Source organism: Pavona decussata, unplaced genomic scaffold, assembly GCF_977016875.1.
Source record: "Pavona decussata unplaced genomic scaffold, jaPavDecu1.1 SCAFFOLD_11, whole genome shotgun sequence".
Classification (NCBI taxonomy): domain Eukaryota; kingdom Metazoa; phylum Cnidaria; class Anthozoa; order Scleractinia; family Agariciidae; genus Pavona; species Pavona decussata.
This window is the reverse complement of record NW_028145434.1, coordinates 935,001-1,205,000: the sequence shown is the minus strand read 5'-3', so window position 1 is coordinate 1,205,000 and position 270,000 is coordinate 935,001. Positions and strand designations below refer to the sequence as shown.

The 270,000-nt window shown below is 38.8% G+C and overlaps 14 protein-coding genes and 1 long non-coding RNA gene across 23 annotated transcripts in view; 7 read left to right on the top strand and 8 right to left on the bottom strand.

Moving 5' to 3' along the window:
• Positions 1-2,104: 2,104 nt before the first annotated feature.
• Positions 2,105-14,635, top strand: LOC146488105 (uncharacterized). The gene is made up of 3 exons (XM_085121334.1): positions 2,105-2,160; positions 7,328-8,366; positions 9,148-14,635. The coding sequence occupies exons 2-3, from the start codon at positions 7,337-7,339 to the stop codon at positions 14,211-14,213; spliced, it is 6,096 nt and encodes a 2,031-aa protein (XP_084977460.1). The 5' UTR covers positions 2,105-2,160; positions 7,328-7,336; the 3' UTR covers positions 14,214-14,635.
• A 3,597-nt stretch (positions 14,636-18,232) lies between these two features.
• LOC146488099 (DNA repair protein RAD50-like) lies at positions 18,233-83,201 on the bottom strand. 4 transcript variants are annotated; one of them, XM_085121360.1, is made up of 43 exons: positions 83,075-83,188; positions 80,997-81,158; positions 80,506-80,589; positions 78,944-79,045; positions 78,229-78,288; positions 78,013-78,054; positions 77,715-77,788; positions 77,302-77,361; positions 77,025-77,070; positions 76,210-76,278; positions 75,708-75,797; positions 75,306-75,366; positions 74,870-74,947; positions 74,320-74,396; positions 73,615-73,716; positions 73,142-73,211; positions 72,470-72,570; positions 71,811-71,915; positions 70,818-70,919; positions 69,952-70,163; positions 69,251-69,433; positions 68,219-68,344; positions 67,635-67,779; positions 66,485-66,598; positions 65,700-65,795; positions 64,618-64,765; positions 61,637-61,694; positions 60,288-60,393; positions 47,607-47,702; positions 46,394-46,423; positions 43,001-43,081; positions 42,802-42,860; positions 27,119-27,266; positions 26,138-26,268; positions 25,365-25,410; positions 25,137-25,262; positions 24,505-24,557; positions 23,682-23,767; positions 22,717-22,796; positions 22,344-22,406; positions 21,072-21,205; positions 20,737-20,865; positions 18,233-18,613 (listed from the first exon to the last, which is right to left on the bottom strand). In XM_085121360.1, exons 2-43 carry the CDS (start codon positions 81,117-81,119, stop codon positions 18,547-18,549), a joined length of 3,963 nt encoding a protein of 1,320 aa, XP_084977486.1. In that variant the 5' UTR covers positions 81,120-81,158; positions 83,075-83,188; the 3' UTR covers positions 18,233-18,546. The 4 variants fall into 4 exon arrangements, with proteins under 4 accessions (XP_084977486.1, XP_084977494.1, XP_084977480.1 ...); XM_085121368.1 differs by having other exon boundaries at positions 80,997-81,154; positions 83,075-83,175; XM_085121354.1 differs by having other exon boundaries at positions 18,234-18,613; positions 80,997-81,154; positions 83,090-83,201.
• LOC146488104 (uncharacterized) lies at positions 20,278-22,188 on the top strand. The gene is made up of 2 exons (XR_014866943.1): positions 20,278-20,392; positions 21,565-22,188. It is a non-coding gene; the product is annotated as an uncharacterized LOC146488104 (long non-coding RNA).
• Positions 28,808-34,364, top strand: LOC146488103 (uncharacterized). The gene has a single exon (XM_085121434.1). The coding sequence runs from the start codon at positions 31,305-31,307 to the stop codon at positions 32,259-32,261; it is 957 nt and encodes a 318-aa protein (XP_084977560.1). The 5' UTR covers positions 28,808-31,304; the 3' UTR covers positions 32,262-34,364.
• On the top strand, positions 37,300-40,181 carry LOC146488102 (uncharacterized). Its single transcript, XM_085121464.1, has one exon. It carries the CDS (start codon positions 38,508-38,510, stop codon positions 39,441-39,443), a length of 936 nt encoding a protein of 311 aa, XP_084977590.1. The 5' UTR covers positions 37,300-38,507; the 3' UTR covers positions 39,444-40,181.
• On the bottom strand, positions 49,918-52,776 carry LOC146488101 (melanocyte-stimulating hormone receptor-like). The gene has a single exon (XM_085121457.1). The coding sequence runs from the start codon at positions 51,768-51,770 to the stop codon at positions 50,835-50,837; it is 936 nt and encodes a 311-aa protein (XP_084977583.1). The 5' UTR covers positions 51,771-52,776; the 3' UTR covers positions 49,918-50,834.
• Positions 54,537-56,707, bottom strand: LOC146488100 (adenosine receptor A3-like). The gene has a single exon (XM_085121445.1). It carries the CDS (start codon positions 56,481-56,483, stop codon positions 55,542-55,544), a length of 942 nt encoding a protein of 313 aa, XP_084977571.1. The 5' UTR covers positions 56,484-56,707; the 3' UTR covers positions 54,537-55,541.
• Positions 83,202-83,248: 47 nt separating the features above from the next.
• Positions 83,249-85,877, top strand: LOC146488098 (uncharacterized). Its single transcript, XM_085121490.1, has 3 exons — positions 83,249-83,437; positions 84,423-84,513; positions 85,010-85,877. Exons 1-3 carry the CDS (start codon positions 83,354-83,356, stop codon positions 85,234-85,236), a joined length of 402 nt encoding a protein of 133 aa, XP_084977616.1. The 5' UTR covers positions 83,249-83,353; the 3' UTR covers positions 85,237-85,877.
• Positions 85,878-85,884: 7 nt separating this feature from the next.
• On the bottom strand, positions 85,885-90,316 carry LOC146488097 (inosine triphosphate pyrophosphatase-like). The gene is made up of 8 exons (XM_085121479.1): positions 90,171-90,316; positions 89,775-89,832; positions 89,583-89,647; positions 89,259-89,332; positions 88,646-88,677; positions 87,669-87,784; positions 86,759-86,835; positions 85,885-86,152 (listed from the first exon to the last, which is right to left on the bottom strand). The coding sequence occupies exons 1-8, from the start codon at positions 90,222-90,224 to the stop codon at positions 85,990-85,992; spliced, it is 639 nt and encodes a 212-aa protein (XP_084977605.1). The 5' UTR covers positions 90,225-90,316; the 3' UTR covers positions 85,885-85,989.
• Positions 90,317-97,582: 7,266 nt separating this feature from the next.
• On the bottom strand, positions 97,583-101,273 carry LOC146488096 (uncharacterized). 2 transcript variants are annotated; one of them, XM_085121243.1, is made up of 3 exons: positions 101,134-101,273; positions 99,501-99,611; positions 97,583-99,024 (listed from the first exon to the last, which is right to left on the bottom strand). In XM_085121243.1, the coding sequence occupies exons 2-3, from the start codon at positions 99,577-99,579 to the stop codon at positions 98,672-98,674; spliced, it is 432 nt and encodes a 143-aa protein (XP_084977369.1). In that variant the 5' UTR covers positions 99,580-99,611; positions 101,134-101,273; the 3' UTR covers positions 97,583-98,671. The 2 variants fall into 2 exon arrangements, with proteins under 2 accessions (XP_084977369.1, XP_084977363.1); XM_085121237.1 differs by having other exon boundaries at positions 101,117-101,270.
• Positions 101,274-102,960: 1,687 nt separating this feature from the next.
• On the top strand, positions 102,961-126,314 carry LOC146488095 (uncharacterized). 3 transcript variants are annotated; one of them, XM_085121169.1, is made up of 17 exons: positions 102,961-102,981; positions 104,568-104,686; positions 106,880-107,297; positions 108,211-108,635; positions 110,175-110,309; positions 111,709-111,744; positions 112,207-112,548; positions 112,730-112,759; positions 113,186-113,527; positions 115,075-115,404; positions 116,432-116,816; positions 117,839-118,260; positions 119,161-119,751; positions 121,139-121,182; positions 121,592-121,683; positions 122,264-122,782; positions 124,949-126,314. In XM_085121169.1, exons 2-17 carry the CDS (start codon positions 104,608-104,610, stop codon positions 125,484-125,486), a joined length of 4,728 nt encoding a protein of 1,575 aa, XP_084977295.1. In that variant the 5' UTR covers positions 102,961-102,981; positions 104,568-104,607; the 3' UTR covers positions 125,487-126,314. The 3 variants fall into 3 exon arrangements, with proteins under 3 accessions (XP_084977295.1, XP_084977285.1, XP_084977275.1); XM_085121159.1 differs by having other exon boundaries at positions 102,962-102,981; positions 104,565-104,686; XM_085121149.1 differs by lacking the exon at positions 102,961-102,981 and adding an exon at positions 104,040-104,277 and having other exon boundaries at positions 104,565-104,686.
• Positions 126,315-126,321: 7 nt separating this feature from the next.
• LOC146488094 (alpha-1A adrenergic receptor-like) lies at positions 126,322-131,077 on the bottom strand. Its single transcript, XM_085121206.1, has 2 exons — positions 130,888-131,077; positions 126,322-127,936 (listed from the first exon to the last, which is right to left on the bottom strand). The coding sequence occupies exon 2, from the start codon at positions 127,847-127,849 to the stop codon at positions 126,716-126,718; it is 1,134 nt and encodes a 377-aa protein (XP_084977332.1). The 5' UTR covers positions 127,850-127,936; positions 130,888-131,077; the 3' UTR covers positions 126,322-126,715.
• Positions 131,078-144,608: 13,531 nt separating this feature from the next.
• Positions 144,609-182,738, bottom strand: LOC146488093 (uncharacterized). The gene is made up of 21 exons (XM_085121126.1): positions 182,588-182,738; positions 182,386-182,485; positions 177,401-177,630; positions 175,931-176,118; positions 172,933-173,336; positions 172,098-172,238; positions 168,421-168,456; positions 167,157-167,507; positions 165,095-165,124; positions 164,657-164,995; positions 158,197-158,538; positions 157,374-157,785; positions 156,531-156,946; positions 155,457-155,570; positions 154,662-155,067; positions 151,529-151,932; positions 149,747-150,415; positions 149,052-149,098; positions 148,407-148,498; positions 147,405-147,770; positions 144,609-145,574 (listed from the first exon to the last, which is right to left on the bottom strand). The coding sequence occupies exons 2-21, from the start codon at positions 182,462-182,464 to the stop codon at positions 145,292-145,294; spliced, it is 5,349 nt and encodes a 1,782-aa protein (XP_084977252.1). The 5' UTR covers positions 182,465-182,485; positions 182,588-182,738; the 3' UTR covers positions 144,609-145,291.
• Positions 182,739-186,178: 3,440 nt separating this feature from the next.
• LOC146488092 (uncharacterized) lies at positions 186,179-216,645 on the bottom strand. 2 transcript variants are annotated; one of them, XR_014866859.1, is made up of 22 exons: positions 216,501-216,645; positions 216,303-216,402; positions 211,164-211,393; positions 210,036-210,223; positions 208,496-208,896; positions 207,684-207,824; positions 206,330-206,365; positions 205,070-205,417; positions 203,817-203,846; positions 203,378-203,716; positions 201,247-201,582; positions 200,400-200,811; positions 199,394-199,809; positions 197,540-197,653; positions 196,429-196,828; positions 194,968-195,389; positions 193,637-193,888; positions 192,454-192,500; positions 191,521-191,612; positions 190,550-190,915; positions 186,599-188,072; positions 186,179-186,536 (listed from the first exon to the last, which is right to left on the bottom strand). XR_014866859.1 is itself a non-coding variant. In XM_085121136.1 (21 exons), exons 2-21 carry the CDS (start codon positions 216,379-216,381, stop codon positions 187,790-187,792), a joined length of 4,932 nt encoding a protein of 1,643 aa, XP_084977262.1. In that variant the 5' UTR covers positions 216,382-216,402; positions 216,501-216,645; the 3' UTR covers positions 186,179-187,789. The 2 variants fall into 2 exon arrangements, 1 of the variants encoding a protein (XP_084977262.1); XM_085121136.1 differs by having other exon boundaries at positions 186,179-188,072.
• Positions 216,646-233,107: 16,462 nt separating this feature from the next.
• LOC146488091 (uncharacterized) overlaps positions 233,108-270,000 on the top strand; it is a 70,181-nt gene continuing 33,288 nt past the window's right edge. Inside the window, exons 1-25 of one of the 2 annotated variants that reach the window (XM_085121114.1) lie at positions 233,108-233,231; positions 242,743-242,838; positions 244,818-245,217; positions 245,787-246,208; positions 246,485-246,604; positions 247,700-247,732; positions 247,895-248,257; positions 248,730-248,759; positions 249,074-249,415; positions 250,361-250,723; positions 251,821-252,214; positions 254,159-254,583; positions 255,203-255,307; positions 255,946-256,354; positions 257,792-258,207; positions 258,677-258,793; positions 258,974-259,203; positions 261,174-261,361; positions 262,356-262,774; positions 263,747-263,887; positions 264,678-264,713; positions 266,540-266,881; positions 267,670-267,699; positions 268,243-268,584; positions 269,643-269,975. In XM_085121114.1, coding sequence (XP_084977240.1) covers positions 242,754-242,838; positions 244,818-245,217; positions 245,787-246,208; positions 246,485-246,604; positions 247,700-247,732; positions 247,895-248,257; positions 248,730-248,759; positions 249,074-249,415; positions 250,361-250,723; positions 251,821-252,214; positions 254,159-254,583; positions 255,203-255,307; positions 255,946-256,354; positions 257,792-258,207; positions 258,677-258,793; positions 258,974-259,203; positions 261,174-261,361; positions 262,356-262,774; positions 263,747-263,887; positions 264,678-264,713; positions 266,540-266,881; positions 267,670-267,699; positions 268,243-268,584; positions 269,643-269,975 — 6,085 coding nt within the window. In that variant the 5' untranslated portion in view covers positions 233,108-233,231; positions 242,743-242,753. Of the gene's footprint in view, positions 233,232-242,356; positions 242,497-242,742; positions 242,839-244,817; positions 245,218-245,786; positions 246,209-246,484; positions 246,605-247,699; positions 247,733-247,894; positions 248,258-248,729; positions 248,760-249,073; positions 249,416-250,360; positions 250,724-251,820; positions 252,215-254,158; positions 254,584-255,202; positions 255,308-255,945; positions 256,355-257,791; positions 258,208-258,676; positions 258,794-258,973; positions 259,204-261,173; positions 261,362-262,355; positions 262,775-263,746; positions 263,888-264,677; positions 264,714-266,539; positions 266,882-267,669; positions 267,700-268,242; positions 268,585-269,642; positions 269,976-270,000 lie in introns of those variants that run through there. The other variant, XM_085121110.1, reaches the window with a different exon arrangement.

Genomic DNA, 270,000 nt, shown 5'->3' with positions numbered 1-270,000 from the left:
AAAAAAGTGGTTATTTGTGCATGTAAATATTCTGAAGTCTGACTTGTAAGCTAGAAACTGTAAACAAAATATTAATTAACAGCGACTAAACACAGAATTATCAATCATAATTGTGTCTTAAATTTTTGAGATTGAATCAAAAGTAAATGAAAATTAGAGAGGTAAGACAAGCAAATACGATGATGTAATGTTTTGCACGCTAAGGTTGATGGTAAAGGGATTTTTCCCTTATAACGCGTAGAACCTCTAATTTGAATTTCTTTGTTTTGCCGAAAGTTGAACTGAAGAGTGAGGTAAAAATCTTTCAGGTAGGTGGAACTAACCTTGATTATTAAGACGAATCAAAGCTTAGGCCAGTGCCGGATTACCTGTGATTAATTTGGCATACGCAACTACTTAACGATTGTTTCAATGATTTCGATTTATATAAATTAAATTCCCAAACATGACTACATTGTACCGCGGCTCAATTATGAAATTATGCTGTGTTGTTGGAAGGTGTCTGGAAAACCCGAGCAATCGAATAATCACGAACAGTTGCGAGTACTGCCAATTTTGACGAGTAATATTCGCAAACAGTGCCAGTTCGAAAGTTCTCGGAGTACACTGGTTTCGCTTCATTGGAGGGATTCGATCGCGCACTAAAAGAATGTTTGATCAGTCTGATCAGTAGTCGGTTATACGAGACGTCGAATGAGCCCCCGAAAGTGATATAATTGGATTATAACGTTACGAAACAGGCATAGGAGTATGGACATGTGAAAGAAGCCCGTCAAATTGCTAGTTCGGTGGGAAAAATAGAAAGGATTGCTTTATGCCTACTATTAATATATTCAGATATATCATGCGTGGGACGCGCTACAAATGGAAGCGCGCGTAGCCAGGGCAATGTTTGCGTCATTCCGGGCTGAATAAAGTTACAACAATAAAATTTATTCAACCCTTATCCTTAAATTTAAAGTTCAGTGGAAGAAGCCATGGAAATTAGCAGCACGCATGCATTGTTCATTTATAAAAAGACATGTTGTTTTCTTTTTTTGGTGTTTTTTTCCCGCATGGGTGACCTGTGCAAAAAAGGTTCAAAATTCCCGTTTGTAAAATGGGTTCCTTCTTGAATTCGTGAATGCGTGCATGCGCGATGAATGAGTTACCGTAATGTGTAACGTAACGTGGGGGAAATGTCACGCGGTCGATGGGTCGTAAACATTCTCACATGCTTATAACAATAGGATAGGATAACTTTATAACAATTATTCCACCAGCGTGCGTCGGATATGAGATAATAGCCAACGAGGCGCTACGCGCCGAGTTGGCTATCATCATCTCATATCCAACAAGCGCGACTCGAATAATTGTTTCATTAAAAACAATCAAGTAATATTGGTAGCCCTTGCTGATTTCCTTTTCAAGAGCAACCAGAAAACAATTTATGGTCGCTACTTCTCGGGCATGGTATAATGGCTCATATACCATGGCCGCTAAGCCAATCAAAACCCTGGAATTGCATTTTACAATGATCCAGTTTTTAATAATTATACACGGTATTTCCATCAGCTACATAATTATCATTATCAACTAACTATCTGTCTACATAAATAGTATTATAAAAGTTAAAACATAATAAAACAACAAGTGCTGCTTTTCTTGGAGGCCGTGTTTTAAATCTTACTTATGACTGTGGCGTCTCGAATTTTCAATCGTTTCGTAAATGACAAACAACTCATTGCTTCGTTCTACAAGATTGTTTGATAAGGAATATTAGTATCAGTTTTGAAAATGTAGTCAACTTGTTGTTTTACCATCTTTAATAGAAGCAGTTTCACGCTAGTGAGACATTAGCGTTTATAAATAGAAACAAAAAAGTGGTTATTTGTGCAGGTAAATATTCTGAAGTTTGACTTGTAAGCTAGAAAATGTAAACAAAATATTAATTAACAGCGACTAAACACAGAATTATCAATCATAATTTTGTCATTGTTGAGATTGAATCAAAAGTAAATGAAAAGTAGAGAGGTAAGACAAGCAAATACGATGATGTAATGTTTTGCACGCTAAGGTTGATGGTAAAGGGATTTTTCCCTTATAACGCGCAGAACCTCTAATTTGAATTTCTTTGTTTTGCCGAAAGTTGAACTGAAGAGTGAGGTAAAAATCTTTCAGGTTAGTGGAACCAACCTTGATTATTTAGACGAATCAAAGCTTAGGCTAGTGCCGGATTACCTGTGATTAATTTGGCAAACGCAACTACTTAACGATTGTTTCAATGATTTCGATTTATATAAATTAAATTCACAAACATGACTACCACAGCGCTCTCCGCCGCGATTCAAATACCAACGACGCTTCCAGTGCTAGCGCACCTTCAACGTCAACATTTGTTGTTCTTCTGTATGTTAGAGGCGTCTCTGAGAGAATTTCGCAAGTACTACGCAACAATGGTGTTAAAGTGGGTTACAAACTTTGCAATGTTTTGCGCACGCGTTTTCCGAGACCAAAGGACAAACCTTCTGCTTTGCAGTGCCAAGGTGTTGTTTACAAGGTCGGCTGCGTTGATTGCAACTTCGTGTATTATGGACACACTGACCGAACCTTGGAAACAAGGTTAAAAGAACATAAACGGGCAGTTCGGGTTGGAGATAATAACTCCAAAATTGCGCAACACCCGAACCAGTTTGTCCATAATATAGACTTCGACCATGCGACAATTGTAGACAAGGCTCGTAATTTTCACGAACGACTTTTTCTCGGGGCTTGGTATTCTCAAAGTGACAACCACGCAGGAAACGAACATATTGCAATCCCGGATGTCTACAAAACCCTCATGTAAGCACGTGCGGCTGCCGTTCATTGCGTTTTGCTGGCGTAGCACGCAGGGCCCACAGTTTTAGCTAAAACTGTGGGCCCCAAAATTATGTCAAGCACAAAATATGTAACGACTTGTACACCTTTTCGCCTGTTTCCTACATGTAAATCCGCTAGCGTAGGTGCGGTTTTACGTAATGTAAAATTTATTTTAGTCTTTTATGTAGGTATATATACAGGTCACTTATGTTGTATTGTAAAACTCCCTGACGAAGTGTGCGTTAGTCACACGAAACGCGTAGGGGAAAATAAGTCGTTTTACAACTGTAAGAGTTCGCAGACGTGCTGCTCACTAGTTTTATCTAAAAAAATTTCGCCATAAGGCGACTTGCAAGCGATTTGAAGTCAATTTTGAAGCGGACTTACCCAAGCACGTTTTTCAAATACTTTGCAAAAACTGTTCGGAATACGAAAATCCGGTCTATTAAAAATTGACAATCAAACCTGTTATTATTTGTGTGTTGTATTCCTAGAAGCACTGGAACATTACCAAGGAACTCAGCGGATTAAACCGCCCGCTCATCGGGCTATTAAATACTCGAACAAAAATTTCTTCGCCTTTAATACTTGATTTCCGCTGTTGAAACTATCGAGCATCCCTTAGAAGTTCCTCTTTCGATTCACCGTTTTCAAGAGGTGTGTTTCCATTCCAAAAACGCAAAATTGGCTAATTTCGACCCGCGCCAGAGTGAAATTCCGCTACATTACGGTCACTCCTTCACTGCGCATGCCTGAAAGTTAACAACCCACCGACCAAGTGAAATCCCCTCATCGCAAATTGAAGGACGTTTCAAGGAGCTCAATCTTGCTGAGGGTAACGGCTAAAAATCTAGGATGCGGAATAAATTAAAATGCCATTGACTATATTTCAAGTCCTGGGGAAACCAAGCAATGTTTTATACCTGGCTACTATTTACTTCTGCATTCACGAGTTGGCTTACAGAAGCCTTTGATTTTTTTTTTTTTTTTTTTTTTTTTTTTTGCGTGAGTGCTTTTTATTTTACTTCATATATTTCTTTTATTTAGTTTTATTTTTTTTCAAGAGAAACACTCAATAGCCTTTTTTTTTTGTTTTTGTCTTGGAGTTGCAATTTTACCTGACTTGAGTTGTGTGACTTCATGTTCACAGTGTCCGAAGGAATTCCTGTTCGATCGTATAAGACAATCCCACCTTGTTAATTCAATAACATCCTTATTTTGTACAATAAAGGTTGCCTGGCAATGGAAGAAGAATTTTACATTGCCAGGCAACAGGTAAAGATGTTTGAAATTAACAAGGTGAGTGTCTTGGTTCCTGGTGGTGAAAGTTAATTTTTCTTTAAGTTGGATTTTTACTTAACGGATTTTGGTGGATATTTTATGCGAAATTGAGTAGACTTCTTGTGACATGGGCCCTCGTATACATGTTTATTTGGTTGTGCTTATCCCACATTTGTTAATCAGAGAGTAAGAAAATAAATCTCTTTATGCTTGCTAAGACAGAGATAATGGTCTACTTAAAGTATCGTCGTCGGTGAAACAAAGAACTTGGAACACTCTGGAACATGAAATAATGAATGAAGAAAGAAAGAAATTAGTGGGAAAATAAATGGGTACCACTATTTCACAGTTACAATATATGTTATTTACACCCTCTGACTCAACGATATCTCTCGACATGAAAGGTTACGTTTCAAAAATCAATTTTGATCAGTGTACATCCAGCCGAAGCGAATGGGATGGGGGTTTCTTAGAGGTCTTAAAGCTTTCATCTGGTTAAGAGAATAACCAATGAATATGAGCCTCGGGGCATGTTGACGGTTCGTTGTACTCAAGTAGCTGCATATAATTAAATTCTGAATGAAATTTAGCTTTGTGTTGCACTTCTCCCCAACGGAATGGGAGCTTTTGTACGCGCAAAGGGTGCGAAGAAGGAAGAGTGATTCATGACACGATTTTTAAAGGGTGAGTTAATCGCAGAAATACCATAGGCCCCATTTGCACTGTGCAGTTTTCTGTTTAGTTTTCGAATTGTGTGAACGAAAATCATGGGTTACAAACCGCTAATTATTTGATAAACGAAATCAAGTCGAACTGTAGGATGGAGCTCACGTACCCTCTTGCCTTAGCGTCGCCATCCTCTGCAAGGCTCTTTAATGCCTGTACCACCACTGGAAACGCTGTACGGAAGGTATACAACGAGTCAGCCCTACTTGCCCATCGTATCTCACACAGGGTTCGCAACTTGGCGCGCCGTACCATCTCAACCCTTACGGTCGCATCTTGAGACAAACACTCCTGAAACGCCAACAGGCTTTGCAGAGTAATGAAACTCAAAAGCCAACTGCTGTAGGGTTCCGAGCATGTTCCTCACTAAGTTCCAGGAGTGAGCCTTACAATGGACATAAACTGCGTCTGGTACGCGATACCTAATAATTGCTTGGACACCTCTGTGAATCCCTGCCATGTTCGCCACCCCATCATAGCCCTGTGCATGCGCGCATGCGGTCAATATACAGGCCATAGCCCTGCTGGATCTCTAGAAACCTTTTCGCTAGCGCCTGTCCTGTGGTACTCTCAGCTTTTACAAACCCAAGGAACTCCTCCCGTACCTGCACCTTCTTGTTGTCCTCAATGTGTGCATAAAACAAACGCATATAGAGATTTCCTCCAGGTATATGCGAAATTAACACCCTTTATTTAGTTCACTTGCTGACTGATCAATTGAAGTCATTGACGTAATATATCAAACACGAGAAAGCGTGTTTCATCAGATATCCAAACACTGAGAAGTAGGTTGAAAAAACGAGGCGCAGCCGAGTTTTTTTGAACGACTTCGAGGTGTTTGGATATCTGATGAAACACACTTTCGAGTGTTTGATATGGCTTCTCAAATGAGCAATAATTCTTGGAGAAATTCAAGGCTAAAGTTAGCAAAATTTTATGGTAATTGGGATCACTTATCCAAACCTCGGTCACGGTAGTGATTTTCTTTGTTTTCTCTGGATGAATTATTAATGAGTTTGAGAAAAGCATTTCGAATGATCAGCTTATGTCCGTTCTACTTTCTTTTTAACAATTACAGGCGCACAGCTTTCAAAGCCGTTGTACGGCGCAAATCATCAGTTAACTTAATTGTCGTGCGCAAACTATTTTAAAGTTCTATAGTAACATTTCTTTCCTTTGTTAACCTTTTAGCATTTTTAATATATAATGTTAAACGCCATTATTTTATTTTTCAAAATAAAACGTTGATATAGGGGGTATTCGCTATTAAATAGCAAGCAAAAGAAAACACTGCATTTCGCCTGTTAAAAAAACTAATTACGAAAATTCTTATGAAGCCCGTGCTTAATGGCTTAAAGGCTAGCTACGCCCCTGGATAACAACTAGAAAAAAATTGGTTCTTCCTGTGTAATTTTGAAGAAATCTTAGTTTGATACTCTTTGAAGAAGTTGCTTAATATTTTCCTGCTGGTACTCAGAGAACACTTTGTTTTGGAGAAAAAGGCATTTGTCGAATAACTGACTGTTTTTGAACAAAATACAGTAAAATCCCCGTTACAGTTGCTATGGCAACCCTTAAGTGAAAATGACGTCAATGAAGTCGATATAGAGATTTAGCTTCGCGTTTACAGCTAACGCCAAACGGGAAACGTCAAGCCGCTGTTTGTTCTAGAATGCATAAACTTGTGTTTCTCGAACTCACTTCTCTCTTTTTCGTGTTTGCTCGATAGCTGTCGCCGACTGGGTGGAGATAAGCTTAAACCAAAAAAGCTTCATTGTTTTTCATCAAAGAGAAAATTTCAGCCTGGCGTTTGCCGTTTGCCGTAAACGCGATGCTAAATATCTCTTTTTGGGAACAGACGCCACCACAGATTTCCTCTAAACCCCGTCATAATTGCACACAAATTAACGAAAACTAATAAAGACACGCTTAAAGGATTCTCAAGTGTAACCCATATTTAGAATTGCATTGAAGAACTTATTTTTCATTGAAATACAATAAAAAAGAGTCAAAATTTTGAAAGTTGTGCAAGAATCTAACCACATTGGATATGACACGTCATCAAATTGTTACTACATAAATGTTCGGAAAAGTCGCTAATTAAGTTTGTTGTGAATGTTCAATGTCAGGAAAGACACTTCTTTAAGCCAAAATAATGGAGGGGGTAGGACACTTTAGTAGCTGCGCTTGTCAACCGACAGTTCAGCTTTTTGTCAGCTCACAGTTTTATCTTTCAACCTCATGTTCGCTGCATTATTCTCCCATTTACCATCCGCCTAGACTAGATATGTGAATATGTGGCGGGCAAGTGAATTTCAAAGTGTCTTCACATGTTATTTTGCATAGCGGGTATGTCTGGTACCCTAAGCAGCTGGGATTGGCCACTAGCAGGAACGCTATGAACACTAGGACGATGTAAGGCTAGTTTAATGATGTTATGTTGTTGATTTTCATGTTGTTTCATTTCGTTTTATGACAGGAATTTCATATGGGTTCGCACTCAGTTTCAGCAGACTGGCAGTCTAAAATACTCAAGAAAGAGTACCAAAACTGGCTTGCAGTTGGTCACGCTTTATCATTGATGCTGGATGGTCTACGACCTTACATAGAGAGAGAAATGAAAGTATATCATCAGGCTTTACTGGCAAACTTCGCCACCCTGCCTCCTTGCACTTGTCCTGGATCAAAGAAACATACCTGTGCATGGTCTGCTCAATTGGCGAGATGCCACAGAGGAGGAAAACCAAACTCTCCCAAATGGCATCAAAGTGACCCAAAGGCATGGACAGATCCTCATCGTGGTTACTGGGAGGTGGCCAAACTTTTCATGGCCGATTTAAGGGCCAGTAAGGCCACTGTGGTAGACGCAAGCACTACAGACTGCACAGGGTTAACCAATCTCATGTTTTGGTGCGTTCATTTTCGTGTACAACTTCATCTTATTGAGGCCGTGAGGGATACACGCAACATAAAATGGGGGCACGCTCCAAGACAAGAGCTAACGGATGGAGAAAAAGCGGCTGCTTTAATCGCAATCCGCAACCTTCTTAACGATCCAGAGTTAGTTGCTGACAGTGATGCCAAAACAGCCCTTGTAGAAATCTCTCAAATGGAGAAGGTCTTTGATGCAAAAAGCGTAGAGAGAAAGGTGCTTGCAGATTTTCAACTGGCCGTTCATGACCAGCTTGATGACATTAAACTTGAAATGAGAACCTTCAAAGGTAGCTTTAAAAGCGCTAGCAACAAGATACAAAAGAAGCTGTCTAGCTTACAAAAACGACAGACTAAGTTGGGTAAGGTTCAGCAAAACATCAATGACAGAATGGAGGAGATGGAGAGAAGGAACGTACCATACACAACCAGAGCGTGGAACCACGGAGTATGGTTACTCACGAATTCCAAACGAGTTATTGTTGGAAACCTTCGTAGCTTGACCATCAGGTCAATCTCAATTTGGATATTTCTTGGAGCTCTACTGTCATGTGTTAGATTCTTGAATCAGAATTCCTACAAAGATGGTAAGTTTATTGCTAACCGCGTCTTTATTCCATCATGAAACCTTTGGTTTTGCTCTTGGTAGTCACTAAGACAAGTCAGAGAGAGGATTGAGGGAAGTTGCAACCCCTTATTTTAGCCGTTCGAACCCCAGAAAATACCTTATTGCAGAAGGCACGTGCTCAATTGTTTAGGATAGCACTTCCGCTGGCCCCCCGATACAAACTTACGTCCACTAACAAGCGCCACCTTGCCCTTCAAAGGATCGTGAAGATGACTTTGTAGGGAGCTTAAGCAACGACGACGGCGACGGCAACGAAAACGTCACCTGAAAATATATCTTTATTTCATTTGTGCTACTTCGCGATTATTTCAACTCGCTCAACTTTTATAAAAATGGCGAACTATCCAGGAACTAAATTGGTAAGAGTGGCGCACAATTTAAGAAAGAAAATGAAAAATTCACCGCCATGCGTTCACGTTCTCCACAAAACCTTAAATCTGATCATTTCACGTTGTTGTTTTGCAGAGGACGGCAAAGAAATGTACCAAATGTAAAACGCACGTGTAGAGCGATTGTTGTTGCTCATTAAACCTATTGTTTTGCGGCGTTGTCGTTGCCGTCACCGTCGTCGTTGCTTAAGCTCCCTACAATGTTTCAATTGTGACCAACGACTTGTAATGCTAACTTTTATTAATAGTACACGATCACGTTTCAGCGGTCACTCGATGTTGAATTTATATACAAAGTTTAGCAAGGCAAAGGTTGAATATAATATCTCCATCGATGTATCTTCTTTTTAGGTTGTCCATTAGAAGATGGAGATGTCCCTTTTGACACTAAGGAATTCAACTTTACTAGCCACCTGAACAGCGCTCGAGAAAGCTTCACAGGACGTCTTTGGCTCTATCATGATATGGAATCACTTTTGATTAATTCACAAGGCACCAGTGCCAGCGGGGTTGTGGTGGTCGGTGATCCAGGGGCTGGAAAATCTGCTTTGAGTGCACAACTGATCTGTTCCCGCTCATCCAACCCTTTTATTCACGAGAGAATAATTGGATATCACTTATGTAAGTATTCAGACAAGGCGACTCAAGATCCTGGTCGATTTGTTCGAAATTTAGCAGATTTGATTGCAAGAAGGATTCCAGAATATGGCATGCTGATTTATAAAAGTTCGTTTATTCCTGGAATTCTACAGAGAAGTTGTTTGCGCGATCCCTATGACTGCTTTGAACAAGCTGTTGCAATGCCCTTGCGGCAATTACAAAACGAGTTCCAGTATTATTTCATTGTTATAGATGCCTTAGATGAATGTTCTTCTGACGATGGTGGTACATCAATAGTTCAGTTCATAAAAGATACCTACAGCATGCTCCCGATATGGCTGCGTTTTGTACTGACATCACGTAATGATTCTACCGTATTAAAATATTTCAGTAGTTTTCCAAAGTTGCATTTATCCCCTACAGATAAAAGAAACTTGCAAGATATCGAGGTCTTTATAGACACCAAGCTATTTGCAGATGCACCCTTACTTGATAAGCTGAAGATTAAATTGGGCCTCAGCAAAATTGATGAAGTTTCCTATCTAACAAGCAAGTTACTGAGTCAAAGTCAAGGAAATTTTCATTTTGCAAAAGAAATGCTCCATTTTTGGAAAAGCGACCCGCGGAGTGTCGACTTGGACAAACTCCCGAGCACAATCGGTGAACAATACGAGAGCTACTTGAGACGGGCTTACGGATCAAGACAAAATTTTCAACCTGCACTCGCAATATTAGAGATCTTGGTCGCTTCGTTTGAACCTATGAAGATTATGCGCCTGTTTGACGTTTTAAAAATTCGAGAAATGATTGACTATGAGTATGACTTTATCTATACCTTAAAGGGACTGTCCCATTTTATTAGATATGGAGTAGATAACACCATAACTCTTTATCACCAGTCATTTAAAGAGTGGCTTACTAGTAACGAAAACCTCGGAAACCCATACTATGTAAGCCGGAGTCGTGGTCACAGACGCCTGGCAGAATATCATTTGAGTGTCGTGAAAAAGAATCAAAGTTCTTCGATGGACATTTACCACTTAGTGCAGCACGTTAGTTGTGATGAAGGTGAAAATCGTCACCTAAATGATTTTAGAAGCATCGAAGCGTCGTATATCAATGCCACCATTGACAATGACAACAGGACTCTTCTTCATCTCGCTGCCTCTAAAAGTGACGAAAAGGTTCTTCAGCTTCTAAGACCAGCCTTTGAAGACATTGACTGCAAAGATAGCTATGGGTTTACCCCAGCATTCGTTGCTGCGATGAATGGTCTTGCAAAAAACGTTAACTTTCTCATAAGTGAAGGAGCCAACATTGAACATCGAACAAAACCACCGCCAACTCCGAGCTCGGTATGGGGTGATTTGATTGAACGATCCAAAACAGCATTTTGGAACTCTTCAATGATACACGCGGCTGCTTCAGGTGGCCACAGTGATGTTGTCCAACTACTACTGAAAAGAAATGCTTCGTTTGTTGACGTGAATGGTATTAACTTGACGGCAATCCAGCTGGCAGCAGAGAAGGGTCATTTAAAAGTTGTCCAGCTTCTGTTCGAGCAAGGAGCATGGCTAGATCACTTATCACTTCAACATGCCGCGTATGGAGGCCATGCAGATGTTGTAGCTTTCTTATTAAACATTGGTGTAGATGATAAATGCATGCGATGCGATGGATCCTTTTATTGGCTTAAAAATCAAACCCGATATCAAGTAAGGCCTTTTCATGCCGAGGGCTACATTTTGTCAGACGACCGGTTTAAAATTCTTTGTCAGAGTGCCCTTCACTTGGCAGTAGCTAAAAATCGTACAAAAGTAGCTAAAGTGCTTCTATCACGAGAAGACAATGCAATCCACTGCACAGATTTTACTGGTCGAACTCCACTCCATGAAGCCGTAAGACAAAACCACGTTGAGATAACAGAGTTGCTGTTAAAACATGGAGCAAAACATTCTCGTAGGTGCAGACACTTTCAGAATTTATCATCCTCTGATATCGTTTTAAAGGAAAAACCTGCATCACGAAATTATAGTCATAATCTAAGCGCAGAGGAAGAAAGGAACTACAACAAAGATCTTTGCCATTGCGGTTCGACTCCATTCCTACTTGCGGCAAGGTATGGTCATAGCGAAGTAGCATCCCTGCTTTTACGTTATGGTGCCAAGCCTCTGGCCATGGATTGCCAAGGTGCCACGCCTCTCCACGTGGCTGCGTGTCATGGGCACTACGATTTTATTAAATGGCTCATTTTACAAAGGCCATATCTTCAAGTAAACCTCAGAAGTGAAAACCAGTCCACATTACTGCACAGTGCTGTTGTTTGTCAGAATAACAAGGACATTAGTCCCTTGCTAGACATGGGTGTTAGTATTTACGACGCTGACAAGTACGGTATGACTCCTTTGCACTACTCTGTTCTCAACTCTATCAAAATTAGTGGTGCTATGATATTCTCAATGTCTACAATGTTCGATACGTCACCTAGTACTAATATATTTATTTGGACAGCACAGGGGGATTTTACTGCAGCATATGATACTCGTTTCATTAGAAGGAAGGTGGCTTTAAACTTTCAATGCCTAAAGGTGTTAGCAATTGCGAAATTAGCAGATGACATCTACATAGACAAGGTTGATAAAGAGGGTAGAACAGCCTTACATCTCGCAGCGCAAACCGGGGACGAGTGCTCTGTCATACAACTTCTTGGAAAAGGAGCCCGCACCGACTTAACTGACAATAAGGGAAGGACCCCACTTGATGTTGCCATTGAATTCGCCCCTGAAGTGCTCGATATTTACTTTCATAAAAAGGTCGTAGCTGAAATAGAAACCCACTACGAAAATATTGAAGAAAATTTTGACTTGGTCCGGGCCTTTAATCTTAGAAATCAAAATTCAGTGGTTGATATTCTGTTGTCAAGAGAGGCTTTCCTAACACAAACGTGTGACGAGCGGCAGACTTCTTTACTACACAGAGCTTTTGAGAAAGAAAAACCATTCATTGCTGATCTCATCCTCTCCAAAGGTGGTCGTTTTACCTGCAAAGACAAAGAAGGACGAACACCTCTTTTGATATACTTACAAAATGGTGGTAAGTGGCTTGATGTTGTCTTAACACGGTTTAACGTGGAAATTGATATTGAATGTGGCAAGCCATTTAACGTTTCCGAATTTCACCTGGTAGCATTTAGAAAACCAACAATTCAGTCGGATAACCTTCTGGAATGGCATTCATGTGATGCATCCCAATGTTTCTCTGAAGATGGCCCCCTCGCCGAAGCTATAAAGGCCCACCCTCAAGGTTTCCGGGTGATCGATGAATGCCGTGACGCAGAAGGATACACGGCGTTACATAGAGCTGCCCAAGGAGGGAATCTGCTTGTGCTGGAAAAGTTTATTTCCTGGGGTGCTGATCCAACAATCTTAACTCCTCAGGGCCACACTGCTTTAAATCTCGCCATTATGTCCGACTTAAGCCTGGTGTCATTCAAACGAACAAGATATATCGCAGAAAAAGCAGCAGATCTCTTGCTTCGAGCAACCAGACAAAAGTCACACTTTGATGTTGGCTGCAACAGTAGTGAGGCGAAGCTCACGATATATCACTTATCGGCTTACGCAGGACTGGCTGGTTTTGTCAGAACTCTTTTAAATGAGAAACGTCTTCATGGTTTTGATGTGAATTGCTCAAATGTACATGGAATTACGCCTTTATACCTTGCCAAACTGTATGTTGGAACAGAGAGTATCTCCGAAAGTGAAAAGGACCCATGGCAGGAAATAGTCAGGTTGATTGAAATGCATGGGGGTGTCCTTAGTTATCCTGATCGTGAGGTAGAACTTCACGTGCTCTACAAACATCTCTTCGGTAGTCACCCCGATCCTTTTACCCTGGATCCGCTTGAAGCTAACAGTGAACAACTGTATAACAGCGGTGTTAGCCAATGCAGGGAACGTGACCTGTATCATTATAATACCGGTACTATGATTAACCCTCACTCGGAAGCAGTCCATACCGAACTATTGCGGATAATCCAGCTAGAAAGTTCCGGAATTAAGAATTTCCAATTGATTCCTAGACAATTCTCTCAATTGGAAAATCACTGGAACACTCTTCTTGCTGTACAGGAAGCCAGTTTGGACATGAACCGACTGACAGAAGACGTTTTAAAAGGGTTTAAAAAAACCGACTTGGAGATCGCACGAAGACAAAGTGAGGCTAACACTCATACTACCACCGATATCAAAGTCCCAAAATCTGTTATTATGCTTCAACCCACCATAATGGAGAGTTTTCTGACCCTCATGAAAGACATAAAGGAGATTGAAGAAGGACATCGTGAGATTCGCTTCAAGTACGAGTCCTTAGCAGCGATAATTTCCCACTGGAACAAATACATTAAAGCCATCTTACACAAACATAGCGAGGTTTATGGAGACACACGAAATATGGTGAAACTTATAGAAAAATACGAAGAAAGCGAATTATGCTTTGAGGAGATTTTTCAGGCCGTGATGTTAAGGATGAAGTTTACAAATTATGTTTCAAGATCCCAAGTAAGTGACCATTTGAGTTTTTGGAAAACCAGCCTGGTCGAAACTGAATTCACATCTAAACGCATTCCGTTCGAGTGGATGCCAGGCAATGCTGAGTTCAATGGGACTTCACACTGGAATCAAGCTACAAGATTTCTTTATCAACAGGCCACTCAAAGAGATATCACATTATATAACTACCTTCAAGTTCTCAGTTTGGGTCAAGATAAAGAGACTCGCATTCCGCTTAGCGTTGACACATTATTTCGCCTTAGTTGACAGCTAAAATTAGACTCGAGGCCGCGGCTGCTAGTTTCGCATGAACCTTTATTCCCAACTGGCTTCGCTGGCCTACTATACTTTTATGAAAAAAATTTCCCGCCAAATTAAACTCCACTTGTTAATTCAAAAATTTTCTCAAACAGACGCTGAGAAATCCTAAAATCCGCGCTAGTTATCACCTCTGCTAAAACAGCTCGCATGTATTTTTTTCCTGTTGAACACCCCGAAAGGTTTGCAATAATCTCAAGCCAAATTATTAAAAAAAAAAAAAAAAAATGAACGATCTTATTTTAACTTAACTAGTGAATGACGGAAATACAAAACTTTCACATCAATTTTGACGCTTGATTTTGAGGCGTATTTGCGCCATTAGGGCATCATGATAACTGTATGCGAATACTAGATTATGATGGACGCGACAGTTTTTTCGTCGTGCTATCTTTTTCTTTTTGTACCACACTTTTCAGAAACTTGTGTCAATTCAGTTTTAGTTAAACGTGAAGGATACGATGAAATCTTACGTTTTGAATTTGTTCAGTATTTCGAATTCAAGAACAATGACCTTTTTCCCTCAGGAATGTAGCAGCTCCTTTAGACGTAACTTTCTACATCCGAACATATGTAGCTCGTGTATTTTTATTCGAGGGGTCATCACGTCAGATTGTTTGCAATGACGTCATAATTTAAGCCTGGATTCCAGAAAAAAAAATATTGATTCCCATTTCACCCTAAGGCTAGTTCCAGCATAGCTATGTTTTGGTAAATTCAATATATTAGTTAAAAAACATCCTCGCCCTCCTCGCATCCGTATTACAATATCTTTAGCTTTTATCTTGTGTGTTCCAATTAGTAGCTTAAACCTCAGCTAAAGTTTTTTACTTCGACACAAGAGTTAAAGTTATTACTTTAATTTACTTGCTGGCTTGCACTTACTTCGAAGCCAAAACTTCCTACCATCGGTCGGACTAAGATGAGTAAGATACAAGCCCACGCACAGCAAGCTAGCTACAAGCAGTTGCGAAAAGGCTGAGATACCTTCAGCATTTTTCCTATTTTCTGCAAATAAGCTTGATGAAATTAAGTGCATCGTAGACTCTAGTGATATTGACGTTATCTGCATAAAAGAAACTCACGCTTTAACAAAATGTTTTGACGCTGAGCTTAAAAATAACCTAATTACAGAATCTTTAGGAAATACAGGGACGCAAACGGTGGTGGTTCATGTATTTGCGTACATACGAGAGTTAATGCACAAACATTAGAAAAATTCTCCCGCGTGATTCGCTGGGTGTTAAAGTTAAAGTATTAAAATAAATAACACACTCTAAAGGGTCAATGAACAATGTAATACCCTTGAAGCCCCCCGCTCCCCCTTTCAACTAGGGAACAGTTTGGGGGGGGGGGGGGGGGGAAGGGACAAGTAATACAATGGTGAGCGTCTAAAAAGCACCCAATAACAGTGTCACAACTCTTTTTGCAATTGCTTGTAGACCTATTTACTGTAATAACTTCATTTTAAATGTTAATTAGTGAAGGTGAAGTTTTGTAAAAATAAATAAATAAATAAATAAATAAAAATAAATAAAATACAATAAACCGGTCGAGTTTACTTTCGATATCAGCGTGCTCAACAAGATTAGGGAACTTAAGCAAAGGCAACAGCAACGAGGACGCCACAAACAGTAGGTTAAGGTGGCCGAACGCAGTTTGCGCGCGCTTTACACATTCTGCTAGGTGATGCTATTAAGCGCGCGCTACGGTTGTGGTAAGCAAATTACTATCGATCCCTCGATAACTTAGTTTCTCGTTTGTGAATCCTCTTCATTTATCGCCGAACAAAGAAAGTGAGTTCACGATGAGCTAAGCCTTTTTGTACGCTTTTCATCTTTGCTGAGAAAACCTAATTAAAAGCCACGCATGCGCATTTGAGCAAAAAATTGACTGGTTGTTTTAATGGAAATGAACTGTTTTCTAAGGAACCGCTCGTTAGAATTTCGTGAAATTTGACAAAACAGTAGTTTTCTAAAAGCGTAACTTGCTTACAAACCAAAAACAAAATCTAACAGAGGGTATCTTCAAAAAACATTAAAGTGCAAAACCAACATTTACAGGAGATCTGCCAGTTAAATTACATGGAAGCAGCGCCACTATGTCAGTATTTTGTGAGTTTTTCTGGATACAAAAAAAGGAAAAAATCTAACGAGTGCATTTTCTAAAAATTAAGAAAAACCATTATTTGTGGACAGTTAAAAGCTTGCTGTGTTGCCATGGCAACGGCACCTTGCTCAACAAGAAGTATCAAAATTTATTCCTTCTTAATTAATCTTGCACCATACTAATTTCGGGTACTCAGAAGTACGTAGTTTTCAAATAACGTTTACTAACACCTGTGTACTGGATAACTGTGTTCGGCCACCTTAAACGAGCAAAACCAATCACTTTGCGCGTGCGTTATTTAACAAATAGATTCCATTTTGCCGTGCGTCTGTACTCTGATAACGCACAGATGACGTCAAAACGTGGTGAGAACAAAGAAGTACGCTACGAGCCGCAGGCGAGTAGCGTGACTGATATTCTCACCACGTTTTGACGTCCTCTGTGCGTTATCAGAGTACAGACCCACGGCAAAATGGAATCTATTTGTTTTATACAATAACCAAGACATTTCAACACATTTCGTGAGCGAGCATCGCGTTGCCTGAGCTGAGTCAAAAACTTTCCAGCAAACTCAGTTTTGGACTACTACACACATGCAATTGTGATCTTCTAAATTAGAGTATAATCCGAAAGAATTTCACTAACAATATTTTCGAAACTAACCTTTATTCCAGAAGAAAATCCTGACCTCAAAATATTACAGCATGTAAGTCGCTTCACTGCGATTTGTAATCGATTACTCGCCATTACCGGATTTCTATCGGCGACATATTTCGACAAATATTTGCTTCCTTTTCACGTCACAACAAAGTTCTAGCTTTCCTATCCTGGTTGAGGTCACTCTCAACGGTCTTTGTCCAACTTTTTATTGAACAGTTTTCCTTTCCTAAGAAAATTTGCCTATGTTTGTCCGCTACTCGCAAAAACAGTTTGCAAAACTTTGTTGACCAGTCGCTCTGGCTGGACTCTAGACTCTGATCACGTGCGCCGGTCACACCACTCGATGACGTCAATCGTGCACTCCTCTAGACCAATCAAAACGCGAGCTTTACACAGTTCATTGTATAAATGTTTTTGTACATTTTTTTGCCGTCATCAGCAAAAGAACGTGAAATCACCAAATTCAAGGTTTTGTGGAGAACGTGAGCACAGGACGGTGAATTTTTCATTCTCCTTCCTTACTTGGAACGCCGTTCCAATCAATTTAGTTCCCGGAAACGTCGGCCACATTGTACAAGTTGAACGAATTGGAATAATCGCAAAGTAGTAGAAGTAACTTGAAGTTATATTTTCAGGTGACCTTTTCGTCGATGTACACTTAGTTGTACTAAATTTGGTTGCGTGGATTCGCTAGTAATATACATTATGTTATAATGCATTATCAAGAATCTACTATCTGCTGGAACTCTGTTGAAGTATGCAGGGGGTATGTTGCATCAAAGTTGACCTGCCTCGCCTCGAATTTCACTGGAGTATCCGAAAGGTGTACTCGCGTCGGGGATTCTAGATGTCATTTACTTGCTGATGCTTGATACTCACTTTATTCAAGGGTCAATTGGAACACTTTCAAAATCGAATTGGTATTTAGAAATGTTGTTTTTTTTTTGGAGGGGGGGGGGGGGGGTGGGGTGGTGGGGAAAAAAATTGGAGCGCCCAGAGAAAAATGTCTCGGAGAAAGGACCAGACTCAACCCACTGGTGGGAGGCGAGTGGTCTCACAAATGCGCCATCCCTGCCAAATGCAGTTTACTTCTTAACTTCTTAATACACGGCGGACGTTTACACCCTTCCCTATTCTCTTTGTTGTGTTTTTTTTTTCTGTTGTTTGCTTCTTCGTACTTTCGCTCGGGTTAGGCTCGTCTTCTGTTGACCTTTTAGAATCAGTAACAATGCGTCAAACAGAGAAATCAGCATTTGGCTTGAAATTTCTCGCATTTAAAAATAAGCAGTGTCATGGGCAGGATTGTCATGCATTTACCCAGACCGTATGGAATTGTCCCCTGGACTGATGGAGGATGACATGCACTATTATATTTGTAATGTCACTACTTTATTTTCTGTTCCAACACAAGTGAAAATAAAACGCAGCGAACATTTTTCCTTCGATTTTTGAAACAGCTTTGATCTTCAGTTTGAAAGGTTGCATCATAAGAAGCTGCAGAATGAAATGGTCGTCATTCTAAAAGGGACTCTTCTCGGTGCAGTGAAGCCACACTCTGCTTCACAATCTTTGAAAAACCACTGGAAATAAAAAGGGAAAAATTATATAATCGCAATTTTCCAAAGAGAAAGGATTCACTTACAAACTAATCCTGGGGGCTCCGATTGTTTCACTGAGGCCAACCCACGTCAGAATCTAAATAGTCTAGTTATCACGTTTCCGATCTTGCCAAGTCGCTCTATTAAGGTAAAAATATGTAGCATCTAGTCGTTTTAGTCGTTTTACGATTAGCGTCAGTAACACTCAAATTTGCTTACTGTGGTATAAACCTGATTAAAGGCCGAGTTTCACGGTTAAGCGCATGCGCGAGCTGACCGGCTCAAGAATAAGTTGTACGGGTCGACACTAAATTCGATGCGAGCTTGTGGTTGAACAATCTGTTGAAATCGCGCCCGAATTTGGATCATCCGCCCTTCATTCTTCACTTTATATAATCTTTGTTGCCTGTTGTAAATATAAGTTCAATTTTTGTAAGGTTAAAAGTGTTTTAGCATCCAAAAACGACATTTTGTCGATAGATCGTCAAAGGAGACGTCGCGGCCAACCGGCGACGGGACTGTCTCTGGACTCTCTTGAAGCACAGATCAAGCGGACAGAGTGGAGTGCCCTCAGTGGATGTAGAAATCCTGTGTGGTTAACAAGATACGTCCACCATACGTGGAAAATTGGTAAAGGGATAAGTCTGTTTAAAGTAAACAACGATTTTGCGGCACATCTGCTTTCGCTCGAAACTGATGGCAAAGGTCACCAACTGGCTTTGGATGAACTCGCGAGGATTTTCTAGCTTTCAATCGTACTGTTTGTTCATTTGGAAGTCAACTGTCAAAAACGATGAATTCGACGGACAAACAGCATCAAACATCACTGTTTTGCCTTGGATGGAAAAAAATTTACAATTTACCGAGACGCGAAGCGAATAAATACCTGATCAAATGTGCGAGTTAGTTGTAGTCGTCTATTACTGCTATTAGCGGGCTCGAATAGCGGACAGTAGAAAAAAAAAAAAAAAAAAAAAAACAAGACTTGCGGCAAACTACACAATATACTGTAAGGTATTCATTTATCTATGAAATTATGGTCATTGCGAATGGCAAACGCAGGTTTGATTTGCCACCATGGCAGAGTTTTCTCAAATGCATTTCAGCACCTCGGAAGGACGCTCCGAGTGTTGTTGTTACTAAACGGTCGCATCGCTTCTTGAAGCTTGCAGTTTTCTCGTTCTTCGCCTTCTGGCTGGTCTAATAAAATGAGGCTATCGAACGAACACACTATAGTAAGTTAATCACTGAATGCTGATGAAATACTGGTTTGATTGAGCTTCTCGGCTTTTCGAACCGCGTGTAATTAAAAAAAGGTCGATGCCGCGAGATATCGACATTGTACTAAAATAAAACCGTATACGTTCGCATAAGTTCATAAGTTCTGGCATTTCTTGAATGTCATGGGACATGCACGAAGCGGCGCTGCAAAAATCCTGATGTATTTTACATGGAGAGCTTTTTTGTTTCTTTCTGAAGCGTTACCGAAACACTGGCCGGTCAGTTTTATTTTTATGCCAGCAAGTTATAAGACATGCCCGCCGTATCCCGCCGGTGTTTACTCGCTTCTAATTGGTCCAAAAACAATTGGCTTGACAGCGCTTACGCTATCGCTCGCACATGCGCCGAACCGTGAAACTCTCCCTTTAAAGATCCGGCCGTGTAGGCCGCCTGTGTTCGGGCTACAGCTTTACTTCACCATTTGGATTTACTTCTACGTCTTTACGGGGAACTCAGCGACTCAAAGCATGACACTCAAAGGTAAAAGGACGAGCGTGATACTGAGTTACAGGGGAAACGTCACCTGTTTTATTGTATCGATGGTAAAATAATGGTTCAGTTTTGTCAACAGTTTCATCACTAGCTACAGAAATTAGTACGAATTATCTTTTGCTGCCGATGGCTAGGATGGAAATGGATTGCAACTTAGAAAAAAAAATTGGCAAATTTAGAAACTCGCTACAAAATAGTTATCGTTTGCTCTTCCTTGGAGATTTCATTTCGGTGTTTTAAGAGCAAAATTCATGTTAGAAAAAAAATGTACTTTGTCAAATATTTCAATAGGTTTGGCAAAAAATACAGCAAATTATCACTGATTCGGTTACCTCTCATCCTTATAAATCCTGAAGTAGTAGTCTACAAAGTCAGCTCTGCCCAGGTTTTCCACAAACTCCTCGTCATGTGTTATGATTACAAGTTGAAAGTTCCTCTGTTGCTGCCGGGTTCTAATGACTCTGTGGAACAAAACGTTAACTGCTTAAATGTCAGTGTAACTGGCATTGCTGGGCAAAATGACATCGCAGCATATACGATAGGGAAGTTAGGTAAACAGTTTGATAATAGCCATGGAAAGAAACAAATGAGCAGCATTGTAAGGGTGAAACTGCTTTTCAAGGGATTAAAAAATCAGACGATGTAAAACAAACACAACCAAACTTACGAGGCCAGTTGGTTTGCCAGACTTTCGATGTTATCTTCGTCCAAATTAGTAGTCGGTTCGTCAAGCGTTAAAATCCCACAGTTCAGACAGAATGTTTCTGCCAGGGCTAACCTGATGATAAGTGACGCTAGAACCTGGATTTCAAAACACAGATTAATAGCAAGACTTTTTTTTTTTTTGCTCAAATTATTCTCTCTCAAATTAGTGCCATGCATTTGCTCTGTGACAACATTCCTGGAAAAAATAAAAGGCCTCTTTCGTTTCACCTCTCGACAACTTCTCTTCGCAATTCACTTTTGAAGATAAAATTGCTTAGCTCCAAGATGCAGCCTTAGATTACCTAACGTGCCAACCTACGGAGTAAAAGGGCTGCTTTTTTGATAGAATACAGCGCTCCAGATAACTTTCAAATAAGGAGTCAATGATGAATTTTGAGAGGTCAACTGATCTGGTACTTTCCAAATCTTCTTAAGTTTACCATTCATTTTCTCAGGTCAGGAAGACATCTTTCTTGGGTTTTTGATCTGATACCTCTCTTTTATCTGGAACACTGAAAAGAAATGGAATTGCGGAACAACAATGCCTCTTATGAGGATGCTGAAAACGGCACTTGCTCTGTTAGGATACAAGCTAAAGGTTCCAGGCTGGCTCAAAACATTTTTGTCGTCCCAATACATTACCTACTATTTCACAAGACCTTTTATCTGTACAAATTTCCAAGAACTCTTAAACGTTCTGCTATTAATATAACAGCGGGTCTAATTAAAACTGAACATCCTTAGTAACACAAAACCGTACACCTCTATCAAAGATAGGCTACTATGGGATAAGATAACTGCTGATAATATTCATCCCCTTCATGAACTGCTTCCAGCCCAGAGATCAAGAAGCCTTAGGAAAAGGGGACACCCTTACATCCTGCCACGTGTCAGAACTAAACGTCATAAAAGCTGTTTTGTGAATAGATGCCTTTTCAATTTTTTTGCACATTTGTCAATAGTTTGTGATTAGTTCTTTTTTATAGTAGTTAGTTATATGAAATTGTAAGTCCAGACGTATGACTCTGGGCATGTTTTTTTTTGGCATTTGTCAATAAAGAATTGATTTAAAAACAAAATGAGCCTCCTAATGCAGGAGTATGACTTGGGTGGGAAGACGGGGGGGGGGGGGGGGATATAAGGTGGAACACAGGGCGGGGATTTGGGTTTTCCCCCTTGTAATGAAGAGTTTGACAGTAGTTGATGCCTTCACAATAACACCGATTCTACAAACCTTTTGACCGGCACTACAGCGTCCCCTCATGTCCAATGCAGTGTCACCTTTAATCATTACCACCTGGAAAGATTAGAATATGTATATTATAATGAGTCAGAAAATGAGTTATTGCCAAAAAGGAAACTGAGAGCTATCTAATAATTTGATTCTTCTTCCCAGTCGCCTGCTAAATAAGGTACTTCAGCGTATAAACTAATATTCAATACCCCACAAAGCCCTCCCCCCTCCCCCCCCCTAAAAAAAAAGGCATTTTCGTTGAGGTACTCGAACCTTACACTGGCAAAATTTCTCTCCATTCGCAAAAATTGAGAGGGGTGATAATTTAATAAAGGTAAAATTTACGACACGTCAGTAACCAAAGTTCACGTACCCTGTAGTTGTACGTTCTCCGTACTTTGCTCGCGCCGCTTCCTTCCTCCTCGTCTGAGCGAATCTCAATAGTGTCGATATCTACAGAACAAAATCAATTGACAAAATAAATTGGCCAACGTAAAAAGATGCAAAAGCTGACGTTTTGAGCGCTAACCCCTCGTAAGTGCGTATCCATTTCATTCAAAGCTACTTCCCTTTATCCCTTCGTTGTTTATTGCGTTTCACTTGGTGGCTCTTTTGTTAGAGTCTGTGATAAGTCAATACTTTCTTATAATACCGAAAGATAAAAATCATTTGGCAAAATGGAGTCACACATGAGCTAACAGCCAAGGTCGCGCACGTCGCCTGAGTTGGCTACGGACTTAACAGCGACTCCACTGAGGGCATTAACTTTGCTGCTGTATAGTCAAATCCCGTATTGTGAGCAATGTGATAGACTTGCCACAGAAACTTATGTCATGCGAAGCATTTTATTAAAGTCGTGCCATTTCTCAGTCTACTCACGTGATATGAGCTGAAAGCAAACTGTAAGAAGCCAATCAGAGCGCACGCTCGTTCATATCTTGCGCATATATGGTTAACAATTATTCCACGAGCGCACGTTGGATATGAGATGATACATCATATCCAACAAGCGTTAGTGGAACAATTGTTTCATTAAAAACAATCAAGAAATGTTGCTAGATCTTGCTGATTTCGCTTGGCTAGAACAACCAAAAGACAATTTAATGATCGTTATTTTTCGGGCATGGTATAATCGCTCATATACCATGGCCAGTAAGCCAATGAAATCCCTGGAATCGCATTATACAATGATCTAGTTTTTAATAATGATTTATGCTCTACAAAGAGGTGGATCAGTGCAATCCTACAAAGACCTATTGAGCAGTTCAAATACTGGAATTCCTTAACGTACATTGTAAACAAAAATCCATCTTTCAGACTGAGGAAGATCGATCTTACCATTTCCTTTGTAAGTATTGATCCAGTACTCTTTTATGATTTTATTTATCTCAGCCATCTTCAGGCCGTGATATCGCATAATGGCCCTGCAATTAACCAGAGTTATTTAAGAAAACTAGAATCGGTGGTAAAGAACAACCACTTAACTAGAGGTAGAAGATGAATACATCAGGTAAGCGACCTAGCTCGGCACGAGTCTTACTGTAGCATAATGAAAAAAAGATGTACGGAAGCTGTACGGAAGCCATGAGTTTGACTATCCCTCGAACTTTTTTTTTGTTGTTGTTGTTGCATGCTCACAGTGGACAGTTAGTTAATAACGAAAAAGCACGATCAAATTTTGTTGAGCCACATGAAAGATGCAAGTAATTCGTCGTTAGTGAAAACGGAGAACCTCCAAGACACATTGGAAGAGTGCAACTGAAACACTGTTAGTAGTAGTAGCATTTATTTATACACGATAGAAATTACAGCAAAGCTAATGTGGTCGTGTTTTTATGTTCTGTTCTTTAGTGTGGACGGATGCAAACGAAGGGTTTTGAAACAATGCACCAGTTATGTATCAAAAAACATCTTAGTCTAGACAATTAAAAGAGAACTCCGTCGTTTGAGCATATTGACACCAGTAGGCAAACAAAATATAGAATAAATAACTAAATAAATAAGTTAATAAAATGGCATGACATAGCTGCTCAGTCTGATAACCCAAGAGAAGAATGACAAGATTGTTTCTTTTGTAGCCGCCTAAAGTAACAATTCTCTTCTTTGAGGTTCCACTCGATATATTTTTCTCGTCAAGGCTTTTACAAAATAAGTATAATACCTGTCCAGTGCCTTGTAATATTTATCGAGATCTGCATTTGCCATTTCAGTTGTCTGAAATAGTATTAAATAAAACATTTATTTAGTCATTTATCAACTGGAAACAGAAACGTTCCTATTACATAAACGCCAAGTAATTGCGTTCGACGTAGAAAGAACGATTTCCTAATACAGATTTGAGTCGACATTGTATGGTACAACGTTGATAGAATGAATTGGTAGGCATATCTGGCACCCCCCGCAGATTTTGCAGGGGCGGATGACATCATCACCAACTTGGCAAAGGAGAGAGAGCTTGGAATCAACATCAACGAACGCATTCCCTAATCTTTGATTATTACTAGTATTTCAAGTGCAACAATCAAACGATAAATGCTTCATAATACAACGAATCCTGCAACGTTGATACCTTTCCCGCACTTGCCACTGTGGTCATTGTTCTATTTGCGGCACCTATGCACCATGCTGCGACACCTTCTTAGCTGCAACTTAATGCCTATGTGTTTCATCGCCATTTCTGTAAAGGTCACTTCGCAGCTCTCTATAGACTCAATTCACGTCATGTTCGTAACTTTTCAGTGGCTTCTCGTTACGGCTTCTAAACGCAACACAGGAGAATTCTCTATGACATACCTTAATGGCGATGACTTGCTGTCTGTGTTTCTCGTCAGCATTTCTGTACAAGTCGCTTCGCAGTTCTCTCTGGAATCGTCTCATCTCATCCTCGTAGCCTTTCAGTCTCCCTTCGTAATTGGCCTTCTACAAACAACACCAAAAAAGAAAAGAGAAATTCAGAAGATCTTGGGCTGCAAGTGCCGTAACATGATCACAACAAGTGGAACGGTGTTCAGTGTATCTTACTTCTTTTCTTAATTCATCAGATTGTTGTTGCAGTTCCTGCCTTTCACTGAAACAAGAATGATCATACTTTAAGTGTAGCTAAGACCAATGCAGGTTATTAATTTCATTTACTGGTTAAGGCGATATTCTGATTGCGAATTACATGTCTAATTTAATTAGCAATGAATAGGAACAAGCCATACACTCCACAGCAAATGCCTCCAGACTGTAGACATTTTGAACATCAGATACGACTTATCGATCAAGGTCAAGCACCATAAATCTAAAGTCATGGTGTAATGAACTTCTTGTCTAGCTTTGGTATGTGAGAGACTGAATTTCTGAAGGGGGACGTTTCAGTACTTTCAATGTCGGCAATGCACGTTTTCGAAATCTTATAAAATGGTATTTATAAGCTTCCCTTCCTTGATCGAGAGCACGCTTGGGAGTTAAGTCGTTCTAGAGATAAACAAAACTGGTTCCAGAAAAGAAGCTACTCACGGTTGCCGTCGCAATTAGTCAAAAGACCAACGAATCTACATCCAGACTTTTTTTTAAACTTAAGAATAGACGTACACGCATAAAAGGTATAGGCTATAGAGCATACAGAGTATATTTCCTCCAGCAGCTCGCACACCCCACTGACTTCAGGTTGTTGCACAGAGTTGTGCTCGCATTCACTAAGAAGCCTTTCGAGAATTGACGCCAAGCTGACCATATGCTAGCATTGAGGATGACCAGTGCTTGTATTTTCCGGTAATAATGCACATGAACACAGACCCATTCTCTCTCACCTGACGAGGTCTTGATGCTCTCCAAACTTCCTTAATTCCTCTTTCACACCTGCTATTTTCTTGTCGATGTTTTCAATTTCTTCTTGGGTGCTCTTTAGCTGAATATTGTCTTCTAGTTCGCGCGCCCGAATCTAGAAAAATCAAAATTCTCCTGACCATTTATCAACAGTTGTAAACAATTTTACCTGGTAGAATCCAACGGACGTTGTTTTCGAGTCTACACTGCAATCACTGGGGATGAAATCCTAAAGTGTCACCCAGTTTAAATGAAAGCTGCTGAAAAATTAAGCGTGAACTACACCTGGCAAGTCAATTATCAAATGCACCATGGGGACGGGAGACTTGTCTTAAGACGAAAGGAAGCTAAAGGAAGCAAAAAGTTCTTCGCACACAATCCGGCGAGGAAGAAAATTCCCGAGGCAAATTCATCAGTTCAGTCCGGGTGGTGAGTCATACACTAAGGACTAATTTTTCATCTGACAAACACCACAACAAAATAGTAGATCTAGAATGACAGCAAGGGAGGTTTGACACAGAACAACGCAAGACGTTTGGTACGTGTATATGAGAGATCAGTCGAACATTCGTAGTGTTCACAATAGACAAGTGAATCAGGACGAGCTTAGATTTTAAGATGGTTTACCTTCTTTAAATTGATATAGTCCACACAGCCAGCGGGATTGTTGACGCGCTGGCAAAGTTTTGGGTCGAAAAATACCTCTAAGTACGCAGCCTATATATATTAGACAGTAACCATTTAAGCCCCGATTTCAGCATACATCTTCTCCACACTGTGCTCTCATATTTTCCAAGGCACTGTCTGAATCTGCTTGAACCTGAAAACCCTCTGTGATCACTCCCTTATTCTCATGACCCGTATATTTGTTGAGGTCAGGAGAAATTAGATAATGGCCACTCTTGAAGCCACTCTACACTAGTTTGTCTCATTCAAATATGAACTCCGGTTGCACACAGTCTGACCTGCTGTTTAGCGATGTCTTCCTTCAGTTTATCAATCTCATTTGAAACAGCTTCTTTCTCCCTCTTCAGTTTCTCTGCTCGTCCTGATAGCTCCTTTAAACGGGCTTGGTTCTCTTGTAAAGCCGTGTCACCTCCTTGACTCACGTACCTATAGAAATGAAACAGCCAAGTCCGTTCAGTACTTTGCTACTCTTCGTTAGACACGAAACTTTTTTCTCTTTTTGGCACATGTATAAAACGGCAGGTCATGGCCACCTTACCAAAAATGTGGAGGACAACCCTACGATGGATTAGCATTCCATCCACACCAGGTGTTTTATTTTTATTTATTTATTTATTTATTTATTTATTTGTTGTTGTTGTTTTTTATTCAATATTTATCCAGGGGCATCCAATTTAGCAGAGCTAGTTTAAATGGAGCCCTGACACAGCACAAGACAAAACATTGAAACATAAAAAAAAACTAGACAAATAATTAGATTATAAATGCAGCATGTACCGTAGGCGTTACTGCTTAAGATGGCACTTAAGTTTGGTTTTAAATTCACTGAACGCCTCTACCTGTCTAATGGTTCTCGGGATGGCGTTGTAAGTTCGAGCGCCGTTTATTCTGAATCTCCCCTGATACTTAGCAGTTTTTGCGAAGGGAAGGCGCAGCAAATCACGGCTTCTGGTGTTCTAGCCATGGTAAAGGTGCGCGTGCCTAAACTCTTAAAGTAAGTACGAAGGCGCTGTTCCGTTGTTGTTGTTGTTGTTGTTTTCTTGCCGGGACCGAATCATACACTCGGGGCCAGATTCACGAGGCCCTCCTTGTTTGTTTCATGACAAAAGTCTATTCTTGGCATGACAACAACCTTAGAAACCAACACGGTAATGCAGAAACCAACCTAACCACATACCCTCCGATCACCCAATAGTTCGTCCGGTGTAGACTGCATGCAAAACAGTGGGAATCTTTCCCTGGAAATTTGTGGCGGGAGAAGTGAATCATAGAAAGTGCGAACTGACCAGACGCGAAGCGCCGTAAGTGTGCATGCGTGCGTGCGTGGCGTCTCCTCCCAGTATAATTTTCCATTCCTCGCGCGTTGGTACGAATTACAACGCCAAAAAGACTAGCCTCCCACGCAGTCATGTTTAGGGGACTCGTAAACGACTGCGTGGGAGGCTACAAAAAGGCGGGCCGTGTTGCACCGACTTAACTACCACTATAGTACCACAGTTCAACAAAGCAGGCCAGGGGCCCGTTTCCCGAAAGTCCCGATAACTTACCGGGCCCGAAAAGTGATTTTGGTAATAAATGTTTCTTGGCAGAAGTCAATTTTTGTTAGCTTTTCAAATTCTAAATTTTAAAATGTTATAATTGTATGAAAACATTGGCCAAGTACCATGTCTGTAATCACTGTGTAATCGGCGAAAAAACATTTTAAAATATACTTATCGGGCCCGGTGAGTTACCGGGACTTTCGAGAAACGGGCCCCTGGCCATAAACGTACATAGAGCTCTTGCAAACATCGTCGCACGAATCGATATGCTGTGTTTTGCCATGCATATTGATCGCATCGACTACGTTGAAATATAGTCTCAAAATTCCACTAAAGAGTGAAGGAAGCCGAATCTACAAAGACTAGTACCACCTTGAGTACACTTAACTCGAAAAAACAATGGATGGCCTTGACATAATTTGATTGTAATCTTTGACATGTTCTGTTCAATTGTAAGGGCCAAAATGTTGGATGACTGTTAATCCCAACAGGCTTTAATTGGTTTTCAATTTAAAAAAACGAGTCTTTTGAAGTGCAAATTCAGAACATTAGATTTCACTAACAAACATGTTAATAAAGGGTCCTTTAAACAATGGGGCTACTTCATCTGCATGCAAGAAGGCTTTTTAAAATACACAAAAAGAAACCAAGTTATCATTGCAAACTATGAAGCAAAATAACAACTCCACGGTTGTTTTGCCCACAAAGTACTCATCGATTACGTATTCTCGAACTGGTAATGTTAGCATGTTATTGAATCACTGGGCTTTTGATTTCTATGTTTACATATTCGCGATTTTGTTCGGCATTTTCGCACTGGCCTGCTTTGCTGCCTTTGTTCGACAACAGGCACAGCGATCTCGGAGCCGAAATATTTACGGACGTTTCACAACAGTTCAGCTGTTTATTGTAGCAGCACTAACAGTAGTCGACCTGTTTTGGAACCCGATAGTGTTACGAGATGTATCAACGGAAATATTCATAGTTTCGTTAATCATAGGGACTTTACACATGGCCTTAAGTCTGTCTGCGTTAAGTATTTTGCTTCTCATACTGCTTGAAACAACGAAGACTACATTGGCCGTTCCACGGCTACAGAACATCTGGGTGCTGTGCGCCATTACGGCTGTTTTCACAGCAATCCTGCTGACAATCAACTTACTAGTTCTTCATGGTAACCGGGAATTGTGGTTCTTCGTATCATACGCTGTTCTCTTCGTCTGGTCAATAACAGTTTGTGTTGGGTACACAGTAGCAGGGTATAAAATGTGGCGCAACTCAAAATCGTCGCGACAACTGGGAGACTCAATGGGGAAGGGACGTTTGACGACTATCATCACTAAAGTATTTGTATTAACTTTTACCACTACGGTAGTGTCACTACTGAAGCTCTCCTTGGCTGCCAGAGACTACAACAAGGTTACTGACAACATAACCGAAATAACAAAGGGATACATATGGTCGCGATACATAATCACGTTTCTAAACAGAAGCTGTGAGTTGGTGCTCATGATTTTGATTTTTGAAATTGTCATACGAACGAAGACCCGAAGGAATTCCGTAAACGAAGCGCAGGCGGTGCAACTTGGAACATTTAGCGAAGATACGAAGAGCAACTATCAGATAGGGTCGACAGAGTGACGAAGAAGAGTGCTTTGTATACGCACAAGGTCTCAGGGTTTTCCGTTCGGTACACGACGGGCAAATAGTACAGCGACGAACATTCACCGAAGATGCAAACGGCTAGGGCCGACAGGGTGACGAAGACGCTCATGAACTTCGTCACAAAGGTTCGGTACACGACGAACTAATGGTGTAGCGACGAACGTTCACCGAAGGGCGACGAGGAAGAATGTGTTGCATACGAACTACGTCTCAAGGGGTTCGGTACACGACGAACAAATAATGTAGTGACGAATATTCACCGAAGATACAAACGAAATGAACATTACGTAGTCTTGACAAGGTAACAAAGTGTAATCTGCGTAATTTTGAAAAGCAGCAAAAAAATTTGTATTTCCTTTCCTCGTCATACAAGTAACGGAGGATCAAAAAGGTGTCTATTTTTATTTTGAAGGGTTAGCGTACTATACAATTAAGAATTTGAAAATAATTGAAAATTACGATTAAGAAAGAACCGTTTTATTCAATAACAATAACGATGATGATGATGATGATGACGACAATAATAATAATAATAATAATAATAATAATAATAATAATAATAATAATAACAATAATATGCATTCCTACGTCGTACACTGTGTATAATAATAGTAAAGTTTATAGCAATAAAAACCGGTTGCGCCATCTGGGTAAATAATGAGAGTTATCATTACGGGAAAGGACATTACGTTTGGAAGGCGTTCTTGTGTTTCTTGCTCAGGCACATGAAACTTAAAGCTTCAGTTTAATCCAGCCTGCTCTCCAAGCACCCTGGAGTTATGATTTGGGTGCTTGCCTCTCTCAGGGTTGTCATGGTTACCTTCGTTCTTGTTAGACAAGCACATTACCAGAATTACACTGCTGCCATTTTGGCGTTTGAAACAATGTAAAAATATAAACGTTTTCGATGTAAAGATATCGATATAACAGGCACCAGTAACCAGCGATTTTTCCTTTTTTCTTTCAACAAATATTAAAGCGGCTTCAGGGCACAATTTTTTTCATTCATTTGCTGAGAAGGTCAAACTAACGCCCGCTTATCAAGAAAATATTGATGTCACAAGAATAAAATAAAATATTGCGATTAAGACACGTAGCCGAAATGATTAATATGCTCTTTGCGTTTGGCTACTCAATTGACAATTGGTTGGATACATTTGCATACACAATGGGAAAACAGCCAAAAATCATGAAATTCTGTCATGATTGCAAACAGCAGTGGTTCAACACCGTAACCAACAATTGCAAACGCTGAAACATGCAGAAGGACTTCAACTCAACAATTTCTTCGACTTCAAAGTCCCTAACGACTATGTCAACTCGACCTGCAAATTTACAATTCCTCGATCACTGGGCTTGGAAATTCTACGCTTACCTATTCGCCAGTTTGTTTGGTATTTTCGCGCTGAGCTGCTTATTTGCGTTTGTTCAGCAATGCAAGCAATCTGCCCGCAGTCGCAATATCCACGGTCGTTTCACCACAGTCCAGCTATTTGCTGCAGCAACGCTGAAAGTCGTCCGGCTGCTCTTGCGACCAGTGGAGTTACACGACAAGTCAGAAGAAGTATTCACAACAACCCTCCTCATGGAGTGTATCTCTGTGGCGTTGAATCTGTCTGCGTTCAGCATTTTACTTCTCATACTGCTGGAATCGACGAAAACGTCACTGGTTAATGCACGGCTGCAAAACATTTGGGTCCTACTTGGTATCACGGGTGTTCTGATGGCGGTGATGCTCACATTGAATTTTTTAGCGTTTTACGGAACTCGGCTTTTATGGTATTTCGTTTCATACATTTTCGTCTTCATTTGGGGAATACTAATTTGTGTTGGTTATGCTGTAGCAGGGTATAGAATGTGGCAGAACTTAAAATCCTCTAGAGAACAAGGAAGAAAGTCAGGAGATGGGAGACTAAAAAGGATCATCATATTAGTATTTCTATCGCCTTTCATTACTGCCGCGGCATTAATACTGAGCCTCTGTTTGGCTGCAAGCGGCTATGGTATCTTTGTAGAGCTTGAAATAACTGAGCACACAAAGTGGTCGAGATACGCCATTCTGTGCTTGCTTCAAAGCTGTGACCTCGCAATTATGGTTGTGATTTTTGGAATTGTAATACGATCGAAGTTTCGGAGAAGTACGATAGATGATGCACCCACACTACATCTGGGTACATTTGATAAAACGAGTAACGAAGAAGAGCTGACAGTGTGAAGGATAACGCGACAAGAATTGCTTCATTTCATCTAAAATACCACGATCTTTTAGGACTACAAATTCCTGCAGTTGTGAGGTTCCTGCAGTTGAAGCTGTTTGAACACTCCGTTTAACATTTGCCTAACATCTGTCGCACGGATGTTGGGCAAATGTTGAAACCGTTTGAATGGGCCTAAACTTATTCAAAACACAGTACACGTGTTCCTATTTTTGAGAGGTTGCCATTAATGACAAATGCATTTTTTACTTTTACTTTGTACTACCATTTTCAGTTAAAGTTAGGGGTTTACCATTTGAAGCATAAATAGCTTGAATGTTCAGAAAAGCAATTAAATATTCTATAACAATTCCGCCCAAGTTTTCTGTCACACGAACAATACATAAAAACAGGACTTTTCCATCCGGACAAACATTTGTTTAGCACTCTTTCAAGAAAAAGAAAATTATTTCCGTAAAACCAGCAGGCAAGAAATAATTTTCAAGAAGATCTTCATTTTTTTTAAATGCATGCATGTTTTGGATGAAACGTAATCCATCGTCAGTAACAAGTAACCTGCTAGTGGGTGTGATATAAATGCAAGAAGGATACAGTAGTTTTAAGAATTAAATGGAAGAGAGACCCTCGCAGTCATTTACGCAACCGTTAAACAGTTGATAAAAGAAAGCTTGAAAAAAAAATTCTGGCTTTAACGTTCAAGCCTGAATATTTTTTTCAGGATTTCTTTTCACAACTACTTAACTTACGTAAATAACTGCGAGGGTCTGTCTGCTATTTAATCTTCCACCTGCAGTTCTAATATATGTTTCATATATTCATATTCAGTGTTAACAATATAACTAATTAAAACGCGACAATTAAAGCACAGCTATAACTTATTAAAACGTGACAAGAAAAGTGAAAAATATAGCTAATTACGGCGTGACGATAATAACAATAACCAAATAGAAAAACGGAATAAAAACATACGTACTGGGTAGACGAACAAAACTAAATATCCATTAAAATATTGACACGAAAAATTTGCCTATTGAGTGAGGGTTTTTCCCAATGAATACGCAGCGAATACCTGATTTTGAGCTGGAATGGTGAAGAGACGGTGTCGAAGACGATAAAAAAATCTTCACAACATAAAGCTCGGCAGTTTTCCAAGCTTTTAAGTTGATGTAAAATGTGGGAATTCTTGTCAGTGAAAAGGTAGTCTCGCCGACAAAACAGGCACCACAGCCTTCGCAGGAAAACGTATAAACTACACGCGTTCGCAATGACTTGGGTGTACTATCTTTCATAATGAATAACTTTGTTAATTTATAGGGGGAAAACTCAAATTAATGTCAAAATTTTTGCAAAACCGCTTGATACGTTCAACCGTGTTGGAAAAGGGCCAACAAACGGTAATTTATGATAGTGGGTCGATGTTTAGCTGCGGCTGATTGTGTTGGATGCGTCGATAGGGGCAAGGGACTTATTTTAGATAATGTTTGACGACACTGTCTACAATGTGTGCTGGAAACGTATTTTTGCTTAAAATATTGGTGAGCTCCTTGATGTTGTTACGGAAAGCGAAAAACTATTGAGACAAGAAATGAAGGGTTACTCTCGATAAGCACATCTAAGAACGGCACTTCTTGATCGACCTCCCTCTCCATCGTAAACTTGATGTTGGAGTGTTGACTGTGATGTATTGAAAAACATGCCACAGACTCCTGTTCATTGTTGACACTGCCGTTATGTTTATACACGGCAGACGGCATGTCATTCACTGAACGTTCAAGTACAGCATTTCAGCGTAATGACACTCGTTTTCAAATAAATAAAATAAGCCCTTCCAAATAACACCTTGAAATCCTAGCAGTATGCAGGATGTTTGTCCCATAACATAGTTTAATGGCCACGAGTCTCGTGTGGCTCAGTGGTAGAGCATCCGAACTAGTAATCGGAAGGTCTAAGGTTCGACTCCTGATAGGAGCACTCGGATTTCCCTTTTTCCGAGTTTACCTGTGTCACTCACTGAAAAATACACCATTCTCATTCACTCACCAGGTTTAAAATATACCATCACATTTATTTCATTGCGCATATGCCACACATTGACATTCCAATCCTAGCAGTATGCAGGATGTTTGTCCCATGAACCTAGTTTTTAAAATGGCTCTAGCCCCACGAGTCTCCTGGGACGAGTTGCATAAAACTTAATAACGACGGGCGTAAATGCTACCGTCAGACGTTAAAATACTGAATGTGACTGGGTTGAAGGTCTGGCGTTAGCAGTTTCGCCCGACGTTAAATTTTATGCAACTCACCCCTGTAGCTCAGTGGCAGAGCATTCGAACTAGTAATCGGAAGGTCTTATGTTCGACTCCTGATAGGAGCACTCGGATTTCCTTTTTCCGAGTTTGACTGTGTCACTGACTGATCTAACCATACGACATAACATTTAATCTTGGAAGTCATGTTTCGGATACTTCAGTATTTGATCAAGGAAGTTAACAATTTTTGACTATATACTAGAAATACGTGACTCGCAAAACCTCGCGAAGCTGTAGATAATAATTATAATAATAATAATAATAATAATAATAATAATAATAATAATAATAATAATAATAATAATAATAATAACTTTGTTAACGTGTCAAGAAATGTAGCTGAGGGGAGAAGTCCCCTCTACTAATAGACGCCACCTAACTAAATTCTAAAAATTCTCAAAGAAGTGTTGATTATACACTGGAAGCTATAAATTTACTGCTTGCTGATTTACATAAACACAGAGTATACGCGTAGGCTGTTTACCTGTCCCTCCAAAGTAACTTGAAAGGACGTTTACATTGGCAAATTTGAACTGGATTTTAGTAGCAATTTTACGTCGCTGCGAAATGTAAGGTTTGGTGATGAACTCTCTGGCCTCAAAGATGAGGTAAATTCTACCAAGGCTCAGGTTATTATTTAATCTGGGAAGGGCTAATAACACCATCAGCCGTGATGCGACTTATATTGATACGCAGTCGACACCATCACCTGATGAAAATCAGCTGCCTGTATGTAACACAATCGTGAAACAAACGATAAGTTTGAGCTGTCAGTTTGCGCTTTGTTTCTCCTGAGCCCTTACGATAAACTGTCTGTTGTCAGCGATCTGATTGGTTCGCTATTCATGGTATATGAGTCAACATATGGCGTTTCGAAAGAACCAGTAATTTTATTTTCCCTCACTTATAAGAGGGCTTTTTAAACTACGGTTGAGTGCATTACAACTGAAACAGTTATTCCACCCAACCTTTTCCTAGGTTAATCTACAAATTGTCTTATGAGGACTAAATGGCGGGCCTCATTCGGAGATTTAAAAGGCACCCACGAAATCTCAGCTTCAAACAGAGAGCACAACAACAACTAGGTGGTGCAGAATTAATATTTTGAAATACCGAACAGATTAACAGATAGCATTTTCAGGATTTTCTTGATGAACAGTTCTAAAGCATCGTATACTGAACCGTGTTTTTAAAAGATAGTCAATTGTTTAATCGCTGTGTAATAGGAACAAAGCCTTTCTTGAAAAAAATGTGTGCGCCAAGTTTGACGTACTTCTGTGAATTTCATTGCCGATATGTTCGTCTTCTTTTTCTTTTTTTTTTTTTTTTTGGTGGTTATACCGCAATGTCGTACTCTACAATAAACCCTGCACGTCGTACATAAATTCACGGCTAAATTTATACAAGACTAGATTTCATTGAACTACATAGGAGCGTGATGTTGCGAGATTTTCACCGGACAAAACCGGACACCAAGTGCTACAAAAGCGGCCAAAGGAGATTTGCATATATTTACCGGCTTTTAATTCTTTAGCACAAACGATAAAACGCAAACGTTGTATTCAATGGAAAGGTTATGACATAGTAGATAAACCAACTTGTTTATGGCTTCCAGGTACATAGGATAATAATGTTCTTGGCTCAGTGAAAGATCGATTTTTTTAAGATTTCACAGTTGCCCTCGAGGCTTTCCTTTCATGCCAACCGCTAAACTTGATTTTCGGACAAAACCTCAGTTTCCGGTGTTATCGTCCGATAGACAAGCCGCTCGATGGAGGTTGCTTCCTAATTATTCAACAAGAAAGGAAGTCGACCAAGTAAACAGCAGCCTCCCACGCAGACGTTCTTAGGGGTTCGTCACGCGTTCCTGCCCCACGTGGGGCAGGAACGCGTGACGAACCCCTAAGAACGTCTGCGTAGGAGGCTAAGTAAACAGCGGAAATAAATGGTTTTTTAGCCGAAAATGTTTGACCAAACAAATGAAGTCTCACTCCATCCAGGCTTGTCTATATTACAAGACAATCATTTCACTCAGATAAGAGAGCTTGATTCGCAACAGAGCGTAGCAAACGCATACTAAACCTAAAAATCACTAGACTGCAAGCAGTCCCTTTCTGGTCAGTCGAGAGGGTGCGCTCATAGCGAGGAGAAATAAACGAGAAGAGACTGGGGGACTTTCCCCTTTTTCCCGCCCCTTCCCGAGCGGGGAGCAGGGTTGGCGCAGTGTTTGAGCACTCGCCTTCCACCTATGTGGCCCGGGTTCGATTCCCGGACTCGGCGTCATAAGTGGGCTGAGTTTGTTGGTTCTCTACTCTGCTCCGAGAGGTTTTTCTCCGGGTACTCCGGTTTTCCCCTCTCCTCAAAAACCAAGATTTGATTTGATTTGATTTGATTTGTAATTAGCTTTCTTGGATTGTAAAGCGCCTCTGATCATTTAGATGTTAAAGGGCGCTATATAAGTATTAAAAAAGAAATTTAAATTTAAGCCTTCCATCGTTCGTTTGCTCCAGTTTTTTCGCGCTCGGCTATTTCGCGCGACCTCTCGACTATCCAGGAAGGGACTGCTTGCAGTCTAAAAAATCACAAATTAGTAAGACTTTCCAGTTCATTTATTAGCCGGGCGTCACTTGACCAGACGGCTCTAGAAATAACCGTTCTTGTCATCATCCCTACCCCCCCCCCCACCCCTCTTCTCATGGTCACTCGCCCTTTCACCTCTAACATTTCACTGCACTTTCCGCTGGCCAAATTTAATTCTTTAAGCAATATACTGTCTTCAAACCATTGTGACCTCAAACAGGTTTGTCTGCCGTTTTGACGACAATACGCTAATTCCTAGATTTAAAATTTCACCCATATTCAGTTAACAAGGAGTCAGTGCTGGATTTTAAGTTTTCGCAGTTGCCCTCGTGACATTTTCCGGACAAAATCTTCCAGCTTCAGGCATTATCATCCGAAATACGTAACATCAACCGCTCGATGGAGTTTGTTTACAAAATATTCGACAAGAAGGGAAGTCGGTGAAATAATAGCGGAAATGTATGCTTTTTTTTTCAACGGAAACGTTTGATCTAACAAATAAAGTTCAATACAACAAAATACATATATTTCACTTAGCTGGGAGAGCCAATTAATTAAGCTCTAAGCGTAACTCGTAACAGAGCACAGCAAATGTATATTAAAATTGGCGAGCGCCCGTCGCAAAACGTTTGAAATCAAGGGTTAGACTGACAGCCTGCTGTTTATACGTATTTTTTGAGCGGGGAAAGAGACACAGGATTGTAAATTGACATTCAACCTTCTTCTGTCTCTCTCGAAGTTCTACAAATTCGAATGAATTTGATCCAGCGGTTAAGACTGTTTATTAAGGCTGATAAATCACAAATCCAATCAAATAAATTGGTAATTTCTAAAACCATAACAAATGCTTTGTAACCCATTGCGTGTTCAAGACTCGGGATGTGTCGCTTCCCTGAGGCATCCGGATATTTTATGAAATGTTTCTTTCATCTTTCATTCTGACGCAAACAATAAATTGCCATTCTGAAGACCTCGAACAAAAACAAACATTCTTCTGTTTCCGGCAATAACAAAATGAAGAAAAAAAATTCTTTAAAAGCCTGCTTCATATTAAACGCTAGTTTTCTATAAAAGTTTTCGGCGCAGAGTGGTATGTATAACAGGAAGGAAAAAGGCAGCCTGAGAACAAGGTACCCGATAATCTAAAATAGGCCAAACATTATACGAGCTTTAGCCTTTCTTGTGTCAACAACAGGCTCTTGTGACAAAACATTTATTTGTTTCCATCGATGGAAACGCAAACAAAACTGAATTATCGTATAAAGACAATACGAGTCAACCATCTGCTCGCAGAATGATCAACCAAGTTTGATACAGTGTTGAAGCGAACATTCAAACCATTGTAAGTGCCTTTTCATGCAGCAGAACAACAATTCTTTTACAAAGTCCCCGACAACTTCACCAACACGACCTGTAGACGTTTATGAATTCCTCGATCACTGGGCATGGGAGTTGTACGCTTACGCATTCGCTACTTTCTTCAGTATTTTCGCTCTGAGCTGCCTTGGCGTTCTCGTCCAACAATGTAAGCAGGCTTCCCACAGCCGCAACATCTACGGTCGTTTTACTACAGTCCAGCTTTTCACTGCTGCAACATTAAAAGTCGTCGGGTTGCTTTGGAGCCCAATAGTGTTGAACGACGTATCGATGGCGACATTCATGGCATCGATGCTAATAGACTGCTTCTCAACGGCTTTGAACCTGTCTGCATTTAGCATTTTGCTTCTAATACTGCTAGAAACGACCAAGACATCACTAGCTGCTCCGCGGATGCAAAATATCTGGGTGTTAATGGCGCTTACAATACTCTTTATGTCAGTCACGATGACATTTAACTTGCTTGTTTTGTATGCAGACAGAACATTTTGGTATTTTGTTTCCTACCTCGCTCTGTTTGTGTGGGGAATATTAATATGTGTAGGTTACACTGCAGCCGGTTACAGAATGAGGCGGAACCTAAAATCGTCACGGACGCTGGGAAACTCCGCCTCAAGTGGACAGCTGAAAAATATCACAGCTCTTGTATTTCTATCACCGGCCATTACTGTCTTGTCGCTGATATTGAGTCTTTGCCTGGCTGCCAGTGAATATGGGATCTTCGTAGAGGTAGAAATTAATAAAGAGACAATGTGGATAAGGTATGCAATAATGTTCCTGTTGAGAAGCTGTGAGCTCTCGATTGTGGTCCTCATCTTCGGAATTGTCATACGAACAAAGTCTCGTGGAGGCTCGGTGGAGGACGCACCGACCGTTCAGCTGGGGACATTTGTCGAGGATACAACGACAGGTTGACGAGGGCATACAATACAACTCAATTCAATTAACTTTTTTAAACTTCTTTTGCCCATTCACAACAGGATAATGTAATCAACCAAACAACAACCTCTACTGAGGGTTCATGTAAAATAAAAAAAAGCTGAACTTAAAAATTCGGCAAGAAGTCTAATCGAGTGGACGGCCCAAAACTGTTAACAAAGTTCAGAAAATAATTGAAAAGATATAACTATTTTAATTATGGTAAAAAGTAAGACCTCCTACACTGCGGATTGCAGTTAAATTTGATAATACCGAAGCTCCGAGCGCGCGAGCAACATTTGTAACCCGTCAATGCCAGAAATTTTGGTATTGGTTATGACGTCACTTCCCTCTGACCGTCCGCCCTCCATGTAAGCCAATGGGAAATGAGACTAAACTTTACCCTATGCTGCAACCCGCATTTTTTTCGGCGGGAAGTTGCATGGCCACGGTCACTGTAACAACACGGTAAACGAAATGCGCGGAAAATTTTGGAGTGAAACCATTTCACTCCGATCCGGCGCGAAAAACTTAGCAATGGAATGAAAAGGATTGGTTGTTCTCCAAAGAGGCGAGTGTTCATTTGGTTTTATTGACAAAACTTTGCTGTTTTGCAGTTTTTCTCGATCGCTACAAATGATGGAAACTGAGCAATGAAAAGACAAATGCAACGGCAAATTAAAACATTAAAACATAAAATTTCACGTTGACTTGTAATTACTTCCATATTTTTGTTACACGTCCCTGTGTTTACTAATAAACACACGAAGTATGTTTTTATCACAATTCAGTCTGGAGTATCTTAAGAGGGTGGTTATTTATTTATTTATTTATTTATTTATTTATTTATTTATTTATTTAGTTCAAGAGAGGCGTCTAATAGCGAGGACTGTTTATAGCGATTCAAGTGTTAATTTTGAATAGCTTTGAATTATAATGCTGGCTCTTGTTCATTTGTCTTGACAACAACTGTTGGCAACTGGTCCTTTATAGCCTCGAACACAAACATTCGATACCAAACTTATCGAGTTCCATAGGCGTACTGACACTTCGACGTATGATAAAAATATTTGGCTTACACGCATGTTCAATAAATCTAAAGGACTTGGGCGTCAAATCGAGAGGGCCGTTTTCAAATAAGAGAAGGCGTTCAATTCTAGTAAATATGGTATCATGATTACGAGAGCAATCTACTTATTGGAAAGGCCCTGTTTTATAAGCTAATACGTCTAACTTTAATTTACTTTTTTAATTTAGTGATGCTCTAGACATAATTGTCTTTTAAGCTTAGATTAAGATTAGCATTGACGGCTGCTAAAAACACATCCAATAAACATGAAAAGAAAACCAAGTGTATCCCAGCATTATAAAATTTCTCATATTTAATTATCAGGAAAGTAAATTTCAAAACCAAAGAAAAATAATTTGAAACGTTCCCTTGCTCTTGTCTGGACAATTTGTTTTGACTTGCAGTAAATTAAAATACAACAATAACTGAGAACAACACACAAAAACACAAAAAACAGCAATTGTCAGAACTATTGAACACGAAACAATAAATAAGACCACATTTGGAAAATAAAGTACTTATTGTAAAGGATAGCATATCTGATATCTAAATGTTTAGGATATCTAACAACTATCCCATTTGGTTCAGGATATATGGACTTTGGTTCAATTATGAATAGATGAAGATTGTTCGTTTATTTTTTGCTGACAGTCTACTCAGTCTTACGGTTTTCGATTCTCTTTTCAATTTGCGACCATATGTTTGTAATTAGTTTATGTAAAGTATGTGTCCGCGCACGTAAATATAATACATTTACATTGATTCAAGATCGTCTACTTCTGCGGCCTGTTGATGGAGCAAAACGAGAGCTCGACGCTACAGACTGAGGGTATTCATTCTACAGCAACACCTTCAAATGTTAACGAACTTCTAAATCTCTGGCCCTGGAAGGTCTATGTTCTCCTCTTTGCTATTTTAAACGTTATCTTTGCATTGGGCTGTCTTATTGTCCTCGTTCGGCAATGCGGGAAACATTCGCGAAAGAACATTTACGGTCGCTTTACTACAGCGCAGCTTTTCATCGCTGCGGTTTTAAAAGCTGCCGTGTTGTTATGGCGCCCCTTCTTGATCAACGAACCATCAAGGGCAATATACGGTTCCGCGTTGTTCCTTCATGGCATCTCACTGGCCTTTAATTTGTCTGCTTATTGTATTCTGCTTTTTATTCTTCTCGAGACAACAAAGACCACACTTGCCACTCCGCGGCTTCAAAATATTTGGGTGCTACTCGCTATCACAGCTTTTTTCACAATAATCGTGGTAACACTTCACTTGTTGATTGTGTACAGAGTCATGTATCGGGAATTTTGGCGTTTTGTTTCAGACATGACGATTTTTGCGTGGGGTGTGTTGATTTGCGCTGGATATGTTATAGCCGGCTTTAGAATGTGGCGGAACTTAAGATCTTCGCGACAGATGGGAAATTATCAGAGGCAAGGGGGAATTAAGAAAATCATAACCCTCGTCTTCTTATCTTCTGCAATAACTGCTGTTTTACTAACGTTGACGTTCTGCGTGTCTGCCAATGACTTCGGCGCCATACGAGGATTGGAACTCAATGAGGGATCGATTTGGATCAGGTTTGCAGTAACTTTCTTAATAAAAAGCTGTGAGTTTGCAATTGTTTTGATGGTCTTTATAACTGTCGCTAAGAAGAATTTGGAGAGGAATCGCGTAAACGACGTCCCCTCGGTGCAGTTGGGTACATTTTCCGAAAGCAGCATCGAAGAATAGCCGAGTTCCAGAAAGACAAAGGCTTCCAACACTTCAGACATTCAGAGAAGCCATGTTTCATGCGAACTACTCTTTATACAGAAATGAAAAGTTGACCGACGCACAACCAAAACGCAGGAAAGTCGTGGTAAAAACTGCGGAATTTTAGACAATAAACTGGCTCAACCTCTTAAAACTAGAGTATATACCAAGCCATGATGTTCTCTAGGGTAAACATTAACTTATAGGAAATCGGCACTTAAAAAGGAAACAAATGAAAGGTACGCTTCTGTCTCAAAACTGTTCCCATCAGTTAATAGGCGACGTGGTTTACGGTCCCAATTTTGATAAACTTTATTGTTATTTCTCTGTTTGAGTCCATTACCGCGGAAAGTAGGTTCAAATGTCAGCCTCTGCCCCTGGCCCACAGAAGGTGTTCTATGTGATTAAGGTAAAGGAGACTGCTAAAATTTCAGACTACCATGGACATTACTGATGACTTTGTCGTAATTATATGGTTCATTTAGGGGGCAATTAAGGCTTGGATCGCACTTAGCAAAACACCCATCTTACCGTTTTATTTCTGCGGTTCTCTCGCGTACTTTATCTCCACTTGTTCTGATTTCGTTAAGCTGAAAACAAAACAAAACAAACCAAAATATGTAGAACAATAAAAATGTAATGTAGCTGAACAAAAATGTCAGACACAAGAAAGTTGGCGCCCTTAGTAGATTTTGTATTCTTATTGAAAAATGGAGCATTTTGCACTAACCAATTTCCGGTTCTCGTCATCTGCAGCTTCTTTCTGAGTAACCACTTCCTGCTTTTGAGCTTGCAGCTCTTCAAGTCGGGCCTGGAATATCCATATGATAGGGAAGGAAAGTTTCAAATACCATTATCCATGTAATTTTATTTGAAAGATGCAGCTGAGCAAGGAGACGTGCATTTGTAATCTTAAAACTTGTACCCCTACAGGAGATGGCATATGCCAGGGAAAAAAACAACAAAGGTGTTGGATGGAATATTCCTTCAAATAGGTCCATAGGGCTCTTATATTGGAAGGTAAAATTTAAACTAGCACTCTTCTTTATAAGAACGTTGACTAAAATTTAAGAACGTACTAAGAACATTACCCAGGCTGAGAGTTAGTTAAGAACATTTTTATTCCAACCAAATATTCTTAAAATGAACAGTATGCATATGGATAAAATAATACATGAAAAAATTCAGTCCATATTGTACAGTTACCCAAATAATAGGTGTCTTGGTCACGTCCGCATAGATCTATTGAAATACTATAAAAGATAACTTAAGAACATCTTAAGAACTTTTCAGGCTCAAATTGCCAAAAATAATAAGAACGTTCAGCCTCAGCCTCAAACTTAGACGTTCTTATAAAAATAAATAAATTTATTATATGGCTGGCTCCGCGAGCGGGCAAGATGAGTCAAATCCTGCGCTGTGATTGGCTACCCGAGCGGGCAAGATGGAGCTATCTTGCCCGCTCGGGATTACCCGTTGCCCGTCCGCTTGGCATCGAAAGTTTAATCCCAACAACAATGCGGGTTTTCTTAAATTTTCTCGTTGTTTTGGGGGAAAACGCTCACTAAAAAGTTCGGTCAACTCTCAACATTTACCTAAAGGAAAGGAAAGAGAATGGAATCGTCCTGGTGTAGTGAAAACTTTGTTTCAGCTACAATGAATGTGAGTTGAATCGGTGAGTTGCTCTGCGTGTAGTATTTTAGATAGAATTGATTTTGAAAAACTTATTGTCTCAAGTCGAGTGCCAAATTGATAAGTTCTCTAGGTTTGCAATGACTGTATTTAAATCATAGCGTAGTGGAAGTTGCGGTTCGTGTTTACAGCAGTTCAGAAAAGTATTTTTTTTAAGTTCGCCGAAGAAGCTCACGTTTTTAATTTAGCCGCGTCTTGCTTGTTGTAAACAACAAAATCTTGTCAAAGTTTCGCCCAGTTTTCTGATTTATCTGCTCTTTTTGTCGGCTTATGTTTGCATATAATCTCAAAATCTATTGTTTCATTCAAGAATTAATGATTGGAAGCCGAAAACTGTGTAAAAAATTTTATTATTTACGCCACCGCGCGATCGGCTGAAAATGGCGAGTTTGCCGGATTCTATTCAAATCTTCCCGCTCATGCGAAAATCTAAATTTTTCGTTCTCAATAATTGTATGCTCCCTTTAAGCCATTATAAAGTTAGAACCCTAAGATAATTTAGGATTCCTTGTTTTCCACGATTACATGCTGATCCAAAAATGCACTGAAAATAAATCTTGCACCGGCCGGCTAATTAACAATTAGACGGCGAGCTTGAGGTTTCTATCGGCTGATAGTGAGCCAACTATCAAAGGCGATAGAAACCGAGAGCGATCCGTCTAATTGTTTTAGCATACCTCAGTGATTGATCTATCAAGCAAAAAAATATTTTTATTTCATAAATTTTGATACTTTTGTGCAATGATGCATGCTAAATCGCGCGCGCTCTGACAAACTGGCACATTTGCAAAGTTCATTCATCAAAGTTCATTCATTAATTAAAACAAAGCTACACAGTGATCTCGCCATACATTACGCAGTCTCAGAACCTTGCAAACCGTAGAAGAAGAAATGATGTTAAGCTCAAACTAAGTTTAATTTCAAAGTCCTTGCCATTTTCAAATTCTGGAAAAGAGTTGACAAACTTCGTCGTTGTTGTCGTTTACGCCGCCTTGGTGGCCGGTTTTTTGTCGACAAAACCGCCCCCGGAAAGTCTCTTCGCAGCTCAAAATATCGTCTACCCTGGGGTGTTTGGCGCAGGATAAACATCTTTTGAGTGAGACTGCGTTGGTTTTCTTTTCCTCTCCTCCCGAAATACAGGTATGTGTAAAACCACGCGGTTTGCTGTAATTGTTTAGGATCGTTTGTATCTGCGTTTCCTAGTTGACCACTTTCAAAAAGCTTTTGCAATTGGTCGCTTGTGATGGGAGTTTTATGAACAACTGGACGAACTTTCCCCTCTTTCATCAGATTTTCACAGACTGCATTTAGCGTATCATTTGCCTTCTTAAATTTATTATCACCGACGACAGACCCCGGCTTGTTAATAGGTGCTTGCTTGAAATATCTATATCAATGGCCGCTCGGATGGCTTTAAGTGAAGAAACTTTAAACGGTTCGCCATTTTTTTGTCTCACTGATCGACACTGACACATAAAACCTCTGCAAACACGTGTTTAATTCGACTTTGGTCTGTTATTCAATGGGTGTTGTAATTTCTTTTTGGGTTGAAAACCAATTTAAAACAAAAGAAGAACCGCAATTGTTACTTTTCTTTGACAACTTTGTTTTGTTTACTTACGAACTTAGGTAAGCTTACGCGCAATTTGTTGTTGGTTCTATAAAAAGCATTTTATTTTGGAAATTGTTCTGCACTTACCTTTAAAAATCTTTATTCCATACTTGATAGCTTTCTTTGTTTTTTTTCTGGCATGGCACTTTGCAAAACTTTTTGTACGTCTTCTTCACAAACTTTACGAAAACATGAAGGGGAAGCCATTTTTCAACAGCTCCAGGGGCCGTCTATCGATCGATAGACGGCACCTGTGTAGCCAATCAGATTGCGCGTTTAAGTGATAGTCGGTCACTGAGGTATGCTAATGAAGAATTTCTTTTCGAGTAGAGCAGTTTCATGTCGTGTTTTGTTTTGTTGTTGTAGTTTAACTTGATGGTAAAGCCATACAATAAATCCTTTATTGACCAAGCTTGTTCGGTCAAGATGGCTGGATATTGGCCTCGTTCTTTTTTTGCGTTTTTATGGACCTCGACTTCGTCTCGGTCCATAAAAACGCAAAAGAAAACTTGGCCAATATCCAGCCATCTTGACCTCACGCTTGGTCAATAACGCATATGTACAACACAAACAAATAAATTCGAGGAAGAAGAAAGACAACAACTAACCAATAAGCAATTAATTAAGATAAGAAATCGAATTGAAAAATTTGAATGGTCAGCCAATTCAAAACTGGGAAGTTAAGTAAATTAGCCGATTTTATCTCGTATAAGGTTTTGTTGTAAACTTAGAAGAGTACACCAAGGCATTAATCAACAAGAAGGTAACTGAAAGGAATTACAAGAAAGTCAGTTGAGAAACAAATAAATTGTCACTAACCGCAATAGGGATTAACTCCGTTTCTGCCTCCTGCAAGAAAGGAAATTTAAACTAGTCTCAACTCACTCCACCTGCTTCAGTTATTCTATGAGACAGTTTGAGAAGCATTAAGTAAATTGTTCCTTATCCACACGAGACATGTTTTTATCTTGCTTTCAAATCCAACAGGCAATTAAGAGTTGGAAACTGTTGTACATTACCAGCATCATGAGCTTCATGAAATTGTGTTTTTTTTTGTTTTGTTTTGTTTTGTTTTGTTTTAGCCGCGGTGAGCCTATTGTGTAAGGCATTTGGGCATAAAACGACATGCTGGTGATATCACGTGCTACATTGCAAATATCCTCAATACCTCTCGAAAGAATTTCATAATCGTTATGGCCATGACTTCACCTTTGTGGTTAGCTTAACCTCTCGTTCTCGTTATCTAATATTTTTCGATCGGGAGAACGTATTTCTATTAGGTGAACATGCCCTTCTCCACCGTATCCTGGCCATTTATTAAAATTTCAATTAGATGATATGTTGTTGGAGGATCGCGCCTGTTTTAAAAGAATTGTGTACGCAACGAAGCCCTGTTATCATTAACTGAAATACAGTGGAACCTCGATTTAACGAACCTCTATATAACAAAGTTCTCGGTATAACAAACAATATTCTTAAGCCCGGTAAAAGTTACAGGTAAAATGTACGGAACAGAAACTCGATATAATGAAATGCTCGTTATAAAGAACACAATCCGGAAGCCCAAACGTAAAATCTAACCCGATATAACAATGAATATCGAAACGCGACAAAAGATGAATGCGCAACAGACCAACAGCAATGAATTAAATCCTTTAATCTTGTAACAAGAAAACGACTTCTCAGTTAACAGCTCATTATATGTACAGTTTTCCAGTGCCGTGGCTATGTACAGTGTACCGTACCTTCACACAGACATTAAAGCACAAATGTTATTTAAGCGTTCAGATCCGGAAATGCTGAGTAGTGCAACGCAACACTGTTACAAAACAATTATTAACCATACCACCATATAACGAACATTTTGGTCGTTTTTCCGACAATGTTTTCGATATAACGAATCCTCGATATAAAGAACCAATTTCCCTAGTCCCTTCACAGCTTCGTTAAATGGAGGTTCCACTGTAGGATACCTATAATGAACTTACGAAATGCACATTGTCACGATTAGCCACTGCACCGGTTCACCAACCTTAATTTCTCTTGTAAAAGCACTGTTGTTTGCAGTGAGTTCAGCTTTCTGTTGTTCCAAATGTGTTCTTGTTTGTAGCTGAGCTTTCAGACGGAGCTAAGTAAAATTCAAATTGAATGAAAATGTCAGTTAGAATGGGATTGATGCGAAAATAGCAAGTACATTCAAGGTATGGAGGTTTAAGTCAAGGAAACTGCTCTTAGGGTAACAGGAAGAGATATCAGTTGGTTTCTCAAAGAAAGGGCTAGCCATGATATATTTTTTAGCGATTTTCCCCAATCCACAAGATTTCTTCAAATCCATCTTCACTGATTCTTGCCCTCCGCAGCCAAAATTCAAAGCTACTAGGTTCTGGACAAAAATGGTTAACAAAAATGGACCATGGTTATTTTACTCAACGTTTCATTACTGATAATATAAAAGTTTTTGTTTTAGGTATTTAAAATGACACTAAATATAGGTGGCATACTTAAAAATGAAAGGCAACGTAAATAAGTAAACCATAATGGCGACACTTGTCCTGCAATTCTATTGGGACACAAGTTACACGAAACGTTGCTTAATGTAACATTCGCAGAAATCAAGATCTCGCAACATAAGTTTTTGGGGTTTTTTTTTGTTGACGTTCCCGCAATCATTACGATAAGTAGAAGTCGGTTTTACTTCGGCCAACACTATAATAAAAACGTTGCAAGATATGTTCATCTCAGGGTATCTCACAACGGCGCCATAAAAAATTACCAGACAAGTTGCAAAAAAATTTGCCTGGTGTAACATAGGTTTAAATGAATTGAATAATCGGGATTAGCAAAGGCTACACCTACATTTGCGCTTTTTTGAATGTTTATACTTGAGAAAAGAGATTTTATATATAAGAAGCGTTTCCAAAGTTCTCCATCCACTCGTAGTGACCTCTTTCGATGTTGTTATGACATCGGTGTTGTAAAAAAAGCTTTATTTAGATCCGTTTTCAGTTGTCCTTCACACACAAACGATACTGGCCAGATTTCAAAAATCACCCCGTTGAGCAGTGGTTTTGAAAATCTTCGTTTTCAGTGCAATACCGATTGCTTACTTGAAGACAGAACGGGATAAAAAAAAATGTCCGATCGAAAATGGATATGTGTGGATTGAACCTGAAAAGGTCTCTGAAATTCACACAAATTTTTCCGGGCATGAAGTAGCACCTGTCCAGTGCAGGTTGACACATTTCAAATTTGGCCATTGGGTGGGGAAAGGCTCTTGACTGGAATGCGTGCTTAGGCAAACTGGACATACCGTCGGCACAGCGTCAATTAATGCATAAGTACAATTGCTAGTGGGACCGAGCATTAAACTTCACAAAGAATAATTTAAATGGAACATAACAAGGTTAAAACTCCCAACTGGCAGGAGGCAGACCAGCTGGCTATTTACAAGCGCGTCCGAGGAGTTGAACTACGGGCTACCGAGAAACAACTCCAGCTAGCGGACAGAGCGGGACTTGAACCCGGGACCTCCGGATTTCAAGTCCGGCGCCCTAACCACTCGACCACGCTGCAATCTTCATGAAACTTCACATTTCGCTAAGTTTAACTTAAATAAAATATTTGCTTTCAAATAGAATCTTATGTCTTCTCTCTTTCATCAAAGTTTATTGGAGAGTCAGGGGGACCGGGTCTGGGGGAGGTGTCAATGGCCATTATGCCCCCCCCCTCCCCCGCCCACAAGGTTTTAAGCAAATCACATACTCGGCGTGAGAAGCTGCTTTTCATTCCCACCTCCTTCCCCTGATCCGCCCACTTTTCTTGTAAGTATATTAAGTGTTGATGCATTTTTCTTGGCCCGCACCTGTACTGGGCAAACATATAATAACAGAATTCTTTCATGCTTTGTTTGTTTTAATAAAAGCGACTATGGACCTATTACCTATGGCATGATTGCTCTAACGTAGGTGTGTTTATTTTTATTGCCCAGTAAACAGTGCTCAGGCAAGAGCAGCATTTATGGGTTTGGTTTTGGGCGGAGAGAGAACGACAAATATAACCTACTCCTTAAGCTGCTTTCTTTTAGTTTTTTTTTTTTTTTTTTTTTTCATTTACTCCAATGCATATCTTAAAATAAAATGACACGCTTATCGCAACTTTTAGACTATTGCCTTTCTTGTTCACATTACGCTGGCGTTACAAACAAGGACGCATCATAAAGGGAGGAAAAAAAATGAACACTACTGGGTGGGTGACTAAGACGGTGTAAAGCATCATGCTACGTTGCCAGCTAAACTGCGAGTCTCTTCGAAAGACGAAACCCTTTTAATCTACACAGAACAATAAACTGTCAATAAATTTAATTACAAAGCCGAACAAGACAATTATAATTTTTTTTTTTTCGAAATAAAATTTATACATATTGTTTCCAAAACTTTCAATGCTGCCCGACAGCTATTGGTGTACATGCCCCCCTCATTTCCTTTCACAAAAAAGAAACAGAGGCACAAAGAAAGAACGGACACATAACCAGAAGCCGCTCTGTATATTTGAGAGTTGTGCGGTATCTCCTTTGGATATGAGACAGTATTAAAGGCTCGGTAACCAAACATTATGTTTCTCGTAATAAAATATCCATCCGTGGGACAAATATTAATTATAACCTGTTAAAGCAAAGACAAGCACCGAGTGTTTATTGGCGAATCAGCAATCTCCATATATGCCATGTTTGCACGTTAACCCGCCATATCTCGAGAACATTTACAACAAAGCAAACGATACGGCAGCTGACGAGTAAAATACGCACGTACGAAATTTTAATCCATGATCAAGCTGCAGTGGTAATGTCCGATGAAATAACCTAAGTGTCTTTCTTACCGTGGGCGATAGCAGTTAATTTTAGCTAAAGGTGAGGAAGAAAACGCGATGAATGAGAAAAGGGAAGGCAATCTTCATTTCAAACAAGTCTATTTGCCAATGCCGACACATAGGTCAGATTTCTGCCGCACAAAATAAAAATGACGATCACTTCTCCCACTGGATGCGATACTGTTCCCTAACAGGGTTACTAGTCAGCATTTCTTCGGGCGGAGGGGGAAAGGGGGGTCTCAAACGGTTCTATGGTGTCCACTTGCGTACCTTTCTTGTCATACAAAATCCGGGTAACAAGATTCACATAGTAATTCTTCACCGTCCGATCAAGATTTCGATTGGCTTTCCCACACGATGGCCACTGGAACACTGAGCATTCTAACTTACGTAGTTAATTAGCCGTACATACAAACTCGCTGACTGTCTCCCTCACTGCTTGTCTCACTTCTCTGATCTTCCAGCAGTAAAGAATCGGGTTAAGAGAGGAGTTTAAGAATACTAAGGTCACTGCAAATGCCCTAGCAATGTAAACTGACGAAGACACTCGCCTTTGAGTCACCAAAGCATCTGCTATACCAAATGGAAGATAGCAAGCGCCTAATGTCAACTGGATCCACAGAGCACCGGATACTGCCTTCTTGTATCGCGCTACGTTCAGCGCAGCAGCGTGGTTTGGTTGTTCTTGACGAACATGGTGCTGTACTTGATTTTGATGATGGCGTAGAGTGAAGAAAATCTTTGTGTAAGAGAATGTTGTTGTTACTAGACACATTGTTATGATTGCATAACCATACCATAACGTTATAAGGTTATTCCAAAAGTACATCGCCGTGCCGACAATAGGCACAACCCAAAATACAGCTGCGGCTACAAAAGATCGCCTCAGAGTTACGACTTGTCTGTATCTTAGACCTAACAACAGGGCAAGGAGTCTGTCGACACTAACTGCTGTCAATGTGAACAAAGAAACTGAAGACAAAATATAGCCCATCAGAAAACTAAAAAGAGATGTGTACCGGCAAATAACCCAACGTTCGCGCAACACAGATATGAAATGAATAACAATGAGAGGTTCTGAAATAAGGCCCACCAACAGATCAGTGGTTGCCAGACAGCGAAACAAGACTTTAGTTGGCGGATGGAGGGAAGACTCCTTATGAAGGGCGACTAAGATGAGAGCGTTGCCCACAAACGCAGTAACTGAAAGGAAAATGTTGAGCGCTAGAATGCATATCAACTGGCTGTGTACTCCTCTGGTTAACTCTGCCATGCAAAACAAATCTTCGAATGAGATGGAGGGGTTCCAATCTCCAGTAAAGTTTGCCATCCCCGTTATTCAAGGACTGAATTCATAGCATGGTGTTTCTTTTCTAATACACTATTCCGGGAAGCATTCTCTTCTCTTTTACCCAAATACAGTAGTGGATCTGTGTTCCCTATTTGCGTCTTCCTCTTGCGAATTCTTTCCGCAATTACTAGTTCAAAAATGACGAAACTAAAACAACAATGACAAATTCGGATAAGATTGACTCTTGTTATTAAATTAATCACAAAAACTAAAGCAGAGAGATTTCGACGTTTCGTTTCGTTTCGCTTTCTTGATAATGATGACAGGATGTCATCGAAACGTCGAAATCTCTCTGCGTTAGTTTTTCTGATTAATTTAAGAAACAAATTGCCAACGAAAAAAGTATTTAATGCTCACGCATTCGAATGGACAATATTTACCCAATGTCATGACAGGTGTTACTCATCGTCAATATTCACCCAGTACGTGATCCGAACACTTCAAAGTCACAGTCTCAACGTCCTGTTTACAAGAGCGATTTTCGATGCCATTATCGCGGCTACTTTAAGTTGACTGTCAATCACTTTTGTCAGCTATCGGCGATTTCTGCTCCAAGTTCAAGGAAATTTATATTAACTTAACAAGAAACCAGAACAAAGTGCACGCATTGAAAATGGTGTGACTTTAAACATCGCCAATTGCATCAGTTTCCTAAATGGTCACTAGCTAGTTTCCAAATGATGGGAATTGACGCGAGTGGATAACTCTCGTATTCTTTCAGTGAAAAGTATGTTGATCATTCCACTGCAAATTGTCCGGTCATTCAATTTTATCCGGAAACACTGAAACACGCTCAGCAAAGAAAACACTTCCTTTGTGCGCGGAATCATTCCGCATTCGGCGTAAAATAGATGGAAATTGGCGCTAAGACAGCCAACATTCCACGCTCCTCAATGCACATAGTGTCAATTTCCTATCGTAAGTAATTCATACTCGCATCTCACGCGCAAAAATGTCATTCCCCCAAAATGTCGTAAAATTGTAGCAAAAATGCAAGAAGTTTACACGGGTTGTTTGCACTCACTTGGAATCGGTAAAAGAAAAGCATAGAAAAATAGACTGTGCAAAAGGCATTTAAAGCAAGTTGTGAATCCTTGCGTCTCCTTGGAAGGTTAGTGTACAGGCAAAATCAATCTCAAACTGAAGTCTCCCTTATTTTTTTGTCAGTATTCAAGAATTCCTTGTCCTTTTAACTAACGTCTGCAAAAATAATTATTACAATCGAGGTGTTTATTCCAAGCCCCTCTTTTTGTACGGTGCCTGCTGATAACCAGTACTCTCGGTGGAAAGTATTTTAAAACCTCTACTCCTATAGACCTGGCCCCAGTTGTTCAAAGAGCGGATAACTTTAACTTTATCCACTGGATAAGTCGCTATCCAGAGGAGAAAATGAGTCATTTCTGACAGTAAGGCGAAGGCCTCAGAAGTAACTACAAAAAATGTGGAACACAACTCTAACAAAAGAACTATCGAATGGTGTCCTCCACTGCTTGTCTCACTTCTCTGATCTTCCAGCAGTAAAGAAACGGGTTTAATGACGAGTTCAAGAAAACTATATCATGATTAACTGTAAATTTCCTAACAATGTTAACAACAGGGGATAGTTTAATCGGAAGGTCTTAGCTTAGACTCCTGTTAGGAGAACTCGGATTTTTCTTTCCCGAATATGCCTCTGTCACTGAGTGAAAAATACATGTATGATTTATTCACCAGGCTGAACACATCGCAACACATTTCTTTCACATATACACTCATCGACATTCAAATGGCAGTATACAGGATGTTAGTCACGTGAACCTATTATAATAATGCAAAACATAATATAATAACCTTTATATACCCTCGGCACAAGTGCTCGTGGGGCTAAGCATTAAGCTTCACAAAGGAATAATTCAACATGGTTAAAAATCCCAACTGGCAGGAGGCAGACCAGCTGGCTATTTACAAGCACTGCGGAGGAGTTGCGGGACTTGAACCCGGGGTCTCCGTATTTCAAGTCCGGCGCTCTACTAACCGATCAGCTCCCACGAGTCCCCTGTAGCTCAATGGTAGAGCATTCGAACTAGTAATCGGAAGATCATAGGTTCGACTACTGTTGGGAGAACTAGGATTTTCGTTTTCCGGATATGCCTATGTCACTGACTGAAAAAATACATCTATTAAGATGCTAATCGTAATAAAATATATACCCATATGGAATAGAAAACTATTGAACAAACGGCAGGCATAATAACAGTTTACAAAAAGCAGCGAGTTTTCATTGGCTCACACAAACTCCGCCAGTGTTTGATACGTCAAGAAGCTTTAACTTCTTCTTTTACAAACATCCCATCCGTCCCCCGTTAGGTTTCCTCTTCCCAACAGTAAGTTCCTCACCCCACTCCCCGACGCGATACGTTTCTCATCCCAAGTCACGAAAAGTATTTTGAATTTCGCGGTCGGATATTTGGTTCCGCGTCTGCAACCATTATAAAAAAGATATAGACATAAAAGGAGCGAAATCATCTTGTCTTCTCAACTGAATTCAAACCCTAGTGTGATTTACCTCGAATGAATAAGACAGGTTCTAATAAATACCCCGTAAAGTTTGCCATCATCATTTCATTGCTGCCCAAGCATAGAGCGCATTAAAAGCTACTACTTTCATGGCGACGAAAACCTTAGCCGTAGAAAATGAAATTAACTTAAAGATCGGCAGGTGTTTTTTTAAGTGAGTCTCTTTTTTTCTCTCTTCTCAAAGGTTACAGTTTCAAAGGATTAGCTGTTTCCTAAATTTGCCTTGAACCAAACGGACCTGAGCAATTTTACTTGGTATATTGCAATAACAAGTGAAGCAAACATAATGCGAAACAATTACCCAGACAATACTCTATTTTATCATGAACTTCAGTAAAGTTTACCATTTTTATTCCCACTAAGAGTTTTTATTGTTTTTTTTTTTTATAATTTTGTTTATTTACTTTTAGCTGTATATATTTCATATTCGCGCTTTTTACTCATCACTTGTCAAAGATTGCAGACTGGCAATCGAAAGTTCGTTTAGCCTTTTTTAACTTTTAACCAGAGAACGCTTTAAATTATTATGTCTTACCCTGGTTACTCGTCCATTTTTAAATTTTACTTTTGTTGCCCTTCAAAGATGCTCACAACGATCAATCTTGGCGATTTCAATGTCTCAAATACATAATAAAAAAAAAAGACCATTCAATCACCAATATTGAAGGTGACAGTATATCAAAGGTGTATATCCCGCTCACTTCCCTATATTGAAGATGAGAAGACACAACAGGAGTTTAAAATTCACATTTACCTCAATCTAAAATGTAAATGTATTTTTGCGAAATAGTTGATGTTAGCAGGCTTTTCGTAACGCCAAAACCCTGGATTACAAGAAAAGAAGAAATTCTGATTTCTCCTCGTGTATTTCAAGCTAAGCAAATCATGCCAGGATGCAAAAGTTCGCTATCGAACGAAACTCAATCACTAAAAAGTAGAGCAACCAGCAGTTATAACAGGTTACTACAGCAATAAACCGCAAGGAACGGTTACGTGATACAAACTTTCGTGATACCCGCACCATGTAACATTTGACAAATAATGTATGTACACAAGAGATTTGCCCTAACAGTCAACAGCTTATAATTTATCGAATGTCCCATGAAACTACTTTAGACAAATCTAATGTTGGAAATCGTAGCAACTATCTCAAAACGCACTGTTAAAAATACTTGACCGGTTAAACACTGAGTATCACTTTGCAAGAGAACACACACAGTCTCTTATTATTTCCTTCACGGCTTGTCTCAATTCCCTGATCTTCCAGCAGTAAAGAATGGGGTTTAGCGAAGAGTTTAAGTGAAGTAAAGTCACCGTAAATTCCCTTACAATGAAGATGGTTGGGGATGGTTCATCTTGAGTCATCAAAGCATCTGCTACCGCAAATGGCACGTAACAAACTACTAACGTCAACTGTAGCAACAATGCACTGGTCACTGCCTTTCTGTATCGCGCTATGTTCAGCGGAAGATTCCTCGGTTGTTCCTGAGAAACTTGATGCTGTAGAGAAACTTGATGATGGCGAAGACTGAGAAAAATCTTGGTGTAAGAGAACACTGAGGTTACTAGACATAGGACTATACCTATGTAGCCATACCATGAGGTTATGAGGTGGTTCCAAAAGTACATTGTTGTGCCGAGAATAGCAACAATCCAAAATGTAAGTACAAGAACATATGTCTTCTTCAAAGTTACAACTTGTCTGTATCTTAGACCTAAAAACAGGGCGAGTAGTCTGTCCACGCTGACTGCAGTCAATGTGAACAAAGAAACTGAAGACAGAATATAACCCACTACAAAAATTGAAAGAGACGTGTAGTAACAAATTGTCCGTTCTTCTTCCAAAACGGAGACCAGATTGATAACAACGAGCGGTTTTGCAAGAACACCCACCAGGAGATCGGTTGTTGCCAGACAGCGAAACAAGAGCTTAGTTGGCGGACGAAGCGAGGATTCTTTGTAAAGTGCGATTAGGATCAAAGCGTTCCCCAGAAATGCAGTTATGGACACAAAAATGTCCAGAATTATAACAAATATTAGCTGGTCGTGTACTCCTATAGTTAATTCTGGTAGACAGAACTGCTCGTGAAATGAGTTAGAGCGAATCTGATCCCCAGTAGAGTTTTCCCTTGTCATTTTACGGTTTCGGAAATATCAGAGCTTTACATTTTGACTGCGCAACATGATTCAAAACAGGCAGGTGTTAAGGATAAAGGGATTCTTCCGTGATGATAGCCAATATTTCATTTGCTAAAGTAGCCTTCCAAATAATTGTTTGACAATTGCCAACAAAAATATTAAATTCAGCATAATTTTAAAGAATGACGAGGAAATATTACAGCCCTAAAATTTAACTGCAGAGGATTTAATGTTTCTCAAAACAGGCTGGTATTTAAAGAATGACGAGGAAATATTACACCTTAAAATTTAACTGCAGAGGATTTAATGTTTCTCAAAACAGGCTGGTATTATAGGCAAAGAATTGTTCCTTGGTGATGGGCAATATCTCATATGCTAAACTAGCTTCCAAATGATCGTTCAACAATTGCCAACAAGAAGTAGGACACAATTATAAAAAATGACGAGGCAAAAATGACTTTTTTTAATTAATTACTTTCTGAATCCTGTTATCAAAGCACGCTGCTAACACGTGAAGATACAGGGTGTATTCCAGATCGCGGAATTACGGAGTTACTGCAAACGAAAGAATGTTGGCGTATAAAGTTTGAAGGAGCGTACCAAAACTGGCACTGAAATCTCGCTATGGGAGGCTTATGAATAGCATATGTAATCATGGTTCTGGTATAATTTCTGATTGAAATCGCGGTTTAGTACTAAACACACCTTTAAGAAAACGCTACGCTGCGAATTTATTGGCGCATAAAATTTGCCCTACCGCGTCAAAAATGGCGCCCAAATTGCACCATGAAAGGCTATGTTCTTATTACAACTAAGAGATTTGATGATTGAATACGTTTCGTGAACATGGTTCTATTATATTCTAATGGCGTTCTGCATTAAACACCTGAATAACGCTACGCTACGAATTTATTGGCGCAAAAAAAAAATTGTAGACGTACGTTAAACGTGGCGTGCAAATTTCCCCAAGAAATGCTATGTTGTTATTGCAAAGTTAATTGATAATTGAATCTCTTTTGCGAACACGGTTCTATTATATTTTATTAAAACCGCTTTGCACTAAACATTTGAAAACCCTACCCTATCTGAGCATATCTCAAAATACTAATTTTTGAATCACCAATTCACAGTTGCTTCTGTATTAGAGGCTGGAAAATCTTGAGCCCCTTTTCGTAAAAATAGCACTTTAGCCTCCAAAGAAAGACATACCGACTCTCGGAAGGCAATTTTTAAAATTGCCCTGAGGATGTTTAACATGGACTAAAAGGCATCCAATCTCAGTATGTATTGAGTCCCCAAGCTGCTCAACTGTTTATCGATAACAGTAGAAAGGAGTTGAGATCTGTTTGATCTGTTTGTGATCTGTTGTGATCTGCTATTGATCTGCTAGATCCCTGGTCTTTAAAAACACAATCATCTTGGAAGCTTTGAAGCTTAAGACTAATAAAGTACGAACGAAACTCCGAAGAACATCCTGCAGTACTCAATATTTCAGTCAACAACCAGGAGATAGATTGATAGAAATGTGATATTTCGGTTTAATTCAAAAAAATTATCAAACGATGGATAATTTTATAAACAAGCGTTGCTTACATATATTACAAGAAATACAAATATCACACGCATAATTTTGTAAAGAATTTATTTTAAACAAAGCAAAGAATCCTAACAAAGTGCTACGCAAAAAAAATGCCAATTCCTTGGCGGCTTTGATCCCGGTGTTCAGGCAGGGTTTGACAGTTTTAATATAAAGGGATCCCAAGAAACAGAGCTGATCGAAATTACTGTTGGTCGCGAGAATTGGGATAAGGTGTCAACTTCCGTCAAAGAAATGATTTACATGTATTTTAGTCAACAATGCAATCTATAAAAAATTGGGTAATTCCAGAGTTTGATTGGCTCAGCGGCTGTGAGATACCAGCCATTATACAATGCTCGAGAAATAGCGCCGTTAAATCGTCTTCTGATTTTTCTTACAAGATTATGCCAGTAAGACCTAGCAAAGCATTAATAATTTTAAATACAACAATTATTCCACTCGCGCTTGTTGGATTCATCGAATAATTGTTAGTTGTTCAAAATGTTCAAGTTATTTTACGATGAGATTCGCCTATCACCAAAGAACTATGTTCAGGGAAAAGTATGACAAAGCATTAAAGTGAAGTAATATATTTTCAGTCAGATAAAGATTTTTCATCTCGTTGTTGTTGAAAATTATGTGAACATTTAGAACACGTCAGTACATTCATACTGTTCTGTGTTCAATTCTTTCCGTGATCGTTCATGTCTTTGCTAAATGTTCGACAAGTCTTCGTTATTCCCCAGAAAAAACGTCGTAGGGACATCGATGTATTTTGCACTGTTTGGTACAAGTGTTATTTCTAGGTTTAGTTATGTAGCAAGTTTTTAGCCTTTATAACGTTTGAAACGTGACGCGTTTTCGTGACACAAGTTTACCATCAACTAACACTGGTGGACGGATTTAACTCTTAAATTGATCTTTCATCGAAGGTTTCACTGAGGCTCAGCAATATTAACCACTTTAATGCAAAATTAAGGAGAAATAAAAGGCGCTCTGTGAGTAGAGCTTCTCTTGAGGCTTTTAGGGTCATTAGATTTAAAAGGCAACAGTATCGCAAATATTTAAGAGCAAACCCAATCTAACTATTATTTTTCAAGAAAAAATTAATCCAAATTATCGCTGTATTCGAATTTGCTGACTCAAGTCCGTGACTAATGAATTTCACCATGAGAAAAAAAGCCATTCTACGCCTGCGTCATAGATTTGCTCCTTTAGCCATAATTTCATGCTCAGCATTAACTGTTCCGTGGCGAAATTAAAAATAAACAGCGTTTGATTGGACATTTGCTCATAGTGAAGTGCTGTTTGAGTGAAAACTCTGTTTAGTTGTTTAGGTATATAAAGTTTAAAATCAGGCGTTTGCGTGGCTAAGCGGTGAACGGGGTTAGTCACACGATAGTCCGGCAGGGTTACTCAGGTTTTTCTTTTTTCTTTCTGTTTTTTTTTTTTTTTTTTTTTTTGGGTGAACGCTGGAACATTTACATTTAACTTCCTGCAAACGAGATTTTATGTGCGATGCTATGATTAAATAGAACCTACTGTAGCCGCGTCGCTCGCCTTTGCGGTCTCTGAGCTTATATTTGCATGGAATAAAAGGGTCCACTCACGGGTCCAATATATTAACTTCACTTTATATTCAAATTGACTTTTAAATTTCCTATCGGCTCTTGACAACTTGCCGACAAGAATAAAATTAACAAAAACCAGTGTCAAATTGATTACTGGGGTAAGGGGGCTCTGTGACATGCTCTTCCACACGTCCCATAAAGGGATATCCGAAAGAGCAATTGCATTATCGCTGCTCACTAAAATAAACTCGGATTTGAACCCTTAAACCCAAACAGTGATCAGCAGTTAATTTCTCCTTGAAATAGTAACATTTCTTTAAACAAATAGGTCGTGAGAATAAATGGATTGATCGCCAAACATAAGCATATATGTAAAATAAACAAGATATAATTGTCCTTATATTTACAAAGTTTCGCTCAACTACTTTAACCAATGAACGTCTACGGATTAGCGAGGAAAACGTTTCTGTTGATATTAAGATTTAACAGGCTAGCTAACGAAATCCACTTGGCACTTTATGCATCACGCTACACCATTAAAATCACTTTCTTACTAAGCAGAGTTGCCGACAACACCTGTTTGCTTCAGGGCTGCAACACGCCTTATTAATTAATGTAAGCAAGGTCTTTGAAGGCAATATAAAGCCTAACCTTCTGTGACTTGAGCTCATGTACGTTCGTCTCCAGTTCACTGAGCTGCCGCTGAAGCTGGCTCAACTGAGTTCGTTTCCGGTCAATGTTGTTATTTAGAGTGTCACTGCAAGGACAACAAAATGAAAAATGGGCCTTTTGTACTAACTGGTCACATGGTAGAAATTCCGCCATACTGGATGGTAAAAAAGCGTGGCATCCTCCACTGGGACATCGAAAACAAAGGAAAGTCAAGCTGGACAGGTTGGAATTCTTTGTGTTCAAATCTACTACATGTACATTCTTTTGCCATCCAGAATGGTGGATTTTGTACCATGTGACTAGTTAGTGCAAAAGGCCCATATGACAACAGGGGCCCGTTTCTCGAACGTCCCGGTAACTTATCGGGCCCGGTAAGTGTCTTTGGTGATAAATGTTTCTAAGCAGAAGTCCATTTTTGTTTACTTTGAATACTAAATTTTAAAACCTTATAATTTTATGAAAACATTGGCCAAGTATCATGTCTCTAATCACTGTGTAATCGGCGAAAAAACATTTGAAAATATACTTATCGGGCCCGGGACTTTCGAGAAACGGGCCCCAGGAGCTTTACATTAGACTACGAGCAAGAGCTTGAGTACGAGTGCGATTTTTCAAATCCAGTTCGCGTGGTTTAGGTAATAATCAGTTGTCACAACATTCTTGTTTTCATAGTGTTCTGATATGGTGAAAGGCAGCAAGAAAGAGCGGTAACCAAAACAACAATAGGGAGCTTTAGATTACACTACGAGTCAGAGGAAGCTTGAGTACGAGTACGGTTTTTCAAATCCAGTTCGCGTGCTTTAGGTACGTAAGCATTTGTCACAACAATCTTGCTTTCATGAGTGTTCTAATCTGCTCAGAAAGGCAGCAAGAAAGAGCGGTAATTCTGTGGACGTGGCTGGCTTGAAATGTGAAAGTCGTACTCGTACTCAAATGTAAAAGCCAACAACAACAACAAAATTAATGCTAATTGAAGGCACCACAAATGTAACATGAACATTTTGAAAACACCAGACTGTTGGGAGATACACTAGATGGCTATTTAATCGTGGCCCAGGATTTGAACAAGGGACTGTTGTGAAACAAACTGTCAAGCCATGGTTCCTTCTAATCAAATGACATTTCAATGATGCCTTGAACACGACTTCCCTTGGCTCCAAATCATATTTATGTAGATAAGTCTAATTTTCAGTTTTGAAAAGTAGTGAAAAATTAGTCGAGGCCTGCCTTACTAAGGGTATCACGATTTCAATTACTTTTGATAAAAGAGCTACGTAGCTTGTAATTAGTTCTTACTTTATTCGCTTACTCTTTATATCATTACTTACGATCTATCTTGTCTGTCATTTATTTCGTTGGAAACAGACTGCATCGTGCGACCGGGGGCTAAGGAATAAAACAATTCTTCACATACTTCACAACACTGAAAATTACACATAGGCCTCTCTTCTCCGCAGAGGCGTCTTTCGCGCTCGAGCGGAGACAAGTAAGGGCCTGGAGAGAGTGAAATAACGAGGAGCGCGGGCGACTTCCCGCTGTCCTCCGCGCCCCCCAAGGCTGCTGCCTAACGGGCGCCCGGTCGCCAGAGGCGCCCAAGGTAAGAGCATGGGCGACCAAATTTCGGTACAAGGAGCCCGCGCGGGCGCCTGACTTAACACACGGCATTAGACTTAACCTCCTTGTACATTATATTCCTTTAGCTGGAGTAGGACTTTAAACAGTGGAACTGTTGATATGGTTAGCGATGATGCGATTAGGCAGTATAAAATTTCCACAAGTAAACCGTAAATTATGTAAACCTAACGTGTTCAACTGTGAAGCTTTGTCGAAACGAACGAAGCCATCGTTTCCGAGTCCGGATGGCAGTTGAAGACTGGGTCTGAGATTTGACTTCCAAATATGGAATAGCAAAATTATGGGCTGTTTGTTGCCTATGTTGACATTCGTGCAGTTCATCGTTTGCTTGGGTTTTCGTCGATTTGATAACTTTTTTGTGGCGAGAATGGGAAGCTATCTTGCGTGCTATCGACTGGACGTGCTTGATGTTCGATTTCATGTACCAGTTTGCAACGTATCAGCATTTTCAAGAGACTTTAAAAAACAACACGCCAGAGAACGCAGTATGATATTTCATATTTGTAATGTGATGTCTTTACCTTGAATAAAGAAATTAAAGTAATGATCAACTTTGTGTTGGTTGTATTTCTGCCTTGCTGCACGTGCTTAGCGCCCTTTCCCGCTAAAATCGGCAAAGGTTCTGCTTTTCCCGCTAAAATCGGCAAAGGTTCTTCTTTTCTCGCTAAAATCGACAAAGGTTTCAGCAATTTGTCTTAAGCCCAGTGACTACAATGGAATTCTCGCAACAGGTAAGCAATGTTTATTTCTTACGACTCCGTATGTGAACATTTATATTAATATAGATAACGATTTGGAAACTGTCTCTTTCAAAACAATAAAATATATTTCCCGCTTTTAAAACACAACCGAAGATGCTGTGCCTTCATTTGACCTATATTCAATGCGGTTTTATTTAATCCGTAGTGACAACTTGACATTCTTGACCTTCTAAACGAAATAGCAGATCAGCTAGGTAGCTGTCTGTGATTGCCTCGCAAATTCATGCAAATTTTCTTTGACTAATGAAATTTGAACCGCGTTTGTTTTGAGATCAAAGATACTGTAAGCTTGATATTTCACTTATAATAAAAACGGCTTCTTTTCGCGTACAGTTTCTACAGCTTCGATACACTGATGTTGAGTTTGGTTCTGGAACATGCTCACAGAAAAGTGCAGAAAGTTTAAGACAGTAGCGCTTGAAATGTAACAAATATCATTTTCGTGACACGGCTATTTTTGTCGTGGAAGGAAATTTGATCGGGGCAGATTTTGATCACGTGCTAGGTAACCAGTTCTGACGGCTCAGATGGAGAATCTCTCTTTTCCATAACCAAACCAGGAATTTACCTTCAAGATGACCATGCAACGATGAATGTCTTGTTTATTCATTCTCATCTTAGTTGAACATTAATTATAAGGAAATTTGATCTTAAAAAAATGATCTTTTGAATTTACAATGTAGTTACATTGACATAAAATTCTTTTATAGCACAGAATCAGATAGGAAAATGTTATTCAATTTAAATGATTCCTCAAATGTTTAGCACTTCATTTAATGAGATCCATCCAGGCTAAGGTTTACATAAGGCACTTGATGTTCTGTTCTGTTTTTCCTGTTCATGTATAAAAAAGGCAAGGAGAGGATTGGTCTACTTTAGAAAGTTTTTGGAAGACTAGTTAAGTTGTCATGTGGAACACAACTGTTACTGAACAAATGTGAAAGTCAAGTAAATAATTCTGAGTTGAAATTACCTACTGTTATGTTATTCTTTTATTGTGAAAATTGTGAAAATTCCTTTTACACGCAAATTAAGCCCCTCAAATATTTTTCCGGCTCATGAATGTGTATAAGAAAGGTAAGAAGCAGTTTAATTGTTACATTTTAGAAAATTCTTTGAAGGCTCTTCTAGGTCACATTGAACACAACAGATGTGGAAGTTAATTGAATAAATTAATAAATGAAAGTAAATAATTCGGTTAATTCTTGTTTACGTGTTATTTATTAGGCCCGGCGAATTCTTATTAAAGTGTGCAAGAACCTCTATAACCTATGTAATGATCTTGGAAAAACAATACATGGATTTCAAACTGGGCTCCTAACAATGTGGCTCGGGCTCCTAACTTTAAACTTTAGGAGCCCGAAGGGCTCCCTAAAATTTTTCTTAGGCAGCAGCCTTGCCCCCTTTTGTTTTTCTTGCCATTTCCTTTCTTTTTTTTTTATGAAGGAGCCTCTGCGGAGGAGACAGGACATAGACTGTAACTAACTGACGGAATAGACGGAGCAATGGTGTAGTATACTTATAATACCCCAAAACATGACAAAGGAAAGTATTTTATGATACATGCATCCAGAGTATCATTACAGTAGAGTGCGTATCTCAACCTTAGAGTGGATAGGAAACGAGTAACTGGAATGATGCCAATTTATAAACATGGGTTTGGTTGTCTTCACCTTCGAATTCAAAATTCTGTGAAAGAGTTAAAACTTTCTATAGGCGGAATTAAAAACTCAAAGTTAGCAGTAAACCGATACTACTTATATCAGTGAGTTCTTAAACTGATATCTCAGCTCAAACACAATTAAGTTAATTTTGTATGGTGTTTTCTCGCACTTTATATTTGTGGCAAATTGAAGTGTGTGTGATTTAACGCTCAACAGGAGAGCACTGACGCAAAAATAATCAGAGCTAACCGACGCCATGGAGCTTGGATTGCAGTAGAGATATATTTCGATCCATTTCCTTCAGCTCCGATTTGCACTTGTCCAACATGCGAATGTCTGGTTCCATTTGTCGTGCACTCTGCTCCTCGCTTTCAGTAATACTCTGGAGATCCTCCAGCTACGGAGAAACGAATATACATGTATAGGGTTAGTTAAAAGACAGTTTAGACGGTGTTTAACAAAACCACGTTCTAAGCCATTTTCAATTTTACCATCAGTCATATATCTAAACATTGTCTGCCGTTGACGGTAGCAAGAAGGCTTGCATCCCAGACTAGGAAACTATTTATCTACTTTAAATAAAACACTTATTAACAGATTTGGAGGCCCACTGATTGTCTTAAGCCGCGGCCTCAGTTGGACTCTGTTTAAATAACTGGCCCAAAAGGTTTGTCAGTTAACTTTGATATTCATTACGGGGTAACAACATATTAGGTAGCTTGTATAGTTACCGCCTCCCTTTTACAAAGAAAAAAATGTAAGCACCCAAGGTAAGTTCACTGTGATTTTCATTATACTCCTGTTTTGACATAAACTGTAAAGCCACTGCTAGATGTATGAAAGATAAGAGCAGAGAAATTTCTTTACTTCAGAAAGTAGTAAGTGTACCCTTACGTACAAAGGGTGAAAAAACGGCCGAATCACCAAGATTTGAATATCTCTTATTAGAGTGCTGGAATTTGTTTAATTTGTTTGCGTCCAATTTTCCAACAACACCCAGGCTTACTTATTAACTTTGACAATAAAAGGGAGCAACAACTGCATCAAAAAAACGTAGAAGAGTCGGTATATAAACACACAGATCCGGGATTGCTGTTTCATAAGGAAGAGTTTATGCCTCCAAAATGCCTCGGCTCCTATTCCCTTTCTTTTAATAACGAAAGTAGGAGTGGAACGACATCTCAAGATTACTTCTTTTTCTCGCTTTCTGATGCTACTCTAACTTTGAGTCAAACTACTATTTTCCTGTAATGCATAAAACGGACATTCCAACAAACGTAATTCTGTTTGCTAAGAATGGCAATACACTTTATAGATGCTGCACGACATACGTCAGTAATCTCATCTTCGATTTTTCGCACTTCAGCTTCTATCTCTTCCAACTTGGATTTGATGCCAGGAATTTCATTGTTTTCTAGAGACTCCAGCTAAAGAAAAGGACAAATACAAAATGTCAACACAAGAGAGACATTTTGCTGTTATTAACACAAACAATCACACGCCTTTGGAAAATAAAGTTTTCGTAGCTGCCACTGGAGAAAACTTTGCAAATGCACCTCTGACAGAGGAGGCCAATAAAAACCTGTCACAAAGAAAACTTTCTTTAAAAACTTCCAAATTTTAGTTTGTTTATTGTTTTTCTTAGAGGTTTTTCTTCAGGTACTCCGGTTCTCCCCTCTCCTCAAAAACCAACATTTTTAAATTCCAATTCGATCTGGAAAGTGTCCCCAATTAGTGCTATGCGCTAAATACATTGGCATTTAAATAAAGTGACTTATTTTACTTATTGAATAAATACTTTTCTGCACTACACACGTGTCATTCATGCCTTCAGCGGTAATTTAATCCACTCTTTCTTGGGTCTCCAGTCTGCTTTTAAAAACAAAATGTCGTCCATCGTAAATGAGTAGCTTTCCTCAGTCTTTTTTTACACTTGCTTGAAAGGCATTTTAAAAAACATACCCAACTACAGAAATGAACACTAACATGACCAAGCATTATTTGTTTCCTTGTTTACTACGCCTGACATTCCAGAACCCACTGTTTGAATTTGAAAGCCACTGAATGAATGCCCAACATATGGACGGACTTATTCACAACTGATTAGCAAACTCACAGTTTCTTTAGCCGGAGCCAGTTGAAGTATGTCATCATATCGCTTTTGCTCTTCTGTGAGACTTCTTTCATTCGCCACTCGTTTCTCAGGAAGAGTTCGAATTTTAGTCCTCAGCTGCGAAATAATCCAAACGACGAACATTTTAACGTCTGACACAAAGTTACACATTATTATCATTGGGTTTTCAACTGTTTTGTAAAGTAGCGGACATACTTTTGAAAGCACCGGACGTGAATGTTTTCCTGGCGCCGTAAGGCGCCTCGCGAGCGCCTAAGGCGCAAGCACCTAGGGGGGTCTGAGGGCATGCTCCCCCAGGAAATATTTAAAATAGAATACTCAGAAACGCCATTTCCAGCGTTTCTGGAACCAAGGAAACAGTTTCCTAGGCAATGCTGGCGCTCACTAAAATTCTCTGTAAAAAGTAAATCACTGAATGAAAATGGTCAGTTGGTAGGGGGAGGGGGAGGGAGAATGGCAACAACAGAATTTTCATTGGCTTATCATTATTCTGTTATCCTCTAGTCAGTATGTTCATGAGATGCCTTAGTAAGAAAAATATATAATACAGTGGTAACAAAAAAATCGCCAATATTGATCTCAAAGTACCGGACGTGGAATGGCAAACGACCGGACGAAACGTCCGGCCTTCGGCCTCAAATGAAAACCCTGATTATAGTTGCCAAAATCACTGCCACTGCCACTGTCTCCGTCATTAACATTTACACTAAAATGATAATTTGTGATTTGCTAATCTCAAGCGGGTGGGGGAAGCTGCAAAATTTGAAATAAATTACTAAAAAACCAACAAGAAATGTTTTCTCTTGGTTCAGCCTTTCGCCACTAAACTACAATTGATACTAGAGGGCCATACACGATTCCAAAAAGACTTTCAAACTTAGTAACAAAGGTAGGTTTGGAGATGTAACCTCAACTATCAAAACATTTGGTGAACTTTTGCTTTGCATTCTCCCAATTTGACAAGCTATGTATCAAACACTCGTAAGAGTTTTTCATCCGGTCTCTAAACACCTCGAAGTTGGTTTAAAGAAAAAAAACTCGGGTTCGCCTCCTTCTTCAACCCACTTCTCGGGGTTGGCAATTCGAATGAAGCCTTCTTCCTCGTGTTTGATTATGATATACTACATCTTACCTCCGCAACAAGGGCGGCGACCTCTCTGTTAGTGTTAAACGTTCGGTGACACAAAGGACACCCGCTAGTGTGCACATCCTCACTTTCCAGTTTAGACACATACTTGGAGTAGATTTTCTCCAGTGAGCCAATAATGCCTCGTTCACTGAAAAGTGCATCAACATTGAACAAATGACCCATGTAACCAAAACAATTTAAAGCCCAGAAAATGTTTTGACAGCATACATCCATGAAAACGCAGCGCGCAACGTCACCGTTTGCTGAGTTCTAAAGATCACGGTCTCGGTATTTTTCTCTCAACTTCGACGGATAACACTTCCTTTGATCATGACCAATTTAGGAAAGCATAAGGAAAACGCGAAAGAATTGTGTCTATGCATGAGCACACTAAACAAGAAGTCAAACTCTTTTTTCTTTTCTTTTTTTTTTTTTTTTTTCGCCACAGAATCCAAACGACCTTAAAACTTTTCAAGACTCAACCTTCCGCTCTGGTTTCAAAATGTTCTTTTTCTTAAGACTTTCTTGACCAAAAATTTAGGCCTTACTAAAACAATGCTCGTTGCCTTGCCTACATAGGTACTTACTCTTGCAGAGTGGCAATATTAACGCGGACGTGTTCTCTTGTGGTGTTATAGTCATTCTCCCCACACGCTTCAGATATTTGTCTTCGGTGCTGTTGGGCTTTATCTTCTTTGTCTTTCAAGTTCTCTCTGTTGAACAGTGATGTTCAAAATGTGTGTTAAAAGAATCTCCAAAAAATAATGTAGTTAAAATAGTTGAATAATCTACCACATAGAATCTTTAACAATATGCAACTGCTGTAACTGCATCTCAGCGAGTTGGAACTTCGACAAAAATAAGAGGACTTTATTTGTGCTGTTTTTCAGGATGAATAGCTTCGTTCAACCATAGTCCGTGCTGGTTTTTGGACATAAAATTCAAGGAGTATTCAAGGAGTATTCAAGCACTAAAACTGAGTTTTCGAGGAGTACTCAGAGCAAGTTTACTTTGCCTTGCACTATGTTTCGAAATGTTTTCACTGGTTAATAGCAACTTTAAAAAAGCTCCCCCGGATATAATCTGTCCCCGATTTTGAAATCTGCGCTCAATCCCTGAATTACTTTGATACTATCCTCCATCATTTCCCGTCCGAACAAAAATGCAAGGAGTTTTCATTATTTTCAAGCACTTTCAGCAAAATTCTTCTTTCCAAGGGCTTTTTAAGCGCCCTTGACTGAATCTAAAATTAAATTCCAGGGCTTTTCAAGGACTACAAGGAGTAGCTCGAACACTGCTTATATCCGTCTCCAGGGAATAAAATATTCAGAATAACCAGATATGAGCACAATAAGAATTTTACGGTTTGTTAAAGTTATCCGCTCCTCGGACAACCTGATATGATTTCCCGTGTTGGCGAATTCCTGCGTGGCATAGACAAATGCTGGAGTGTAATGTGAAAGCCTGAACACAATCCATGCTTGTCTCTTTTTCATGCAAACAGACCTCACAGATCGCAAGACTGACATGACGCTTTCCTCGAGAATTCCTTGGAGTACAGCAGTTGAAATGAGCTAAAATTATAGAGACAGTAAGATCTGGAAGCCGTCTGCTCTTACATGATCATCCTTTTCCGAGTCTGTTTGGAAGACAGCTGTTGTTTCAGTTTCTGCAGATTGTTCCTGGTTTCCTTGAGCTCCCTTTCCTTCACTCGTAAGTGCTCCTGTAGCCTTGTATAGAGGCTCTCTGATGTACCACGTGCGCCTAGTGTTGTCTTCAGATCCTCCTCATGGCGATCCATACTGAAAACAACAGACATATTGATTGTCACACGAACATACGGAAGAAATCATCAAAAAGAAATGAATGGAATTAAAACCCTATCAAGGGTAATGACTCCAACTTCATAAGGTCTCTTAGGTAATTTGTGTTGCAAGTAGAACTAACCATATTAGTTTACTATTCATAATTCAAGCTATGCAAACTCGAAATCAATCTTTATATCAGTCATAGAAGTCACGAGGACCATTGCGTCAACAAAACGACAATCTTACATTAGAAAATTACATTAGAAACGACTAAGTCTGTCGCAAATTATCGCCACATTATCGCCAGTACGACTTATTTTCTCCGTTTAATTTACTTGTTTCAGTATTGTGCCAAAGGTTAGCTAGTTTGTACCAACTTCAAATAAATCATTAGGGCAACGTTGACATCGCTCCAGACTGATCTGTCCTTGTCACTGCTGCTATTGAGCCAACCAAGTCTCTTTTCTTAGCAAAACTCGGTTTTGTTCTTAACGCTGTGTTCTCATTCTCACATTTTCTGGATGGCGTCTTCTTTGCTACTCTTGTCTTTAGCTAACATGTCCAGTTTAGCTTGTGTTGTTGACTGCAAGTGCATCGCCTGCTGCTCTTCTCTTAGTTGACGCAGTTCGTTATCAACTGTACGCTTCTGAGACTGCAGTTTATCAATCTCTTGTCCTAATTCACCCACATTACCACTTCCTTGAGCAAGTTCAAGTTCTCTTTCCTGAAATACGACAACGCGTTACTAAGATCAAAGTTCTTTTTGAAATTTCCCCCTCTCGTCTTAGAAGAAAACTTCAAGTAAAGTTGCATGAAATGAGACAAAGTGTTTTTATGATCAAACGTTTTCTGTCAAATTTGTCCCTATCGTGTTCATAGAGTTCTCGTTTTGTTCAGGTTTTACTGAGTTTTGAAACGTTTGAAATAGCTAAACCAGACATGTATTGTTTGTCATTTCACCCCCCCCCCCCCCCGCCCCATCTTCTGACGTTTTTTTTTTTTTTGGTTTGTTTGTTTGTTTTTGTTTTTTTGCTTTTTTTATAATTAGTTTGCCCTGATGCCTGTTCTGATGTGATTTGACTTTTCTATTCATGTACTTAATGGAAGTAACACGTCTTATGGTCCAGATATCTTATAAGGTCCTGTGTTAGGAAACAACCACGAGTATTACCACTCTTACCCTCCCCTCCCCCCTCGAAAGGGAAGTAAGTCCATAGCAAGCTTACCTAGCCCCTACAATGGAATTTACAATCGCTTGATAACTAACCATCCATCAACAAGGAACATCAACCAACAATCCTCAACAAGGAATATTAAAAGTCACTTCATACAACAATACTTGGAATTGCGAGGGTTCGGTTTCCCCGAGGATACCCACCGCTCTCTGCAGCTCCTCCTCCAGTGATTTCAGTCTGTTAGCTGAGGCATCAACATTGCTCAACTCCTGCCCAATCTGCCTCAGCTTCTGTTGATTTTCCCTCTGTCAAAAAAGAAAAAAAAACATAAAATTTATGGTCTTGAAAAATTATAATTACAGGTAATAAGAATAGCGATTTCAGTTACAGGGACTATCTTGATGGTAACGGTAATTTGACTAATTTTCTCCTTAATTCGACGACTTTTCTCTTTCCTTTTAAATTGCGATTTCCAACTAAGGAGGGCAAATGAAATTTACCACGTAAGAGTTTTATGATAATATTTATGCCACATAACATTCTCAAACAAAGAGTTCCACTCAAAAAGGTTGAGGCCTCTTTGTATTTTTCGCTGTAAATTGCGAATCTAGATGTCTTCAGACTTTAGGAAAGTTGGCTCGAGTGTCCTATGAACTAAACATTCTTTAAAAATCTCACTAAACCATTTCAACAAAATGTCAGATAATAGTTTGGGACTACTCAGTACTGTCAGTGTTCACAATCAGAATCTTTTGAGAAAGCGTCTATATCTGAACTAATAGTTCTTAAAAGTTCTTAATTTTTTAACTTTGACTGAATTTTGGACAGCCTCTTGCTTCCAACATGTACTCCGAGCAAAAAAGTTACGACAAGTCGATAAAATGTTAAGACGAACTTTTTGTCCCTTACGGATGCGACAAAAGGCAATCAAGTCCTTGGGAATGACAGGCCCTCGCCGTACCGTTCATCAGGGTGGAATGTAAAGTCACCGAGAATAAGCGTTCTTGCCGATTATTTTTATTAGGCCAGGTAAAGAAACATTTTGCGACAGTTTCTAAACGTTCACGACGTTAAGATGAACTGCTTCGTTTAAAAATTGAAAATGTACAAGGTAATAGTCGTACAACAGACGAAAGCTAATATTAACAACGGCCAGGATAGGGTCCTGTTTTGATGCATTACGCTGGTTTAATTACCATTAGCTTGTTCTTGAGCCGAATGGTTTCCTCACACTGTGCCTGGTTCTTCTTCATATCGTCGATTTTCCTCTGCACCTTGTTTAAGTTCTCATCAAAAACTTGCTGTCAAACAAATCCACAAATAAACAAGGTTCAAGAAATCAAATTGAAGAGCAACTTAAAAATAATCATAAATTTTCAATACGTTATTAGTTGACAAAATTTACAGCTGGATGGATTTCCTTGAAAATGAAACGTATAATTTTGCATGTATTTCGTGCAGTGGATTTTCTTTTATATGTATATGTCGTCAAGTACTCCGAATTATTATATAGACACGAGTGTTTTACTAGAAAATACACCACTCGTAAAAATTCATGCGAAGCTACATCCGGGACCCGAGTGGCGTATTTTCCATATCCTCACTAGTGAGGATATTGATGACGTCATTTCCCGCTTTTTCACGGTTGTTTATGCAAACAGTCGGTGAAAAATGGCGGTCAATAGATTTGGCTATATAATATAAAGAAAATTACTCTCGCCGCGCTCGTTCGCAAAATATTGTTTTTACCACTCGAAAATATAATTCAAATCTTCGCGCCACCGTGTAGTATCCTCTATGTACATGCCACTGACTCACCTGAAGGTAATAACATTTCTTTAAACGACCTGCTTACCCTTTTGCGCTTGGTGTCATCGATAACGTTTTGATATTTTTTCTTCATTTCTCCCATGAACTGATCCACTCTGTCCTCTGCAAAGGGCCCTTTTTCGTAACCTTAAAAACCAACAGAGTTTGAAACTATTAAGAGAATTTGTATTTGTTACGTTCACCCGATAAAAGTTCAAAAAGATACAACCGAAGGTTGGGGGACACAACCGAAAAGCGGCCGAGGCACCATTTCTCAGCCTTCTTCTACTAAGCCTCTCCCTTGGTTCTATGTACATGGATGCGCTATGCGTGTATACTTTCAAGATGTAATGACTTTTAACTTCAAAGTTTGAAAACGATATATTTAAAGAGCACTTTAATGTGCGAAAAACGGTGAAGGTACAGTACAACAAGATGCGATCCATAATTATCTTGGTGACATTGTCCAGTTAAAAGGGAAAACCGTCAGAGGATTGCATAAAATTTCAAGGCTTCCAGAGCATTCCATCTGAATTTACTGATGTTGTCAAGAAAACACTAAACCAGTGCTCTTCTGTACTTCCATCAATATGCCCATTTTCATTTCCTGAATTCTGACTGTTTCTCGTTCATTAATTTTATGATGTTTACACTTTAAATGAGACACCCCTGGGTTGAGCGAAATAAAGAAATTATCAACCATCCGTTTTGCCTGTACCTCTGAAGTCAAACTCCTTGGCAAGGTCCATAATGGCCTTGTCTCTATCACTAAGGTTCTGCTTGTGTCTCTGCAGAGAAAGCAAACAAAGCATTTTGTGTGTAAAAACATGAACATGTGGAAAAAACGACAACATGTCACTTCCTTTACAGAACAGCAATTCTTGAAGTATTACAAGAGAGACACCAAACATACATGTACACATCTGATGACGGTAATTACAAAAAAATGACCAAGGACGATTTTAAGAAGATGAGAAAAGACTACATAAAACCACGAAAACAGCGCCAAGACTAGAAACCGTTCAATGAATATTTCGAAAAAAAAATAAAACTACATGCATGATAAAAGCTATATACATGATATCAATTTTGAAAGATACATACACGATAAGCGATATGAGTTAAGGAAACACCATATATAAAATTATCAAACAGTTAAATTTCCTGACTGATTTTTCTTTCTCAGCTTACCTGAGCCTGTTGTTCAAGTTTCCCTCCTTCCATTAGAAACTGATTCTGTTCAGCTGTCAACCTTTGCTGGTCTTTGCTTAGCTTCTGCAGTTTGCTTTCATCCTACATTTCACAGTATTTAAAAACACAAAATACCTCCTTTTGATTTTCTTTTTTTCATTATTCAAACTGAACTTTATTTATGCTCTTCAGGGTATTTCAAATCGCTTACAAGTGATTTCCAGAATAAAAATAGAAGACCTAGGTAATCCCGAATTGTGAAAGGCTATAGAAGACCTAACTAATCAAATGAACACTCTCCAGCATGGCCACATCGCAATCCACTATACCGAAAAAGATGGCGCTCATACGTGCAAAAACGCACAAAAAAATCTTAAAACTTCAAACCTAGCATACACAATGTTGTTATTACAGGGACAAATTTGGCAAAAAAAAAAGGCAAAGGGCCTACTGACTGTGTTAGGCTTGCAAGGTATTGTGGTCAAATGTACAGCCACTATCTTTTCCTGTATGGTGGATTGACTAAAAGAAACTCACCAAGTCAACTGTTATCAGGATTTCTATCAAACTTGGGGAAGAAATTAAAACCTGATTCTTAGCCTATTGCATGCCATCTTTGTAGAAGTGCCAAAATGGGTTTGTAATTCCAGTTATTGCTTATTGTTCCTTTTCAAACAATGCGCACAGCTCTACATCAGTTCTTACATCTCTCAAGGTGTTTTCCTTTTCTATGACCCTTGCTTGAAAATCTGAATAAATCTGGTGTAGCTCCTCCACAGATCCTAAATGTAAAGATTAAATACACAAATTGACAGCAATTCATGAAATAATGTACAAACTATCAACGGTCATCAGAAGGGTAGACTACAAGCAGTCTTTCTTTTTTCTCCTAAATTCTGTGGTGCACATGATGGATGTAGCGAGTGGCAAAGTAACATGCTCACTTTGTGCGCATGATCCGAGGAAAAACGTATGACTGCTCACAGTCCAAAAGAAGGGTATCGACCATTTTCTCATGGTCTCAATCTCATTAGCTAATCAAACGAGCACAACCATTCCGAACATCATATATCAGCAATGTATCATCATCAAATTTTTACCGATACACGTACCTAAGATTGCAGCAGAACATTCCAACAGAAAGAAAATAAAAGATGGTACAACAATGAAAATTTAAAGTTTGACAGACAAATCCACATGAAAAGATTCATTAGCAACTAAATTACGTCAAAACATGTCTAGAAGAAATAAATACCATTAAAGAGATTGGTGATCTTGTCTTTCAGATCACCCTCCACTTTGAAGAGCTGTCTCTTTTCTGTCGACAAGGATTCTGGAAAAATGAGATCCAAAATAAAGCGCGATTAAGTAAACTGAGATAGACAAAATTTTCAGCCCAGCAAGAGCGCATCAAGGAATCACACGTAAAGTGGAACCTCATTGATTCATGGCCATTCTGATGATGGGTCAACCTCATTACTATGGCACCTTTCTTGTTCATCCAGTCATTTTCTTACACAAAACCTGTTAAATCTGGGGAGCTTATTCCAAATGTACTCTACGTAGGTTCTATTATCAATACCTTAAACAGTCTGTCATATACTATGTGAGTTGCACCTTTCACATGTTGACATACAAACATGTAATGTTTATCTGAACCACCAAAAACGTCACCCCAAGTTAAGACGTACCAACTTTTTTCTCCAGCTGAAATACATCGTCAGCAATACTTGCAAGCTCAGCAAGCCTCAACTGCAACAAAAATTAAACATCAGGAGTCATAACTTATTTAACATTAATTTTTATAACCCCGGTAGCCTTCTGTGCAGTGTATAATACATGTAAGCATTGGCTTGCTGTACATAGTAATCATGTTAGCTAGCTAACAAAACCAAAATGAAGATGTCACACAAAGAGTAGGTCATTGTAGGCAAAAAGTAAGCCCTGATCATGACTATTCATGAACTGTTCATGGCATACAGTCAAGTACACTGCACTTGTCTGATGAACACTGTGCCAGGATTCAGCCATAATGGCAGCATCAACTACTTAACGAGTATTCAATGCCATTGCATGTACGGAGCCACAATTACCTCTACTGGTTCAAGGTTTTCATTCAATTCCTTTACTTTGTCTTTTGTGGCTGCAACTTTCCCCTGAGTTTGTGTGAGTTCATCTGCTATCTGCAAAATATAGAAACAAACATACTGTAATACAATAGCACTGAGATGCGCAATAAACAACTCTTTATTATTTGACATCTTATAGAGAGACGGCTAATATATCGCAAGTAGAACGCATTTTTGACAATTTCATACATGTAAAAGTAATCTTTGGCGCTGGTAAAAATGATCATAAATAAACAACACAAAAGCATCACATTTTCAATACGTTATTTGAAGGTCATTTGTTTTTGTTTTTTTTGCAAGCCATTTACTAACTAAAGATACTTTATGTACTAAATGCAAGTAATAATTATTATTCTTAAAGTTTGCTGGGCTTTATTATTCATATTGGTTGCACTCATCTAAACAGAAGTCTGTTCATTACATAAAATTCCAATCAGACTCTAATTTTATTAATTTTTATGCATACCGCCTCTGCCTTTTCCTTGTTTGCTTTTAGATGATTCAAGTCTATACCATACTCTTTCACAGTTTGTGCCTATAAAATATAGAAAGAAGTGCACTTTACTGCATGTACATTCATGTAGTGTATTACTACAGTGTATGTGTAATGGAGAAGAGAATGACACTTCCAACCAAAGCATCTTGGCCATGATTACGCATTTTCCCCCATTAAAAGCTTGTCCAACAAAAACCTGGACATTGCAGCTACATTGGTATCAGGGAAGACTGTTTATAACTTAAACCGACATTACAACACTCTAATGCACGTAAGTAACAATATGTGGGATGTGCATTAGTCAACCCAAATTATATTCCTTCAAACTTTGTTATCTTAAAAATTCTTGGGAAAACTTAACTGTAAGCTTCTTCACTGGACTCATGCTAATCTACCAATAAATTACCTAAGACCTGTACAGTTATATCTATCTATCATAAAAGTTCAACTAACTTTCAATCATGGACTAAGGTAAATTGTGTTTCAAACAGCTATAGGCAAGGTTTTTTTTTGTGGGGAGGGGCGATTTGACAAAATTATGTATTGTATGAAGCTCATGTGTTTTCATCTGAGGTTCTATTTGGATTCAGGGATCATGTGCCACAAAGATAGTTATCATGAGTAATTTGTCTTTACAGTAAAAATGAATTAATTAACCCCTGCTAAACTAGCATGCTATTTCACTTAATTAACACTCCAAACCCATTTCATGCCAAGGAACTCAAGTCCTTATCAACCACTAAGCTAAAGGAAAAGGATTTTTAGGTGACATTACAAAGACCAACCTGCTCTTGTCTAAATTTACGAATTGCCTCCAGCGCTTTAATATACCTGTTAAGAGCATCATTGAAAAGTTAATGAACAATTACACATCTGTTAATGGCTCAGTAAACCTCTGCATCTGTACTTGCAAGTGTCTTTATAAAATTTGTACTCACATGTACTTCAAGGATCATGAAATGGTAAGATCTACAGTATACATTGTGCAAAATAATATCAAGGATCACAGTCTAGAGAACAGCAGAGTAATTAAAACCATTAAAAGTATTGCACAAGACACACCTGGTGGCAGCAAAGATATCATCAAATTTTTGTTTTAGTACTTTGCCCTCGCTTAATGGCCTGTAGCAAAAACATAATAAATCAATAAAATCAGAATAACCAGTAATACAATAATTCCACAGAAATACAGGCCTTAGGATAAAATTAATAAACTTTTCAATCCATTTTAAGGTAGACTATTATCACTTCTCACACCCAGGATGCAGAATCAAACCTTTTGGGTAAGTATGTAGATACTGTTCAAGCTTCTAAGTCTGCGGACAAATTCCTGAGCGAAGCTACAGTGTATTGTGCACTGTATTACAAATATGTGGCACTGTTCCATTATTCAGTTGTTCACAAGGAGCTTTCGTTAAGATACAGTGCTTAGTGTACTAATAATAATTGTGACAATATCAGATTTGCTTACTGACCAGTTAGACTCTTCTTGATGACAGAAAATCACATTATCCAAAACAGCCTTGGATACACCCAGGAATGAAATCATCTGAAGAAAAAAAAGTACAACATCGTTTCCAGATCAAATTAGGCCTCTCATCAAATGCGACCAAGTGCAGTCAATTGACTTGAAAACTGCTCTAGAGCACTTTTTTACTGACAGTAGTTACAATTTTTATACCAAAACCAATGTTCATAAAGTTAAACTATCAGCACACTTTAAGTCTAACCTTTGCATCTAAAAAAAAACAGGTTGACATCATTTTTTCTCACCTCCCTGTTGATATCAGCACACTTTGAGCTCAAACTTTGCCTCTAAAAAATAGGATGACATAACATTTCAAACCCACGTAATGCCCAAACATGCATGCATCACATAAAATGAAAATACAATCACAGAGTCTGATTATCAACAAACTGAGATTATTCAAACCACATTATTTTACAAATTTTATAAGTGAATAACAGCACTAAGTAGGAGTGTAATACCTCCCCATGAACCATGCGCATGATGTTTCCTTCCATGGTCCTTGTTTGTAACTTTTTATTCTGTGAGAGAAGGTGTTAATATTTTTAGTTTTGATTGAATATCACTGTATATTCAAAAGTTCCTTTTACACCAGCTGATTGCTACATACATGTATGGACAGTGAAGTAATGGATGTACTGTTGAGTGCAACTTTGTCTAATTGCCTGATTGGTCAACCAAATGAGTAACCAACCAGCCAGCTTACATAAACATGTATAAGACTGTTGTGGCAAGTGACTGACTGACTGACAGACTCACCAATCTGACTGAAGAGGCCTTTCAGAATTCACAACAACCTCGCTGAAATGTTACCTCATTTTATTTTATTTTGCTTCCCCAATAAGTATGGGAAAAATGAAAAAGAATAACTGGCATGTAGACAGAGAGACTACAGCAGTTGTAAACTCTGACAGTACTGTAAAACATTCAATTTCCAGCTGAAAGTTTTTTTTTTTTTTGGTTAATTCTCTCTCTGGTAAATTCTATATCTTCAACAATAAAAGTGAATGTTTGTGTATAAAGCATTAATATTTTTATACAAAATGTAGCTAGAGAAACCTGTTTGACCATACCAAACAAATACATGTATATTAGTGCAACTATATATATGAACTATAAGCTATAAATACTGTATTATGAATTAGTGCAACCATTATGAACAAGTCATAGGTTTACCTTTTGTTCAGACACCAATGACCTTGTGACAATAATGGGATTTCCAGTAACATCTCTGAATTGCAGTTTGATTTGAGCTTTTACTTCCAGCTCACCAGCTATCTAAATTAATATAGAACATTTTACACAATTATATATTACTTTACAGTTTTAAAACCATTTCTATGATAGTAACTAGCTGAGTCAAAGCCTGCATATCAAGTGCCCAACATTTCTTAAAGACATCCATGTACATGTATGACTGTAGATAGAAAACAGGTGTTTGAACTACATGTAAAAGGGGTCTGTCTCTACCTTTGGATCCTAAATAAATTATTCACACTAGTCTTATGGATTGTAAACTTGTTACATACTTTTTTTAACTTTTTTTTATTTATAAAAAAATAAAAAATAAATAAATAAATAAATAAACTTGTTACATGCTTTCTCTGTGAGCAAAACAGAAAATTTTCAGTGAAACATAACTATACAGTCTGTACTGGAGTGTACTTGTACATCAAATGTGATTTAACTGTTTTGAAGACCTGGGTAGTATAGCCTGTCAAAGGCAAAAGTTCATTCAACAATCTCTAACCTTCAAGTACACACTAATTTGAAGTTTGACCACAATGGCAACAATAATAAATAATTAGTACCAGTACATTTATAACATTATTGGAAATGGAATATAAGAAAAATCTATTTGAATTGCAGATGAAAGAGTGAATAAATGAGATACTATTGTACTTATGTATGCAACTTTAGCAGTTGCAAAAAGACAGGAAATTTTCAGGCTTGTAGAGAATTTATTTTTGCAACTGTTTATTAACATATGCTGTACACGTGATTGTGGTATTCTCTCATTTACTCAGCATTATATTATAAAATATCTGAAGTTCCCCTTGAATGATTTCCCCAGGGTCAGGTGAGGATCAAATTTAAAAGACTTTCTGGTGATCAGTTATAGTTTGAAAATGTGCTCAGATTCTTGATACACAAAAGTCTTTGTGGTTAGAGTGTATTAAGACTTTTGATTTAAGTCATTTGGATGGTTCTTTGTTGCTAACTGATTACTGCACAGTGCTGTTTCCTTGGCCACAATTTACTCAAGAAACTTTACTCAACGCTCTCCCTTTTTAACCAAGAGGCTACTGTGCACTGGCACATTACCTAGGAAACCAAACAAAGGGCTAAGGGTATCTATTAAAGGAGGAAGTAGTAAATTAATGCTCTTCTCCACTTCGTCCGTCAGAATCCACATTGGACACAGACTTTCAGATACTTCTAGACTACATGATTGTTCTCTAAATGGATAAGATGTTAGTTACTAATAAAAGAAAATCACGCTGCTGTGTCAGTGGGGAGTGGAAACAAATGCTGCTTTTATCAAGAGTTGACAATGTAATTTGGCCACCTTAAGGAGATTCAAGTACTGACATCTTGACAATAATAGCCCTTCGTCAGAGTGAATGGCTAACACTTGAAACATCTGCACATGAACCTCTTTCCAGAGGCCAAATTATCTTATCATTTCTGTTAAAACCATACATACATATACTATAGAACATAGAAAACCAAGATACCTTTGGATCATGGACAAACAAATTTCCTTTGCTGCCAGGAGGCATGTCTCCGGTGGCCATGTAGTTCAGACATTCTATGACAGTCTGTAAGACAATCAGAGAATGAAATACGTTAAGTGATCTTGTTTTGAATATAAATACACCTGAAAGGCCTCATGTACAATAAGATTCCAAATAAAGGCTTATGTTATTCCTAGGAATTTTTTTGGCCTTTGTCTGATAAGGACCTCTTTTCTGGTGGCCTTGTCTTTGGAGGTCTAGCTTGGTTTATCAAAATGGGTTAGGCTTGATATAAAAAAATACAATTAACATAAAACCCATTACTAGCAACCTAAAACAACTAAAATTCACAGCCAATGAGCTTACATTCAAATGGACTAACAACATGTATAATATTACAGCAAAATGTTTCAATGTAGTTGAATAACAATGTAGTTGAATATCATGTAGGTTAAAGTACTGTAATATCTCCCAGGATTAGAACTGTTTACCGTTTTGCCTGCTCCATTTGGTCCAACAATCAGTGTCAATGGCTTCTGGAACTCAATAACACTTGGCTCACTGTGTGAGTAGCTGCGGATCCCCAGAATCTTCATCTTCTCCAGGGAGGACATATTTTACACCTGTGGTCTGTTTGGTGATGTCACACCTTTCTGGTGAAAAACAGCCAAGCGTATAATATCAATTTATACAGACTCACACAGAAAGTCTATATTATTATGTAAAATGGTTAAAAAAAATGGCAGTGTCCTTCCTTTGCCATTTAACTGTTTAGATGTAGAATTACATTGTAAGGTAAAAAGGTAGATAGACTCGTTTATAGTAACAATTAAATAATGAGGTTAACAAAATTAATACAATAACTATTATAGTAATACAGTTGAACTTCCTGTAAGCAGCCACTCAAAATGTCAAATCTAGGTGGTCGCTACAGGAGGTGGTAGGGTATGAGGCAGGTCTCATGACACCATCAACCCTCTTTAATATAGACACTAACTTGATGCAGCTTACACGACCTTAAAACTCATACTAATGAGTGCATATTTGTGAGAATTTCTGTCTACATGAATCAGGGATAATGTCAAGTGTCAACTTTATCTAGCTGCCGATAAAAAGAATTTACACTAGAGCTACAATCTGATTATTTTAGTGTACGTGTACATGCCAAAGTTAACCGTGTATTATGTCTAGCTGCTAGCAGCAAAAAGAAAAAGCAGTAAAATTTGGGGATTAAAAACCTTAAATGTTGTGAAATTCTGACAGGATAAAGATCATGTAAACTGGGTATGAAAAAGGGTTTTTAGAGAAAGGGTGGGGTAGTATTGACATGCGTTTTTGGCGCACTTAGTATCTCCTCTTAAGGAGACTGGTAGTCCCAAGATGGCAAGTTAGGGCACCTGACCCACCCTTGCTAAAACCAACCACTCCTGTTGTGCTATCTGTATGTGCAGGCGCAATTTGAAAAGGGCACGCTGAGGATCAAAGCAACCTGCACAGTTGCACTGAGTCATAATCACTGAGAGAGGGAAAATTAATAAAAGAGACAGGGGCAGGGGATGGCACATGCCAGACTTAAAAGATCCCTTAAGTTGAGGGCTTAGATGCCAAGAAATAGTGTTTTTAAGTCCTGATGAGATGACCATGTTTACGTGTAAATAAAGTTATTCATTCATTCAATTTTCAGCCTCCCCCCCCCCCCCCCCTCTCCCTCCCTACTGCATCACAGGTAGCCCTGGGACAAAGTCAGCTTTTAAAGGCCCTGGGGTGGGAATTTCAACAAGTCTTGTCTTGGGGGTAGGAAGGTGGAGATAATGCAATGGGTGCTGACAACAATTTCGGACATTTGGGGCAACAGATTCGTGCCATCCTTGTGTGTGTGGAGGGGGGGGAAGGGGGGGGGAAGGGGTGCCGTTCAACTAACTACCTAACTAAGCTAGAATCTACGATAAAAACTAAAATAATAAAGATGAAAGGAAAACACCTGCTTTTCAGAGAGGCCGTGTGTAAAAAATAACATATCGCTAATTTAAATTATTTCACAATCGAAATTAACGTCCCTTAATTTTAGGGGATATCAGTTGTCGCACCTCCAGAGGCAAGCTCTTCCATCGACCATGACACACTTCCGCTATACGAAAGACTTCTTTTATAAAATTCAGTGCGGGGTTGTGGAACAGCGAGCTCGTATTCATTCTCTCTAAGGTTATAACTAGTTGAGCTAGTTAAATCGCAGCGACGAACAAAACTCGAAGTCAGATTTTCTGGAGCTGTGTTCAGTTTGTCGTGCTTCAGAGAAGTTGATCGTCGGAGCTCTCAAAACTTCAATCAAATCAAGCCATTATTTAATTTCCTGTGTTTTTGGAAAGTGAATGAACTGCAGAGTAACTTATAAATCTATGATATGCGGCACGACACACGAAAACTATGACACGTTTAGTTTTGCAAGCTGAGCAGGTCGATTCAGCTTCGATCCCAGCTGGACTCAATTTTTGCAGTTTTCTCCACCAGGCGATCAGCTACAAAACGAACACGAAATCGCAGCACAACACGAAGTTTAAAAGGTACTTACCAAGTATATTCTTACCTTCTAATCTTTTTTGTTGATTTCAGTCACAAACAAAACAAATGGCTAACAAATGGTCCTTTCGCTTTCTTTTGCGAATTCTCCCGCCATTTTGAAGTCGGAGGACAGAAGGCCTGGCTGCTAAGTAATCCAGCGGCTACTAAGCTAGTACCGGCTCATGAGCCTCATGTGACTTATATTTTTGTGGGATTTTCAAGGAAGAAAGAAACTTTAATGATTTTTTAAACGACTTTAGGTCGGTCAGGTCAGAGTGGTTATCCAGCAATGAGTGAACCCGCCGTCGATGGTGTTTCTTGTGATACCGTGAGAAAGACGGGGTATGGCATCCTGTGTCCCGCAGTGGCGATGGTAAGCTTACGGTTGCCGTACGGTACATCAATTTAACTCTTTAATTGTGGAATACAATCACCTTTTAACATGTTGTTAATTGTGAAATAAGTTGGATAGTTTTCACTTTTCTCGCTGTTCGGTCAAATGCATACGTGGCAAGGCCGGTGTGCCTTCACCCCAGCTCAGCTAGGAATACCCCATCAATATCCACACCCTGCCCGACGGGAGTAGGGAATGATCGGGGTGCCTGGGAATTTTAATCTGATTTATCGTTGTTGTTGTTTTGTCATTATTATTTTATTTATTTATTTATTTTTTATTTTATTATTATTTTGTTGTTGTTGTTGTTGTTGTTGTTGTTTGTTTGTTTTTTTGCAAAAGAGTCTGTGTGGGATCGGAGTGGAGTGACTAGCTAGGGAAAGCACTATGGGAATAGGAAGGAAGGGTGGAACTCAGTGAAGACTGGAAGTGGAGTCTGTGAGAGGTAAAAAAGATAAGGCAGAATGCAGTGTCCTGGGGGTGTGTCCAAGTGTATGAATTGTAGGAAGGAAATTTCCACAATGTTGCAAATTATGTGCTGGTAGTTTCCCAAAACTGATGCCATGAAGTTTGACCAGGCAGATGTGATAGGCATGGGAATAAAAAGTTGTTGGAAACAGGAAATGCATGACTCCGCCTGTCTCCCCCATGTAGGGATCTGACGTGATACAAAGTTAACTGAGGGGTAGGACTTATAGGTAATTATCCCACTAAAAAGGTGTTGGAAACAGGAAAATTATGCATGACTCTGCCTGCCTCCCCCATGTAGGGATCTGACGTGATACAAAGTTGACTGAGGGGAAGTACTTATGGGTAATTATCCCACTGACCTTGGTAAGGAAGGGGGGGGGGGGGATTTTCTCCTGGTCAATTTCTTTCAGTATACAGGATATAGATTAATGTGATGGTAGCAACGTGGGTTGTTGAACACTTACTATAACCGCCACCAATCCCTTTATTGTAGTATGGACCCTGTACAGTAGAAGATTTAGAGCCTGGAAAAACCATGAAGTGGTGTACTTGTGGACTAAGTAAGAAGCAGCCTTGGTGTGATGGTATGTCATTCATATTTTCTGTCTGGCAATTCTAGAAGTTTTTAGGTCCTCTTACGTCCTCTGGGGACAGAGAGAAGAACAAATCAGACCATCTGAGAATTGCAGCTATGACAGGCTAACTGAACAGTGTAAAACCCAAACAGAATGTTGTTACTGACATACCCATTACCCAATCGTACCAACCTTATGTTATAATAGTTTTTGGGGTTTAAAATGGTTACAGGCTAACAACAGGTCTTCCATTATCTCATTAACCGTCTGCGATACCTTGAGCCTGGCCCTCCCCTCCCACTTGATGTTTTCAACCTGGTACAATCTATGGATCAATCCAAACTGTACTGGTAGAAGAATTTGCATGCCATGCCATTATTTTATTCAGTACAATGTGAACATAAATGCACATTAATAATTTTGTATTAAAAGGTTACATGAGTGAGGGAGCATCATGTGCAGATCTTGTGCTTTGATTGCTTAGCATACGTGTCTATTTGTTTAGGAACTCACAAGAAAACCGGTTTCAAGTCACTGAAGTGGAAGGTCCCTAAAAAACCTCAAAGAATCTACTCAATTTGTGCCTGCAAGCACACCAAGAGTCCACCATTCTGTGATGGCACTCACGTCAATCTACCAACAATGGTAAACGAAAGACAAAAGAACTGCAGCAGTACTCACCAGGAAGACATGAAATTATGCACTGGATGTGGCTGGATTCCAGGGTGGTGACAAAGTGGTAAATTATTAGGGTTTGAAGATTTGATCTCAGTAAAATTAAGAACTCAAAGTAGGATTTTCATTATTTTTGATGATCTGTACTGGATGTAGGTATCATCTACCAAAACAAAGTATCAGCCTACACTGCCAGCAGCCATGATAATGGTGCACACAACAGCAGAATCAAGAAATGGTGCCTGATCTACATGTACAGGCTGTAAGCAGTGAAGCCCCAAGTCTGTGAGCCACATGACACATTGGCAGTTCCCTGCTCCAGAAAGTATGGGGAGACTGGTTAGACTGATAGATTATGGGATGATTAGGGTAGGTGGATCAGTGGGCATTGTACATGTACTGATGAGTGAGTGCATTGTTTTGGCAATCAGCACTGAAGGAAACATGTTTAACAAAAGCTACAATACCACAAGAAAATGCCAAAATGCACTTATTCATTGGCGCAATGTCCATCCGTCTACCAAATGATCCCACAATGCTTCACTCATACCAAACTCTTCGCAGTTTCTTGAGTGTCATGTCATATTCCAACCAATCCCCACCCCTTTAGTAATTTAAGTTCTATAATACTTAATAATAATTATTAATATATTGTAATGACTAAAACAAACATAGCAAAAATAAATATTGAAATAAACAACAAGCTGAAACTCTGGAGTAATAACTTTTTAATACAAGTTAATAAACCAAAACAGGCAAATAATTATGTACATCGAATCCTTGACATAATAACAGACTGATATCAGTGGGTTATGTTGAATCACTGGAGTTCCTTGGTTTCTTATTTTCTGGTTCTCCATTTTGTTTATCATCATTAGTCACTACTGTGCTGTCAAAGTACTCTTTTAAAGCCTTGAGAGCTTTGCTTCTGTGAGAGATGGAATTCTTGGTTTCTGATGGCATTTCTGCATACCTTGGAAAACAGAAATAACAATGCAATAAAATTATTATCTGAATATAAATATATGAAACATATATTTTGCACTGTATATATAAATTTTGCCTGAAATTTTTTTCAGGCTTTCTTTTTGCAACTGCTTAAGTTGCATACTACATGTAACTGCAGGGATCTTTCTTCTTTGAAAAAATTATTATCAGCATTTAATTTAGTGCTCTAATGAATGTGGTTTGTGTCGGGCAAGGAGTTGAGGTAGTTATTCACCACATCAAAAGGTTAAGTCAACTAACAGCTGGAAACAAGCAGATGGTTTGACCAAATGAATCTTATGTCAGGGAGTTTTCATTCAATACAACCTTACATGCATTTGCAATTATTGTGAAAGGATGACGACTTCAAACACCTTTTTTGAACTGCAATAAGATTTTCATACAATTTAAGGAAAACTCAAAATTTGAGCTTACAAAATGTTAATTAATAAAGAGGTACATGTAGCTATTATATGTAGTGAGAAAGCAAGGTTTACATTTCTACGTGTATGCCTGTACCTCTGAAAGATAAAAGAAAAGAAAAAACGTTTTTAAATTGCATTTCTAAAACCTGAGGTATTACGGTACTCACGTCTGATCAAAACCATTCGGCTGAAAACATGGATCCCATCCAAAAGTTCTTGGACCTCTGGGCTCAACTATTTTCCCCTTTGGATGGAAATGAAATACACTTTCAGTGTAAATTGCACAATACAGTCAGCTCTCTCTAAAGCAGACACCCTCGGACGAGCTCCAGGTGTCCGCCTTATAGAGAGTTTAAGGAGCTGATCAATAAAACTGTAATATGTACATGTACTGTAAATCAAAGTCAAAGTGAATGGAAAGTCCTCTTCATCATTTCATATGTGTACATGTATGTAGCCCCATTGCAAAAAGAATGCAATTCTCATGTCCGCCTTGAAAGGGATTTTCGACCAGAAGTTTGCTATAATAGTGTCCATTTTCCACTTTACAGAGATGTCTGCCTTAAAGAGAGCTCAGTTTCAGATAATTATGGAAAATTTGGCTGTGACCAGCCATTACTGTCTGCCTCAGAAAGGTATCTGCCCTACAGTGGTGTCCAGCTAGAGAGAGTTGATTGTACAACCCTAGGTATCAAATTATATTTTGGTAATGATAAAAATAATTAGACAATATTTGCCTTTGCCCCTTTTATGTAATCTTTTCTGTGCAGATCAAGCACTCTACATTATTATGTACTGTAAAGTGCTTCAGAATATTTTATAATTTTAGTGCTATCTAAATTAAGTTTATTATTATTATTATTATCATTTTTTCCACCTCCTGGAGATTACGATTTATATTTCTGAAAATAGGTAACTGACAAAGTAAAATTATAGTAAATTAATATATTATTACGGTATGCTAAAATGGACAGTCTAACCCACGCACACATTTTTTATTTTATTTTATTTTTTTGCATAATTTTTTCTATACCTAAACTTGTGCTTCAAGCAATAAAAAATTTTAACTATACTAACCACTGTTTTTCCTCTGAACAACATGACTGGATCCTGTAAATTTCCTGTTGAATATGCAAATGTACAAAGTGCATATGCTGACTTATCCTCCCAGCCTGTCAAAAGCCTGTGTAAACCTAATGAAACATAACACATCAAATAATCATTTTAAGTGGTACTTTAGTATCCCTAAAGCCGGCAACACACCTGGCGATCTTATACTACGATCGTGGCGAATTTGATCGCCACCAACTGATGCAGACACACTTGGCAATTTTTTAACTGATCGCAGCGTGATAAAATCCCCTAACCTGATAGGTTGACTTTACTGGTGATTCACAGTAATGATCATAAAAAATCACGAGAATGGGCACACTTGGAGAATGCCGGCGAATTTAATCGCCGACATCTGACATGCCAGATATCGGCCATTTTATATGCTGATCGCCACGATCGGCATAAAAATTGCCAGGTGTATCGTCGGCTCAACTGGTGAATAATGTGTTCGCATCCATTGAAAATGTGGAGGTGCAGTTAGGTTGTGGTAAACATGTTGAACTTTCAATCTGAACATCTGTGAGTGTCTGCATGATTGACACTAGGTTACTGTCAATGTGCGTACTGAGATACATTGTACTTTGTTCCAATTTTCTGTCTCCAACCTTGTGTATAAAATACAAGGGACAAGTGAATAAAATCTGACAAAATCTGCATTGTCTCCCTGTGCTGGACCAATATTCCATGCATTGGGGAAGGACGACTTTGGTTATGCAGTTTCCAGTAGAGTGTGTAGTGGATATGAATCATAAACCCAAATTATCTTTCTTTTTTCAGTAGGAAATTTATCCCAGTTAAACTCATATATTATACTGCTTTAAACAGGGCTTCTGACTGGGTGTGGGAAAAAATTAGAAATTGTGTGTGATTTGGGGGACAAGTTGTGCGGTAGAAAACGTCGATTGTGTGGTACATGGGTACATGTACACTATGGTGATTACCTTCAGGTCCTAACTTTTTTAAGAACCATTTCCTTGAAATAAAAAAAACAGACCATTAGACTTGTCTATTTAGTAATGTTGCATAAAACAGGGAATGTTAAAACTCACAGTGACACTGATTGGCTTTGACAAAAAATTACATGTAGAACAGACTATTAGTCATTATGAAGAAGGTCTAGATACTGATAAATGTTATAGCAGTTGTGCAAGTTAGACCTGTATCAGCATGTTTGGAACTTTTTACACTGTGTGGAGTAATCTTGAGGTGAACAAGATTACCATGACTTTCAATGTACTAGCAGTTTGCAAGATCAAAATTTAATATCCAGTAATGTTACAATGATTATTGTACTGTCCCTCCATGGACTTACTCTATGAAAATGCATGACTTTAAATTAGTACCAACCAAAAACCACTGAATGGCACAGTCATCTACATGTAATCACACATTATGCTTGTAATGCAAATCCATATGGTTTGATTGTGCCTTGTATAACTATAGAAGTGAGTATGGACCATTACACATGTGATAATAAATTATAGGTGAGTACTGGCAACTCTGTGGTATTGCACAATTTGAAAGTGGGTATAAAAATAGCTGTGAGTGACTCACACATATGGTCCTGGAAGATCACCCAGTGCAGAGAAACATAAGCATGTGTCTTCAACTATCACTGGGCCTTGAATCTGATGATGAAACAGAACGACAAAAAATAATTTTGGTATGACACCAAGGGGTGTAAAGAGAAACAGAAAATTCTGGAAATAAGACCTGAACTTTTAAATTAGTCTTTCAAAGGGACTGTTTACAAACTTTATTTAATATTTTATTTACACTGATGGATGGATGGATTGATTGTTGCAGGCAACTTGTTGCCATTATCATTTTGTTTTGTGGTAACAATTAAAATGTTCAGGTTTTTCTTTTAAAACAAACCTCTCTGGCAGCAACTTTGCATTTTTCCCTCGATATTTCATCTGGTTCACCTTGAAATTCTGGTACTGAAAGGTATACATGTAAACAGGATATGACAAAAGTCACACAATCCATCAGCAACCGTGACAAAAAGTCACGATCATTTACATTATATCATTTGTAAGCATAATCGGCACTAATCTTAGTACTCACAATCTATATTTCTGGACTCCACTTTCCAAGGAAAAGCATCCCCTAAGATTGCCGCTACCTACAAATAATCAAGGAAGGAAAACCGGTCACACTTTCACTTTCAAGAAAGATTTATTAAAACAGGAGATCGGGATTGCGATCGGGACGTAAACCTGCGTAAACTTGCTCATTCGAACACGGAATCAAAAAACCTAAACCGCCGAACGTAGACCTTCGTTTGCGTGAATCTGGGCAACAAAATCTTTTTTAACAAGCTCACATTTAATCCTATGTGTTTAATTTTGATTCAAATCAGTTTCGAGCGCACCTGAATGATGGCCACAAACACCGCCGCTTCAGCTTAGAATAATTCAACGGACACAAGAGCATGAACTACTTACACTTACTTGCACTTACCTCTTTAAGTTTGTTTTGATTACCGGTCACAAATACTAGCGATTTTCTGGACATTTTCTTGCTTCTACACAAATTAAAATTTTCAGTTTTTGCAAAATGTCACCGTGCCTTACGTCGCCTTACATCGCCTTACATAGAGACTTTTTTTGAGTCATGCAGACTACGCTGACCAGCAGGAACGAAGCGACCTCGTTCCCAGGGTCTTCTGCGCGAGAAGCAGAAATAGGAAATACAGTCAACTCTCTCATAGCGACCACTTCTCGTAAGCGACCACCTCCCGTAAGCGACCACTTCGTAAGCAACCGTTTTGTTTCTCAGTTAAATACTGTTTCAAGAGCTCTCTCGTAAGCGACCACCACTCAAATTTCTAAGGGACCGCGACCACTTTTTATGCCAGAAATTTGACATATTTTTTTGTTTTCTGTTTCCGGTAAGCGACCACCCAACATATTCGCGTATGATCTGAGTAAATAATTACTCAGAAGTAACAAAAGTTCAATTTTTAATGACGCTACCCCGGACAACTGACAGTTTACAGACAGAGAAGATTACTATAATTAGATCTGTAGGTAAATGGGAATTGTTACAGTGATCTGTTTTAAAATGTTACACAAAGTTTCGTCAGAAGAATGAATAGATGTGAAAAAATCAAATAAATTAGTTACTCTTTGCCTAACTTTAGCTGCTAGGGTAATATTTTTCGGTAATTAATTTATCAGTCCAGCATTAGGCTTATTTTGTTGATCTTTCCCGTAAGCGACCACTTTGTCGTGCAACAAGGGTGGTCGCTTACGAGAGAGTTGACTGTAATACATTTTGCTCATCTTGTGTGCAAACACCTATACCCCCGGCATATACCGTATAGACCTTTAACACAGTAATTTTATATTCTGATATTGGCCAGGTAGCGGAAAAACATTGACACTGCTGGAAAGAGCCATAAAAAGTGCGAAAACCGCACTGAACAATTTCAACATTTCACATTTATATTTTCTCTAAGTCAACAGAAACAATGCTATGCATTATAAATAGACCATTATCACGGTAATTTAAAATATTGACGTAGGCCAGGTAACTAAAAACCATTGACACTGCTGGAAAGGACACCTTAAAATAAGTAAAAAGGCCCAAGTTTGGGGGTGTAGTCTTTTAAAACAACGAAGTTGTAGTTCCCATCCGCGAATTTAGAAATTCGGTTGCCAGACGTTTGTATGAAGACGGGCAAAACTTGCTCGTTTCAATACAAACATCCATAAATTTTCAGACTTAACGACGCTATATCTTCGCTAAAAACTTGCCTTTTGAAACAGAAACAACCTTCTTGGATACGAAAATATACAACGACGAAAAATTAAATAGAGCGGAAGCCGTGCTTGATGTGCGACCCCACTTCAAGGCCACTGAAACTTTCCAACACACCCACTTCTCTTCATGTCACCTCACTGGTGTCAAAAGAGGATTTTTCAAAGGAGAGGCCCTTAGACTGCTAAGAACAAACTCCTCTAAAACAAAATTTGAGGAGAACGTGAATAACTTTAGAGCGAACCATCTCGAGAGAGGCTACCCAGAAAACGTCATTAAAAAGACACACACAGAAGTAAACTTTTGAGGACAGAAGACGAGCTCTCCTACTAAAAGAAAACGAAAACGAACGAACCTCAATAGTACTCGATAAACAAAAACAAACAAATAGTACTCGATAAATGGCCTTTAATAGAAGGAAATCCAGCGCTCAAAGAAATTTACAGGGGAAAACCCGCTCATTTCATACAGGAAAGGGCGCTACCTAAAAGATATACTCGTGAGGGCAAAACTCTGATTAAGGCTAAAACGCGCACGTGAGAGTAGCGCAGGCCTGTCAACCCCATTACTGTCGTGTTAAAGGTAAGAATACTGCCAAATGATAGCAAAAAATATATATATCGAGTGACAACAAGGAACGGCCCATGACTGTAAGGATGGTTTTTCTTCCATCGCCAATATCAGTACGACATGACGTCATTAGCGCAAACTATCGATAAAGCGAAAAAAAAAAAAAAAAAAGGAAGTACGCAACGTCTTAAGACGCTGTTGTGATATGCTATCTCGAGACAGTCCCGTTGTTAGTTTCGCGTGACAGGAATGCGTAGTTCATTTGTTATTTTACAAGAACTGTCCAAATTCCCGCGCGCTGATTGGCTCGTAGCTATTGTCTATAAGAGTACAGACGATAAAAATGACGTCAGATGTAACGCGCGCGCTTTCTCAACAAAAAAAATAGCCAATTCCGCTCGTACTTTTTCCATGTTATTGTAAAAAACAAATCGACGGCAGTTTTCTATGGTCTATACTCTTATATACCATAAAATGTCCAAACCTTGGCAGTGAAACCACTCACCTGCGGCTCGTGGTTCCACTTGAGTTTTGAACATTTTTTGACGTCATTTGTGGTCTATAAGAGTATAGACCATAGAAAACTACCATCGATTTGTTAAACAGTAATGTAGTAGTACACAAGATCTACAGTCAAAAGGAGCATCATCGACCTCTTCATAAGAAAATTTTAAGGACGTTATTCCAGGGGCATGGACGTCAGGTGTGGTCCCGGACCCCTCCCTCCTTTCCTTTTATTTTATTTATTTACTTCTTTTATTTATCATATTTTTTTCAAAAATGAACTATATTTGACAAATCTGGGCTTTCAGAACAATCGAGAGCCATGTTTGTAAAATATGTTTCTAAATTTTCACAAATGCGTGCAGCTTGAAGAAAGTGAAATTATCCGTACTAGCTAAAGACACTCATCTCAGAACCGGCTTGAACCGGATTCAGTATGTACAGCGCACGTGCTGCTAACCAAATCAACCAGTTCGGTTGTTCTCGAGGCAATACAAGAAAACTATATACAAAATTCAACACAATCAAAGTTTTTCTCTTTTCCGAAAGTTGTGAATTGAGGTTCCTTCTCAATTTGACAATTCTGATTACTTGAAACTAGGTTCACATTCAGGCTTCATGGTCGAGCTCGCTTTTGAAAGTGAGCAAGGAAACTAATATTGTTTAAGGCATGACTAACTTGGATTGAAGTTCTTACTTTAAGAGTCGACATTCAACCAAACGATATTCACGTAATTTGCATATATAGTCCTAAACTGACAAAAGCGAAAACCAATATATTAAAACCTTTAGCACAGAGAGAAGGAGATTGGTTACATGGATCTGTCAGCTGGTCGTTACAGAAGTCACTACTGCAGCACATTTTGCAGTAAGAGGTTTTCTGGTGTATTCCCACAGTCCACGTGCTGACGGCGTTGGTGCATTCTCTTTCGCAGCCTCGTGTAACCTGCGCCGTTGTGTTGTTGGGAGACACAATCTTGTATAGAGCGCAGTGATCATACCCACGCGCGCAAGTCGATTGTCTTGTTCCTTGCATAGAGTCTGTATTGCAGCTCCCTTCTTTGGAGTTACAAAAGTGGCACACAATACCTTCTGTGAAAGGTTAAAAATTCAGAAAATTTAATGCGGCAGTTCAATTAATTTTGACGCCATGCAGCCATTCCATATCCGCATAACTTTTTTTAATATGTAAACGGAAACTTCCTAATTTTCTTGGAACATTTTAGTACCATATTCGGACGAACAAAGCAAACTTTCGCACGAAAGTGTAGTTCAAAAATTTTTCCGTTCGAACATTTTTGATTATATATAATTTGGGTAAATGTGCAATTATAACCCACCCCGATATCCGCGCACTTTCATTGGCTGAAACACGCCACGTGGTACAAAATCGGACGGCGGTAGCCAGACGATAACAGTCGGCTGTTACTAGAATAGATACTCCAAAGTAAGGTTGGACACCTTATGGTATTTACACAATGTAGTGTTCTTAATCGTGGTAAGCCTAACGTAGAAGAGAACAGAAGCCCAGTTGTTTGGCAGAAAACTGAGAGAATAGAGCTCCATTTAGGCAGGGAACATCCGTTTTGGGAGTTTAGGGCTAATCTACATTATTTATATCGTCATAACTTTAACCGGGGGATAAGTTGCTATCCAGCGGATAAAATGTACACCAACCGAAGCTTCTAGCAAGTTTTCCACACAATCCTATACTTAAATTAGACTAAGTTAAAATTACTCTTACGCTCTTATACATTATACACCAACCGATTATAGTGCTATAGAGAAAATCTGGCACACATTTTATCGCACCATAGCGACCCACCCAGTGTATAAAATTATCCACTCTTTGAACAACTGTATGTAACATTCGTCCTGCGTGAATACTGCCAAAAGAAATGAAGTGTATGTGATGCCAACTAGAGTCTTGAGCTCAGTTCAATATGAACGTACCTTGTGTTCTGAGTATAGCTGAAAACAGCACGAGGCAAAATACGACGCCACGAAAATGTGAAGTACTCAATGATGGAATGAAATCAGTAGGTATCATGGCCCTCTTTTATGATTAACACCATACAGATGAATAGTGACTGCAATCATGCTAAATCAGGCCTGCGGTATAAGAAAAGATCAAATTTTAAAACAGATTGACTCACTGTGCAAAGGTCACAACTGGGTATGTTTTCCTCTTCTTATTCTTTTAGTATCAAAGAACGAGAAAAACTGAGCTGCTGATCTTGAACCTGTGGCGGGTGAAAAAGCTTGCTCGAATTATTATTCAACTGTGTACAGTTTAAAAGAAAAATCTGTGAGGAAACAAACTTTTCGACTTATTTGTGGTTTTATTTAATAGGCTGTTTCAAAACGCAGATATCTTAAAATCGCAGCCACCTATGAAACTCGATGCACGTTTAGACCTGGCAATGTTTCGCTATGATATTGAAAGACCCTTTCATGGACAGAAACGAGAAAGTCATGTTTTATTTTTCTTAAGACTTTAACGAAAAATGCGAGTATCAGAGACTAAAAAAAATCCCATAAAAATCGATTCTTCGTTTTCTTGAAGATATTTATTTTCTTAGTTCGCCCGGAAATTGTCTGGGTGGAGTAGTTCAAATCGCTTGAAAGTTTCGTTGTAAAGTGTCTGACCAGGTTTTGAGAAAATCGAAGTTATGTAAAATGAACGGCTTGCGTTACCATTGCGATGGAAACTAACGTAAAAATAGAATTGAATCATATTTAGAAAAGGTGGTGTTATATGAAGAAAATAGAGTTATGCCTTAAAAGTTCTGATTTGAAAAGATCTACCCGAAGTCCAGGAAATCCTCCTTGAACTTAAAATTAGTTTCATCAGGAGAATGTACCAGTGAATCGTGTAAGTAATCAACACGAATGTTTGGTTTTATCAGTAGTGTTGATAAGGTATAATTTGGCCACCGTAAAAAGATTAATATTCGCGATTGTGTGCTCACCTGACGTTTCGAGCGTTAAGCCGCTGTTGCACTGGGAAATTTTTCTTGCAACTTGTCTCGCAATCTCGTTGAGCCGTTGCGACACAAGTTTCACGGATCGTTGTGCAGTGTAACATACCCTGAAATGAACGTGTCTCGCAACGTTTTTGTTGCAGTCACCATTGCACGAAGTAGAACTGACTTCTACTTCTGGCAACGGTTGCGGCAACAAAAAAATTGCGAGACATATTCATTTCAGGGCATGGTACACTTATAATAAGGCAATGATCCGTGCAACTTGTGCCTCTTGCAACACAATTGCGAGACAAGTTGCAAGAAAAAATGCCTAATTTAACAGCGGCTTTAGGCCTTCGTCGGAGCAAATCCTCATAATAAACCGAATATCGGAGTCCTGAATTTAAATATGCAAATAAGGTAAGCGACACAAATGATCAAATATAGTCAGCCAAATAACGAACGAACGAGTATAAAACCTACAAGGCAAGGTTAAAAACGGGACGATGAGCTTTTAAATCGGTTGAGATAAATAATAACAGTTTTATTAAAAGATTTTCTAGTTTATAGCTTTTTTGCTTCATGAGAAATGACGCGATTAGTGAAATGAAATTTCGTACTCGTAAAGAGTCAACACTCAACAGCACCTGTCCTTAGTGCCGAGAGGATTTAATATTATTCAACGAATAATATGCATTTGCGGCTAAAAGCGAAATTTGTTTTGAAGAATACTTACCAGTCCTGTCGGCAATCTCGTCGAAAACTGAAATAGTGAAGGAGGCAATATATTCGGCGTGCCAAAAAAATCTCGATCAGTACTTGCTAATTAACTTTCACCATATAAAATAATACATTTAGATTTTCTTGAGCGCGGTCTGGTTGCTAGGTTTCTTGAAGAAGTGTCTGTTACGTCATATACCGTGGCTGCGCATGCGTTTTCAGCCTTGTAAACTGATTAAATGGGATAAAAACCTTCACGGGATGAAGATGGCAATAACCGTGGTTTGTTAACCGGCAACATCCCAGATTGTAGCAAGCTTGAGATAGGAACACCTTCAAAGACTTTAAACATCTCATGTAAGGCGTAAAGAAGTAAGAAGGGACGATTCTTAGCGAGGGCCTGACTCGTGTTAGTCTCATACTTGAGCTCGCGTGCAGGACCCCCTTGATGGAAAGTTTCAAGCCCTCCAGTACGTATCAATCCGAGAAGAGTTACTACGGATCACGATATATGCGGATGCCGGACAAGTTTCAAACTGACAACTGATTTAGACCCTTCCTCTATCAGTGTTGATGTAGGAAAACATCACATCAATGGCAATTGAAGCACCGGCCTCATTTTGTTATCAGCTTGGCGACATTAAAAAGTCCGTCCTACTCTCAGCGCGTTCACCCTGCATGTGATTTAACCTTCCCTCACTCTCCTTTCTGGGAAGAGAGGTCAACCGGTTTTTCAAATCCTGATCAAACAGACAACATTTGCCGTACCCGTTTTCAGACCTGTCTGACAAATTTCACACTGTTTTCAGACGATAACGTATCCCGCACTTTATAATTTTGGACAATATATTTTGGATATTTGTCTTTTTCTTCACCCTCAGTCCGGCGGTGCTCCTACGGTTCCCTTACAAACCGTATTCACTGTCACACCAAACCGGCTCAAGGGCTCGCATTTCCTCTGGGACTACACATTCATAAGAACATGTAGGTTATAACGGAGTTAGTATTCGCAAGAGATTATGAGGTAAGAGAGCGAATCCCCCATACATGCCCCTCTTCCTATGGAAAGTTTTCAATCTATTTTTGTTTGCGTTGCTATTTTAATGTGGACATCTTATTGGTCAGTTAGAATGACATTATCATGGGGCACAGGGGGATTCGCTCTCTTACCTCATAGTCTCTTGGTATTCGGCAGTCCCTGGCGATTGAATATCATTGGGAGGTGGAGTGCTGCTATTGGTAGGAAAATGTTTTTCTCATTCCTAGACCTGAGACCAGTTAAAAGGGGTCCAGATCTCATTTCACAGAAGCAAAGAAAACTCTCACGGACGTACAAGCGATCACAGTATCACCTTTGTTTTACTCTGTATTTCTCGATCTAAAGTCCAGTTATGCAACATACAAATGATGACGTAGTGTAACACTTGTGGGTTGTGCCTAAAACTGACAAACACACGCATGCGCCATACTTCTGACTCTTTAAAGCTTATATATCAGACTTTTTTCGGGAGAGGGAGTCGGGGCGAAACGAAGAAAAGAGAAAGAACTCCCCCCCCCCCCCCCTCAGCTACCCCTCCCCTAAGGAAGGCGTGATAAAGTGATAAAGAGGTGAAAGCTTATGCAGTTACTTTCTTATCATAGAAGCCCAATAATCCTGATTGTTCCATTAGAAGGACAACACTTATTCTGCCTACCGATGGCCCTTACTGTTAACAAGGAATACACTAGATATTTTTAAGTATTTGTACAAAGATTTCATTCCAAAAGCAAACCAACCACTAACCAGCCCTCAGTTTACTTGATAGCGTGCACCGGTATCGCAGAGGTCATGAGTTCGAATCCCGTTTAAGCTGCTTGTTTTTTCAGGATTTTTTTTCGTACACCACTGCGATGGTCTCTCATTTATTAAAAATAATTTTAAAAAAAGTGAAAAAAAAAACTATTGACAGAGTAAACAATACCCGGGGGTACTTTCCGATTTTCCGTTGGAAATTCTGGAAACTTTCCGTGTGAAACAAACGTTTTAAAAGTTTTTTTTTTTTTTTCATCCTGGGCGAAGAACCTTGCATTCAGTTTCAAATTTGTCAATCTCACTGGTAGATCAGGTAGATCAAAAATCTTACGTAATGCAACAATGGTGAAAGACAGACAGCAAAATGTACATGGCAATTTTGTGCAAATGGAGCGGTAATTTTTGTTCCAACCGGTTTCAACGGGAAAAGTGGAACTGCGAAAACACAGATGACTCTTCAAAAACTGTTTTCAACGTCTTCGTAAATACTTGTGAGAAATACATGAAGTGCAAAAGAATAAAAAATGTGAAGAAATATAAATAATTAAAGGTTCATTGTTTGGAATGACACAATTTCCTGCCAAAAAGAAACTCTTGCAGTGCTAGACCTTGTATCTCTGCTTTCCTTGTCAGTTATTACTATAATGTCAAATGTTGACAGTCAACACACTAAGCATTGCGACCATTAGCATTTCACATTTCAAGCGCAAAGCAGTCGATGGTGGATTACAAGGGTCTATTAAGTAGTTATTGCACAAGTCCCCACGACAGCATAGTGTGCAATGTCTTGTTTTTTGAAATTTTCCTGTCGTGTACGTAGTGTTATACTGCTCGCACTCTGACGCGCAGTATCTTGTATACTGATGTAAGGAAACGTCCCCCGGTGGTTCTTTCTTATAAACTGCACAGTATTCGTTGTCGCATGCGCCCTTTATTACTCCGCCCAGCGATTCAGGAGTGCAGTTGTTAGCCTTCGAGTCGCATTGATAGCATTTACCACCTGAAATAATAATTAAAAAATTAAATGTGAGAAAGGCAAATCATATATGTCAATTTGAGAAACGAAACCATTTATGAGTTACAGACTAGAGTCCACTTTAGCTATCCACTCCCAGTCGTTCTGGGAAAAAAAAACAAATTTCGAGCAACACACTGCATTTTCTGCTCCAAACTGCGGCCAAACCGTCTAAAACGCGCTTTGCACTAAAGAAAGTGATTGTTTCCTTCGTTAAAAAGAGTCTTGTCTGCGAAAGTTGATTTCCAGCATGCACAGAATTCAAAAAGAGTAGTAGCTTTTAAACGAGAAAAACAACAAGAATGCTAAAACTTGCCTAGGTTTCAGACCCGAGATCCTCATCAATTGACACTGATGTTTTCAGAGAGTCCAGTCTACATGGAATTGAACTTTCGAATATATATAAAATTATTTAAACTATTAGTCTTCAGAGAGAGAAACACCATGCAGCGAAAACCTACCTTCACATCTTAGATATAAGAAGGCTGCGCCCAGCAACACGGAAAAAGTAAATGAAATACAGGTAGCGACCGTCACCATCCTGTAACCAGATTGTTTTCGTGGAATGACGCCTGTCAAAAGAGGAAAAATCATCAATGGCCAAAGTCGGACTATTTGTCAAAACCGCGTTAACCCTTATTTTACTCGAGAGCGGAACTTTCCCCTCGTACCAAGGTGCGAGTCAAGATATATGAAAGATTCTCTCTCATATAGAGGCTCATTTTTATGGAATTTTGTTAATTACGACGACAAGGAGGCAGCAGAGTCCCCGAACTTTAACTATCTCAGAAAGCGGGTTAGCGCTGAGAACTATTTTTAAGATTTTAAGTTTGACTGTACAGTCTGCATCAACCACACGTTACAGACAACGGAATTTTGTCTACTATTAACCTACTATTATTATACCTGAAATATTCTAAAGTAACCTAGATTAGGTTAGTTTGGGTGTAAACACACGATCCCACAAGCTTACAGCCCTTGAAAACCATCGTGTTTAAATAAAGATTATGTATGTATATATATTGTAGCCGTATGAAAAAACGTTTAATAGTGTAGAAGTAAAGGGGGTCATTTTAACAACTTTGTGGCTGCTCATTGAGTAAAGGCCCATGCAGACGGCAGGATTGAATGGACGGTCTATACCAGTCTTTTGTGACAAGATTAACGACCAGTGAGAGGTTATTCTTTCTAACCTTCAACTGTTAGAAATTCAAATCAAATAACCTTCTGCGTTGGGGAAGGCTCTGAAGCGGCTTCACACTGATTTTCATGCTGTTCCTAATCGTAGGTTAATAACCATAAAATTTTCAGGTTGGTTAAAGTCTTGTCAAGGGAGTCATTAATGAAGAAGGAGCACTGAGGCCACTACAATCGCTCCATTGAGCTGGTCATGCTGTTAGCGCATTTTGGAAATATGTAGTAGGCGAATACAGCCGCCTCTTATCGCTTCCCGTTTCAAGGGGTTGGCCGCGGGCAGGGAGCGATTAGAGGCCCCTTCATGAATTCTTAGGCTAGAAGAAAGGTGTTGACATGTGTTGAACTAGAGCTTGATTTTGAAGTACATGTATAGTAACACGAACTGCAACTGAATTGAATAGTAATTGACTTCCATTTTTTCCGCATGAGAAGTTATCAGCGAAATTTTATACGTCTTGTCTTACGTGAAACCTCAATCATTTGACTTCTAATAAAATGGTGTCTTAACTGACTAAATATCAAAGCAGCTGACCCATCTAGACAGGTACAATCTTATTCTTTCCCAAGCTACAAAGTTCTAATAGAAAAAAGTCAGTATCTATGATGACTCTGTGACTCGACTTCAATTGTCGCGGTCACCGCGAAATGTTCAAAATACTTCTTTCTCTCTGTAGTATGCATAACTTATGTATTGATTTGGAAAACTATGAGGTAGTGTGGCTGTAATTTGCGGAGAAGCAAACAGCGTGATTGAGTTCCTTGGCTCTTTGATCCGTGCTATCTCGTCAGCTTGCCTATGCTTGAGACGACAAACCATCATTATGGATGGCGAACGATTAACAGTTATCAATGTAGCTCTTTTAGCTGGTTCCCTAGTTACCTTCAATTTGTAGTTACCTAAAGTCCAAGATTCGGTGTAAAGTCCCTTAGATGCCCAAAACAAGCACTTTTGAAGGTACAAGTGGCTTTGGCAACGTCCTCTACATCTTGCAATGACGTCTATGTTTGTGTCACGCTTCCAAATGTAAAATAATGTCTTGTAGTATATTCTGAATATAATTTATATTGTTTTCATTGACGTCAGAATGAAAGCAGTCGGCATGCGTCAAGCGTAGATAAATACCGGCAAAATTACAGCATTGTTTATATTCGTTTTGTAACTATAGAAACTATTCACGGAATTGTGAAGCTATGTTCCTTTTAATGTGTAATTAGAGTGTCATGAAACAGTCATATCACCAGCAAATGTTGTTCATTTCATGTTCACTCCAGCAATTCTAGCACATCCGTCTGTTACCCTATGGATCACGTTAATGTTCTTACATATGAAAATGTTTTTAAATCAGTAATAAGCAATTGAGTGGTCGTCTTGTGTTCATCTTCTTGTGTTCATCTCCCCCTTTATTTTATGGCTCATTTTCGGGTAACGCTAATTTGCCTCTGTTGCAAACCCAGTCATTGGAAAACTAGAATACCGTACGAATGAAATACAGCCTCGTTCGCATTGTTGAAACATTCTGGGATCGAGGGTGGAATGAAACAGTTTACTGGCGCGTGCAAGCAAGGGAACAAGAAGGGAACAAGGGAAATACGACATCACTCTTTAAGACTTGGCTGGACAACAGATTAATAACCACTTCTTACTAGCAATTCAAGTAATCAGGTCGCGGGTTACGTCAGGAGCAGTTGGCGGTAGCGCGCGTGCTTTGATCAGTCATACCTGCGCTAAAATTACCAGCAAAAACATGTACACCGTAGACTGATTTAAATTGTTGCTTCCAGAGCCAAGTGGAAGATATCTTAAGTACTATCTCAAGTACTATGCTAAGCAACTGAAACAAGCTACAATCGGTTTCTAACTGTTTGTTTAAGTTACATTCCATTTCCATCTTAGTCTTCCGTCTTCAATGACACTTAGAATTTTGCTGAAAGTGAAAAGATGTAGTAATCTACACCAGCAGTGGACCATTGTTTATTGTATTTCCACCTATACGACCACGGATAAGGTTTCCACTGAGCGAAAGCATCTCGTACGCGACCACCAGTTTAAAGCCGGCGACAATTTGTTGTAAGGAATTTATTGATAGTGCGAAGGCCTCTTCGGCGTAATCCAGCAACCATCTCTTCTCAGGACCATGTCGTAGTGGTAATATTAAAACAACAGTATACGTAGTCGCGGCATAAATGGCTACTTGTTTTCACTGACGACAAACAGATCTAAAAAAACAAGTCGAAAACGAAATCCTATTTATGCAAAACCGCGATTCTTGGGCAGTCAATTAAAACTTAACTATTTCAACTTCCTCGTTTGATTCGTCTAGTTCAGCTAATGTCAATTCTATAAGGGGTTGTCCGTTTGTAGGATAGCAACTGAACAACCGTCTGCTAATGACAGAATGAATGACAGTTCATTGGACGGGTCAAAAACTAAATTCTCATTTATGCAAAACCACGACTCTCGTGCAGTCAATTTATACTTAATTGTTTCCTTGTTTGATTCGTCAAATTCAGCCAATATCAATTCTATAAACGGGTTTGTCCATTTATAAAACAATAATAATAGCCAGTCTGTTGTAGTTTGTCTGCAGTTTGTTTGCATTACAATGAATATTGCAAATTCATCTCTCTTGACAGTTGACTGGCTCTCCGCGCTCTAGTCCTCCGGGGGTTTTAATAACTGTAGCTATTTAAATGCAAATACTATAGATTAGAATTGCATTTTTTTCAAGCAGCTGACAAGGGAAGGTAAGACTAGCGTTAAACGACAGCGTATGGCTTTTCTAAGCCTGAACTAAACTATAAAGGAAAAAACAAAGAACTGTTTAGAGGTGTCATAGTACATTGTCTAAAGAGCTAGTCGATAACTTTCAGTAGAGTTTTAGCGAGTTCTCTTGGCAAACTTACACTGACTTGACATCCGGTTAAGCTAATACTGCGAAGCATATCATCCTGCTTGGACCTGCTTGGACACATCATCAAGTTGAAAGGCGTCTTGCTACAACAATTTAATTTTACAAACTTGTTTTTGGTGTGTTTCAGTGAAAGGTTGCTGCCAAACAATCCGTTTATTGGTAAAGATTTTCATCAACTGTTAGCGACATTCTTGAAAACAGAGCGTGGGTTTTTTCTACACCTTCAGTTTCGTAAACCAACTTGCATTCGGCGATCGTGTGTTAAGTTAACAAGCAAGTGTTGTTTTTTTAAATAATGCGTTGTCAGTAACGCAGGAAGTAAATAAGCGGAATTTTTCGTGTGAAAATAGCTTCAATTTGGAATTTGCCAACGAGAATTCGCGAATGTTTAGTCTGCTGTGGAAGGAAGCTCGATGGCTTCAAACGGCAATCGAAAGAATTTTAAAAAGAACTTTCGATCTTCTAAATCAATCTCGCGAACTGGCCTGTGTGTCATAATATGGTCGATAGCGAATGCTGGTTCCGAACTGTATCCCCTCTTGATTCGACTCATTGTATGAAACTCGTCTCAATTTATATTAACAACTTTGTGATTTTGCGTATAAGGTCGATAAGCATTATCCCGTCGCAAAAACACAGTTTTCATGAATATCAATTAACTGAGATTATTATGAGTTCGACTTCTCCAGTAGCTCGCTTTATTTTAAGAGTGTTTAAAAAGCACGAATTATGGCAGCTTGTCACAAGTATTTGTGTATTTGGTTGTGGTGTTAGGTAATCACACATTTGCATGCGATGTCTGTGCATAACAAAGTGTTCCGTTTGTTAATTGATATAGAGATCCTAATAACCAAGCAGGTGTGTGAGTAACTGAGAGAAAAATCATAAATAGCGAGGAATACCGATGTCAATTTGCGCTAAAAAGTGAGATTGCCTCGAGGCCTTTCCAAGCTTCATCAGTCTTTTGAACGGTATTTAAACAACTAAGGTTTAATCGGTAGATTTAGCTGGCAACCTGCCACATTTCAGCGCTTCTGCTTAATGTACTTCTTTTAAAATGGTTTCTATAAGTATCTGACATAACTGCGGCCTTTATTTGAGTGATGACACTAGCCGCGATTTTTAAGAGGTAAGAAGAGGAAGGGATCCGTGTTTTGACAGTTATTGCTAACAAGCAGAAAGTTCTCGGAATGCTCATCCTGAGAAACTTGTGAACGGGTTTAGAAGTCTTGACTACTGTGAGATACAGCGATCTTTCCAAGGTTTTGAGCGTATTGTAGTTATTATTCACAAAACACATATTTTGATGGCATTGACGCGCTGTTAATCGATCATACACATAAAATGGCCAAGAGGAGGGAACATACCACCAATACGTGTCTAGGCGTCTAAGCCTTCGCTTTGTTTGATTTTCAGCAGCATTTTGTCTTGAGTACTTGGAAAGTGTAACAGCAACCGGATGCAGGGCGATCGTTGTATTGGTTATCGCTTGATGGCGATTTTGACAGTGCTTGTACTTTGGGCCTGCACTATGCAAGGTTAGTTTGTCGGTGGTTTGTGAGGTATTTATCCTTTTACATCGGTATTGCCGGTACAAAACGTCCCTAAGTTAGCATTACCAAGCAAGCAAGTTGTTAATTAAAACAAACACAGATTTTGTAAATTAATAAATTGTATAGTTTCGTTAGTGTTTGAATGTAGAGACACGGTTTTAAAACGCTTTTTTAATACTGCATGGGCTTTTTATGTCGGGTAATAGTTTGGTTTTTTTTCGTCAAAAAATTAAGAATCTTTCCATGGTTATGTATCACATGGAAGAAACAAAGTTTTCTATTATGAAGTTATTTGTTGACAAGGAAACAGTCCAAATGTTTTAGGCAAATCACACGGAAACGGAATTGGGTCGTCACGAATACAAGTGCTCAGGAATAGGAATTGTGCAAGGAGGTAGTGACTTGCTTGAGGTCAAATTATCCGAAGTAGGGCGAACGTAATAACACTTTGAGATTATTTCATACTTTTATTATTATAATTATTGTTGCTTTTTTAAAAGATGCTGAATCACTAAATTATGTGTGGTCACGTAATTGTTGCGTTATATTAATATTCATGACTGAAGAAATGAGTCGACATTTTATTTTCTGTTCTGTCCTTTGGAAATGTCCTATGCTATTTAACTGTATTTTGACGACCATTGAAAATGGCTCCAAGATTTTCTAAGATTTATGGGTTTGATTCTTGATCGGAGCTGATTTTAAAAAGAAAATTAACGTTAAAACCGATAACCGAGATGGGTGAAACACTCACATTAACTTCCTGTCAGAAAATATGAACTAATCATGTTAAATGGCCAGCAACTAAAGGGGTCTTTTATCTGGAAAAATACTCAACTCAATATAGGAAATACAAATTATAACTATTTTGGTATTGATACATGGTTAGTATTTCTATATTTGGCTCTTATTTTAGCTATATGCATGTAATGACGCAAGTGAAACCACACGTTGAACTCCACAAAGGCATTGGAGCGCGTGACGGGCAAACTTCTTGACACTCTTGTTTATAGAGCCGAGATTTGTTAAATGAGATATGGTCAAGATTTTAGTCAAATCGATATGGGGTTTGGTTTGAAATAACTCCAGGATCTGAAGAAACGGACGTCACTAACCCTTACCAAAAATTTCGAGGAGTAATGCGGTTTTCCCCTGACTCCTCAAAAACAAACATTTTCAAATTCCACTTCAATCGGGATTATTGACCATTATTGTCAAGCACTTTATCATGAGCCTCTGGCTCAGGAGATTGCGCGAGCACTCCTTGTGCTCTGATAATAATAATAATAATAATAATAATAATAATAATAATAATAATAATAATAATAATAATAATAATAATAATAAAATAATAATAATTGAGTAAAGGCTTTTCGTTGTTCGGTTATACAACTGGGTAGCGTGATACAAAGTGGGGTAAAGTTTATTTTTCGGCTTAGGAAAAAAAATCGGCAAGAAGCAACGAAAAGGCCAACCTTGAACAATTGGCCTTCTATCGTAAATCCAAGGCGCTAAACACTATGACCATCCATCGATATCTAGACCCGAATGTTGGACGTGTCTTCTAATAATGACTAGAAAGTGGCCTCACTAAAAGTTTGAGGACTATCGTACCATCCTTAGACATTGCTGAAATGATGACCCCACAGTATATATACGGTACATACATCTTATTCGATGGTTTTACATATAATATGAACGGATATTTTGCGAGTTGCGGAGTATTTTCCGAGCCCCGAAGGGGCGAGGAAAAATACGAGCAATGAGCAAAATGTCTGCGCGTATTAAATGTAAAACCATCGAATAAGAGATTTATTATTCCACTACGAAAAGATTTTGTTAGTTTGGTTTCTCTTTTCTGGTAAGAGTGTTGAACTACCCAGCATCATCTGTCCATCCAGCTGTCTATCAGTATATGGCACGTGCAAATGACGTAAACAACACAGAAAGCCGAGGAAATGTCGTTGCCCGTTTTCGCTCTGTTGTAAACCGGTCAAAACGGGACACTACAGTGTATTACGGTCTTGTATTTTGCGCGTTCTCTTGACCTTATTTAGGAAAATGGCGTCATAGTGGAATAATAAAAACGCTTATTGACATGCTCAGATAAATAAGAAACTCAGTTCGCGGTATAAAGATGTAAAGCAATACCAAAGCTATGTTTTTATTATTATACAGGCATCTATTGTTGTCAAGAGAACCACAGCCTTTACTTTATTGACGACCATAGCATTAGGTGTCTGGCAATAAAGTCACTGGATCAACCGAATCCCAGCGTTGACAAAGTGGTCTCAAACATTGCAAACGGTGCAGCCATCGACATAGATGTTCGAAACAAAATTGTATACTGGAGTGATACCCATGCATGGACCATAAACAGAATGAACCTGACGTCTGGAGAAGTAAAGATTATTCTGAGGGAGAATATTGGAGAAATTTATTCCTTAGCTGTTGAATGGGAAAGCGGTCTCATCTACTGGACGGATTACGTGTATGAGAGGATAGAGGTGGCGAATGCAGATGGGAGCTCTAGGAGAACCTTAGTTACACAAAACGTGAAATCTCCAGTTGGGATTGCAGTTGATCCAGCAACCGGGTATGTGATTTACCAAGCATATGTTCATGCATTTTGGTCTTTACATCATACTAGCTATGTTTATCTACTGGAAAATGAATTCATCCAGCAATTTTTTATCTATTGCCCTCATTAGCCTCCACAACCCCCCAAATCTTCCTCCTCCTCTTCCTACTCCTACATCTCATCATCTTCATCATCATCATCATCATCATCATCATCATCATCATCATCATCATCATCATCATCATCTCTTTCATCTTTATAATTCTCATCATTAACCCTTCACCATCATTCTTACCATCATCATCAACACCATCATTGCTACCATCATCATGGTCGTCATCTTCATTCATTATCATTCAGTTTGTGAAGGCACAAGTAGAAGTGTACTGTATAGCCTAACATCGTGGTGAGCATTTCCCAGCGTCCTTTAGAACGTTTCAAGACTTTGCATACATTCGGATTTAGGCCTCGAGAATAGCTTTGCTGGCATCTCACTCAGTATGTTACCAAATGGGAAGACGATCATGATGAGAGAGTTTCATCGTGAAGTTTCATCATTCATTTTTGCATTTAGAATATCTGCATAAGACACAAGACCGAAAAAGTGTTGTAGGGGTGGTTGATAACCTTTTAATTTTGTCCATTTTCCCCTAATGGTGGGCATCAGTTGGCATACTATTGCCGACGATTTTACTGACGTTCTTCGGTTTTGTTTTCAAAGTGCTCTACAAATGAATGCATTTCTTTTATTAAGAATTGAAAGATCGTGTCCCGACTGGGATTTTTTGAGTTTAAAATAACTCTGCAAACTTGTCCACACAATGCAGAAAAGAGAGGTGCAAAATAAAATAAAAATATTTTATCCTTTTATTTAGGTTTGCAAACTCAATCTTCGTGTCATATGTCAACGTTTGTTTCCTTTGTTTAGATACATGGTTTGGTGCGACTACGATTACGCTGAACCGAAGATAATGCGCGCAGATTTAACTGGCGAAAATCAACGGGTGCTGGTTGGATCGCGTTCATTTTTTGGAGTACCTTTGTATCTAATTATCGACTACAGTGAAAGCCGTGTATACTGGACCGACCTTCACTACGCATTCACCCTCGTAAGTTCGGTGGGTCTCAATGGGCAGAATTTTAGACGACTTGTAAAAATCCTTCATCACTCATATTTCCCATTCGACCTGGCGATCTTTCAAAACCAACTCTTATGGGTTGACGAGAACAAGGACGGAATTGCGTGGTTTCCTTTCAAGAATTCGGGGGTTAATAGTGTGACGGTTGTTAATGGACTGTCTCCGCACAATTTGGAAGGGGTTGTGGTGTCCGACCCTTCCAGACAACCAACAGGTACCTTTAAATCAATTCTTTTTACAGTAAAGACCCTTAAGTTAAACTTTCGATATTCCAAACCTGAAAAGCCCCACCAGGAGAGTATCAATAAAGCTATTGTATATTGTGTTGTATTGTAAAGCACAGTTGAGGAGCGTAGGTCCCCTTAAGCCGAGCAGAAGCGTGCAGCACGCAAGGCCAGAGCCATCAGCACCAACAGCACAACGCCTACCCACTGTGGGAGAGGCTTCCTCGCCCGGATTGGCCTCATCAGCCACTTCCGGACACACCGAAGCAGTTCTACTAACTAAGAGATGTCATGGTCATCTTCGACTACGAAGGACGAACAACAAAATCTTGAAAGAAATAACATGAATCAATAATAGATGTTTGTATACTGAGTAGAACCCCTTTTTCTTCACCGTCCTGGCTATGATGGCCTCTTCCACTGAAAGATGATCACAGTGTCAAGTTAGCCAAATTTTTTCAGCCATCCATCTGTAACTTACAATAATTATAATTTTATCGACATGGAAGTAAATGTGATGGAATATATTTTTTTTCCGACACTTTGTTTTTTCGACATGTTATATTTTTCATTACTGGACGAATTTAATCGAAACTGTAGCCAACTACTGCACACTACAGTAGGGCAATCAAGATGATATTAATTACTCAATGTTTGATTATTTTAAAAAAAAGTCAAGGCCAAGTTTTTTCAAATTTCGTTTCATTTTCACGTATACGTTGAATAAACCTCTTATTACTTTTTCAAATCTTCCTATTTTATCATAGAAAATCTAGGCCGTAATCGAGTAGTAAGGATATTTCATTCAGAAAGATTTCAAGCTGGAATGATAGAGAGTAAAATCCATATGTAGTACAAGTCGACAGAATGAACTCTGCCAGAAGGCGTCTTGCTAACAACAGTCAAAAGAATCAGCTTCTTCAAAGTAGGAGGATAAAATATCGCCTTCTCCAAATGTGAATGTTTCTCCAGTTGTAGAAGCAACAGGTAGGCTCGAGTCAGATAACGTAGTAAAGTTATCAGGCGTATTAAGCACTGAACAGGGCTCTTCTCCTTCGGGGTAAGCTCATTTTTCATTTAGTAACTTCGCCAATTCGGATCTACAATCTTATCTTTAATTTACCATGCTGGAATTGAGTTCGTCGACATGAAACTCTAATTTTGCGTCCTGTATGTTTAAATCGTCTTGTTCCGCCGCGACAGTCGGTGGAGACCATCCGGATTTTGAGAATTGTGTTCTTCCTAAACATAATTTAAACTAGGAAATAGCAAAGAAAAATGATATGATAGGATATGAAAAGAAAGAAATGATAATAAGACACATGAAAGGAAGAACTGATTCTCATTATTGCGGTCAGAGCTTGGCGTGTATGGCCTTAATATTTCACCGTTGAATAATAGGCATTAAGGAAGTATGCAGTACTTATCGAAAAAGAAATTATTAATATGACCAGAATAAGAAAACTACTGAAAGTCAGCTATCTCCCTACATTACTGAACTTTTTATTGTTCTTTCGTTATTTCTACAGCACCTGGAAGCCAACTATGCGCAGCAAATAATGGGAACTGCAGCGATTTATGTTTGTTAACTCCTGGACGAGGAAGGAAGTGCGCATGCCCACAAGGCGTTACTCTGAGTGCAGATGGGATGACTTGTAAGAATGGTAAGAAAAGCACTTCAAAAATCTTAAAACAGGAAACATTTCGTGAAAAAAAAGGCAGTAAACTCCGCCTGTGTTGTTGGTGTTTTTTTTTTAACCAGGTATTAAATTAAATTGTCAGTTTTTAAAAACCACTCATGTTTAGTGGTAAAATTGCAGCACATAAAAGACAACTACAGTCCGTCCTCTCTGTAGTTTGAGGCCACTATTTAGTTCACACTGCTGTTTCCCATAGCTTGAGGCCACTATGTCAAAACCTCATTCAATCTATAGACTAGCTTGAATTTAACCACCCTATTGGAACTAGAGTGGCTTAAAGACCCAAATCAAATAATAGACTAAAAGTGACATTTAATTACGAGCTCTTTTCAGTCTGGGTTGGGGGAGGGGGTGGGGGAGTGACAGCAAAGTGCCGGCGCAGAATTCGAAAATAGATAGCCTTTTTAATTTGGTAGAACAATTTATTATTCATTCGACTTGATGTATCCACGGCAATAAGATTGTGGCAGCCATGTTTTCTCGAAATTTGGACTATTTTACCTTTTCATTAAAAAATTAGTTTGCCGTCATAAATAACAAATTTATTATCTCATTTTAGGATTTCTTTATTTGCTTTGATTATTTTTGAGTCAATTTGAACGACTTTCTGAGGCTTTAGAAAAAATAGGTTCAATATGGTGACGGTGCACGACAAATGAAGCAATCTAATTCCAACGTCACGTGATGCAATCGTCCTATTTTGTGGGCATCAAATGAAGGAGTCTTCTACACATGCTATGTGCCCTCTAAGTTTCGATTCCGTAGCTTAATTGCTTTTGCAGCGTCAAAAGAGAGGGACTGAAGAGGGCTAAGGGGGCATAATGTTCCCTCCTTAGGATCAGGAACTCAAACACGCTTAATGTGGGGGGTGGAGGGGGGGGGGGGGGGGGCAATGATAAACCATTCAGAATTTGTAGTAAAACTATTCGCAGGTAAAAAGAAATCAAGAGACCCTTGGCTTTGACCTCATTTTGTCAAAAATAGCATGTTTGCTGTATGTGGTTAAAGTGCGATGTGCAAACTACTATTTGAGTCTTACTAACACGATACCATAGCCCCTCAGAGAACATTCGGCATACAACTTTGACATAAGTTCAAATCTTTTGAATGATGAAAAAAAGTTATACTCAATGACCCGTCTACTACAATCTCGCCTTCACTTGAAATTTTTATTAAACTGCATCTAGCAATGTTGATTTTAGACGAAAAAATTGCTTCTTCCTTAAAACATCCAGATCAAAGTCTCCAAATGCAGAAAAATTATATATCGGAATAGACTTTTTGAGACATGCATACTTCAACTTATTAAACTTTCTGGAAGAAGACGATGACAATCACGCTGTATTTTTTTTTTTTCATCCAGAGTCTACGGCCGCAACCCAGTCACCACCACTTCCAGGTATGTCACGTGAACCTCGTTCAATCGTTTCTAAGCAAAATCACTACTAGGCAAAAAAGGGAACTTTTGCCTGCGCAAGGGAGGCAATTTTTACCACGGTTGCTATTTCCAGGAGATGACAGAAAATTCCAGCTTCTGTTTTTAATTGAAGATAAATTGATAAAAAGACAACGAAATAGGCATAGCAAAAAATGAGCAATAAATTTCATTTTGTAGATCATACATTGAGGTTAACGGCTATAATCATATAACCAGAACGAAATGCTACCTCTGGTTTCATTGGTATGAAACAAGATATCAAGAGTATCAGTGCTTCTCAAACAGCCAGGGCTTTAGATGCATGTATGAATTCAAGGCCCTCAGAATAAGGTTATCGTTTGATATGTTTTGGACAAGCTTAACTAAATGAAGATGAAATCTGGGAAGAAATAAATATAAATATAGACTTTTCTTTGCATTTAGCCATCCAAGTTCGTCTGGCTGGCTCAGCAGTGAAAAGACAAGGTCGCGTTGAAGTGCTCTACAATGGACAGTGGGGAACAATATGTGACGATTACTGGGGCCTGTCTGAGGCACATGTCATTTGTCGCATGCTAAACTATTCAGGCGCAGAATTTGCGCCTCATAGAGCCTTCTTTGGCCCAGGACAGTGGTACTCTCCAATTTGGCTGGACAGCGTGAAGTGTCGAGGAGATGAGTCCACGATTGCTGCTTGCCGACACGATGGATGGAGACGGCATGACTGTTATCATTCAGAAGATGCCAGTGTGGTCTGCTGGAGCGAGTCGACACCTGCTTATGAAGGTATTGAATTCTTGCTTAAAACTTACCTTTCCTCGTGCAATCATCAGGATTCTGTTAAACAACGAGTTAGATGAGTTAGAAAAAAGTCAATCGGGTAGCAAGGCTTTATTTAATTACAGCGGTCATGCTTGGTAGGTTAATGGGGGTAGAATTAACGTGGCCAACACTATTTTCTTTTCAGAACCAACTTTGGCTCCTGGACCACACCCAGGTATGTGGTTTTTCATTTCTGCGGTAACATTTTGCTAAGCTTTAACTCTGTCTCTCAACCACTGATTAAATAATCTCAAGTATGAATTGTAGTTTGCTAAAGGATGTTATTTTCTATAAGTTGACGCACCGTTCTGAAGGTTAATAGCCGTTCGTTTCCTATTAAACTTTATAATGAACTCTTCGTTCCATTTTCCAAGTCGTTCAGTTTCTGAGCAGCTAATTGGCTTCGCGAGGCTTTTGCAAATCCGTATTTCTCTTTTATATGTACCGAAACTCTTCCTATTGACCCAGTGTGTTGTTTACGTTTGTTGTGATTGGCTAGTTTTATTACTTTTGTGTTTGATTTTACGACAATCACTGATGAAAACAGCTCAATGATGAAAGGTCTGTCTTTAGTGTAAATTAAGTTTTCCTCTCGTAACAGAGCTTAAAGTACGCTTGCAAGGTGGAGACACTCAGTATGAGGGTAGAGTTGAAATTTATCTTAACCAAACCTGGGGAACAATATGCGATGACTCATGGGGGATCGAGGAAGCCAACGTCATTTGCCGAATGATGAACTTCCCCGAGGGAGCTTTGAGTACGCAGTGCTGTGGCTTTTACAATAGCTATGGAGTTCCCGAAAAAATATGGCTGGATGATGTTCATTGTGTTGGTGATGAGCAGAGTATCGCAGCGTGTCGTCATCGCGGGTGGGGAAGACACAACTGCAGACACAGGGAAGATGTTGGTGTAGTCTGCAAACATCCACCGTTGTCAACTCCAGGTAAGTTTTCTTATCAAGCATATAAAGCTGAATATCAATATGACTAATACTATTTCTCAGAACCTTTTTATTACGAGGCAAGTTTTACCTGTTTTTAATCAAAGCCTTTTTCTAAGTGCATGGTTATTTTAAATCCAAAATATCAAAACATCATCCATTGTAACGTTAGTCACCATCATCATCTTTATCTAAACACGTTATCACAGTGATTTACATTTGCAAGAAATTAAAATGGTCTTCCTGTAAACCGTGCTAATTAATATAATTTGAAATTATATACCCTAAAATTACAATAATTGAATGTAAAATATTCCTATTATTTAGTAAGTTGGATTTAAAAGTACTTAAAGTGCCCCTAACCCTTCAATTTGTTTTCTTTTGGTAGATTTCCATATCTTTCAAGAACTTATTTTCGAAAAAATTTTTGAGAAATATTGAATCCTTTTTTTTTTACGAGCGCTAGAAGTGAAGGCAGTCTTGTCGATATTTTCACCTATCGTTCGCATTAGTCCCCCACTCGGCCAAATATGGAGCGTGACGTAAGAAAAGGACATCGTGCAAAAATATCCGAAGATTCGCGGTAATGCTTCAATTGTAAACAGAGAAAATGGTTGGAAAATGTGTGGTTTTTGGATGCAGTAGCTCTCGAAATGTAGAGAAAGGAATCAGCATGCATAAGAGGGGTGTCGAATGGTCCCATTCAATTTAAAAGTGCTCGCAAAAATTGGCCTTTGCTCGAATTGCTCGCAAAAATTAAACGGGTGCTCGCTTGCTCGTGCTCGCAAAATTTTTGCAACTGCTCGCATGCTCGCACTCTCGTTAACATGTACTCGATTGCTCGAGATTTCGTTAATCCTGTTAATAAAAGAGAGATTCCAGCTCGCGGAAAATTTACGAAGTACTCGAAGTGCTCGCTGCTCGCTATCTCTATTTTTCTAAAGTGCTCGCTGCTCGCCATCTGTATTTTCTAAAGTGCTCGCTGCTCGCAAGAAAAATTTGACAACAGCTCGTGCTCGCAAAAATAAACACAGTGGTCGCATGCTCGCAAAATGCTCGCAAAGACCATTCGATACCCCTCATAAGATTCCCTTCTGAATCCTTCTGGTGTCCTTTTCTTACGTCACAGTGTCAAATATCGGACGCTTCTCATTGGCTCGTTCCTAATGAGCCCACGAGAGAAAATTTTGTCCAGCGGGGCTTAAAGGGCGCAAAAATTTAAAAATTTCAGTAACTTTTAGCGCTCGTAAAATAAAAAGGATTCAATATTTCTCAAAAATTTTTTCGAAAATGAGTTCTTGAAAGATATGGAAATCTACCACAAGAAAACAAATTTTAGGGTTAGGGGCACTTTAAGCTACCCTGAAATCTTGCTTCGACTGGGATGTTATTCCAGGTGACAGATCCTCTATAGTGAAGGCTACATTCAGCGATCTCCAAATTAGGTTTAGGAATATGCAAATCAATTGATGAATTTCTCAAGTTGTAGGAGTGGACAGTCTGATTCGTTACAAAATAAAGAATGTAATAATTTTTATTACCTTTTTAAGACCAAATTGTGAGACTGGCAGACGGAGCAAGAGAAAGCGAAGGGCGAGTGGAAATATTCCGTGACGGCCACTGGGGAACAGTTTGTGATGACCACTGGGATACTCACGATGCAGATGTAGTCTGCAGAATGTTAAACTACTCAAGAGCGTTACGTGCCCCCAGGCAAGCATTCTTCGGCAGGGGGAACGGAAAAATCTGGCTGAGCAACGTTCATTGCGTTGGAAACGAAACTTCTATTGTACAGTGTGCTCACAAGGACTGGGGTTTCAATAACTGTGATCACCACGAAGATGCATCTGTGATTTGTGAGAGGGAAACAGCGAACTTGGGTAAGCAATTAAAAAAAGTTAACGCTAGTCTGTATAACAAGCATAAATCGACACACATAAGCGGTACATGTAGTCCCCATGTGATCGTCTTTTGGAGGAAAGCTAGAACAAAAGTCCATTGCACGTTTCAATTAGGACGGTAGTTATTTTCAAGCAATCGCAAGAGTAACGAGATTGGACGAGCGCATAGTTGGAATCCGATTTTTTCAATAACGACTATGACTACTAACGAATTGGACAACACGAAGCCTTGTTACAAAATAGTCATATTCTGTGGACAATCATCGTCGAAAAATAGAAAGGAAGATTGTTTCGAAGGACAAAAACTAAGAGAACAGTTTTATTTGCGACTATATGTGTAAAAAGAGCACATTATAGTGTAAAGTTTCTGTCCTATCACAGCAAGCGTGATAGCGCGTATTGTCCAATTATTCAGCTTTACGATGTAATCATGGCTGTTTTTAGCCAATTCAATTCAAGAAATGTTGCTATAGTTGTAATTAAAATAATGATCTTATTATCTGAGGTGAAAACCTTGGACATTCAATGCAAATAAGATCTTTGTAATCGTTATCAAATTATATCTCAGCTCTCAATCAATCACTAAACCAATCAATCAATCAATCAATCAATCAATCAATCAATCAATCAATCAATCAATAATTAACGTGTCAGTCACCCATCTTCCAATTAGGGTTTAGTTTAAAAAAAGAGCTATTAATTACTATTAAATTATCAAACTTAAACAACTTTGGAAAATTAACGTACTTTATAAAACTAATCAGAAATATTTACATTAGGAGTTAAACAGGTCACATTCACGAAAGTTGCCAAAAATGAGTTTAAGACATTGCCAGGCTGCAATGTTACAACACGCAACTCGGTAAAAACTTTGTAAGAAAACTAACACTTTAACAGCACAAAGATTCCTTGAACTAGTACCTCATAAACTTAAACCACTGTGACAAAAACATGCTTTATAATTATTTATTTATAGTTTATTTATAGTTATTTATTTTCTTTTAAGAATCAAAGAATTTTCTCCTGGCTTGCGAGGCTGGAAGGAGTTTAATCTATCATATCTCTCTTGACGCCGGGTTACCGGTGAAAGGAGCGCCTCTGGCTTTGGAGACACGTAAGCCACAGGACATAGCATTTCACTACAATGAAGGGAAGGCTTACTGGACAGAGCAATCAGGATCCATAGTTCGCGCTCACCTAAATGGGAGCTCGAGAGAAGTTATTGTTACAGGGCTGTCCTCTCCGACGGGTATTGCAGTAGACTTCATCGGCCAAAATCTCTACTTTGCAGACAGAAATGGAATCAAGGTATCAAAGCTAGATGGCTCTTACCAGACACCTCTGATCACTTCGATATCTGTTCACGGAATTACTTTGGATAGCAAAGCTGGGTAAGAAAGAGTGATGTCTGGTGATTTGTGAAAACAATAATGTGATGGAATATGTTAAGCCTGGTGAATAAATAAGAATGATGTATTTAATCAGTAAATAACACAGGCCTACTCGGCAAAAAATCCGAGTGCTCCTATCAGGAGTCGAACCTAAGACCTTCCGATTACTAGTTCGGATGCTCTACCACTGAGCTACAGGAGACTCGTGGGAGCTAAGGCCATTAAACTAGGTTCATTTACTGATTAAATACATCATTCTCAATAATATGCATGTCTAATAATAATAGTAACATAAATAAAAGATATATAATTTTAAAAATACAATTGAAAAGAAACAGAGATGTTTAATTAATATGGGATGATCTTGTTTGCATGGAGAATTTTCACTGTAATTGGAATTAGCGCGTCTGATTCTGTAACTGTTCGTTTGTTAAGCAAGCTACAGTCATTAATAAACACTGTATGTTATTCACTGGCAGGGTTCTCCGCCTTGGGAAATACTGTGTCCGAGGTCTTGAGTACACTGCCTTGGGCCTAACTCAAGACAGAGGGCATATATTTTACCCAATATGGACCGACCTAGGTCGCAAGAAAACAAAGCTTAGGTCTTGCAACAAATCTGTCTGGGTTCGCGGGCAAGATCCAGCTGAAGTCTTGGAATGCTCGCACTAGTAATTTTATTGGATTGTGTTATCGAGCGTTGTTTAGTATTTACAAAACAAAAACGAAAAGAAAGGAAAAGAAAACAGAAATAAATAAAAGAATGATAGTAAGGAAAATCTCTCTCACACACATACACATGAAAAGTATTTAAAAGGGTAGAAAACATGGACAACCCGAAACGGGGATCCATAGTTGCCGAAGCGGTAATAACGGATTCACGTGCAACTGTTGATTTTTCAAGGGAGAAAGTGTGAAAAAATGCTGCATTTTTGGAAATATTACTGCAGACAATATAAAGTGTTTTTATCAAAAATGTGCAAAATTGCAGTCACCTTTTTATTGAACTCTTGTTTCCCCAGCCATATCTACTTTACAACAACCGGTATCACACCGCGGATAATGCGCGCTGACATGGATGGACGAAATCAAGTAGTCTTGGCGAATTTGTCCTCAATCAGCGGAACAACTATTGACATAGCATTGGAAAAAGACAACAAACGAATGTACTTTTCAGATCAAAACAACAACCTAGTCAAGTATCTAAACCTCAGCAGTTTAATGTCTCTCTCCGTACTGTCTGATCGCCCTCACGGACCAATTGGAATCGCCTTGTTCAATGGCACTCTTTACTGGACTGGTGGTGGGTCACAGACCTTTGGTGGGGCCATATACAAGGCGAATGCGAACAATTTTGATGGCAGCAACGTGTATGAGGTCATGGATCTTCTTTCTTTTCCAAAAGGATTAAGTGCTCACGATTCTGCAGCTAACGAGATGTCAGGTAGGGTGCTTCCTGGCCGAAAGTAGTTTACTTTACAATTTTTCATGGAATTGGTAACTGTATACGCTTGTCATTGATCAAGGTTCTCACATTGGTATACTTAAGGCATCTTTTTTGGTCTAATATCAAAAGAAAGCATCGAGCTTTTCTAATATTCCAGATATTGGATTTATAAGTGTTTCTAAAGATTATATTCCTCTCACACTGCCCGTTTGCAGCATTTGACATAAGTAGTTTTCAGTTGTATCTTGGTCCTTCTGGCATTAGCGAAAGTTATTCAGGAGGGTAGTAGGCTAACAACTATGAACAAAGAACGCTTGGCGAAAGATTACAACCAACCGACGACGAGGAATTTTGGCAGCAACGAGTATTTGGTTATGGATCTCCTTTCTTTCCTCAAAACGGTTGCATGCTCACGATAAGCCTGAGTATCGGACCTTTGTAGCTCTCAACCCACTCCATCCCCCGTCAAGCCTGATACTTATGCCCACGGGTGGGGAGATCATTTGCGGTTAGACTTAGGCTAAGGTTACGTGTATTTGAAAAGAAAGGAGACGAAAAAGAAAATGGTTTTTGAGGAGAATTTCAGGAGTACTGCTCACACATTCCGGCTGAGATGAAAAGTTATTCCATCAACATTTAACTAAATTTCTTCAACGAGAAGGCAAAAAATGCGGAGACCATGGTCAGGGTCAAACTACCAACGTTATTATATCGAAACTCCAACGTGTTTACCACTTCATTTTCACTCGGGCCAAAATGATTTTGCATTCATTAACTAACCAGATGTGCTTAAAATTCTCTAATTAAAGTTAATATCACTGAATGATTCTATTTGCTTTTGGGTGCATAAAGTTTATCTAATGTGCTCTAAATTGATAGTTATTAATTTTCTTTTAGCCGACCATCCATGTGCCAAAGACAATGGCGGATGCGCCCAACTTTGTTTAATAAACCCTGGAGGTTACAGTTGCCTCTGCCCGAGTGAAATTACTGGGCCATGCCTGACGATACCAACCTCAACACTTTCTACCACATCTATGTCCGTCTCTCTCAGCACAACGGAAAATCAAATCTTGTCCTCAATTTCAAGCTCACCATCATTTAATTTGGCATCCCTTACCTCCTTTGGTGTCCCGTCAACCTTTACCAACCTTGACGTTCCCTCCACATCACCACTCTCTGCTCACACCGCAGAAATATCCTCAGTTTTGGCCACTGGTGCGTCATCCATTTCTTCTTCTTCTACGATGCCTTCCGCCAACACCAAAGCATCTTCTTCGCTTTCCAAAGTGAAATCGTCTCCGTCGCAACTGGCGACGACCACACCACTCTTGAGTGCTTCTATGTCATCTTCTGTTCATCCCACTCCAAATCTCTGTTCCGTTCACGAGCTTTGCAAGAATGGAGGCAGCTGTCAAGAGGACGGTACCAGCTACAAATGCCTGTGCATAGGATATTTCGTCGGTCGGCGCTGCTCAATAGACATAAGTAAGTTTAGTTTGTTACAATTTATAAAAGGCACTCTAGTGAGTGGAGTGACTTTTATTCAAGTATAGCAAACCCGACATGTGAACATCCGTATTGAAAATCAAGAATGTTCAACCGAACTAAAATAATATCACATGATCCAGGACGGTAGGTTTGCGCCTCTCGTTCAAATCAGAGGAAATAAATGTTGTGCCACTAGCACTAAGGACTCAAGCGATGGATCAGAAAATTAACTCTGCAGGGTATGCTAAAGCGCTAAAGGTCGTTTTTTTTTTCTTTCTTTCTTTCTCTTCTTGCGATCTCCTATTTCCTTACAAAGGCTAACGCTCAGTGGGAATTTCACGGGTTCAGTTTAGCACTTTAACATGACTGTAGAGTTCATTCTTTGATCCATCATTTGTGTCCTTAGTGCTGGCGGCACAACGTTCATTGTACCCTTCACATTTATGTTGCCGCAATTACCACCATTATTACGAAAGACTTGCTCCCGTCTGGCCTCTTAGCTCAATCGGTAGAGCAGAGGACTCAAATCCGGCGGTGGTGGGTTCGATTCTCGCCGAGGTCAGAGATTTTTTTCTTTACCTCGTGCGATCTCCTATTTCCGTACTACGGTTAACCCCAGGGAAGGGGGGGGGGGGGGGTACTCGGGTATATTAGTGACGGGGAGGTGCGAATGAGGCCAAATTTTGAAACCCAAAAAAAGTCCCGTCACGCTAAGGAAAACCCAAAAAAAGTCCAGCAGCCAAAAATGTAACCCAAAAAAAGTCTGATACAAGATGATTGATCGTTAACAAATAAACCGCTATAACTTAACGAGAGTTGTCTTTGTCTTGTCATTTTATTTGCACGATTTAAACTTGTTAGTGAAATCGTTTTGCGTAAAATCAAGAATGGTAGGGCACGATTTTCATCAACCCCGAAAAAAGTCCTCGCCAAAATCTTAAGGGCAAAAATAGTCCACCAGAAAATTTCAAACCCAAAAAAAGTCCCAAGCCGAGAATTTCAAACCCAAAAAAGGTCTTCGCACGTCCCCGTCACTATTAAATATACCCGAGTACCCCCCCTGGAGGGTTAACGCTCAGTAGGAATTTCATGGGTTCACTTTAAGACTTTAACATATATACACTGCAGAGTTAATTCTCTGATCGATCATTTGTGTCCTTAGTGCTAGCGACACAACATTCAAATGTACCCTTCATATTCACATTGTCATTCCATAAAAGGTTTTCTCACTTCTCCTCACACCTCATTAGTGTGCTTCCGCTAACAACTCGCCAATACTCAGTTTTAACTGGAAAGAGAGAACTGGTAAAAAGGCATTAAATTTATGATTGGGTGCAACTTTAAATTGTCGTTGTGTCATGCTATTGATGTTTATTTTTTTCAGGTAGTGGAGTAGTTGTGATAGTGATAAACATACCGATAAATCAGGTGAGATATTGTGGCACAAACGGTGAACTTTTTCTTAGCTCAGTGTAATAACTGTTGCCAGTGGGGTATACAATTACATTTCCCATATTTTTTCCCCCACATTTCCCATATATTTTTGGTTTCTATAATGTTATATTTGTCACTCTTTACAGTTTGATTCAATAAATATTTTCACGGAATGCGTACTGTAACCAAACCTCTTTCGTTTAGCTGTTGGTGGAAGCTTTTTTTTTTCTTTTGGCTGCAGCATGTTTCTACTTTTACATGAAGAAATGAATTGGTCCAGAAGGTTTTGTAGCTCATAAAACTGAAAGATTTGTAACAAGAAAAATCTACGAATTTCAGTTTCTCTGACGGATAATTTTTGTTACAAAACATTTCGTATTAACGTTTCTTTATTTCTTCATAGTTCAACAAAACAGCACTGAAATTCCTTGTAGTTGAACACCTGAATACACTATGTGAGGACGAAAGTGACAGCTGCCCAATTCCTCAGTCACAGTAAGTGGACATAATATAGTTAACATACTTATAGATAATACCTTCATATTATTCGGTGTACCGAATGGTACCCTATACTGTACGTTCGTTCGTTGGGTTGTCCGTGGGTGCGAAGATGGTTGAAAAGGCCGATTCTTTTCCGGAAGGTTCGGTGACACTTGGGACAAGGGAAAAGGGGAACGTCTGCTGGTGCATTGCTTGCTCGAGCTTTCCTCAGGGCCAGTCTTGTTTGCTCCGCCGATGCAGTCCTGTTGTTCTCACAAGCCGTATACTACACCGTCAATTGTTACGTCTTTCTTAATTTCATCCGAGGACGGGGAGAGTTGGGAGGGGGAAGGGGAGAGGGGGGGGGGGGAGGTGGAGGGGTATGAGAAGAATGCCCTCTGAAAACACATAAACGTACACTTGCTGAGTTGCGAGTATCTTACACCAATTTTTGAGGTCCATTTTATGGTCTGCTCAATCATTCACAAATGTTACAGGTTGCTAAAACGTTTCTACTTCTGTGCAATGATTAGAGGTTTGCCGTGTGCAACTACAATGCGACTGACCCTTTATAACTTACCTCCCTCTGCTATAGGGGTGCAACAAGGAGAAAACGAGCATTAAGAATGGCTACTTTCAAACCTGAAGACGTCATAGTAATGGAACCTAAGCAAGTCGATCAAAACGTTCGAGCAGAACTGGCTGTTGTTTTTAACATAATGTCCGATGGCTCACCTGCTGTTGTATCCAATGACGACCTGAGCCATATCATATTGGAGTTATCGCCAAATATCAGTCACAGCCTCGGAGGCAGGTTGATTAGCGTTGGGCCCAAATTTCCGGCATCGCCAATGAGCACGCAGTACAGAAGAACATCAAAGGCAGTAAAAACGTCCCAAACAACGATACCACCAACAATGCCACAGATATCAATATCTATAAAAACATCAACATCTCGGGCCATAGCAACGACTGGATCAGCTAGCCTGGCGCCTGGAGGTCCGGGTAAAACAGCTGCTAGCAAGGCAGGCAGCAATGGTGGGGTTATTGGAGGAGCGACAGTGTCCATACTTGTTATCGTCGTGGTGATTGGTCTGGCAATCTGGTATTTCAGGTAACAACGAGTAAACCTTTAATTCTGTCGTATTAGGAAACGTACTGTTACCACCCCAAAATCCACGAATACAAGTTACTCGAGGTTTTGAACTCGCTCTTTAAAAACGTTTTTAAAGGCTAATTTTAAACTTGTGGTAAAGAAACGTCACAGTCAAAACTGAGGGACAAAACGTTTTTTGAAGAATCTTTATTTCCTAAGTACTCGTTAAACTCGAACACAGTTCACTTTAATCCAGGATAAGCTTAGATTAACTCAAACAACTGGGCCCAGAAGTTTTTATTATTTTGTGACATCTTTTAGACAACTTTTAGACAACTCTGATAGCTTTCCGGTTTCAACATGTCGAAGACTAGAATACAGTAACTCGATGTGGGAGGCGAGACTGTGCATGCCGAGTTCCGCGTTCGGTTGCAACAATTGTAAATTCGTCATCTCACAATTGTTGGCTTCCGTTTAGCTGGTGAAGGAAGCTATCGGAGATTAGCTGAGAATCGTCTAAAAGACGTCGAAACGTTGACGCAAACTTAAGTAAACGGTAACGGTATGTTCTTTCATTTTGAAAGACGACCGAAATGGTGTAATACAGCATGATCAGCGATTAAGCTGATGAAGAAGCCAATTGTGGTTTCAAGACAAAAAGGCCAAGCCACCCGTACAGCTGCTATTCAATGGCAATCGCATATCACAAAGTTACTCAGCTTTTCTTTCAAAACACATTTCACTCAGCTTACAACGACATGTAGATGCTTCGGAAGTCTACGCTTCTTATTTAGAAAATTTTTTTTATTAATTGGATGACAGGGTCATCCAAGGAGATTATTTAGGCAAAATACTTAGAATATTGTCACCTGTGTTTCCAGATCGTTCAGTTTGTGTCCTACGAAGGCCTTCCGAAGAGATATCCACCGCAGAAAACGTTGGGTTCCCCTGATTTGAACTACTTCCTAAGAATTCCTTTGCATGCAAACCCAAACTGAGTTGATGGTTACAAATGATATTGCGAACTAACTCAAGACAGAGAGATAGTTGGATAATTGCTACAATCGTGGACAAAACTCGTTGAGAAAACTGCGAATTTTACGCATATATTTCAATCTACCTTAAAAGGAGAGTATCACGCTATTTTTAGTAACACATCGAAAATTGGAAAGACGCTATTCGGTTGATAGCAGCCAAGATATAAAGACAAAATTCCATTAAAAGACTATTAGAATGCAAAGAAACTATCCAAGGATATTTTTGCCGGCAGATGACCAAAAAAGAGAGGGGTTCAAATTTGAAAACGTCTGGCGGACGTTTTCAAATTTCGCTGTTGTAACGTACTAAAAATCGTCGGTGGTACTATATTTTGGTTCAACCTTTCGTCTTAGAATCACTATTAACATTTCTTTAAATTAGCGATTCAGAAATTAATTAACACAATGTTCAAAGTTTAAAGGGTTAGTGAATTTTGGCCAAAAATCACCGCGATATCTCCCATCGATCTCTCATGATACTTCCCCTTTAAATAAAACACCGCCTGGAAAGTACTAAACCTTCACTTCCCCCTCCCCCTAACTCAATGTTGCTTTGAAGGCCGGACGATGACCCAGCCTTTATTTCAGCGGCAGCGCAACGTTTATGAGGGGGAGGGGGGAGGGGGGAGGGGGGCTGTGTTGTTGACGTATCATTGTAGCGCTCGAATTCGGAGATTGACTAACAGTTTCTTAAAAGTTTTGTCCACGATTGTAGTTTCACCTCTATAGAACACCCAGTAACTTTAGTTACAGAGAAAAGATATTTTGTGAAGGGGTTGTTTCCACAAAACAAATAATGTTAGGTATTTCGGTAACGATTATAAAATAATTATTTCTCTAACGGCAAATAGAGGCAGAGATGAAGAAATATGCACTGTTAAGTTGAACAAAATTTATGCAATAGCAAGTTATAGATAAAAATGTCAGCGCTTTCCCGGCGATTTGATTTCAAGACCTCTGCATTACTGGTGCGATACTGGGCTATGAAGGCTGGAGTGTGGAAGTAGGTCCGTTTCATATAAACCCGTGCTTAGAATTGTCAGTGCTGATGCACTTAATATAAACGAAAACAAACAAACGTGAACTGATAGAATGAATTGGAAGGAACCCGTTCGTTCCATTTAAAACCACTCTTCTCTCTCAACAGGGTGAGAGGTACTGTTCCGTACAAAAGAAATACGGATGTGCCCAAGACACATACCACTGCATTTGAGAATCCGGGATACGACAATGTTGACGGTTTTGGGATGGCTGATGGCGGACTTTATAATGACATTCCACCCATTGTTCTCTCTCCTTATGAGGACATCAGCGAATTTGGTGCCATAAGCAACCCGGTTTATTCCGCCATCGACGTAGAAAGTCTCCCTTCTGTTGACGGCAAACGTGCCGGCTCTGCCACGGATAGATCAAGCAGTAACAGTTCTTTTGGCCGCCATCGAACAGTACCTTGGGAGGAGAGCAAAATGGAAGGAGATACCAGCGGGGATGATGCTGGAAACAGCATTTCAATTGTAAGTGTTGCAAACACGAAGGTCAAAGAAGATCCTTTTGGTTTCCGAGATGCTGTGGTGGAACGACATAAGGATTCAGAAACACCCTTGGAAGCTAGTATTCAGAAGGAACTACCGTTGGTGCTTCACTTAGAAGACCGCGAAGAATTTGGAAAGGATTCAGAAACGTAAAAGGCATGCTTTCCGTTAACGCATTGTACATATCTTAATACTTTTGTATTATAAATTAAGCTTTAAGTTGACCTGAGGTCTAACGTTTTGATTTGTTTTTTAAACAGCTTCCTTTTCGAGATTGAAACCTAGAGATGTTTTAGTAGTAGTCTGAAAGTGAAGCCATAGAAAACAAAAGTGTTTGCTGTAGAAAGTATCATACTAAATATAGATGCGTTAATGTGCCATATACAATCCTCGAATACTGGACAAAACCTATATACAAGTACTAATTTCAGTCAATTAGAACGGCGGATCACCAACGCGTGTACACCTGTACTGCGGAAGCTAGAAAAAATTTGCCACAAATTATTTAGACTAACGAGGTTTTAGCTGTTTCAGATCGAGCATTTTTACCGAAAAGAGAGATTTCAAAATCCTGTATATGCAAACATGATGTGTTATTGCCTTTAAGTGAGACATTTAAAAAGGAATATAGAGAACAACAAATAGACGATGTGCAAATGGAACGCCTCCTTTCGAAATGTTCTCCCAGGCCTCATTTCCTACTCTCCCATCGTACCTGCATGTATCTATGCGGAGGAATATTTTGTATAAAAGAAGGACTGAGGAAATTGCCCGTTCTGGAGTTCAAATGGAAGCTGGGGATGAGTTTTTAATTTAATCAGAAATTGGACTTTAACACAAGAAAGAGCATGTTAAAATTAGTCAGTTTGCCAAGTTTGAGATTCTGTCGTTCTATTGCAACAATGTAGAAGGCTTTCAAAAATCGGAAAATTTAGAGATTTGTATGGATTTGGGCGACCTTTGACAAGACACAGCCTAGTTACTACTTCTCTTTATGCGATCTTTCTGACGATGGGGTTTATTTCTTAATATGACGCAATTTGAACGATGGGTAAACTAGGGCCCAGTCCGTTTATGAACTTCGGAACAGGCAATACTCTCAGCCAGCGGGATCAGTGGAGCAAACATAAGAAAGAATATTTCATACTCGCTTAGAATGCAACTTTATTGTATCGTAACATGTGGTTATTGAATGATTTTTTCTGTGGTTATTTACAATCATAAAAATAAAAGACTTACAAATCAAAGTGAATTGCGGCTCATGGTTTTAAGAGTGAAAGGTTCCCCACACGAAAATAAGTGACCGAATTCAGATAAAGCTTGAAAAGCTTTCAAATTTATGACCTAGTTATGCGGGTGCAGCATTCCAAGCAATTGAAGTATCAAGGCATGTGCGTGGTAGCTAGTGATTCCTCAGTTGAAGCTTTTAGTGCCAGAGGTGAGGGATCATATATGTGAATTGTGGATGAATCTCTCTGATAATTGACTCCAGCTGCGCGGCCGCTAATTGTTGCAGCTCTGGTTCTTTCAGAACTAATTCGACGTGATCGAAGCCACTGTCTAAGGCCAAGCATATGTAAGGCCATTGTTCTATATCGCTTGCTTCTAGCAAAATAGATGAATGGATTAATAAATGAGTTCCATAACGAAAATGTTTCAACCCACAAAAAGCCGCTTCTGAACGAACTATCTTCCTTTGAAACTACAATTGTGTAAACTATTAGAGGAATCCATGTGATGACAAATACGCCAATTACAATTGCGAATGTCTTCACGGCTTTTCTTTCCTTGAATATCTTGGCAAATTTCCTTTCAACTTGGTAATTTTCCGTTTCCTGGTTTTGATGCCCTTCTTCTCGATATCGCATGGTTTGCATTCGTTTGCGCTGCACATGCGCAACTCTGTTCGCAATCTTTAAAATGTAAGAATACATGACAATGGTTGTTAACAGCAAAACCAAGCAGTAAGTCGATAGAAAGAGATGGTCGGGTTTAAAAAATGAATAAGCCGTGGCGATAGCTGCAGATAACAACCAAGCGAAAGGTATATATGTGAAGGCGAATTTTTTTGTAATTAGCTTGGGATACCGCAAAGGCCAGCGAATGGCCGTGAGTCTGTCTATCGTGATCCCCAATATGCCTGCAATGGAAGCTAGCATGGCCAAATGACCTACAAAGCTCTTGGTCATCCTGAAGGTCGTATTGTCCATCATTGTCTGGTAACAGAGAACGTTACTGATGTAAAGGGGTAAGTAAATTGCTGTCACTATCAGGTCGGCAAGTGAAAGGCTGAATATCAGCAAATCTGGGACAGATCGCAGGGTTGGGTTTCTTACAATTGCAAGCAGAACGAGTCCGTTTCCAAACACTCCCACAACACAGCAAACACTGTTGATTAAAGTCAAGGTCACAACTGTAGCTAGACTCAGAATCAAGCCAGTGGAAGAGGGTGAAAGTGAACTATCAGAACAGTTTGTACAATTCAAAACGCTGCTTGTGAAGTTCGTATCATTCATCTTTTGGCCAACGATTTCAGAATGAACAGGTCATGTGCTATGTGAAGTCTCCCTCGCTGAAGCTTTGGAAGTTTGTCTGCAGAAAATCTTGAAAAACGAAAAAAACAAGCTGTAAATCACTAGTATACACCAACCGCGTTGAACGGGCCCGGGGTACTCCCTAATATGGACTTTACGGGGACCCTCCGCCCTAAATGGGTACCTTTTTCATGCTGGAGGGTATATAAAATAGAAGGGATTTCACGCGCCGAAGTATACAAAGGGGTATGGAAACCTGTCATTTGAGTATTTTAAATGCAGGGCGAATAGGCACAACGAAAAAAAGATGGAGTGTTTCCCGAGGCTACTGTAGGTATGTGAAAGGGGTACCATTTCCTATGGAAAGTAAATGAGAGGGTTACTTTTCCTGGTATATAAAAGAGTAAGGGTTTGGACCTCGCGTCGCAGCCTTCCCGTATAAAGCTTTCTTGAGCATCCCCGGCCCTCCCACCCTCTCCGCTGATGAACGGTGCTAAACGGGGGGAACCGCAACTCCTTTGAATCGCCTTGAATTGTCATAAATAACCACGTAAAGAAGTTCTGTTGGGTTATTTTATTCACTAATCATTAGTAATTTTGCCTTCAAACAAAAAACGTTTTTCTCCTAAACAAAAGCGTATAATTGGTCATTACGTAACGGTTACCGCGCGACGCCCAAATGGAGTGTTTTCACATGACGTCACGGCGGCCATGTTGGTGTCCCAAAACAAAGAAATGGCGGCCATGTTGGTGTCCCGAACTAAACCTCTGGGAATTGAACACTATTTTTATGCAAATACTTTCTTTTTTTCAGTAAACCAATATGGCCGGTAGTCACGTGAATGAAAACGCTCCATAAACGTACGTGATGGTAGCATTACAAACGAATCAGCGATATATAAGGACATTTTTACTCCATCTTAGCAAAACAAATAGCACGTGCGCGTACGTAGGCTGAAGAAAATCCAAGATGGAGTCGTTGACAGACTTCCCGGACAAAATTCGAGTTTATGACAAATGGGACCGCACTCGAGGTTTTACAAAAGCACTTGCAAATTTTGTCACTCTTGCATAATCGCCAGCATTAATTAGTGGTCTCCATTATGTCAACACAAAGCAGCTGTTTTCTAATTCGTCCATAAAATAAAGCCGACAAGTGTGAAATCATGAGTGCGCGACTTTAAGAAAGCCTTGTGTGAAAAGGCAATGCATTCTTAAAGTTTCCTGGGGACCTTTGACAGTAAAAAGTCCTATAATGTTTGCTTCTCGTTGAATCGAAATAGAGTACAAAAAGTCAGGCCTTGCACCAGACTTATCGCGTGTATCGGCGGTTTCTTTGCAACGGCCTACTGTTAACAAACAATAATAGCTATAGTAAGCTAGCAATCATCTAAACTTAGAAGGACTAATGAACTCGGCCCTAGAATTGCCACAAGTCACCTTTGAGGTGCGAAACATGACCCCGACTGAACTTGACGATAAAGGACTTTTAACGAACTTGGGCCCTGAAGACCAAGCAAACCTGACTTTATAGATAACCCCTCGGGCAAGTATGATGTACAGGAAGTTCGTTTTTGTGACGCTTGACAGCGGTTATTTGACTTCTTTATGCAATGACTGGGCAAAAAATACAGGAATTCTATTTACAAACATCCGAATGCTTGTTTTGGCCGAATTAATAAGTCGGCAGGAAACTGCATCTTCGCCCACCATTTTTAGCGTGAACTTGAGTCGGCAAGAAACTACGTTCACCTCACAACTATTGGCTAGACAGTTTTAGCGGGAGTATTTGTATTCCTATCAGTTTGATTTAATATTATGAATAGTGCCAGTGAAGATCACAAACAGTGTCCATGCAGCCGCTATATGTCTTACAACTTACATAGATCGGGTTGATTCGTTTCTAAGTTATGTTCTCGAGTGTCAGATCTTCATTCCCGCGTTAAACAATACTATTTTTAGCCAACAGAATAATATGGCTATGTACAGTGTTTCCTGTGTGTGGTGTTTAGCAAAAGGGGGTGGCTGGTGGCGTTATCTGTCAACCTTTGTTCGGTTGCAAAGTTGATCTGTTTACATTTATCACTGTGTTAGTTTGTCTTTGTGCTTTGAGCTTTTTTTCCATGGCATTACCAATTTAATGAGGTTCCGCGCTAATCGACGGAAACGGCAGAAGCACAAAAGCGGTTCGTTAGTAAGTGACGCAATGTTGTTTTGGAGTTATCAAAGCACCTTGTAATTAGATTCTCAAGAGCTTTTTGGGAGCCTCTCATTTAGCACTATTACAACTATTGGAAGTCAAAAATTTAAACTATAAAACGTCCTCTATTTCGCATCTCTTGTACTGTATCTGAAGTCATTTTTTAAGTCGCTATAACTATCTTTAAAACAACGATTCATCACACAAGCCGAATCCAATTGAATTGTCAATTGAGTATTCAAACTGAAGCACTTTTTTCAATGTTTGCTGGTGTCGGGCCTACAGTAAAACCTATTCATTAAGTTCTATGAAATTAAGTTGCCCCAGACTAAGCTAGATCTAGACATTTGGTCTCATTAAAAACATCATGGATGTACTCGTGACCAAGTGTAATAATTTCCCTGTGCTGTTCCATGCCGAGACGAGTTAGATGGCAAGCAAGTGGAACTAACTCTCCAGCGGAATCTGGCTGCATTTTTTTTTTTTTATATCGATGGCCACTCAAAATCTACAATGGGCTTTATTAGGAAGGCCAATTTCGTATCAGTTAAGGATACCGCAAAGGCAAAGGGAAGACTAACTCAAGACTTAACGAGACTTCTTATTGATCGTGGTTAAACCGATTCCCATTTAGTTACTGACGAAAAGAAAACCGAGGGGCAAATCAATGAATTTTCGAGCTTGTGTACGCTTTAAACCGCCAAAAATCTGTATAACCACCGTGCAATTAGGTTATTGAACTTTACTAGGGATTATCGGCAGTATATTAAACGGACACTCTACCCGTATCATGATCATTACATATTTATCCTGTACTTACCGATATAAATTTTGTCGACCCGTCCTCGTATTTGTGTTGCCTTAACGATTCTTTTCCAAATGAGAGAATGCAATCAATTCAACAATGCTGGAATTAGATTTATGTTGGCTAGTCAATTGCTGACAGCATGTTTGCAAACAGTGTTAAACAAGAACAGCGCTGTTCGATATTGGCCGTAGAAATCTACTTGTCTTGTCTCGCAAAAGAATAATTACCATCATGTGGAATGAACTGAGCACAATCAAAAGACTCGCCCATCCGTTAAGCACGCTCAGTACAATCAAACAAAGAAGAGCATTGTCCGTGAAATATCTCTAATCCAATTGATGCCAAAAAATCGGAGCTTAAAATCGTTTTCTAACTTCAGAACCAAGCATACGGGCATAGCGAAAAGTACTCCTTCCAAAATATACGGCGAGCATTTTCCCCATCAAACTGAGAATATTCAATACATGAAAACTTTTTTTAATTATCAAAAATGCTGATTACTGAAAAAACAAGCAATTGTTAACAAGCTGCTGCTGAATTAAAAGTTCTCCAACAAGAATCGAAAAGACTTCTTAATTACAATTGCCTTTTGTAGTAACATATGCTTGGAAGATGATGGTTAATTTTTTCTATAAAAAATAAAAACTGCTACACAATTCTCTGAATTCAGTAAGACTAACTACATTATATTCCAATAACTCATCGGACTATTTTTAGCAAACTTTACTAAAGATCAATTACAATATACCTCAAACACAATAAACAAAAACAAAAGAAAACAGTCATTACCGTAATCTAAGAATAGATTTTAAATGAATGAAGATTTGTTTATTTTTAAATACAAAATTTCGGCTAAATTAAGTAACAAAGTTTCGTGGATCATTGAGTATACTTGTGGATAACATGTGAGCATCGATTTTGGCGGAAACATTTGGTCGAACTATTTACACGTACTCTCCTAGATTCATCATCATAACTGAAACGCTGTTGTGGCTTCACAGCCGGTTGGAAAAAGGTTCCCAAAACAATGACACAAACAAAAACAAAACATTTTGGTATCAAAGGGGCCTGTACTAGTCTCCCACGCAGTAGTTTTTAGGGGAGGAGGTAATACGAGCCCCCTAACACGACTGCGTGGGAGGCTATGCCTGTACTGTCCATTTTCGCTTCAACCAAAAAAAAAACAAAAAAAGAAGCAACAACGGCAACAACCAAAACACAAAACGACATTCCCACGTCCACAGGGATTGAAATTTAAGTAATTTGAGGACTAGACCTGCTAGAGGAGTTGTCCACTTATTTCACTGTTGTCACATGTTGGCCACCGCCATGAATAAAAGAAGTTTGAATTACATTTCACACTGAAACGTGATATATGAATGGGATTCCGTCCCGTGTTTTTAGGTAATCGTTCAATCTTTCCAACTTTTAGGTTTGAAAACCGTTTAATTTGTGCATAGTTAATTAAAGGCAATGGTTATGAAACCTGACAAACATCTTTGCTATATGTTTTTGTTTGCCTTTTTGGCCTTGACCCTGCACAAACAACAATAGAATTTGGAATGTGTTGGAGCAACTGACCAATCGAAACGTTTTTGTTAAGATATTCAACTGAAGTGTGAACGTTAAAATAAAGGATGATGCAGGGTCGCGGCCCTTCCAACATAAATTGCAGCACCATTGTTTTCATGGTAAGGTTTCCGGCTAACCAGTCCCTCAATTAACTATGGGTTGTGGGAATCTTAATCTTGAACGGCGTTTACTCTTAAAGGTTCTTTCAGTGGCTTCAGGGTCAACAGTTTCATCTTCTGAGTTGATTCGCTGAGCAGAGGAAACGTTTACCATGGGTCTCTCTGCATTTTCTGGACTCAAACCAGAAACATCTGTTCTGCCGTATAGGGGATTCATAAAGACGCTGATCCAACTCATTGACCTTGAATCGTTTACTACCTCGCTGGGCAAGTCACTGAGTGTAGCGCCGATTCCTCACCCTTGGAAAAACAGTTAAACAACCATGTGAATCTGCATGCAAACATGCTGAACGCTTTTTCACATAATTTCAACCAGAAACAAACAAAACAAACAAACAAACCTACAATAACAGTTCCGCAAGACGAAATTTACAAATAAATTGTTTGCCAACGTACTCGACCATATCTCGTTAGCTTGACAATCAGTATCAGGTTAGGTTATCTTGTGCTGTGAAGCCGTGGTCATTTTTTTATGATTACATACACAGGGTCAGTTAATGTTTCGATAGACTACCTTGGGAGGGCAAAAACGCCATAAACTACCCTTCCCTATATAACTGAGCCCGCGGTTGAAAATATTTGATCACAACTGAGAACTAACCTGGGGCGCGCTGCAATTGATCACAAGTGGCTCGATATACGTAATAAACCATCATTTTTATTCCAAATTCGCGTCAGCTACGGCTAGTGACGGACGTTATTCTGGTGTCTTCCCTCCCCTCCCTCCCCTCCAAAAAAAAAAAAAAAAAAACATAAGTTTATACTGTCTTGTACATTTATACTTTTCTTGGACGTGCCACATAGAAACTATTATTATTAGACCTGACGAAGAATTGGAGATAATTGCATGTATCAAACAGAAGGTGTTGTACTGATCGGAAATACCATGGATTATGAAGGATTTTCATAATGAATACTTTCATACTTAAGTAAGCAGATGACTGACGCATCTTTACTGTGTCTGTATTTGCCGGTATTCCATCTTCTTCTTCCATCAAACATTATGCATGCATCTTCATATGCATCTTCATTTAGCAGTTTTAAATCCTATCTTTTAGATCATTTTTGTCAATTTTAAATCAGGTGTAACTCGTTAGGTTAGCTTTGGGCCGTTTGTAAATTTTACTTCATAATTTTTAGTATCAGTATTTTTTTTAGTAATTTTTAGTATTTTTAGTAAATAATTTAATTAAGCTAGTTTTGGGCCGCATTTAGTTTTTTTTTTTCAATTTTTATAGAATGTTTAATATTGGAGAATATTCTTTGTATGGGAATTTAGTTTCCCCCAATCATTCTCCGGTCATGCGCTTTTTATATCTTTTGTAATTTCATTTTTATTGTACATATACGAGCATGACAAAGCATTATTAAACTTAAACTTAAACTTCTGTGCTGACAATAGTCAATAGAACGTTCATTGCCCCGACAAAGAACATAGTCCAGCCAAATGTGGCCATTTCCCTCACCTAAGGGATCAGATATTAGAGCACTGAGGGCGTTAGGATCGACCAGTTCACGACATACGACTTGTGCTTCTTTTAAATCCCAGTCATTGTCGCCAAAAGTTCCCCCGGCGGCTATCATAAAATATTTCTACAACGCGCTCCAAACTAAATTGTGGCATTACATTTTTGAAAAATTCAGAGCAATTCCTTAGATTTAAGAGAAAAATCGCTAATCGCTAATCACCAGGGCCGGGTTGTTCGAAAGCCAATTAACAATAATCTACGATTAAAAGTTAATCGAGGTTTTCATCTCGCTCTTTAAAAGTGGTTTTAAAGCGTAATTTCAAGCTAAAGATAAAGAAAAGTCTCAGTTAAAACTGAGGGCCAAAAATCTTTTGGAAGAATCTTTACCGATCAGTAATTAAACTTGAATCAAAGTTCACATTAATCCAGGGTTAGCTTAATCGGGCTTTGAACAACTTGGCCCAGGCCCCAGTTGTTCATCTTAGGTAAATCACCATCCAAGAGGGGATAAATAAAGTAATCACTCTTGAACAACTGGGGCCGGGCCTTATCCTTGTGTATTTGGCAAGATTTCCGCACTTCCCCATACTTGAATGATAATGACAAACGGTTCAAAACTCAGTTGTACGTTGATAAATTAATTAATGCTGCGAACTGTGTTTAGTAAATGTTGAATAGTTTTATCGTGTCATTAGATGACCCTTAGATAGGCCATGGACATATAGAATCTTGTTGAACAAGTTTAAAATATCATTTAAATAAAAACAAAAAAAAACAAAAAACAAAAACAAACACAAAACAAAAAAAAACTAAAACTCTAAGCAAGACAATCAATCATTTTGTCAAAAAGAAACAAAAATCGCTTCGTTAGCATTTCCTGAGAAATTTAAATAATGATATTAATTGAAGTGTGAGTCATCATGTTCTGTTCTTTTAAGAACAGCGAAATTACACAACGTTTAGCGAAACGAAAGACCGACCACGAAAATTCAAGTAATTTACTTGAAACTTGACTTTCATTTCAAGATTGACATAAACAGAGAAAACTTAAATAACTTACCTGTCCTAGAATGCCGAACGTTCCTTGAGGTTTTATCAGTTCGTTGATCCAGCTTTAATGAACGTCAAAGCCGTGCTCTCTGCGTCGTTTTATCGTCAGTGAGTTTTGTTGTGGTTCCCCAGCGTTTTCCTGTCGCCATTACGTTCATTAGCACAGATAATACTCCATAAAAGCTCAGAAACAAGGATTTAGAAATTGGAAGGTTAACTTTGCGAATGGCACCATGTGCATGAAGATGAGAGATGAATTAAAGATGAATTTTAGCAGTATATATTTGCAATTCAAATTGCATAATACGAAATGTAGATTACAAAGAAAAGTAAAAACATACAACGATTGGTTGGAAATATCAAAAAGATAGTGAAAACTGTACTTTAGGGACAAAACGAAAAGCACAAGAATACAAATGCCAAGAGAGGCTTCACTTGCAGGTTTTGAGAGAAAATGAAAAATGTTCAAACTGACAAAATGCAAGTACTTTCAGTTCCGTTGCACGTACGCTTATCTTGGTACACGTTTTAATCGTAACAACGTAGCATGGTCTAATGACGTTACTTACGAACGCTGTGTAACAACTTGATATCAATTAATCTAATAGCGGAGCTCCCGCGCGCGCCTTTTGGTAAACCCATCAGTGCTAGAAATTTTGGTTTGGTTATGACGTCACTTCCGTCCGACCGACCGTACAACGTACGTACGTACGTACGCTCCTCCATGTAAGCAATGTGAAACAAGACACTCAAACCTTGCGCTGCAAATCAGTTTTTTTTCGGCGGGAAAATGCATGGCCAACTGCGCTGCCGGCCGCGTTTGTTTGGCAGGAAATTGCATCGCCAACTGCGTTTGAGAAAAAAAATTTTGAAGACGACGTGTACGACAAAACACAAACTCAATTTATGAATAAGTCTACAAACATGTAAAGCAAAGAAAGGGAGAGAGAAAGAGATCGAGAAAACAGGCGACGAAGAAGCGAAGTTCCACGTCAAAGAGAGCGATTGAGAGCAGTAGCAAACAGGCGAAACATGAGTGACGAACAAAGAGAGAAAGAACAGGAAAGGGTGCCGAAAAAACCCCGTGTTGCAGCACAGGGTTTGAGTGTCTCTTTTCACATTGGCTTACATAAATGAGCGTATGTGCTGTAACCCGGGTTGTTTTTCGGCGGGAAAATGCATGGCCAACTGCGCTGCCGGCCGCGTTTGTTTGGCGGGAAGTTGCATCGCCAACTGCGTTTGAGAAAAAAACAAAACAAAACAAAAAAAAATTTTGAAGACGACAAGATACAAAGTCAATTTTTATATGTGACCAACAGCAGGAGAAAGAGCAAGGCAACTAGCGGCGGGAGAAACAAATCGACTGGCACATCATCAGAATCTGGAAGTGAAATCATTTTACTCCGATCTGGCACCACGAAACGTTGGATTTTTCCTCTTGAAGTGAAACGTTTCGCTCACTTAACGTTGTAAAACGAACGGAAAAATCAGCAATGGAATAAAGGGACTGGTTATTCTCAGAAGAGGCGAGTACATTCATGCAATTTTGTTGACAAAACTGTGCTAGTTTGCTGGTTTGCAAGATATTGTTTTCTTGCAGTTTTGACACGCCGTTTAACTTAAGCTTAAGCTAATACTGCTAACTTCAGAACAGTATTTTGAGCTCATTTTTTCGGTCCATGTTGATTATTTTCCTAGTTAATTTTCTGATCTCGTCCAATTTTGCCGTCAAATAGCGGGAGAAAGAGCAAGGCGGATCGCGGCGGGAATTGGCGGGAGAAACAAATCGATTCTTTTAGCAGCTTTTAGAGGCGGCACTTCATTAACAGCGGCCGAATCTTGAAGATAAATTATTTTACTCTAATTAGTGTCTAACCCGGCGAAATGAAATTAAGATGCGATGGATTTTTCCTATTGAAGTGAAACTCAACGTTGTAAACGAACGAAAAAATCAGCAATCGAATAAAAGGACTGGTTATTCTCCAAAGAGGCGAGTATATTCATGTGATTTTGTTGACAAAACATTGCTGCGTTTTCAAGATATTTTTTCTTGTAGTGTTGACACTGCAACTTGTTTAACCTCAGAGCAGCCTTTTGAGCTCATTTTTCGGTCCATGTTCGTTATTTCCCTTGGAGTTTTATTTTCTAATCTCATTCCATTTTGCTTCATTTAAAAAAAATTGATTCTGAGCTTGAAATAGTCAGTCAAACAAACGTCTCCCAACATTGTATCGTTGGCATAAACTACTGACAATTTTTTCTCGCATATATTTCTGACAATCTTGACAGAGAAAAAAAAATACTTAAAACAGTAGGATATAACCGCAAAGATTAAGATGTGCGAGTAATCTTCACTGAAAGTCTTTTCAAAGAACGTTAAAAGCGAATGTAAAATTAAAGTGTGATTTCATTTTCATCAAAACAAAGTTTACGCGAAACATTCATTCGTTTGTTTTTTGTGAATTTTGCAAAGATCGTTGTTTAGTTTATTTCTGTACTTATTGCTATGAATTATCACAGTGCTTTTTTCATTTATTACTCAAAGATATATTTGAAGTGTGTTTTTTGGTTAGTGTATCCATTTTCTCTGAGGTTTATAGCGTACGGCCTTCTTGATAAGCAAAATTTACTAGCTAGTGACAGTGCCGGTAGCGCGCGTTGGCTGTTCACAAACCGTTTTGCCTCTATCATCTTAAAAACTAAAAACAATAATAAAAACAGAAAATATCATTTTGAGCCATTTAAATTCCGCTTTTATAAAACAGATGGCAAAATGTTGCTAAAACTATCAAGGAACTTCGTACAACAGTCAGTAAAACACTCATCGAAGGCGCAAGCAAACCAATGAACAAATTATTTAATTTTTTCGTAGCGTACAAAACAAACAAAACCGACGAGAACAGTTCCCATTAAACACATGTAATTAAGAGAGAATACAAGTTTAATTCAGGAGCAAACTAACAACGATAAATCAAATGTTAGGCATCAATTAATTGTTCACCTGTGCTGTGAAGCTTCCTACCGCTTGGAAATCACACGAACATAGATCGATACTAAAATAGCAAACGATAGATCCAAAGAAGGAACTTGCGGAGTTATTTCTTCCTGCTCCTTCCTCCCATCAAAAGGACACTTTCATGCTCGGTTATTGTTCGTTGAAAGCACTTGGACGCCATGACTGATTTCAGTTTCTCAACCAAACAAAATAAAATCAATCCGATCCAAGTCTTTAGCTTTTGACACAAATAATCTTTTGCTGTTTCTTGTGAGAGACACCAAAATTAACCTTTAGGAATTTCCCTCCTAGCTGCAGCACTTGATTTCCATATATTTTTGGTGCAAAGAACCCGGCTTAAAGAGTCGAACTTCGAAAGAACCTCAAAGAACTTGTTTTTTTGGACACAAAATGCAGAAACCAACATAATGTAAAACTGGAGCGAGTATTTTCGCCGCTCGACCAATCAGGAGTAAGTAATTTTGCCCTCGGTGAAAGGAAAATTACGAAAAACTGCCCTCTGTTACAACAAATCAGCATTCAGTAATTTTTCCCTCTGTTTTACATTGTTATTGTTGATGAACAGTTAGCTGCATATGCATTAAAAATGTACTATATAACTGCAGAATTGATGAGGAACTCATAAGGTTATTACGTTCATACAAGCAGACTCTCCGCTTTTAGGCTTGGCTAAATATATATATTAGAAGCTAATATACACATTAATTTTGGACATCTGCAGTAGATCGCCCCCTTCCAAAAAAAAGTGAAAAAGAAAAAATACATAGTGTGATGATTCTTTAAAAAAGAAGGCAGAGCCAATAAGTCAAGCTAGAAGAGCCCATGATACTAATGTACCTTGTGAAGGAGAAAGCTTCAGGCAATGTTTTGCTTTAAGCAGTCAGGGAGGGGTGCATCATGGAGATATGGTTTTAGTGCATTTGGAAATGCATAAAGAGAAACAGCTGTAATTTACTTTGAATTGTAGTCACACAGCTGCAAATCCTGAGGCTGACTTACAAAGACAGAGCCAGGACGGGGGAAGTGTCCTTAGAGTTTCAAAATGAATAATATTACGAACAATAGTTTGGAAAACTAAAGTCAGATTTCTTCAGGCCTAATATTTTCATAGAACAGAAAAGTCTCCTTCCCCCAACCGGGGGAATTTTCCAAGATGCTGCATGGTGATTTTGTTATAGTGATATAACACAAGAAGAACACAATACCACTGTTTTGCTGTATAAATTAGCACCGAGAATAAAAATTAGCGGTTACATCTGATGTAGAAGCTAATTTGCGTTCTTGTTCCTTGTATTGTGTCACGCTATTTTATCTGACGAAGACTCACATAATAGCAGTTTACATCGTTCCCGCTTGTTCACGACCTCATAATATCCGTATCTCCGTCAGGGGGATGTTTTTAATAATAATAACAATCTTTTAATAGGATGCTCCATCACAAGAGTGGTTTACATAGAGGTCCTATTACTAGATGTATATTATATGATGCAAGTAAAATATAAAAAATTTAAGCTAAAATCGATATATATGATACAATCAAAATATAAAAAATTTAAGCTAAAATCGAGATATAAAAGTAATGACAACATACACACTGCAAGGATTAAAAACAAATACTTAATTATAAAAAGCAGAAAAAAGACACTTTTTAAAAATTGGAAAACTTGCTGAGTTTCTTACAGTTCTCTCTAACTCATTGAAGTCTTTGAAACAGTGGTACCGCGAACGATGTTTTCCCCAATTATATTTGATTTTGGGGAGCTTGATAGTATCGTTATTGCGCGTATTGTAGGAGTGCATATCACTCTTTCTTACAATGTCCAAAGAATGATTAAGTTGGCCATTAATACACTTGTATGCATATATACATCGATGACATTTCCTACGTTCTTCAAGATTCAGCCATCTCAAGACCGTTAATGCATCAGTGGATGAGGAGTGAGGTGATCTATTAGCTTCTTTGTTTTGCAGAATTTTTTCAGTTCCTTCATAAGTGAGACATTGTCCTTGTCACCCCAGACTAAATCAGCATAATCAAAAATAGGTAGCCTCAAGCTATTATAAAAAAGTAACCGGGCATTATAAGGTAAATAATACTTAATCCTACGTAAAAGACCAAGGTTTTTATTAACCTTACATGAAATATACTCAATATGGTCGGACCATGTAAAAGTTGAAGACAACATAACTCCCAAATATTTAAAACTAGTTACAGAATTTATATCAGTGTCAAAAATAGATAACGTGAAAGAGGAAATACTGCCTATAACCATGGATTTCGTCTTAGTAAGATTTAAAGTTAACTTATTTCCAATCCATGTAACCACTGGGCAACTTGCAAGAGATCATCATTCAGTGCCTCTTCTAACAGGTGTGGCTCCATAGCAAAGTAGTACAGGACCGTGTCATCAGCATACAAAGTCACCTCGCAATTCTTGATAACCAACGGAAGGTCATTAATATAAACCAAGAAGAGAAGCTGTCCTAGAATGCTCCCCTGTGGCACCCCAAAGGTCATCGAGGGTCAGACACAGCATCGCTACAGGCAGTCCGCTGTTTACGATGATTCGTGTAAGACTTGAACCACTGTAGAGTGCTGGGCGAGACACCGATAGCCGACAATTTAGATAGCAAGATCGTATGGTCAATGGTATCGAGTGCCTTGGTCAGATCTAAGAACACTGCACCGCACAGTTCTCCAATCTCGATATGCAATAGGACCTCATCTGCAAAACTGGTGAGAGCCGATGTTGTAGACAGTTTGGGACGAAAGCCAAATTGTTTGCTTGAAATGAGGTTATTTGAATTCAGAAAGTCTTAGAATTGGGAATGGACGACTTTTTCCAGAATTTTACTCATTGTTGGCAGAATAGAAATTGGGCGATAATTTGACGCATCTGTCCTATCTCCAGTTTTGAAAAGTGCAGCCACTTTCGAGCATTTCCATATTTCAGGAAAATTGCCAGTGCTGAATAGAGAGATTCAGTAACTTGGTGATCGAGGGACAAATAGCACGCGCGCCACACTTTAAAAGTCTCGCACTGATGTTGTCCAAGCCAATAGCTTTATTTGTCTTTAGAGAAAGTAGATGCTTGAGTACTGTTATTACTTCGTCAAGCGAGAAAGACTGTAACTTCGTGGCCGATCTGACTGGGAACAAAGCAGCAGCTGATATTTTATTTGCAAGACTTCTGCCAATGGATGAGAAATAACAGTTGAGCACGGATGCAATAGAGGCTGGAGTGGTGTGTTCAACACCATCAACTACGATACATTGTGGGCTCGAGGATTTAGTCTTGCGCGAAGACACCTCATTCACCGCCTTCCAGATCTTCCCTGAATCCCCTTTTGCCTCTAAAATCAAGTCACAATAGTACTTGGATTTTGCTGCCTTGACTTCACGATTGACCCTATTTCTTAGCTTCCTATAGCGAGCCCAGTGAAAAGCAGAATTGGTTTTCACAGCTTTACGATGGTGAAAATCACGATCCTTCATCACCTCGCTGATTTTATCATTCAACCACGGGAGCGGAACACCTCGTATTCTTCGCCTTTTCACAGCTGCATGCAGGTCAGCTATTGCAGAGAACAACTGATTCCAAATAAACACAGCGTCGTCGATGTCTTCCTCGTTTTCGATGATGTGCCATGGGACGTTATTCAAGTCCGCTAGGAAGGTGTTCGCATCAAAGTTCTTATAAGAGCGGTATTCAATTGTCTTCGGTGGTGCCTTAATTACACCTGCTTTTAAAACACAATAGACGAGGTAGTGATCACTCAGCGAAACAGGAACAACACCGGAGTCAGTGATGCGGTGATCATTGTTCACTAAAATCACGTCAAGCAAAGTTTGACAGGTTACCGTCACTCGGCAGTGACTCGGGTGGCCTCAGTAATGAGTTGCGTAAGATCGTGTGAAGTTGCAAATTTTTTTAAGCTCTTGTTTTTCTTTCTTTCTTTCTTTCTTGAATATGGCAGCATATTTGCATTAAGGTCGCCAAGAAGCACGAAATCACATTTATCCAGGTTACCTTTCGTCATAGATATCTCCAAGTTTGAAATAAAGTTCGCAAAGTCAAAACCGGGAGCTCTATATGCACAAAAAATCAATACTGGGCGACATTTAGTGCGCGATAGCTCAATCCGTAGACATTCATTTGCGGCTGAGTAAAGATCATTCCTAACTCGAAACGACAAGCCTTTTCAAAAACGTCCAACGAAAGCGATTTCTTTTGAAACATAAATTGAGCACTTAAAGGGCCCTAGTCAGCCACACCTTTGTTTTTGTTTATATGCGAGCCTGAGAGTTATGGATATTATATTTTATTCGGAGCATGTCGAAATGAATGAAATCACTGTGTAACTACTAAAGATAATGAAACATATTTTCAGGAACACAACTTACAGTAAAGCAATAATATTTCGCTTCATCATGCAATATCAATAATTTCGATGGCGTCGAAAATGGCGGAGGCTGAATAGGGTCCCTTAACAGGGGCAAAAATAAACAAAATTGAATATAATTTTATACGATTTGGCCAATGACTAAACCCTAGTAGACAGACGTCCTTGTCCATATCGTTCATGTATTGCAAATCATTAAAGAGATATCAATCTCAAGAGATTTTCTTTCTTTTTTCGAAAACCCTAGAGTCCCCTCCCCCAATTACAATATGATGGCCTAAATCTGCCTCAGCCACCCCACCCACTTGCCACTAAAACTCGAACCCCACTTGCCCGCAAGAATTAAACGGACAGTTAAACTCTTTGCGTTCCTTTTAAGGCCAAGTAATACGGCAACATTTTGTTGCAACTTGTCGTGCAACAAATGTTGCGTTGCAAGTTACGATTATTTGTTGTGTGTATTAGCACCTCCCCGCGCAACAATGTTTCATGTTGCAGAAGGCCATCTCTAAGTTTTGCAACATGAAAATTAGTTGCGCGCGTAGTTGGTAATACGCATAACAAACAATCGCAACTTGCAACGCAACATTTGTTCCGCGACAAGTTGCAAAAAAATGTAACTCAATTTACTTGGACTTAACTGATCGAATTTTTAGAGTAACACTTCTATTGAATTTTGCACATGTTATTGAAACTAATAGGGCTTTAATGATCTTGAAGATTACAGATTTCACTATTTTATTATATACTATATTGAAATTGTAAGGCTCAGCCCCATAGATAAACCTTGTGGCCATTTTAAATTGTCTTTAATATTCTTTGTAGTAATATGACAATGATTCGCTTCTTCTTCCTCTAAACTAATTATTCTGAAATGGGGCGGTTTACACGATACCCCGTACGACTTGAATACTTGCTGACACCACATTAAGAAAAGCAGGTTTATGACGATATAAGCTTCATTCTGTAACGAAACGTCGAAACTGAAAAGAAACATGAAACAAACAGTCATGTCGCGTTTACATGACCCTGGAATGAGTTATCCTGCAAAAATAAGATTCTTTATTCAGTAAAACTCTTGGGTTGAGACTGATATTAAATGAAATTATGGAAACGAGTCCACTGGTTTAAAAGTCGTTCAGGAATCACGTTAACACAACAAGCATTCTTACTACTAAATTACTTTAAAGGGTGATTTTCAATAGCGAAGCGCGCGAGTGAAAAGTCATCAAATCTAGACCCTCCAGCAAAACTCAGACAAACAAACAGCTGTCAATAATGAGCAACGGCTGAATGTTAAAAACTAATTTCGAGCTTACAGAAGTTTCTTTCCAGAAATTTCACCTGAAGCTCCGCCTTGAAAGGTATTCCAATATACCCCATGTAACAAAATCTGCTGGGTTATCCTCCCCTCTCTCCCCACGCCCACAGGTAGGTGGGCCATGGTGGTTTTTAAAAAATCACGAGTCAATTTTATTCCTCCCTGGTGAGGTTGCCATGATGGTTTCTTAAAAATCCCTAGTCAATTTTCTTGCTCCTTGGGGCCCTGGAGAGGTTTCACCCTGCAGTAAAAACAAATTACTCGTAAAGCCGTGTATAAGTATCTCGTTGTAGATACTGCTTTTGCGGTTAATGTTCATGACAGGAATTTGTTGAAAAACTTCTAATCCTAAACTTATTAAACTGTTTTGCTTTTTTAAAAAAATAATCATAATCGTTGCTATACGTTCGGCAGCTCCAACTGCCTTCGTCAGAGTACATTTGTAAACGTTACGATTAGAACATAAAAGGTTAAGAACTTGAAAGCTAATCAGAACACTTCTTCTCCCTTAGTGCTGTCAGACGTTGTGTCTGGCAAAAGGCATGTAAGCTCAAGGAAACTGCTGCCTTTTAGTTCACCGCATTCTTGACTGGGATGGAATGTACAGACTCCAAGAAGAAGCATTGGAGCTAACCACGGTTAAACGTGCAAAAAAAAAAAAAAAAAAACCAGAAAGGTCCGTTAAAGATACGGTTTTCACGTTGACAGTGATAAGTTTCCGCCAGTCTGCGAGTTTACTAAAGTATTCTACAATAATATACTTAAAAGGTTTTAGGAACCATTCAGTGAATCGGTTTTCCGGGTGTCACGCATTCAAATAGAAACTCTAAAGACACACAGCTTCGACCTGTCTTCACATAGTTCAACTAGTAAAATAATTTAAAAACGATTTGGTAAAAAAAAAAAACCTTATCATAGTTGATCTGTAAAAGTAAAAACCGTATTTCTAACGGACTTTTCTTATTTTTTCGGGTCACTCCACCTGCAAAAAGCAGGAAAATGGTATTCTCGAACGTTAAAATTTAAGCGTTTCCTGAGGGAGAATGCCTGCCGCTAAAACACTCAAGAAAATTCTACCTTCGCCGCTCGCAAATTGTGCGTACAACACGAAAAATCTAGGGTACGCCGTTAGTAAGCAATATTAAAAAGATTGGCTAGAGGCCTAAGAAGTGGCTTTAAAACCTGATACAGGGTACATGAAACCTTATATGTTGAACATCAAATGTTTCTAATCATTTGTATACGCAGTTCCTGCGTAACTAACACAACTAAAATATTCGTACAAATCTCCTTTATAAATCGGCCTCATTGGAGAGACCTTAAAACGCACTGGTAGACTTTTCTCTACCCTGGCAGAGTTTTTGCCAAATCCCTGGTAAACATCCGAGCCTCTGCACCAGATCTTTTACAGAGGGGTGTTCCAAACCCTGGTGTCGTCAGATCCATCACTGGTACCTGCGTTGTTATTCAGGGCCGGAGAGAGCTCTTTAATTTCCACCTCGGCATATAGAGGATTGTTATACCCTCTGGTTTCTGCGTCTGTTTCAGATTGGGGAGAACAAATCGCTGGGCCGACGACTTTGCCATCCAATGCACTGACATTGTCGAATTCTGGATTTTCAAAGGAAACAACTCGACTTGCTGCATTCGACTTTTTAACAGTCATAGTGTTACGCTTTGCTTTTACCCTGGGAATTAAAGTAATAAGTATATTAGACTAGGCCTGAAAGCGGAGCTCCACAATTCTTTTTTTTAATAGCATTTATAGAAGACCTAGGCCGATGAATAAAATGTTTATTTTTTCTGTTTTTATTTAACTATATCTTTCTTTCTTTCTTTCTTTCTTTCTTTCTTTCTTTCTTTCTTTATTTCTTTTGTTGTTGAGTTTTTAAGATGGTCGAGGAGAACCGGTTTGCGAACAGTCTACACGCGTAACGTAGCACTGTCACTCTCTGTTAAATTTTGCCTATCAAGAAAGCCGTGAAGAAACCTCAGAGAAAGAGGCTGAAGTAGACTAACAATAAAACAGACTTCAAATATATCCTGGAGTAATAAATGCATAGAGAAAAACTGTTATATTTCATAGCAAGCTGTACAGAAATAAATTAAACAACAATGTTTGAAAAATTCGCACAAACAATCGAATAAATGTTCTGCGTAAGTTTTGTTTTAAAAAAAATTAAATCACACTTTAATTTTACAATCGCTTTTAATTAATGGACTTTTTTTGCAATGACTCTCAGTGAAAAATGCTCATACATCTGAATCTTTGCCGTTATATCATATTGCTTAAAGTACTTCTGTTTGTTCTCTGTCATGATTGTCAAAAATAAATGCTAAAATTAGAAATATATGCGGGAAAACTTGTCAGTAGTTTATACCAACGAAACAGTGTTGCGAGAAGTATTTTTGATTATTTGAGCTAAGAATCACATTTCCTTAAACGCAAAATGAGACGACACTAGAAAATAAAACACCAAGGGAAATAATGAACATGGAATGTAAAATGAGCTTGAGAGAAAGACTGCTCTGAAGTTTGCAGTGTTAAGGTGGGGCTCTACCTGAATTTGAGTGAAATTTGAAGAGTTTTAAGAATGGATAGAAGAAAGAAAATGATTTTTGGAACACTAACAGACAGTCGACAACCACGCAAGAGCACCCCAGGTTGCTAGTGGACTAACTTGGTATCCGTCTATTAATTATTAACTACAAATTCTAATTTTAAAACTTCACTAAATCTTCAACATTCCTTATTTCTTTTAATTTTACCAATCCTTCAAGAAAAATTATTTCCTTCCAAATATACCTAAAAATCACCCAAAAATTCATAAAACACCCCAAATCATTAATTTGTGCTATGAATGGAGGGTTTTTGTATTGCTTGAAATGCAAACAAGATATTTTCATTTGACCGATTTTAAGCGGCGTGAAAATGGCTTTTAGGTGAACCCCCACCTTAAGGTGAACGGCGTGTCACCAGTGAGAAAAATATATATCTTGCAAAACAGCAAACCAGCAAAGTTCTTTCAACAGAACCACATGAATACTACCCTCTTTGGAGAATAACCAGACCTTTTATTCCATTGCTGATATTTTCGTCCGTTTAAGAACGTTAAGTGGGCGAAAAGGAGCGCTTCAAGAGGAAAAATCCAACGTTTTGTCGCGACGGATCGGAGTTATGATGTGATGATGAGATGATGTGCCAGCCGATTTTTTTTTTACCCGCCGCCAGTCGCCTTGTTCTCTCTCCCGCTGTTGGTCACATAAATTGACTTTGTATTTTATTTGTTGTATTTAAACTTTCTTTTTGTTGTTTGTTTGTTTGTTTGTTTGTTTGTTTTTACATGAATGTGCCATTCGCATTGGTTGTCCTGTGGTACTGCGCACGTACGGACGGACGGATGGAAAGTGACCTCGCAACCAAACCAAACATTTCTGGTATCAATAGGTTTAACAAATTTTCTTACCCATGGGGCTCCCCGCGCGCTTCTTGGCCTAAGACCACACAGGTTACTAACCTGAAATAACATATTCCAGTAACAGCAACAATAACGATTAGTCCACCTGCTGAGGAGACGCCAACTATCAACCATTTCATCTGTCCTTTGGTCCCAGTTTCGCTGGTCGGTCTGTCCTTAACCTGTGATGATTTATGTTTTGATGCCATGATAGCACCACCAACTTTTCGTCCAATGTCATCTGCTTTCTTCTCAATCAAGCCAGCGAGAAGATTGCTTGACACTACCACAGGTATTCCTGTAGCTTTGACCACGGCGAACTCTACAGCGACGAGTCCATTGACCTCCTTTGGATCCAACGGGATGTAAATGTCTTCAGGTTTAAAATAAAGTTCATTCACAGCACGTTTGGAAACAGATTTTGCACTAAAAAAGTAAAGAGACATCTTAAATTACCAACGACTCATTCCTCAGCTACAGTTCATTTTACTTTTATTTTATTAGCCTCGCCAATAACAGGAGGAACACCACAACAACACCTTGCGCCAATTACTGTACGCCTTGCCTGTCTCCCGCGCCCCAAGGAATGAAGGAAGGTTCGGGACAACTCTGCTTTCTTTTTTAACGCGATTTCCGCGTCTTTACAAACATTCTTAGACGATCTAGTTTTTCTCTGTTTGCAGAATCACGCTACAAGTTCTAGCTTGACATGTACAGGATAAAAATATTGTTGCCAGCAGTTACTTTAGCGTGAACGTGCGAGTAGTGTATATATTTCGCAAAAGCTGTTGTTGCTGACGAACAACCACCGACACAGAATCTATATTTACTCGATGATATTACTTTAGCCTTCAGTTACTGACCTAAGTTTTTTAATTGTAGCGCGGTCTCTTTTTAAAGATCGAGACAGTCTCAAAAAGTGACTGTTTAGTCCATTGATTAAATGTCCTTTAGAATTTTTAAAAATTTCGTTTATAGAATAACACTGGCCCATTTCCCCCTTGGAGTGAGGTAAATGAAGTTATAGAGTAACCGGTGGGGTAACCAGTATAATACTCTTACCTTTCGAGTAAACTCGAGCATTGTGATAGAGATTCCTTACAAAAACTATTCAAGGCATCTGCGATGGCGTCAATGAATGTTGTTTTGTTGAACTGAAAGCCAAATAAACAAATAAATGAAATGAAAGATGCTTAGAGGGGTGCAGATACCAGAGGATAAGTAAACTTCACATAAAATACCATTTCAGACACTCTTTGGAATCCAGTGGATAAAGCAAAACTAAAGAAGAAAAAGAGATTTTTTGTGAAGTTTCTTTGACAACAGTTCGTGCTTTTGGATAGAGGGTATCCGATTTCTCTGATGAGTCGTCCTCGACAAGTTTTGGGCAAGGTTTCTGCTGACCGTATAGAAGATCAGCTTAAGATTGAAACTTGACAGTTATTGTTAATTTCAATCTTTTGTAATATAACGGGGAAAACTGCTAACGAAAATAAAACTACAATATCGAATAATGCTGTCTGTTTTAATTTTTCATGTCGTAGTATGAGAAAAGAAATCGAAAAATTCTGCTAAGTTACTTTAAAAGGTTTAATATCATTGAATGAAAGCGAACAACGAGGAATCCAGCCACATCCAGTGCACAGCAATTTCTACCACAAAGAACTTTCTGACTTGAAGTGAAAATCTACTCCATAATGAACTCACCTTTTCTATCCCAACACCTTTAATATAAACAATGACGACTTCACTGCCTTAAAAACGAAGTAAAAAGGAAATTCATAATTTATAAGTCAATTAAACATGAGCTAAAATTTTGCAGACATTTGGACACAGTTAAATTATGTGATGTGCTATGTCTTGCTGAAAGTTGTTGATCAAGGAAATTTTTTTTTCAATTTTGGAGAATAACATAACTTTACATGACAGAATTTAAATAAGCAAAACCAATTATAAAAATAGTGTTTAAAAAAAGCGCCAAGCCACCAACCGACACGTGCAAGCAACCGGAAGCAACATAATAGAGAAGGGACTTCAGTTTGTCAACTATTCAAGTGCATAGTACCCTAAAATGACATTTCTCTATGCTTTGTCTCGTTGGAGATATGTACAAACTGTAAGTAAGTGTTGACAAACAATGACATGCAAGTTATATAGCGGATTTTCTATGAAATCAGAGTTTCAAATGCGCTTTACCACGCAATTTGGAGGACTTTACCATACTGTTTAAGGGGCAAATTGCAACCCTACAGTTCATAATTAACTGATGAATCATCTGTTTACACTTAGCTTTCTCTTGCTTGGGCTTGTTTTTATGCATATTTCTTGCGTCGTATAAACCAAAAAAATAAAGGTCTTGGCCATTACTCTAAAGCTAAATGCGCAAAAAATATATAACTTACTGAAATCAACAGAGCAGGTTTTACCACCATAGTACCCTACACAGTTGCACTTGTAGTCATTGCCAATCGTTTTACACGTTCCTTCATTGTCACAAGGCTTAAGCCTCTTGCAGTAGTCAGAGGCAGCTGTTGGCGATTTGATGGTAGAGGAAGCTTGAGTAGCCAGTGACGTGGAAGAAGGTATTTTATCTTTGGTAAGAGTTGGGCATGCGCATTGGGCAGCTGTTGGCGATTTGATGGTAGAGGAAGGTTGAGTAACCAGTGACGTGGAACAAGGTCTTATATCTTTGATAACAGTTGGGCATGAGCATTGAGCAGCTGTTGGCGATTTGATGCTAGAGGAAGGTTGAGTAACCAGTGACGTGGAACAAGGTCTTATATCTTTGATAACAGTTGGGCATGAGCATTGAGCAGCTGTTGGCGATTTGATGGTAGAGGAAGGTTGAGTAACCAGTGACGTGGAACAAGGTCTTATATCTTTGATAACAGTTGGGCATGCGCATTGGGCAGCTGTTGGCGATTTGATGGTAGAGGAAGGTTGAGTAACCGGTGACGTGGAACAAGGTCTTTTATCTTTGATAACAGTTGGGCATGCGCACTGATAACCAGACGGTTTTATCAGACAGAGGTGAGTGCACCCACCATTGTTTGTAGCACAAGGATGATCAGCTGCGTTGAAAAAGGAGACTTATGTAGATGTAAAAGGCTGTAAATGAATGTTTTGCCGCTAGCACTAAGGGGGATTTTTTAGATGATGGTTAACGAAATTTAAACTCTGCAGTGCATGTTAAACCCATGAAATTCCTAGTAAGCGTTATCCCTAATAAGCAAATGAGACAAACGAGGCAGAGAAATAATTTTTGGCATCAGCGGGAATCGAACCCACGACCTTCGGATTTGAGTCCGTTGCTATAACGATTGAGCTACGAGGCCAGACCCACCAAGTCGTGGGTAATAATGGCGGTGATTGCGACAATGGGAATGTGAAAGGCTTTTTTTCTTTGCCTTATGTGGTCTCTCTTCTTTTATGGGTTCACGGTCTCTTACTTACAAGAAGTGACATATCTGCTCTAAGTAGGTATTTCTTTGAGATGTCACTGAGTTGAGTGCATCCTTACGCGATCATTATGGGGGAATCGACTAGAAAATTAAGGAAAATATTTCATATGCCGTTTTCTGTTTTCTAAGATCGTATTTAGACGCCGACAAAATTTGATTTGTTCAGTTTCTTTTGCAGAATTCCTAATTTTAGGGATCAGGGCCCGGTTGCAAAAGAGCGTCTTAAGATATAAGGCCAGTCGTTTCCCTGTTTTCTGCTGTCGTTCCCTACCTTCCGAAGGATTTTCTCAGTCGCGCTCTTACTGTGTTCTCTATCATCAATAAACTGCCTTTAGCCGAGTGATCCAATATAGCGCTTGAGTTTATCCTTCGGAAGGTAGGGAACGACTACAGACAACTCCCACTTATCTTAAGATGCTTTGTGCAATTGGCCATAGAAAAACATTAGTTCCAAAAATTAAATCTACTGATATTTCTTTTTCCCGAATGTTGGCTTTCAGAAAATATAACGACTTTTCTCGTCCCATCGAAAATTAAAGAAATTAATTTCCTGTATTGATAAAGCTTTAAGTGAAAAAACACCAAAGAAAACACTCGCTTTCTTCACAATTGAATCAGCTCTTCTTGAGGTTATTTAGGCCTTCCCAACAGATGTTCAACAAAAGGACCGTCAACGGAGTGTGTCCCTGTTATCAGCATGTTAATAACATGAACTGTACTTACATTTTCCTGTAGCATTGCCTTTATGAATCACTATTGCCCGGGAATAAGTCAACCCCGACAGCACAGATTCAACAAGGCCATTTTTTCTTCTCTTGTTTGTGCGATAGACATTGCCTCTTGAAGCAAAATACACAAAGTTGTCATCAACAGCTATGGGATATGTATAAAAAAGGTGCCAGTAATAATACAAATCAATAAGTGTCTCTGCTGAGCGGGTTGAGCTGTACAGGTCAATAAACATCACTCTTTGCCTGTATGCAAAATAAATTCTGTTCATGTCAACATCCATTGCAAGACTGCGCACACCATGTACTCCGTATTTACCAAATGAATAAACGCTTGCTTGATTTGCTCCATCCAGTTCTGCCCGTTGAATAAAGTTCCAACTAGACCAATACATGTACCTGAAAATTTGATGATATCTTACTGACTTACACACAACATATTCGTTTGTATCCCGGGGGAGGGGGTACTCTCTTATATGGGCTATATAGGTATGTGCGGCGCCAAAGGATATGGTTTTTCAGCCGCTTTCGTCATAAATAGGGTATCGATTTTAGCCATTTTGCCGCCATTTTGGTAATAAAAAGGGTATCAATTTTTGTACTCTAGTCTTGATTCGTTTTTTTGGTTTTGAAGAAGCTACTTCTTCATCATGATGTTTACAGCAACTGTGTACGTGGCGCAACGGCTTGTAATGCGCTCCGGTCATCCGCTGGACTCCATGGATTTTTGAACTGAAGTTGACCAGACACTATTAGGTCATAAATAAGGTAGGGAAAATCGCAGATTTTGGTCATAAATAGGGTAAGGGCTTTGGGAAGCGGGCCGCACACCCCTATCCACTTTTTTTTGGGAGTACCCCCCCCCCCCCCCCGTTCTCTTTCAAAAAAGGCTGTAATTGATGTAGAGAAAAAGGACGAAAACGATGCTGGGGAAAATTACACTGCACGAGAGGTTAAAGCAGTAAGCCTGGAAAAATGTGATCAAGAGGGTAGTAATCAGTCAGTAGTTGTTAGCACTGATTCCACTAGAATTGTTATTTCCTATAAATAAAGTGATGAATATAATACTTGTTAATCCAATAAATTGTGCTGCATACTATCAGTCTCCGTGATTGCATTTATTTTTAGTGCTTAAAAGTTTTAGTCGATAAAAATGGCACTTCGAAACAAAAAATTAAGTCGCAACGAACGAGAGTTAAACGCAAACGGTACTGTTGACAATGTTGTAAGCTATCAGTTTTTGTGCACTTTATACATTAAATTTCCTAAAACAGGCTGCAATATTTTTAGTAATTATAGCCTGCACACTGCAATAGTTTTAATATTGCATCCTGCACACTGCAGTCTTTTTAATATTGTGGCATGCTTTTTTAGCGCGTTTAATTTTATTACCCCTGATAATTTCCTGCTGACAAAATGGACCGCCTCCGTTTTTCTCAAACTGTTGTTTTGTCATCTTAAAGACTACAATCGTTGATTTAATGAAGAGAGAGAACAATAGAATTTCATGGGGATCAATAAATGAGTTTGAGAAGTGAGGTTGCCAATTAACAAATCGATGGCAGTTTTCTATGGTCTATACTCTTTTAGCATACCTCAGTGACCGACTAGCACGTAAACGCGCAATCTGATTGGCTGCACAGGTGCCGTCTAGCGATCGATAGTCGGCACCTGGAGCTGTTGAAAATGGCATCCCTCTGCGTTTTCGTGAAGTTTGTGAAGATGACGTGCAAAACGTTTTGCAAAGTGCCATTCCAGAAAAAAAAAAAAACAAAGAAAGCTACGAAGTATGGAATGTGCATAACAATTTCCGAAATGAAATGCTTTATTTTAAACAAACAACGAACTGCGCGTAAGCTTACTTAAATTCGTAAGTAAACAAAACAAAGTTGTCAAAGAAAAGTAACAATTGCGGTTCTTGTTTTGTTTTAGATTGGTTTTTAACCCAAAAAGAAACTACGACACCCATTAAATAACAAGTCAAAGTCGAATTAAAAATGTGTTTGCAGAGGTTTTATGTGCCAGTGAGACAAACAAATGGCGAACCGTTTAAGGTTTCTTCACTTAAAGCCATCCGAGCGGCCATTGATAGATATTTGAAGCAAGCACCTATTAACAAGCCGGGGTCTATCGTCGGTGATTATGAATGTAAGAAGGCAAATGATACGCTAAATGCAGTCTGTAAAAATCTGATGCAAGAGGGAAAAGTTTGTCCAGTTGTTCATAAGCGAGCAATTGCAGAAGCTTTTTGAAAGTGGTCAACTGGGAAATGCAGATACAAAAGATCCTAAACAATTACAGCAAACCGGTGGTTTACACATCCTGTATTTCGGGAGAAAACCAACACAGTCTCACTCCAGAGACGTTTATCCTCCGCCAAACACCCAGGGTTACGTAGACGATATTTTAAGCTGCGAAGAGACTTTCCGGGGGCGGTTTTGTCGACAAAAAACTACCAAGGCGGCGTAAACGACAACACCGACGAAGCAGACGGCAAAGTGTTTGTCAACTCTTTTCCAGAATTTGAAAATGAAAAGGACTTTGAAATTAAGCTTAGTTTGAGCTTAACATCATTTTTTCTTCTACGGTTAGCAAGTTTCTGAGACTGCGCAATGTATGGCGAGATCACTATGTAGCTTTGTTTTTATTGATGAATGAACTTTGATGAATGAACTTTGCAAATGCGCCAGTTTGTCAGAGCGCGCGCGATTTAACATGCATCGTTGCACAAATGTATCAAAATTTACGAAATAAAAATACTTTTTTGCTCGATAGATCGATCACTGAGGTATGCTAAAACAGTTCGCCCCTCGCCAACTATCAGCCGATACAAACCTCGAGCTTGCCGTCTAATTGTTAAATAGACCATAAAATGACGTAAAAAATGTTCAAAACTTAAGTAGAACCACGAGCCGCAGGCGAGTGGTTTCACTGCCAAGTTTTCGACATTTTATGGCGTCAATTTACGGTCTATAAGAGTATAGACCATAGAAAACTGCCGTCGATTTGTTTTCTACAATAACATGGAAAATGTACGAGCGGAATTGGCTATTTTTTTCGTTGAGAAAGCGCGCGTGTTACATCTGCCTGTGCACCTGACGACACACTAAGTGATAATTATTACATACCCTCTGGTTGTGTCAAGAACAATGTCATATGCCCACGGTAAATTAGACACCAACACTTTCCAGTAATCCCCATTCAGCTTTGAAACCTCTATGGTTGCACCACCACTGCTTATCCAGTACACATTTCCACCCACAAGATCCAAGGCGATACCTTCAGGTCTAACATTTGATTGAATGTCTTCCCGGTTCTTTCCATCTATTGACGATCGTGCTACAACGCCAGAATACCAGTCTGTCCAGTAGATTCGACTTTCGAGGGCATCAAAAGCCATTCTGTATAGATTTGTGATGTTATACAACGGGAGTGTGGTAAGAGTTCTAGCGGGTACATTCAGTGAAGACATGGAAATTGTTTTGTCGCGATAATTTATGTTGGCAGCAACCAAGATGAGATCACCAGGAACACCTGCAGATAAAACAATAAAAGTTATGTCCTTGCCTAGTAACGTGCAAGTGATAATTTTGGAGTCACTTCATCCCCATTTAAGAACGAAAACGGATGCTTCTATTGATACTAAAGAAGTTATCTGGGCAACTTGTTTACGGTAGTTGTACCCACGACTTCCTGAATAATGGCCAAAGGTTCTGATCTCTGAATTACATTAGTTCCGTGAGAGTTTATGTTTACTTGCTGGGTAATATAGACAACATAGCTTGCCCCGTGTTTGTCTGTAGTTGAGAGGCTATAGATTCCAACTTGTTTGCGGAAAATCATGGTTGCCTTTCCGTTGAGTACGATTGGGGATCTGCAAACGACCATGAATAATTTCTACTTTTTTGCACTAGGCAACATACATGTCTTTTTATCTTCTGCAATATTCATTCCAGGCAGGCACATACACCTCCGGCCATAAGGAATCAAGACGCACAGCTGTGAACATCCACCATTATTCCGGCAAGGAGACTGCACTGCAGAAAAAGACAAACGAAAAACGTCAAAATAATAATACTGTTTAATTTTTTTTAAAAAAACGTTTCCTCTTTGTCATGGTTTTACCTTTTAAAATATAACAAATAAACAGTTTGAAAACTTGACATATGTATGCCTAGAATTTTTAAAAAGGACTACTATGAAAAGGAAAGACGTTTAATCTATGAAACATCGATATCATTGATGCTGACACGGGATTGACCTCAGCGTCAAATTCTCGTTTTTGCAGCTGCTGTCAGTAGAAGTATTACTACTTCTCCTGGATGCTATGAGTACGCTAGTCCATTCCAGGGATACTGCCAGCGGTTTTGCAAGGCTCCCTAGTAATTCACGGGTACCTATAAATGCACTTGGACTGAAAGACGGAGACAATGTTGTCTTGTTTCAGGGAGCAACATTTTCGGATACAGATTCCAGCCTTGAGCCAAGTCCGACGCGCGAACTACTGCAGCGAGTATTGCTTGGGTTAGATTTTCAGTTTACTTTTTATTGCATTCCTGTTGAGTTGCAGGCAAAACATGATCGGCGTATTGAAAGAAATGTGTTTTCAGTTAGTTACAAAGGCATACACTGATAAAGAAACTCCGAGTTTTCCCAGCAGGCGTCGAACCTATCACCTTCCGATTACTAGTTTGCATGTTCTACCATTGAGCTACAGGCGACTCGTGAGAGGTAGGCCATTAAACTAGGTTTTGTCACCTATAGGTCAGTGGTAGAGCATCGAACTAGTAATCAGAAGGTCATGGGTTGGACTCGGATATTCTTTTTCCGAGTAGGCATGCCTGAAAAAAAAAATCTATCATTTTCGGGGTACTTTCCAAATTGCCTTGATTTCAACCTTATTGGATATGCATATTTAGCGTTAAATTTCCTAAATAGCCAGAAAGTTATGAAAATAATGTAAATATCAAGGTCACTTGTATCTTTGAAACAATTACCTGGTATTTGAGTTCCAAGATAGCTGTGAACGTATATCCCCTTTGGATAAGAAAAGCCATCGGCTATCATTTGTCCTTTACTTGCACTAGTTGCTTCGGCTTTGAAGATGGCTCCAGTAAATCTGCCATTACCCTCTGCGGTCCAGTACAAGGTGTTGTTTAGCATTGTTAGACTTGTTGGACGGTGAAGGTTACCAGAAAGCAGGGTGAGGATCCCCATATTGCGAAGGTCAATGTATCGTATAACATTATTTGTTTTGTCAGAAAAGAATAAACGATTTCCAGTCTTATCTAAAGCCACATCAATGTAAGTCGATCCAACGTTTGACAAATTTGCAAGAACAATGATGTTGTTGCCATCCATGTCCGCTCGTGTTATTTGTGGACTGTTGCCAGTAGACGAGAAGTAAATGAACCTGTTCACCAGAGACAAATCTGATAGTTAACGATAAGCTCAAAGCCATTTGTTGCTACTGTTAAAGACGGATGGTAAACTTCATTGAGTTAGTTGTTGTACAGAATAAATTAAACTTACAATAAAAATGATGATTTTCAGTATGCAAGGAGTGGTTACCGCCTTGTACTGCTCGTTTAGGTCATAATGCTAGTATCATTTCCTTACTAGATCAGTCATAACAGAACAGACCATCTGGTCTATAAAGGATGTCCTCCTTTATTACCTCCTTAGGAACGGTGTGCCAAGATTACAGGGGCTTATATTCATTTGTCTTACTTGCCACTGAATCATCACAAACATGAAATGTTTTCATATAACTGCAGTCTTTTAGCATAATGTCTTAGGGTGATTTACAAGGTTCATTACGTTATAATGACCATTCTTACCCGGAAGTGCTGTCTAATGCAAGCCCTTGAGGCGACTGAACCTGAACGATAACTGTTTGATAGGAACCGTCCAGCGCTGCGACTCTGATTGTGTTGCTATGCTGATCAGTAAAGTAGATGTTCCTTCCAACGATATCTATCTCGATATCCGTTATTCCCTTTGAGTTCCTTATCACCGCTTGGTGCACACCACTGGTTAGAAGACCTTTGTAAATATCTCCACATCCATCGGACCAATAGATCGAATTCTCAATTGGATCGTAAGACATTGCTGTTTTCCAGTAGCGACATCTACCAGAGGTTCCAAAGTTAAGCATTGTTAACTCAGGCGGTGAGTCATGAGCAGGCTGAATTTGGCTAAAGTAGCATAGCTTACGACCTCCTTCACAAAACAGCAAGAAATGATCTGAATCTACGTTGAAAAAAAATCATGGAATTGGTATCTGTTATTGGAAGTTGGCTTTTGGGCTTCATATTTTGTGGTATTAAAAGGCTCTTCGGTCACTAACCAGTCAAGCGAAACGCATTCTAAAGTTGTTGTGAACTTGCTATATATAAGTGAATGGTTGACAGTATTAAAGTAAGTAAAATAAAATGTGATAAGTTGTAACCTGCATTAAAACAAGGCTAATTGTCATAACGGCTGTCAGCCTCAGCGGTAAGCGCGCTGAGCATTTTAATCGGTGCAATAATATCCTGTGGTCACACCATTAATTACTGTTCAACGTTACTCTAAAAGCTCTATCTTATATCTCCTCCACAGAGGCGCAGAGGCGATTGTATCAGCTTAGTTATAAACAGAGATACCTACAGTGGTACTTACCTAACCTTTCAGTCGCGTTTGAGCAGATAACTGATGCATCGCTATAGTGTCCGCAGTAGTAACCGTTGTGATCGTTCCACCCAAGGTGTTGACAGTGGTCAATAGAACTTTCAACACCAAAGCAATTTACACGGGTCAACCATACAGGACCGTTTCCTGGACCGAAAAATGCACTTTGTAGAGCGCGAACAGCTTTAGAATACCCCAATTGGCGACATACCACTTGTGCGTCTTTTATATCCCAGGCGTAATCACCGCAAACTGTTCCCCAAAGGCCTTCGTGCAATACCTCTACTCTTCCCTCGCCATGCCTGTATCCATCAGCTAATCTTACTGTGTTACCTGCGAGAGGACTAGTTTTGGTTACTATGGCTGTTTAATTATTGCTACCCTTAACAAAATAACATTAGTCTCTTTCAAGTAAGTCATGATCTGCACCTTCTTACTTGATCATCCTTTACATCTACTTGCCTGTGCACCCTATGAGGTGCACCAGGCGAGCCGCGTTAAGTTTTTGTGCGTGTTTTAATCTTATAACTTTCATTTAAACCGAAATGCTGAGAAAATGTCATGATTAAATTCCAAACGCGGCCACTTTATCGAAATCGGTATTGACTATCTATTAGAAAAACTCTTAAATGAAGGTTTGAAAGTGTCTAGCTGGGGCACCTTTGTTTGGAAGTCGAAGGTTGTTGTTCAGATTGTTTCTGTTGAATTTCTAAATAAAGATAATTGCTTTGGATAGAGCATGACCTCGATTTAAACGCCAAAAGGACCATTCTTAGGTATTCTCCCGCCTCGACACTATTTAAGCGCGGCTGCCTGTAGGAATCGAGAACTGCATTTCAGCGACCACTTGGTCGAATTTCTGACATTTCGTCTGAAGATACCGTTGGATTAACTATTTTTGAAAATCATATTTTAAAGTTTCAAAGTAATTTATTTTTTTAAGAAAATTGCAAAGTTTGAAATGCGGCCTAGGTGCGGTCACGGGCCGATGGAAATCGCGAAAATTTAGATCAAAGGACGAAGCCCCGTTCACGGTGTAAAATAACCCAATGAACTTGAAACTTTACACAAACCTAGACCAACCATCTCGCAAGAGAATTAATACAATAAACATTCCAAACACGCTGGCTGCTTTCTAAAGCATTCAGATTTGTGTACGCTACTCAAAATGGCCTTGAAACAATTGCCTATTTTCATTAAAATAAAACTGTTTCTGGTATGTAATTTTCTCTTAATTAAATCTCATATCTCGAAAGACGAAGAAAAGAACTTTATTTGTACCAAGTTTCAAGCTCTGATTCAAACTCTTTTCCACACAAGGAAGATCGAATATGCGTGCGATACTTACGGCTCGCAATTCACGTCACGAATTATAATGCACTTGTCATCGGCTTCCCCGAGGGGGGGACCGCGGGCTGATATTGGGACTTTGCTAATTGTGTATATCAAAGTTCTTGTATTTCCCCACCCGTGCGGGATTTGTTCTTGCAAAGTCCCCAGTATTTGGCGAACCCAACTGGATTTGAAGATGCACTTCAGAACTTTATTTGGGTTCTTTAAAAACTCGGACTTTGCATTCTGATGAAAATTGAACTTTAATTATTTTTTCTCGAATACTGCTATAAATCACTCCTCTTACTGTACATGCGCAGTATGGTGAAAATTTCAACTTTTCATTCAGTCCTGAATTCCCCAGAATCTGTTTTCAATCTATCCGGACTGATGAAGAACAAGGGAAAACACACTATCATGATGGTTCATTGCTGCTTCTAAACACAACGTCCTTAAGTTTCCTGAGTACTCTGAACAGTTGCTGTGATGCTTCAGAAATTAACATTCTTGTGAATATTTAAAAAAAATCAACTTTTTCTATCCTAAACAATTTAACAGACCGCTTCTATTATATCACTAACAAAAGACGACCTGTTGACCTTTAACAGTGACCTCTATAAACAATAATATATACACAGAGGAATTTTAAAGTTGCCTATGCCTACAAATACGTACAAATTTTTGGCGGATGGTCTGTTTGATAGACAAAAAACAATGGATTTTAAAACATACCTTCTTGTTCTCCTCTGCCATCTTGCCATCGATCGAGCGAACAAAAATCGTCCCCAATCTCCTCTCAGTTGAACATAAGCGAAGTTCCCATATTTTCCCCGAGAGTAGGGCATTCAAAAATCTAAGTCCCCACATTTCCCCCACCACAAGGGAAGAAATTTGTTGCAAAGTCCCCATAAAGTCCCCGTATTCCCCCACATCAGCCCGGGGTCCCCCCCCTCGGGGAAGCCGATGACAAGTGCATAAGATCAGAGCCGATTCACAAACACTTGACATCTGGAGCCCGTGAATGTTTCCAAACATCACATATTGGGCCCTAAAACTAATCAGACTGACTGAAGACAGCCATTCAATGTTTTTCGATCCCAGATTTCTTTCCTACTCTGCTCTAAAATAATATAGTTATTCCGGTCAATGAGCCTACGAAACACTTGCAACAAATTTGCATAACATTTTGATGTCGCAAGAAAAAGTAGTACAAATCAAACTTTACAGCTCCTTTATCTTCTTAAATGATGCAGTCGATCAGTAAAATGGAGAAAAACGTGTGACATTGTTCTTGTCGTATTGTTTTGAATGTTCGCGTTTAGCAGCGACGGCTTAAATCAAGAAGCCAATGTGACACTGAACAACTGTAACTCGATATTCACCTCGCTGATGTGGGTAACGTGCACGTGAACCTGGCCATGCACTTGTGCGTTCAGGGCGCTTTTAGAAAAGTACTGCTTGTGGGCCAAGCTATGACTACCCTGGTGATGATGACCTTGTCAAGCTTAAGGACTGTTTAAGAGATCTGAGAGCCCACCTTTCTAGCCTTGGTTTTTTCCGCGAAAAAATCGACGTTCAAGTATTAGTGTCAGTTTTTGGTTTTTTGACTTACAGTAATGCAGATCCTGGAACGTGGATTTTTTGCGAAAAAAAAATCTATCCTTAACCACATCCCCACAATTAAAAATAAAAAATTTGTAACTTTGAGGGTATCAGAGTAGTGAATTCCCCACCGACCAACCCGACCTCCCCCATCCCCATCCCTCCCTGGCGATAAGCGTCAATTGTGGTTATTGTTTACTTTCCTAAACCGGTTTTCTCGTTGTTCCTGCGGGTTTCTTTTAATTTTCGAGAAGATAGGAATCTTGCCAGCCTTGGTCTGTCTGGTGATGGCCACAAAAAACTAACTTATTACGAGCGCAAGCGGGTGACGGTCGTAACTACCTTATTACTAGCACGTGCGGGTGAGGGCCGTATTTCGCCTATTCATTTTCCAATTTCAGATTTCATGGTATTATTTTTTTCACAGAGTTAAAAGAAACTGGCAGGAACAGCGAGAAAACAGTCGAGGAAAGTAAACAATAACCACAATATTATTGACGCTTTAATATAGCTGGGGGGTGGGGGAGGTCAGGTTGGTGGTCGTTGGGGAATTCACTACTGCGCTCTCAAATATACAGATTCCATATTTTTAATTGTGAGGATAGCGGTTTTGGATTTTTCTTTTCTTTTCTTTTCTTTTTTTTTTTTTTTCGCGAAAAACAAAATCGACGTTCCAGGGTTTGTATAACTGTAAGTTAAAAGACGAAATGACACTAATACTTGAATTTTTTCGCGACAAAAAAAAAAAATCAAAGCTGGCAAAATGGGCTCTTGCATCTCTTGTACAGTCTTTTAGCTTGACAAGGTTTTCATCACTTGGCCCACAAGCAGTACTCTTCACTATTTACAGTTTCTAAAAGCGCCCTAGCCTGTACGCAGAGGATTCCATACCGAAATGCCTGGCCAGGATCACGTGCGCGTTACCCAAATCACCGAAGTGAATATCGAGCTACAGCTTTTGCAGTGTCACACTGGCATTTTGTTTTAAGCTGTCGCTGCTAAAAACGAGTACTCAAAACAATACGACAAGAACAAAGTCACACGTTTTTCTCCATTTTACTGATCGACTGCTTCATTTAAGAAGATAAAGGAGCTGTAAAGTTTGATTTGCACTACTTATTCCTGCGACATCGAAATGGTATGCAAATTTGTTGCACATGTTTCGTAGGCTAATTGACCGGAACAACTATACCCGGGACTATTTAACAAATAGATTCCATGTTGCCGTCCGTCTGTTCAGTAATAGATCACAGATGACGTCAAAATGTGGTAAGAACAAAAAAGTGGCACACGAGGCGCAGCTGAGTGTGTCACTGATGTTCTTACCACATTTTGACGTCTTCTGTGTTCTATTACTGAACAGACGCACGGCAACATGGAATCTATTTGTTTTATATAATAGAGGAACAAAAGTTGTTAATGGTGACGTCATGTATGCGTCTGTCCTCCAATAGATCATAAGTAAGAACCAATCAAAATGCGTACAGAATTCAGCTTATTATATAAATTATTTTAGAGCAGAGTAGGAAAGAAATCTGGGATCGAAAAACATTGAATGGCTGTCTTCAGTCAGTCTGATTAGTTTTAGGGCCCAATATGTGATGTTTGGAAACATTCACGGGCTCCAAATGTCTAGTGTTTGTAAATCGGCTCTGCCCTCATAATTCGTGGCGTGAATTGCGAGCCTCAAGTATCGCACGCATATTCGATCTTCCTTGAGTGGAAAAGAGTTTGAATCAGAGCTTGAAACTTGGCACAAATAAAGTTCTGTTCTTCATCTTTCGAGATATGAGATTTAATTAAGAGAAAATTACATACCAGAAACAGTTTTATTTTAATGAAAATAGGCAATTGTTTCGAGGCCATTTTGAGTAGCGTACACAAATCTGAATGCTTTAGAAAGCAGCTAGCGTATTTAGAATGTTTATTGCATTAATTCTCTTGCGAGATGGTTGGTCTAGGTTTGTGTAAAGTTTCAAGTTCATTGGGTTATTTTACACCGTGAACGGGGCTTCGTCCTTTGATCTAAATTTTCGCGGTTTCGATCGGCCCGTGACCGCACCTAGGCCGCATTTCAAACTCTTGCAATTTTCTTAAAAAAAATAAAATACTTTGGAACTTTAAAATATGATTTTCGAAAATAGTTAATGCAAGGGTATCTTCAGACGAAATATCAGAAATTCGACCAAGTGGTCGCTGAAATGCAGTTCTCGATTTTTACTGGCAGCCGCTCTTAAGAACGACTATCCCTAAGAACCTCATACTCTTTTTATTTTCTTAAAAAAATTGATTTCGCTGATAACCCCTCTGACAAATTCTCTTTGCAAGTATGTAACAAATGTGAAATAAGAACGGAGATATTTAATTTTCTTTAAGTTTTGTGATTGGAACTTTTCGCACCCCGGGCTGTTCTCCAAACGCAATGCCGAGATTGTGAAGTTTGCAAGACTTGCTGCTGTTAGTTCTGGAGAAAACAGATCATTCAAAACTTTCTAATTCGCTAGTTATAAACTATGACCCTTCACGTTTACAATTTAATGAATTGCAATCATAAGCTTTAATTATTGTAATAAATCTGAGGGAAAAGTTTTTCTACTTTTCAACAGCACTTATCGCAACATGCCATATAGCCCAAGTTCAAAAGAAAAAATTGTAAAAGTGGCTCGTATTCAAAGGCCCTTCTACATATAAATCGAGATATCTTTAAAATACCCCGGCAGATTTTTCTGTTAAATTACAAGCGGTTAGAGTAAGAATTCTTTTCGATATTCTTACTTTAACCACTTGTAATTTAAGAGAAAAATCAGTGGGGGCATTTTAAAGATATCTCGATTTATGCAAAGTAGGAACTTTTTCATTCATCTGCGTTTTATTTTCACAGCTTTTAAACATAAATATCCTAAAATCGGAGACACCCATGAAGCTCAATATACATTTAGAATGTTTTGCTATCAGGAAAGACCCTTTGACAGAAAAGACAAAGTGTCAAGTTTTATTTTGCCAGAGATATTGGTGAAAAATGCTGGAATAAACAAAATCACCCTGTAAAAATTGATTCATTATTTACTTGAAAACGCTCTTACAGATTTTTTTCTAATTTCGCCTACAAGTTGTAAAGATTGAGTAGTTTAAATCCCTAAAGTTTCGTCATAATTTGTCTGACTAGATTTTGAGATAATCGACAATGTTGAAAATGAGAGGCTATGCGCTTCCGTTGCTATGGTAATAGCTGTCGCTTGGAGAAAATTAACTTTGATCATATGTTGAAATGATGATGTAGTATGAAGGAGATCGAAGTTTATCTTGTATGCGAGATTGTAATTTCAAAACGTCCACCCTAAGTCCAAAAAAACTGCCTGGAGCCTCCTTAAGGGCTAGGAGTCATCTTATAGGGTGCAGTGAAGCAACTCTTAATTTCTCCCACATTAACGTTCTCTTTCCCAAGAATTCCCGAAATTGGATAAACAAATTTAGAGGATTATACCGCTATAAAGTCGAAACAGATGACACTTTCTACCTGAAGCCTTTGGTGAATACTTGCACACTACTCCAACATCTTCAGAATGATCGCAATTGTGATTACCCCATCCGCCATGACGACATTCTGCGATGCTCTTTTCATCACCAACACAATGGACATCATCCAGCCAAATTCGATATGGACTTCGGTAGCCACTATACCAACCACAACAGTGTGTACTCCAGGCCCCTTCAGTGTAATTCAACATGCGACAAATAACGTTTGCTTCCTCGATTCCCCAGTAGTCGTCACATATCGTTCCCCAAATTCCGTTTAGGCGCAATTCAACTCGTCCCTCGTTTGATTTCATTCCAAACCGCAAGCGGACCTTCAATTCTATCACAAAACAATTAAAATAAGTATAACGGTAAGACAAATATTGTCATGTCAGCTCAAGCTACACAAACATTGGGTTTAAAGCTAAAATGCGTTTACCTGGATGAGGTCCTGGTGCTAGGGTTGGACCTATAGTAATAAAGAAAATTCAAGAAGTAAAGTATCCAGCTGCAGATCTTAACTTTCTATGTATCTTAAATAAAAACTGGTACCATTTCTATTATTTCTAAACGATCTGTAACTTCAGACGAAATCATGATCACCCACAACGGTAGTTTCAGTGTTGATTAAGAATAACATGGTTAAATATCTCAAAAATAAGGAATCGTCAAAGAAGACTTCTTAGTTTTGCATGAATGATGGTGAAATAGTAAATTCGGCACAAACAACCGAATCACCTTCTCAGCAGATACAAATGAATAATGTTACAAAGAAAGAAACAAGCAAACAAGTATCCACGCTAACAGCCATCAAAAGGAATAAATATCCAAAATATGAAGCGAATCATAAGTTATTGAATTCCGCCTCATTCAGATCGTTCAAATATTAGTCATCAAGCTAATTCGTACTACTACAGTGGGAATTTAATAGCTGGTCCGTACACTTTCATACAGAAATATAGGGTCACCCTGCTCGTAGGGTAACCCTACCTGGCATGTAAACGAAACTAAGAGAAACAATAGAGGAGGGTAACCCTTCTGGAAGGGTTACCCTCCCTCCGTGTAAACGGTAATTAGAATAATTCAACTGGCTACTGTTCTGGACACTTGTAGTCTCCTACGCAGCCGTTCTTAGTGTCGACACGTAACGCTCCTCCCCACAAACGGCTGCTGTAAACCGAACCACATTCCTTTCCCTTTGTGTTTGCGGCCTAACGAACAAACCAATCACGTATCACAAATTCACAATGGAGATAGGTGTCAGCTCTAAGAACATAATACTTGTCTTTCAATCACGAAGCGACTGAGCTGAAAACAACTGCAAGAGGCCAAAGCTCTCGAAAGCGAGAGACTACATTGATCAACTTTGCAAAGACGTGGATCTGTTAGACTCTCATATACGTGATAAACAAACATCCTGCAATCTCAATGCAGAAAAGCATGAAATCACGAGTTACGAAATCCGCGGATTCCATGTCTTCATAGATAGCATTTATTTAGCGCTGTGTGATATCTTGCAATTGATCCGAGCCGGTATACGTAAACCGAGACACATGCCACAGTCTCTAGGATACCCAATGGCATATGAAAAACTTTTCCTAACGGCTCAGAATGATCATTAAGAAAACCTCCATTCATTATATTTGAGTTTTTCCCTTCATGATCAAGATTAAAATCATTAAGCTGATTAAGGAGAGCTAAAGTACCGTTGAAGGCTTTATTACAAATCTAAATGCGAACTGCAGGAGTCGCGTTGGCCCGTCAACACTTTTAAGCACGCCATTTTGTTTGCTTTGTCAGTACAAACTAGGCTGTGATTGGACAAGACACCGAACTGAAAACTTGGCGCGAGGAGCTTCCAGAAAATGGAAGCTTGAACCTAATTGGTTAATTATCGGGAAAGGAATGTAGCTCGGTTTACAGCAGCCGTTTGTGGGGAGGAGCGTTGCGTGACAACACTAAGAACGGCTGCGTAGGAGACTAGGGTACTTGCGGCCAGCATGAAAGCGAAAACAAGGACTTCATGAACCTTCAATCCACAATCAGAATGCAAAGAAGGAAAAGAGATTTGGAAAATAAAGCGACAAGTTTCAGTCGCAGACAAAAGCCCTCATTTTCCTGATGTAGATCAAGCGATTAAAAATTTTGCAAAAGTTTAAAGCAAACACTTATTCATCTTCCAAATCGGCGCTCTTAATCCCCATGCCAAAGAATCAACGAACATTACTATTCTTGTTTTCAACGTTACTATGCTTCCACCAACAGCGTAACTCCACAGCTCCCTTTATAAGCCATACACAACCCAAAATACATTGATTCGCTGCGACGAAGGGCTAATGCTCGAAACGTTATCTCTCGAGTCTCTTTACAGTGACCCAATTACCTTATAAACTCAGTTTATAAAACCTAAACTTCCTTTTCACTCCCCCACCTTCTTTCATATGTAAGTTGAAAACTTCGGTAAGTTAAAATTTGGCTTTAGCACTCTTCCACAGATTTACCTTGGGTTGGTGGAATTGAATCGTTTCTGCATACAATTCCTACGTCATCGTAATGGCTACAGCCGTAAACATTCCTCCATCCTCTGTGCCTGCAAGCAGCAATGCTTTGTTCATCCCCACGGCACTTCACTTTGTCCATCCAAATGACATAGTAGCTACCTACAAATCCATAGAATCTGTAACAATTTGGAACCACTTTTACGGCTGCGGAAAAGTTGAGCATTCTGCACACAACTGTAGCTTCTTTGAGGCCCCAGCGATTCCCGCAAATCGTTCCCCATTGTCCTCGGTGATACACTTCAACACGACCCTCATGTGAAGAGGCGGAGCCCTTCAAGCGTACTTTAACATCTGAAAAGAAAGGAATTCGGTTTATTTAATTCTTGTGCTAGGTTTTTTATTGTTTATTTTTCTGCATATGGGCATTGTACTTTGCCGAGGGCCTAATTATCCACTAGCTCCAAAGGTAAAAAACATGAATTGGTGGATTGAAGTGGTTATTAACGCTCTCTAGATTTAGCGTAAAGGCGTGTGGGGGCGGGGGAGCGAAATCAGTATGATGGAATCAAGCCATGGGAAGCATTTGTTTATACCCATAAGCAAAATTTACCAAAACTTGTTACCAAGGAACAATTAACTTTGATGTCATATATACTTCCTAATGGAATTTTCCGCGAGAACAATATTTTAACCGGAAAACGTTAGGCGTTTTCCCTTTGTCCGTTAGCAACTAAGAAAATCCTGAATACTCTAAATTATTGCTAAATTGTTTATTAACCAGAGGCCTAACCAACGGACAAGAATTAATCACAAACCACAAAAATAATCTCATCTTTGCAGTTTGCAGTTTCGCATTTTTCATGTCATCACAAGCTTTTCTCAGTTTCTCTGTAATCATCTGAAAAGCATTTACTTGTTTCATTGGCCATAGTTAATTCTGGACAAATTTGGTGGAACAGAGATGATTGACGTCTTGACGTCTTGCCTCATGTAACATGATCAGCTTTTACTGAAAGATAAATTTTTTGGGGAACAAAGTTTGCTTTTAAAGGTTCATTGTAGTAGTTTCGTGTCTTGGAGTTAGGTGTAGGGGGCGGCGTCTCCCAGGTTCCAGAAAGCGAACAAGTCCAGTCTAAATAGAGGTCAAATTTTAAGTCTGGAGATCAATTTTCCTAATTTAATTAAAAGTGGTTTAGACGGATACAGTAGACTATTTCCGATCTATTCTTCTCGCTTACCAATTCTAAAAACTACAATACTTTACCTGGTACAGGGGCTGGCGGTGGTCCTGGCCGTGTGACTGTGAAATGAGACAAAGTAAAAATATAAATAAACAAAACGGTAATGATAAAAAAGTGGAAAACTTACATTTGATTTTTGGTGCTCACGCTTAAAAGTTTCGTCGAAAGACACAGTTAACGTTACAGTTAACGTGAGCTAGTGCAAAAAAGCGAAATCAGAAATCAGTGTTTTGCGCTTGATTTAATAGCTAAAAGTTAACCCATTGGGTGAAGTTATTGGTTAAGGAAATATTTATTTGTTAGAAGGTAACTAGAGGGAAAAAAACTGGAACGACGATAATAAAACAAAGATAGTACGACGTTGCCGTACACTAAAAACTAAGTTCAAATCTCCACACAAATGAAATAATTCTTTTAATCGTAGTTGGTTTCCCTTTAAAGTGCCTATCACCCCTACCCGAACACTGACACCGAATCGGAGCTAAGCTACAACTCAGATATCATCCCGGCTACGTGATTGATGCGACGATCAAGCACGTAAAATAGGAATGGAAGGCCTACACAACTCCTGCTCGCATGTTTAGCGCTTCTATCTTAGTCTTTTTATCATTTTGGCTTCTTGTATGTTTACAGGGGGTTGACATGACGATTTGAAGGATTTGTATGATAATCAGAGAACAAAACGATGTGCTTAACTGTAGCATGTTTTGTATTTTGATCTCCAAGGAAAATTTTTGGGTTTAGAGCGTTTACCGCCTGTTTATTTCACCTCTTGTTGTTTCTGTTTTAATAGCGGCTGTCGTTCTTATGCCATTTCATTTTACGAGTATTTAGGTCTAGTTTGGCTCGTTTCAGTTCGCGGTCCGGTGACAGTACAGCTTCTAGTTAGGATTGAACCGTGTGATAATCTTTAACCTCCGAAAGCGACCGCTATTGTTGTTATCTTTGTTAGGATTTGAACTGTGTAATTACATACATCAGTTTATCTTACAGTTTTTGTATTGTGGGGCCGGGCCATTTGTTTTTGTGGCAAGATGTTGTGTCTCTAATCATTTGTTTTTTTATCCTTTCTCTAGCATTGTAGATTTCTTCAAGAGCTATGCAATGCGTGAAATTTAGGCCTTAAAGGGGAAGTATCATGAGGTTTTTGACCTCTTTTGTTAAAAATGGTGAAATTAAATACCTTCACTTTGCTCTAAATTAATTCTAGAACTACGAGAGTAGAGAAATCAACCCAATTCTTGACAGGTACAACTCGTACTCTGTTTTAGCGCATTTGAAAACTTGAAAAACAGTCTAATATTTTTCAAGTTTTAATCCATTCCGACCTACTCTTTTTCTAGCCAGGGGCACTAATCGACAGTTTTATTGCACTGGGGTGATAATTTATAACTAAACTAGACAATTAGATTTTGTTTCTGTTGTCAGACAAACATTTTTGGGTTTTGAAATTACATCAAATTTTCGTGATACTTCCGCTTTAAGTCTGTTTAGTTACGGCTCCGTTTTTTCATCGCCTCGCTTCGCTCCGCTCTGAGATTTGTGTTGGGGGAGCTTGCTTTCGGTTTTAAAGAATATTTTACTGTGGCAACATGCGGACCGCTGAGAAAACAGCTTATCATTTTTAACGCGTAAATAGAAGCTTGTTCAGTTCATATATTTACTACCTGAAATTGGTCCGGTAAAAAGAGAAGTAAAACCGCACAGCGTTTGGAAAGCCGTTGCGTGTGTTATTTTTCAAAATATCTCGATTTCCAGGTAGGAAAAGCCGACCTTTTGAGCAGTATTTCGAACACGTCAATCGACCGACATGTTCGATTGACATCTTAACCTCGTTCTTCACAGACAAATTCAAGACTGGCGCTTTTTTAAAAAGAATGATCCGTTCTTCTTGAAAAGCCTACTCCAAATTTTTACACGTGGAATTGAGAAAAAAAAAAGAACTAGCTTGATCATGTGACTGTGGCCCTTCATCCGCTCGCCAACAGACAGCAGTCTCAGAAGTAAAAGACTCCATTCGCTTCTTCGCATTCTTGTGAGTCTAGACCGATTATATATTAAAATAAGTTTACTATTTCAGTAGGTTTGTTTTGGCTGCACCTATAAGCCTAAATAAAAATGGAAACATTTCTTACCGCTCGTTCGCGGTGATGTTTGGCACTAGTTTAAATCACTACACCTGGACTTGTGGTCACCACTTTAGCATGGGCAGTTGGCGTCACATTTATACCGATATCATCTCGTTTCAGTCTTGAGAGGATTGGCTTGTTACTAACTTCATCAATAAATCAGAATCGATGCATGAAGTCGTCGTTCGTGAAGTGCTTGGAGCATATTGACGATTTTCCGGGTTAGCCCGCTTTTGTTTCATGAAATCGATCTATTTCTTTCTACATTTCCTTGCTTCATCATTATCGAACAGTATAGCGTGCAGAACTATACCCTTCTACATGTCTGAGAAGGCAGCACATTCACCTACCACATACCTTCCTAACACATTTCAAGTTCAGTATAGAAAATGTAGTGACAAATGAGCAAATGCTCTGTGGCTGAGATATCAGGTCGACGTCACGAGCCTGTTAGTTCCCAGTCTCTCAACTGCTCCTTTTTGTATTCAATATGGCGGAAAACGGCCTATTTTGGGCGATTTTGTCGTCTGATATAAACAATACGAAACATGGAATACGATTTATTTCTTTGCAAAGCGTCTAAGACATACATAAATTTTCAGTCGAAATTCATTAAAACTGTGTAAGGGTGATATGCACTTTAATAAACCTTTTTTTGTATTTTGGTCCTGGTATAATACAGTAAAAGTTGTTCAGTTTGGCGTTCTCAGATCGACACCATTTTTTGCGGTTTGCGTAAATGACACTAGAAGGGTATAATATTTGATTGTTTGAAAATGAATAGACCAAGGTTCTCAAGTGATAGTTTAAGTCTGCCAATACAAAATAATTTTCATTTTGAAAAAGTCGGCAAGAATACAAACGCTTTTGCAAAACTGGCAAAAAAAAGGTCTTCACCAAAAAATAACAACAATATCGATCGCTAGGAGGCTCAAAGTTTCGCAAATCTTATACCGAATATACTGTTATTTTTGCCTGTATCCGTGTAATTGCAGGCTCAGAATCAGAGATGTTAGCCTCGAAACTATTATCATACCTGACATATTCTAATGTAAAGTAGATTAGGTTAGTTTAGAAGTAAACACACGACCCCACAAGCTAACAGCTTTAATTATCATCGTGTTTAAATAAAGATTATGTATGTATGTATGTAAGATCTTCATCAATAATTACAACGGTATTGTACTATTGACTAGTAATTCGTAGCAGCAGCATTATAACTGCCGTGGTTTTTAGTACTTAGGCAACCCGTCCCCACAAATATATAGCCTAAGATACTTCCGGTAACCGACCACAAGATTATGAGAAAAAATGAAACGTCTGTAGAAACGTTCCTGTCTTTAAGCAATGGAAAGCATTGCATTGCAGACTTTCCAGAAACTTATGGAGTAATCATGACGTAATGCACCTGATAGTCGACTCGTTGTCACTCTTAAAAACATAGAGCTCAGCTACCAACAGCTATCGATCGTACGTTTCTAGTTTAAAGGAAGGGTGCATTACCATTCCACCACGCTCAGAGACCCTAACAAAGACCCTTAGATTAAAAACAAAAGGGATGTTGCATTCACCATTGCTGCACGTCTTGCCGTCAATTTCTAATGCCACTTGGTTGGGACATGCACACTTGAATCTTCCAGCAGGGGCTAACAAGCAGAGATGGCTGCACCCACCGTTGTTTAGGCTACACAAAGACCGGTTCACAGATAAATCTTTAGGAAAAATGACAGAACGTAAGTGAGTCCCTTGGTTCTTCTTAAGTGACTTCCTGTTAAATTAAACAAGCGTGAGTATGTGACTTGGGACTATATGTCAGTGTTCGTGTTAGTACAGAGCGAGCTAAATAACGCATGTATCAAAATATCCACTTGGCGGCTGGCGGGTCACGGAATTAGCAAGTATTATCTAGGTCCGAAGCCCATTGAAACCATAGTGTTTACCGGATCAGTAATAAAGGAATTTACAAAAACTCAAGCTTGAGATACTAGTATGTATGTCAAATTAAAAGCAAAAACAAAACAAATCAATGTACCTTTTATTTTATACCCGACCTTTCGAAAACAGTAGCCCCGATACTTGGAACCTAGCACAGATCTTAAACTCAAGTACTTCCCTTATCCAGCGGCTCGATAAAATTTGACAGTAGGCATCAAATTAATGTGTAGCTCAGGTCTAGAAAAAAAAATTCTTCACCTGATTTGGCACAAACAACCACATGATGGGCAATCGCCAAAGTAATCTTTCTTTTTTAAAAAAATCTGTTAGAATCTATTTCTTGAAACTTTTTACATGGAAAGGTGTAAACTAAATTCCTACGATATTTTGATTATGTTGACCATGGGTACTGCCTCCTTAGCCTCTATACTGGCTACGAGCCTGTATTAGCGAAGAATCAGATCAACTTACTGGCTGGTTGTCTTGACTCGTCTGACACCACAGCACCCTTGAGGATACCATTGGTAAGATGACCAAAACTATGCATTTGCCCAGGATGAGTCTTGTTGAACCAATGTATACTTCGACTATTCGCGTCCACCCAGTATAAGTTGTCCTCATACAGGGCCAGGTCTACAGGATTGATATTTTCTCTGATTTGCCTTCGCAAATACTTCAAGGAGTGCCCATCGCGGTCTGTGTAAAACAAGGTGTTTCTATCCATCCAGTAAATGCGTTCAGATTTAAACTCAATAACGGCACTGATAGGGGACCATCGATAATACCAATACATCAATGTCAGGCGATTTTCACCGGTTAAATCTGCTCGTTCTATCAGTTTTTTTCTAGTATCGACGTCCGCCCAGAACATGAACCTATGAGTCAAACAAATAATTTAAAACGGTGAGCTAACCTGTCAGAGGATAGCCCGTGTTAATCGATAATATTAAAAAATATATATGCTTGGTAACAAACTGGCACAAGCATTGTATTGCGAACCTGAGCATTACTGTTTTACGAAGCAACATATGATGCTTTAAAAATGCCATAATCTATATTCGCTGGATAATAATTATATTTATAACATTAAGAGATAGCCCGTGTTAATCGATAATATTAAAAAATATATATGCTTGGTAACAAACTGGCACAAGCATTGTATTGCGAACCTGAGCATTACTGTTTCACGAAGCAACATATGATGCTTTAAAAATGCCATAATCTATTTTCGCTGGATAATAATTATATTTATAACATTAAGAGATCTAGTTCAAAACTTCAGTTGATTCCTGTGGTGCTTGCGAGACACATTAATCCTCCATGAAGAGAAGCACTAGATTTAAAACACACTTAACTTAGACAATACCTCTTTACAAAGCGAAATTTGTTCTCAAAGACGAACATTGAGCCCGGCGGTGATATTTCAAGAAAATTGGCCCTTTCTCCCACACTTAATTTCTCTTGTGATGTTTTGTTTTGCCACATCAACTGTCATAAAAATGGCATAATTATTTTATCATATTAGTTAGTAACAGCAACAGCAGCAGCATCTTTTTCGTAATTGAAAGAATTATTTTGACCCATACTGTATACGAGTAGTTAATTGACATTCCACACGAATTAAGAGCCGTCCTCTGTAAATATCGACTATCGTCGTTTGGACGAGAAAAAATGAAATCCCTCAAACTTTCTCAGAAGAATGGTCTATATCAGTGATTCACATAAATATAACTTTCAGCTCAGTTCGATTCGTATTTTAGCTGTAGTGCGACCATCTTGGTTTTACCGCTCTGAGAGGGCTTTCAGCGGCCATTGTAGGCCACACTTTTAAGAATTTGCCTTATAAAGAAAGCGTTACAAATCCGAACAAAATCTCATTATTCGAGACAAGCAAATGTTTGTTGTTGTGTTGAGAAGCTTTTTTGGGAATTTGATCGAAATCTGATTTTTTTACAAAATCAAGTAAGTCGCTTTTTATTGGAATTCTATGTAAGCCGTTTATTTGCATGTATTCCCATACAAACCCTCATATTAATTTTACGTGCCGGTGAATATAACTTTCTCACTGTTACCTAATATTACAAATATATAGCTGTCAGTGAGCTTGGGATAGTTGTGAACATGTATGAACCCTAAACAGAAGAGCAACGATCGACTGATGCTGTAAATTCGTGTTTTACTTGCCATCCCCCCCCCCCCCCCCTCCCACGCCCCAACCAAAGAAATAGAGCACAAGGGCTTATCATATTTCACATTATTCTGGGACAACAGTTTCCTATTTAATACCCGAAATGCACAACATAGCTTTGACAGTAATCTTGAATGGCCTTTTCTTTTTTAACTAAGGAGCGGTTCCATTTTTGTTTCCTCCCCGCCCCCACCCCAGCCCGTCTGGATGTGTGCGCGTTTCGGTAACGCAATCTCATTGTTTAATCACGGCGGAAGGTCAACGGAACATAAACGATTTCTTGACGAGAATCTCCAGTTCAAAGCAGGATTTAAATGGTTGTTGAAGGAATTTTTGGTTATTAAGAATAACAAAGAAATATTTGACACCTTTCACACGACAGCTTTTGGGGCGGATGGCAATTTTTTCGGCCGATGGTTGTCCTGACGGACTTTGAAGAAGAATTGAACTCAGTTTAACGGCTGCGGTGTATTACAGTGATTTGGCACAACAAATCATCGAAAATGCAGCTGTATCCGACTGAAACTATAATTTGATATATTTTGAAATATCCAGTTCTCGATAGTTCACGAGGTAAGTGGAATTTATCAGTAGTTTCTCGGTAAATCATTATTTTCATGTTGTTATGCTAATTACGAAGGCGTTGTTTGTTGACAAAAGTACAGTTAAAACTTCTTCTTCTATAATTCTCTCCTTTTAACTGCCCAAAAATTTTATTGCATATTCTTAGAGACGAGACATTGCTCTTTAACCAGAATGCTGTTTTAGGATGCCAACTGATGTATCTTTAGCGATATTTTCCTTTAAAGTCGGCCATTTTTTTGGCACTTGAAGAGTAGTTCAATAGGAAAGAAATTAAAAAATCAGATTTCGATCAAATTCCCAAAAAAGCTTCTCAACGCAACAACAAACATTTGCTTGTCTCGAATAATGAGATTTTGTTCGGATTTGTAACGCTTTCTTTATAAGGCAAATTCTTAAAAGTGTGGCCTAAAATGGCCGCTGAAAGCCCTCTCAGAGCGGTAAAACCAAGATGGTCGCACTACAGCTAAAATACGAATCGAACTGAGCTGAAAGTTATATTTATGTGAATCACTGATATAGACCATTCTTCTGAGAAAGTTTGAGGGATTTCATTTTTTCTCGTCCAAACGACGATAGTCGATATTTACAGAGGACGGCTCTTAAACACATAACCCATGACAAATGGTGTCAGTGTACATGAAAACTACCGAACAGAGTTAGCCTACTCTACTCTTGTCTAATGACATGGTGGCTTACCCTCTGCTTGGATCAACTGCAATTCCTCTCGGGGTATACAAGTCACGTGAAATTAATGTCTTTCTTGAACTCCCATTGAGCGTAGCAACTTCGATCCTCTCAAAGATATAATCAGTCCAGTAAATCAAGCCACTTTCCCACTCCACAGCCAATCCGTCCACTTGACCCAAGTCATCTCTTATTAAAACCTTTATTGGTCAAATGTAGGCAAACAATTATCATAAGCATTGACAGTCGTTCAGTAAAAAAGGAATTGGAAAGTGAATGCGTACGAAGGAAGGGGAATTTTTTTATCTGTCGAAGAAACCCGGGTATTCGTTGTCATTCGCGAGTCTCCATAATTGTAAGCTTGGCTGGAATCGCTAAAACTTGTCAAAGTAGCTCTAGAGAGAGGGTGACTAAATCTTCAAACGATAATTACCATCTTAATTACATCCATTTTGAAATCACTGGTGATCCTGGGAATCTGATTGGTCCAAAATGGTGCTATTTATTCCCAAATTGCATCATTTTTTGCTCTAAATCGCATCCTTTCTTTAGCCCATCAAAATGGAAATGAAGTAACACAAATAGAATATTAATATTGACAATGATACTCAGTGATTTCAAAATGGATGTAATTAAGTGGTAATTGAACTTCGTGTCGTGCAATTTTGGTCTGAAGTCATACTTGTGATTTCAAATCAAACTCGCGCTGCGCGCTCGTTTGATTTTGAAATCACGCGTATGATTTCAGACCAAATTGCACTCCACTCAGTTCAATTACCAATATGAACCGTTTCGTTTTAATGACACAATATTAGCAGATTAACAAAAAAGCAGCCAGGAACTGAATTAAGGAGATAGTCTATAGCGGCCCATCATTTCCTTCAGCTTCTACCAGAGCGAAGACTAACGGTCTCTTCACATTGTTCACAATGCCTTTACAGTACATACACACTTCTCATTATGACGTTACCCAAAGGAAAAAGGAAAAGAAACAGCGAGAAAACAAAAAAATTCAATGAAACTGAGGTAGTTCCCAATAACACGATGATGGTACACGTAAAGGTCATTTACCCAAAGCTAGGACGGTTTAGACGTTTTCGTCTACTGAATATAAAATTACCTATCTTTAATATAATATATCGATATTTATTTTTCTTCAAATGGTCAGTTTTTCCAATGCAAGCAATCAAATATTTCACTCGGGACCCATTCTGGTGGCCACATGGAGAGAAGGATATTGATGACCATTACTGATAAATGTGAATGTTGGTAAATGGTTTATTTCTCTTAGACCTGTCATGATTAGAGGAAGACATCCAATGGGTCGAACTTACAGATTTTAATCAAATGTTGGTGTCTCCCGTAGCTTAGAGGAGGACCAGGCTAGAAATGGGATAACACTTGAAAATGAGTTTGTAAGAGCAGTAGATACTGCTGATCAACTGCGTTTATCTCTAGAACATTGTTTTCTACTTTAATTACCTCGGTTTTAAGAGTATCCAGATTCATTCTATTTATGGTCCACAAGGCATTGTCACTCCAGTATATCATCCTCTCACGGTAGTCAATGTCGATGGCACCAGCCTCGACAAGACCAGTCTTCACTGTCTGCATGTTGACGTAAGTACTATTGGAGGTCTTCAGGTCAATGCATTTAATATTATGTTCATCAATGAAGTAGAGACTGGAGTTGTTTGCGCAGCCCTGTACATCTGGATACGTAAAAGTAAACAAAAAAGTTACTCTCGACAGACTATAACATACGTAGATATGTTGGCGAGAAAGCGGCAAAGTTAGTCCACTTCCAGTGCTTATTATTTCGGCCAAATTTCGAAGGATCCCCAGCGGTGAAGAGACCTGACGAGAAGGAAGTTGGTGTTTTAGTTAGTTTCGATTATCCAATTAAATGGATTGTAATCATCACCACTTAACTTTGTTAGCCGGGCCAGTTCAAACGATGGTTTAGAATTGTTTTTTTTTTTTTTTGGTTTTTCATTTTATTCTTTTTTTTTTCTTTTCGTTAGATAAGCATGTCAGCAATTGTCTCCGTTACTATTTAGTACAGCATCGAAGCCTCACATTACAAGGTTCACTGAAGTTTACCTTGAGTCTGCAAAGAAAGTTATGTTATCGTTTTATTTTGATGACTTCTTGGTGGCGTTCATTATTTTCAAAATTGAAATCCAAGAGCGTTCGTGCGAGAGTGTGTCGGTAAAAGAGCTGAGAAAAGTGATTCACATGTTAATTGCGTGTAAGATGGTTGCCCTTTGTTCGAAGTCAAGTGATTTATTTGTTTTCTTTCTCTTCCTCTTTTTTAATCTGAAAGAATTTATTTTAGAAAATGACACCAGGTTATTGTTTTGCACGTTAGCAGGAAATCTTGGAATCCAATCCGTGGTCTACAGATAACGATTACTTATGAAAGGTCTAAGAAAACACATAACAAGTAATGTCAAAACTAGATTGGAATATTAAATGCTGGCAAAAACTTGCTGGGAATAAATGCAGTCCTACAAGTTTTTAATATAAATTACTGTGTTCTTTATTTAAATTTTATTAGCGGCTAATATAATTCAAACACCAGATAAACAGTTGAGATATCAGTCTAAAAACATATTTAGAATATATTTAGAACTATAAAGAAGCAATGCACTTAACTTTAACGTAAGAGGTCAATTGTCATTTCTCGTTACCTTCAATGCAACATTGGGGCAGCACATTACAAGGTGTACTGACGTTTACCTCAAATCCGTGACGAAATTATCCGAATAATGTTATTTGATGATTTCTTGCGGGAGGGGGAAAATGCTGAAAAGAAATTTAAACCTGCAAACCTAAACCTGTGTCCGGACAATTGGAAGGTGCGAGAGAGATAAGTAATTGTGCAAGTGACTGACTGCGTTTTTAAAATTCGTTGCCAGTCGGGTGGAAAGACATGTCATTAGCTAGCGAATGTTATCGAATGTAAGCACTTAATGTCCTTTATCATAGAGTGGTTTATGTGTGGATACTGCCCCAACTCTATCAAGCTTTATTTTTCTTTCCATGAGTGTATCGAAGAGTCATGCTCCTTACATGCTCTGTCTTGGAGTAATCGAAATGGATGTTAGAGGCCATACCAGAGTCTTTTAAAACAAAACAAGCGCTGTTAAAGGTCAATCAATAATGCATCGATAGTAAACCCTGTGGCGAAAATTAGGAGCATAAAATCGAAAAGTCTGGAGCCGGCCAGCAAGGAAAGGCAGAATAAGACTGAACTGTCAGACTTCTGTACAGATATAACAGGTCATTGGGTCAGCAGTGCTAACAAAGAAAACCAGATGTCTGTAAAGATATTTTATGGGCTTACAGAAAATGAATAATTTATTTGAGACTGTAAAAGTATCGTTCATGTTTAAAGACAAATAATAACTTCACTAGCTAGCGGCTAGTGTAACTCAGACGTCAGAAAAATTCGAGAAAATGATCCTAATCAAAAACAGACAAGAGGTGATATACACTGTTTTTTTTTCTTTTTCTTTTTTTGCTGTTGTTGTTGTTTTTTTTTTAATAAGAACGTCCAATTTTTGAGCTGAGGCTGAACGTTCTTATTTATTTATTTATTTATTTTTTTTTTGCGATTTGAGGCTGAATTAAATGGTATATACTACATGTATTTCAGTAAATCAATGTGGACGTGACCAGGAAGCATATCAAAGTGCATTGCCTGCTGAGATATGGTATCAAGAACTGCTGATTATGACAAACCGAGATGTGTGTCACCAGGGTTAATGTTATACAAAACATGCCCTTAAGTATTTTGGTGAATTGGCATTTGTAACCTTGATTTTATATACAGATTAGCAAAATCAAAACGTTCCTAATAGACTCTCAGCCTGAGGAATGTTCTTAATACGTTCTTCATGAACTCTTTGAATGAGTTTTTGCTTTCATTTCTATATTTAATTATTTATTCTTATTATTTTATACAGATCTCCATTTAAACCAGCTATGCTGAACTGAAATTTCTGTATAAATAATGTATATAAATATAAATTAAAATTTTGGTTAACTGCTCAGCATCGACGTCCTTATAAAAAACGTTCTTATAAAAAAAGAAAAAAACAGAATGAACAAGTTAAAAGGTGAATTGTCCCCTTTTACAAAAATTAGGCTTGGTATCTTATAATTATGCGCCTTAACCGCGTGTGCGTGCCAAGACTTCGTTGCCCAGGGAGTTCTCAGATAACCCCCAGACGCAGACGGCAACTTGCGTGCAAGATTTCGTATTTCCTATTTCCTATTTCCTGTTTCCTGTTTCCTGTTTCCTGTTTCCTGTTTCCTGTTTCCTGTTTCCTGTTTCCTCTTTCCTGTCTCCTGTTTCCTATTTCCTATTTCCTATTTCCTATTTCCTTTGTTGCCCTCTGAGAAATGCAACAAAGGAAATAGGAGACGTCTGCAAGTAAGCCAAGACGTTATTGACGACTTGAATTTAACGTTTATTTGCCTTTTTCCTGATATATTTACAATTAATTTATTGTTTAATGTATGGTGAGGTGACCTCTGGAGACCACCAGGCTTATAGTTGAGGCCACCTCGTACCTAACAATATATTCTTACATAGTTTGTGTAACAAGTGTGCGGTTTTGCCAATTCAGTAATTATTTTACTAAAAACTCTAGCAGTTTATTCTTAAAGTTGGGAAAACTTGTCAGAGAAGTAATTGTAACACGAAGGGAATTCCTGATCTTTGGACCGTGGTAAAGAGTTGTGAATTTTTTCAGATTAGTTCGGCAATGATGCACGCGATAGTTGTTGACAGTTCTGGTGCTACAGCCATGAATTTGATTGTTTGTAAAAAACAAGTTGAAAAACAAAGGAGGCAAAAGGTTGTTATGATAACAGTACATAAATTTCGCTATTTGAAACGTCTTGATTTGATAAACGTCTAAAATTTTTAAGTTGGATAATAGAGAAGCAGAATGTGCTCTATAGTCTGAATTGGTAATAGCTCGCACAGCCCGTTTTTACAAACAAATTGGTCGTTATTGAAAGGAATGCTTGACCAACCTCACTTTCTGAGTAGGTGGTCGCGCATCTCGGATTTTCAATGGACGTTCTCAGAGCTGTACGATATCGCTAAATTTCACCAAAATCCTCTATTGATACTCAAAGGAGGAATTTTGTCAATTTTCCTAATTTAAACAGAAATTAGAAGAATTGCCGGATTCACGCGCATAGCGTCCACAAATACCATGATCGGAAATCAATATAGTTTAGTCCGTATGCTTCAAGTGTCACCAACGTACCAGATCGATTAAAGGTTTGAAAATTGAGTTATGTAAATTTTTTGTTTTGATGGTTTTGTATTTGGTTTTCGGTTTTGATCAAAATATATTTCGGTTTCTCGGTTTAAGGTGATTTTTTGTGCGGTGTTTCGGTTTCTAATAGACCCCAATGCCCCCTTCTAAAAGGTGAATTGTCCCCTTTTACAAAACTTAGTCTTGGTATCTTTTTTTTTTTCTTCGTGGTAGCTATCAATCTGCACATTAATTCATTCATTTGACCAGGATTAAACTCTGCTCTCTCCAAGAAAGGATCTATTTTTCTGATTGTCTACAACAAAAACGGCCCAATTGGCTCGTATATCACTGGGAAGGGGACCCACTCATCCCTACCTGTGTGACTTAAAATCATCAAATCATCAAATCGTCCTTTGAGGCTGGAATCAAAAGGGTTTTTTTTTCAAAATAGTGCCCACATGCATGAATCGAAGACTCTAGTCTGCAGTTTTCCGAAAGAAAACAACCTTTTTAAAGCGGTCAAACGAAAGGTTTGTAATGGACGCACGTAACAATCACGAGAGCACGGTTTCATTATCGGCTAATAAAATCGATTGATAACCAACTACTAAAAAGTCGTCATTTTATGCAATCAACAACCTCAAACTCCAACAGGTAATCAGCCATTCAATTCTATGTGAATGCTTACATCGACCGGCAAAGCATCCCGCGTAACGCTTTAAAAAGCGTCTTGTTTTTGGAGAGAGTGGAGATTCAAGTAACATCTGTATCTTAAATTGTGTATACAAATTAAACGTAACAGACCACTATATTATTAAATGTATATATGAATAGACCATTTAATGATCATGCCGTCGCTGCCTTAAGCACTGTGATCGATTTTCGTGCTCCCATATTGTTTGCTTCTAAGCCGGAAATTTCTCATTTTAGGCATTTCAGATATAAAGTAAGCTCAGCATACTATCTTGCCGTGGTTTACTTAAATCATCTGCACCTGTAAGCTGGAACGTACCAGTCGAGTTGAATTTGTGTAACCTAGCGCAGAGCGTGTCGCACCTTGATGTGCTTTGTTTAGAGGGATCTGCACAACTATGCATTTTAGGATAAAACCTCATTTAGACTAAAAGAAGGAGAAACGATCGAGAATTGTTTCACTGATTACACCGTCACTGAATGTTATCTCACCTTGCACGATTCCACATCCAAGAAGGGTCGTCAAAATAACCAAACTTCTCAATGGTACGGGAGTTTTGAACACAGGCATCACCCGGGAATGTATAATAAGCTGAAAAGAAAGGAGTTGAAGTTACCCTAAATCTATTTCAATGCTACTTAAATACGTTTCTTCAAAATTATACAACCTCGTGGGCTAAAGCGAGGTGCTTACCGAAGCTATTGTAATCGAACGTTAGTTACTACTGATTTCCCAATAACAAGGACACTTCGAATTTGAGAACACTTTCAGAATCCTCCGTAAATTCTGAAATACTCGGATATATTTCATCTCTGCCCTAAATCAAAATCCTTTAGGGATTGCCCATAACACGCCTCTTTCCATCAATCAATCAAAAAGTCTCTGGGCTAATCCTTCTCTCGATCTCTCTGTGCATGGTACATTTCTTTGTCAATTGACCCCATAAGACAAAAGAGTTATTTGGATGGACAAGGAAGGAAAAGGAACAAAATATTCAATTGGGCTTTTAGAGCGTGACCTTACGGATACCGTATTTTTTCAAATAAGCACCGGGGTGCTAATTAAAAGTCTTGGCCAAAAGGACGAGCGGTTATTCGAAGGAGACCGCTTTTAAAATCGAGGGGGCGCTTATTTAGCTTTTCTTTCTATGAACTGTAACTTTATTTTGGCTAAATCAAATCTTATGAAAAAAAATCTAAAACATTATCCGTAATTAACATTAAACTTCCCTCGGTGGACACCGCAGTCAGTCCCGGTTTACGTACAGATGTACCGGTATATATATGCATATTAATAAAATGCCTATTATGTCGTCATTCCCATCATCCTCGCTTTCCTCGTCAATGATATGCAGGTTGTTAGACTCCTCTTGACCTTATTTTTAGGCCTTCAAAGGTATTTTTCTTATCTTCCAAGATACCCTTGTGGAAAGCCTTGAGTCGGTCTAATCCTACTGCACAAGGCTGATTGAGCTTTACACATTGGACAAAATGGTCTTCGCCGCCGTCAGAAGCGACCGTCATTCTGCAATGCTTAAAGGAATTGATGATGAGTTGTTTATCGAGTTTCTCCCATGAACACATGATTCAGTCGACCAGGGTCTTTCTCATATTTCCACTGGCAGTCAGTGAACTCGTGGATTCCACCTGCCATCCATTCATCGTAATTCTCTGTTACCTCTTTTTTTTTTAATGGCTTATTCCAAGAAACATCCGCTTCGAAGCAATTCTCCAGTAACTTTAACAATTCCTCGGTTGTATGACAATGGATGGAATCCCATGCTAACAAGCGCTGGCCGAATCAAAGTCTCCCTAGTGTATTTACAACCTATTCCTTTGTAAGGTAGTCAGTCATCCAGGCGTTTGGCGACGATCCTTGACAAACAGCACACAGATGATCGTTGCCATCATCACGATAAACAGTATGCTCACCTATATACACCCTCTCTGAGAATTCATTGGAGCTTCACCGCCGTTTGTGACTGTTCTCGAGTGCTGATGGAAAATCTCCAATCAGCTGAATGAACATTTCCTGTTTAGAGCTGACTAGGTCTCTCTTCAACTGTGGCCTTGGTGTTGATGTAACTAGTAATGTTCTTCAACAACGTAGGCATTGTAGACACTCATTTTTAAGAGCAGCTGCCTGAGAATATCGAGAACTCGCGGTCAAAACTGAAATTTCGAATTCCCTCATATTTTGTCAGGAGAATCTCTTTAGAGAACTATTTACGAAAATAACAATGAAACTTTCCAAAGATTTTTCGTTTTCGAGAATTCCGGCATAATGTGAAATACCGTGATCGCGTCGCAGCTGGCGTCAAGTTTTGACTAGATTTGGTGTATTTTCAAATAGCTTGGGATGGAAGACGGCTAGCGTATTAAAACGATCTTTTGAAGTTAAGTTAGGCATATTTCTGAGAATACGGTCGTATGAAAATATTGCTGGAGGATTCTTATTTACATGTAGGTTTCAAAGTCCGAATATTCCTATTTTCAGCATTTTTGTTAACACTTGAAAATGAGGAAACTTTGCGGACAAATATCGTGTCCTGGTACATTGAAATTTGTAGCAAGTATCATACTTTAGGAAAGCTCTATACATGTACTGCAACATATTAAAATCCAGCCTGGGTAATTTAAAATCCAAGCGTTGACGGAAGTAAACGCATAGGGAATTTTAATGTTTCATTTCTAGTGGAATAAAACTAAGTTGTTATTCGGAAACAAAATCTCATGTGTTGATGAGTTTATCCCTATAAAAATCAATTTCATTCCTAGTAGGTGATCACCGATCGCAAACGAAAAAATGAAACGTTCAGGTGTTATGTCATGCTTTCCTCGGTACGCCAGCGTCAACAATGCGAAGGATACGACTGAAACAAAATCAATAAATATTTCATATCAAAGTTTGATATGAAACTGGTTTTTGTGCAGTATCTAACTGCACCTTCTCTCTTCCTCCTTCAAGAAAGGAAGACAGAGAGCCTTGGAATGGTTAGGCTAACCAGAAAATATACTGCTAAATATGGTGCACAATGTTATTCCGTGTGTATTACACGAAAGCGGTATTACACGAGAGAATTTTTAACGCAACAATGGTAGCTGTTGCAAAAGAAAGGTCTCCCAAAATCATTATGTTGGCACAACGTTAATTGAACCAGAGTCCTCATTACTATAGATACCAAAGATCAGAGTCCATTTTGGCGCGAACCGAAGGACACCAGGGGCCCGTTCTTCGAAGAGGCCAATACTTAACGGGTCTCTTGAATAGCGTCTTGAATTGATTGGTGTTGCGTTTTGGTTCAAACTGGCCAATATATTGCTACGTAGCTATAGAGTTGTAACGATTTTAAAATCAATCCTTTAAAATCGATAAATACTCCTCCGAAACTCCCCCGCCCCCCTCCTAGTAGACAGACGTCCTTGTCAAAATTGTTCATGTATTGCAAATCATTAAAGAGATATCAATCTCAAGAGATTTTCTTTCTTTTTTCGAAAACCCTAGAATCCCCTCCCCCAATTACAATATGATGGCCTAAATCTTCACAGCCACCCTACCCACTTCCCAATAAAACTCGAACCCCACTTGCCCGCAAGAATTAAAACGGACAGTTAAACTCTTTGCGTTACTTTTAAGGCCAAGTAATACGGCAACATCAGTCTTGTTGCAACTTGTCGTGCAACAAATGTTGCGTTGCAAGTTGCGATTATTTGTTGTGTATATTACCACCTCCCCGCGCAACAAATTTTCATGTTGCAGAAGGCTATCTCTACTTTTTGCAACATGAAAATTAGTTGCGCGCGTAGTTGGTCATACGCACAGCAAACAATCGCAACTTGCAACGTAACATTTGTTCCGCGACAAGTGGCAAAAAAATATAACTCAATTCACTTGGACTTAACTGATCGAATTTTTAGAGTAAAACTTCTATTAAATTTTGCGCATGTTATTAAAACTAATAGGGCTTTAATGATCTTGAGGATTACAGATTTCACTATTTTATTATATACTACTAAATATTAAAATTGTAAGACCCAGCCCCATAGATAAACCTTGTGGCCATTTTAACTTATCTTTAATATTCTTTGTAGTAATATGACAATGATTCGCTTCTTATTCCTCTACGATACTGGTGAGACTTTCATTCCCGTACGACTTTAACACTTGCTGCCATCGCATTAACAATAGCAGTTAATGACGATATAAGCTTCATTCTGTAACGAAACGAGAACTTAAAAGAAACATGAAACAAACAGTCATGTCATGTTTACATGACCCTGGAAAGAGTTATCCCGCAAAAATTAGATTCTTTATTCAGTAAAACGTTTGGGTTGAGACCAACACCGTTATTACTGATATTAAATGAAGTTATTATAACGAGTCCACCGGTTTAAAAGTCGTTCGGGAATCACGTTAACACAACAAGCATACTTACTACTAATTACTTTAAAGGGTGGTTTTCAATAGCGAAGCTCGCGAGTGAAAAGTCATCAAATTTAGACCCTCCAGCAAAGCTCAGACAAACAAACAGCTGTCAGTAATGAGAAACGACTGAATGTTAAAAAAAATTTCGAGCTTACAAAAGTTTCTTTCCAGAAATTTCACCTAAAGCTTCGCCTTAAAAGGTATTCCAGTATACCCCCTGTAACAAAATCTGGTAGGTTATCGGCCCCCTTCTCTCCCCACGCCCATCGGTAGGTAGACCATGGTGGTTTCTTAAAAATCCCTAGTCAATTTTATTCCTCCCTGGTGAAGTTGCCCCCTGCAGTAAAAACAAATTACTCGTAAAGCCGTGTATAAGTATCTCGTTGTAAATACTGCTTTTGCGGTTAATGTTCATGACATGAAAAACTTCTAATCCTGAACTTATTAAGCTGTTTTGCTTTAAAAAAAAAATCATCATAATCGTTGCTATACGTTCGGCAGCTCCAACTACGTTCGTCAGAGTACATTTGTAAACGTTACGATTAGAACATAAAAGATTAAGAACTTGAAAGCTAATCCGAACACCTCTTCTCCCTTAGTGTTGTCAGACATTGTGTCTGGCAAAAGGTATGTAAGCTCAAGGAAACTGCTGCCTTTTAGTTCACCGCATTCTTCACTGGGATGGAATGTACAGACTTCAAGAAGAAGCATTGGAGCTAACCACGGTCAAACGCGCAAAAAAAAAAAAAAAAAAAACAGAAAGGTCCGTTTAAGATAAGGTTTTCACGTTGACAGCTGAAAGGTGATAAGTTTCCGTCAGTCTGCGAGTTTACTAAAGCATTCTACGATAATATACTAAAAAGGTTTTAGGCACCATTCAGTGAATCGGTTTTCCGGGTGTCACGCATTCAAATAGAAACTCTAAAGACACACAGCACCGACCGTCTTCACATAGTGTCACTTAAAAAAAAAAACTATTATCATTTTTGATCTCTCAAAGTAAAAACCGTATTTCTAACGGACTTTCTTTATTTTTCCGGGTCACTCCACCTGCGGAAAGCAGGAAATATATTTTCGAACCTTGAAAGCGTTTCCCGAGGGAGAATGCCTGCCCCTAAGACACTCAAGAAAATTAAATTATACCTTCGCCGCTCGCAAATTGTGCGTACAACACGAAACAGCTTGGTACGCAGTTAGTACGCAATTTAAAAAAAAATTGGCTTGACGCCTAAAAAGTGGCTTTAAAAACCTGATACAGGGTACATGAATCCTTATATGTTGAGCAACACGTGTTTCTAATCATTTGTACGTAGTTCCTTCGTAACTAACAGAACTAAAATACTGGTATAAATGTCCTTTATAAATCAGTCTCACTGGAGAAACCTTAAAACACCCTGGTAGATTTTTCTCTACCCTGGCAGAGTTTTTGCCAAATCCCTGGTGAACATCTGAGCCTCCGCACCAGGTCTTTTACTGACGGGTGTTCCAAACTCTGGTGTCGTCAGATCCATCACTGGTACCTGCGTTGTTATTCTGGGCCGGAGAAAGCTCTTTGATTTCCACCTCGGCATAGAGAGGATTGTTATACCCTCTGGTTTCTACGTCTTCTTCAGATTGGGGAGAACAAATCGCTAGGCCGACGACTTTGCCATCCAACGCACTGACATTGTTGAATCCTGGATTTTCAAAGGAAACAACTCGACTTGTTGCATTCGACTTGTTAACAGTCATAGTGCTACGCTTCGCTTTTACCCTGGAAATTAAAGTAATAAATATATTAGACTAGGCCTGAAAGCGGAGCTCCACAATTCTTTTTTTAATAGCATTTCTAGAAGACCTAGGCCGATGAATAAAATGTTTATTTTTTTCTGTTTTTATTTAACTTATTTATTTATTTATTTATTTTGTTGTTGAGTTTTTAAGATGGTCGAGGAGAACCGGCAGTAACGTAGCACTGTCACTCTCTAGTAAATTTTGCCTATCAAGAAAACCGTGTATAAACCTCAAAGAAAGAGGCTAAAGTAGACTAACGATAAAACAGACTTCAAACACATCCTGGAGTAATAAATGGAAAAAAAACCCTGTTATATTTCATAGCAAGCTGTACAGAAATAAACTAAACAACGATGTTTGAAAATTCGCACAAACAATCGAATAAATGTTCTGCGTAAGTTTTGTTGTTTTAATGAAAATTAAATCACACTTTAATTTTACAATCGCTTTTAATGGACGTTCTTTGCATAGACTCTCAGTGAAAAATACTCATACATCTTAATCTTTGTCGTTACATCCTATTGCTTAAAGTACTTGTGTTTGTTCTCTGTCAGGATTGTCATAAATAAATGCTAAAATTAGAAATGTATGCGAGAAAAACTTGTCAGTAGTTTATACCAACGAAACAGTGCTGCGAGACGTTTGTTTGACCATTTAGCTAAGAATCACATTTCCTTAAACGCAAAATGGGACGACATTAGAAAATAAAACTCCAAGGGAAATAATGAACATGGACCGTGAAACTGAGCTTAAGAGAAAGACTGCTCTGAAGTTAGCAGTATTAAGGTGAACGGCGTATCAACAGTGAAAATTTATATATGTATATATCTTGCAAAACAGCAGACCAGCAAAGTTCTTTCAACAGAACCACATAAATACTCCCCTCTTTGGAGAATAACCAGACTTTTTATTCCATTGCTGATTTTATCGCTCGTTTAAGAGCGTAAAGTGAGCGAAAAGTTTCGCTTCAAGAGGAAAAATTCAACGTTTCGTCGCGCCGAATCGGAGGTCATAACCAAACCCAAAATTTCTGGTAACAATAGGTTTACCAAATTTTCTTACCCATGGGGCTCCCTGCGCTCCTTCGGCGCGCGAAGCTCCGCTATTGCAAATGAGTTATTAGTTATTTTAGTTTTGATATTTTTGTCTTATAAACAAACCTTTAATATATGTTTTATGGTGATCACTGGTTCATTTTGGCGTTAATTTTTAAGTTTGCTTTGATCTGTTCACAGCTTTTAATATTATTGTTAATATTATTATCATTACGATAATTGTTTTATAGCAATAACCGAGGTTACTCTGACAGAGAACTCGTGTGGTTTCTCTTTGTTATATCCTTCCTCTTAAAAATTAAGAGCAAATCATAGCAAAATGTTTCTTTAGAACGAAGGATTTTAGTCTGGGTGGACAGGAAGTTATGTGGTAGTGTTTTTTCACCTCTCTCCTTCTTAATGGTGTGATGTCGACAGAAAACGTTTTATTTTATTAGAATTATAACATAACAAACATTTTTGCTACGAATTATTCTATCGTTACGATTTTAAGTTAAAGTTTGCCAAGAAAATTATGTGTTCAAGTTGAGTTACTTAAAACTGCGTTTGTGATTGATTATATTGACCAGACAGAAACACAAAGAGTACACAAGTATATCGAAAGCGTCAAATATACCAAATAGAAAAATCGGCAATGATAACGGGCAGTCCACCAGCTACTGTTGCTGTTGAAATGGTTGTTTCATAAACCGTTTTGGTGCTTGATTATATTCACCAGAGCTAATTGTGAGGAGCAGGGATGGAACACTCGCCTCCTACCAATGTGGCTCGGGTTCGATTCCCGGACCCGGCGTCAAATCAGTGTGGGTTGAGTTTGTTGTTGTTTCTTGTCTTGTCTAGTTTTCCTCTTCACACATTATCATTGTTATTGTTGTATGTAATGTTAAAAAAAATTAATTATTTTGTGTACAGTCTGGCTTGCCGCGATTAGCTCTTCGCTATTTGCAAGCCAGCCTAGTTATAACTTAAGGTTTTGTTGTGAATAAATAAAACTTGAAAACTTGAAACTCGTCCTTGCTCTAAGAGGTTTTTGTCCGGGTTCTCCGGTTTTCCCTTCTTCTCAAAAACCAGCATTTTCAATTTCCAATTCGATCTGGAGCGTGTCCCCATACTGTAAAGCGCATTTGATCATCTCGTCATGGAATTATACGCTATAGAAATTTACAAAACTTTTAACTTACTTTGATCTGCTCGTTTAAAAAACAAAAGAAATTTAAATAGCAGAAAAAAAAATATCTGAAGAGTTTGAATTATAATTTTCAATGCTGTGTGATCAAACTTGGAGATAATATTTCTACAAAGTAAACATGAGTGTCTCATCACAATTAAATGCGAGATTCTGCTATTTACTTAAATGAACCGTTAAATGGAATACATAAAGAAGACCACACAGGTTACTAACCTGAAGTAACATATCCCAGTAACAGCAACAATAACGATTAGTCCACCAGCTGAGGAGACGCCAGCTATCAACCATTTCTTCTGTCCTTTGGTCCCAGTTTCGCTGGTCGGTCTGTCCTTAACCTGTGATGACTTATGTTTTGATGCCACGATAGTACCACCAAGTTTTCGTCCAATCTCATCTGCTTTCTTCTCAATCAAGCCAGCGAGAAGATTGCTTGACACCACCACAGGTATTCCTGTAGCTTTGACCACGGCGCACTCTACAGCGACGAGTCCATCGACTTCCTTTGGATCCAACGGGATGTAAATGTCTTCAGGTTTAAAATAAATTTCATTCACAGCACGTTTGGTGATAGATTTTGCACTAAAAAAGTAAAGAGACATCTTAATTTGCCAACGATGCATCCTCAGCTACGGTTCGTGTTATTTATATTTAGTAAAGGGAGGAACACCACTACAACACCTTGCGCCAATTAATGTACCCCTTGCCTGCGTTCTCTCCTGCGCCCCAAGGATGGAAGTAAGGTTCGGACCACTCCTGCTTTCTTTTTTAACGCGATTTTCACGTCTTTACAAAACATTTTAGTCGATCTAGTTTCCCTCTGTTTGCAGAATCACTCTACAAGTATTAAATTGATGTGGTGTCAGCAGTTACCTTAGCGTGAACGTGCGAGTAGTGTATAGTTCTCAAAAGCTGTTGTTGTTGACGAACAATCGCCCGCACAGAATCTATATTTACTCGATGATATTGATTAAGCCTCCAGTTACTGTCCTTACGAGAGTTTTTTTGTGAGGTCTCTTTTAAAAGATGGTGACAGTCTGGAAAGGTGACTGTTTAGTCCATTCAGTTTAAATGTCTATTGAAGTTTTAAAAATTTTGTTTGTAGAATAACACGGGCCCATTTCCCCCTTGGAGTGAAGTAAATAAAGTTATAGAGTAACGTGGGGTAACCAGTATCATACTCTTACCTTTCGAGTAAACTCGAGCATTGGGACAGCGATTCCTTACAAAAACTATTCAAGGCATCTGCGATGGCGTCAATGAATGTTGTTTTGTTGAACTGAAAGGCAAATAAACAAAAAAATAAAATGAAAGATGCTTAGAGGGGTGCAGATACCAGAGGATACATGAATTTCACATAAAATAACACTTAAGCACTCTTTGGAATTCAGTGGATAAGGCAAAACTACAGAAGATAAAGCGTTTTTTTCTTGCGACGTTTCTTTGACAACAGTACATACCTTTGGATAGAGGGCATCCGATTTCTCCGATGAATGCGTCATTGATAAATTTTTGGCAAGGTTTCCTTTGACCGCAGAGAAGAGTAGCTTACTGCGCATACGTTCTGCGCATCTCGGGTTTCCTAAGAGTGGTGCTTACTAATACATGGACATTTTTGCGCAGTTTAAAACTAAGCGGAGAAAGTAGAATTCAGGAAGTGCACTCGGTATCCAAAATGAGAATTGGGGGTAACCATGCGTTTTTAGGAGATTATAAAGCTTCAATTTGAAAAAAAAAAAAAAGAAAGAAAAAAACGACATACATTTCTTTGTATTTTACGACTTTTTAGAATGATTGTTGCTAAATTATCCCTAAAAACTGCGCGGTTATCCCTAATTTTCTTTTTAGATTCGAATAGCCCTTGCTAAGATCTGCTTTCCCCGCATCTAATGAAAATAAAACCAGAATATCGAATAAAGCTGGCTCAATTTTTAATCTCGTATAATGAAAAAGGAAATCGAAAAATTCTGCTAATTTACTTCTGCTAATTACAAAGGTTTAATATCGTCAAATGACAGCGAACAACGAGAATCGAAATCTAGTCACATCTAGTGCAGAGCAGTTTCTACTACAAAGAACTTTCCGACTTGAAGTGAAAATCTACTCAATAATGAACTTACCTTTTCTATTCCAAAACCTTTAATATAAACAACGACCACTTCCCTGCCTTAAAAAAGAACAAAAAAGTAACTTTATTATCTCACGTACTTGAAGTCAGTTAAGCATGAGTTAAAATTTTGCAATAAAGTGATATGCGTTGATCAACGAAGGTTTCTTTTAGTGCCACGCCCTGCTGAAAGTTGTTGATCATAGAATTTTTTTTTTTTTTTCAATTTTGGAGAAATACATAAATTAACATGAGACTGAATTTAAATGAGCAAAACCAAATATAAAAATAGTGTTTTTACTCTCCTCTCGTACGGGGGCCGAGAAGGAGAGGACCCTGGGAACGAGGTTACACTATGTGGAGGACTTTACTAGACTGTTTAAGGGGGCAAATTGCAACCCTACGGTTCACAATCAACTGAATCAAGACACTCTTTGCAAAGAGTGCGGTATGTTCTTTAGCGTCCGCTACAAGTGGAGGAAACCAAACAAGGTACTAGGTAAAGGAGACAAGACCAACGGCTTCACGTTCCTGTCCGAGTGTGCGATAATTTGATCTGAGACAAAGTTCTTTGCGAGCATGATCTTACCAATTATCTTAAAACCAGCCCTTGTTAGTAGTCCGACCCGGGACTTGAACCCGAGACCTCCTGCACAGCTGTCTGGTGCCTTATCAGCTAAACTAACAGGGAGGCAGAGAGTCGTGAGGAAAGTGTGGTTAAGCGAATGTTAACGCTGGTACAATACTCAACCACAATGAGCTAGGCCAGACTGAGGGGGAAAGCAGTACTTCTCTGCTATGCTCCTACGTTGAAGGAGTGGTAAAAAAGCGCTTCACCCTGGTATGTTGGTACATCTTGCCAACACAAGAAATGCGCTTTTAGAACACCAAGAAAAAGGCACAAAATGCATTCGCTATGTTAGATGGAATTATTGTCATTTGCTAAAGTGATTTTTCACATAATGGACTGATGATAATAATTATAATTAAAGTAGGAGCCAAACGCTTTAGGAAATCCCCTAATTTTGAATTGCATCTGTTTCCACGTAGCGTTCTCTTGCTTAAGCTTGTTTTTGGGCATATTTCTTGTGTCGTATAACCCAACCTTCAAGGCGTTCAAAAATAAGGTCTTGGCAATTAATCTGAAGATGATAAAAAATCCCCAAAGCTAAATGTGCGAAAAATATACAACTTACTGAAATCAACAGAGCAGGTTTTACCACCATAGTACCCTACACACTTGCACTTGTAGTCATTGCCAATCGTCTTACACGTGCCTTCATTGTCACAAGGCTTAAGCCTTTTGCAGTAGTCAGCTTGAGTAACCGGTGACGTGGAACAAGGTCTTTTATCTTTGATAACAGTTGGGCATGCGCACTGATAACCAGACGGTTTTATCAGACAGAGGTGAGTGCACCCACCATTGTTTGTAGCACAAGGATGATCAGCTGTGTTGAAAAAGGAGACTTAAGGATATGTAAAAGGCTGTAAATGAATGTTGTGCTGATAGCACTTAAGGGTATAAATGATGGTTCACAGAATTTAAACTCTGCAGTGCATGTTAAAGTTCTATATGAACCCATGAAAGTCCTACTAAGCGTCACCCTAGTAAGCAAATGAGACCACACGAGGCAGAGAAAGAATTTTTGGCATCGACAGGAATCGAACCCACGACCTTCGGATTTGAGTCCGTTGCTCTATCGACTGAGCTACGAGGCCAGACGGACCAAGTCTTTCGTAATAATGGCGGTGATTGCGACAATGGGAATGTGCAGGGTTTTTTTCTTTGCCTTGTGTGGTCTCTCTTCTTTCATGGGCTCATGGTCTCTTAACAAGAAGTGACATACCGTATCTGCACTTCGTAGGTATTTCTTTAAGATGTCAGTTAAGAACATCCTTACGCGATCATTACCAGGAATTCAACTAGAATATAAGGGACATGTTTGGACGCTAACAAAGTTTGATTTGTTCAGTAATTCTTTCGCAGAATTCTTAATTTTAGGGAGCAAGGCCCGGTTGCAAAAAAAGTCTTAAGATATTAGTGCAGTCCTTCCCCTGTTTACTGCGGTTCTTCCTTACCTTCCGAAGGATAATCTCGAGGGCTATATTGGATCACTAGGCTGAAGGCAGTTTATTGATGATAGAGAACACAGTAAGAGCGCGAGAAAAACCTTCGAATGGTATGGAACGACTGCACAGCTCACACTTATCTTAAGATGCTTTGTGCAATTGGCCATGGAAAAACAGTAGTTACAAAAATTAAATCTACTCAGATATTTTTTCCCGAATGTTGCCGGCTTTCAGAAAATATAACGACTTTTGTCGTCCCATCGAAAATTAAAGAAATTAATTTTCTGTGTTGATAAAGCTTTAAGTGAAAAAACAACAAAGAAAACACTCGCTTTCTTCACAAATGAATCAGCTCTTCTTGACGTTATTTAGGCCTTCCCAACAGATGTTCAACAAAAGGACCGTTAACGGAGTGTGTCCCTGTTATCAGCATGTTAATAACATAAACTGTACTTACATTTTCCAGTAGCATTGCCTTTATGAATTACTATTTCCCGGGGATAAGTCAACCCCGACAGCACAAATGTAAGATGGTCATTTTTCCTTCTCTTATTTGTGCGATAGACATTCCCTTGGCCACGGCCCCATGGGAAAGCAAAATACACGTAGTTGTCATCAACAGCTATTCCAGAGGGATATGCATAAAAGTGCCAGTAAGAGTACAAATCAATAAGTGTCTCTACTGGGCGGGTTGAGCTGTACAGGTCAATAAACATCACACTTTGACTGGATGCAAAATAAATTCTGTTCATGTCAACATCCATCGCAAGACTGTTCACAGAATATACACCGTATTTACTCAATGAAACAACGCTTGCTTGATTTGCTCCATCCAGTTCTGCCCGTTGAATAACGTTCCAACTAGACCAATACATATACCTGAAAATTTGATGATATCTTACTGACTTACACTCAACATATTCATTTGTATTTATATTTTAGACACACGATTTGCTCCTTGCTGCTGTGCAAATAGTTAAAATTAAAAGCAATTTATTTTGTGGACCTTGCTTTTCATTGTTACAGCATGACTGTAGAAAATAAGCCCTAGGTAGGTCAGACGGTCTGGTAAAGCAATCCCATGCAAGTGAAATATAAAATAATAAAGAGGTGGAGTTAGCAGTATCCGGATTTTTGCTGAGAGCATGACCTGTGATGTTTTCATGATAGCATTGATCGGTAAAGTAACATTTCATTTCCAGTTCAACTGGCTTTTAATGTTTTTGATTTGTTTTGAGCCAAAGCGGAACTACCGCCGAACCTCGTTTTACGGACACTCGCTTAGTGCAGCAAATTGTCATAATAAACACTGTGCTTTATCGATCTTGGCGCATATGTTTTCTTTTAAATCAATGAAGCCCCTTGACACTTCGATAACTTCGAATGTAAGGCTGTTTAGGCAGCCTGTGTTGTGGAATATAGAATATATTTGATATAATATGTTAGAAATAGAACATTAATGCATACCCGCTGGTTGCTTATTAACCGGCTGCGAGTGCCTGGAACAAACTACAAAGAGAGTTACGTGATTGAAGAACACTTGCGCAGTTTAAGGTCAGAACATTTACTTAGTTGATGAACATGGATAGGGCCAATCATTTGTAAAAGCGATGCTTAGTTCATTTTTGTTAAATTTCTCTAACTATTTTTTTACCGCTGTTTTTCATGTAAATATCTTTATATATTTCTTATGTGCTGGTCACCGATTATTACCAGTCTATCAACCTTTGTTGTTTGACTCACCGGTCTTTTATCAGTATAAATAAAGTTATTATTATTATTATTATTATTATTATTATTATTAAATAAATTATCAATGAGTTTGAGAAGTGAGGTTGCTAATACTTCATGGACATTTGTACACCTTTTCTGTCAGCCTGTGCAACTGACAACACACTAAGTGATAATTATTACATACCCTCTGGTTGTGTCAAGAACAATGTTATGTGTCCACCGTAAATTAGACACCAACACTTTCCAGTAATCCCCATTCAGCTTTGAAACCTCTATGGTTGCACCATCACTGCCTATCCAGTACACATTTCCACCCACAAGATCCAAGGCGATACCCATGGGGCTAACATTTGATTGAATGTCTTCCCGGTTCTTTCCATCAATTGAAGATCGTGCTACAACGCCAGAATACGAGTCTGTCCAGTAGATTCGACTTTCGAGGGCATCAAAGGCCATTCCGTATAGATATGTGATGTTATACAGCGGGAGTGAGGTAAGCGTTCTAGGGGATACATTCAGTGAAGACATGTAGATTGTTTGGTCGCGATAATTGTCAGAAACCAAGATGAGATCACCAAAAACACCTGCAGATAAATAAAAAAGTTATGTCCTTGCCTCGTAAAGGTCCAAATGATAATTTAGGAGTCACTTCATCCCCATTTAATACCATTTATACTAAAGAAGTCATCTGGACAACTTGTTGACGGTAGTTGTACCCATGACTTCCTGAATAATGGCCAAAGGTTCTGATCTCTGAATAACATTAGTTCAGTGAGAGTTTATGTTTAGTTGCTGTGTGAAATAGACACCCTAGTTTTGCCCCGTGTTTGCCTGTAGTTGAGAGGCTATAGCTTATAATACTACTACTACTACTACTACTACTACTACTACTACTACTAATAATAATAATAATAATAATAATAATAATAATAATAATAATAATAATAATAATAATAATAATAATATTTAATTAGGGAGTCCAACTCGCCAAGGCGATTTTCAGTGGAGCCCTCCTAACCTACCTAAATACATAAACTAACAAAATACAAAATGGATAAAAGCAAATATGTTCCTAATAGTAAAAAAGTTCAAGTTATCAAATAAAAAATAAAAGCAAGGTTTAAAATTAGTCAAAGTCTTTCAAAAAAGTTTTCAGTTTTGCTTTAAAAACAGATAAAACATCGGCTTCCTTTAGCGTCCAACTTGTTTGTGGAAAATCATGCCTTGCCTTTCCGTTCAGTACTATTGGGGATCTGCAAACGACCATGAATAATTTTTCGCACTAGGCAACATACATGTCTTTTTATCTTCTGCAATATTCATTCCAGGCAGGCACATACACCTCCGGCCGAAAGGAATCAAGACGCACAGCTGTGAACATCCACCATTATTTCGGCAAGGAGACTGCACTGCAGGAAAAAACATACGAAAAGCGTTTAAATAATAATACCGCTATTTTTAACTCGTGAATGCGCGCATGCGCACTCGCTCGCTCGATCAGCTGTAAACTTTATATTAATTTAATCGTAATTTAATTAAAATTATAAATTATTCATGAGTCGACGTATATTGCATGTATTCACCATCAGCCGCCATTACGGGATAAAAAACAAGGACGTAAAATCAACTCAACGAATAACTTATTCCTAAAAGAAAACACTAGTAGCTGTGTTGCATGCTAACTCAATCCCTTGACCGAAACTACAGTGAAACTAAGGGACAACTTCTTATTTTGGTGACTGAAAGCACCGCGTTGAAAGCCGCTTAAGGCCGAGATTGTCGTCCAAGTCAACAGAGATTTCGGGCAAGCTGGAAGCAGAAAATTTGATGGAGAAACGTCTGACGGTGTTCCCTGCTCATTCGCGTATTCTTTTTTGACGGTTCGAAGTAATTTGACCGATAAAATCGTAGCGCCACAGGTGCCAGATAATTTGTTGTTGTTGTTGTTGTTGCTTTTAAAAAAAGCCAACCATTCCAAAGGTTCCAAACAATTTTCAAAATTAAAACTTTCTTACAAAATACAAAACTATTCAAGGAGCTCAATCTTGCTGAGGCCAAGGGGTAAAAATCTATTTGAAGTGGCCTAGGGTGCGGAATAAAATGCCAGTTAGGCCCATTATTAATTATAAGCCTTTATGACTTATATTTCGAGTCCTGGGCCAACCAAACACAATACAAACAATGTTTTATACCTTGCCACTATTTACTTCTGCATTCACGAGTTGGCTCACAGGAGCCTTTGATTTTAAGAAAGTTAAAAAGTTTCCTCTTTTATCATGGTTGTACCTTTTAAATATATTACAAATAAACGTTTGAAAACTGGACATATGTATGCAGAGAATTTTTAAAAAGGGGCTACCTATGTAAAGGAAAGACGTTCAATCCGTGAAACATCCATATCATTGATGCTCGCACGATTGACCTCAGCGTCAAATTCTCGTTTTTGCAGCTACAGCCAGTAGCTACTACTTCTCCTGGATGCTATGAGTACGCTAGTCCATCCCAGGCATACTGCCAGCGGTTTGTTAGGCTTTCCTAATAATTCGCGGGTACCTATTAATGCACTTGGAAAGACGGAGACAATGTTGTCTTGTTTCAGGAATTAACATCGTCGGATACAGATTCCAATCTTGAGCCAAGTCCAACGCGCGAACTACTGCAGCGAATATTGCTTGGGTCAGATTTTCAATTTATTTTTACTGTATTCCTGTTGAGTTGCAGACAAAACATGATCGGCGTATTGAAAGAAATGTGTTTTCAGTTAGTTGCAAAGGCATACTCTGATAAAGAAACTCCGAGTTCTTCCAGCAGGAGTCGAACCTATTATCTTCCGATTACTAGTTTGTATGTCTTACCATTGAGCTACAGGAGACTCGTGAGAGGTAGGCCATTAAACTAATTTATGTCACCTACAGGTCAATGGTAGAGCATCCGGACTAATAATCAGAAAGTCATGGGTTGGACTCGGATTTTCTTTTCCCGAGTATGCATGCTTGAAAAAAAAAATCTATCATTATCGGGGTACTTTCCAAATTGCCTTGATTTCAACCTTATTGGATATGTATATTTAGCATTAAATTTCCAAAATAGCGAGCAAAGTATGCAAATAATGAAAATATCAAGGTCACTTGTATCTTTGAAACAATTACCTGATATTTGAGATCCAAGATAGCTGTGAACGTATATCCCTTTCGGATAAGAAAAGCCATCGGCTATCATTTGTGCTTTACTTGCATTAGTTGCTTCGGCTTTGAAGATGGCTCCAGTAAATCTGCCATTACCCTCTGCGGTCCAGTACAAGGTGTTGTTTAACATTGTTAGACTTGTTGGACGGTGAAGGTTGCCAGAAAGCAGGGTGAGGATCTCCATACTACGTAGGTCAATGTATCGTATAACATTATTTGTTTTGTCAGAAAAGAATAAACGATTTCCAGTCTTATCTAAAGCCACATCAATGTAAGTCAATCCAACATTTGACAAATTTGCAAGAACAATGTTATTATTGCCATCCATGTCTGCTCGGCTTATTTGTGAACTGTTGCCAAAGGATGAGAAGTAAATGAACCTGTTAACCAGAGCAAAATCTGATAGTTAACGATAAGCTCAATATCATTTGTTGCTATTGTTAAAAGCGGATGGTAGATTTGAGTTATTACATAGAATAAATTAAACGTAAAATGGAAATGACCATTTTCAGTGTGCAAGTTTGTACCGCCTTGTATTGCTCGTTCAGGTCAAAATACTAGTATCATTTACAGTATTGGCTCATTCATAACAGAACAGACCTCCTAATGGATGTCCTCCTCATTACCTCCTTAGGAACGGGGTATCAGAGCACCAATCGGGAGAACATCGGTAGACCGAGAAAGCAATTCTTGACACGACTTTGACTTTTAATACATAAAGCAATCAAAAGAATTAACCGAGAAAGTACTCTACCTATAATCAATTCCAGGATGAAAGATGTGGAAAGAATCACGTAGAGCTTGGTTTCATATCTCAGTTGATGGGACATAATATTACAGGGGCCTATTTTCATTTGTCTTACTTGGCACTGAATCACCACAAACATGAAATGTTTTCATTTAACTTTAAACTTCTAGCATAATGTCTGGTGTTTAACAAGGCTTGTAACGTTATAATGACCATTCTTACCCGGAAGTGCTGTCTAATGCAAGCCCTTGAGGCGACTGAACCTGAACAATAACTGTTTGATAGGAACTGTCCAGCGCTGCAACTCTGATTGTGTTGCTATGCTGAGCAGTAAAGTAGATGTTCCTTCCAACGATATCTATCTCCATATCCGTTATTCCTTTTGACTTCCTTATCACCGCTTGGTGCACACCACTGGTTAGAAGACCTTTGTAAATGCCTCCGCATCCATTGGACCAATAGATTGAATTCTCAATTGGATCATAAGACATTGCCGTTTTCCAGTAGCGACATCTACCAGAGGTTCCAAAGTTGAGCATCGTTAACTCAGGCGGTGAGTCATGACCAGGCTGAATTTGGATAAAGTAGCATAGCTTACGACCTCCTTCACAAGACAGTAAGAAATGCTCTGAATCTGCGTAAAAAAAGGAAATTGTTATTTGTTATTGGAAGTCGGCTTTTGGGTTCCATATTTTGTATTTTTTGGCTCTTCGGTCGCCAAATAGCTAAGCGAAACTAATTTTAGAATTATGTTGTGAATTTTCTAGTTATATAAGTGACTTGACGACAAGGCTGTTTTTTGAGTGTAAAAAAATGTAATAAATCTGCAGTAAACATTTCGTGATAACATTGTCAGCCTAGGGAAAATGTTGATGTTACCCATCTCAGTGGTACGGGCGCTGAGAGTTTAATCAGAAATAACATTCTGTAGTCTCACCATTAAGTATTGGTCAAATGACCCAGTCTAAAAGCGCGAATGGCTTCTCATTATCTCAAATCTCTTTCACAGAGGCACAGAGACGGGTGTATCAACTAAGTAGTAATCAGGGATACCTAAAATGGTACTTACCAAAACGTTTAGTCGCGTTTGTGCAGATGACTGACGCATCTTCATAATGTCCGCAGTAACCGTTGTGATCGTTCCACCCAACGTGTTGACAGTGGTCAATAGAACTTTCAGAACCAAAGCAATTCACATGTGTCAACCATATGTGACCGGTTCCTTGACCAAAAAACGCTCTTTGGGGAGCGCGAACAGCTTTAGAATAACCCAATTGGCGACATACCACTTGTGCGTCCCTTTTATCCCAGGCGTCATCACAAACTGTTCCCCAAAGGCCTTCGTGCAATATCTCTACTCTTCCCTCGCCGTTTCTGTATCCATCAGCTAGTCTTACTGTGTTACCTGCGAGAATACTAGTTTTGATTACCCTTTACTTATTATTACCAACATAATGCTGCATTGTACATATGTTTGCTGAATAGTTAAATGTCACCTCACTGACATAAGTCATGGCTTTAGTTTGTTTCGATTTAGACATAATCGCCACCTTTTCTGCTTGGTTATCCCTTAGGCCTTTTTGTCTATGCACTCTAAAAGGTTGTGTGTACTTTATTTTTGCTAGCAAGTGTCACCCGGAAAGCCACGTTATGTTTTTGCTCGTCTATAACTAATCTCATATCCAACAAGCGCGAATGGAATAATTGTTTTATTAAATTCTCCACGTTTGGGCATTGCTGTTGAAGTTTACTGAATTTTTATATTTTAAGAAAAAAATTTCTTTTAAATTTAAACGTCCGGATGTTGAGGCAACCTCCGACTAAAGCGCGCGAAACCTAATGATCACATGACACGCGAAGCGCTTTGCAAACGGAGTTGATTGAAAAATCGAAAGCGGAGAAAATCGGACACAGTCGAACATCTAAAATTCAAGAAACGTTTAAATGTACGAATTATAACCTTTCTGAGACTAGCATTCAAGTGCTTTTGAAGTTCCAGCTCATCGAGAAGCGTAATAGTTGTGCACATTAGAGCAAATGTTCTGCTGCGTGATGCCGAGCGAAGAAAGAGATCAGGGCAAGGACGGCTTTTTTCATGCTGAATTGAATTCCTCGCGGACGATTTAAAACACTTCAGGCAAGTCCAAGTGTACGAGGTACAACCTCACTGAAACAAGCATTCCGTGCAAGTTTTTAAACTTCAAGCTTATTCGAGAAGCGCAAGAGCTGTGCGCATTAGTGCAAATGTTTTGCTGAGTGGTTCCGAGCGACGGAAACGAACATTATGGCCGCTGCTCGTACGGATTTCATACATGAACCATCTGAAGTCCTCGTAAATTCGTAAAAACACAAAGACAGGCATGAAGCTCTTCCTGAGAAATTTGTTCGATTGGCTTTAACCTCTTACCGCCTAGATTTGCAAGCCATCCTGAAATTTTTGAAGGTAACCGGTTGTTATTGTTGTTGTTGTTATGTGATCTGAAAAATCGTAAAATCTTGAAATTTTGAAGATTTTGGAAACGCCAGAGATACGTACCATTAAATAGTGTCATACCGAACTTTGTGGCTTTTATTGTTGTTATATTGAGATGGCATTGTTTGGTTTTTCTTTCTTTTCCTTTTTTTCTTTTTCTACATTTTTCCGAAGAAACTTTGGCTTCCCGCCGAAAAAAAAATTTAGCTTAGCGACACTTGGAGCTTTCGTTTTCCATATAAGGTCAAACTACGGTATTGGAGCTGATAACCGAGATTTAGTGAACCAATCAGCACGCTAGAAATGCAATATCCGAGGCTGAGAATTTAATAAAATGTAATATGATATAATATAATAATAATAATAATAATAATAATAATGATAATAATAATAATAATAATTAACAATAACAATCTCTTTATTAACATATTCCAAACTATTTACAAGTTAAAAGTTCTAATTTAAAATATCCAACTCACAAACAAATTTGCTTAGAAAAGTCTGAATAATTAAAAATAAAGCTTAAATTCAGCCAGCAAAAATTCAGAATAAAATCTCAAGACACACGTGTTTGACTGAAATTTTTATCTTGTGACAGTATCTCGTTTCTGAAAAAAAATTTTTTGTTCAAATTTAAGCAGCCTAAAATAATTGGGCTTTTTAGAGGATTATACTTCTATACTTCATTAAGAGGATAGGAAAAGTCGAAACAGATGACACTTTTTACCTGGAGCCTTTGGTGAGTACTTGCACACTACTCCAACATCGTCAGAATGATCGCAATTGTGATTACCCCATCCGCCATGACGACACTCTGCGATGCTCTTTTCATCACCAATACAATGTACGTCATCCAGCCAAATTTGATATGGAGCTCGGTAGTGACCATACCAACCACAACAGTGTGTACTCCAGGCCCCTTCAGTATAATTCAGCATACGACAAATAACGTTTGCTTCCTTGATTCCCCAGTAGTCGTCACATACTGTTCCCCAAATTCCGTTTAGGCGCAATTCAACTCGCCCCTCGTTTGATTTCACTCCAGACCGCAAGCGGACCTTCAATTCTATAGACAAAACAATTAAAATGAGTATAACGGTAAGAAAAATATTGCCATGTCAGCTCCAGCTACACAAACATTGGGTTTAAAGCTAAAATGCGTTTACCTGGATGAGGACCTGGTGCTATGGTTGGACCTATAGTAATAAAGACAATTCAAGAAGTAAAGTATCAAGATGTCAACTTTCTACGTATCTTAAATAAAAACTGGTACCATATATATTATTTCTGGATTATCTGCAACCTCAGACGAAATCATGATCACCCACAACGGTAGGTTCAGTGCTGATTAAGAATAACATGGTCAAATATCTTAAATATAGGGAATCGTCAAAGAAGACTTCCTAGTTTTGCATAAATAATTGTCAAATAGTAAATTCGGCACAACCAAATCATCTTCTCAGCAGATACAAAAAAATAATATCACAAAGAAAGAAACATGCAAACAAGTATTCACGCTAACAACCATATATATAAAGGGAAAAAGTGAATAACAAATTATTGAATTCCGCCTCGTTAAGATTGTTCAAATGTTAGTCACCAAGCTACAACGTACTACTACAGTGGGAATTTAATGGCTGGTCCGTAGACTTTCAGTTTGTAATTACATTTTGAAGCGGCAAAGAAACTTAAAAAAAAAACGAATGAGTCTTGCCAAAAATTTATTGATACATAACATGCCATTATCTCGCCTTAAACATTACTTCTGTCAGTGAAAGCAGGAAGTTTTCAAGAGCCTGGAATTTTCTTTCGTTCACATTTACTTGTTCACGGCGCCCCGAATTACTTACTTTTATTTTTCATTTCCACTTAGAGGTATACGTGCGCTTAGAGAACTAACTTTTGCTATAATTTGTTTTTTCGACAGCCTAAAATATTTTGGGACTAAAACGGTGAATTAATAATCAGTATATTTCAACTGACCACTGTTCTGGACACTTGCGGCCAGCATGAAAGCGAAAACAAGGATTTCATGAACCTTCAATCCACAGTCAGAATGCAAAGAAGGAAAAGAGTTTTGGAAAATAAAGTGACAATTTTCAGTCGCAGAAAAAAGGTCTCATGTTCCTGATGTCGATCAAGCGATTTAAAAATTTTGCAAAAGTTTAGAGCAAAAATTCATCAAAAATTCATCATCATTCATCAAATCGGCAATCTAAATTCTTGTTTTCCACGTTACCATGCTTCCACCAATAATAATAATAATAATAATAATAATAAAAATAATAATAATAATAATAATAATAATAATATTATTATTATTATTATTATTATTATTATTATTATTTTATTATTATTATTATTACGTTAAATAATACGGTAAGTTAAAATTTGGTTTACCACTCTTTCACAGATTTACCTTGGGTTGGTGAAATGGAATCATTTCTGCATACAATGCCTACGTCATCGTAATGGCTACAGTCGTGAACATTCCATCCTCTGTGCCTGCAAGCAGCAATGGTTTGTTCATCCCCGCGGCACTTCACATTGTCCATCCAAATGACATAGGAGCTATCTACAATTCCAAAGTATCTGTAACAATTTGAGACAACTTTTACGGCTGTGGAAAAGTTGAGCATTCTGCACACAATTGTAGCTTCTTTGAGGCGCCAGTGATCCCCACAAATTGTTCCCCATTGTCCTTGGTGATACACTTCGACACGACCCTCATGTGAAGAGGTGGAGCCTTTCAGGCGTACTTTAACATCTGAAAAGAAAGGAATTCGGTTTATTTAATTCTTGTGCTAGGTTTTTTATTGTCAGTTATTTTTCGGCATATAGGCGTTGTAATTTGCCGAGGGCCGAATCAGCCCTCAGCTCCCAAAGGTAAAAAACATGAACTTTTGGATTGTAGTGGTTATTAACGCTCTCTAGATTTAGCGTAAAGGCCTCTGGGGGCGGGGAAGCGAAATCAGTATGATGGAATCAAGTATGAGGGAACACTGGGAAGCATTTGTTTGGACGCGCAAGCAAAATTCACCAAAACTTGTTACCAAGGAACAATTAACTTTGATGTCGTATATACTTCCTAATGGAATTTGCCACGAGAACAATATTTTAACCGGAAAACGTTAGGCGTTTTCCCTCTGTCCATCGGAAACTAAGAAAATCCTGAATACTCTAAATTATTTCTAAATTGTTTATTATGAATAAATAAATCACAAACCACAAAAGTAATCTCATTGTTGCAGTTTGCGGTTTTTTCATTTTTCATTTCGTCACACGGTTTTCCCAGTTTCTCTGTAATCATCTTTGAAGCATTCACTTCTTTCATTGGCCATAGTTAATTTTGGACAATTTTGGTAATACCGAGATGATTGACGTCTTGATATCTTGCCTCATGGAGCATGATCAGCTTTTACTAAAATATACAATTTGGGGGAACAAAGTTTGCTTTTGAAAAGTTCATTGTAGTGGTTTAGTTGTCTTGGAGTCGGTAGGGGGCGGCGTCTCCCAGGTCCCAGAAAGCGAAAAAGTCCGATCTATATAGAGTTGAAATTATATTTAAAGTGTGGAGATCAAATTTTCTAATCTAATTCAAAGTGGTTTAGACGGATACAGTAGACTGTTTCCGATCTATTCTTCTCGCTTACCAATACTAAAAACTACGATACTTTACCTGGCACAGGGGCTGGCGGTGGTCCTGGCCGTGTGACTGTCAAATGAGACAAAGTAAAAATATTAATAAACAAAACGATAATGATAAAAAAGTGGAAAACTTACATTTGATTACCTGTACTCACGCTTTAAAGTTTCGTAGAAAGGCACTACAGTTAACGTAAAAAAAAAAAGGAAATCAGAAATCAATGTTTTCCGTTTGGTTTATTAGCTAAAAGTTAATCCATTCGGTGAAGTTATTGTTTAACGAAATATTTATTTGTTAGAAGGTAATTAGCAAGAAAATAACTGGAACGACGAGAATAAAACAAAGATAAAGCGACGTTTATACAGAGAAAACCCCAAAGATTGACTGATTTTTTCAGCAAGTGGGCTGGTAAATTCAAAGACTGGCATCGCCGTATACTAAAAACTAAGTTCAAATCTCCACAAAAAAGAAAATAACTTTCTCAATCGTAGTTGGTGTCCCTTAAATAAAATTTTTTGTATTCTGGTCCTGATATAATGCAGTACAAGTTGTTTGGCGTTCTCATATCGATACTACTCTTTGCAGTTTAATTTACGTAAATCACACGAGAAGGGCATAATTCTAAGATTTGATTGTTTGAAAATGAATTGACCAAGGTTCTCAAGTGATAATTCAAGGCTGTCATTTTGAAAACGTTGGTAAGAATACAAAATCTTTTGCAAAACTGGCCAATAAAAGGTCTTCACCAAAAAAATAACAACAATATCAATCGCTAAGAGGTTCAAAGTTTCGGAAATCGTAAATCCATAAGGATAAATTCTTTGATTCCTTTGCAACTTTTTGTCTATTGTGATTAGAGTTGTTGGGGCCACCACTTTCTAAGTAATCTACTTTCTTTTCCTTCGAATACTGTTGTTTTTGCCTACATCTGTGCAATTGCAGGCTCAGAATCAGAGATGTAAGCCTCGAAACTAAAGATCTTCATCAATAATTACAACGGTCTATTCTACTATTAACTAGAAATTCGTAGCAGCAGAATTATAACTGTTGTGGTTTTTTAACACCCAAGCAATCCGTCCCCGCATATATAACCTTGGATCCTACCGACCACAAGATTATGAGAAAAAATAAAACGTCTGTAGAAACGTTCCAGTCTTTAAGCAATGGAAAGCATTGCATTGCAGACTTCCAAAAAACTTTTGGAGTAATCACGATGTAATGCACCTTATGGTCGACTCGTTGTCACTCTTAAAAACATAGAGCTCAGCTACCAACAGCTATCGATTGTACGTTTCTAGTTTAAAGGCAAGGTGCATTACCATTCCACCACGCTCAGGAACCCGAACAAAAGCCCTTAGATTATAAACAAAAGGGATGTTGTATTTACCATTGCTGCACGTCTTGCCGTCAATTTCTAATGCCACTTGGTTGGGACATGCACACTTGAATCTTCCACCAGGGGCTAACAAACAGAGATGGCTGCACGCACCGTTGTTTACGCTACACAAAGACCGGTTAACAGATAAATCTTTAGGAAAAATGACAGAACTTAAGTGAGTCTCTTGGTACTTTTAAAGTGACTTCCTGTTAAACAAGCGTGAGTATGTGAGTTGGGTTTATATGTCAGTGTTCGTGTTAGTAGAGAGCGAGCTAAATAACGCATGTATCAAAATATCCTTATGCCGGCTGGCGGATCACGGAATGATCAAGTGTTATCCAGGTCCGAAGCCAAACCATAGTGTTTACCTGGTCAGTAATAAAGGAAGATGCAAAAACTCAAGCTTGAGATACCAGTATGCATGACAAATTAAAATCAAAAACTAAACAAATCAATGTACCTTTCATTTTATACCCGACCTTTCGAAAACAGTAGCCTCGATACCTGGAACCTAGCACAGATCTTAAAGTCAAGTACTTCCCTTATACAGCGGCTACAAAAGTTTGACAGTAGACATCAACTCAATGTGTAGCTCAGTTCTAGAAAAAGGAAAATTCTTCATCTGATTTGACACAAACAACCACATGATTGGCAATCGCTAAAATAATCTTTCTTAAAAATCTGTTAGAATCTATTTCTTGAAACGTTTTCCATGGAAAGGTGTTAACTAAATTTCTATAATATTTTGATTATGTTGACCATGGGTACTGCCTCCATATAGCCTCTATACTGCATGGCTACGAAGAATCAGACCAACTTACTGGCTGGTTGTCTTGACTCGTCTGAAACCACAGCACCCACGAGGATACCATTGGTAAGATGACCAAAACTAAGCATTTGCCCAGGATGAGTCTTGTTGAACCAGTATATACTTCGACTATTCGTGTCCACCCAGTATAAGTTGTCCTCATACAGGGCCAGGTCTACAGGATTGATATTTTCTCTAATGTACCTTCGCAAGTACTTCCTGGAGTACCCATCGCGGTCTGTGTAAAACGAGGTGTATCTATCCATCCAGTAAATGCGTTCAGATTTAAAATCAATAACGACACTGATAGGGAACCATCCATAATACAAATACTTCAACGTCAGGCGATTTTCGCCGGTTAAATCTGCTCGCTCCATTTTTCCTCTAGTACCGACGTCCGCCCAGAACATGAACCTTTGAATCAAACAAATAATGTAAAACGGTGAGCTTACCTGTCAGAGCATAGCCCGTGTTAATCGAGAATATTAAAAAAATATATATGCTTAATAGCAAACTGGCACGAGCATCGTGCTGCAAGCCTGTGCTATACTGCTACACCCTACGGGTAAACGTTTTACAAAGAAAAGCCTACGCTAAACCATGACTGTTCTACGAAGCAACATATGATGCTTTAAAAATGTCATATGGCTATTTTCGCTGGATAATATATTCATAACATTTAGAGATCTAGTTGAAAACTTCAGTCGATTCCTGTGGTGCATGCGAGACACATATCCGCCATGAAGAGAAACACTCGATTTAAAACACGCTTTACTAAGACGATACCTTTTTACAAAGCGAAATGTGTTCTCAAAGACGAATTTGAGCCGGTGATGTTTCAAGAAAATTGGCCCTTTCTCGGACACTTGTTTTCTCACAGTGTTCATGTTTCATTTTGGAAATGTTAATTTATGTGTAATTTCAAAACAAAGCACATCGGTTTCTTCTTTATACCTTACTTCACATTTTATTTTCATAATGAATCCTATTTTAATTTACTTATGGGCCTGTATTTGACTCTTTCTCGAGTCTAATGCATTCTTGAGAACTGCGTCTTCGTATCAGCCGGATTTCCGACGATGTGAGGATGTTTCGATGATTTCCGAACATTGCCAAACATATTCGGACGATTCCAAACGTTTCGTAGATGTTGGAAGATTTCGGAAGATACGTAAAGATAGCCTAAGCCCCTAAGTCAGTTTCCAGAGTATTTGCTATTTTTTTGTCCACAATTTGCATGCTGTTTGAGTAAGAAACTATTACAAGACAAAAGCTCTTAATTTGTGAGATTATTTTGTTTTCTCTTGTGATGTTTTGTTATGTCGCATCAATGTCATAAAAGTGGCATAATTATTTTATCATATTAGCTAGCAACAGCAGCAGCATCTTTTTAGTAATTGAAAGAATTATTTTGACCGGTACTGTATACGAGTAGCTAATTGACATTCCATACGAATTAAACACAACCCATGACAAAAGGTGTCAGTGTACATGAAAACTACAAAACAGAGCTAGCCTACTCTTAACTGTTGTCTAATGACATGGTGGCTTACCCTCTGCTTGGATCAACGGCGATTCCTCTCGGGTTATACAAGTTACGTGAAATTAATGTCTTTCTTGAACTCCCATTGAGCTTAGCAACTTCGATCCTCTCAAAGATATAATCAGTCCAGTAAATCAAGCCACTTTCCCACTCCACAGTCAATCCGTCCACTTGACCCAAGTCATCTCTTATTAAAACCTTTATTGATCAAATGTAGGCAGATAATCATCGTAAGCATTGACAGTCGTTTAGTAAAAGAGGAATTGGAAAGCGGATTCGCACGAAGAAACGGTAATTTTTTTATCTGTCGATGAAACCCAGGTATTTGTTGTCATTTGTCAGTCTCCATAATTGTAAGCTTGGCTGGAATCGCTAAAACTTGTCGAAATATGTCTTGAGAGAGGGTGACTAAATCTTCAAATTAAACGATTATTACCATCTAAACCGTTTTGTTTCAATGACAGAATATTAGCAGATTAACAAAAGCAGCCACGAATTGAATTAAGGAGATAATCTATAGCTGCCCATCGCTTTCTTCAGTTTCTGCCACAGCGAAGACTAACGGTCTCTTCACATTGTTCACAACGCCTTTACAGTACAAACACACTTCTCAATATGACGTTACCCAAAGGAAAAAGGAAAAGAAGTAACGAGAAAACTAAACAAAATCAAAGAAACAAAGGCGGTTCCCAATCAACTCCTTTGAGTCTCTCGTAACACGATGAAGGTACACGTTTAGGTCATTAACCCGAAACTAGGAGAGTTTCTGACGTTTTCATCTACTGAATAGACAATGACCCATCTTCAATATATTATATCGATATTTATTTATCTTCAAATGGTCAGTTTTGCTAATGCCACTCGGGACCCATTCTGGTGGCCGCATGGAGAGAAGGATTTTGATGACCATTACTGATGAATGTAAATGTTGGTAAATGGTTTATTCCTGTCACGATTAGAGGAAGACATCCAATGTGTCGAACTTACAGATTTTAATCAAATGTTGGTGTCTCCCCTTAGCATAGAGGAGGATCAGACTAGAAATGGGATAACACTTGAAAATGACTGCGAATTAAGTCAGTAGATACTGCTGATCAATTACGTTCACCTCTAGCACATTGCTTTCTACTTTAATTACCTCGGTTTTAAGCGTATCCAGATTCATTCTATTTATGGTCCACAAGGCATTGTCACTCCAGTATATCATCCTCTCACGGTAGTCAATGTCGATGGCACCAGCTTCAACAAGACCAGTCTTCACTGTCTGCATGTTGACAGAAGTGCTATTGGAGGTCTTCAGGTCAATGCATTTAATATTATGTTCATCAATGAAGTAGAGACTGGAGTCGTTTGTGCAGCCCTGTACATCTGAATACGTAAAAGTAAACAAAAAAGTTACTCTCGACAAACTATAACATACGTAGATATATTAGCAAGAGAGCGGACCTCCAAAGGAATAGAAAATACGTGTTCAGGAAAGTTTCATATAGTTTTTAGAGCGATGAGGACGACAATTATGAGGAACACGATTAAGCTATCGCCATTGGATTTTTCACCAGTTCCAATTCGTTTCCAATCACAAGACAAAAAAAGGGACCCAAAAAGTAATCAGTTCATTTTCTCTGGGGAACCGGCAATTTGCGCAAGCCTGCAGATCAGGATTACATTAAATAACAATGCAGCAGTAGGGTTGGCCGTAACGCTCATTTATGCGGGAATAGTAGACCGTCTTCTGAAGGTGGACGGTGTGATAGTCCAATGGCAACAAATTAAACAAACAAACAGAATATTTTAATTTCCGTATATTTTTTTTTTTAATATACCATAGTTGAAGATATTGTTATTCTTTGTGGTAATGAAATCTGAATAGATCAAAATAAGTGTTCTACTATTCTTGAGTTTTTCCGTTTTTGATCCTGACATACTTTAATCCTTAAATCCATATTTGAAAAGACTATTCAAACATTTACGTGTGGTCGTCCAAAAACTGTATAGAAAAAAAGTAAAGGCGCCCACGGACGTGCACGTTGTCTTTAGTTGTTACTGCTGTTATGCCATGACAATATGTTTGAAAACGTTCGTTAAATGGTTGGGAGAGGAGAATAGATTTCTAAATGGTCGGATAAAGCAAATGTTGGCAGAGTTCCTTAAGGAACTAAAAAATGAGAGGCAATTGTTTTTACGCAATGACCTCCACCACAACTGTTAACAAGGATGACTGAAAGGATACGGTAGTCGAGTGAGGGGAAAGACAGTAAATGCCCTCTTCGCAAAATTAAATGATGAAAACTTTACCATCTCTTTATGGAAACACGCCCACAAGAACCGTCAGAAGATCAGATGCAAGAAAGAGCGGAAGAATGGGTTTGAGAATGTAGAGGTATGTCTTATGTAACAAATGCGGGCAAAGCGGTGCCCTTCGCATTTCTCTCTGTGACGGATAAGTTATGCAGTCCACCGGTATCCGGTGCTAATCATTTCGCCCAAATTTCGAAGGATCCCGAGAGGTGAAGAGATGAAGAGAAGGAAATTGGTGTTCTAGTTAGTTTCAATTATCCGATCAAGTGGATTGTAATCACCACCGCATAAAGTCTCAACTTACAACGCCTCAGCATCAAGAAAGCCAGATTGGAAATCTAATTTGAAGGTTCTCATAGAGTAAGTGTCAGTCATAGAGCGAGCAGCTTAAAACAAGTGTGATAGAGAGTGGTTGGGTTAGAGAAGGCAGAAAACTGCAGTGTTAGCCACATCTATCCGCCATTAGAAAACAATACAATTAAAAATTGAGTTCATAATATTTCTTCACAAAGGATTTAAGTCTGGCACTTCCTTGTCTTTTTTAACTTCTCTGGCTGAAAGAACCGCACGTGCATGTCATAAAGATTGTAGTTGACTCATCTATTTTTGTTTTTGCTTCTTTTTTGTTGTTGTTTTTTTTTTGTTTTCATTTAATTCTTTTCTTTTCTTTAGATAAGCATGTCAGCATGTCTCCGTTTCTATTTAATACAGCATCGAAGCCTCACATTACAAGGTTCACTAAGTCTAGTCTGCAAAGAAATTTATGTTATCATTTTAATTTGATGACTTCTTGGTGGCGTTTATTGCTTTCAAAATTGAAATCTAAGAGCGTTCGTGCAAGAGTGCATCGGTAAAAGAGCTGAGCAAAGTGATTCACATGTTAATTGCGTTTAAGATGGTTGCCCTTTATTCGAAGTCAAGTGGTTTGTTTGTTTGTTTTCTTTCTTTCTTTTTTTTTTTTTTTTTTTTTTTAATCTGAAAGAATCTATTTTAGAATTTAACCACCAGGTTATCGTTTTGCACGTTAGCAGGAAATCTTGGAATCCAAAGATCGTGGTCTAAAGATAACGATTGCTTAAGAAAAGTCTAAGAAAACACATAACAAGTAATGTCAAAAATAGATCGGAATGAGTCAAATGCTGACAAAAACTTGCTGCGAATAAATGCAGTCCTACATCCATCAAGCTTTTTATATACAGCTATTTCAATAATCGTTGTCGGTGCAAAGCATGAAGCTAAAAGACATGACGGATGTTTACGTGAGATTTCAATGAATAAATTCATCAAAATCAGTCATGCCTGGAGAAAACAATAGGTTGTAATTAGCAGTACAATGACTTGCACGTGCGGGGATGATTTTGATGAAATTATTCATAAAAAATAATCCCACAAAACATTGCAGTCTTGTCTTTTAGCTTGATTTTAGTCCGACAACGTTAATTGAAATAGCTGTAGATTACTGTGTTCCTTATATGAATTTTATTAGAGGCTAATATAATTCAAACACCAGAAAAACAGTTGAGAAATCAGTCTAAAAACACACTATAAAGAAGCAACATTGGGGCAGCACATTACTTGGTGTACTGACGTTTACCTCAAATCCGTGAGGAAATTATTCGAATAATTTATTTTGATGATTTCTTGCGGGAGGGGGAAAGTGCTGAAAAGAAATTTAAACCAACAAAAATAGACCTGTGCCCGGACAATTGGAAGCCAACAGCATTGGTGCGAGAGAGATAGGTAAAGTGCAAGTGATTGAATGCGTTTTTAAAATTGGTTGCTAGACTGCACTGGGAATGTTATCGAATGTAAGCACTTATTGCAAGGAACAAATACAGTACGTCCTTTATTATAGAGTGGTTTATGTGTGGATACTGCCCCAACTCTATCAAGCTTTATTTTTCTTTCCATGAGTGTATCGACGAGTCATACTCCTTACATGCTCTGTCTTGGAGTAATCGAAATGGATGTTAGAGACAATACCAGAGTCTTTTAAAACAAAGCAAGCGCTGTTAAAGGTCAATCAATAACGCATCGATATTAAACCCTGTGGCAAAAATTAAGGAGCATAAAAATCTAAAAGTCTAGATGGAGCGCCAACAAGGAAAGGCAGAATAAGACTGAAATGTCAGACGTCTGTGGCGCTAACAAAGAAAACCAGTTGTCTGCAAAGATATTTATGGGCTTACAGAAAATGGATAATTTATTTGAGACTGTAAAAGTATCGTTTATGTTTAAAGAAAAATAATAACTTCACTAGTTATATACACGTTTTTTATAAAACGTCTAATTTTGGAGCTGAGGCTGAAAGTTCTTATATTTTTTTGCGATTTGAGTCTGAAAACGTTATTAAGATGTTCTTAAATTGCATGGTACCCACTACATGTATTTCAGTAAATCAATGCGGACGTGACCAGAAGCACATCAAAGTGCATTGCCTGCTGAGATATGATATCAAGAACTGCTGATTAAGACAAACCGAGGTGTGTGTCACCAGTGTTAATGTTATACAAAACATGCCCTTACGTATTTTGGTTAATTTACATTTGTAACCTTGATTTTATATACAGATTAGCAAAATAAGAACGTTCTTAATCGACTCTCAGCCTGAGGAATGTTCTTAATACGTTCTTAAAATTTTGGTCAACTGCTCAGCCTCGACGTTCTTATAACAAAGGTTCTTCTAAAAAAACAGAGTGCACTTCATTTTAAAAGGTGAATTGTCCCTCTTTTACAAAACTTAGGCTTGGTATCTTTTTTTCTTCTTCATGGTAGCTTTCACTTTCACTTTATTATTATTTTGGTCAGCAGTGAGCGACCAAGATGGACGCATAGTTTGCAGCTCCGTCTTAAAAATCTGCACATTAATTCATTGATTTTATATACAGATAAGCAAAATAAAAACGTCTTAATCGACTCTCAGCCTGAGGAATGTCCTTAATACGTTCTTAAAATTTTGGTTAATCTCAAAGGTTCTTGTAAAAAAACAGAGTGTACTTCACTTTAAAAGGTGAATTGTCCCATTTTACAAAAACTAGTCTTGGTATCTTTTTTTTTTTTTTTTTCATGGTAGCTACAAATCTGCACATTAATTCATTAATTTAACCTGGATTAAACTCTGCTCTCTCCTAGAAAGGATCTATTGTCCTGATTGTCTACAACAAAAACGGCCCAATCAAAATCCATTATCGGCGCGTATTTCACGAGGGAGGGGACCTACTCATCCCTACCTGTGTGACGTCAAATCGTCATTTGAGGCTGGAATCAAAAGGGTTATTTTTGTTTTTTTGTTTTTCCCAAAATGGGGCCCACATGCATGAGCTTAAGACTCTTAATCTGCAGTTTACAGAAAGAAAAAAAGCGGTCAATCGAAAGGTTTGTAATCGACGCTCGTAACGATCACGAGAATTTCCGGTATCTGTCAGATTGCTGTTCATCTCACGGTTTCATTATCGGCTAATAAATTCGATTGATAACTAACCACTAAAAAGTCGTCATTTAATGCAATCAACGATCTCAAACTCCCACAGGTAGTCAGCCATTCAATTCTATGTGAATGCTTACATCGACCGGCCAAACATCCAGCGTAACGCTTTAAAAAGCGTCTTGTTTTGGGAGAGAATGAAGATTCAAGTAACATTTGTATCTTAAATTGTGTATACAAGTTCAACGTAACAGACCACTACATTATTAAATGTAGATATGAATAGACAATTTAATGATCATGCCGTCGCTGCCCTAAGCACTGTGATCGATTTTCGTGCTCCCTTATTGTTTGCTTCTAAGCCGGAAATTCCTCATTTTAGGCATTTCAGATATAAAGTACGCTCAGCATACTATCTTGCCGTGGTTTACTTTCTGTTTTGTTTAGAGGGATCTTCACAATTATGAATTTTAGGAAAACCTCATTTAGACTAAAATAAGAAGAAACGATCGAGAATTGTTTCACTGGTTACACCGTCACTGAATGTTATCTCACCTTGCACGATTCCACATCCAAGAAGGGTCGTCAAAACAAGCAATCTTCTCAATGATACGGGAGTTTTGAACACAGACATCACCCGGGAATGTATAATATGCTGCAAAGAAAGGAGTTGAAGTTACCCTAAATCCATTTCAATGCTACTTAAATACGTTTCTTCAAAATTATACAACCTCGTGAGCTAAAGATGCTTACCAAAGCTATTGTAATCGAACGTTAGTTAATACTGATTTCCCAATAACAAGGACACTTCGAATTTGAGAACACTTCCAGAATCCCCCGTAAATTCCGAAGTACTCGGATATATTTTACCTTTGCCCTAAATCAAAATACTTTAGGGATTGCCCATAACACGCCACTTCCCATCAATCAATTCAGTCTCCGGGCTGATCCCTATCTCGATCTCTCTGTGCATGGTACATTTCTTTTTCAATTGACCCCATAAGACAAGAGAGTTATTAGGATGGGCAAGGAAGGAAAAGGAATGAAATATTCAATTGGGCTTTTAGAGCGCGACCTTACGGATACTGTATTTTTTTAAATACGTACCGGGGTGCTTCTTAAAAGTTTTAGCCAAAAGGATGAGCGGTTATTCGAAGGAAAGCGCTCATAATCAAGGGGGCGCTAATTAAGTTTTTTTTTCTACGAACTGTCACTTTATTTTGGCTAAATCAAATCTTATGGAAAAAATCTAAAACATTATCCATGTAAACGTAATAAACATTAAACTTCCCTCGGTGGACACCGCTGTCAGTCCCGGTTTACGTACAGATGTACCAGTATGCATTTCTGAGCAGATTTTCCAGAAGGTGGCTACAGAAATTAACGTTTTTGTTAACATTTCTTAAGATTTTTTTTTAGCGTTTCCTATTGAATTTCACATCAGTAAGTAAATAGATTACAAGGGTCATTAGCAGATATTTATAAAATCAAAACATTTTTCTCCCCTCCCCCCTTCCCTCCCTCCTTGTTTTGCTAATCTAGCTCCATTCTCTCTCAAACATCTTTCAACCGCACAACGATTTGGCTTTGAATTCGGCGCGCGCTCTAAGCTCAGAACTAAGTCATTAGACCTAGGGTTTCGTTTGGCTTCCTGAAGCAACGTTTTCCTGCGGAAATCATTAAGTCTAGTGAGGGAAGAAGTCTTACGAGTGCAGGAGTCCTGCTTCGTCGAATATGCTTCCTACCAGTAGTTCTCTTTTGAGCTAAACGGGTAATTTTCAGCTACTCGGGCAGACGGCTAAGGATTGCATATTGTGAGCTTTGCTTGAAGAGGTGGCAATCGTTGGCCGTAGAAAGTAGGTCTTAGGGATGATTTCTAGTCGGGCAAGATGAAATTATCGGGACAATTAATCACTCAGCCAAAGACTTAGTTTATTTTCTTGTTGAAAACCGCTGTATGTTGTTCCCCTCTCAAATGTTTTGTCAACATCCGGGACTTGAAGCAATATGGTAAACTCTCTTCAAAAAGGGTGAGTTTGAAAAGCTGTTCGATTATTTTTCGCCGTTATAACTGTAGCGTTGTTAGGCTAGTGATCAATTAGTCGAGAAATGCGATTTTGGGTCGAATTTGCGGACTAAATGCCATAAACAATTTCCAGATGTTCGTTCGGAGTGATTCACATTGCGTCATGAATTAACAATGAAGACGGAAAATCAATTTAAAACGCTGTCTTGCTCCGATGAAGCCGATTCTGTTGTAGAAAGCTAGACTTGAGCGCTTAAAGACCGGGTTTTAGGTGAGATTTAAGATGCGTTGGCGCCGTTAATAATTGCCAAATGTCACCTTTGTTTGGTTGGATCACAGGTCATGTTTCATTTCACTCAGATGTCAATGTCACGTCTAATTCCAAAGAAAAGCCCCTCTTTTCTCTTGCATAGCATTTCCTGACCTTACTCTCTTGTGATGAGCCGTAACTAAAGTATTGTTAATGACTAGCATATTCCTTCAGCCTAGAAAGTCTCAAAATGTGCTCAATTTCTCTAGCCACCTTTTGGAAATTCAGCTCAGATTTATAAAATGCCTATTATCTCGTCATCCTTAAAGTCACCCTCGTCAATGATACGCAGGTTTTTAGAATCCTCCTGGCCTATTAGGACTTCAAAGGGATTCCTCTTTTCTTCCAAGATACGTTTGTGTAAAGCCTTGAGTCGGTCTAATCCTACTGCACAAGGCTGATTGAGTTTATAATAGTAATAGTTTATTGATATTCAGCAACTCTAACAATTCTTCGGGTGTATGACAACAGAAAGAATCTCATGCTAACAAGCGCTGGCCGAATGAAGTTCCTTCGTAAGATGGTCTTTCATCCAGGCGTTTGTGACGATGCAGGCAAACACCAGACAAATAGCATACAGATGATCGTTGCCATCACGACAAACTGAGTATGCTCCCCTATTCCATACTCTGAGAATTCATTGGAGCTTCACCGCCCTTTGCATGTGGCTGTTCGTGAGTTTTGATGGAAAATCTCCACTCAGCTGAATGAACATTTCCTGTTTAAATTTGATTAGGTCTCTCTTCAACTGCGGCCTTGGCGTTGATGTGCCTAGTAATGTTCTTCAACAACTGAACGTAGGCATTGCAGACACACAGTTTTTTAATGTTTGTGAGGCTGCTTTATGTATCACCTCATTTGCTTTTTAGACATGTCAACAGCAGTCATTCGATTGTGCAAGTCTGCTACCACCATAAACTTGTAGTAATCTCTGATAAGTTGAGGGCACGAAGCCCTCAGATGTCTGTACTGTCCTCGTTCTTTTACGTTCTTCTTTCTGACAGAACCATCATTACCATGTTGCCCTCCTCATCATTGTGGTCTCTCGGAGCTGGTCTTGGTACTGGAAAAGAACGTATAGTTCCCAATGCCAAAATCCCCTTTCTGTCCTTCCACTTCAAGGCCGACATAGAGTTGTTCCAACTAAGCCATAAATTCCATCCTTCGATCTTGCTTGCATTGCTTTCAGTTCATTCATTGGAAGCCTTTGCGCTCTCTGACAGTTCCACAGTCATTCAAACCAATGTTATGCATTGCAAGAAAAAAAGACGGAACTAGTGAAAAAATGTACATGACGGAATTGTTCTCTCAGCCTTACAAAAGCTTCAAACCAACTTAACCCGTCTTTACTAGGTTTCCAACATTGCTATCGTCATTTCCAACATTAACATCAAACGTCTTAAGATATCCAGTGGTACTATCAGACAAATTAAGCAGTTCACTGCCTACTTTACAGGCTAATCCGACCTGCGCACCTTTTTCTTTAATTGCCCCTTGAAAGGCCCCATTTCCTCATCTACTAAAACGCTCTCAGGGGCGTAGCCAGCCATATTTTCCATTTAAGCCCAAGTTGTACAGCATGTCATATATCAAAGTTTACCAACACTAACGTAGGAACAGGTGGTCTTACTAGTTTTATCTCTATTTTATCCCAATCTAATGCTTTTATTAATACAGATGCAAAGCTGATTTTTTTTAAATTAATAAAGACTGTCTGGCATGATCATGTGCATGACTATTACAGACTAATCATCACTTAATTGTAAGCCTTCTTGGTTTGCTGGCACAGGAGTCGCTGATTACTCTCTCGGGGTCAATCGGCATTTACCTGTATGTGTGCATAAGAGCTAGAAATGATAGTCGCTCTGTCAGCATAGTGGACGGCACGTATGTTTTCACTCTTCTCACGGTGCTGGCATGGTGAGGAGAATGGTAAGCACGGTGGCAAAATTCGGATAGAGATCTTCACTTATGCAGCTTAGTGTATCATTCAAGTTGTTTTCTTTCTCGCCCTCGCACTTTCCACCGAACGATCTCGTTGTCGAAGGCCACTCTATAACTCAAGTCATTGGAGTAGGCAGTGTAAATCTTGTTAGTTAAGTTTCTCTGTTGAGTGATCCGAGCTGCGTAGGTATAAGATATTGCCCCAAGGACCGGGCATTGTGGTTGAGCAGCCTGTCATTGAGCTTCTGAATAAGATGATTAACAAGGGGCAAGTAGAGGGCTCTGTACCAGTATTGCTGTGGTGTAACAGCAGGGGCGTTGGCTCGGTTACACTGGATTTCAGATATTCTTGGTACGCTGGGCTCGATTTCACAACCTGCTGCCAACTACTTTGCACGCTCAAACAGTTCACTCAAAAAACGTTTGGTCGTTTCTCTCCTCCCTTAATACACCGATGATTACCTTTGACTCCTTGGCTGCCTCCACGAGGTTGATAGATTGACCTTGCAATTGGAGCACGGTGGATAGAGCGGCTGTTGCATATAACGCAATTATTAAATCGAACTGTAGAATGGAGCTCATGTACCCTCTTGCCTTAGCGTCTCCATCCTCTTCAAGGCTCTCTAATGCCTTACCACCACTGAAAAGGCTGTACGGAAGGTATACAACGAGTCAGCCCTACTTGCCCATCGTGTCTCACACAGGGTTCGCAACTTCGCGCGCCGTTCCATCTCAACCCTTACTGAGACAAACACTCCTGAAACGCCAACAGTCTCTCCAACGAAAACGCTATCTACTGTAGGGTTTCGAGCTTGTTCTCACCAAGGGCTCCTTACAAGCATGTCCAATTGCAAAGTTCAAGGAGTGAGCCTTACAATGGACATAAACTGCGTCTGGTAAGGGATGCCTGATAATTGCTTGGGCACCTCTGTGAATCCCTGCCATGTTTGCCGCCGCATAATAGCCCTGTGCGCGCATTCGGTCAATATCCAGGCCATATCCCTGCTGGGTCTCAAGAAACCCCTCGGCTAGCGCCTGTCCTGTGGTACTCTCAGCTTGTACAAGCCCAAGGAACACCCTCTCGTACCTGTTGTCCTCTCATGTGTGCACAAACGAACGCAAATAGAAATTTCCTCCAGGGATATGCGAAATAACGCGTTTAATTTAGTTCTCTTGCTGATTGATCAATTGAAAACATTGAAAAGCATTTTGAATGATCGTCTTATGTCCGTTCTACTTTTTTTCTAACAATTACAGCCGTACAGCTGTCACTGAGCCACTGTTAGGCGGAAATCAACAGTCAACTTTTCGTACCCAAAACTATTTCAAAGTTCTATAGTTACTGACATTTCTTTCCTTTGTTAACCTTTCAGCGTTTTTTTAATATATAAATTTAAAAGCCATTATTATTTTTTTTTTCAAAATTAAACGTTGATACAGCGGATATTCGCTATTGAATAGTAAGCAAAAGCAAATACGGCCTTTGGGCTGTTAAAAAAACTAATTGCGAAAATTGTTATTAAGCCCGTGATCAATGGCTTAAAGCCTAGCTACGCCCCTGGCTCTCGAGGCAGTTGGAGAAGCGAAAAGTTTTTTAAATTATTCTTTTACTGACGTTTCGGATCATATCTCTTGCTATATCTTTCGTTTTCTTTTTTCTTTTTTTTTTTTTAACAAAATTAGCCTATATTTTCAAGAACACATTATTTGCATTACATTACCATACTTTCAATACAGATAACTTACACTACTAACAATACAAAACTCTATTTGCCATTAAAAATAGTGTTTCAAACATACAATTACCTAGCTTAATTACTTACAATGTGGCTGTATACACTATTATCTGTTATCTTCACTTACAACATTACTAACACCGTAAACTAAACAAAAAAACCAATATGGCTGTATACACTATTATCTACTACATCTTCCGTTTTCTCGTGATCAGGATCCACAAAGAAAATATACTTCCTCAATTCAAAATGTCGTTTACGCGAGGGATAGATCTTTCTCATTACAGGTGTATGGTAAACATTAGTATCTATTGCTTTTTCCAAACGGCTCTCAAACAATTTTGAGTGAATATGACATTTGTAAAAGAGGACAATTAATGCGAGCCAGATTAATTTCAGTTCACTGTCAGTTTTATGGTCAGCAAACACCTTCTTGGTGTTGCGATGGCTGGAGGTGTCGTTTTGGAATTCACCCAAGGAATCGCAGGTTGCTGTAATAGTTGGAACACTGACCGAAACTGTCGTCTATCGAGGACGAAAATGAGCACGGAGCCAAATATGCAGCCGGAAATATATAGACACTGCAAAATATGACATATGAAGAACTATAGGATCAGTTTAGACGGTGTTAAACAAAACCACGTTCTAAGCCGTTTTTAATTTTGCCACCAATGGTCACCAATCATATCTAAACTTTGGCTGTTGCTGATGGTAGCAAGAAGGCTTGTATCCCAGACTAGCAAACTATTCATATCTACTTAAAATAAAACACTTATAAACAGATTTGGAGGCCAAGTTAGACTTTGTTTAAATAATTGGGACAGTTTTTAATATCGAGCAAACCACTCCAAACCAAGAACCGGTGTTTACCTACTCGCATTGCTATTTACAACCATTTTCCGTCATTGCTTATAAATAACAAGTTTAAAATAGCTATGTACACAGTGATGGCCATAATATGCAAATCGATCTTCTTCTATCCGGATCGGACTGAGAAGGGTGGACCATTGCTCGCATTAATGGGGATGGTTCATTAGATGCCTATTTTGAAGGGATTGGAACGGTAAGTGTTCATTCAAATATATTATAGCCGTGTAGCTGTTGCACTGAAGTGAACGCATGACTTTCTCTACCGGCTCTGACATCTCCGTTCTCTTTATGATATATAGTCTAGGACCTGCAAATTGAAAACATAGATACCTTATTCTTCAGTCTTTAGAATTCTCGGCTTCGCTTGTCCAGCTCCTTGTAGTCGACGGCAACGAGAGCGTCAAAAAAGGAATAAGCTTATTTACCAAAACAACAACTCTGCAAAAGCATTACACTTTTTGGTACATTTCTTATTTATTTACCATACAAGTCTAAATTCCATACTGAATATACAGGACGGCGCTTAACAATTAAAAAATAATAATAAAATAATAATAATAGCGTAGAGATAGCTTCTTTAAAAGACTCAAGTGATTTTGCCAAAGCTATTTGTCTTGGCAGCCTGTTCTATTCCAGTAAAGTTCTTGGAAAGAAGGAAAACTTATAAAAATCACACCGAATAATGGCTAACTTAAAAGCATGCCCAGATGGGCGTGTAGAAGAATACGTAGCTGGGTGAAGTTCACTGGGAGTTCATTATTATCCGTATATGCTAAGTTATTTCTGAACTTGTAAAGCAAAGACAAGCGGGCAATTGTTCTGCGAGATTGCTGTGTCTTCCAGCCCAGGCAATCCAGCATATCAGACACACTGGGCTGACGATTATAACGCGAAAGGACACATGTAACTATTCTCCTCTGAAACATTTCAACTTGCGCGATGTTCTTTGCCGTCACTGCACGACCTGGACGTGAAATTTCCTGATGGGACGTTTTATGGAGGATGTAAACACACGACGACGAATTTTTCTTTCCTTCTCTAAACTTGGGTACGGTCTCCAAAAATCTAACTACAGGAAATTTCATCTACATTTTGACATTTAGAGCGAGTTGGAATAATCGCAACGACATTAGAAAAAGCACAAACTCATTTTAATAGTGACTAGTTTTCGTTTTTGTTTGTCAAAGATGCACCTTTCATAAACCTAGGATTGACAAAAACTGCAACTTTTGTGCAACTTTACTGAACCAAAGGTGTTTTTCACGCAAGTTGGTTAGTAATTTAATGAAACATTATCGCCTGTTCATAAAGGTTTCAGATGCACTTTGATATGAAATACATTTTGATTTCGTTTTCGTATTTTTGGCGTACGGAGGAATTAAGCGTGACACAACACCTGAACGTTTCACTTTTATGCGTGATGCCCGGAGGGCAGAACGAGTCTAAAAATGGGCTCGCTTTTTTTTTTTTTTTTTCTCCGTCGTAGTTACAAATGTAAATCTTTCTATTATTAACTCGTTTTACATGTATCAAATTCAGTTTTCTCCTGGAGGGGATACTTTTGTCTCCTATCGTCCTTGTTGTCTTTAACAAAAACGGTCCAATCAGAAATGTGCTGTTTACAAAAAGAAAATTAACCCATTTAAAGCAGTAAATCGAAAGGATAAGTTCTAAGAAGTACTCGTCCAACAGTAAATGATTGAAAATGGACAGCGAGTTTGGCATTGACTGGCCAGATCGTGTTCTGCAATACGGACAGGAAAGGTCAAGGGTAAGCTTTTAACATTACCTGCGCTGCAGGTTTGGTCGAACTGATGCCTAAACGGAAATCCACTCCATAAAAAAATTAAAGCTTTGATTGTCAATTTCTACTAAAAGATTTCGTGTTTATTATATTTAGGAAAGCTTTTTGTCTTTCTTTAATTTTTGTCTTCCACAATAATACTGTCTTCTGTCCGGCTTCTGAGTTACATATGTAATATGCCCTGGGTCATGACGTTAATCGAAAGCTATTTCCAATGTGATCTCGAATGAATAAATAGGAAAGAAAAATAGCCCTAAATAGCGCGTGAGTCACTCTGTCATGTGTATTCCCGCTATGAAGGCTGCCTAACTTAGCTTCAAAAGTTCGTTTCAATCCGCTAAGCCATTTTCCTTCCCAAGCGATTTGAAAATGCACCAAATCTCGTCAAAATTTAAAGCCGGCTGGGACGCAATCACCGGATTTCACATTATGCTGGCATTCTCGAAAACAAAAAAAATCTTTGGAAACTGTTATTTTTATTTTCGTAAATCGTTCTATAAAAAAACCGAAATTTCAGTTTTGACCGCGAGTTCTCGATATTCTCAGTCAGCTGCTCTTAAGTTTGACAAAGTAAAAAATCAAGGTTATTCTGAAAACCAAGAGTCATTCTTTCCTACCAGAAAAGTTCACTGCACAAGTGTTAAAATTATCCAGAATCAGTTTACTTGCCATCGTGACTGGAAAACTAATCAGGTACCATCGAACATTATAAAAAATGCAAGAAAGGAAAACGTCTGGATACTGACATGCCAAAAATTATTCGCGGTGGGTGTCTAACGGAGGGATGGTTAAATGTCTCACAGCAGTTAAACCAAAGATCAGGCAAAGCAAAGTAACAGCTATTCGCCTTGTCATGCTATCTACAATCATGGCCAGAACTTTCGGGACACTTGGCCTCTTTTTACTTAAAATCATGAAAATTCTTTTCTCCCTCCTTCCTCCCCCTAAACAATGTTGAGAGTCAGGAGTCAGACATGGTTCGAAAATCTTTTACATTTTATCAACTTTGGGGTTTGCTGGAAATTGTCCCTCCAAGCTCGATTTTGTTCGATTTGAGAATGCGAGAGAGCACAGATGCTACAAATGGAAATTGCACAGGCCGGCCAAAACTCACTTTTGATGGAAGTAATAGTTTTCAAACGTCAGATCGAGCGCGTTAACTTACAAAGCGTGATGAATTTTCTGCGATGACCATTAGGATGGTCGGGCCTTACGCAAGATCTTGACAGACCCGGCTAAGCGACTCCCGCTGTGTGTCTATTGTGTTGACAAAAGCCTTTGTAGTTTTGCTTTATACTGTATACTGAATGAAGGTTTTCTTACTGTTCGTTAGGATTAGTTTTCGATATGCATGACAATGTATGACAAAAGCCTTGGTAGTTTTGCTTTATACTATATACTGAATGAAGGTTTTCTTACTGTTCATGACTGTCGGTAGGATTAGTTTTCGATATGCATGACAATGTGTATGCTACAATTCCCGGGTACACGTACAATTGTAGCTCTGTGGCATCTGTTTAGGTTTATCGGCTCGAATCAAGCAAGATTTCTGGGAGCACTAAATAAATCTGCAAAGACTGAGGATCCGTGGATTTCAATACTGTCGGCGCCGGGCGGTGAGTCTACCCGTGATTTCATGCTTATGCTATTTAACTGCAGTAAGATTGCAGGATGTTTGTTTATCACAGATATGAGAGTGTGATATATCCACACACAGCTGATCATCGTTGTCTTTCCCTTTCGAGAGCTATGGCTTGAATCTTTCCTGTGAATCCGGGCAAACCGAATTTACTTCTGCCGTAAAGTTTCTTCTCTCGGGAAGTGATGTATGCTTATTCTCGGCATGCCAGTTTTTTTCGCGCAGTTTGTCATGTTGGAGTTATCAGTCCGAGTCGCATAATAAGTCGCCGAGATCGAAGAAACTCCCTTCGCCGCCATGAAACTCGTGTGTTCCAAAGTATTTTCTACGTCACAACCTTGTAATACGATCGTTTTGGCCGCGCGCAACATGGAGATACTTTCCGGCGCTAAATTCGAACCTTTCAGAGATCATAATTGCGGATCGAGAATTGGAGGTTTTGGTTAGTAAAACCCACATATTCAGACCGAGAAATTCATAAACTAAGAAACCGTGGCAAAATTTTTTTTACTTCATAGGCACTTTAAAGCTGAGGGAGCGGCAAATTAAGGAGGCCTACTCTAAGACCTTAAGTCGCCCCAGATTTAAGATTGAAACGATTTAAAGCGACTTAAGGCGATTTTGGAAGACTTAAGGAGGTTATTGTACAACGGCACAGTGAATAAGCTGGACCACTTTCCATTCATAGTTAGGCCCGTTAATAAGTACCTCAGTGGCCATCTACAAGTTAAGGTCCCACATAGAATCCTGAACCTTATAATCCACAAGTGATCACATCTAGAATTTTCTGATACACAACTCATCTAAGAAGATGATTAATCACCAGCAAATATGTGAAAAGTATAAAAATCACTCAATCAATCACAATAGTAATTATATTTAATACATATTAAGGTTAGCAAGCCTACATCAAAGAATTTGATCAACTACATTGACAGCATTTTATTACATTCACTACAAAAATAAAACTTATGTCAATGGCTGAATACCTCCAAATTCCACTTGCTTTGGTAGCCGGGGTTGCTAAAAACAAGCCAATGTTATACCAGAAATCCAGCTATGATAATGTTGACACGCTTCCTTCGGTAGCGTTTTACCTGCCAAGAAAATATCTTCCGTTCAGCTGATGACAATATAACAGAACCGGAATGCCGCATTATGAATTCACAAACATATATACATAAACAATCCTGAGTGAAAGTTTACATCTGTGCAGTCATTTTGATTTATCTCAGAGCGCGCATTTCTTCAGAGCATACATTTCTTCAACTCTACTTGTTCCCAGTGCCCGGGCTACTTTCAAGCAAGTGCGACTTGCGAATCTCCTATATTAAGATTAATTTAGGATTTGGGATTATTTCCAGTCATGGTGGAAAAGATCGTTAACTGGCATAATAGTGCATTACAGGAAACGTTTTGGCAATGAAGAATTTCAGCAAGAAACCGAATTCGAGGGAATCGGAACAAGCTTCAGCCGGGCCAGAGACGCCTGGCACATCTCCACTTTTTGCTTGGTTGCGATAATGTTTAATTCAAACAAATGCTCAGTCAAACGCCGTTGTGAAATAGACACCCATCGCGAATGCGTTTGGCACGTCAATATCCAGAAGTTATCCTTTCTTAAAGTTACTTGATGTACTGTTCGATGGCGCATGCACCTGATTAGTTCGTTAAGTGGATAATGGATTATTTTCGCTATGTTAACCTTTGTACAGTGCTCACTTTACCTTTAGTTTATTAAATTCTTGATAAGAGACTTGTAATGAGTCTTGTTTTTTTTTATTATTTAGCCTAAGCTTAAAGACTTAGTGATAAATTAAATTATTGTCCTGTTAGAAAAGAAAAGCTCATTTTATTTATTTGTGTTCTCCAAATATTCCAATATAAAGTCTATGCAAAAAACGATTTCCACATTACATGTTTTTCTTTTCAGCCTCAATAACTGCACATGACATAACTAAGCACAGTCAGAGTCTATCATGTGTAAGTACCCTGCCAAGAAGGCTTCTGGGTTGCTAGACAATTAGAGCCATGTCAACGAAAGAATATTCCTGTACCATTTAGGCCAGGGTTTGGCTACTCCCCCAAATTTTTTATTTTCTCCCAAACCGACAAATCGTCATATTTTGGTGAATATCTCTGCGAATATATAATTTATTATTATTACTATTATTATTATAATTATTATTATTATTATTATTATCATTATCATTATCATTATCATTATCATTATCATTATCATTATCATTATCATTATCATTATCATTATCATTATCATTATCATTATCATTATCATTATCATTATTATTTGATTAAATCTTCCCTTTTCCGCCGTCATTTTGGTTCACGACCGAGTTTTAAGGAGCATGGGTCTTGTGGCTGCTGTGACGTCACTTCGAGAAGACGACAACCTTTCGCGCATTTCAGTGACCATTACCAGAAAGTTAGATCGATAGTGGTCCGAGATATGCCGACCTGATGTGTTGTAGGAGGTTGCAGTAACGTTAGAATCTTGCAGGGAGGAATAGTCCTCCATACTATTCCTTTTTAAGGCGATGAGTGTCCAGGAGCGAACAAACGACGAAAGAGATGGAAAATAGATTTGCTTCAAATCTTGCACGTGAATTACACTTTGTCCAGTTACTTTAAACACCTTTCGTTTGGGTCCTAAACACGTTTCTCCTCAGTTTCCAGGGTGTCCCTCAGTAGGCAAATTTGAAGTTTTTGAAGAGAAAAAATGCAAAATTTTAACAATCTTGGTAATTTCTCGCATTGCAAGCCCAAATACTTCGATTGGTTGACAAGCACAAGTCTTCCTTATACTAAAATGTAATTGATGTTTCCTCATATTTGTTTCAATAGTTTAAAAAAAAAGCAGCAACTTTTACCAACCCACAAAAACAGGAAAAATGGGTGTACACTACATGTGAACCAAACAAAAGTGGGACGTTCTACATGTTCTACATGTCCTTGAAGTTATTTGAAGACAATGACTTGGTCTTACTTAACATAAAATAAAATCGTACAGCAAGGCGTTTTCAAGACCCTGACGGCGCTTCCAAATACCAGTATGTCTCAATTAAAGAAAATATCACTGGAAATCATCCGGAAAATACAGAAATAGTTTCGAAATACAGTATACTGCAGCTGTATGTCGGTACTCGTACGCAACTAGCTTCAATAAAACTGTATGCAGCCTTCAAATGGCAATAATTTAACTATGCAAAATCACTAAAAACGAGTCATACAGATCATAATAGATGTCACTTGATGATCGCAAATTTCACTCCGTTGGTAAATTTATGATACTGCCTTGATTTAAAGGTATTAACTTGAGAGCAAAGCACTCAAAATAAGACAAACTATTTTTGAGAAAACTTAGTGGTTGGAAAATGAAATCAACAAATGGCATCTTGTTATGTTTTTGTTTGTTCCATTACCTTGCTTATTCCTTCATGCTCGATCAAAGGTAGATCCACAGGTTTTAGAAATCATCGAGAAAGCATCAATACACTCGGTATGGGAAAGTTCTTCGCCCGGAAACCTTGATTTGCAACTCGCTCTCGCCATGGATCGAATGTTTAATTTCTCTCATGTGTCGAGATGGTATCGGCTGACCAGTTGTTCACAAGACATAACAATCTCGTATTCAGAATACTCTTTCGCCAGCGGTTGGTCCCCAGGAGAAACTCTGGGAAATTCGAAAAAATTATAATTTTGTTTATTGGGCTTGCTTTGGTTTACGGCAGAAATCCTGCGGTAATAAAATTCCAGTTTCCCAGAGTCTATCCTGGCGACTGGCCAAAGACCCTGAGTCGCTCCTGGCGACTGGCCTAAGAGCCAGAGCAAGGACTCTGGATACGAGATTGAGGGCATAAAAAAGCAAAGATTTCATGAAATCAAACAAGATGCTCACCGAGATACTCACCAAAATGTGAACATTTTTTTTTATGGAGAAAAAGATTTGGGGAGTCGAGAGCACTTTAAAATGTGTAACATCCAGGCATTTTACTTTTATGAAAGGGTCCTCCAACCTCAGCTTTTAAGTTCTCACATTTGTATCCGGGATGGTAGACGGCACTATATAGAGTAATGTTTTGACTACCCAAAGGATACAACGTTGTGGAAAATAAATTCATATTTGTTTTATTGAAATGGGAAAGCTTTTCCCTTTAGGGGCGATTTGGTCATTTCTGCCGTTCGCCATTCGTCGCTGACGTAATTCTAAATCTCTCTATTGTCGTCTTCGTGAATTCCCCAAACGACAAAAAGGGAATAGTTATCGGTAAGGGCACATCTTTCAGTGATCGTGGAATTGCAGTGAATAAATGGAAAGCGGAACGGAAACAAATTAAATTTTAATGACCATTTAGTGATCAAAATACCTATAAGAGAAAATATGATCGACTCTTCCATACCTATTTTTTATCTTTATTTTATTTATTTTTTTTGCCACCAAACGTAATTTACAGAATCGAAAAGACATAAAGGAAAATGGCGAGGAAGCCCAATGAAACCATGAGGCTTATGCAGCATGTGCTTCCTCGAGTAATGCTTAATTAAAAAGTTTAATAGAACGACAGTGGCGAGATAGGTAAAATAACAATAATATTAGTAATAATATACGATAAAAAAAGGAAAAGAAAAAAAGGAAACATAAAAGAAAAGTAATTATAAAAGGGAGAATGAGGAAGGGTAGAAATTAAGTAAGAAGTTATTTGTTCAAATTGTTTTTAAAAGTTGCAACACTAGTTAAATTTTGAATGTCTGGGCTGAGCGAATTAAAAAACAGAGGACCCTGGTACTGAAACGAAAAAGGCTTATGTTGGTTCTACACTTAGGAACATGGAAAGAACTGGCATTCCTGGTATTATAACCATGAATCTGACACCTTAATATATAGAGGGGGTCCCTAAAAAATATATTTGGCAACAATCCAACCTTATGCTGATACATTATTTTACCTATCTCTGCTAAATCCATTTAATGTAGCGGTAAAATACAAAAATCCTGCAATATTGGGTTGGTGTGAGCGTCATAACAAGATTTACTGATCATTCGTATAGCTCGCTCTTGCAGCAGGACTAGGCGCCTTATTAGTAGGGTAGGTTGCCCCTCAGAGTGTAGGTTGTAAGTAGAGCAGGTTTAAATGGGCAAAAGCTTCATTTGTAGATAATGTCTATGGACCTGGAAACTTTAGAGGATAAATAAGCAAAATATGACTTCCATGACACGTACAAATGCTCGTCCCAAATAACCTGTTGGAAAACACCTTTACTTTCCCGAGCAACGTTAGGAGCGGGATTTTGGGATTCTCGGTTCTTCCGTTTTGGCCATTTTTTAGGTCGGTTTTTGCACCGAAACACCGCAGGGTTTGTTTGTTTTGGTGTCTGTTGCGATTTGCGGTTTTTCCTTTTTTAGCATTTGGTTTTCGGTTTTCGCCCAAAATACAAGCGGGTTTTCAGGTTTGGTTAGTCTCCTCTGTGCAGTGGCATGTTAGATCATTTTGCAAACAATACAGATCACACGTGACTGATTGCTGATTTTCGATGGAGGTTTTCAGAGCTATATGATAGCTTTTTGCGATCGATCTCAAAATTCCCCCAAAGTCCTCTATTGCGATTCAATGAAGGATTTTTGTCAAATTTCTAATTTAAACTGAGACTAGAAGATATGCCGGATTCACGACCATAGCATCCGCAGATACCGTGATAAAATTAATACAGTTTAGCCCGTATGCCCAACGTGTCACCAATGTATCAGATCAGTTAGGGTTTTGGAAATTGGGTGTGAAATTTTTTGGTTTTGGTGGTTTTGTATTCGGTTTTCAATTTAAACGAAAATTATTTCGGTTTTTCAGTTTATTGTGGTGATTTTTTTCGGCCGGGGATTTTTTTGTGCTTTTTTTCGGTTTCTAATAGACCCCAATGCCCTCCTCCGTTAGAAGCACAAAGCTTTATTATTAAACGATCAAGCGTTTGCCTCCTTTGTCTTGGCGTAAATGTCACAAATTTCGTTTTCTTCCGATTTATTGAAACCCTTGTGGATTGGAACCAGGAGGTTAATCTTAAGTCAACTGACTTTTTACATTAGAAAATCAGGATTCTTATGAGAAACTGAAGACATTAGTATCATCCGCATAGAAAATAAATTCCAACACTTTTGAAACTTCCACAAATATCATAAATGTATATCAAAAACAACAATGGTCCAAGAGTGGAACCTAGAGTGACTGCACAATTAGAAGATTTGATGGAAGAACAATGGCCATTGTATTGAGCAAATTGCTTTCAGTTAAAATGGCAACTACCATTCAGTACAGTAGTCCCGCGGACTCCGTAATGTTCGGTCAACAGAACTTAATCTAAAGTATTGTTATTGAGTTCGCAAACACAGAGTGACCCAACGAAAACATGAAAGCGTAATAGCTGAAGACCTAACAAAAGAGTAATGACGATAATCGGAACAATGAACTGTGATGCCACTGGTGAGTTCGCTTGAGGGTAGCCTTTAAATTTTAATTTAAAAAAAAACATATTTGTTTGACATTTTATTTTCATAGAAATAGCTGATTCTTTTACAGAATGCTGGTATTTAAGCCGAAGGGTCTTACGTCCTTCTGACTCAATAAAAGAAGCGATCAAGTAACACGAAAGTTAATACATATAAATGAGGAATTGGTCGGCACCAAGAGGGAAAAGAGGCCTCTCTTGCCTGATCCGCAGGCCGCAGATGGCTTGAAAATGTGTTGAAACCGCTCATAACTTTAATTCTATAGACCACAAAGTTGTTCGGGGAAAGACTATTGGCATTTCATCAAGATCTAGCGCAGCTGTCGCAAATGAGATGCAGGTTGCCTACCTAATGATCATATGATCGTAACAAGTGCAAACTCTTGGGAGCGATCGGGACTGCTTGGAACTCTGTTGTCGGTTGACTGGGTATTCGCAACTGCAAGCGATTTTGTGTAAATTTGCATTTGTAAGAGACTATCTACAACCAATTAGAGCCCATCGAGAGCCGTATTTAGACAAAAGTTGTTTATGCCAGTAAGTATGACCGACAAATAAAAGCCATTCTTTGCCATGCTTTGAAATTCAGGGACGCTGGAATCGCAAAACAAACGACGAGAATCGTACAGCTAACATCGACTTGGTGAGTTTCTTTCCAACAAATGTTGATATTCTGTAGAAATTTAAAGATAGCCTTCGCATTATGAGGTTAAAAAATGAAAGAACAATCTACTATGTACATAACCGACCTAATTATTCACAATAATAATGTTCAGGGAATATTATTGAAATTAGAACCCGCATTAATGAACAATGCCAAAAGGAAAACATTTTCAACCTTCCTGTTGGATTAGTTACAAAGAGGCGAGAACATAAAAATGTTTGAAGCCCATCGTCTCTTCTTTATGCGGATCACTGATTTTCATTTGATTTTACATGGGCTCTCGACACTTCAAAAGAAAAGCGCTTTAAAAACCGTTCTCAAGGTATCAGTTATCCGCCCAAAGCGGGTTATTATTTAGACTGTTAGGAACATAAGCGAATACCGTCGCATGTGTGTCAGTTAGGCATGATTTCGGCTAACGAACTAAACACAACCACAAATACAACGGCAATCACATAGTCCATGCAAACACCGAAGAACTCACGAGCAAGCACAGGTATGAACTAGTTTTTATCGTCCTCTGTAAGCCGGTGTCGCAGAGAGTTTGTATGGAATCTTGCTTGCGCATATCCTTGCGCTTGTTGTTGCATCGCTAAAGAAAGTGACCAGGCCTATAGGAGTCGTGACCGGCATTCACAACATTACCAGCTAATAACAAAAAATTGTCCACAAACACACCGGATTTTCAGAATCGAAAGATAGGGGTCAAGATTAAGGTCAACAGGGATAGTGCTGTGTACGGGGAACTTAATTTCAGTCTGGCCATCTGCTTTTAAGAAGAGGAAAGTTTAACTTTCGCATTTCCTCCATATATGGTTTCACTACGGACCAATTAGCTGTACTATGGAGTAATAGTGCTTCCGCAGTTGCCTGTAGTCAACGCAACCGGTTCAGCTCCTGCAGTTGTGTTCTCTTTTTCGCCTGGCCGAGAACGTTTATGATCCTCTCTTGGTGCACATCCTTCGGTCTCTGTTAAGTCTCCTGTACGGTGGCCCTGGTATCGGTTTTCTCCTTCACTCCGTTTTTCTTCCTTGGTTTGCAAACTTGTTTAACGCTCCAGTAATGAATATGCTGGAAACGAACCCTTTAAAAGCAGTTTTAAATAATTCGCCGGGTTTTTGCTCCTTTAAAATTGCCCACTTTGGCCCTGTTCGCACTAAGACGAAAATTTGAGTTAGGCGTTTGAAAAAAAAATGAAAATTTTGTTATCACCAATTTTTTGTTTTCGTAATCCTGTTCGCACATGAAGATGCGAATTTTTTTTTAGTCAGAGATTTCAATTAGTAACTTGATTAATTTTCCATCAAGATGTCGTGACATGTCTGCCGGTGTCTGTTTTTTTGCGAAATTTGATGACCCAATGACGGATAGATGTCAAGGAAAAAAGGATTTTCTCGCCTGACAAAATTTTTACAGCCCCCAAAGCTAGTCGACGGAATCTTTGAAGTTTCATTGCGCTTGCAAAAATTTTGGTGGATGTAAAAAATCGTTCGCACTAGAAATGGCTTCGCGTTGACAGATTTTTTGGCAAATCAAACAAAATTTCGCGTAGTGCGAACTGGCCCTTTGAGACAACCTTTTATTGGGAAAAATATATATCTGAGCTGATTTTCCAGAAGGTGGCTACAGAAATTGACGTTTTTGTTACCTTTTCTTAAGATATTTATTTATTTTTTTTTTTTTAGCGTTTCTTATTGAATTTCACATCAGTAACTTAATAGATTACAATGGTCATTATCAAATATTTATAAAACCAAAATATTTTTCTACTACCCCCCCCCCCTCCCTCCCTGATTTGCTAACCTAGCCCCACTCTCTCTCAAATGTCTTCTAACCGCGCAACGATTTGGCTTTGAATTCGGCGCGCGCTCTGAGATCAGAACTAAGTCATTAGACCTAGCGTTTCGTTTGGCTTCTTAAAGCAAAGTTTTCCTGAGGACATCATTAAGTCTAGTGATGGGAGAAGTCTTACGAGTGCAGTTTCTGCCTCGTACTAATATGCTTGCTACCAATAGTCCTCTTTTAAGCTAAACGAGTAATTTTCAGTTACTCGGGCTTGGACTATTAAAGGCTTGTATATTGTGGGCTTTGCTTGAGGAGGTGACAGTCTTTGGCTTTAAAAAGTAGGTCTTAGGGATGAGTTCTTTTCGGGCAACGTGAAATTTTCGCGAATTGTTTACCCAGCCAAAGACTTAATATATTTTTGTGGTGGAAAAGGGCGCTAACCCTTCCCTTTTCAAATGTTGATTTCAACATCCGGGATATAAGCTGATATGGAAAACACTAGCAAGAATGGGCAAGGATTTTCTCTTCAAGAAGCGTGAGTTTGAAAAGCTTTTCTATTATTTTTCGCCGTTATAACTGTAGCGTTGTTAGGCTAGTCATCGATTAGTCGAGAAGTGCGATTTTGGTCGGATTTCCGGACTCAATGTCATAAATAATTTCCAGATGTTCGTTCGGCGTGATTCTCATTACGTCTTGAACTTATAATTAACACGGAAAATCAATTTAAAACGCTGTCTTGCCCCGATTAAGCCGATTCTTTTGTGGAAGGCTAGTCTTGAGCGCTTAACGACCGGGTTTTGGTTGAGATTTAAGATGCGTTGGCGCCGTTAATAATTACCAAGTGTTACACTTGTTTAGTCGGATCACAGGTCATGTTTCATTTCACTCGGATGTCAATGTCACGTATAACTCCAAAGAAAAGCCCCTCTTTTCTCTTGCATAGTATTTCCTGACCTTACTTTCTTGTGATGAACCGTAACTGGAGTATTGTTAATGACTAGCATATTCCTTCAGCTTAGAAAGTCTCAAAATGTGCTCAATTTCTGTAGCCACCTTTTTGAAAATCAGCTCAGATATATACACGACGATAAAAGCAAAAGCGACAATAGCTCTTCACCATCGTGGTCAATAACAAGTAGACATTTTAGAACTTTATTAAACACGGCTTACTTAGACAAAAGCTGTTTTATAGGCTGCTTGCATTCCTCCTTTTCTCTTAAGATCTGTCGAGTGTTAATCAATCCGTCGAGCGCGAGCTACAACAGGAGTATGTTCCAATCCCCCTCGTCCCATTTTTCGCTGCGTGTTTTACCACTACACAAAATTTGAGAGAGAAAAGGACTGCAAGCAGTCTAGCTGTTTTACGACGGTAAGCTCTCAGCATATCACGACCCACACATATATCAGTTGCCTGGAGCGCTACTGGAATGTATCTCCGTAAACACTAGACAACCTTGACAGTCTTGACGTTTTACTCCTTAGCTATCGTTTACCTTTACTTTGGATAAATAGTATTCTCGTGCAAACTACACGCCCTTTACATTAGCATATTATTAGGAAACCGTAAATTAAGTACATGTAGTGTAGATGATTAGTTGTTGTTTGAGTCTGTGGCGACTACCGCAAACTGAGGTTATTTAAAACTTTATAACTACTTTTCACCTGAAGGGCAAAGTAACGTTCTAACAACTGAATTTCCATTGATCGACGCGTCAACTGATCTTGTTTCAAACCAAGATATTAAAGAGGGGTAGTTTCTAAAGAAACTATGGTGCTGCGTCGGTGGGGAGTAGAAACAAACGTTTGGTTTATCAACAGAATTGATAAGGTACAGTTTGAACGCCATAAAGAGATTCGAGTATTGACTTCGAGCAATAGCCCTTCGTCAATTCGCTCTGACGAAGGACTGAACGCTCGAAACGTCAGTACTCGAATCTCTTTCTGGACCTTCCCGTGTTCAAATTACCTTATGAACAAACAATTACAAGTCTCAAACAGTTGCAAAAATGAAGTCAGTTTAAATGAAACGAGAATTGATTAACACTTCCAGAGTTAAACTTGGTTTATACACTATGTTCTATTAAGCGTTTGAGACTCAGGTGTTGAAGCCCTGCAGCGTGGTGATTTTTTGCTGAACCACCATTCACATATGCATGAAAGTCATTTAGCTTTTTGGTGGGGTTGCTGCTACTATTTCGATGTTTTGGTAACTTAAACGTTACTGGGAATGAAAGGGGTGAAGTCTTTATGGACTAATTTAATTCAAAGATAAACGAAATAGCGAATGGACATGTACAGGAGCGAGGAACTGAGGCATAATATCCGTGATACAGACTAGTAGGCATCCTTCAGTCTCGGGAGACAATGGTGTGCGTCCTGTTGGGTCAGTCTTACTGTTGAGAGCAGCGCCGGATATGGCTCAGCTGCAGTCCAATCCTAGCATGACAGTCTCTGCCACAATTGTTGCAAGCAAAGTTGGATGGCTGGTTTGCCTCCGCGGTTTGCTGTCTCTCTTTACGTTGTATCCGTTTGTTCTCCAGCTGGAGGTTCCTCATCTCCTCTCCACTCCTGACACCATCACGTACAGCAAGACGCCAGCCGTCTCTGTCATACTACCATTGTAACCTTGATACAATAATACAATAATATTACGTGATACAATGGTAGTATACTATCTGATTACGTTCAGTTGAGATACCAAACCTCCCTGTTAGGCTCGGAAATGGTCGGAAATGGTCGCGGGTTGAGCTCTGCTTCTTACGGCAAATGACCCTGGCTGTATTGGGTCGCAAATGACTCTCGGGTTCGAAAAACACACAATTTCATCTTCACGTTGGATAGTTTAGAAAAGCTGCATGATATTTCTCCACTGACATTAATGCTGGTTTATTTACATGTATTTGAGAAAACCAAGCATCTGTTTTCGAATTTACAATCACTGTACATGTAACAAACAACTGAAGAACTGCCGCCACCCTTCAGATTTATGTTATTGTGTTGCGGACTTAGCGTGAGGTCCGTTTTGAGAAAATATTGCTCGAGTTTTTTTCAGCACGTTTATGGACCTCGCCTTCGTCTCGGTCCATAAACTTGCAAAACAATTAAAAGGACGAGACCAATATTTTCCCAATTAAAGGGACTAAACAAGCTTCCCACTGTTGCTTTCAAGTCCGCGTAAAACTTGTTCAGTTATGCTCTTCCTCTGAATAAAATTCACCAGTCATTGCTCTCCTAGTAAAACTCCGACATAACGGCTCGAACAGTTCCTACTTCCAAAAGCTTAATTTTTGATTTAAAACATTTTTGCTTTGTTGTCAGTCAAAATTGAAATGCAAGCGGTCTATTTTAGCGGTCCATATATGAAAATTCAGACTGCACAGGGAGCCAATCAGAATGCTCTTTTTCAGCTACATAATAAAATGGCTATTCAAAAGCCAACTCTCGGTTTTCTTGAGTAGTTTGCGGTCTAACTTGAACAGTGATCATTTCCTCTGACCGTCCTAGGGCAGTCGTTATTGAAGTTAAGTGAATTGTGTTATTTTTCCTCAATTAAAGCCAATATTTATCGATTATATTTGAAAATAGAAAGTCAGTTCTTCTCGCTTCAAACCTACAGTCGCCCGAGGGAGTACTCCCCTAAAGCAAGCTATATAGGTATGTGCGGCGCCTAAGTGTATGTGTTTTGGCCATTTTGGTCTGAAATTGGTCTGAAAGTCTAAAAACGGGTTCGAGAAACCAGGTCTGAAAATGGGTACGGAAATAGAGACAGTGTTGAGAAGCAAGCCACGCACCTCGACCAAAAATTCTGAGGATTATCCCACCCCGAAGCTAGTGTAGTGCGCGTACGTGATCAAATCGTAAGCGAAACCAGCATTATCTAGAGTGGTAACTGGTTGTAACTGTGCATCACATACCCAATTTACATTATTTCAATAGGATTAACTGAAGGTCAGATCTCAGACTACATGTGACTGCGCACTGCATATGTGTGGGAAAGTTAAAACGTGACTTCGCTTCAGGCCATTGATCTTTATTTTATTCCTATTTCTGATACTTAAATAACAAAAGTAAACGGAGGGAAAAGCGCGAATGGACAGAATGCATTGATTGCATCAACTGCCAACAAAGGTTTTGAGACTGAAAGGTGCGCTTATAAAGACTACAAATACTGTTTCAAAAGAGCGTTTTCTGCCTGCAGTTCAGAACATTAATTTCATTCAAGAAGCGAGCGAGCAAAATATCTCTGTTAACGTCGTCTTGTAAAAGGATCTCGGCAGGTACAGATCACCGAGTCGCGGCGATCTGATCTTGGAAAATTTCAGTTAGTTTTTTTCTTCCAACGCATTACGTAACAAAGGAATTTTTCAGATTAACTTAGATGTATATCAGTGTGTGCAGGGAAAACTTCTCAAACTGATCGTGACAAAGACTTTGATCGATGCAGCCTTGTGAACGGTTCTATTTCAGTGTTGATCTTTCAGTCAAGTACCGTTTCTTGTGGGCATCAGTTATGGAGTTACTCATGTGCATCGGTGGTTCCCTTTCTCTTTTTTTAACTTCTGAATACAATGAATTGGTTGCTTGTATCTTAATACTTTCTTAAAATTACTACTAAAGTAACAATGATAATAATTACTACGCCTTTTGCATTATACAGCCATTCCATTTAATTATGTCGGGCTAAAGCTTAAGAGACAAAGGCAGGATGTGGTATATTGGGCAGTCAAAATATGTTTGAGTTTCGTGGTTGTTTACCCGATAGAAAATATTCGATTTATTAATTCTTTCATCCTCAATTCAAATATATTATTTTCATATAACTCACTTCCACAAAAATACTCCATTGACTATGTTTGCCCAAGCGTTTTCCTTTTTCAAGAACAAGGTAGTTATGTATCTTACATTCTTAAAAAATCGACGTCTTTAATACACGCCTGAACAAAACAAAAAAAAAACAGTCATCGATAATTGGACTGCGCGGATACTTTATTGAAGTGCATTAACTACAGAAAATTCAGTTTGCATCGCCTTCAAAAGATTTTAGCAGTCCTTATCATTTCTTAATGAGCTTACGTGCTTAAATCCTGGCTTTTAATAGCCATTTCAAGATATTTCCACACCAGACAGAAGAAAATGTATTATTCATGGTGCTACATCAGCATTCCGCCGAAATATACCTTGCTACAACGATGGTTCCAGAGTTCATATCACCCAGCAACACTAGGCAATTCTAGCTTGCTTGTTTGTCCACTGGTCTTCACTGATATGCTCGAACTCCTTTACTCATATGTTTTGGTTATTTTGTGGGCAACGGAATGTTGCGTAACACTTCAGGCTAACCTGGCAATGGAGTTTCTTGTCTGAAAATTGCAGTAGAATAAACTGCACTATCTCTTGCCTTTTGTCCTCAAAACACGGAGAAAAACCGATAACATCCGCATATACTTCAGTTTTAGGTGGAAGAGAAAGAAGCGAATAATTAAGAAATGCTTATGAAAACATTTCGCATGAGATTGGTCAACATAGCAAACAGATGTAACATTTTTGTGGGTTATTTTTTGTTTCACTGCCTGCTAAGTCATCAACGTGCGGATATTCAAGTGTGAATTCAGAATTTACGTCGATACACAGTGATCGTGTAGGTCGAAAATGGATTTTTTAATAATAAAGTCGGTATGTAGGCGTAAAATTAAAAGAAAAAAAAACAAACAAACAAAACAAAACAAAAACAAGTATACAAACGGACAGGCGAAGCGTAACATGATATGTTGATCGGACGACTTCCAGTGATTTGGCAAAAATGCGCTGTTGACGCGATGCAAATCTTATATAAAAAGAGAATGTTCTGTTCCCGTGAAAGAAAATTCTGCTTGCAAATTGAATTGGGATTTGTTAACTTAATTGGGACCAAAACACATTCGATTGTTGTAAAGTTGGAAACTTCATTATATTTGGTGTTAACCCCGGGGTGGTTCTTTAATTCAAGTACCACTTAGGGGGCGTCTGTTTGGTGCCATATCTATTGTGGGTCGTTTCTTTGTGTTGGACAGGAAACTGTTTTTGTTTTTCTTTTTCTTGTTTTATTTTGAATACGTATAATTATATGCTGTTCTTAATCATTTGCTCCACACAGAACGATAATCTCGTATCTTCCATGATACGTAAGATGAGATCAAGATACCACAGATGATTGCCTAGGTGGTTTCATTTCATCATTATCATCTTCTTCTTCTTCTGCTGCAAATGTCAAGATATGTTTTCAACCATTGCCATCCTCTGTACAGCTAATGTAATTCAATTTTTTTTGTTAATAACCGAGCCAAACTGGAAAATGATACATTTTCGTGCGCGTAGAGTGACAATTCTCTGGAAATTAGAAAACAAAAATTAAGAGAAGGCTAACAAACACGCACATACACATTGTGCCCCGTGTAAAATGGTACATTCAGCTTTTGTTTTGTCTTTTACACGAAACAGAAAAAAAATTATACAAGATATTTTAAACATCAACATTCCACTTAAATATACCGGCCGGCAAACTTTTAATTAGAAAAAGAAAACGCCGACGCAAAAGAAAAAAGAACAAAGAAAAATATCGATTTTCAAAGAGAAGCATTGAATTACAAATTGATATGTCTCTTTGTTCGTCTGGCTATTTTTTTTTCCATTACCCGTTAGCGAATCTGACATTTCGACTTCACTTGGTTCGTGAAAACCCCAGAGATGATAATTCCCTAGCAACACAGTATAGATGCAAGTGCTGATGTAAATACTAAGCGAGAGGTATTCAAGTGAACGTCGAATATAACTTTGCGTTTGCATTGCCTTGATTGATTAAAAGATTTGCGTCATTTTCTCCGCTAATTACGAATCAAACAAAAACCCAATCATTACATTGATCGCAGACGTATTCCCTCGCTTGACTTTAATTCCAAGTATTTGCTTCAAGTTCTGTTTAATCTATTCTCATATATAAGCTACAAAGCTTATCCCATCACTGCAGATGTTCTTCAATTACTTTTTTTTGATTAGTGAGAGTAGTTGCCTTGTTATTTTAGTTTTTTATATGCTGCTCAGTCGAAAACCGTGGGCTTCAACAGTACCGGGGGCATTGATGAGGTAATCTGACACCTTAATTTCCCACTGCGCAGACCAATAGTTTGTTCATTGAATTTACAGGCAGACAATCTCGACGACCATGCGAACCAATTACCTTATATGCAAAAATAAATGCCACTGATTCGAAATTTTGGGGGGAGCGTGCGTTTAGAAATGCCAGCCTTCAAACACCGGCTGTCGCAGTCGGCCGTAACAACACCCATAATTGGATATTAACTGTCGCGGCATTCTCAAAACGAGGGGTTCAACAGGCATAACAAAGTGCGTCATTCGGTAATTGTGTTCTTTGAAACGGTATTCTAACTATCTAGTACTTCGAACAGCAAAGCAGCGAGTTCAGGTAAGATGAAATAAGGCTAACGGATGATAACCAGAATTTATAAACATCCTTAAATCCTCGGTTAAATGTTTTCAGCTAGGATGCATTTCATTACGTTTAAGGATTGGATGATGATAAAGACTTCAACCGAGTTTAGCAATGCAATATTCGTGCAGGCCATATAATAGGCATAAGCCATAAATACTTGAGAATTTGAATCTGAAAAACTATTGAAAATAGCTTTTATAAAACTTTTTTCACTTGCAGCTCTTCTCGCGATGTTTCTGTTCGGAAAACTGACGCCCAAGCCGCCATTGCATTTACTCCTTTGGTTGGTACTTTTAGGAACGCGGGCCATTCAAGGTAAGGAATAATTTTTCACACATTTCCTCGTACAGTAGTTAAGCTTCCAGGAAAAGACTAGCGTGAAAAAATCAGCGCAATTTTGAAATATCAGCTGACTGTTCAAACTTCACTGGTGGGGCTAGAGGAGTGCTAATTCATTGTATAATCAGCTCAAACTTCATTGGAAGGGCTAAAGGGATTCCAAACTCGTTGTGCAATCTTCTCCCACTGGCCTAATTTGCCATTGGTTCTTAGCGATTGCATTTTTCTTCAGAGCAATTTGGATGTAAACTTCTTTGAAAAATCTCTAAACAAATTAGAGATTTTTAAAGCAGAGCGATAGTTGATTTGCTAGAACCGCTTCCACCAAAATAATTGGCGTCTGGAAGCATGATTGCTCTTTTCACAAGCAGTCGGGCTATGATCTGTTCACAAAAATAAAGTTTAAAAAAAGCAAGGTGTATATCTTTTAAAATCACAGTTCATGTTCAATTTAACCAATAAAGTTCGCGAGGTGTTTTTCTAGGAAAATATGTTTTTTGTGGTCAAACCATTCAACTAAGTGACCGCAATTCTCATAAAACAGTGTTTGTGATCTTTGTTTAAAATGTTGTGCCTATTGAGAAACAAAGGATCCCCATCACTGATTTTAGATAATAAACATTGACACAGGAGTGCCGTCGTCTGTTGTTCTGGGGTTTTAATTTAGCTTTCAGGGATGGGATTACTGGTTTTCGCATTAAATTAGAACGAATACTTTTTTCTTGGATCACGTTAACAAACATTTGCGCGAAATTTGAAAAAACAAACTTGAAACCGACACTCAAGTTGGCTATTTAGCCAGAGATAGCTTTACGTCAAACAACGGATTCCAAGTTGTTTGGTCAAAGAGGATTGCTTTATTCGATAATAACTTCATGTTAAAACCCATTTAAAGTTTTTTAACTGTGTTCATCCTACAATTTCTATAAGTGCATGTCAATTGGAAAGGAATTTTACGACAAATTTATGCCAAATTTACACAACAGATCATTGTATTTAGAGCATACTGTAAGGCACAGCTGATATTTTTAGGCTTGAAAATAGCCTCAGGCATAGAAATAAACCAGCATTAGAGTAAAAGTAAACCATTCTTTGAATGATTGTTTTTCAAGTGTCTCTAGGGAGTAATATTACATTCTACGCTAAGCGATTGGTTGAAAAGCGGCTCACTCCACTGCCTTTCAAAATTGGCATTAAAACCCAAAACTTGATCAAACATATTTTTTCATGTTTGTGCGGTGCGCTATCTCATGATTGATTACAACTAGACAGTGCGGAATACTTTGTTTTGGTTTTGCAATACTACAGTGAATACCACTCTGTAGTGATAACGATTACATTGTTAAGTCACGTACCAAAACAAAAACAAGTCTGAATGCCAAAGACTATTAAATTTGAAGGCGAAATGTTGTTTGTCTATTGCCGATCTTCCATCCGACGTTTTAGAGTCAAATGCAGATCTGATATGATTTACAACCAAGCAAAACGTAGAGTGCTAAGAAAGTAGCAAATAATCTTAAATTAAGAAGGCACACCAAAACAATGCCTTTGTAGAATTAACAATACGGTAAGATTTGCATCTTCTAAGCAAATGAAATAAAGAAAATATGTTTCAACTTTGCCGGTGCCTAATATACATATCAGTTTAAATTACATGAAACAGAACTTAACTTGTACACTTTTGATACAAATGGTCATAATATTGCACCTTGACTTCTTATATCATACCGAAGATCTCTACAGTTTCTACTTTCCCCAGCTCGTTCTTTCTTTCAAACTAATTCACTCAACAACGACCCAAGACATGATCAGAGTGTACCAGTGTACATTTCCCAGTAGCATTTCAGGATTAACCTGGATGCAATGTCACCATTTCTTTCATAAAAACGATTATTCCATAATTTTAAATAGAGAAATCATGCTATTATGTAAAACTATAAATGTTATTCTTGCAGAGTCCGATGCAGATCCAAACATCCTGTTTGCGAATGTCGACAGTATTAGATACATAGCCATTGACAACTTTTCAGAACAGGGAGTGGTGGTATCTGGTCTGACCGATGCGAGGACTTTGGCCCTATATTTGAGAGAGGGATGGCTATTCTGGAGCGAGTATGGCAATCCTTCAAGTATCAGCAGATTGCGCCTCACAGATGGGTCGACTAAAGAAGTTATCTTGACCGGTTTGGGCGAAGTAGATGGCATGGCCATTGAATGGGAGACCGGTCTTATCTATTGGACGGATTACATGCACGAGACAGTTGAGGTTGCTCGCATTGATGGATCTCACAGAAAGACTCTCATCTGGGAAAATATTGCTAATCCCAGGGCAATTGTTGTGGATGCTCGCAATGGGTAAGTAGTGCTGTTTACACATGATTACACTTAACCAATTTAAATAAAACAAATATTGCAACCACAAACAGTGCAAGATAGACGATAAAAACAGAAAATTACAAAGAAGGAAAATCCTTCTCCCGTTGAAGGTATTTTGACTTGCAGCTGTGAAGTAGCACCCCGCTGTGGGTCTCGAATAAGAAGGAAATTAAAACTGTAAATGGATGGATAAATGAATTGTTTTTCTTGGGGCAAAATTGTTCTAAGCCGAGGAAGGCTGAGCCATGCACCATTGCATGGTAAAGAGGTTGGGAGTTTTCCTCTTATACAGCTCAAATTCATAACCCAAAATTATCAGTACACGAATCAAAAGATCAAGATGGTGGTTGTTATAAATTTTACTATCGGTTTTTGTATATCATTCTACTCAGTCGGCAGCTAAGAGAAACAGTTTCTGAGTATATAGAATTGAAATGTTCTTAGGAAGATCAACGTATTATTGCTTTTTACAGCTAATCGACGGTCTTGAGAGCCCCCTCACCTTTGATAAAATTTATTCACATATTATAAATTAATTCACTTTTCAGCTACATGTACTGGTCGGAACGAGGATGGGACTTCCCTAAGATTGAACGGGCCACCCTTGCCGGAACAGAAAGAAGAGTCCTAGTGGATGGTTATCAGGAATTTTACGTCCAACTTCTTATAAACTCATTGGTGATAGACTTTAGATCTGATCTGCTGTATTGGGTTGATGCTTCCACTGATGTAATTGAACATATCAATCTCAATAACTCTGAAAGGACGCAAGTCAGACTTTTCTCGAGTGTGAATCTGTATTCCTTCAGCCTGGCGTTGCATGAAGACATGTTGTACGCGAGTGATCTTTACAGCGGAAGCATCGAAAGGGTTAATGTCACTACAAACGAGCATTACAGAAACATGGGATGGTTGACCAACAAGAGGCCCTATGGTATTGCTCTGAATGATTCTTCGAGGGAACCTCCAGGTAAGTTTAAGTTGTTACTCTGTTACACACGATTCTGGTGCAACCGCACTTTGTTTGAATGAGGTCTTGGAAAGGAAAGGGGAGAAATAGACACATGTAGCATGATTCGAAAGGGCAAATACTGAAGCGAAATCCAAATGAATTAACTGGCCGAGATTTGAAGTAGAAAAGAAAGGAAGAGAGTGATTAACAAAGAAAGGAAGAAGAACAGTTTTATTTTATGTCACCTTTAAAATCATTGCTGTTAATTGGTAATGCACCTTTTTCCAACTACAGGAATGATAGACTGCAAAACTAATATGAATTGTAGCCAGTTATGTCTGTTGACTCCAAACGGTGGAATATGCGCATGCTCCAACGGCTATGAATTGTTACCAGACAACACAACCTGCAACGGTACGTATTCGTGATTCACCCGTCAATTTATATGGTTCTTGTTTTAATCCGGGGGTGGGGGGCATGATATAGTGGAGGCTTTACCCGAAAGGGGTGCCTTTTTCATCGTCGTTGTATGCTTAAGGCTAGCACTAAATCTTAGAAGTTTAAAGGGTCGCAAAACTGAACAGGATCGTGAAACGAAAAGGTATTAATTAAAGGGGCACTGTCACGGAGATTTTGCTGTGTTTTGATCAAAGCTACTCAAATATTTAACATAGAACCTTTTCTCTAACATGAAATTGTTGTTAGAGCACCGGGAGGAAAATATCATCTCGTTTCCCCAATGAAGAAAAACTATGCATACCTTTTTTTTTTGCAATTTCTCCAAAATACGCAGGAAGAACTTGAAAAAATTAGCCATTTTGTTCAAGTTATTATCTATTTCCATCTAAGCCATCCGCAGCAAAAGATTATAAAAACTTGCTTGCGTATACTCGTAGGATAATTGTTAACATTACTGAACCATTATTTTAAAATTTCCCTCAATACAATTGTGTTTTTTCGTTATTTAAAGGGACACTAAATATCATGACACTGCCCATTTAAACAGAAGTATTAGGATTGCACAAACTGAGTATAAATTTCTGGCCAAACCAAAAAAAAAAAGGAACGAATGGCGTAGGGGATATTGGTCTGCATTTGCCTTATCTTTGAGGAATAAGAAGGAGTAAAAATTTTTGGGTGCATTATGTATGTCAAAGGGGTACCTTTTTGGTGAAGATATAAGGTATGGGATGTGGAAAGGTAGAGGTTGAACCTCCGAACGGAGTCTAGCGACGTGAAAATGTATTGATTGCCGCCCCCCTCCCCCTCTCCCCACCCCTACGAGCATTATTTGCTCGAAGTGTTTCTTGTGTGTGACAAATGTCTGATCGCGTATGGTGACTGGTGAGTGTGAAAGCATGCTAACTTATCGGTAACTTTAAGTGATGTCACCATTGACCATTGGATTCTATGCTTGGAGTTCACATGTTTTCGTAACGTGTAACTAACAAAAACTACTACTGATGTGACCTTTATATTGATACCCATACCTTTTTTTAATTTTTATAGCTTCGGCACCTACTACAGCACCACCTGTTCGAGGTATGTTTCAAAATTCGTTGTTTTCCTTTTGAAGTAAAAAACTCAGCGTCAATACAGTGAACATGAAAATTTAGGGCAGGTTTAAGTATATTTATCTTTGGCGTGTCTTTCAATATCGACAGAGCGAAAATATTGATTAATTTTTTTTTTTACGTACTTAAGGGATCGAAATCCGTCTTATGGATGGCTCTACACAGTCTGGTGTGAGAGGACGTGTGGAAGTCAGACTCACTGGAAGTAGTGAATGGGGAACTGTTTGCGATGATCATTTTGACCTTCGAGATGCCAAAGTTGTCTGCCGAATGCTTAATCACACTGCGGCTGATAGAGTGTTCCGGCCTGCGTCTGAGTATGGCGTAGTCAGTGATAATATAAGCATATGGCTTGACAACTTAAAGTGCCGAGGAACTGAGAGTTCATTGATGGAGTGTAGACACCGAGGATGGGGTATGAACAATTGTGGCCACTATGAAGATGTGGGCGTTGTATGCAAAAACGATTCTATTCCCAATGCAGCTCCAAATGGTAAGTTATTTCATTGTGCATACTGCAAGCCTGTCTTTGGATATATGTGGCACATTCGATTGTGGATTGTATTGGTCATCTACCCGTCTGTATTATGAAAGATAATTTCTGTTAAATCGTTTGCTTCCAAATGGAATTAGTTTCCGTAGTTGAAATAGTGGTTCGACGGAAGAAAAGTCCTCTTCTTTAGCCTGACCTGATCATGAATCATGTCCAAACCAACCTGCTTACCACTTTGCGTAAACAGTTCGCTTCTCTGGATGGGTGGTGATACAAACATCAGCTAGTTGCACGGCAGATCTGAAGATCGTAGTTCGAGGCCAAGCCTTTGCATTGCCATCGTTCCACATTGTACCTTCACCCAGGAGCATAAATGGGATTACCCCAGCGGTATATGTTCGGGGAACCCACCACGTTATTTTTTTACATTTCTCTTTTTCTTCTATAATCTTTTTTTATTGTTTTTCTTCAGCTACATCTCCAACAGTAGGACCGCCAGCAAGTAAGGGCTTCCTAATCAGTAACTAATCCTCTGTCGTAATTTTCCAAGTATTAGTCCTTTTAATCAGATGCTATGATACTAGATAGTAAAAAAATATTTATTAACTTGAGGGATGGCAGAAGAAAATGGAGAACATAAGATGATTTCACCCGCCGAGTCAAGCAAGTGCCAAAAAAGGCCTGTCTGCTTTCATAGGCTAGATGATGATGGTTTGGAAGTCTAGATATCTAAATTTATAAAATAAATATATATATATATATATATCCCTGCAAGATATAACTTGTAATGCGGCGTTCTCTAATACTCACTTACAGATATCTCTGTGAGGTTGTCGAGTGGTACTGCAGGGAACAACGGTCGCGTAGAAGTCTTCTACAATGGTACGTGGGGTACAATTTGCGACAATGATTGGGACATACAAGATGCACATGTGGCTTGTAAGATGGCTGGTTTTGAGGGTGCTTGGTCAAGCCAGTGTTGCGGATTTTATGGATATGGTTGGGGCAAAGAGATTTGGATGGATAACCTCCATTGCTCTGGAAACGAAACTTCCCTGGCGGAATGTGCACATGGCGGATGGGGAAACCACGGGGATGTATGCAGTCATTACAACGATGTTGGAGTATACTGTATACCAAAGCCAATCGTGATTCCAGGTATGAAAAAATGATTACATTATTGAGCTCTTTCCTGTAAACTAGTGACCGTCTATTTTGATCGGGAAAAAAAGTTGATCAATTACAGCACCGTCAAAACGGCATTAGTATTAGAAGTGGATCTGATTATCGAAGACAAGTAATGCTCTTAAAGATTGATTTGTAAAAATATTCAAAATAAGTATAATACCTTCATTTTAATGTGAGTACTTGCTCCGAGCAAGCATCTGACACAATTGCGGTCACCTAAGTTAGCAATCCTAACTTATCGATCCTAAAATGACAGTTGTAATAGTTTAAATAGCAAAACATTGCTAAGCTGATAAACACTGCATTGGTTAGTCCCACAGCAATCAAAGATATTGAAATACTGAAAAATACTGCCCTCCGTCCACACAATATTACAGTTCCAAGACTCACCAAAAAATTTTACAGACCGAGTGGGTCCCGCGCCATCTTTGAACGTTGATACCGTTTAATCGATCTGGTGTTACCAGGTAGATGATTCCACGACGTAGCTGCTAGATCTGGTATGGAATACTTTTAAACCAAGCTTGGTTGTCTTTCCTGAGGGAATGCTCAGTTTTCTTTAAATAATACGAAATAGTGAATGGATGTTGCTGAAAAGGCTATCATACCCGTGGTATCATCAGTTCATTTATTAGCCCTGAAAGGCAATATTTCACACGGAATTTGCACCTTCCAATTTCATTTTCATAGTTCTAACACTTTCGAGTCTATGGAGTTGGTATTAGGTACTGAAGTAAGACTGTTCAGACCGGATTAGTGTTAAGATCAACAGTAAAATACGTTTTTAAGTTTTTTGAGTTGTTGGAACTGTCCTAATAATTTGAAACAGAAATATACAACAGAAATCCGTCAACAATTGCCAGCTGTGCGTGCAATTGCAACTTAGTTTCTTATTTACTGCTTTCTTAACACCAGGTACTACCATTCGCCTTTCGGACGGAACAAGCGAGAATGAGGGCAGGGTGGAGATTTTCCATGTAGGGGAACGTGCAGGCGAAACAGTAGGTGAATGGGGCACAATCTGTGACGATCAGTGGGACTTTAAGGAGGCCACCGTGATCTGCCGCATGCTTAACTACAGTGGTGCTATTGCTGCCCCTCTCTACGGTGCCTACGGAGAAGGTTCTGGAATTATCTGGCTTGACAGCGTAGATTGTGTGGGGAATGAGTCCAGCATTGAAGACTGCCCGCATGGTGGATGGGGAAATCATGACTGTTCTCATCAGGAAGATGCTGGTGTCATTTGCCTTACAAACCATAGCGCTTTACCAGCTTACGGTATGCGTTGTATTGAGCCATCAAAGATTTAGCTTTTATGCTTGTACACTGGTAAAGGTTGAAGGCTGTTTTCAATAGAGCATTTTAAAAAGACTTTTTTAGGTCAATCATGCTTCCGTTTTGTCCCTTCCGTTTTGGAAGAGATAGTGGAGGGATACACAATACCATACATAAGTTCAAAGAGCATTTATGTACTGTTTTTGTGTTAGCTGGATAGCCTGTGTGCTGTTTGCAATTGCCTAATCATGATCTTTGCTGAACGAGTTACATGTATGATCACTTTCTATGGTGACAATATAATCTGCTGAAAACAGCCCTAATTTTAGTTTATAAGTGATTATAACTCAAAACCGATCTCGGTGATACCTATTTTTTGCTATTGAATTGTGATTAGAATGTTAAGGCACAACGTTTTGCAAAGTTTTAAAATAAGTAGACAGGGGTTAAGAGTCATCCAGAGTTTTTCTAAAATTTAAGGTAGCTCTGAACCCGTTAAAACAACGATTTTAGTTAAAGTGAAATCACCGAGTTCGTTTTTTAATTATAATCACTTAAAGCATGGCTTGTTTACCAGTGTTTAGCCATTTTTTTGGTATCATTATTCTAGTATTAACTGATAAAGAGAGGTAGAAATGATCCATAAAACTATAAGTGCTGCAAATTGTTGGAAACTGTTGTGCACCACCTTAGACGAGGCTGCATTCAATAGGCAGCCATCCTCTCTCTTGGAAACTGTTCTGCGTGTATTTCAACTACGAGCGACCTCACAGCCTGCGCTTTTTCTTGTTAGTTGACGATGTCACTAGAAAGAAACCTTTCAAAGATTGCTCCCATCCCATATATCACAAACTTAACTGTTGACACTCTTACAATCAAACTATTTACTGTGATGGATCAGAGAATTAACTCTGTAGTGTACAAATTAATTTCGTAGTGCTAAGTGAACCCATAAATTTCTCACTTAGCTTTAGCCACCGGAAAAAAGTACCAGTTGATCACCGTTAATCTACTGATTCATCATTTGTCGTTATTTCTAACGGCAGAACATTCCCCTACACTTGTTCACTATGTTGCTTTTTCTATTTTGTTATCAACAGATTCTAACAGGAGCCTGCTTTTTACAGAGTTAAGGAGAAATGTTTTGTATCAAGTTGACTTGGAAACAAATCCCCAACGTGCAGCTCCTCTTCCTATTCATCATAACCGAGGCCTCACTGCGGTAGGCTTTGATCCTGTTGATAGACTAATTTATTATGCCGAAAGCTACCCTGGGTTAATAAGAAGATCTTTTTTGAATGGAACCGCGGATGAGGTCATTATCAATGGTGTATACTACGCCAATCGACTAGCGATTGACTTTATCAATCGTAACATCTACTTCACGGACACTTCTAGGAACAGGATCGATGTTGCTGCCTTGAGTGGGATGCACCGCGCGATGTTGATTACCACGCAGAAGCCGGAAGGTATAGCGCTGGACCTCGAAAACGGGTTAGTATTTTGTGTTTGCCATGAACCGAGTGGCCAAAGATCTAGTGAATGTACGGAACACCCCCTGTGTTGCATCTTTTGAATTCGGAAAAATTTCAATCGTTAACGAGTTGAATGATTTAGCAGGGAATCAAATAGCTAGCTATGTTGTGAGCGAAACCTTACCACGAACGATATCTCGTGGAAGTACAGTGTTTTCAATTATGTGGGATGAAAATGAATCTATGTGGTAAATTGGATGGTTATTTAACGCAAGGGGAAATGTCACTTTGACTAAGATTTTCCTAGGTAAGGAAGTCTAGAGACTTGAGAAACTGGAATACTACCAGTATTTAAAAGTATGTACCACGCCATCTTCATGACTTCTAGCTCGCTAATAATTACAGACATTGAAAGAATTCTGTATTATTCTGTCAAAGGAAAATTTCTCATAATCCAAGATTATGGGGCAGCTGTTCAGTACTAAATGCGGAAGAAATCGTATTTTACCTACTGACACTTCAAAAGAGAGATTTTGGATATAAACCTTCAATGCTTTAATGCGCTTGTTGTTCTGGAGAAGACCTGCGCCCCCTACCCCTCTCCCCCTAAGGTTGGTTCCAGTCCAATAGAAACTGTGTAAATGACATTAAGCCTAATGACATCGTTCAAAATATAGCTTAACCCTATCTAGAAGGGGATTTTTTTCATCTTCTTATGTGGCCCCTCTGGACACTTGGATGATGGATTGTACGTCCAAGTATGTTTCTTTTGCGGTCCGCCTCCAGTATCGATGACGTCACGACTTCCTACTGACGGCCGGCCACCTTGGATCCGCCATCTGGGTTTTTAATGTTACCCGGTACCTTCAGAGGTGTCTTCAGAGGTGTCTTCAGAGGTGTCTCGCGTCCAAGCGATGTAGCACGTCAGGTTTAAACTGTAGATACCTGAACCCTTATATCAAATTAAAGCTTATAGAGCTGACTATCCAACTGAACCAAGAATTTTGAAATAAAATGATTGCCGAATTTTTAGCGCTATTTTCTCGAATAAATTTTTTTCACTTGGAGGAGCCACTTCAAAGAGCTAAAACTCAAAAGGAATTTGTTCGTTTGCCTTCAAATTTGGACAGTAGCTAGTTTAACATATAAACAACAAAAACGTGTCTGCGAATTTTTTCTTTCGAAATATGTTTTCTCCGAGAGCGATTTTTGTACGATTACTCCACATTTTTTTCATCCTATTTCGAAAATGCTCTATAACGTTTCACTGGAATTGAATATGGCAAAACGTAGACACGTTTTTTTAACGCTTTGGGTCCGGAAACTGAGGAGCAAATTAAATTAGCAAAAAACAAAATTTACTTTGACTTGTAGCTTTAAAAAGTGATTCGGACGCTCGCAATTAGAGGTTGTGAAAAATTCGACAATTCATTTTATTTCAAAATTGTTGGTATGGTTTGATTGTCAGCTCTATAAGCTTTAATTTGATATAGGTTTTCAGGTATCTACAGTTTAAACTGGACGCGCTACATCGCTTAAACGCAAGACACCTCTGAAGGTATCGGGTAACCTTAAATTTCCCCAAAACTTAAAAAAAAAAACACAAAAATTGACCAAAAAGTAATTGATTAAAGCGGACAGAAGATCACTAAAATGATCTAAAAACATGAAAATCTATTGCAAGAAAGTTTGTTTTTGTTCACAAAGAACAGCAACATTCCTATTTCTGAAAAACTGCCTGTCAAAATCTGGTTGTCATGCCGACCACCATTTCATTTGACACTGATCTATCACACCAATTTATTCTAAAAAATCACGAAGTTTTGCGGTGTTTGCCCAAACATTGATAAAAACCTTTATAAATTTTGAAAGTCGGCGCGGGCAGAATTCCCCTCCTCGGTCTACATAGAGGAAATTCTTTCAAAGGAATACAATTTTCACCATAGCTTCCCTTTACCAACAGCTACGTTTATTGGACAAGCAATGGATATACAGCGCGCATAGAACGAGCTGATATGGATGGCGCAAATCAACTTGTCATCCTGGAATTGCCGATAGGCTCATATCTAAGTGGACTGACTGTTCATCATTACGCTGCCAATCAGACTCGTTTGTACTTTACAGATAGAATAGCTCAGGAAGTCTATTACATTGAAGTGGGAAGCAACTATAGTATACCATTTATTTCTTATGAAGTAATTGATCCGATAGACTTAGCCATACTCGGAAATAAACTGTACTTGACGGATGACGGGGGGCAGGGCGAATGGGATGGTGGAGTGTATAGTGCCCTGCTCGGAGGACCGGGTAATGTTTCCAAAGTCATCGACTTGATAGACAACGCCTGGGGCATAGAATCGTATGACATGGACTCCATTGATTTTTCCGGTAAGTGTTCTCTAACATAGAATTAGTAAAGAAGCCCCTTGCAATTGATCAGCGCCCTCTAGACATAATACACGGAAAGCAAGGAAGCGTTTTATATGCGATTTTTAAACGCCAAGAAATGGGTTGGACTAACGAGGCCGGAGGCGCCGCCGAGTTACCGTAACCAATTTTCTTGAGAAAATCAAAACAAAAGTTTATGATAATTAAGATCAATTTTCAAAACCTTTACGGTATTGATTTCCTTTGTTTTTGTTTATGAATTATTAAATGGCTTTCAGACTGTTGAAAGTATAGACGGAACCAGAAAATCCAAATTATACTGAGTTGTAAATCCCAAGTATCACAGCTATCATTTCGGTAAAACCGAGATCACTTAACCTCTAAATGTAAATGACTTACATAATACATGGTAATGAAGTCCAGTTAGTCCTTTGGCTGTGTTTGAGACATTGCACATTATATACAAAACAATATACAATATACCCTCGTATTCTAACCTGTGTTTGATTCATAAGCTGACTAGCACTACAATTTATTTTAATGTTTTTTGGTTTCTTCATGGTTCTTCTACGGATTTGCAACAAGGTTTAACTTTTTTGTTTCATTTCATGTTTCACAGGGGCTCGTAGGTGTGTCTACCAGTGCAGTCATCTATGTCTGAATGCACCTTCTGGACCTCACTGCGCATGCCCAAATGATATGCGACTGATAAACGACACCACATGTAAGGAACAAAATTGGCAGTTTTGCCGTTTGTTTATAACAAACTGCCCTATGGCATTTTCGAAATCTCTTAGTAAAATGAAATGAAATCAAGACAAGCACATTTAATTTTAAAGACATGTTTCGGCAGTTTAAACCATGTTTGGCGTGAAGTACCCTATCCGGAAAGAATCTCGTCGCGTGTGCAGTTAACGTTTACACGCACAAGCTGTAACACTTGCTATCGCCTCCGTAAACATCTTTTTAAAGGCAGAGCCTCTTACGTAAACAAGCATCTTCAGAATTCAGAGGCACGCCACTGGGCATCTTCGTCGGATTCTCTTTTTACATTTTAGATCATGCTTCCACTAAAATCCAGCTTAAAATCAAGGAAGCCCTGCATATCCTATTGGAAAAGCTCGGATTAAACCACCAAATACAGCATGTTAATGTAGTCTCTAATATTAAATGTCGCGTTTCTTGAATTTGTTTCTCACTGCATTCCTTTTTATTACTTTAATTAGCCCTAGTATTCAACCAACTTTTACGGTAACGCGTAATATGCAACTTGACGATGGCAGATAAAATTGCCGAAACCTGTCTTTAAAATCATAAAATGTTGCATTCTACATCAAATGACCTATTTCTTTATTTTCACAGGTGTATATGTTCCTCTAATTCTGCACACCGAGTGCATCTACAGTGAGATCTACAAGGCTCCGTTAGGGGGAGATGACTTGTTTTCCGTAGCGAACACTCTGCCTTTAAAACATGCATCTTGCCCATCTGCAGTAGCATCAAACCCGGCGGAAGAGAAAGTGTACTGGACGGACTTGACATTCAAGCACATCGCTCGGGCCAACTTGGACGGAACACAAGAAGAAATAATTGTCCAAAATGTCAGCAATTCACTAGGACTGGCTGTGGACAGCTACGGAGGAAATATCTATTTCACCGATAAGGACATGGGAACAGTGGAAGTTGCAAGGCTTGATGGTTCGAATAGAAAAGTACTGATACGGAGCAGCACGCACCAGCCGGTTGGCTTGGCGATTGATCCTAGCCGAGGGTATGTTACTTTATTTCCATATCTTTTAACTGGAACAATTGGTAAAACCTTTTTTTTAAAATACTACTCTCTTAGACCAATCCGTCCTCGTCCAGTCACAAATGCTGCACTTCTAGCTAGATAAGGGGGTGGTACATTGGTGGGCGAGTAGAAACCAATATTTGGTTTTATCAACTGAAATTGTAAGGTAATTTGGCCATCGTAGAGACATTCAAGAGCCGAGAGGACTTGCAACATCATTTCGTTCTCTAAATTCTTATAGAAACATTTTATCTTCTTCTACGAACGCTTTTCATTCCACTTCTTTTGTGTTTGTTTTTCACGTTACGACGCTTCCACCAATAGCGTAGCTCCACTGCTCGCAATATATAAACCACACACGTACACGACCCAAACTTCCTTGATTCACTCTGACGAGGGGCTAACGCTCGAAAAGTCAGCTCTCGAATCTGTTTACTGTGGCCAAATTACATTATCAACTCAGTTGATAAAACTAAATATCCGTTTGCATCGATGCCGACCTTCAGAACACATTCCACTTGCTATCATTCCGGAGCGTCTGTGGATGCGCGTTTGTATCTGCTCCAGAAGCAGGCATAATTTGGGATGAGTACTGATGCAAAACGTCATACTTTATCAATTTGAAAACTGGTTGGATTTGGCAGTGAATTATGGCATAACGTTAACTGTGCAGGTTTTTGTAAGGAGCCAAGCAGTTCTAGTACCAAATATCCACATAGTACACCTGTACACGTTTAATCATTGGCACTATTTGTATCACTACTGGTGCAAATTAAATGTAGCTTGACTAGATATTTTGTAATAGTGGCCCTAGGTCGGTCTCTTCATTTCTTTGTTACATCCTCAGGTGTTTACTGGTGCCAGAAACACACTGCTGGAGGTAACCCTGCAATGCACTAATATTCCATCCAGGGGGTGGAGGAGGGGTTAGCAACTCCTAGTTGCTTTGTGCTACACAAACTGGGTTAAGCTCCGTCCATGTTGGTTGGTTAGGTTCGTAGTGTGACTTAACCTAGCTATGAGTTCACGACACAGGGAAACAGGTCTTGTGTGACGATGTAAGATTTGCTACCATTTTCATCAAAATTTTTTCTGCTTTCTTTTCTCTTACGTATTTGAAACAAATTGGCGGGACTGGATTACAAAAATCAAGATATTCCTCAGAGATTTTATCACACTCGATTTGGTTCGATTCACGCTGAAATTTGAAGATGTTTTAATGATTGATTAATTAATATTACAAAGAAATATATGCCATGTGGGCAGTTTGTAACAGTAGGCCATATTTCTTTGTGGCCATGTAACTCAACCTGACATATTTCCTCCAATTCAAATAAACTACTGCTTAAGCCAGTATGGTAAATGTGTTTTTAAACTCGGTTTCACAAGTGATAATTTAATTGATCGGCATGACAGATACATGTACTACTCGGTTTGGGGACACCCTCCAATGATCGTCCGAGCAGAACTGGATGGAAGCAATACAATTATCCTGGTACGATTCTCTTCATGGACAACGCAGGGTCCAACCGCTTTGGCGATAGACGTTGATGAAAACATATTGTACTGGGTGGGAAATCCAGCAGATCCAAGCTTGCAGTTCATTGACCTTCATTATCCACACAGTGAAATCGTTTATCATATCACCTACAGCAGTTACCTTCATAATCCAATGGGGTTGGCACTCGATGCATATTACTTTTATTGGACAGACTACTTGCTAGGAAATGTAGTACGAGCACGAAGAAATCGATCCCCGGAAACAGTGCAGCTTATCCCCTACCAGACTTCTCCAAGAGGAATCAACATTTACAATCCAGATGATGTTCAAGGTTTTTAACCAGTGACATTTATATATATTTATATATACGTGAATACAGTGGGTTGTTTCGAGATTACAGTTTGAGTTTGCTATTCGAAGCTCGTGAACGATCACAATAATAAAAGTTTTCTTGTGCGTGACACTCTCCGGCGTTCTTACCTAGGGACGACAAAGTGTTGCAAAATAAAATTACACGATTTTCTGCCCAATCTTCGTTGAGGTACAAAACAGTTTCCTTACCAAAAGATAACTGAGTTATGAAGTACTTACTCGGAGAATTATACCTATTAAATGGCCTAACTCCCATCAGACTCTTGTAGCTCATTGGTAGAGCGTCTGAACTAGTAATCAGAAGATCATAGGTTCAACTCTCATTGCAAGAGCTCGGATTTTTTTGCCGAATATGCCTGTTTTACTGACGGATGAAAGATATTATCATACCATGCACTAATTTCCCGTTATTATATTTCTCTTGTTAGCTCCTCATCCTTGTGTTGGCATCTGCAGTCATCTTTGTCTGATGAAACCAGGAGGTTACAAGTGCGCATGCTCTAACGCAGGGTCTGGCGTATGTAATGAGAGTTTCAACATAACTAGTGAGTATTAACACCGGCCTCTTTTCATAATCGTGTTGAGGCTTATCACATAACCAGTACCAATCCAAATTGACAATAATAAACACTTTTCATAATCCCTATCGTTAGTCTCTACAAAACCTCAGAATGACATTTATTAGTTCGCAGAAATAATGTTTTTTTTCCCTCAACCATTTCTAGATGCGTATGGCTGCACCGAAGAACCTAGTATATACTTCACGGACCAGCATAACATTAAATGCATTGACCTGAAGAGCTACAATCACACCCATGTTAGTGTTACGACAGTGAAGACGGGCCTTGCTGATGCAGGCGCAATTGACATTGACCACCGGGAGAGGATGATATTTTGGAGTGACCACGCCCAATGGACTATAAATAGCATGAGCCTCGTTACTGGTGAAACTCAGGTAAAGTGAAGCTAGCTTTTAGTGTTATGCCCAGCCCGCAATGCTTTACAAGTAGTTTGACAGTTAAGTTTTCTCTCAATAGGCATTACTGAAAGTTTATTAAACAAGCAAAGGCCCATCGATGCCAGCGGATACCTTATTTTGCTTTAGTATGAAGCGATTAAGAGTATTGTTCGTTGTTGAACGTACGCTGGACAGGTCTATTGCATGCATGGCTTTTCGTTCTTTTATAAATCCGCTCAGGTAAATTAAGGAGTCTCGCAACAGCATTTCTGGCCTTCGATGGTTTCCAAGCGATATCTGTTACCAGCTGGGAACGGAGCCATCGATAAACTAAACTTTTATCACAGGTTGAAAAGGTGGTGTAGTATGGGAGAAACCAAAGCACGCCTTGTGTGCAAAATTCTGACTGGAAAAGATCCATTCCAAGCTCAGAAAAACTGTTGCGAGCCTCCGTAAGGCATGCAAGCCAAAATGTTAGGGAGTGGTCGATTCTCTTAGGCATTAGTCCTAAAGTCGTGAAACTTGGTAGGTTTACAAACCCTGTCGTTTTGACATGTGTGACGTGTGAATTAGGTCGCGTAACTAACGACGGCCAGGAAATGCTGGAAAGCTTTTGAGCAGAAATGGAAACAGTATATACTCGTAGTCATTGAACCTTGACAGTACCATACAGATTAGAGGGACAGGAAAAAAACTAGCTGTGCTTGGAAATCTTTCATCAGTTTTCATCAATTATAAAAGTAGACGATGCTTTGAATTAGTGCTGGTCTTTAGTCCCGCGCCGCGATTTTTGAGTTTTTTTTTTTTTTTGCCATACGTTTAATTTAAGGACGGTGCCTACTAATACCGAAGTATTTTTGTGCGGTTCATGGCTATGCGGTAAAAGTAGATCTTAGCAAGAGCTACTGAATTTCAAAAAGAAAATTGAGGTAGCCATGCATTTTTCAGAGATAACTAAGCAATAATATCTCTAAAAAGCGCCAAAATCATATAAAGCAATGTATGGGATTTTTTCCTAAATTGAAGCTTAATTATCTCTGAAAAATGCATGGTTACCGCCATTTTTCTTTTGAGATACCAAAAGCATTTGCTAAGTTCTGCTTTCTCCGTATAGTTTTAAACCGCGCCAAAATATTTCTGTATTAGTAGGCACCACCCATAGGAAACCCGAGTATCTCGAGATGCGCAGAACGTATGCGCAGTAACAATAGTAGGCACCGTCCTTAATAACTTCAAAGTTGCCAAGCGTGTATTCATCAACATTAATAGGGGAATAATCAAAAGAATATCTAACAGCTAACGTGAGAACATAATGATAACCGCTTAAAACGTTTCATATTCTATAAACAATTGTTATCAAGTGCATTCTGAAATTATTTTGCTGATAACTTAAAGAGACCGGATGGTCAGTTTCTTGTTAAAGTATTTGACAAAAAAAATTAAGAGTAAAGTTATTGGACTTTTCGATGTATCCAAAATCATTATCAAGAATGGAAAAACGTTAACGTCAAAGTTGTTAAAAGAGTTGAGTTTTGAATAATTGAATCTCATTAGGTGGCAATCCTGTGTGCTTGATTTTATGCAAATGCGCAAATGTAGAATATCTTCGCACGCGAATCGAGTCAGATTGCAGGTTTAACGATGGTTTCGGCTCTTGTATAAACAACATTTCATAAACAAGGCAGTCTAATTTATTCCGGCGCTTTTTGAGGACCGAAAAATTGTCCATGATAGTTGATTTCGTGACCCCCTGTTGTTTCATGGCTTCCCAACCGAATATCTTGAGCTTGTATGTTCGACCTATATTGCCTATATCAACGCATTAGCCAACATACAAGCTTAACACTTTCTGTTCACACCTCCTAGAGCCTTACCTTTTTTTCACTATCCCTGGAAATGTTCCTTGAGTACCTCAGTACAGTTAGATTTGCTTTCTCTCTTATATACAATCTTCTGTTTTCTCCAAGATAATTGTAAGAGACAACCTGGGTCAGGTGGACGGATTGGCCGTCGAATGGGAAAGTGGTTTGATTTACTGGACTGATTACATCTTTGAGAGAATCGAAGTGGCAAAGGTTGACGGTAGCTCCAGAAAGACATTGTTTACAAGTAGAGTGTACAATCCACGTGGGATTGCTGTGGATCCAAAATCGGGGTAGGCCATGGTTGGATTTCATAGAAAACAATAATAATCCAAGTTAACTGAAACTGATAGATGATTTTTTCGTTGTGTAAAACTTTGAGTAAGTTATAACTGAATAAGGCTGGTTAGGAGTAATTATGGGTGGGAATGGGTTCATGAAATGTTTGACCGATTTAATCGTTGGTGTGCCTCAGAAAAGAACGGCAAAATCACATTACGCCAGCCATCATCATCGTCATCATCATTATCATCATCATCATCATCATCATCATCATCGTCATAATAGTCAGTAAAAATGACAATAAGTAATGCAGTTTAATGAGAAGGCCTAGCTAGCATAAAACACGAAAAGACCGCTGCAGATTCTCATCTGCGAATGCATTTCTGAATGTATCCTATTCATCCTAGCCTCAAAGTTATCAAAATACAAAAAGAAATGCTAAAAGGTATAAAACATAAACTTTACGATAATAAATTTCAAATTTTTCATCCAAAACAGGAAGGTTAAAAAAGTCCAAATTAGTCGTAACTTGCTGTATGGAAATATGAAGTGAAGTGGGAAATTAGCTACTATATCAGTTTGGTGCTAGATAAATTTTAGGAAAGTTACATAGATTGGGAGTGTTTAGTATGATATTGAAAAAGTTCTAAATATTTAAAGTCAGGTATTTTGGGTCAGTTCCCCTCCCTCGTCCAACCCCTCAGGCATCCCTCCATCCAGCTGCCTACCTTTGTATTTCAAATGCCTATCTACCTACTTACTTTGATCTTTGTCTGCAGCCCCCCATGTTTTGTCGATTTTTCTTATTCATTCATTCATTCATTCATTCATTCATTCATTCATTCATTCATTCATTCATTCATTCATTCATTCATTCATTCATCCATTCATTCATTCATTCATTCATTCATTCATTCATTCATTCATTCATTCATTCATTCATTCATTCACTCATTCATTCGTTCATTCGTTCGTTTATTCATTCATTTATTTATCTCTTTCAAGGTTTATGTTCTGGACAGACTGGGGGCTGCTAGATCCGAAAATAGAAAGAGCAGATTTAACCGGTGAAAACAGACGGCTGTTGATTCCCCTTGGCTTTAATTGGTGGTTGACGTTCACCCCTGTGAGTGTTGTCATTGACCATCAAGCTGGGCGTATTTATTGGATGGACGCGTACTATAATTACATCGATTCTGCAAACCTGGATGGCAATAATATAATCACTGTGCACTATATCGAGCAAAACATTTTTCCTGCTGATCTGGCCTTATATGGTGACGATCTATACTGGGTGGACTGGAACAGCCAAAGTATTCAGTGGTTTAACAAGTCAAGGCCCTTGCTAATGAATAACTTTGGTCATCTCTCTGATGTCTTTCTTACGGGGGCGGTGGTCTCTGACCAGTCAAGACAAGCAGTTGGTAATTACATACTTCGTAAAATTTTATGTCAGAGTACCATAAACGCGTTCTTCGTCTCAATACATGTTCCTATCAAGTGATGCAACCTTTCTGATTAACCTACAGGCTTAACGTCAAGATACACTATGTACAAACTGGTGATCGCGTAGGACCCTTCCAGCCTATGAATAAATTTATAAGCTTAATTTCTGGTGTAGGGGTTGGCTTCAAAAGCATTAAATTTCTCAAGTTTGAAAGTCGATTCCGCAGAAACGTAATAGGAGTATTGACAGATGATGCAATTACATCGTGCCTGTCGTTTAACGGGCGGACCGTGTTATGTGGTGATATTTGGATTTATTAATTGAAAAAGCTTTTACCTTGAGAAGCGTCCCATGTTAAAGGATTGTATTACTAGGTAGTAAATCAGTTTCAATTCCAAGACTCTTTACGTTGTTGGCTTCCAAGGCTGTAGAAATGCGAAATTTGACTTTGAAACGTTAGATCTTCTTTTTGCATTTGGAAGTTTTTTTTTTTAGCAATTTCGCTTCTGTCAGATGGCAATGCATTACCCAAAGCTTAACTTTCTCGTGCATCAATTTCTGATATTCTATATCTGCGACGAAAACTAAGACACAAAATTGCAGTTTTTCCTGTCTCCGTGCACCTATACCTGTGAATCTACGCTATACCTGTGAATCTACGCTATATTTCTACGTTTCATATACTCTAGTTAATGAGTATGTGAAAAGCGAAAGAATTTCTGTTCGACGCTGTCGTTGACTGCTCTTAAAAAATAAACAGTTTTTCGTTTCTTTTGCTATGTTCCCAAAGGTTAAAAAGATCCGTGTCGGTATCTAGGCAGCTTCACTAAAATGGTTGACGTAAGCGGCGGGTGGTTGTTATGACCAAGTAAGCGGTCGAAGAAGAAAAGTGAACCAGAATATATACTCTTCGATTCCTTCAAAAACTGACATGATTTCATTTTTGCAGCTTCAGCAGTGGAAAGACCTCCTTGCCGTGTAAAAAACGGTGGCTGCAGCCATCTTTGCTTACTGGCCCCTGGTGGAAGATACAAATGCGCTTGTCCAAATGGCGTTGCGTTAAAAGCTGACATGAAAACTTGCAGCAATGGTAAATACCACTTTTATAAAAGCCTGTTGTCATGCTAATTATGTGCAAACTCTTAGCGTTTTTTAGAACGTCAATGTTATAGCTACAAATGCTTTGTAACGTTCCAGTATACAACAGGGGTTAAGGAAGGAAATCGCAAGAGGATGTATTGAAAAATGTTTTTTGGTACATGTTGGAAGCGTAGGAGCTAAACGGAAATCGGAGTCTTCCTTCGTCTACAATAGCTAAAAAAAGTCTTTTTAAGGCTAAGAACTAGTTTAATATTCATGTAAAGGCCACCAAACTTTGTTGCTTTTCTTGAATCTACCTGGCCTCCCGGGGAGTGTTTTGGTGTGACAAATTTTTCTTATAAAACGTGATATTATTTTTTCGCAGGCACGTTTTTCGCGATTTTTGATTATCCTGTATTAGATAGGAAATTTAACTTTCTGACGGTAACTTCGAAATGTTACATCATTTCACCAGTTTGCTGTTCTTTTAATTTGTATTGAACACTTTTGAACAACTTTATAAGCTTTCGGAAGTTTTTAGAAAATCTCGAAATCCAACGTGGCAGTGATTTTAAAATCATTAAACAATTCCCATGTTGTGAAACGTCGTCACATACTACTGTGGACATCAAAGGAAATAATTTTGCATATACCTTTTTCCCTCCAAGTTTCATTATCTTACCCTCAATACTCGCAGAGCTATGGGGGAGGGGGGGGGGAGTGGGAGGGGCGCGTAGTCCGATCCCCTTTTTGTAACTAATCACATTTGATGATATTATTTTTTTTCCTTTTATTTTCAGTGACTCAGCCAGGTCCACCTCCACCACCTGTACCAGGTGAAGTAATATACCCTGCATGAAACTGAAATTAACAGAACAAAAAGTTAACATAATTTGACTGAAGCACCGTCCGAGTAGTGGAGTTAAATTGTAGTTTTGCGTCTTAATCACGCGTTAAAAATAAATCAGTTTGAGCAGAACTTGACCGTAACCCATATTGGACCTGGGCTCGCGCTTACTTTTAAATACTATTATTTTTAAATACGTAAGCAAACACCGCCAAACCTGTGACCAGTTACAGTAAATTGATGATAATAAGTGATTGGTCAGTGGCTAGATCTTTCTATGGCAACAAGATTTTGACAGCCCTTTTTCTCCAAATGTGGAGGGTTTTTTTCACCTTTTAATGACAAATTTGGGTTTACTACCATAACTTTTACATCTTTACACCATTTAGATTCTTATTTTTCTGTTGCCTGTGTTTTAATAAATTTTCAACCAATTTAGAGAATCTTCTGCGGTTTTGAAGATATCGAGAAAATTTAAGATGGCGCTGTGAAGAACACATGACATGTTGTCCCTTGATATGACATAATCACGCCGTAGCCTCAATGGCCTTGAAGTAATTGAGGGGGCTTAGCACATTCTAAGGAACGGAAAAAAACCTGGCTGAATAGATTTATTCAAGTATTGTTTGAGTCAAACAGCAATTTTAAAGTGGCATCCAAGCCTCAAAAATTATTGATTTATATATCAGCTATGTGGGTGTGCGGACCCTTTAGGGATAAAAATTTTTAGCCCTGTCTGTACGAATAAGTTAAACATTGCTTCAACACTAGCCAAATGCTGGGGCCAATGAATAGTCATCCAACATGGAATAACTGTTCAAAAACTTTGAAAGCTTCTTGAAACCGTTTTCAAGCAAGTATAAATTGGTTTAAAATCTTATTCGCTATCGCTTCAAAATTATTATCTTTAAAACTTAATATTTTTTCACGGTAGATCCCAGAGCAGACCAGGCCGCAGACTTGATTCAATGTTTCGCAGGCGTCACGGTATCTAAGAACCCAGGGTCGGATTCAAGAAGGCCTCCTAAGTCAAGATGTTTGCCAAAGTACTGTTTCTTAACAATAGAAAATTGTTGGACTAACAATAGGCTATTGTAAGTCTAACAGTAGGCTATTGTCAAGAAACAATACTTAGGATACATCTTAACTTAGGAGGACCTGGTGAATCCGGCTCCTGGTTCTCGTGTTCAATTTGGTCTGCCTCAGTTGTTGCGGTACTGAAACCGATTGAACAGCTCCGAACAACTTTGTGTTCGCTTCCAATGTTATACCAGTTGAAAACGAACATAATCCAAATGTTGGAATCGCTTAAATCAAACATTTCTAGATCAAACACGCCTCGATATCTCCATTATGTTAGTTTTGCCTGGTTCTCTGGTGTCGAGGTCTCTGCTTTGTTGATCAATAAGATAATTCCTCTACTTGCCACGATTTTCCATCTCCCTCTCTTATCAACCATAACACGCGAGGGCTGAACCATAAGTCGGAGAGATATTAAACCTCCTTGGTAATACCTTTGTGTTATTCGATTCCTATTATTGAACATGTTTTTCGATCTGGTTATCAAAGTCACAACTGATTGGCTAATGTTAGCTAAAATCCGACGATGTCTATTTGATGTAGCTGTATGGTTGTTCTATTTGTCTACTCTAAAAAAAAAAATTTCGGACGTATATTCGTACATAAATATTTCATTTCCAAAAGGTGCTCTTTTGCCACATTTTCACTTGAATGATGCCACAAACTGCTCCATTTTAGAACTAGACCGAAGAAACATAGATTCTGCTAATATTAATGTAAATGAATTTCCTACAGACATACAAATACGTCTAAGGGGTTCAAACTCATCACACGAGGGCCGTGTTGAGGTGTGTCACCGAGGCCAGTGGGGAACAATCTGTGACGATCATTGGGGCTTCAGGGAAGCTACAGTTGTGTGCAGAATGCTTAACTATTCTGCAGCAGTTTATGCCGTAAGATATGCCTATTTCGGAGAAGGAAACAGTACCTTTCCAATTTGGATGGATAATGTCAAGTGTCGCGGCGATGAACAAACCATCGCTGCTTGCAGGCACAGGGGATGGGAAAATAGTGACTGCAGCCATTATGAGGACGCTGGAGTGGTGTGTTACAACAGCTCTATTCCACCGACGGAAGGTAAGGGATGGATTATAAGTTCAACAGCAAGAGCATAACCCACCAACAACAGTTTCGTAAGGTATTTTCAGTTTGTCTGGAATATAATGTCTGGGCCCATATAAGAAATGTCTGAAGAAGACAGACAGATAGACTTATATTAGAACTCCAATATTGCAACTGTAGAAGGGTAAAGATCGAGGCCCGGAGGTGTCTTGTCTTTTGTTAAAAAGAACGCCTTATAAGACAAATATTAAGGTATAAATTAAAGTTCATTTCTTTTTTATTTCTATCACCCAGAAAGAATCGCGCATTTTAAACAAGCCTTTTAAACGATGAAAAGACGACAGGACTATTCTAGGATACGTTTACTTTAGTTTTCATATATATTCTGCAGCGAGATCGGCATTATCACCCAGTAACCTTTAATCAGAAGTTTACGATTCATTAACAACGTTTATGCTTACATGTATATTTCTTTTTTAATAATTCTTTCATCCTGGCGTTCTGGCCTTAGGGAACATAACCTTATTTTCTCTAAAATAGGACACGTTTGGAGAGGGGTATCGAATATAGCCTCTTATCTTGAGGCAGCCATGGGCACAGGGTAACAAGAAGGACTGGGGTCAGGCATTGACGGTTTTGAGACTTACGGACGGGTTATTCTTCATGGTGTCATTTACTGAACTTCGTGGATCTTAACCAACAACACAACTGCAAACATCACTGGTCTATCTACTTCATACGTAACTTCCACTTTTTAAATAATAACATTTCCAACTAATAGTTTATTTTCTTTCCCTTTGAAGGCCCAACCTTAGCGCCAGGACCGCATCCAGGTGAGTTTACATCACAAAAAACAAAAAGTTCATTTCCATAGTCGTTGGCTATGAGAGACACACAAGCCACCATCTCTTAAAATTTTAAAATAATTTTTAGCTCAACAGTCGAAGAGATAACATTCCCGCGGCTTACACAATTTCCAATCCAAGAAATTGATAGCCTTAGATAAGTGGTATAATTCTCGCAAGCAGTATCACAGGGACTCGGTTTTCAAATCTTCAATTCATAATTTTTTCCTGTCCTTCATGCTGCAATTGTTGTAGGGACATCAAAGCTTTAAATAATCCAGATCTAAAAATATGATTTCCTTTAACTGATTCCTTGATATATTGCTTTCATGTTCCACGAAACAGCAAAAGATCATCGGCATTTCTATTTCCATTTTAATATTCTTATTTTATGTGTTTCTGGAACTCCGAGACACTGAGATATTAAAAGTATGGTATTTCCTCGGCAAGTGTAATAATTTTGATTTTGGTTTCGTCCCTTCCTAAGTGTTTAGTCTACAGAAATTTTGTTCTATTTTCTTTATGTTTTAGAATTAGCAGTTCGTTTGCGCAATGGACCGACATCAAATCAGGGACGGGTTGAACTGTTCCTAAACGGTACATGGGGAACCATATGTGATGACTACTGGGGCATCGAGGAAGCAAACGTCATTTGCCGCATGGTGGGTTTTTCAGAAGGGGCATGGAGCACTCACTGCTGTGGTTGGTACGGCTTTTCCTCTGCTCCCTCTAAAATTTGGCTAGATGATGTCCATTGTGTCGGTGATGAACAGAGCATTGCACAGTGTCGTCATGGCGGATGGGGAAGTCACAACTGCTATCATTCAGAAGATGTTGGTGTGGTCTGCAAATATACACCAATTTCAACCCCAGGTAGAACGTTTCAGAGTTTTTTCGAGTAATTGTGTGAACTAATAGAAACACCTTTCACGTTGTTAATAAATTAGGAAAACCACCGGAAAAAAAAACATTCATTTGAGGACAGTGCCTATTAATACAGAAGTATTTTTGCGCGGTTTATGACTATGCGGGAAAAGTAGATCTTAGCAAGGGCTTATTTATAATTGGAATCCAAAAAGAAAATTGGGGGCAAGCACGCATTTTTTAGAGATGGTTAAGCAACAATTATTTTATAGCCGTAAAATACAAAGTAATGTTTTGCTTACCCCCAATTTTCATTTTGGATACGAAGAGCACTTGCTGTGTTTTTCTTTCTCCGCATAGTTTTAAACTGCGCAAAAATATCCCTGTGTTAGAAGGCACCACCCATAGGAAAACTGAGTATCTGCAGATGCGAAAAACGTATGCGCAGTAGTAAAATTAGGCACCGTCCTTAAGGGGTCGTATATGACTCTAATTTGAGGTGCCCCAACCTATCTATTGGCGCTTTAGAGTCGATATCTTTGATTTTTGGTATGCATAATGAGAAACATTTGAACTATAAGAAAATAGTGTGTATTTTTATGGCGTTAAAAACAAATGCCCGGAACAGAAAATCCATGACGATCGCGGTGATCAAACACCTCGCTGCACAAGGTGCTGAATAAATTTTCCTTGAAAAAGGTACTAATGCGAATTAAAAAAGCATCTGTGTGAGCTGACGCAGAACTAACGGAAAAGTGCACCGAGATCTCTCAACTGAAAGGTTGCTGTTTTAAAAGCATTCCGTTTGAAATCATTTCTTAAAACTATGTAATTCACTTGTTTTTGAAAAAATTGTGGTAAATGTCAAAGTATGAGAAAGATGTATTAATCAGTTAATGACACAGAAATACTCGGAAAAATCCGAGTGCTCCTATCAGTAGTCGAACCTAAGACCTTCCGAATACTAGTTTGGATGCTCTACCACTGAGGAGACTATGAGAGGAGCACTGATGAGACTACAGTTTAGAAAACAATCCATCTGACTTTTACACTAACTTCTCTTTAAGATCAAACTTTAAGACTGGCTGATGGTTATAGAAAGGGAGAGGGAAGAGTAGAGGTATTCCACGATGGCCATTGGGGAACTGTTTGTGATGACCTCTGGGATTTAAAGGAAGCACAAGTCGTATGTCGTCAACTTGGGTTTCTCAGAGCCGCTTCAGCTCCACGGTATGCTACTTTTGGTCAAGGAAACGGTCACATTTGGCTTGACAATTTGCAATGTCTGGGTAATGAGAGCTCTCTTGAAAACTGTCCGCACGCAGGATGGGGTAATGAAAACTGTGGTCACTATGAAGATGCATCAGTCGTTTGCTGGAATGAGACTGCTGAGAATGTCGGTGAGTACAGTAAACCAATGATTAT

Coding starts and splice junctions, on each gene's coding strand:
- LOC146488105 (XM_085121334.1), top strand. CDS start 7,337: ATGGGTTCGCACTCAGTTTCAGCAGACTGGCAGTCTAAAATACTCAAG. Junction 8,367..9,147: donor TCAGAATTCCTACAAAGATG/GTAAGTTTATTG, acceptor TCTTCTTTTTAG/GTTGTCCATTAGAAGATGGA.
- LOC146488096 (XM_085121243.1), bottom strand. CDS start 99,579: ATGGTGACGGTCGCTACCTGTATTTCATTTACTTTTTCCGTGTTGCTG. Junction 99,025..99,500: donor CTTATATCTAAGATGTGAAG/GTAGGTTTTCGC, acceptor TTATTATTTCAG/GTGGTAAATGCTATCAATGC.
- LOC146488093 (XM_085121126.1), bottom strand. CDS start 182,464: ATGCCTGTGTTCAAAACTCCCGTACCATTGAGAAGTTTGGTTATTTTG. Junction 173,337..175,930: donor GCAGTTGATCCAAGCAGAGG/GTAAGCCACCAT, acceptor TTTGACTCATAG/GTTCATGTTCTGGGCGGACG. Junction 157,786..158,196: donor AAACGCGACTGAAAGGTTAG/GTAAGTACCACT, acceptor TTTTCAACGTAG/ATTCAGATCATTTCTTGCTG.
- LOC146488101 (XM_085121457.1), bottom strand. CDS start 51,770: ATGGCAAACTTTACTGGAGATTGGAACCCCTCCATCTCATTCGAAGAT.
- LOC146488092 (XM_085121136.1), bottom strand. CDS start 216,381: ATGTCTGTGTTCAAAACTCCCGTATCATTGAGAAGATTGCTTGTTTTG. Junction 203,717..203,816: donor AGCACCAGGTCCTCATCCAG/GTAAACGCATTT, acceptor TTTTGTCTATAG/AATTGAAGGTCCGCTTGCGG. Junction 191,613..192,453: donor AAGGTTTTGGAATAGAAAAG/GTAAGTTCATTA, acceptor TTTGCCTTTCAG/TTCAACAAAACAACATTCAT.
- LOC146488095 (XM_085121169.1), top strand. CDS start 104,608: ATGCAGGGCGATCGTTGTATTGGTTATCGCTTGATGGCGATTTTGACA. Junction 112,549..112,729: donor GTCGACACCTGCTTATGAAG/GTATTGAATTCT, acceptor TTTTCTTTTCAG/AACCAACTTTGGCTCCTGGA. Junction 112,760..113,185: donor GGCTCCTGGACCACACCCAG/GTATGTGGTTTT, acceptor CTCTCGTAACAG/AGCTTAAAGTACGCTTGCAA.
- LOC146488100 (XM_085121445.1), bottom strand. CDS start 56,483: ATGACAAGGGAAAACTCTACTGGGGATCAGATTCGCTCTAACTCATTT.
- LOC146488102 (XM_085121464.1), top strand. CDS start 38,508: ATGCAGCAGAACAACAATTCTTTTACAAAGTCCCCGACAACTTCACCA.
- LOC146488097 (XM_085121479.1), bottom strand. CDS start 90,224: ATGTCCAGAAAATCGCTAGTATTTGTGACCGGTAATCAAAACAAACTT. Junction 87,785..88,645: donor AAAAAAGTTAGGACCTGAAG/GTAATCACCATA, acceptor ATGTTTCATTAG/GTTTACACAGGCTTTTGACA. Junction 86,836..87,668: donor TGTTCAGAGGAAAAACAGTG/GTTAGTATAGTT, acceptor TTCCATCCAAAG/GGGAAAATAGTTGAGCCCAG.
- LOC146488094 (XM_085121206.1), bottom strand. CDS start 127,849: ATGAATGATACGAACTTCACAAGCAGCGTTTTGAATTGTACAAACTGT.
- LOC146488098 (XM_085121490.1), top strand. CDS start 83,354: ATGAGTGAACCCGCCGTCGATGGTGTTTCTTGTGATACCGTGAGAAAG. Junction 83,438..84,422: donor TGTGTCCCGCAGTGGCGATG/GTAAGCTTACGG, acceptor CCTTTATTGTAG/TATGGACCCTGTACAGTAGA. Junction 84,514..85,009: donor GAAGCAGCCTTGGTGTGATG/GTATGTCATTCA, acceptor CTATTTGTTTAG/GAACTCACAAGAAAACCGGT.
- LOC146488099 (XM_085121354.1), bottom strand. CDS start 81,119: ATGTCCTCCCTGGAGAAGATGAAGATTCTGGGGATCCGCAGCTACTCA. Junction 75,798..76,209: donor ACAAGGAAAAGGCAGAGGCG/GTATGCATAAAA, acceptor TATATTTTGCAG/ATAGCAGATGAACTCACACA. Junction 67,780..68,218: donor AATATTGCCACTCTGCAAGA/GTAAGTACCTAT, acceptor TGCACTTTTCAG/TGAACGAGGCATTATTGGCT.
- LOC146488103 (XM_085121434.1), top strand. CDS start 31,305: ATGCAGAAGGACTTCAACTCAACAATTTCTTCGACTTCAAAGTCCCTA.